At 48.9% G+C, this 288,358-nt stretch overlaps 1 protein-coding gene across 6 annotated transcripts; it reads left to right on the top strand.

The window, feature by feature from the left end:
• The first annotated feature begins 54,345 nt into the window (after nucleotides 1–54,345).
• Nucleotides 54,346–243,031, top strand: PHF20 (PHD finger protein 20). 6 transcript variants are annotated; one of them, XM_075349889.1, is made up of 20 exons: nucleotides 54,346–54,623; nucleotides 102,538–102,654; nucleotides 102,754–102,925; nucleotides 103,621–103,705; nucleotides 113,173–113,252; nucleotides 115,910–116,285; nucleotides 117,940–118,041; nucleotides 119,002–119,208; nucleotides 119,327–119,527; nucleotides 133,798–133,845; nucleotides 145,010–145,285; nucleotides 164,939–165,124; nucleotides 181,848–181,934; nucleotides 188,837–188,983; nucleotides 191,302–191,477; nucleotides 193,877–193,976; nucleotides 203,258–203,453; nucleotides 204,716–205,076; nucleotides 239,671–239,851; nucleotides 241,698–243,031. In XM_075349889.1, exons 2-20 carry the CDS (start codon nucleotides 102,572–102,574, stop codon nucleotides 241,835–241,837), a joined length of 3,204 nt encoding a protein of 1,067 aa, XP_075206004.1. In that variant the 5' UTR covers nucleotides 54,346–54,623; nucleotides 102,538–102,571; the 3' UTR covers nucleotides 241,838–243,031. The 6 variants fall into 6 exon arrangements, with proteins under 6 accessions (XP_075206004.1, XP_075206006.1, XP_075206002.1 ...); XM_075349887.1 differs by having other exon boundaries at nucleotides 54,347–54,623; nucleotides 204,716–205,109; XM_075349888.1 differs by lacking the exon at nucleotides 54,346–54,623 and adding an exon at nucleotides 93,322–93,453 and having other exon boundaries at nucleotides 204,716–205,109.
• Nucleotides 243,032–288,358: the final 45,327 nt, after the last annotated feature.

Raw genomic sequence — 288,358 nt, 5'->3', positions numbered from 1 at the left:
TCGGTTGGTGGCAGCGAGTTTGTGCCAAGGATTATTGTGGGGAGGCCAGTGAGATTCGGGGAGATTTTATATATTCCGCCCGCGGAGGTCGGGGGAATATATACCCTACTCTCACCGGGGACCCTTCAATAATCGGCATAAGTAGTATAGCGGCCTCCTTGCTTATCGTCGGGCAATTCCATAATTGGCCTGACTATAAGAGGGGCGCTAGAGAGCGCATCACGTGCTCTGTCTGTCGGTCGGGAGGTATAAAGGAGGGGTGACCCCCACTTGTTACCCCCCGATTGTGACGTACTGGTAGCCAGCGCGGGGGATTTCTGAGTGACCCCCCCGGTGGTTTGTGACATATTGGTGGCATAGCGGTGGGATCGAGATAATAGTGTGTGTGAGTGTGAGACCCATACTCCCAGACACTAAAGACTGCCTGCAGCAGCTGTGGCTGCTGGGGTCTTCAGACCAGCTCAACACTAGAGTGTCAGAGTGCAGATACTGTAAGGTGTGTGGAGGCATCAGGTGTCAGTTCTGTGTCAGTGACCAAAAGTCTGCAAGAATGGCTGATGGCACCAGGAGCAAAGCCAAAGGAATGGCCGATGCTCAGGCCAGAGACGATGAGGAGGTTGTCCACGAGCCCTCCAGGAGCTCGACGCCAGAAAACCGTTCTGCAGAGGACAGCGCACAAGCTGGCAATTATGGACAAGATGAGGAGCAGCTCACCCAAGGGTCCTCAACGAGCCAGATGCCAGCCCTCCGCTCTGCAAGGGACAGTGAATCGCCTAGCTCTGCAGCGTGCCGCAGATCACCACGTGCCATTCCACCGAGCCTGGGAGGCTCGGATAGCCTTCTTCAAATGGCTATGGCCCTTCTCCAGGCTGGAGACCGGGATACCTACGAGATACTCATGGCAGAGCGCAGGGCAGAGCGGCAGGCAGCGCGTGAAGAGCGCCAGGCAGAGCGTGACTACCAGCTGCAGCTAGCTCAGCTCCGGCCCTCATCAGCCACACGTGACCTTCAAGACACCAAACTTCCAAAGGTCCGTGTTGAGGACTTCCCAGTGCTGGAGAAGGATGGAGACTTGGACTCTTTCTTGACTGCTTTTGAGCGGACTTGCTTGCAGCACCATCTGAACAAGGACCAGTGGGCCAAATACCTGACCCCCCGTTTAAGGGGTAAGGCCCTGGATATCCTTGGGGACTTGCCTGCTGAGGCAGATCAGGGCTACGACACCATCAAGCGGGCCCTGATCCAACAGTACAACCTCACCCCGGAGTCCTACCGCAAGAAGTTCCGGACGCTGCAGAAGGGACCAAAGGACTCCTGGGCTGACCACCGGCGGGCACTTGCCCGAGCTGCCGACCACTGGACCCAAGGCCTGCAGCTTTCCACCGGACCGGAGATCCTGGACTTGTTCATCACGGAGCAACTCTTGTGGAACTGCCCTGAGGATCTCCGCCAGTTCATCCGAGACCAGAAGCCAAAGGGGTCCACGGCTACAGCTGCCCTTGCCGATGACTACACCAACAACCGGGCCCCTGAGGCCAGGAGAGCGGCCACCAGCAGCACCTGGAGAGGGGGTAAGATGAATTCTGCGACTGCCCCACCTGCCCCTAGACTGCAGGGGGTGTCCCCCTCAACTCCCCTCTCCAGGCCCGTGGCGGAACCAAGACGGTGCCACCAGTGCAACCTACCTGGACACTTCAAGGCCATGTGCCCTCAGCGTCCCAAGGCCCCGGCTCCGTCCCCGTCCCAAGGGCCGCCCAAGGTGTATTGTGTGGGTGGGGGTGGTGGTAGGTCCCTGGACAGCTTCCAACCTGTCACCGTCGGCCAGTCTGTGACCATAGGACTGCGAGACAGCGCCTCGGAAGTGACTCTGGTGCGGCCTGAGATGGTGTCCCCCCAAGACTTGATCCCTGGAAAAACCCTCGCTGTCTCCGGGATTGGAGGCATTGACCCGGCGCTGCCTGTTGCTGACATTTATGTGGACTGGGGCGCAGGGCGAGGGGTGAGGGAGGTGGGGGTAACTGATCGGATCCCTGCAAACGTGCTACTTGGGACAGATTTGGGGCAAATAACCTCCCAGTTTGGCCCTGCCCCAAAGGCTGAACCTTCAGCCAGTGCTGACATGACTCCTGACAATGTTAATGTGTTATCTATGAATGATGTAAGGGAGGAGGGAGTGAACTCTGATATTTCTGCTTGCACAGACACCATAGACACACACACAGCTGCAGCTGTGACAGGGGAGGGGGTCAGAGAAAGGTGTGACAATGCCTCTACAAGTAACCAGCCTGTGAGCTGGGATCTGTTGCCCTCTGCAGGGATAAGCAGAGAGCAGGGTGCTGCAGGGGGAGGACCAGTGTGTGGGGTGGGGGCTACCACAGCAAATGTGGGGTCCCCAGAGATTTCACAGCGGGGTTCTGTTGCTGCAGGAGGGGAACAGGCAGGTGAGATTGGGGCCGGTCCAGGAGCGGAAGTGCTCCCAGGTAAGATCTCGGTGCATGGTTCCCCCACAACCGGGGTGTCAGGAAGCCAGGTAGGTCTGCCTGAACCGGCGACTTGGTCAGGAACGGAGGAGGAGCAGGCACGACCCACGGTCGCAGCGGCTGTGGCCGCTGTCACCCGCAGTGGGAGTGCTGGAAGCCAAGGGGCCTCCCGGAGGTCCGATAGCTCTTCCCCTTCTGACCAAGTGGCAGCCGAGTCAGGTGGAGGCCAGGACACAGGTCCCGGGGTACTGACTGAAGATGTGACAGTCTCGTCGATTCTGGCCACATCTAGTCAGGAGTTTCAGGCAGCGTTAGAAGCTGACGACAGCCTGAAAGCTCTAAAGGAGCAGGCGGCACAGCCTCCCTCGGACTCGGACCCGGAGCGAGTGGTCTGGGACCAAGGACGGCTGTACCGGGCCACGGTCCAGCAGGGTTCACCGGAGGCGTGGCCCAGGGACCGACAGTTGGTGGTACCCTATCCGTTCCGGACGGAGTTGTTGCGGATCGCACATGAGATTCCGATGGCCGGACACCTAGGGATCGCTAAGACCAAGGCCAGGTTAAACCAGCATTTCTACTGGCCAAAAATGGGGGCCGATGTGGCTGCCTACTGCCGTTCGTGTGAAACCTGTCAGAGAGTGGGGAAGGCGGGGCCACGCCCCAAAGCCCCACTGGTATCTCTGCCAATCATCGATGAGCCTTTCAGGAGGGTGGCTGTGGATCTGGTCGGCCCGCTGGCCATCCCCAGCAGCTCCGGGAAACGCTTCATACTGACGGTAGTGGACTATGCCACCCGGTACCCAGAAGCAGTGGCCTTGTCGTCCATTCGGGCTGACAAGGTGGCCACCGCATTGCTGGAGATTTTCTCCCGAGTGGGTTTTCCCCAGGAAATGCTCACCGACCGGGGGACCCAATTCATGTCCCAGCTGATGGAGACCCTCTGTAGGCAAGTCCAGGTGCGACATCTGGTGGCCAGCCCGTACCATCCACAGACTAATGGCCTGTGCGAGCGGTTCAATGGCACCTTAAAGCAGATGCTTAAGATGTTGGTCGACTCCCATGGGCGTGACTGGGAGCGGTATCTCCCACACCTGTTATTTGCTTACCGGGAGGTTCCACAGGCCTCAACAGGATTCTCACCGTTTGAGCTCCTGTACGGGCGACGTGTGCGGGGCCCCCTGGCTCTGGTGAAAGAGGCTTGGGAAGGGGATTTGGCCACCCCTGGAGTGTCGGTTATCGAGTATGTCATGCGCTTCCGGGACAAAATGCAGGCCTTGACGCAACTGGTACACGACAATATGGCTCAAGCCCAGGCCGATCAGAAGCGTTGGTACGACCAGAACGCTTGTGAGAGGACCTACCAAGTGGGTCAAGAGGTGTGGGTACTGGTCCCCGTACCACAGGACAAGCTTCAGGCAGCCTGGGAAGGCCCATACCTCGTGTACCAGCAGCTCAACCCTGTGACGTACCTGGTCACCCTGGACCCTGCCCGTGGAAGGCGGAAGCCCTTCCATGTGAACATGATGAAGGCACATCATGAGCGGGAGGCATGTGCGCTCCCCGTGTGCAACCTGCCCGAGGAGGGAGAAGCGGAAACCCTCTTGGATATGCTAGCCCAGGTTAGGGCAGGCGGATCCATTGAGGATGTGGAGGTTGGCCACCAGCTCTTGGAGGACCAACGGTCCCAGCTGTGGGCCACCCTACACCCCTTCCGGGGGTTGTTTACCAACCAGCCCGGAAGGACTGACTTGGCTGTCCATCACGTGGACACTGGGGATCATCCCCCGATCCGGCGTTCAGCATATCGGGTCTCCCTGGAGGTGCAGCAACACATGCGCCAGGAGATTGACGAGATGCTGAACCTGGGGGTGATCCAGGCATCCAACAGCGCTTGGGCCTCGCCTGTAGTCCTCGTCCCTAAGAAGGACCGAACCACTCGGTTCTGCGTGGACTACAGGGGGCTCAATGCGGTCACGGTCGCCGATGCGTACCCAATGCCACGCATCGATGACCTGCTCGATCAGTTGGCCGGGGCTCAGTACCTGACCATCATGGATCTGAGCCGGGGATATTGGCAGATCCCCCTGACTCGCAAGGCCAGGGAACGCTCTGCCTTTATTACCCCATTTGGACTGTACGAGTCCACGGTGATGCCATTCGGGATGAGGAATGCCCCTGCCACTTTCCAGCGGATGGTCAACACCCTGCTCAAGGGACTTGAAGGGTACGCGGCCGCGTACCTGGATGACATTGCCGTCTTCAGTCCCACCTGGGAGGACCACCTAGAGCATCTAGCACAGGTGCTCAGGCGGATCCACCGGGCAGGTTTGACCATCAAGCCGGGAAAGTGTCAGCTGGCCATGAGCGAGGTCCAGTACCTCGGTCACCGGGTAGGTGGGAGAACCCTGAAGCCCGAGCCTGAGAAGGTGGAAGCCATCGCATCCTGGCCCACCCCCAGGACCAAGAAGCAGGTGATGTCCTTCTTGGGGACCGCTGGGTACTATAGGAGGTTTGTTCCATGCTATAGTAGCCTGGCAAAGCCCTTGACGGACCTCACCAAGAAGAAGCTGCCCTCTGCAGTCGATTGGACAATGGACTGCGAGACAGCCTTCCGGGCCCTAAAGGACGCCCTGTCCAGCCCGCCCGTGCTACAGGCAGCCGACTTCACGCGGCCGTTTGTAGTACAGACCGACGCCAGTGACTTCGGCCTCGGTGCGGTGCTCAGCCAGGTGGACTCTGCGAGCCAAGAGCACCCAGTCTTGTACCTGAGCAGGAAGCTGTTACCAAGGGAAGTTGCCTATTCCACGATGGAGAAGGAGTGCCTGGCCATAGTGTGGGCCCTGCAGCGTCTGCAACCCTATCTATACGGGCGCCACTTCATCGTGGAGACGGACCACAATCCCCTCAGCTGGTTGCACACCGTCTCTGGGACGAATGGGCGATTGTTGCGATGGAGCCTTGCGCTCCAGCAATACAACTTCACCATTCGCCACAAAAGGGGCCGTGACCACGGTAACGCAGACGGGCTGTCCCGACAAGGAGAGGTCGCGGACGGGCGCACGGGGGAACACCGGAGTGTGCTGCCCCCTAGCGCCCTCAAAAGGGGGGAGGTGTGAGGTAAATCCGGAGATATGACGATAAATCATGACATTCAAGTCATGTCAGGAAGCCCTCTCCTGGTGTCACTACCCCCTTCCCTTCACACAACTGGTTTAGCAACAAATCCATGGCCATGTCCTGTGATATGGAAATTAGGTGGCTTTAGGACAATGGACACAGGATGACTCCCTGCCGTCACCCTGTAGTAGGAGCTGCTAGCTAGTTAGCAAGGCTATGGAAATAGCCAGACAGAACGACTCCAGTAAAAAATGGTTCATATCTCGCAAGCCATATTTCCGATAAATATGGCAACCATAAAAATGGTGTCTCCGCATGTGGACGATGCCGGCACCCCCTTTTTATGGGAACAGGACATTGGGAAATGCCCCAGGCGTGATATCAGCCAATGGGGAACTGGCAGACAGGTCATGAGTCCCCTCGTTCTGTAGCTAAATTCATAACTGTCACAATGAGAGCATTGGCGTCTGCCTACGACGCTCCCAGGCAAAGTTACAGCCAAAATCCCCTTTGCTGGATAATTCTGATCCATGCAGGGGGAGTGGCAGTGCTTCCCTGTGAGGTCACTAAGGTAGGAGGGGACCTGGATCTGCCCAGGTTGATAACCCTACTTCGGCCATTTTCCAGCGTTCTTCTGCTCGGGGGCCTGGTTGGGACAGACCTGTGAGAGAGTTCCTGGAAACCTGGTCTACAGCGCCCCCCTGTGGCCAGACGCACAAGGTAACTGATTGAATTGCATACCTGTTGTAAACCATGCTTTATCTGTAACTGTACTCTGACATATGTATATTCTGTAGATTCCCTATTGTATATATTGTAGTTTCTAGTGTGCTTTAGGCTGATTAAATTATATAATTAATCTTGGGCTGTTCTGTTATCTCGATCTTGAATCCCACGTCTGTGTGTTCGGCTAATAGTTACCGTAAATCGGTTGGTGGCAGCGAGTTTGTGCCAAGGATTATTGTGGGGAGGCCAGTGAGATTCGGGGAGATTTTATATATTCCGCCCGCGGAGGTCGGGGGAATATATACCCTACTCTCACCGGGGACCCTTCAATAATCGGCATAAGTAGTATAGCGGCCTCCTTGCTTATCGTCGGGCAATTCCATAATTGGCCTGACTATAAGAGGGGCGCTAGAGAGCGCATCACGTGCTCTGTCTGTCGGTCGGGAGGTATAAAGGAGGGGTGACCCCCACTTGTTACCCCCCGATTGTGACGTACTGGTAGCCAGCGCGGGGGATTTCTGAGTGACCCCCCCGGTGGTTCGTGACAATGGGCAACCATAAAAAGTTACAGAGACCTCAATACCACATTACCAGTCTCCTGGCAGGCATAAATATGGCAGGAGTTAATCACAGTCTCTATTCAGATAAAGTAACCACGGTCTCAAAGAAAACTAGGCAGCCAAAATTCAAACAAGAAGGCATAAGCCACTTATCTTAACCCCGTGTTCGTCAGTGTAGGACACTCATCATGGACTCCCAGATGAGAAACGGCTCCAGAAACCTCAATGCATCACATCCCTCGTCTGGCTCCTTGCGTCCCAACCCTTCAGCCCAGATGTGGCCGCACAATGAAGGTATGAAAGGGGTAAAGGAACCGCCCAAGACAAACTGCACGTTTAAAAAGGACCTACCGTTATTGATGTCACCTGCGGTCGGATCGGTTAACCCCTCCTTGCCAGCCTCCCTGGAGCATATGCCGTAGCGTACCATACAGCATAGTAAGCACTTCCGCATTGCTGCACACTGCGGTCACGTGATCGGGAATTCCCCGATGACGCGACTCCGCGCATGCGCACAATCTGCGTCTCAGTCTGGAGCGCAAACAGGGAAGTGCCATCATCGGCAAAACTCCACCTCCTTCTGTCATCAGCGTCTCCCTGTCTAGAGTGTACTTAAGGCAGGAATACTCAAGTGCTGGAGGTTTATCATATAAGGCAAGACTCTTGGGGTGCAATATACCCTTAGTTTGAGTAAATACACTACGTGCATAAAGATCAAGGGAAGGAGGGAGGAGCTAAGGGGATCTATGAATGAGGGGTTAATGGAAGCCGTTAATCCCATTCATCATCAACCAAATGACCAAAAGAATATATATCCCAAGATTAGGGAGATTAAACAAAGCCAGATCCTTTGCGGAACAATGGGCATGACAGGAAAAGGACTATGAAAATCGGACTTTCATGTGGGCCAGAAGAAAGGACACATACACATATATAATATATACTTATGGGATGTTAAATGTACTTAAGGATAGAAAGAGCAAAATAAATAAGTTATGAGGGACCTACATATCACTTCGGGACATCTAGAGGAAACAGCCAAAATGTAACTGCTCATTGAGGCCAGATGGACTCACAGTCCGCATTCTGTGAATCCATCGGGCCTCCCTCTGCAGAATCAATCTGTCCCAGTTACCTCCCCTACTTGGCGGTGGGACCACCTCAATGGCATTAAACGCAAAGCAATCCAGGCTTCCCCCATGTTCCATCCTCACATGTCTCGAAATCGGTGTATCCCTGGCATTCCTTATATCCCCAACGTGATCACCTATCCGTTTCTTAAACTCACGTTTGGTTTTTCCTATGTATTCCTTCCTGCAATCGCACTTGAAGAGATAGATCACACCAACCGTGGTACAATTAGCAAACTGTCTGTTGTAGTACGTCCTCCCTGTTGTCTCACTAAGGAAATGATCCCCCCTTTTTTTTTGGTCAGGTGGGGAGGGAGAATTTAATAGATTTGTGGATGACCTGAACAGGAACAATTTGGGTCTGAGATTTACCTCGGACTGCCAAAAAGATAGGATTGATTTCTTGGATGTTTCCATCTCTAGGGGTGTTCAGGGGAAGATTCAAACTAAAACTTTCCGCAAACCTACATCAACAAATAGCTTTCTCCATTGGCAGAGCCATCACCCCCTGAGCCTAAAAAGAGGTATACCGAGGGGGCAATATCTTCGGATGAGAAGAAATTGTTCCTCTGATGTAGATTTTTACCACCAAGCAGGGGATCTGAAAAAGAGGTTTCTATCTAGGGGCTACCCAAATCAGGTACTCAGTGCGGCCTTCAATAATGCTATCACGACACCGAGAAGTGCCACCCTGCAGACGAGGGATAAGAGAGCCGATCAAGTGATGAGGATCATTGGTGATTTTGACGATCACTCTGAACAAGTACGTAGGATCATCAATAAGCACTGGGGCATACTTAAGGCTGATCCGGACATTGCCGGCTCTATCCCCTCATCCCCGTCTATCACCTTCAGACGGGGTAGAACCATTCGTGACAGGCTGGTCCATAGTAATTATTCTTCTCCCTCTGGTTCAACTTGGCTTGATAACAGAAGAACAGGCACCTTTAGGTGTGGTAAATGCACCTTCTGCAAATATATAAAAAGGGGGGATCATTTCCTTAGTGAGACAACAGGGAGGACGTACTACAACAGACAGTTTGCTAATTGTACCACGGTTGGTGTGATCTATCTCTTCAAGTGCGATTGCAGGAAGGAATACATAGGAAAAACCAAACGTGAGTTTAAGAAACGGATAGGTGATCACGTTGGGGATATAAGGAATGCCAGGGATACACCGATTTCGAGACATGTGAGGATGGAACATGGGGGAAGCCTGGATTGCTTTGCGTTTAATGCCATTGAGGTGGTCCCACCGCCAAGTAGGGGAGGTAACTGGGACAGATTGATTCTGCAGAGGGAGGCCCGATGGATTCACAGAATGCGGACTGTGAGTCCATCTGGCCTCAATGAGCAGTTACATTTTGGCTGTTTCCTCTAGATGTCCCGAAGTGATATGTAGGTCCCTCATAACTTATTTATTTTGCTCTTTCTATCCTTAAGTACATTTAACATCCCATAAGTATATATTATATATGTGTATGTGTCCTTTCTTCTGGCCCACATGAAAGTCCGATTTTCATAGTCCTTTTCCTGTCATGCCCATTGTTCCGCAAAGGATCTGGCTTTGTTTAATCTCCCTAATCTTGGGATATATATTCTTTTGGTCATTTGGTTGATGATGAATGGGATTAACGGCTTCCATTAACCCCTCATTCATAGATCCCCTTAGCTCCTCCCTCCTTCCCTTGATCTTTATGCACGTAGTGTATTTACTCAAACTAAGGGTATATTGCACCCCAAGAGTCTTGCCTTATATGATAAACCTCCAGCACTTGAGTATTCCTGCCTTAAGTACACTCTAGACAGGGAGACGCTGATGACAGAAGGAGGTGGAGTTTTGCCGATGATGGCACTTCCCTGTTTGCGCTCCAGACTGAGACGCAGATTGTGCGCATGCGCGGAGTCGCGTCATCGGGGAATTCCCGATCACGTGACCGCAGTGTGCAGCAATGCGGAAGTGCTTACTATGCTGTATGGTACGCTACGGCATATGCTCCAGGGAGGCTGGCAAGGAGGGGTTAACCGATCCGACCGCAGGTGACATCAATAACGGTAGGTCCTTTTTAAACGTGCAGTTTGTCTTGGGCGGTTCCTTTACCCCTTTCATACCTTCATTGTGCGGCCACATCTGGGCTGAAGGGTTGGGACGCAAGGAGCCAGACGAGGGATGTGATGCATTGAGGTTTCTGGAGCCGTTTCTCATCTGGGAGTCCATGATGAGTGTCCTACACTGACGAACACGGGGTTAAGATAAGTGGCTTATGCCTTCTTGTTTGAATTTTGGCTGCCTAGTTTTCTTTGAGACCGTGGTTACTTTATCTGAATAGAGACTGTGATTAACTCCTGCCATATTTATGCCTGCCAGGAGACTGGTAATGTGGTATTGAGGTCTCTGTAACTTTTTATGGTTGCCCATGTTTGGATCTGATTAGGATTATCCTGAATAATCTTTAATCCCCAGTGTGTCATAGGACCATCAGCATTTAATGATGTATTATCTGTTTCTTTTTCATGAACTAACCTTGTAATCCACTCCTGAAGAACCTCAGATATATGAGGGGAAACGCGTTGGGTGGTTTTCGTTTGAAGCCGCTTGAGAGTTACTGAGTGGTTAATTGTTTGGGTCATTGTGCCCTGCTATATGTCCAATTTAATCATATTGGTTAGCTCATTGGTGTATCATCTATATTAGACTTCACTGTTGGTTCATTAGGATTATTTAATCCTTGCTGTTACTGTCACCTTCATATCTAACAGGGTCATATTAGGGCCTGAAGGGTCAGTCGACGTTGAGCGGGGGCGCCAACTGCGCAGGCTATAGGGTGCCAACCTCCGCGGCAAGGAAGGGGACAGCTTAGGGCAATATAAGGGCTAGCCCCCCTGCCCCTTCCCCTTGTGTTGTATTTATTTTATTGAAGGTTGAAACAAATTGATACATTTTTGGAGTATAACTCCCCCCCCTTTTTAATGATTGATACTAATAAAATTGAATTTTAGGAGTTTTTGGACAAGTAAAAGACCATTTCCTCCTATCCATGACAAAGCGTTGTGATTCACTCTGTGCAGCACTGGTGTTTAGTGGAAAAGTAGATCTAAGATTGCGTACCACATTCTGCAGATACTCCTGTATACGTGCGTACATTTCTATGGCAGGAATTAGTTCGCCAAATTTTGTCTTGTACCGGGGATCTAACAGTGTGGCAACCCAGTATTCAGGATTACTTCAAATTCATACAATCCGAGGGTCATGTAGGTAGTGCAGCAAGAAGGCGCTCATGTGTCTTGTGCATCCAGGAGGACCAAGTCCTTGGTGTGTTGGTGGCAGAGAGGTGAGAATCGTGCCTCCTTCCTCTGCCCTCTCCCCACAACCTCGCACAACCGAAATGTGAGCAAGCTCTCACTCATCTGCTGAGTCTTCCATGCCCATCGCCAGTTCGTCCTCCATTTCTTCATGGGCTCCTGCACTTTCATCAACACTTTTTGCTGATACTATGCGCCCTTGTTAATCCCTCTCCCTCACCATGACTGCCGCATAGGTGCCGCTGACCATCTGGACCTCGTAGATCTTGTTATCCCTTCCGCATATGACTCCTCCTGTACTTCCTCCCCTTCCTCTTGTCCCAACACCTGACTCCGAATAATAATTACAGTGTGCTCCATCATGTAGATGACCAGAATTGTCACGCTGAGAATGACATTGCCAGTGCTAAACATCTTCGTCGACATTTGTGAACTGTGTAGCAGGGTGCATAGGTCCTTGATCTGACACCACTCCAGCAGCGTGATCTGCACCACCTCTTGATCAAGTTATCCCAGGATATATGTCATACCGTATTTCAGCAGGGCTCTGCGGTGCTGCCACACACGCTGCAACATGTGCAGATTCCAATTCCTGCGTGTCGGAACATCGCATTTCCGGCGTTTAACTGCCAGACCCTAAGACTTCCGGAGTGATGAAAGTTGTTGAGCTGCTGTGTGCGCACGATGGAAGTGAGCACATAGCGAGCGTGCACGCTGCACAAGGCCATGTAGGCCGTGATGGTGTTTTAAAAATTGCTGGAGAATTCGGTTCAACACGTGAGCCATACAAGGCACGTGTGTCACATTGCCCTGAGGATGGCCCGCAGCCAGGTTTGCATCATTGCCGCACACGGCTGTTAAGTCACCAACGGAGTCCGCTCCGTCAATTTGTACTCCGGTCGCCAGGTGACAACGTGTTCCTTTCATGAATAGTGCTGATGATGGGAGAGTAGTCGATGCCAGCGGCGCAGGTGGACGCAGGTTATGCTCACCCACTGGGCTGCATTACCTTGACAGATGCAGAATCTCTGGCTGAATGTAGCTGGTGGGTATCTCACAGATGAAATACCATCATTCAGCTACAACCAATGGGAAGACACCACACCCTTTTTTATGCTCATCCTGTCTGCAGACCACTGCCAGACATAGCTATGAACCTCTGGTTAATTTTACCCCCAGTTCAGTTTTATGATTTTGTGTGCTTGTTACCTGACTACTTTTCCTGCTTGCTGTTTATGTACCTTGTTGGCCGATCCGCATTTCACCTCTGCTTGTTTTCTGATTAAGTCCTGGCCGTCCCATTGTGTTCCTGTTCCTCAATTAATGTTTTGACCCTGCCTGACTACTATTCTCTGGAATAGCGGTGTGACTCACATTTCCCATACATTTCAAAGTAAAACTTTGACCGCCTGATGGCATTGAGCTCTGCTGCCAGCATAGTAAGGAGGTGTGTGGTAGTCCTTGTGCGCAGTTGCAAGGAAGGGTGGCCTGACCACACAGGGTTTGCGCCAAGGTGGAGGACCCACACGAGGTTGAAGAGGCAGAAGCAGTGTATTAACTTCTACATACAGAAGAAGGATTGAAACAACTCGTGGGGACGGCAAGACTTGTACAGCAGACCCTTCTCCATCTCTCACCATAGTTTGCCAGTGCCCAGTCAGTGACATGTAATGACCCTGTCTATGCTTACTGGTCCAAGTATCTGTGTTGAAATGCACCCTGTCGCACACAGATTTTCTCAAGGAAGTGGTGATGTTGTGTGCGACATGCTGGTGTAGCGCGGGCATGCTTTTCTTGGAGAAGCAGTGGTGATTGGGCATCTGGTACTGGGGCACAGCGACAGACATAAGGTCTGTAAAATCCTGTGTGTCCACTAGGCGTAAAGGCAGCATTTCGGTAGCCAACAGCTTACAGAGGGATAGAGTCAACCACTTAGCTTTGTCATGGGTCGCAGTAAGTGGCCTTTTATTTGACCACATCTGAGGGACAGAGATCTGGCTGCTGTCTGTAGACGGTGTTGAGTAGGGTGTCCCTGGAAAAATGCAGGTTTGTGAGGAAAGTGCAGGCGGAGACATGATGTTGCCTTCATCTTGCCTTCAGATCTGTTCATCTTGTATCATTTTTAAAAAACACAGCAAGCAAGGGTTACTCCAAGCGGAGTCTACCTTTTTTCCAAAAATTGGGCACACAGACACCCCATCAGTGGCAGCACTTGTGCCCTAGTTGCAAACAGGATGTTTTGATTTGCATCAAGCACATTCCAAATCCACAAGCATTTACTCTCCCCAGGATGACACAGGGGTTGTAAATTCCTTCTGGATCCATGACTTGTTCATTTTGATGAACGTCAGTCTGTCCACATTGTCACTGGACAGACGCGTGCGCTTATCTGTCAGCACACACCCAGCAGCACTGAAGACACGTTCAGAGACAACGCTGGCAGCTGGACACGACAAAATCTCCAAGGCGTAACTGGATAGCTCTGGCCATTTTTCTAGATTTGAAGCCCAAAATGAGCAAGGCTCTATTTGCAAAGTCATGGCATCGATGTTCATTTGGAGATACTCCTGTATCATCCTCTCCAGCCGTTGACTATGTGTCAGACTTGTTGTCTCTGGTGGACTTGCAAAGGAGGGTCTAAAAAAATTATGAAAAGATTCCATAAAATTGCTGTTACCAGCACCAGATACGGTCCTACTGGTACGTGTAGACTGTTGAAGATGACGAGACCGTCCCATGTTTGTCAAGTTACAACTGGGAGATTCCCTCCCTGCACCTGCACGGTTGTTTGGTGGAAAAGCGGATCTAAGATCGAGTAACAGCTTCTGCTGATACTCCTGCATAAGTGCGTCCCTTTCTATGGCTGGAATTATGTCACAAAATTTGGACTTGTACCGGGGATCTAATAGTGTGGCAAGCCAGTAGTCATCATCACTTCTAATTTTGACAATACGAGGGTCATGTTGGAGGTAGTGCAACAAGAAGGCACTCATGTGTCTTGCGCAGCCATGCGGACCATGTCCACGCTGTGTTTGTGGCATAGAGGTGCTAACCGTTCTTTCTTCCTCTGACATCTCCCCCCAACCTCTTTCAACTGAAATTTGACCAAGGTCTCCCTCATCCGCTGAGTCTTCCATGTCCATGGACAGTTCGTCCTCCATTTCTTCATGTTCTCCTGCACCTTGCTCAACATTTCGCCTGCTACCATGCGCCCTTGTTGATCCCTGTCCCCCATGGTCCCATGCCTGCCGCGTTGGTGATGATGAACGTCTGGACCTTGGTGATGTTGTTGTGTCTTGCGCATATGAATCCTCCTGTAGTTCCTCCCCTTCCTGTTGTCCCACCCCCTGACTCCGAATAGTGTTTAGCGTGTGCTCCAGCATGTAAATGACTGGAATCGTCATGCTGATAATGCCATTGTCAGCGCTAAACATATTCGTCGCCATGTCGAAACTGTGCAGAAGGGTGCCTAGGTCCTTGATCTGAGACCACTCCATCAGGGTGATCTGCCCCACCTCTGCATCTCGTTGGCCCAGGCTATACATCATGACGTATTGCACCAGGGCTCTGCGGTGCTGCCACAGTCGCTGTAACATGTGGAGAGTTGAATTCCAGCGTGTCGCCACATCGCATTTCAGGCGATGAACCGGCAGGCCGAAAGACTTCTGGAGCGATGCAAGTCGCTCAGCTGCGGCGCTTGAACGGCGGAAGTGAGCAGACAGTTTTCGTGCCCTGTTCAGAAGGCCATCTAGGCCGGGATAGTGTGTTAAAAATTGCTGGACGACAAGGTTCAACACGTGAGCCATACAAGGTACGTGTGTCACCTTGCCCAGGCGAAGGGCCGCACCCAGGTTTGCAGCATTGTCGCACACGGCCTTACCAGGCTGCAGGTTGAGTGGAGACAACCATTTATTAAACTCGGACCGCAGAGCTGACCACAACTCCTCAGCTGTGTGACTCTTATTCCCAAGACATGTCAAGCTAAAGACCGCCTGATGCCGTTGCGCTCTGCTGCCAGCATAGTAATGAGGGGTGCGTGATTCCTTCTGCGCAGTGAGAACGCTGGTGGCCTGACCAGGCAGGCTTGGGGCGGAGGTGGAGGACCCAGATGAGGTGGAGGATGCAGAAGCAGTGGCGGAACTTGGACAGACAGAGGATTGACACACAAGTCGTGGGGACGGCAAGACTTGTGCAGCAGACCCTTCACCATCTATCACCATAGTTACCCAGTGGCCAGTCAGCGACATGTAACGTCCCTGTCCATGCTTACTGGTCCAAGTATCGGTGGTGAAATGCACCCGTTCACACACAGAGTTTCTCAAGGAAGCGGTGATGTTGTGTGTGACATGCTGGTGTAGCGCGGGCACACCTTTCTTAGAGAAGTAGTGGCGACTAGGCATCTGGTACTGGGGCACAGCGACAGACATAAGGTCTCTAAAATCCTGTGTGTCCACTAGGCGGAAAGGCAGCATTTCGGTAGCCAACAGCTTACAGAGGGATAGAGTCAACCTCTTAGCTTTGTCATGGGTCGCAGGAAGTGGCCTTTTATTTGACCACATCTGAGGGACAGAGATCTGGCTGCTGTGTGTAGACGGTGTTGAGTAGGGTGTCCCTGGAAAAATGCAGGTTTGTGAGGAAAGTGCAGGTGGAGACATGATGTTGCCTTCATCCAACGTTGGTGCTATCGATGTTTGAGAGAGCTGTACACAATCACTTGTTTCCCCTTCCAAACCAACTGACGACCTACCAAGCAAACTGCCTGTTGCGGTTACAGTGGTGGAAGTTGTGGGTGGAAAAACAGGTGTGACAGCTGTCCCCACAGTCCTAGAAGATGACGAGCGCGCGGATGCACTGGAAGGGGCAGGCGGTGGATGGTTGGCTCCGCTAGGCCGCATTGCAGCACGGTGAGCTTCCCACCAGGCCATATGATATTTATTCATGTGACGATTCATGGAAGAAGTTGTCAAACTGCTGAGGTTTTGACCTCTACTAAGATAACCATGCCAAATGTTACAGATCACATAATTTGGTCGATCTTTTTTTATGTCAAAAAAGGACCAGGCTAGGCAAGGCTTAGAGGCCATGCGACCTGTTGATCCACCCCGAATAATGCTCAGAGGCAGAGTGGTGGCTGAGGATGCAGTTGTAGACGTGCTACCAGTGCTCCGACTGTGTCCATGAAGGCGCAAGGTTACTTCGACGTCGGTTGCATCCTCCTCCACCGCCTCTGTTGACCTCCTCGAGTGTCTGACTGTGGGTTGACAGTAGGTGGGATCTAGAACTTCATCATCAATTGTTGTGTTTGCACTCCCCTCCCCCTCAGACCGAGCCTCTTCTTGCCCTGACCGAATATTTAAGTTGTCATCCCAATCGGGTATCTGCGTCTCATCTTCATCAGTATGTTCCTCATTGTCTATAACCACAGTTGTTGGAAAGGCAGCATTTTGGTAGCCAACAGTTTGCAGATGATGAAAGTCAACCTCCAAGCCATGTCATGCCTTTCTAAAAGCATGTAAAACACAGCGAGGGGACTCCAACCACAGTCTCCCTCGTTTCCACTAACTGGGCCACACACACCCCACTTGACTGGCATCGGTTGAGCCCCCTTTTGAAAAAGAAAAAGATGCTTTGCATGAAGCACTCTCAAAAATACGCGTGCCTTTCCCGTCCCCTGGCTGACCCAGGGGAAGAAAAGTCCTCAGAGCCATGACTTGTTCATCTTGGTTCTTTTAGAGACACAGCGAGGGGACTCCAACCACAGTCTCCCTCGTTTCCACTAACTGGGCCACACACACCCCACTTGACTGGCATCGGTTGAGCCCCCTTTTGAAAAAGAAAAAGATGCTTTGCATGAAGCACTCTCAAAAATACGCGTGCCTTTCCCGTCCACTGGCTGACCCAGGGGAAGAAAAGTCATCTGAGAGCCATGATTTGTTCATTTTGGTTCTTTTAGAAACACAGCGAGGGGACTCCAACCACAGTCTCCCTCGTTGCCACTAATTGGGCCACACACACCCCACTTGACTGACATCAGTTGATGCCCCTTTTCAAAATGAAAAAGATGCTTTGCATGAATCACTCTCAAAAATACGCTTGCCTTTCCCGTCCCCTGGCTGACCCAGGGGAAGAAAAGTCCTCTGAGAGCCATGACTTGTTCATCTTGGTTCTTTTAGAGACACAGCGAGGGGACTCCAACCACAGTCTCCCTCGTTTCCACTAACTGGGCCACACACACCCCACTTGACTGGCATCAGTTGGCCCCCCTTTTCAAAATGAAAAAGATGCTTTGCATGAAGCACTCTCAAAAATACGCATGCCTTTCACTGTGACGGGAGTGTTCAACAGAGCAAAGGATGGACGAGGCCGAGGGACGATCCAACAGGTTTATTCACAAGAACACTGGAACAGCACACGATAAGTCCACGTAAAACAGATCCGGGGGCCCTTCCCGACAATCCTCGGACCGGATAACCAAGTAATCGTCCTTACAGTAGTCCAAAGAGTTCCACACAATCCCACGGGCCACTGATCTCCAGTCTGTAACTGTCCATACACCGGCTATAGGATGCAGCCTCTGCTATTCCCTCCCAGAGGATCAATCTTCTTTCTTCAAGTTTCACACAGACTGACTGAATCTCCCAGGTAAGCAGAGTTTACACTAGTTGGACTCTAGGCCCACCTCCCCCTACTCCCAGGGATGGAAGTGCCTCAAGAGGATATAACCTTGCATTTTAGGGGGTGATTACCTACAACAATAGAAATGTACACAGAAGTAGTTCAAATAAGACAATGAACCCAGCTTGAAATAGGAATCTGTACAGCATATACAGTGAGAGGGTAAATTACATCTTCACAATCCCTCCCCCTCCCAACTTGTGTACGTACTAGGGACCTCTACAGGTCACTGGTTAAGTACACACAGGCAGAGCGTTACTTACATGTGGCTTCATGCAGCCACGAATTGGCATCGTAGCTCTCCCACATCATTGCCCAGGAGAACAGCTGCAGGCAGACCACCCATCACCCCAACCACACATCGCCTGACCCCAAAACCAAAGTTCAGATCCACAGTGGCTGTGGGAATAGTCCTCCATTCTCCACCAGCCAGTTCAATAACAATCCCAGGTCCTCTATGGATTGCCTCAGGCCGAACCACTCGGGGATCAGCCAGTGTGAGGAAAGCACCCGAGTCACAAAATCCAACAAGTCTCTGTCCATCCAGCACAACCTCCTGCAAGTGCTTACCTCGATGAGCAGAAGTCGTCATAACTGCGGGTCGCACCCCGTAAACTCCTGGTGGTGCAACATGGGGGGCTGAGTCACTAGGCCAGTCCTCACATAACGGTGCCACATCTTCCTCCATGGCACTGGGCTGTAAATAATTAACAATCCGATTGGGTGCAGGATCAGTCCTCATTTGAACAGCTGGGCAGGAGACTTGCCGATGCCCTGGCTGTCCACATTGATAGCATCTGAGCTGGGTCTCCCTCCATCCAAGGCGTCCTCTTGGGTAAGGGGTAGGGGAACTTGGAGGCCGGCTCCCACCTGAAGGTGCTGTAGGGGTTTGAGGATGATTCCTCCATGGCCTGGCTGGGCATGAGGCCTGCAAATGCCCGGGATGCCTACAAACATAACACCTGCGCTCTGTTACTTCCTCTCCCCGGCGTATTCCAGAAAGTGCAGTAGAAGCAACTGGAGGCACATTAACACGGGTATCAACATGTGGTGGCTTAGAGGAACGGGGAACAATGGGGACAGAATAACTGGGGGCATCCGGTGTTGTGGAGCTGTTAGGCGTCTCTCCATCCTCCAACAGAACCCTCCACTGAGGCTTGATGGTGAGAGCCTCATCAGCGAGAGCAGCAGCTTCCTCCACTATCGCTGGTTTTCTCTCACGCACCCATTCCCGGATCTCAGCGGGGCACTGGGCAAAGAATTGTTCTTTTAGGATGACCTGCAGGAAGGTCTCCCAAGATAAGGCCTCCTCTGCCTCCAGCCAGCGATTACATATTTGTTTGAGTCTATGAGCATATATCTTAAAAGACACTTCCCCATCACAGGCTAAAGCACGGAACTGAGTCCTGTAAGTGTCTGGGGTCACAGCATAATGTTCTAGAATAGTCTGTTTAATATCCGCATACTCACAGTTCCACCGAGGGTCCATAGCTCTATAGGCTTCAGCAGCTCCCCCCTCTAGGAGCCCAACCAGATGCCGGACACGCTCCCTGTCCGGGACTTCCATTAATCGACACTGATGCTCAAAGTCCTGGAAGAAGCCCTCAATGTCGCCTGCAGCCTCATTAAACAGCTTAAAGTCTTTGCGGGACACCCTGGGAAGTTCCCTCATGATGGGTGCTGGGGTTACAGTCTGTCTGGAACCTCTCGCGGCTTCCACAGCGAGCTCCTTATCCAGCAGTGCCATCTCCTCCATCCTGCGCTCCTTCTCTTTAGCTCCACGCATGGCCTCCCTCTTATCTTCTATGGTGGCCTCATCTCCAAGCAGTGCCATCTCCTCCTTGTACCACACAACCCATTGACTTTTTTGGGTATTCACCTCCGGCTGCCGTCTTTCTTCCGTTTGCTGTGAGGATCCTTCCTCCACGTCATTTTGCGAACAGACTCCTTCTAGCGCCTCAATCAGCTGCTCCTTGGAGAGTCCTTTGAAACGAACTCCTACTTCACGGGCCTTTGATTGCAGGCTCCCCAAAGTCCAGGTCTTGTACTCTGCAGTGCTGGTTCCTGATGTTGAGCCATTGTCCTCCATTCCTTCTGCTCTGATCCCAGCGCTGCCAACCAGTTTGTGACGGGAGTGTTCAACAGAGCAAAGGATGGACGAGGCCGAGGGACGATCCAACAGGTTTATTCACAAGAACACTGGAACAGCACACGATAAGTCCACGTAAAACAGATTCGGGGGCCCTTCCCGACAATCCTCGGACCGGATAACCAAGTAATCGTCCTTACAGTAGTCCAAAGAGTTCCACACAATCCCACGGGCCACTGATCTCCAGTCTGTAACTGTCCATACACCGGCTATAGGATGCAGCCTCTGCTATTCCCTCCCAGAGGATCAATCTTCTTTCTTCAAGTTTCACACAGACTGACTGAATCTCCCAGGTAAGCAGAGTTTACACTAGTTGGACTCTAGGCCCACCTCCCCCTACTCTCAGGGATGGAAGTGCCTCAAGAGGATATAACCTTGCATTTTAGGGGGTGATTACCTACAACAATAGAAATGTACACAGAAGTAGTTCAAATAAGACAATGAACCCAGCTTGAAATAGGAATCTGTACAGCATATACAGTGAGAGGGTAAATTACATCTTCACATTCACCTCCCCTGGATGACCCAGGGGAAGAAAAGTCCTCTGAGAGCCATGACTTGTTCATCTTGGTTCTTTTACAAACACAGCGAGGGGACTCCAACCACAGTCTCCCTCGTTTCCACTAATTGGGCCACACACACCCCACTTGACTGGCATCAGTTGGCCCCCCTTTTCAAAATGAAAAAGATGCTTTGCATGAAGCACTCTCAAAAATACGCGTGCCTTTCCCGTCCCCTGGCTGACCCAGGGGAAGAAAAGTCCTCTGAGAGCCATGACTTGTTCATCTTGGTTCTTTTAGAGACACAGCGAGGGGACTCCAACCACAGTCTCCCTCGTTGCCACTAACTGGGCCACACACACCCCACTTGACTGGCATCGGTTGACCCAATTTTCAAGATGAAAAAGATGCTTTGCATGAAGCACTCTCAAAAATACGCGTGCCTTTCCCGTCCCCTGGCTGACCCAGGGGAAGAAAAGTCCTCAGAGCCATGACTTGTTCATCTTGGTTCTTTTAGAGACACAGCGAGGGGACTCCAACCACAGTCTCCCTCGTTTCCACTAACTGGGCCACACACACCCCACTTGACTGGCATCGGTTGAGCCCCCTTTTGAAAAAGAAAAAGATGCTTTGCATGAAGCACTCGCAAAAATACGCGTGCCTTTCCCGTCCCCTGGCTGACCCAGGGGAAGAAAAGTCCTCAGAGCCATGACTTGTTCATCTTGGTTCTTTTAGAAACACAGCGAGGGGACTCCAACCACAGTCTCCCTCGTTGCCACTAACTGGGCCACACACACCCCACTTGACTGGCATCGGTTGAGCCCCCTTTTGAAAAAGAAAAAGATGCTTTGCATGAAGCACTCTCAAAAATACGCGTGCCTTTCCCGTCCCCTGGCTGACCCAGGGGAAGAAAAGTCATCTGAGAGCCATGATTTGTTCATTTTGGTTCTTTTAGAAACACAGCGAGGGGACTCCAACCACAGTCTCCCTCGTTGCCACTAATTGGGCCACACACACCCCACTTGACTGACATCAGTTGATGCCCCTTTTCAAAATGAAAAAGATGCTTTGCATGAAGCACTCTCAAAAATACGCGTGCCTTTCCCGTCCCCTGGCTGACCCAGGGGAAGAAAAGTCCTCAGAGCCATGACTTGTTCATCTTGGTTCTTTTAGAAACACAGCGAGGGGACTCCAACCACAGTCTCCCTCGTTGCCACTAACTGGGCCACACACACCCCACTTGACTGGCATCGGTTGAGCCCCCTTTTGAAAAAGAAAAAGATGCTTTGCATGAAGCACTCTCAAAAATACGCGTGCCTTTCCCGTCCCCTGGCTGACCCAGGGGAAGAAAAGTCCTCTGAGAGCCATGACTTGTTCATCTTGGTTCTTTTAGAGACACAGCGAGGGGACTCCAACCACAGTCTCCCTCGTTGCCACTAACTGGGCCACACACACCCCACTTGACTGGCATCGGTTGAGCCCCCTTTTGAAAAAGAAAAAGATGCTTTGCATGAAGCACTCTCAAAAATACGCGTGCCTTTCCCGTCCCCTGGCTGACCCAGGGGAAGAAAAGTCCTCTGAGAGCCATGACTTGTTCATCTTGGTTCTTTTAGAGACACAGCGAGGGGACTCCAACCACAGTCTCCCTCGTTTCCACTAACTGGGCCACACACACCCCACTTGACTGGCATCGGTTGAGCCCCCTTTTGAAAAAGAAAAAGATGCTTTGCATGAAGCACTCTCAAAAATACGCGTGCCTTTCCCATCCCCTGGCTGACCCAGGGGAAGAAAAGTCCTCTGAGAGCCATGACTTGTTCATCTTGGTTCTTTTAGAGACACAGCGAGGGGACTCCAACCACAGTCTCCCTCGTTGCCACTAACTGGGCCACACACACCCCACTTGACTGGCATCGGTTGAGCCCCCTTTTGAAAAAGAAAAAGATGCTTTGCATGAAGCACTCTCAAAAATACGCGTGCCTTTCCCGTCCCCTGGCTGACCCAGGGGAAGAAAAGTCCTCAGAGCCATGACTTGTTCATCTTGGTTCTTTTAGAAACACAGCGAGGGGACTCCAACCACAGTCTCCCTCGTTGCCACTAACTGGGCCACACACACCCCACTTGACTGGCATCGGTTGAGCCCCCTTTTGAAAAAGAAAGAGATGCTTTGCATGAAGCACTCTCAAAAATACGCGTGCCTTTCCCGTCCCCTGGCTGACCCAGGGGAAGAAAAGTCCTCTGAGAGCCATGTCCACATTGTCAGTGGACAGACATGTGTGCTTATCTGCCAGCAGACCCCCAGCAGCACTGAAGACAGGTTCCGAGAGAACGCTGGCTGCAGGACACGACAAGATCCCCAAGGCGTACGTGGCGAGCTCAGGCAATTTATCAAGATTGGAAGCCTAAAATGAGCAGGGCTCAAGTTGCACAATAATGGAATCGATGTTTCCTTGCATATACTCATATATCTGTGTCTCCTCCTCTTTTTCCTTGTCCAGCTCTTTTGTTTTCACATGAGTATATGTCCTTGTCACTTTCCCATGTGTTGTGAGTTGTTTGTGACCTTTTGGACACCTTTGAGGGTGTTTTCTAGGTGTTTTTATGTGTTTGTGATTGCCTGCCATTGTTTCCTATGCAGTTCGAGTACGGTTCGTCGAACGTTCGACGAGCCGAACTCGAACGGGACCCCCGTTCGGCGAGCCGACCTCGAGCCGAACCGGGACCGGTTCGCTCATCTCTAGTCATGACGTCATGACGTCATTGATGTAGTTAGTATAAAACTTTGTATAAAAATTGTTATATGAAAATATATATTAGAGAGAGGAGAACAAGAGTTTTTCAGGTGCAAACAGTTTAACAATTTTTATTAGACATAGTGGGGATACATATCCAAACATTCATTAAAAACAGGTTAAAATTTAGTGACGGGTCGCCCCCACATTTGACATTAACACGAGCTGAGGTGTACACAAATGTGAAGCATATGGGTAAAGCAAACTCAATTGTACAAGGAAAACATGTGGGTATTGTCTATCAACCTGCTGTATATCTCAAAATCATACTGCCAGACATAAATTGCTGCAGTGCTGAACACAGCTCTTAATAAGTATCTGACCCCACTAAGAACCCTGCACAAGCAAGTACCGGTACCAGTGACACCCTGTATCAGTCCAGCCAGGTGAGGAGGGGAGCTCCGTCAGGGATAGAGCCTCGGGAAGACCTACGTACGTTTCGATATTAATAAATAGCAATCTTCATCAGGGAGGAGGCGTCTCGTGCCATCCATCCCCTGTAACAGGCTTTTAAATGTGCAGTTTCAATTACCGCGGACCCGGAAGTCTCACCATCGGCGATCACGCCTGCAGCCGGACGAAATTGCGCGAGGCGCTGGCCGTCACGTCACAATCGCGCATGCGCGGGAGCGGGGAAGCGTGACCGAGGCTCCCGCGCATGCGCACGACGCTGAGATGGCCGTAGCTGCGCGCGCACGAGCGGCACCGGGCGCGATCGCACGGAGACAGCCGAACATCATAGCAAAGGGTAAGTATAAACAAATCTCTCTTGATATAGGGTAATTCTGTAATGTTCGGAGTTCTGAAAGCATGACAGCGTCATGTGGAAAGGTCCATCCTTAATTTTTCATGTGAGTCGAGGTGATGATAAATTTCCCATGGCGGTCATGTAATTAATTTCTAGGTCCTATTGATAAAAGGACATATACAAATCAATGAGCCTGAACTTCAGGGAGGGATGCACGGATAGATAAGGCATATATTAAAAGATTAAAAGGGGTAAAAAAGACAGAGGATACAGGAGAGGAGAACAAATGGCAAATTCACAGTATAAGTGTATAGTTAAATAGCACTTAAGATGAAATATATATAACTATAACCACATAGACCAAATATCGTGGAGTACAATAACTCCCAGGAGAGAGAGAAACTGTGCATAGTCAGTGTCATTCATGCCTATAAAAAAGGGGCATAACTCACTGATTCATTTAGACCTTTGGGGACCAGTGTATCCAAAGTCACTATCCATTTGGTCTCACACTGCGCCAGGCGTTTCTTAAGATCACCACCTCTGATCCCCCCCATTATTACATCGATTCCTCTTATCTTTAATTTTGAGGGGTCACAGGAGTGGTATAATCTGAAGTGCCTGGGCAGTGTTTTAAGTGTTGTCAGATCCTCCTCTGTTTTGGCTGCAGCAATGTCCCTCACGTGCTTCTTGACCCTAATGCGGAGCTCCCTGGAGGTGGGTCCCACACAGGTCAGGGGGCACGTACATGTGGCAAAATACACCACATGTGTGGTTGCACATGTGATGTAGTGCTTGATGTTATAGGTCTTTTGTCCATCGGATTAACAAAATGTATGACTACGAAGGACATTGCTGCAAGCCACACAGTGGCCACAAGGGAAACAACCCCGTGGAGGTCCGTGAGACCCAAATGGATTCGCTCGGGGTGGAACGTAGTGGCTCTGGACCAAAAGGTCCCTCAAGTTTCTCGCTCTCCTGGAAGTCATTAAGGGGTCCGGGGCAAGTACTTTAGCTAATGTTGGATCGGTTATCAAAACCGGCCAGTGCCTCTTCAAGATCTGACGCATAGTCCCCCACTCCTGACTGTGTGTTCCAATAAATCTCACCGCGATCTCATGTTGTACCTGCTTTTTTGGGGTATCCATGAGTAGCTGCAGCCGGGGGGGTCCTCTTGGCCCGATTATAGCCAGCCCTGATACTTCTACCACTGTAGCCCCTTTCACGGAAGCGATCCCTGAGATCAGCCGACTGAGCCTCACAGCTATCCTTGGAAGAGCAAATCCATTTCATCCTCAAATATCAAAGAATCAGTGAGTTATGCCCCTTTTTTATAGGCATGATATGACACTGACTATGCACAGTTTCTCTCTCTCCTGGGAGTTATTGTAATCCATGATATTTGGTCTATGTGGTCATAGTTATATATATTTCATCTTAAGTGCTATTTAACTATACACTTATACTGTGAATTTGCCATTTGTTCTCCTCTCCTGTATCCTCTGTCTTTTTTACCCCTTTTCATCTTTTAATATATGCCTTATCTATCCGTGCATCCCTCCCTGAAGTTCAGGCTCATTAATTTGTATATGTCCTTTTATCAATAGGACCTAGAAATTAATTACATGACCGCCATGGGAAATTTATCATCACCTCGACTCACATGAAAAATTAAGGATGGACCTTTCCACATGACGCTGTCATGTTTTCAGAACTCCGAACATTACAGAATTACCCTATATCAAGAGAGATTTATTTATACTTACCCTTTGCTATGATGTTCGGCTGTCTCCGTGCGATCGCGCCCGGTGCCGCTCGTGCGCGCGCAGCTGCGGCCGTCTCAGCATCGCGCGCATGCGCGGGAGCCTCGGTGACGTGTCCCCGCTCCCGCACATGCGCGATTGTGACGTAACGGCCAGCGTCTCGCGTGATTTCGTCCGGCTGCAGGCGTGATCGCCGATGGTGAGACTTCCAGGTCCGCGGTAATTGAAACTGCACATTTAAAAGCCTGTTACAGGGGATGGATGGCACGAGACGCCTCCTCCCTGATGAAGATTGCTATTTATTAATATCGAAACGTACGTAGGTCTTCCCGAGGCTCTATCCCTGACGAAGCTCCCCTCCTCACCTGGCTGGACTGATACAGGGTGTCACTGGTACCGGTACTTGCTTGTGCAGGGTTCTTAGTGGGGTCAGATACTTATTAAGAGCTGTGTTCAGCACTGCAGCAATTTATGTCTGGCAGTATGATTTTGAGATATACAGCAGGTTGATAGACAATACCCACATGTTTTCCTTGTACAATTGAGTTTGCTTTACCCATATGCTTCACATGTGTACACCTCAGCTCGTGTTAATGTCAAATGTGGGGGCGACCCGTCACTAAATTTTAACCTGTTTTTAATGACTGTTTGGATATGTATCCCCACTATGTCTAATAAAATTTGTTAAACTGTTTGCACCTGAAAAACTCTTCTTCTCCTCTCTCTAATATGTTAATGAGTTTGTGCTAACTGGGTATGGTTCCAGAAAAATCTGGACCTACCCTTTATTTTGCTATGGTATTTTGGAGTACCCCTTCCTTAATCATATTCATTCTGTTTACCACAGATAGTTCTCCAGCCGCCATGACCTTCCGGGCCAGGGATAGCACCTGGCAGCTACAGATGGACGATGTCCTTAAGACTGGTGGGGTTACAGGTGATGTGAACAATGGCATTCAATCTGATGAGATGATCATGACCAAGTATAAAGATCTACTTAAAAAACGTACTAGACTGTGGTAGAATAAGGCATTCCTGGGCAAGTATTTAGAGAAAGATCTGGTGCCCAGGGGACTCTGTGTGCAGGTGTTTCCCTTCTTTCCTTTGGAAGATGAGACTTTTAAAATGAAATGGGAGGAATTAGCACAGACCTGCTCCTGGGGCTTCCTGGGCCTACTGTGGGATCATAACTCGTCGTCACTGGCTTCAATTGAAACTGAATTGGAAGCACTAGAAAATAATCTAACAGAGGCTTGTACACCAGCTGTCGTCACTCGCTTCTATGTTGATATCGATAAAGAACTTGAGAAATGGGAGCGGGAGATTAGGACCTTCAAACTGAAAAAACTTAATAGGGATATTCAGGATTATACCCTACGAAGAGCATATAGATGGAGAACCAACACAACCAGAGGACGTACTGGGGACACTGCCAACAAAAATCCTCGTTCAAGATCCTCCTCAATAGTGTCTCAGACCTCCGTGGGCGGTTCCTCCTCTGGGGCCTCAGTGAGCTCTATGGATTTCGGGGAAACAGTCGGGGCTCGTGTCAAACACAGAGCCCGGCCACCTGTGACGTACAATAAGAATAAACGCCAAGGGAATAAACTTCAGGTATTAAACCTATCTCCACGGGTGCTCACTGTGGCTCAGGTGGAGGTCCTTTCACGTGGTTTGACTTTTTCTCCCTCTAATTCTTTCCATCTTTTCTCGGCTTTGAAGGATCTTAATTTATTTTCACGGAAACTAATTCTTAAAAAACTTTTTTATAAGCGGAATGCTGGGTCCGACAGCCAGGTGGAACGAGAGGCCATACAAAACCTCGAAGATCTACTGCAGGAACAGGAGATCCCGACAACAGGTATGTTCCCAGGTGCTCTTCTACCCAAGTCAACAAAGTTCCCCCCATTGTCAATTAGCCCTGCAATTGAGATCTTTACTAAAATGGTCAGTGAGGATTATAAAAAGATCCCGACCAATCGGAGAAGGGATAATTTGACCCATCCTCAAAGGATGGCCTTGATCGAACTGCACGGCTTTCGTGACATTGTGATAAAACCTGCCGACAAAGGGGGGAACATTGTGGTGCTGTCCTGTGATATATATGAACAGGAGGTTCTCAGACAGCTTCGGGACAGGAGCACCTACAAGAAATTGCCCTCTAATCCCCTGACTGTGTTTTCTACTGAACTCACCGCGATATTACGAAGGGCGCTGGATACCGGTCTGATCAATAAAAAAATGTTTGACGGATTGTGTAAAAAATATCCCAGAGTTCCTACATTTTACATACTGCCTAAAATCCATAAAGACGCCGTCAATCCGCCTGAGCGTCCGATTGTGTCCGGCATAGAGGGTTTATGTGATCCTATCTGTAGATTTATAGACTACCATTTAAAAACTCTAGTTGAGACATTACCCTTTTAAGTCCGGGACACCACGGACGTCCTCAGGCGCATTGACGGCATCTTTTTGGAGGAGGATATGATCCTTGTCACAGCCGACGTTGAAAGCCTATATATGTGTATATCTCACACAGATGGAATACGAGCTGTCCGTTTCTTTCTTGAAATGTCCGGTCGGAGTGGCGGTTTGAGTGAGTTGATTATCGAGCTGCTTGAGTTTGCCCTGTCACACAACTTCTTTGTTTTCAAGGATATCTACTATCTACAGCAACGCGGCACTGCCATGGGCGTGGCCTGTGTGCCTTCGTATGCAGGCCTCTTCCTGGGCTTCTGGGAGAGGCTTGTTTTCGCAGACGAGGGCTCCGGGCTTAGTGCCCATGTGCAGTGTTGGCTTAGATATATAGACGACATTTTGTTTGTGTGGCAGGGCTCAGTTGAGCAGCTCGACCTATTCATGGGGCAGTTAAACATCAATGACTTCAACATTAAACTCACCTACAAAAGTAGTAGATGCAGGATCGATTTCCTGGACATCATGATCAATGTGGATCAGAGGGGATCGATCCAGACGGACGTTTTCCGTAAGGAGACGTCCGTCAATGCACTACTACACGCTTCATCTGATCACAATCCATCAACGATTCGCGCCATTCCGACCGAGCAATATTTGAGGATGGAACGGATTTGCTCTTCCAAGTATAGCTTTGAGGCTCAGTCGGCTGATCTCAGGGATCGCTTCCGTGAAAGGGGCTACAGTGGTAGAAGTATCAGGGCTGGCTATAATTGGGCCAAGAGGACCCCCCGGCTGCAGCTACTCACGGATACCCCAAAAAAGCAGGTACAACATGAGATCGTGGTGAGATTTATTGGAACACACAGTCAGGAGTGGGGGACTATGTGTCAGATCTTGAAGAGGCACTGGCCGGTTTTGATGACCGATCCAACATTAGCTAAAGTACTTGCCCCGGACCCCTTAATGACTTCCAGGAGAGCGAGAAACTTGAGGGACCTTTTGGTCCAGAGCCACTACGTTCCACCCCGAGCGAATCCATTTGGGTCTCACGGACCTCCACGGGGTTGTTTCCCTTGTGGCCACTGTGTGGCTTGCAGCAATGTCCTTCGTAGCCATACATTTTGTTAATCCGATGGACAAAAGACCTATAACATCAAGCACTACATCACATGTGCAACCACACATGTGGTGTATTTTGCCACATGTACGTGCCCCCTGACCTATGTGGGACTCACCTCCAGGGAGCTCCGCATTAGGGTCAGGGAGCACGTGAGGGACATTGCTGCAGCCAAAACAGAGAAGGATCTGACAACACTTAAAACACTGCCCAGGCACTTCAGATTATACCACTCCAGTGACCCCTCAAAATCAAAGATAAGAGGAATCGATGTAATAATGGGGGGATCAGAGGTGGTGATCTTAAGAAACGCCTGGCGCAGTGTGAGACCAAATGGATAGTGACTTTGGATACACTGGTCCCCAAAGGTCTAAATGAATCAGTGAGTTATGCCCCTTTTTTATAGGCATGATATGACACTGACTATGCACAGTTTCTCTCTCTCCTGGGAGTTATTGTACTCCATGATATTTGGTCTATGTGGTTATAGTTATATATATTTCATCTTAAGTGCTATTTAACTATACACTTATACTGTGAATTTGCCATTTGTTCTCCTCTCCTGTATCCTCTGTCTTTTTTACCCCTTTTCATCTTTTAATATATGCCTTATCTATCCGTGCATCCCTCCCTGAAGTTCAGGCTCATTGATTTGTATATGTCCTTTTATCAATAGGACCTAGAAATTAATTACATGACCGCCATGGGAAATTTATCATCACCTCGACTCACATGAAAAATTAAGGATGGACCTTTCCACATGACGCTGTCATGTTTTCAGAACTCCGAACATTACAGAATTACCCTATATCAAGAGAGATTTGTTTATACTTACCCTTTGCTATGATGTTCGGCTGTCTCCGTGCGATCGCGCCCGGTGCCGCTCATGCGCGCGCAGCTGCGGCCGTCTCAGCGTCGCGCGCATGCGCGGGAGCCTCGGTGACGCGTCCCCGCTCCCGCACATGCGCGATTGTGACGTGACGGCCAGCATCTCACGCGATTTCGTCCGGCTGCAGGCGTGATCGCCGATGGTGAGACTTCCAGGTCCGCGGTAATTGAAACTGCACATTTAAAAGCCTGTTACAGGGGATGGATGGCACGAGACGCCTCCTCCCTGATGAAGATTGCTATTTATTAATATCGAAACGTACGTAGGTCTTCCCGAGGCTCTATCCCTGACGAAGCTCCCCTCCTCACCTGGCTGGACTGATACAGGGTGTCACTGGTACCGGTACTTGCTTGTGCAGGGTTCTTAGTGGGGTCAGATACTTATTAAGAGCTGTGTTCAGCACTGCAGCAATTTATGTCTGGCAGTATGATTTTGAGATATACAGCAGGTTGATAGACAATATCCACATGTTTTCCTTGTACAATTGAGTTTGCTTTACCCATATGCTTCAAATGTGTACACCTCAGCTCGTGTTAATGTCAAATGTGGGGGCGACCCGTCACTAAATTTTAACCTGTTTTTAATGACTGTTTGGATATGTATCCCCACTATGTCTAATAAAATTTGTTACACTGTTTGAACCTGAAAAACTCTTGTTCTCCTCTCTCTAATATGTTAATGAGTTTGTGCTAACTGGGTATGGTTCCAGAAAAATCTGGACCTACCCTTTATTTTGCTATGGTATTTTGGAGTACCCCTTCCTTAATATGAAAATATATAGTATAAAAATTGCAAACTCTTCTGTAACCTATAGCTACAGCTTTGAAATAGGGATATATTCGTTATTTTTAGTGCAATGGCTGTCATCGTCTTATGACGTCATAGTTAGGACCTTTGTGGTGATCAATTTTTGGAAAACTTTTAATATGTTGTTCCCCACATACTGTATAATAGTAATAAAAAAAAATCATAAAACGCTTTCTTGGAATTTGTTCCGGGTCAAACCTTATTTTGACTGGACTATAATAACCAGATACAGCTTTATTTCTTTTGCCTCTAAGCATTTTAGCAGCCATAACTTTTTTTTTTATACGTTCTCACCAACATACCTCTATGCAACTCTTTTGCATAGAGCATGAGTGGACCCACTGAACCACAGGGGGACCCTGGGCCTTACCCTTTACTGATTAACAGGTCACCGGGAGGCAGACTCCAGGTGCCATTCCGAGGGCAGTGACCAGGACTGTGGCAGCTGACCCCCAGAGGAAGGTGGGATACAGATAAAAACAGACTCAGATGCAAACAGACAGAGTCTCTAGTGTAGACAGGAACCACCGGGACACCTGAGACAGGTAGCATGGCCAAGACGGACCGGTACAGTCACTAGTATAGACAGTATAGAAAAAGCCAGCTCACCTGTGCCTGGTCTTTCCCTCCATGGAGCACAGAGACAGCCTATCCAGTGTAAATTATCAGCAAAAAAGGCAAAGATCCAACTCCCAATTCTTGGTTAAAAAATTATTGGCTTTATCACAAGAACTAGTTGTTAAAATCCAAAAGGCAAAATGGAAAGGAACCCCAAGAGGGCAATTCACCATAAAAAATGGCAACGTGTTTGAGACAGAGCTCTGAGAAAGTACAAGAGTGTTTGAAATGCGTTGCCATTTTTATGGTCAATTGCCCTCTTGGAGTTCATGTAACTTTTATACCTTTGCATTTTGCCTTTTGGATTTTAACAACTAGTTCTTGTAATAAAGCAATTAATTTTTTAATTGACAATTGGGAGCTGGATCTTTGCCTTTTTTTACTAGTATAGACAGGAACCACCAGGACGGCTGAGGCAGATAGCAAGGCCAGGATGGCAGATAGCAAGGCCAGGATGGTGTTCACTAGTATAGACAGGGACCACCGGGATGGCTGAGGTAGGTGGCACGACCAGGATGGAGAGGTACAGTCACTAGTATAGACAGGAACCACCGGGACGGCTGATGTAGGTAGCATGGTCAGGTACAGTCACTAGTATAGACATGGACCGCCGGAATGGCTGACGCAGGTAGCACAACTATGATGGACAGGTACAGGGTAGCAGCAGGGCAAGGAAACGGGAATGTACAATGGCTAGGGAATGGACAGTGGACAAATGGACCTGACAACTAGCTAGCTAGGGAACAAACCACTAACTAATAGTGTTGCTCAGGCACCTCTCCTAGTGGGAAACTGCCTTAAGTAGCCAGTGCCTTTCAGCAATAAGCTGAGAAGCACTTCCAGGAAATGGCATACTGGCCTTTAAGAGAAGGGCAGCGGCGCACGTCCTGGGAGCACTCCTAGAGGACCTGTTTGGCACCCAAAGGGCCCGAGAGGGGGTAGCAGATGACACCCACGTGGAGGACCGTGGGGAAGCTAGGCAGCATGGTGCAGGTTGGCCGCAGCAGTGAGTGTGTCAGCGTCCATGCAGAGGGGAGAATGAGCAGTGCAGGGATGCTGGCGTTACACTTTGTTTCAAGCATCTTATATGCTTGTACAATACTGACAATCCAGAAGTCCAATGTTGCCCCTCTGATAACAGAACAGGAGAACTGGTACTGTGCAGGGTATACATAGTATAAAGTATAAGGCCGGGGTCAGTCGGGCGTATAGCATCTGAGGTGAGAGAATTGGATGTGATATGTGATAATGTAATCATACTCAGCTCAGGTTCTGCTGAGATCACGAGCTGAGTGTCATCTACGGTGATCCGATTCTCCCACATGTGAGAATTGGATCACAGGTGCGGAGAAGATGGAGAAATGAATTTCTCCATCTCCTCCATTGCCTGTCTGCGTATATCACACTGCACAGATGACATCCAGTGCAGTTCGATATACACAGAGACCGGCAATTGAGGAGGTGGAGAGATCACTCTCTCTCTCTTCTCTTCACCTGAGATCCGTTCACAGGATTGGATAACAGTATAATGACACTTGGCTCACGCTGGCAGCAGAGCCTGAGCCGAGGGTCATTATCAGATCGCATTCGATGTGCTCACATGACGCCATACATGTGACACTGGCCTAATACAGATACTGAGAACCTTTAACTGTTATGGAACCGAAACATTGCCACCCATGCGTAATGCGCCAGCGTGCCCTAACATGGAAGTATCTCTGGATGAGAGGCACTGTCTATTTAAGACATCATCCTCCTCAGTACGGATAAAAAAATATGTGGATAGGAGACACCTGGCTTCTCCTTTGTTCCAGCCTGGAGACAAGGTATGGCTCTCTTCCAGATATGTATGTCTCAAAATGCCCTCCTAGAAGCTGGGTCACCACTTTATTGGTCTATTTTAGGTCCTCCAGCAGATAAATGCCGTGTCCTACAAGCTTAAGCTTACGGCCTCCTTACGTCTCCCTCTTCAAGGGCCAGTGTGCCCTAACCAAGAAATGCCTATGGCTGGGAGGCGCTGGATATTTAAGGCATTCTCCCCCTATGGGAGGTGCCTGAGCAACATGTACATTCACTTGATGCATGCTTGCTAGTTGTCAAGTCTCGTATCTCATGCACGTATCCTGTGCCTCCTAACCTTTACCTGTGTTCCTGTACCCATCCAGTTCTTGCCTGCCAGTACCTGCCTGCCTGTACCAGCCTGCCTGCCAGTCTGTTCCAGCAGCCTAGTCTGTAATTGCCATCCAGTCTGTATCTGCGGTCCAGTCTGTTCCAGCTATCTTGTCTGTACCTGAAACCCTGGGATCAGCTGCTACAGTGTGAAGAGTTCCTCTGGAATGGCACCTGGTGGCTACCTTCCAGCACAAGCCCAACCTCACCATCAGAGGCTTAGTCACACCCCTCCAGGTTGAAACTGGTCCAGTGTCGCAGTGGGTCCACACCCACCAGCGTGACAGTTTGCTCAGGCCATGGACTCCGCTAAATCCGGCTCCCCTACGCTTCCAGTGTTGTACCAAAAGAAGACTCGCCAGCAGAAGCAGCTGGATCAGATCCTGATCTTCCTGCAGCCTGTGAACACTTGATTGAATGCTCTGGTTCCAGCTGCTTCATCTGCAGCAGTCCAGCCTGCAGCCCCAGCATGGCTGGTTATTTCTCTTCCTAGCTCTGGACCCCGACTTCTTTACTCCTCCGCAATTTGACGGCGACCCCAAGCAATGCAGTGGGTTAATCAGCCAGAGCACACTACACTTTGAACTCATGGTTCATCCATTTCCCTAGGACCAGGCCAAGGTGGCGATCATTATGTCCCACCTGTAAGGACAGGTCCTTGCAATAGCTCAACCTCTTATGGAAGAGAAGGGAACTTGTAATCACAGACCAGCAAACCTTCCAGGAAGCGTTCAGCAAGGTATTAGATGAGTCAGGCCATATCACTTCTGCAGCATCTTCCCTCCTCAGATTGCACCAGAGAAGTCTTACAGTCGACCATTATGCCATTCGTTTCCGCATCGTCTTCACAACTCGGTTGGAATAATGAGGCAGCTTCCTGGGACGGTCTGACAGGGAGTATAAGCATGAGCTTGCTGGTCGTGATATTCCCACCTCTCTAGATTACCTGGTTTCCCTAGCTATCCGGATCAACCTCAGGTTTTATGAACATTCTGGAAAAGTGACCTGAGGGAAGAGATCGATGCATCTGACTCAGTCATTCCAGAGGCCGCTTCTTCCACTGCCTTCATCTTCCACAGTTCCTTCTGAATAAATGCAAGTAGACCGAGTGAAGCTGGCTAAACGTCACCATGAGGTGCGCCGTTCCGAAGGGAGGTGCTTCTACTGTGACAGTCCTGAACATGTCATCTACTCTTGTCCCGAGAAACCAGGAAACTCTCAAGCCTAGGGTCAGTTGGAAAGACCACCTTAAGTGAGAACATGAACTCTCCACCTCTGACAATGTCAGTATCCATATCCTGTTTTAACACCTAAATTTTTGAGTTGGTCTATCTGGACTCTGGTTCTATAGATAACTTTGTGCAAAAGGCCATAGTGGATCGGTATTGGATTCCCCCACCCATCGACTTCAAGCACCCTTGGTGGTGCTGTCCGTTGATGGAAAAGCCCTGTCTGATGCTGTCCATTTCATCACCGAACAAGTGGAGCGTTGGGTGGTAATGCTGCACTCAGAGAGGGTCGCCTTCTATGTGCTACCAGGTCTGCCGTGGTGTCGTATTCAGGAGCTTGTGTTTGACTGGAGATCTGGTGAAGTGCTTAGATGCTCAATCCTGTATGTCCCAACCATCAAATCTTCTAGGTCTGCCATCCGCCTATTGGTCCTATGCTGATGTCTTCAATAATAAAGGCTGGTGGATAGGCTGTATGACTGTCCAATAGACCTACTCCTGGGTTCTTCACTGCCTCAAATCTACCCCCTGTCGCAGGCAGAGACTGGAGCCATGTTCGAGTACATCAAAGAGAACATGGCAAGGAGATTTATTTAGGAATTCAATTCTCCTGCTGGCACTGGGTTCTGCTTTGTGAAGACGAAAGATGGCTCCCTCTGACATGGCATTGATTATAATCAGATTACGGTCATGATTAAGTATCCATTGCCACACAACCTGGAATTATTTGACCATCTAAGAGGCTCCAGAATCTTTTCCAAATCTTCGAGGAGCATATAATCGTATCCATATTCTCCAGGGAGATTAATGGAAGACCGCCTTCAACATCTTGTGTGGTCACATACCTGGACGACATCCTGGTGTTTTGCTCCAACCTGCCTACACACAGGAGGAATGTTCACCAAGCTCTGCAGAGACTGAGGGAGAACCGTCTGTATGCCAAGTTCGAGAAGTATGTGTTCGAACAAACCTCCCTTCCTTTACTAGGGTATACAATCTTAGATATTGAATTGAATATGGATCCAGAGAAGGTGTCGGCGATTCTGAAGTGGCCTCGTCCTGATGGTGTTAACGCAATCCAGCAGTTTCTGGAATTCGGCAATTACTATAGCCAATTTATTCCATATTTTTCTTAACTTAACTAACCAGCCCAATCTCTGCCATGATCACCAAATCCGCAAATCAAAGGATTTGGACTCTGGAAGCTGAGAACGCTTTTATCTCCCTGAAGTGGCCCTTCTCATCAGCTCAATTGCTGCATAAACCTGAGATCAACAAACCATTTTTCTTAGAAGTGGATGCTTCTTCCTCTGGGGCCAGTGTGGTATTCAAGCAGAAATCTACAACCAGCTGAATGGTAACTTGTGGCTTCTTTTCTAAGGCTTTCTCTGCCCCAGAGCGCAAATATTCGATTGGCGACAGAGAGTTGATGGCAATTAAGATGGCTCTGGAGGAGTGTCGGTATCTACTTGAAGGGGAAATCCATCCTGTCACCATTTACATAGACCATAAGAATTTGACATTCTTACAGTCTGCACAAAGATTTAATGCGCAGCAACGTAGGTGCTAGCTGTTCTTTGCCCGCTTTGACTTCGCCCTCCATTTTCGGCAGGCGGACAAGAACATCATGGGGGATGCACTTTCAAGGTCCTTTTTGTCCATAGACCAGGAGGAGGAGCCTCAACACATCATGGAGCCCTCCAAGATGCTTACAGTGGCTCCAGTAACTTGTCTATGTTGGATAGCCATTACGGGTGTAACGCTCCACGCTGGAGATGGTGAACTGGTGAGCTAAAGTGGACCCACTGAACCACAGGGGGACTCCGGGCCTACCCTTTTGTGGGAGGGGTTAACTAAACGCCCACTGCGAGGTGGACGCCAGGTGCTACCCCCGAGACAGGGACCAAGACTGTAGCAGCTCACACACAGGGCCAGGGCAGATAGAGAAGCAGACAGGTTGGGGCAGGTGGCATGGCCAGGATGGGCCAGTATGGAAGGAATACTGGGTAGCTGAGGCTGGAAGCACAGCTGGGTTGGACAGGTAAAGTCTCTGGCGTGGCTTAAGCCACTGGTGTAGCTGAGGCTCGAGGCATGGCACGACGTGGATAGGCACAGTTTCAGGTGCGGCGTAATCTACCAGAATAGCTGAGGCTGGAGGCATGGCCAAGGTGGACAGGCACAGTCTCTAGTGTGGCGTAAGCCACCGGGATAGCTGAAGCTGGAGGCACGGCCGGGGTGGACAAGCACAGTCTCTGGTGTGGCGTAAGCCACCAGGGTAGGATGAGAGAAATAATACAATGTAAAGAGCACAGCGGACGAGGGGTCCTGACAACTTGCTGGCTAGTGTTCAGAAACACTAACTAACCACGTTGATCAAGCACCTCCCCTAGTGGGAGATAGGCTGAGAGGCATTTCCTGGGAGTGATGTGCTGACCCTTTAAGAAAAGGTCAGCGGCGCCCACACCCCAGCAACACTTGCGGAGGATCTGCCCTGCATGTACAGGCAAAAACCACAAAGGTAAGTATTGAGGTAGTAATTATATAAAAAATACCACTACTATGACTACTCTCATAAAAATATTTTATTAAATTCCATAAATATTAAAATAGAACATCTGTAGTGTTCTTATCTTTCAATTTCGTACATCACATAAACATACATATACAAGTGCAAGTGTAAACCAAGGTTAAACCCACGCCTGAGCGTAGCTTTAGACAGTGGTTGATAGAGAGGGGGATAGATGTTACTACGTCACTGTCCAGCTGGTAGTCGTTTGATATACACTGTATCTACCTCTTTAATAGTGAATATATATACTAATTTTACTCTACTATAAGGTATATAGCCCTCACTGTCCTTGTCAAACTCCAGCAGGGATAACCACCACCAGAAAAGTGATAAAGTGCAAACAATCGGACCGTAGACAAACAAACAGTGGTAATGCGTTAGCTGTCCAGGGTTCTCATATTAGGTAAAGTTTCCCTAATCAAAGGTTGCTGGATAGGTTAGGTAGGAGCCTGGAGTTCCACTTAACTTATGGATCCCCCTGCTCTCCTGACGCGTTTCACCCCCCCTAACGCAGTAAAAGGGGATCATCAGAGGATGTTTTATGAGTCACTTCTCAAAAAGGACACAGGGGAACCAGTCCTCTTGTTCAGAGTAATAATGTGTGTTCCCTCTTAACATGTAGTTAAATGAGCGGACTATTCAATGTCCAGGAGATAGATGAAGTTATTAAGTAGTTAGTCCCTGTATATAGATGTAGTAGTGTGTACACTTTTTTATATAAATAGGCAGTTTTTTGTGTCCACTATGATTCTCCAGGAGACGTGTGGTCTTATGATTATGTCAAGTTGTATATTCGTCCCTCCTCTTGATGGGAACAGAATAGGTTTTCAAAACCTTCACATCACTCAAGATATTGAATGTATTAGTGACCCCTTTGCAGACGAATGTATGAGATATGAAAGATAATTTGTCCTGTAAAGGCCAGCAGCAGTGTGTAAACAAGACAAAACCCTGCCACAGGGATATATACTGGTGAATCACTTCATGTGTTTCCTTGCCTGTAAGGGGGAAACCTGCGAGCTCCCAGTGTGCTAGAGTGTTTGTCACTCGGGACTCACAGTCCTTACTGGTAGAGCTCCGGTAACAGAAGATATACATCCGGTGTGGTCCAACCTTATAGGAACGCTATACCATAGGAAAGGTTTCCCCCTTACAGGCAAGGAAACACATGAAGTGATTCACCAGTATATATCCCTGTGGCAGGGTTTTGTCTTGTTTACACACTGCTGCTGGCCTTTACAGGACAAATTATCTTTCATATCTCATACATTCGTCTGCAAAGGGGTCACTAATACATTCAATATCTTGAGTGATGTGAAGGTTTTGAAAACCTATTCTGTTCCCATCAAGAGGAGGGACGAATATACAACTTGACATAATCATAAGACCACACGTCTCCTGGAGAATCATAGTGGACACAAAAAACTGCCTATTTATATAAAAAAGTGTACACACTACTACATCTATACACAGGGACTAACTACTTAATAACTTCATCTATCTCCTGGACATTGAATAGTCCGCTCATTTAACTACATGTTAAGAGGGAACACACATTATTACTCTGAACAAGAGGACTGGTTCCCCTGTGTCCTTTTTGAGAAGTGACTCATAAAACATCCTCTGATGATCCCCTTTTACTGCGTTAGGGGGGTGAAACGCGTCAGGAGAGCAGGGGGATCCATAAGTTAAGTGGAACTCCAGGCTCCTACCTAACCTATCCAGCAACCTTTGATTAGGGAAACTTTACCTAATATGAGAACCCTGGACAGCTAACGCATTACCACTGTTTGTTTGTCTACGGTCCGATTGTTTGCACTTTATCACTTTTCTGGTGGTGGTTATCCCTGCTGGAGTTTGACAAGGACAGTGAGGGCTATATACCTTATAGTAGAGTAAAATTAGTATATATATTCACTATTAAGGAGGTAGATACAGTATATATCAAACGACTACCAGCTGGACAGTGACGTAGTAACATCTGTCCCCCTCTCTATCAACCACTGTCTAAAGCTACGCTCAGGCGTGGGTTTAACCTTGGTTTACACTTGCACTTGTATATGTATGTTTATGTGATGTACGAAATTGAAAGATAAGAACACTACAGATGTTCTATTTTAATATTTATGGAATTTAATAAAATATTTTTATGAGAGTAGTCATAGTAGTGGTATTCCTGCATGTACAGGCCCTGGAAGGGGGAAGCAGGGAGCGCAGACGTGGAGGAGTGAGAAGACGCCGGGACACATGTGTGAGCTGGCCACAGCAGTGAGTGGCGTGCGTCCTTGCGAAAGGAGAGCAGAGAGTGCAGGGACACCAGCGCTACAGTATCCCCCCTCTTACGTCCCCCCTTCACCAGGCCAAACAGAGCTTTCTTCTCAGAGAAGATGTCCTCAGGAATGATGGAAGAAGAGACAGCTAATAGACGGGTTGGGTTGGCTGGTCTTAGCTTAGAAGTCATGCTCTTAGGCACAGAACTGGTGACCTGAACAGACATCACAGAGGGCTCTGGAACACTTATATGAAGCTCTCTCCCTTCCACGAAGTGCCAGGTAGCAGGTAGACAGGCAGGAGCCTGGAGTAACTGGCAGGATGGTACCTTGGCAGGCCTGGTTGGATGGTGTCACGCTCCCCGGGTCCCCTGCGCTGCCCCCCGGCTCACCTGTCACGCTCCCCGGCTCCCCTGCCTCGCTTCCCGGTTCCTCGATCCGGTCACCGCCGCTCTCCGCTCTCCAGCATCCATTGCCGGCGCGTCCCCGGCGTCCTGGTCCCCGCTCCCGGCGCCCGTCGGCTTCTCAGCCCCAGCCCGGCCCTGCTGCTTCCTCCTCTCAGCTTCCTGCTCTGGCTTCTGGCACTCGGGCCGCGCGCATGCGCATTAGGGCGCGCGTGCGGTCATTGACCCTTTCTTAAAGGGCCAGCGTCCATTAACAGGAAATGATGCAAACAGGTACAGGGTATAAAGGGGTTTAATGTCCAAGTGGGCGGGGCCTGATCTTCGTGTTTCTCAAGCTAGGAGTCAGGTCTCCTTGTGTTCCTGTGAGATACTCACCTCTCTCTCTTCCTAGAGCCGAGCCTGCCTCGCCATCCGGTCCTGCTGAATCCCGAACCCCGAACGCTGCCTATCTGCCATCCTGACAGTCCGTACCATCTCGGATCCCTGCGGTGACCCGTCATCTCGCTCCAAAGGTTCCGGACCCCGCCTGACATCTCCTCGGCTTCCGAACCTGAGCTCCGTCACCCGGACTACCATCAGTGACTCCGTGGTCCCAGGGACTTCTCCATTATACTCTTGTGCATGGACTGTTCTGCTGCCTATAGTGCTCCAGCTACCGGACCCCTTACCATCATCAAGGAGTTCGGCCCAGTGGATCCACCTCCTGGGTCTGCCCGTCCACCTGGCCCTAACAGTAAGATCAGGCCATGGATCCCGCTGAAGCACTAGCAGCCGTACAGGAGGAACTCCAACGCCAGCGTGAGACTCAGACCCGCATGCTGCAATTCATGTCTTCTGTGGACGCCCGCCTGAACACGCTACAAGCGGCAGTTACGTCTTCAGCATCCAGGGCTTCCACTAGTCAATCCACGGCTCCAGCTCCCGTGGCGACTTCTTCGGATGCTTCCAGACTTCGTTTGGCCTCACCACCCCGGTACGCCGGAGACCCCAAGACCTGCAGGGGATTCATAAACCAATGCTCCCTCCACTTCACGCAGCTGCCGCATTTGTTTGCCTCCGACCAAGCCAAGGTCGCCTTCATCATGTCCCACCTAGAGGGTGAGGCACTGGCGTGGATGAACCCCTTGTGGGAGAAGAGGGATCCTGTGACCACGAACATACAGGAGTTCCTGCAGGCATTCCGTGGCACCTTTGACGAGCCCGGACGCGCCTCCGCGTCTGCTTCATCCCTTCTCCGGTTACGTCAGGGGACTCTGACGGTGGGTCAATACGCAATCCGGTTTCGCACCTTGGCTTCGGAGCTCGGGTGGAACAACGAGGCCCTAACCGCCGCCTTCTGGGAAGGACTCTCGGGGCGAATTAAAGATGAGCTGGCGGGTCGTGACGTACCGTCCACCCTGGATGCACTGATTGCCCTAGCGACTCGAGTGGACATTCGCTTTCAGGAGCGATCCAAGGAACTGTCCCATGAGAGACGTCCGGTACGGCATTCCTCTCCTCCGCAGAAGCCCTCCGTACTGCAGTCAACGGCATCTGGGGCCCCCGTCCACGAGCCCATGCAGATCGACCGAGTGCGGCAGTCTGAACAACGTCAAGCCGAGCGGCTCGCCAAAGGCCTCTGCTTTTACTGCGGAGAGGGCACACACCTGCTACGCTCCTGTCCAGAGAGGCCGGGAAACTCCAAAGCCTAGGGTTGGTAGGAGAGGCCACCCTAGGTGCTGGGACTCTCTCAGACCCGGTTACGTGGACTGTGCAAGTGACAACGGGAGAGACGCGGTTCACGGCTGAGGCGTACCTCGATTCAGGGGCCGCAGGCAATTTCATCCAGCAGGCCACGGTGGACAAGTACCAGGTGCCGGTTACTCCACTCGACAAGCCCCTCGTGATTGCCTCTGTGGATGGGAGACCCCTCTCTGACACCATCTCCTGGATCACCAGGCCGGTCGAACTGCGTATCGGTGCCCTGCACACCGAGAACATCGCTCTCTACGTCCTCCCACACATGTCCCATCAAATCTTGCTGGGACTTCCCTGGTTACGGACACACGAACCATCAGTCAGCTGGGGCACTGGTGAAATCACCCGATGGGGCTCTTCGTGCCATGATAAATGTCTGAAGACCATACAACCCATCCGACGACCGCCGGTTCCAGAGAACCTACCGAGACTGCCCTCGGCCTATTGGTCCTTCACGGACGTCTTTGATAAGAAGGAATCTGAGGTTCTTCTGCCACATCGTCCTTACGATTGTGCCATCGACCTGCTCCCGGGAACAACACCACCTCGAGGACGGATATATCCATTGTCTCCAGCCGAAACAAGGGCCATGTCTACTTACATCACAGAGAGCCTGGCAAGGGGATTCATTCGGAGATCCTCCTCTCCTGCTGGAGCAGGCTTCTTCTTCGTGAAGAAGAAAGAAGGCGACTTACGCCCATGTATAGACTACCGGGGATTGAACCAAATCACCGTGAAAAACAAGTACCCTCTGCCGCTCATCCCCGAATTGTTTGACCGGCTTAGAGGAGCTCGTGTGTTCACCAAGTTGGATCTTCGGGGTGCCTACAACCTAGTCCGCATCCGCTCTGGGGACGAGTGGAAGACCGCGTTCAATACTCGCGATGGACACTATGAATACTGCGTGATGCCCTTCGGCCTGTGTAACGCACCAGCAGTCTTTCAAGAATTGGTGAACGACGTTTTCCGGGACCTTCTCTACGTCTGTGTGGTGGTGTATCTGGATGATATCCTTGTCTTCTCTCCGAACCTCCAGACCCACAGAGAGAACGTGCAGCTGGTTCTGCAAAGACTGAGAGAGAATCGTCTGTACGCCAAGTACGAGAAGTGTGTCTTTGAGCAGTCTTCTCTCCCCTTTCTGGGTTACATCATCTCCGATACCGGACTGCAGATGGATCCAAAGAAGGTCTCCGCCATTCTCAACTGGCCTCCCCCTTCTGGACTGAAGGCAATCCAACGCTTCCTGGGGTTCGCCAACTACTACCGCCAGTTCATCCCTCACTTCTCTGCTCTGACTGCTCCTCTCTCCGCCTTGACCAAGAAGGAGGCTAATCCAAAGGACTGGTCACCTGCGGCCGACGCCGCGTTTGGCTCTCTGAAGTGGGCATTTGCCTCCTCTCCTGTGCTCCACCGTCCGGAGTTAAACCGCCAGTTCACCTTGGAGGTGGATGCCTCCTCCTCGGGAGCCGGAGCAGTGCTCATGCAGAAGTCCTCCTCCGGGAAGATGGTGACTTGCGGGTTCTTCTCCAAGAGCTTCTCAGCGCCTGAACGCAACTACACCATCGGTGACCGAGAGTTATTGGCAGTCAAACTGGCCCTGGAGGAATGGCGCTACCTTCTGGAAGGAGCAGTGTACCCCGTGATTATTTACACGGACCACAAGAATCTGGAATACCTGCGGTCCGCTCAGCGACTGAACCCACGGCAAGCCAGGTGGTCCTTATTCTTTGCCAGGTTTGACTTCCAGCTCCATTTCCGACCCGCGGACAAGAACGTACGCGCTGATGCCTTGTCCAGGTCTTTCATGCCCATGGAGCAGGAGGAGGAGACTACCCAACCCATCATCTGCCCTAGTAAAATCATTCCGGTGGCCCCTGTCACCCTGGCCCAGATACCGCCCGGGAAGACCTATGTCTCTGAGACTGACAGGCAAAAAGTGTTACACTGGGGACATGCCTTGAAAACAGCCGGTCATGCTGGTCAGAAGAGAACTTGGGGTGCGATTGTACGTCATTACTGGTGGCCATCCCTTCGCACGGACGTCGCTGCTTTTGTCTCTGCCTGCTCCTCTTGTGCCAGGAACAAGACGCCCAAACACCTGCCATATGGCCGTCTTCTGCCTCTGCCGATACCCTCAGTTCCGTGGCAACACATAGCGATGGACTTTATTACGGACTTGCCATTGTCCTCCGGACACACAGTCATATGGGTCGTAGTGGATCGGTTCTCTAAAATGGCTCATTTCGTCCCTATGGCTGGACTGCCCTCTGCTCAGGAACTCGCGGACGCCTATATACATCACATCTTCCGCTTGCATGGCTTTCCATCACACATCATATCCGACAGAGGAACTCAGTTCACCTCCCGCTTCTGGAGGGCTCTCTGCAAACATCTGGGAGTGACTCTGGACTTTTCTTCTGCCTACCATCCTCAGTCTAATGGCCAAGTGGAAAGGGTCAATCAAATCTTGACCTCCTTCTTACGTCACTACGTCAACGCCCATCACGACGACTGGTCCACGCTTCTTCCTTGGGCTGAATTCTCCCATAACCACCACATCAGTGAGTCGTCCTCCAGCTCTCCCTTCCATGTCGTTTACGGACTTCAGCCCTCCGTCCCATTGCCTGTATCCCCTTCTTCGGACGTCCCTGCTGCTGATACTGTAGCCCGTGACTTTGCAACCATTTGGGACTCTGTCAAGGCATCCCTTGGGCGTGCTTCCCTGCGGATGAAGAGACACGCAGACAAGAGACGTCTGGACCCTCCGTGTTTCTCTCCTGGCGATCTAGTCTGGCTTGCTTCCAAGTACGTCCGATTGAAGATACCATCCTACAAGCTGGGTCCTCGCTACATCGGGCCGTTTAAAGTCCTCAACAAGATCAATGAGGTCTCCTACAAGCTACAGCTCCCGGCCACGATGAGGATACCCAACTCATTCCACGTCTCCCTGCTCAAGCCGGTTGTTCTTGGTCCCTTCTCTGCTGCTGCCAGTTCGGCTCCTCCTCCTATTGCCGATGACGACATCTATGCGGTAAGAGATATCGTGGCCATGAAGACCGTACGGGGCCGACAGTTCTTCCTGGTGGACTGGGCAGGGTATGGCCCTGAGGATAGGTCCTGGGAGCCCCGGGAGAATGTGGGTACTCCGCTGATCCGTGCCTTCCTGTCCCGGTTGCGGGGAGGAGGGCGTGGGGGGGGGGTACTGTCACGCTCCCCGGGTCCCCTGCGCTGCCCCCCGGCTCACCTGTCACGCTCCCCGGCTCCCCTGCCTCGCTTCCCGGTTCCTTGATCCGGTCACCGCCGCTCTCCGCTCTCCAGCATCCATTGCCGGCGCGTCCCCGGCGTCCTGGTCCCCGCTCCCGGCGCCCGTCGGCTTCTCAGCCCCAGCCCGGCCCTGCTGCTTCCTCCTCTCAGCTTCCTGCTCTGGCTTCTGGCACTCGGGCCGCGCGCATGCGCATTAGGGCGCGCGGTCATTGACCCTTTCTTAAAGGGCCAGCGTCCATTAACAGGAAATGATGCAAACAGGTACAGGGTATAAAGGGGTTTAATGTCCAAGTGGGCGGGGCCTGATCTTCGTGTTTCTCAAGCTAGGAGTCAGGTCTCCTTGTGTTCCTGTGAGATACTCACCTCTCTCTCTTCCTAGAGCCGAGCCTGCCTCGCCATCCGGTCCTGCCGAATCCCGAACCCCGAACGCTGCCTATCTGCCATCCTGACAGTCCGTACCATCTCGGATCCCTGCGGTGACCCGTCATCTCGCTCCAAAGGTTCCGGACCCCGCCTGACATCTCCTCGGCTTCCGAACCTGAGCTCCGTCACCCGGACTACCATCAGTGACTCCGTGGTCCCAGGGACTTCTCCGTTATACTCTTGTGCACGGACTGTTCTGCTGCCTATAGTGCTCCAGCTACCGGACCCCTTACCATCATCAAGGAGTTCGGCCCAGTGGATCCACCTCCTGGGTCTGCCCGTCCACCTGGCCCTAACAGATGGGTTCTCTCCAAACACTTCTTATGACATCTCTGCCTCCAATGGAGTTCCTCACTAGATTTCCAGTCTAGAATGGGGTCATGGGCACAGAGCCAAGGAAAATTAAAGCTGTGGAGAGAGAGCGCAATAGGGTCTTACCCCAAAAACATACAGGGTGAAATGCACGTGAGGTTACTCACCAAGTAGAGTTGTGAAACTCACAACTACTGTATAGGCATAGACAATCGGTCAGCGGCAGCAGTAACCCCTCGACTGGTAGTAGAAATTGGTAAGGAAAGGGTGATTTCAATACCGCACCAATGACCACTCATGAAGATGATGAAATTAATGTTACTTTATTTCATGCTCAGGTCTGGTCTACGCGTTTCAGGAGGCTCTGCTCCCTTCCTCAGGACAATACAGGCACAAGATTGATGTTTCTTGTTTCTTCTTTCCTTACCAATTTCTACTGGGCACAGAGCCAAGGCAGACCTGGAAGAAAGGGACAAGAGGAATCGGAAGGAACAAGGTAGGAAATCTTCTCCGAATGCATGTCTCCCACACGCAGTTCCACAGATGAAATGTATGGGTTCAGACAGGAGCCTTTCTTCCACATACAACACTGTCAATGGACTCCGAAGGCATCGGATGGGATTCTGGAGATGCTCCACCAAAGCTAATTGAATGAAATTTCCCACAGAACCAGTCCAGATGAGCCATTTCAGAGAACGCTATTCCTTTATACGAAATGGACACAGACAAAACCAAAGGGAAAGAGGAATTGCTTTCGCTGAGGGAGACCCCTCCTACTAAGCCAAGATAAGAGTGTTCAGGTCTTAAGCGACAGGCCTGGATAAAGTGCTCTGCTCCTCCACAGTAGAAACACAATCCCAGGGCACAGTGATGGTCTTGCTGCTGTTCCCCCATCTTGATGTCATCTTCTTGCATGGACTCAGGAACTGGGGTGGAAGCTGAAGCTCGAGGGGCTAACGGTTTTTGAAAGGCCGGAGCCAAACATGTAGTCCTTCTTTCACGGGCAACTTCCTTGGATCGTTCCTGGAACCTGCGATCTACCCATGTGGCTAAGTAGAAAAGATCAGCCAGAGAAACGGGAATGTCGTGACCGGCCAGTTCGTCCTTGATCCTCCAGGATAAACCTTACCAAAAAGCGGGGACCGAAGCCTGATTATTCCATCCAAGTTGAGACGAGAGGGTACAGAATTGAACCACATATTGACCCACTGACTGGACTCCTTAGCACAGCTGTGAAGAGAAGTCGCAGCAGACACGACACGGCCCGTCTCATCAAAGACACTTAAGAAGGCCTGCAGGAATTCCAGAATATCAGCAGTAATTGGGTTGGTTGTTTCTTTCCCATAGGGGATTGACCCACACAAGAGCTTCTCCATCAAAGTGCAAAATTAGGAACGCCACCTTGGACCGGTCTGAAGAAAACTGGTGGGCCAGCGGTTCAAAGTGCTGGGTGCACTGGTTAATTAAACCCCGACATTGCTTGGGGTCACCATCAAAGTGAAGTGATGCTGCAGGACGAGGTATGGATACCAGCGGAGCGGGAGCTGGAGCGTTCAAGCAGATATTCACAGACCGTAGATGGGGTACAATCTGACTTTGTTGTTCCCGCATCCGTGACATCTCTTGATATATTTCAGGCAGAGGCGGATGACCGGAATCAGCGGAGTCCATGGCCTGATCAAACTGTAACACTTACCGCTGGAGATGGAGAAGTGGCGAGCTAAAGTGGAGCCACTGGACCACAGGGGGACCTCGGGCTTAAGCGACCACCGTGAGACAGAGTGGGACAGAGTCTTAAGGTCCCGTTACACGTAGGGATGTTCCAGCGATTCCGACAACGATATGACCTGGTCAGAATCGCTGGTACGTCGCTACATGGTCGCTAGTGAGCTGTCAAACAGGCAGATCTAAGTAACGACGCAGCAATGATACACGATCCTCGGCAGTCGTTGAGACCCTGTCACACAGCAGCTATTCTGACGGGCGTTGAAAAGACAAAGCAAAAGCACAGCGATGCTTGCTGCCCAGTGGGACACAAACCATCAAAAAGTGAACCAGGACGTTCAGGTACGATCAGCCATATCGCAGCTGGGGGACGGTCGCTGCTATGTGTCACACATAGCGAGGTCGCTAGCGAGGTCGCTGTTGCGTTACAAAACCCGTGACATTTCAGCGATCTCGCCAACGACATCGCTATGTGTGATGGGGGCTTTAGATCTTACAACCTTGGCTTCAACAGTCACACCATTAATTACAGCTGAGATAAAGTTGGGATGGTCTTAATGAGTAGGAAGGGACCATAAAGCGCCTGGGATAAAATTGGATAAGGTTGAAGTACCATGCCCAGAACACTCAGGATTAGGGATGAATGAACCCATGGATGTTTTAGTTTGAACAGATTTTAGTTCAAAATTCGGTCTGGGTACCGGTACTCAAAACTGAACCCCATATACGTCAATGGAAAACTGAACTTAAGTGCTGTAAAATGGTTGTAGTAAGGGCTAGGGGGCTGCAAAAGGAAGCAAATGGGATTAGAACTGGCCAGTTAGACATATCGCTTTTCCCCGAAGAGAACATAATTGTCAGACTGCTGCAATTGCCTGATGTTTAACCCTAGAACGCGCAACCATAGAAATCTACCATAGAAAACAAGTAACCTAGCAGGCCTGCGAGGCCCCAGGTATGCGTTCTAAGGTTACACAAAATGAATATTCAATTTTTTCCCTGCCCAGCCTTTGTGCCAGTATCTGTGATTGGTTACAGTCAGACTGCTAAACACGTCCCCCGCTGTTTAAACAAATGAATAGTCACTGTTTCCCCCACCCACCCTCTATATTGGCATCTGTGATTGGTTGAAGTCAGTCAAAGTATTGTAGTTTTTAAATGACATACGGTCCCCATCTATTTGGCGAACCATCCAAAGCTAAAGCAGCAGCTGGGGCCCGATATCTGGCTGGCAAGGTGCCAATATCCATGGCTCTTGCCTCCCTGATAATAGCAGCCCCCAGCGGTCAGCTTTACTTTGGTTGCTTATTATAAATAAGAGGGACCCCACATGGTTTTTTAAAAAATTATTTATTTAAAAAGTGGTGTCCACTTTATTTTTTATAACTTGCCAAGGTAAAGCTGACAGATGGGGGCTGGTATTATCAGGGTGGGAATAGCAATGGTTATTTGGCCCTTTCCAGCCTGCAAACGCTGCTTTACCTGCGCTGGTTATCAAAATAGAGAGGGGGACCCCATTTCATTTGTTTTCTAAATTATTAAGGCTGTAGATAGCAAGAAAGTCGAAGAAATGTTAAAAAACTGGTATTAGTAGTTGTCAGGAGGGATGGGTATCATGCCACGCTTATCACCAGATCCAAGATGCGGAAATTGTTAATCCATGTCTTTTATTAACAAAGAAGATACAGGTCTACGCGTTTCAGGGGTCAGAGCCCCCTTCCTCAGGAGAAATATCAGTGACAGGATAATTGATTGTTTGAAATATCCTCAGGACAAATATTAGTGAAGGATTGATTATCCTGTCCCTGATCCTCTGATACCTGTCTCTCCTGACAACTACTAATTCTAATTCTTTGGGGCTGCAGCTATTTTCACAATGTGGTTACACTATTATAGGAGTTGTGACTTTCACAACCCCTATAGGTGAGTGTTCCTACATTCTTTCCTATTGGTGTTACCAGTTAAGACCCTATTTCACTATTTTTCTTCACAATCTAGAAAACTAGTATTAACATTTGCCGGGTATTACGGCTTACATCAGAGCTGTGGCTCAACACTTACTGCAGTGCTAAGTCGTGGCTCTGATCGGAGTTCTAGTCAGTACCTGACAAATGTTAATAGCTGTTTTTTACTGTTCCCATTCATTTGAGCCCTGTTTTCTAACATTTCACTGCTTTCCCTGCCTTCCCCAGCCCTTAGTAATAATCAAAAAAATTACTGTTCAGCATCCAAAAACCGAACTTGAACAATGACTTCCCTGGGAAGCCGGTATTTGAGACACAGAAATTAGGTGTCCGGTACGAACTCCGAACTTTACAATTTGAGTTTGCTTATGACTACTCGGGATCAATGGCAGACACAGACAGAAAAGGGTCACTGTGCAAAAACTATGACAGAAGCTCCTTGCTGCTTTGGAGGTGAAAAATGGCCTGTTTAAATCTTGGGCCCCTATGCATCTGCACTGATATGTCTGCCTATGGATGGAATGCCTTGATCTGCTTGAGTACAGTGGCAAGCAGAGAAGGTAAGACAGGGGTGGGGAACCTCCGGCCCGCGGGCCATATGCAGCCCCTGGGCACATTCCCGGGGACCACAGAACTCGGGCAGCAGCTGCTGTCTTGTCTGCTGGCCCTTTAAATCACCAAGTGTGGCGTGCATAATATTAGATTCTCAGCCTTCTGGTCTGTGCTAGCATGGTGAGGACGTACTTTGTGGGCGGGGTAAGCGTGAGATGTGCTGCGCTCCCGTCCCAGAGAAGAAGAGGAGCATCAGGTTTACCAGCCTCCCTTTTGTACATGCCTCCGGCAGAGTTGTGAGCCTCCTACCTCCCGCGGTGCTGTTTGACTCCTGCCTCCCACGATGCTGTGAGCCTCCTGCCTCCCATGATGCTGTGTAACTCCTGCCTTCCGCTACTGTGAGCTTCCTGCCACCCAGTGCTGTGAGCCCAACACCCAGTGCTGTGTACCCCCTAGTACTGTGAATGCCAACCAGTGCTATGCGCCCCCATCCCAGTGCTGTGTGCCATCCCCATCCCAGTGCTGTGTGCCATCCCCACCAGTGCGGTCTTGCCCCCTCAATCCTGTCCGTGTCCCCCAGTTCTGTTTGTGTCCCTCTAGTGCTGACCGTGTCGCTGCCAGTGCTTTCTGTTCCCCCCAGTGATGTCCAAGCCCCAACCCGTCCTGTGATGTGTCTATGCCCCAGCCCCTCCTGTGATGTGTACGTCTCCAGCCCCTCCTTTGATGTGTATATGTCCTCAGCTCCTGCTGTGATGTGTATATGTCCCCACCCTTCCTGTGATGCATATATGCCCCAGTCCCTCCTGTGATGTATATATGCCCCCAGCCCCTCCTGCGATGTATATATGCCCCCAGCCCCTCCTGCGATGTATATATGCCCCCAGCCCCTCCTGCGATGTATATATGCCCCCAGCCCCTCCTGCGATGTATATATGCCCCCAGCCCCTCCTGCGATGTATATATGCCCCTGCCCCTCCTGTGATGTATATATGCCCCCTGCCCCTCCTGTGATGTATATATGCCCCCTGCCCCTCCTGTGATGTATATATGCCCCCTGCCCCTCCTGTGATGTATATTTGTCCACAGCCCCTCCTGTGATGTATATATACCCCCAGTCCCTCCTGTGATGTATAAATGCCCCCACGCCCTCCTGTGATGTATATATGCCCCCACGCCCTCCTGTGATGTATATATGCCCCCACGCCCTCCTGTGATGTATATATGCCCCCACGCCCTCCTGTGATGTATATATGCCCCCAGCCCCTCCTGTGATGTATATATGCCCCCAGCCCCTCCTGTGATGTATATATACCCTCAGCATCTCCTGTGATGTATATATGCCCCCAGTCTCTCCTGTGATGTATGTCCCCAGCCCCTCCTGTGATGTATATATACCCCAACCCCTCCTGTGATGTATGTGCCTCCAGTGTCTCCCCTAGTAATGTATACTGCTCAAAAAAATAAAGGGAACACTAAAATACCATTGTGTTGTGTTCCCTTTATTTTTTTTGAGCAGTATATATGATTGACCAATATGTTGACTGTGCTCCTGACCGAGACAAACCTGGAAAAGCAGTTGTGAGAAGCAACATGATCAATATCACCGAAAATCACATCCGCACCAAATAGAAGCAACTCCAGTCACCACAATAGGGGTGTAGGGGTGAGTTTATTAATTGCTTTAAGAAATATATTAGGGTAATTTTCAACCTGATAATTTTGTGCAGCCCCTGACAGTTGGTAGAAATTTCCAAATGGCCCCCGGCAGAAAAAAGGTTCCCCACCCCTGAGGTAACACATCAACAGAGTTCTCTTCGCTCTAAGGCCGCTTTCACACATCCGGCTTTTCGCCGGTTTTCCGGATACAGCGCACGCCAGTACAGTGTATACAGTACAATGGCAGTGCAACAAGTGACGGTCACATGCTGTCATGTGACCGGAGCATGTGACCCGGAAGTTGCGGCGCTGACCTTGTTCTGTATACAGTGTACTGGCGTGCGCCATATCCGGCAAACAGGCGAAAAGCCTGATGTGTGAAAGCGGCCTAAGTAGTAACCAGAACATCTACTGCGAGGGTCCTCAGGGAAGACCTGGTGATGTAGCTTGTGGCCTTGTTATTGAGATGAGAATAGGTCTATGTCAGGAATATAGGCTGCATATAGCTATGTCTAGTGAACGTCAGATTTGATTCTGCGTGTTTTTCAATTTACATTAAATAAGCAACATGTCAATTCTTTAATGCATTTTCAGTGTGGAAATCTTGTCAAAACGTGTTCTTCTGCAGTTCTTTATGTAGTTTGTAATTCACTTTTTGCAGCAGAAACATGATAGAAAAAAAACATTGTTACTACACTTTATGTTATCAGATGAAATGCATCAATAACATGATATGGGGCCGTGCTGTAGCCAGACACTCCTGGATTCATTTGCAAAATGCATGCCTCTTAGGCCCCCTTCACACGTCAGTGAAAAATACTGACGTTCTTCACTGACGTGTAAAACATGCACATGTGCCTCCGTGATTCATGGCACACGTGGGTTGTCCATGTGCAATCCGTGATCGCAAATAGAAATTACTCACCTGCCTTCGCTCCTGCTGTCCATGGTGCTTAACTCCTTGGCTCTGCAGCATCCGCCCACTGCTCTCTGCAGCTACTTCCTGGTCGGCTGTTCCTGCTTTCATGAATATTCATGAGCCGGGCAGGAGCTGCAGAGCGCGGAGGCTGCATAGCGCGTCGCTGGAAAGGGGAGTTGAAAATGTTTATTATTTTATATGTCAGTGTTTTTCTGGTACGTGTTTCACGGATCACACCATAGTGTGGTCCGTGGATAATCAGTGATGCCAGAAAAAAACGAACGTGTCTCCGTGCAGAATCACAGACACGCTGCACGGAGACACTTTAAGTGAAAAATCACTGATGTGTGAGCAGACCTATTGATTAGAATGGGTCTGCGTATGTCAGTGATTCTGGTACGTATAAAAAAAGCCCATACGTACCAGAATCACTGACGTGTGAAGGGGGCCTTAATGGAAAAGGAAAGCCTGACAATGGGATATCTATTGCCACAAATATTAGTTCAGAATGTGGATTGTAGTAAGATTTATGACATAAAGAGCATTGCCACTTGAATTTGATGAGGGGGATTTTGCAATGCCCCCATGCCACCTCAGCTCCATCCAACCTGTAGAAGGTGGACAAAAATGGCATGTAACACCTTCTGGTCACATGGGTATGACCTCACCACAGGTCCTGGAAGAGAAAAATTACATTGATTGTATAATACTTATTCTTACAGGGGGAGGGGATAACTATGAATTCCCCCCAGATATTATCTGATCCTCAGCTGCTGTCACTCAAGAAGCTGCCGATTTTATACACTTTACTTTCTTGAATTTCAAAGCCTAAACATTCGAGCTGACCATTACAGGTATGTAGAGAATCAGCCTGATAGTGCCAGTATGGCACTTTATTGTGTGTGTATGGTGTAATGTTCAGAAGACACCTAGTTACTGTCTACTACTACTCCGTCTGGGTGTCCGCCACCAGTAGGCATGTACGACCGAAAATGGTACATGACAGACCACACGGCTCCCCCATCTGCACCATCATAGTCAATGGTCCCCGTCACACATATGTTCAAATCCCGTTTTGCTGCTGGGCTCTGAAGCAAGTCATGAAGGAACCACTCTTAATATATGTGAATGTGAGCCGTGCGGTGAATACATGGTGAGAACATTTTACCACATGACTATAATCAGGCCATCTCCTCAGCAGTCAGCGCCTCACAACATGACTCAGCAGCACCAGGCTGCCTCACAACTACGCCACGCTCTGAGGAAGAAAAATGCGCGCCAAAGCGCAGGTCACGTGACCATCCCGCCCACAGGGCGTCACTGGAGGCAGGCGGGAGCGAGACTCCCCGCCCAATGTGCGCCCTATCACTCAGACCAGTCCGCGGGGCACGCCCCCTCCCGGCCGGCGCCTAGTGCTCGCCTTGTGCGCGGCCCCGTCTCCTCAGCGCAGCTCGGGAGCGCGCACAGGCCATGCCGCGCAGTGTTAAAGAGAAGGAGGCGCTGAATGTGCTGAACAGAGAACTAGGATTTATTCTTCACTAAGTGGCGCAGCGCACAGCGTCCCAACGTCACCGCGGCTGGGAAATACATCAGCAGCTCTCCGAGACGAAGGAGGATGTCACCGGCCTGAGCTGCACACAGGTAACAGCTACACTCCCATACTGTCTGCTCCCCACACATGACGTTGACACGAGTGTCCATGAGTGGGCTGGGCAGCCGATGCTGCTGTATGTTTTCTGAGAGAGTCGGTGATGATAATCGCTCAGAGCCTCTCCGATAAAGATCGTGCGATTAGTGATCGGGGAGCTGTAGAGTAATGGGGTAAAGGAGGGGGCGACACCAAAGCGCCGGTCTCCCTCTTTCTGCCTGCTGCTGATGGAGACACTGCCGAGCCAATCACAGAGCACTCAGCGCTGATTGACAGGTGTCCTGTCCTATAGACGCAGAGGGCGTAACTAATCGTTCTTTATCAGGTCCCTTTAAAGCTATAGTCCATGCTGCCCCAGACACGTTCCCCCTCTGTGTCGTGGTGTGTGACGGGTTAATGATCACCACGTAGATTACTGTGCTAATAACGACTGTCGCGGCAGAGGCAGCGCTGACTGCAGCCGTCTGGTCGCCTCATACAGGATGTAGCAGGGCTGTGACGCAGGCCGATTGTCGCATGGAGGTGTCGGTGCGGCCGAGGCTGCGATGTCCTGGGAGGAGGCAGATCCAGATGTGCAGTGCCGCCCCCTCCCCCGTGTGCCCACTACTGTGTAGCGTGCCCCACCCCCTCTCTGTGTGCCCACTACTGTGTATAGCTTGCTGAACCCCCCCCCCCCCCCTTCCTCTCGGTGTGCCCACTACTCTGTATGGCCTGCTGCCCCCCTCGGTGTGCCCACTACGGAGTGTGGCTTGTTTCACATCCCCCCCCCCTTCCCCCGTGTGCCCACTACTGAGTGTGGCATGCTGACCCCCTCTCCTTGGTGTGGCCAATACGGAGTGTGGCTTCCTCCCCGCCCCCCCCTCCAGTGTGCCCCCTAGCTGAGTGTAGCGTGCTGCCCCTACTGAGGGAGCACTCACCAGCCAAGACCCCCCTCTCTTCTGCAATGGATTGCGGCTCTGTTCACACTATTGCTTCTGTTCCATTGTAGAGACCCAAGTCCAGCATCATGGTGTCTCCTGGCAGACCTGACATGGTGTCCGGATTAGTGAGGAGCCTCCAGATTGAATGTGATCTTACAGTTGTCGTAGGGTCGGGTTAGGTTGTGCGCTCGCTGTGTTTATGGCGTCAAGGAAATGTTTCCAACTCGTAGGTAAAAAATTGTTTAAAAAAACCTGAAGTCCTCAGTGGTTGATACGGCTAACTGAAGAGATGGGAATAATAGCGAGCTTTCGAGACTACGCAGGTCGTAGGTTAGATCGAGAATGGAGATGAAAGATTTCAAGGGGTTTTCAGATGTAAGAATATTCTGCCGTCCCTCCACCTGACTGCAGCCTGCCATACTGTGCCCGCTGTCATGATTCCTGCTGTCCCCTGTGCAGGTGGGCATTCATGGGACCCACGTATGCAATATACATACTTACGGTCACTTGCCGAATAAAGTTCTCTGAAAGAAGCTGGATGAGTGCTCGGCACGTGCCGACAAGTATGCGAATCACGTGTGACTTTACCTCTTCTATTCGAAGTCTCAAGCATCTGTAAAATGCCCCAAAAACCATTTCCATATCGAGTGTGTCACTTTTGTCTAAGGGTACTTTCACACTTGCGTTTATTTCCTTCGGTTACAATCCGCCCTTTTGGAAAACAGCGGAATCCGTTAACGGATTCCGCTGTTTCCCATAGACTTGTATGGGTGACGGATTGTACCAAAAGGACCTGCGTTGCTTCCGCTGGGCGACGCTCCGTTGCTTCCGCCCAGCGGGAGGAACGCAGCATGTAACGTTATTTTGAGCAGCGGAATCCTCTGGATTTCACTGCGCGTGCTCCTTTTTTTTTTTTAAATCAAACTTTATTTTGGCTTGCGCTGGCCGAACGTTCAGCTGAGCGCCTGGCCGTCGGCAAGCGACAGCGCTCAGCTGAGCGACCGGCCGCCAGTATGCCCGGCCGCCTGCAAGTCACAGCGCTCAGCTGAGCGCCCGCCGGCATGCCCGGGCGCCGGCAAGTTACAGCGCTCAGCTGATCACCCGGCGGCCGGCTGCAGGGAGCGCTCAGCTGATCACCCGGCGGCCGGCTGCAGGGAGCGCTCAGCTGATCACCCGGCGGCCGGCTGCAGGGAGCGATCAGCTGATCACCCGGCGGCCGGCTGCAGGGAGCGATCAGCTGATCACCCGGCGGCCGGCTGCAGGGAGCGATCAGCTGATCACCCGGCGGCCGGCTGCAGGGAGCGATCAGCTGATCACCCGGCGGCCGGCTGCAGGGAGCGATCAGCTGATCACCCGGCGGCCGGCTGCAGGGAGCGATCAGCTGATCGTTCACAATAATCTGCCGCTGGTAAAACTGTAAAAAAACAAAAAAAAAACCCCAAAACGAATTGCGTTGTTTTGCAGCATCCGTTGTGCCACTATATGCAACACATCCGTTGCATCCGTTACACAACGCAATGCAACGGATACCGTTCAACGCAAGTGTGAAACTAGCCTAAAAGGGCTAGCCAGTGTGGGTGACCCTTGTGGATGGGCATGGAAAGATGAGGTCTGACGCTCATGGTCCTCTCCGAACACCTCCTTTGTTGCAACTTTATACGTTTTGACGAGACGTCTTTACCATCTTAGTTATGTACAGCATGTAATGATGTAGAAGTGTTTTGAAACATTTACCAGTCGCCGGTTTTCCTGGTTTCTAGCACCGCTCCAGTTCCCCTCTGACCCACAGGAGCTGAAATCTGACTAGTTGATTCACACAGAGGTTTCTGTAGAACTTCTGTCTTTTGAGCACCGTTCTGAGTCTTGACTTGGGCCTCCTTCATACATCCATGTATATATTATGTGTGACATCTGGTGTTTTTTTTTCCACGGATATCACATGTACCCATGCTTACCTATGGGGCTATTCACTTATTCGTGTTTTTTCATGGGTTTTGTGTTCATGCAAACCACACGGAGACATATCCGGTTTGTACTGGTAACACAGATGACATGGGTCCTTGTATAACACGGATGGCATCAGTGTGCTGTCCGTGTTTAACATTGCGAAGTTTAGGAGAAGCTTTATCATTTAATTCTTTCTTTACCGGTAAAAACAGGAATGACACACTGGTAAAAACAGACACACTGACCGTACACTGATGTCACCAGTACTATTTTTCACGTATGTGTTTTATACAGACCTGTGAAGGAGGTCTTAGGTTTGGTTCACATGACTGTATTTTTTCCCATCCGAGAAACTGTCTTTTTTATGTTAGTCTGATTAGAGTAGGATCTGTATTTCTTGGAGTTGGAGAAACCCATAGACTTGAATGCGACGTGCCATCTGATTCTCGGGCTGAGAATAGTCGTCTGCATGACGCCCTCTTGGATGGACGGGAAATTAGAATTTAAACATTATAAGCTAATACATCCACAGTAGATTGGAGAAATATATAAAAATGATGCAGTTCTGCGGCCGCTATTCCATGATATGGCCAGTTTATCATGATGAAATTGGTGAAAAGTAATGATGAGCGAGTCTCGAAATACTCTGATTCACAATACTCTTAACGAGTACTGTCTAATACTCGCGTACTCATTCCGAATAGTGTGTGCAATGCAAGTCAGTGGGGAATACTCACAATGTAACGAGTAACCTGAATGCTGTACTATTCGTGCGAGTAGTGAATAGTGCGGAATTCGGGTTACTCGTTACATTGCGAGTATTCCTCATTGACTTGCATTGCACACACTATTCAGATCAAATACGCAAGTATTAGACAGTGCTTGTTAAGCGTATTGTGAATCCGAGTATTTCGAAAATAGCTCATTAGTGAAAAGGCCCGTTAACCATTTACCCCTTCAGTAGTAGATGCTGGAAAAGACTTAAAATTAGCATAAATAGACTATACTATTCTATTTATTTTTCTTTTGGGGTATGCACTTTTGGCCTCTGGTGTATATTGTATTGAATATGATATGAAATATCTCCAGAATCCGCCCTTTTCTCAATCCCCAATCTACAAAAATTCTAGTGCACGCCCTCATAATCTCCCGCATCGACTACTGCAACATCCTCCTCTGTGGTCTCCCTGCTAACACACTTGCCCCTCTCCAGTCCATCCTTAACTCTGCTGCCCGACTGATCCACCTCTCTCCTCAATACCACCCCGCGTCTCCTCTCTGCAAGTCCCTCCACTGGCTCCCAATCTTCCACCGTATCCAATTCAAATTACTAACACTGACCTACAAAGCTATCCATAATCTGTCTCCTCCATATATCTCTGAACTAATCTCTCGCTACACTCCAAAACGTAACCTCCGGTCCTCCCAAGATCTCCTTCTATCCTCCTCTCTCATTCGCTCCTCATGCAACCGACTCCAAGACTTCTCCCGAGCATCCCCAGTCTCCTGGAACTCACTGCCTCAACACGTCAGACTATCTACTACACTCGCAAGCTTCAAACGGAACCTAAAGACTCATCTGTTCAGAAATGCCTATAACCTTCAATGACCTCACTGCTTCACCACCGTGCGGAGCTGCCGCCCCACCACCGTGCGGAGCTGCCGCCCCACCACCGTGCGGAGCTGCCGCCCCACCACCGTGCGGAGCTGCCGCCCCACCACCGTGCGGAGCTGCCGCCCCACCACCGTGCGGAGCTGCCGCCCCACCTACACCCCACCTACTGTCTCCTCCCCAAAATCCTTTAGGATGTAAGCCCGCAAGGGCAGGGCCCTCTTCCCCCTGTGCTAGTCTGTCTATTGTAACGTGTACATGTATTCTGTATGTAACCCCCTCATGTACAGCACCATGGAATCAATGGTGCTCTATAAATAAACAATAATAATAATAATAATAATATGAAATCTCATGTAGATGCTGAGAAATCTCCACAGCCTAAAATTGACTTGTGCATTTTACTTTTTATAATGCAAAGGGTGAAATTTGCAGTTTACAAGCACTTTTTATTATTTATTTTTTTGTAATTAGCACACTGTAATTTCGCATCATGTGACCATATCCAGGTTTGTTGCAAACATACCTGGCTGTCTGCTGTTCTATACCTGTGAATAATAGGATTGTTTGTGTGGATGGTTCATGGATTTCTATAAATTCCGTTCACCTGTGAATTCCTGATAATGCCACAAAATTTGGCTAGCTGTATCCCATCTGGTCAATCTTTCTCACAATTAGGCTATGTGCGCACGTTGCGTACTAGCCCTGCAGAAATTTCTGCAGCGATCTGAAGAGCACACGTGCGCTTCAAATCGCTGCAGAAAATGTCTGTAGAGGAAAAAAAAAAGCCGATTCCGTGCACTCTGCCTGCAGCTCCTGCCATAGACAGAGCAGGGGCTGCCGGCAAAGCGAAAGGAAGAAGTGACATGTCACTTCTTAGAACGCAGCGCTTAGAGCGCAGCGCTTCGGCTGCTGCCCGAAGACGCCACGTGCGCACGGCCCCTGCACAATCTCCATAGACTGTGCAGGGGACGCAGGACGCATGCAGTTACGCTGCGCTACAAAGTGCAGCGTAACTGCATGTATTTACGCAACGTGTGCACATAGCCTTAGGCCGCACCCGAAATCAACTGATGGCCAGCAGGTCAGGTCCCTGTACAGCCAAGTGAGCTGCTATCAACAGGGAGAGCTGGAGGCCACTCACTGCTACAGAATCTGCTGCTCTAGGGAAAAGGCTGGGCCGCAATAGAAACCACAGAGGGCTGTGCTTCAGCCGGTCTCCGACAGCATGCAGTGCGCACTGTGAGGATTCTGCAGTCTGCCCATAGAGGGACTGTAGACTTTTAGCCAAAGACCAGACAACTCCTTTAAGAATATTATTAAAGGGAACCCATCAGCCAGATTTAACACCCCAAAACAATTTTTATGCACATATATAGCTCTTTAAAAGACGAGTCCAGCAACCTTTTAACAGCCAGGCATTTCCTCAGAAATCAGTATTTTGAATACATGAGGCTGAAGAACTATGTTTAGATCGGAAGCCTCTGTCACCCCAGCTCCATGCGTCTCCTCCAATTTCTTGACTGACAGCCTGTAGGCTGAGTGACGTTTAGCAAAGGAGACATCAGTTAAGGAGAAGGCAGATCTGGAAGGGGAATAGAGCTGGAGTGACAGACATGTTCTAGAAATATATTCTTTACATATCCGTTCAAATGCTCAATTTCTCAGTAATTGAGGAAAGAACAGGCCATGTAAAGGTATTACTGGACTTTTCTTAGGCTATGTGCGCACGTTGCGTAAAAACATGCAGTTACGCTGCGCTTTGTAGCGCAGCGTAACTGCATGCGTCCTGCGTCCCCTGCACAGTCTATGGAGATTGTGCAGGGGCCGTGCGCACGTGGCGTTTAAGAGCGCAGCGCTTCGGCTACTGCCGAAGCGCTGCGTAAAAAGAAGTGACATGTCACTTCTTTCCTGCGCTTTGCCGGCAGCTCCTGCTCTGTCTATGGCAGGAGCTGCAGGCAGAGCGCATGGAATCGGCGCTCACTACGGACATTTCTGCAGCGATCTAAAGCGCACATGTGCTCTTCAGATCGCTGCAGAAATTTCTGCAGGGCTTGTACGCAACGTGAGCACATAGCCTTAGAGCTACATGCACAAAAAAATAGTTCTGGGAGTGAAATCCTGCTGACGGATTCCCTAAAAACGCCTGTTTGTTTTTACCAATTAAAGCAGATGCTGCTTCCTATCCTGTCTTTTATCTGTTTGCATTTTCCATGTGTATTTGTGTATATATATTATATTGAGTTAGCCATCCCCTGCTATATAATCACTCTTCTGGGTGCCCGCTGTCTGTTTACTAGACCATAGTGATGACTGACTCCACATCTAATCGCTGCAGCCAATCGCTGGCCGCAGCGGTGATCTCAGTGGTGTGGACGTTACAGTGATCTACTGACGTTGACTCGCCAGTTCATTACTGGACTGGGTGACCAAGGAAGCGTTTGCAAGACCAGCAGAGATTGTTAGGGTGAAACATGATTATTTTGATATTTTGCTAATAGAAATGTAATTAGGCTTGCTACTTTAATTTTTATTATTAAATCTGTACCATTGTCCAGTTTTTGGACTTGCTCTCCCCACATCCTAGCAGCTGCACTTGTGTATTTATCTGAACACACTCAGGGACCTTGGATTCCCAATAGGTAGGGGTCGAAATGAGTTTGGATTCTGTCCACTTCTCAGCCTAAACTGACAGTATATCAAGAATTAACGTCTGGAACACCATTCTGAGTCTGAACTGGGTGCAAAAAGCTAAAAAATGTACACTATATGGAGAGAAGGTATGCACACCAGTGACTATGTAAGGGGAATATGTGAAAAGCAGAAATTGCTGTGTGAATACTGACATGAAAAATCCAATAGCTGTATGTAAGAATGAAAATATGAAAAATGGAATCTGCATTACTGCCATGAACATATGAATCAAGAGAAATTTAGCTACTGAATTGATCAATGCAACAGAACCCCAACACTACGCCAAAGTATTTCTCTACGTTGGGGTCCCTAGCTTGTGTGTCCTCTCATGCAGTTCGTTTGTGAACCCGGCCCCACCACACCTATTGCCAGTCCACATTATACGCATAAATAGCCTGGGTCTCAGCTTCCCATACACGGTAAGTTTTTTAACTGCATGAGAGGACACACACAAGCTAGGGACCCCAACGTAGAGAAATACTTTGGCGTAGTGTTGGGGCTCTATTGCATTGATCAATTCAGTAGCTAAATTTCTCTTGATTCATATGTTCATGGCAGTAATGCAGATTCCATTTTCACATTTTCACTCTTACATATAGCTATTGAATTTTTCATGTCAGTATTCACACAGCAGTTTCTGCTATTTCATGTATTCCCCTTACATAGTCACTGGTGTGCATACCTTCTCTCCATATAAACTGGCAGTATAAACTTAAGAACTTGTCGGTTAATAAACCCCAAACTGTTAATCTGCAGGTAAATATAGATCTGAAAATAAGGAGCGCTGATAGTGTAACACCAAAATGATTGGTGGGGTATACCTGAAAAATATACACTCACCTGGATCAGTTGTGACAGTCACAACCACTAGTGCGCATGAGATAATGGCGTCTGCTGCAGCCCCATGTGGATGAGCATACAAGATAGGGTAGAGAGGGGGTTAATGCCGCGCATCAGCCGAATGAAGACGTATATTGTTGATGAAGATGAGTATTCTTTTATTTTATAGGTCTACGCGTTTTGAGGTGAAAAACTCTTCCTCAGGACCAGTGCATCAACAACAAGACTTGTTGTTGATGCACTGGTCCTGAGGAAGAGTTTTTCACCTAAAAACGCGTAGACCTATAAAATAAAAGAATACTCATCTTCATCAACAATATACGTCTTCATTCGGCTGATGCGCGGCATTAACCCCCTCTCTACCCTATCTTGTAATCTGCAGGTAAATAGCATTCTGAAGCTGTTTGATGCCCGCACTAAGAGCCCCACTACTGGGAGGAAATTAACTTTATTCTTCCCAGCAACGTTCTTAGCTTCCAGTCATAGGGGTGGTGACAATGTGGATCAGTCACTTCTCTATCCCATAATGATGGCTGTGTCCCTGATACTGACAGCTGGAAAGATTAATTCAGTTTTTCAGTATTTATATGGTTTAAATAAATGGTGTTATTTGAAACTACAACTTGTTCCACATAAAACAAGCCCTTATACAGTTGTGTTGACCAGAAAATAGTTATAGGCCATTGTTCACGCCGGTCTTGAGGAGGTGTGTTGGCGTCAGGAGCGTCAGATGAGTGGTGTGCACCCTGCTACAAACCATGAATTTGATGTGTGGCTGTGCCCCTCCCCCACCACAGTGCTGACAAAGTGGGCATCAGACAACCAAAAGTTGCTACGTTTTAGCACATCCTTGAGTTGCGTCACAATGTTGAAAGCTTTTTATTCCAGGATACTGGCATAAAAATACCAGGATCTTCTGAAAGAATCGTAACGTATAGGTTTATTTGTTGGTAGCCTGTCACTGTGTATTTTAGGGTAATTCCAAGATCTGTGCTAACCGTGCAGTGTAAAGTTAGCGAAAAACCCCAATACAAGTCTGGCCACAAATCACGCTGTCATACTGCTATGGTAAAAGACAAAAAGCTGCTCAAATAATGCGGCCACATCAAGGGAAGGTTGTAGAAGTCTCCATGGTAATACAAAATTCTATACTTTAGTCATGCAGGGTCTCCTATTGTTTTTTGGATGGTTATGATTTTACAAGCTATTTTACAACATAGAAAGGTATCAATGGATTTACGTTTTAATCTCTTGCTGTAGTCTTAAGAAATTAATGTTTTTACTCATATGCTCAATAATAATATGCAAATGAGATATTAGCCCACTGTCCATAGCCTTACCCACACCAGGCTCTATATTGTCTATGTGCCCACATTGCATTGTGTCCCTGCAGAAATTTCTGCAGTGATTTGAACAGCACGTGCGCTTCAAATCGCTGCAGAAACACAGCGTAATGAATGCAGTGAAAAAGCCGATTTCATGCGCTCTGGATGCAGCCCCCACCATAGACAGAGCGGGGGCTGCATCCAAAGCGCACGGAATAAGTGACATGTTGCTTTTTAGAACGCAGTGATTTGGCAGCACGCAAATCACTGTGTTCTAAAACGCAACGTGCGCATGGATTGTGCTGGGGACGCAGGACGCATGCAATTAAGCTGCAGTGCAATACGCAGCGCAATCGCACGCAATACGCACACGTGGGCACAGAGCCTAAGGAAACGTTCTGAGCTCTGGTGCATTGCTAAATCTAAAACTCCTGTCAGAACTGCGGCACCCAGCAAACTATGTGATACACCATTGGATCCAGGGTCTCTATGCCTACATCATGCTGATTCAGGTGAAGTAACAAAAATCTGCTGACAAATTCCCTTTAAAAGGAACCTGTCATATCCAATATGCACCCAGAACCATGAGCAGTTCTTGGTGTATATTGCTAATCCATGCCTAACCGTCCCTGTATACACTAGCATAGATAGAGATCTATGGAAAAGGATTTCTAAAGATCTTTTACTGTATGCTAATGAGCGCATGGACTAGTCCCCTGGGCATCAGTTCCCCTTGCTAGTCGCCCCCATTAGCATGTTAGTATGCCCCTGTAGGCGTGCTAACATGCTAATGAATGCACACAGTCAGAGGATGATCTCTCACCTCTCCGCTGCCATCGCGTCCGACACTGGATTTCGGCTCAGTGCGCATGACCCTGGAGTTTGGGCCATGCGCACTATGAAGCCGGGTGTAAGTGTCCTGGCATCAAACTGAAGTAGTGCGCATGACTTAAAGGGAACCTGTCGCCAGAATTTTCGCTATTAAACTAAAAGAATCCCCTTCTGCAGCTCTTGGGCTACATTCTATAAAGGTTCATCTTTCTACTGGCCCCCCTTTCAGACCTAAATAACAACTTTATAAAATATTACCTTTTGCTATGGTAATGAGGTTTGCTGGCCCCGTGGACGGGCTGTATTTGGTCTGTTATCCCCTTGCGCAGGCGCAAGATTATGGGCGGGTACTTGGATGACTCTGGTGATGACATTCACAGCGCCGCCCATAATCTCGCGCCTGCACAATAACATCACCAGCAATTTGAAAACCGTGCTCAGTCCCGCGATAGTGCCACTGCGCATGCGCGAGACTCCCGGAGCACTGCGGAACATGAGGGCGGCGGCTTCATCTATGTAAATGAACACTGGGGGACGGCGAACAGCGGCAGGAGGGGATAACAGACGAAATACAGTCCACCGACGGGGCCAGAAAACCTCATTACCATAGCAAAAGGTAAGATTTTATAAAGTTGTTATTTAGGTCTGAAAGGGGGGCCAGTAGGAAAATGAACCTTTATCGAACGCAGCCCAGGAGCTGCAGAAGGGGATTCTTTTAGTTTAATTGCGAAAATTCTGGTGACAGGTTCCCTTTAAACTCCGGGGTCATGCGCACTGAGCCGAAATCCCCCGTCGGACACGATGGCGGTGAAGTGAGTGAGATCATCCTGTGATGCTGCGTATTCATTAGCATGTTAGCACGCACACAGGGGTGTACTAACATGCTAATGGGGGTGACTGGCCGAGGAACTAACGCTCAGAGGACTACTCTCTTCGCTCATCAGCATATGGTAAAAGATCTTTAGAAATACTGTGTCTAAAGATCTATTTTTCTCTAGTCCCTTCCACGACAGCATAGGAGGTTGTCTCTCCACGCCCTAATTGGGACAGGAAGTTCAAGAGGTTTTAAAAGGACCCTCCCACCTCCCACAGCCAGTGTCTTTCCTGTCCCCATGGGGCATGGAGAGGTTTTTATTTTTCTCCTATGCTGTGGTGGCCGGCGAACTACAGTATAATATTTTTTCTTTTTTCTTTTTTCTCTTCCCCTGTTACCTTAAGCCGGACAGCATCGGTCGGGCCTTCACCGCTCCTCCCTTGCTGTTCCCTCACGCTGTGGGGGACCGCTGCTCCAGCCTTCCGGAGCCTCCTTAGGGGTGATGCAGGCTGTTGAGCTCCCCGGCCGGCGTCCTCCCTGAGCCGCCGGCCGCTTCCTGCATGCACGCTGCCGGAGCGATCCGGAAGTGCTCCCGGGGGCGGGACTTCCGGTCTTGCGGACTTCCGGTCGAGCGCTTCCGGTTTGCGGAGGCAGCGTGGAGGACACGCCGACGGTGACACGGCCTGTCCAGGACCGGATGCGGGAGGCGGGGAACGTTTACCGTCACTGGGGGGGCAGGCCCTTTTTCATAAGGGCTGCCGCGAAGACGTCAGATCATGGTAAGCAACCGTGCTCCCTGTCATGTCTTCCGCTGCAGCTGCATCTGCAGAACCCAGTGTGCCCCCTGCTACTGTAAGTATGGAGGGGAATGGTCCCTCGGACATAGGTCTCAGTCAGATGATTTATGGCTCTCTGGTCTGTGTTTTCTAGGAGGACAAGGCCACCAAGAAAACTGACAGAAATGAAAAGTCAGAGAAGCCTGAGAAGTCAGAAAAGGCTGACAAGTCCGATAAACCTGATAGACCTGACAGAATGGAAAAAATTAAAAAATGTCCTATCTGTATAAAGAAGCTCCCTGCAATATGGGATAAAAAGCTTTGCCAGCAATGTACAGACCAGATTATTAGGGCCGAACAACCGTCCCTGATAGACGAGTTGTGGTCCATGATGAAACAGGAGATTAGGGCCTCACTGGCCTCCCTTCCTGCTCCTGGCCCTGCTCCTGGCCCTGCTCCTGGACCCTCTCCTCCAAAAAAGAGGAGACTCCAGTCGACCCCACCTGATCAGGAGGACGCTGATTCCACCTCTGAGGGTCCTGATGAAGGATTTCCCTCTGGGGGGTCTGACCAGTCCTTTCTGTTTCCCTCAGAAGATTTGGGGGATCTTATTGGGGCAGTTCGGAGCACTATGGGATTAGAGGAAGTGCAGTCTCTTCCCTCAATCCAGGACGAAATGTTTGCTGGCCTGAAGTCAGTCAAACAGTTATTATTATTATTATTATTATTATTATTGTTTATTTATAGAGCACCATTGATTCCATGGTGCTGTACATGAGGGGGATACATACAGAATACATGTACACGTTACAATAGACAGTTAGGATTCCCAGTTCATGCCAATATTTTGGATATTGTCTCTCAAGAATGGGAATTTCCTGAGAGGCGGGTACGGAGTGACCCTAGACGCCGGTTTCCTCTGGAACCTTCTGGATTACATTGGGAGGTCCCAAGAGTGGACGTTCAGGTGGCTAGGGTAGCTAAGCAAACGGCTCTTCCCTTTGAAGATACTTCCCAACTGAAGGATCAGATGGATAGGAAGGTAGAAGGCCTGATGAAGCGGTCCTGGGAGGCATCGTCTTCTTCTATTCAGGCTAACATTGCCTCCACCTGTGTATCCAGGTCCCTAATTAGGTGGTTAGATCAGTTGGAGGCTCATATTTCCCAGGGGACCCCTAGGGAGGAATTACTGGAATCCCTTCCCTTGCTTAGGAAGGCTACCAGTTTTTTGGCAGATACCTCGGTGGAATCTGTCCGCCTGGCAGCCAGGACCTCGGTTCTTTCTAACTCTGCCAGACGTGCCCTCTGGCTTAAGGCCTGGAGCGGAGACTCCACCTCCAAAATGAGGCTTTGCTCCCTTCCGTTTAAAGGGGATTTGGTGTTTGGGCCTGCCCTGGATGATATTCTGGACAAGGCGACCGATCGTAAGGCCTTGCCCGATCCTAGACCCAACAGGAAGCGGTCCTTTCGTCCCTCGATGCCTCAGGCCTCCCAGCCCAGAGGGAAAGGGAAGGCTGGCAGGTGGAGCTATCCCAAGGGTAGAGGGAGAAACATCCTCATCCCTCCCCATCAACAACGTCCTCAGCAGGACAAACAGTGACTCGGCCCGGGTGGGGGGACGACTCTCGGTGTTTCTTCCCCAGTGGCGGTCCATAACCACTTGCCAATGGGTTCTGAAGATAGTCTCGGAAGGTCTCCTCATAGAATTCCTCTCCCCCCCTCGTCCGGGTCTCCGAGTCACTGCTCTGGCGTCGCAGGTTTCACAGGCTCTGTTGTACACAAAGATTATAGAGCTCATACACTCGGGAGTCGTTTCCCCAGTCCCGAGTCAGGAAGAAGGTGTAGGACACTACTCCCGCCTCTTCCTTGTCAAGAAGCCGTCGGGCGACGTCAGAATAATTATCAATTTAAAACGTCTAAACCGTCAGGTCAGGTACCGGCGGTTCAAGATGGAGTCAGTAAAATCAGCTATTCCCCTGATAGGTCTACACCACCAGATGGCCTCTATAGATCTGAAAGACGCCTACTTCCATGTACCCGTCCATCCAGGGCACCGGCAATACCTCAGGTTTGCGGTGCTACACGGGGAGGAAGTGCTTCATTTCCAATTCAATGTACTTCCCTTCGGGATCTCCTCGGCTCCAAGGATCTTTTCAAAGATCATGGCAGAGGTGGTCGCCTTCATAAGATTGCAGGGTATCTGTCTGGTTCCATATTTGGACGACTTCTCATGGCTCCATCTGCTCCAACCCTTCGGAGCCATGTGGAAAGGTCTTTGGGAATCCTTCGGTCCCTGGGATGGATTCCCAATCTCAAAAAATCACAGTTAACCCCCTCCTCCACTCGGCAGTTTCTCGGAGTGCTGCTGGACTCCGACAGACAGGCATCTTTTCTCCCAGAGGGCCACAGGGTAGCTCTGTTAGCCAAAATATCAAAGCTTCGCAGGCAGGCTCGCCCGACGCTTCGAGCGGCTATGTCAGCTCTGGGTTCCATGACGTCCTGCATTCCCTCAGTCAGGTGGGCTCGGGCCCATTCTCGGTGTCTCCAGGATCATATCCTGGCACATTGGGACAGACTCCCATCATCCCTAAACAGACTGTTTCGCCTCTCGGGGTCCGTCTCCTCATCCCTTCTCTGGTGGCTGCGTCCCGCCAACCTGCAGGTGGGGGTTGCCTGGACTCAGACACCCCTGGTTACACTGACCACGGATGCCAGCCTACGAGGATGGGGGGCAATGGTGGCAAACTCCCCATTTCAAGGGGTCTGGAGTCCTTACGTCAGCTCCCAATCCTCCAACTACCGGGAGCTCAGGGCAGTCAGGGAAGCCCTCCTTGCGGCTCAGGACCTCGTCCGGGACTCTCCCGTCCTGGTGTATTCAGACAATGTCACAACAGTGGCACATCTCCGCCATCAGGGCAGTACACGCTCAGGCGCCCTGAAGTCAGTGTCCTCCCGAATCTTTCAATGGGCGGAACAATCTCTGCTCTCCCTTTCTGCGGTCCATCTGAAGGGCTCCCTAAATCTTCAGGCGGATTTCCTGAGTCGTCGGGATGTTCATCCGGGGGAATGGAGTCTGGATCAGGCGGTGTTCTGCTCTCTGGTGGCAAGGTGGGGTACTCCAGAGGTGGACCTCTTTGCTTCGGCAGGGAATCGCAAGGTCGCAACATATTTCTCCCTGAACCCACGGGACGAGGCATTAGGGGTAGACGCTTTCTGCCACAAGTGGTCCTTTCGCCTCGCTTACGCGTCCCCCCCCCCTCTTCCTCTTCTCGCAAGGGCCCTGAGGAAGATCAGAGACGAGGGGGTCCCAACTATACTGGTAGCCCCGCTGTGGCCCCGGAGGAGTTGGTACAGCCTGGTCATGACGCTAGGAATCGACGGCCCAGTCCTCTTAGGTTCGGACCCCAGCTTACTGTCACAGGGTCCGATTTTTTTTTTTTTTCCATCCGACTCCCCAGAACCTCAACTTGGCTGCCTGGCTTCTGAGGCCCGGGCACTGAAGGCCCAAGGGCTTTCTGACAAAGTTGTGGCTACCCTACAGAAGAACCGTAAACCTGTGACTAATAGTATTTACAACAAAATCTGGAAGAGATTTTCCTCCTGGTGTGGTTCTCGGCCTCCTGACCCACTTCGGCCTAATATTGCGCAGATTCTGGACTTCCTCCAGAGTGGATTGGACTTAGGCCTTCGGCCTAGCACCCTGAAGGTTCAGGTGTCAGCCCTCAGTGCAGTCTTTGACACAGCTCTGGCAGATCATCGTTGGATCCGTCGGTTCTTTGTGTCCGCTAGTAGACTCTGTCCACGTCAGAGGGTCCTGACGCCTCGCTGGGATCTCAATGTGGTCCTTACCGGACTATCTCAGTCACCATTTGAACCTCTGTGCTCTTGTAACATTCGCTCTCTTTCTCACAAGACGGCTTTTTTTGTGGCTATTACGTCTGCTCGCAGAGTCTGAGAACTTCAGGCTTTGTCTATTAGGGAACCTTACCTGACCATCAGAGATGACAGCATTGTTTTTCAGCTGGACCCTTCCTTCCTTCCCAAGGTGGTTTCGGATTTTCACCGTTCTCAGTCCATCGTCCTGCCTTCCTTCTGTCAGAATCCTCGGACTCCGGGTGAGTAAGTGTTTCATTCTTTGGATGTCCGTCGGATAGTGTTGCACTACCTGGAGGTTACTGCTTCTTGGCGCCTTGATTCTAACCTGTTCATCCAGCCCTTTGGCCGCAATAAGGGCAAGAAGGTGGCTAAGAGTACCGTCGCCAACTGGATTGTGCGGGCGATTAGAGATGCCTACCTCGCTCAGCATCTCTCTCCACCTACTGGATTCACGGCGCACTCCACCAGGGCTACCTCTGTCTCCTGGGCTGAACGGGCAGGGGCCTCCCCTGAGCAGATCTGCAAGGCGGCTACGTGGTCTTCGCTCCATACGTTCACGAAGCATTATCGGTTGGATCTGGATTCCAACAGGGATTTGGCCTTTGGCAGGAGGGTCCTGCAGGCTGTGGTCCCCCCCCCTAGGTATCCATTCTTTGGTATTCCTCCTATGCTGTCGTGGAAGGGACTAGAGAAATAAGAATTATTCTTACCGATAATTCGGTTTCTAGGACCTTCCACGACAGCAGGTAATTCCCTCCCCTTTGTATTCATGTATTCCTGAATGTGTGATACTTCTCATATGCTATGGATTCTTTGTAAGACACTGGCTGTGGGAGGTGGGAGGGTCCTTTTAAACCTCTTGAACTTCCTGTCCCAATTAGGGCGTGGAGAGACAACCTCCTATGCTGTCGTGGAAGGTCCTAGAAACCGAATTATCGGTAAGAATAATTCTTATATCTATGCTAGTGTATACAGGGATGGTTAGGCAGGGATTAGCAATATACACCCAGAACTGCTCGTGGTTACAGGTGCATATTGCACCTGACAGGTTCCCTTTAAGCACTATCCACTCTGACATCCATCGTAGGGAAGGTATAAAAATCTAGCACAAGGGACTAGTAATATAGTTACCATTAGTGGTGACAGTCTGGCTTTCATTTTCTTTTTCACCGTAAGTTAGGAAAATGAAATAAAGCTGTTATCTAACTGAAGCAACTGTTAATCGCAATCTGATCGCTTTTAAGCTTCACCATGGTACTAGCCACTTGAAGTAGGATAATGTTAGGCATGTACCCAATATTTTTAGTGTAAAAAAAAAAAAATAATTTTGGAACACTGGTGAACCTGCACAGAAGGGCGATGGCTAGTCAAAACGATCACAAAACAGCCTAGAAGATCATTTAAAGAATAGACGCTACAAATCTACATGCGGTGATTTAGGCAGATTAAAGAGAACCGATCTCTACATTTGTCCCATATAAACTGCAGCCACCACCAGTAAGCTCTTGAATACAGCATTGTATAATACTGTATATAAGAGCCCAGGCCTCTCTGTATAACATAAAGACCTTTTATTGTACTCCCCTGCAGGGCAGTCCAGTCCGATGGGCATCTCTGGCCTTGATCCGGCACCTCCTCTCTTCTTGTGAATGACACGTCCTGTATCATCCAGAGTGTCATCCATTGCACTCCTGCACATGGGCACTTCTCTCTGCCCTGCTTTGAGCAGAGAACTGTAATGTGCAGGAGCGGAGAAAGGTCAAAGACCACCTGTGCATTACAGTACTTTGATCTACCCTCAGCAGGGCAGAGAAGTGCCCAGGAGCGCAATCGTAGGACGCATCATCCACACAAAGCAGGGAAGGAGGACTGTGATAGTAAGCAGATAGGAGGAGCCAGACCGAGACCAGTGACGCCCATCAGTATTCTAAAATACTGTATATAAGGCTGCTTTCACACTACGTTTTTTTTTTTTTTTTTTTTTATAGCATGTGTCATGAACTTTTTTTTTTTTTTTTTGCTGCAAAAGCGGATCCTGTTTTTGCAGAGAAAAACGCATGCAAACGCATGTTATTTTGCAGGATCCTGTCACTATAAGTTTATGGGTGGGCATTGGAGTCATGTGGAGTGAGGGGAACTGAACTTGAGACTGGGAGCCGGCATCTGACAGCTGCGGAGGCTCGTAACCAAGATAAACATCGGGTAACTTGCTTGGATACCCGTTTTTTTTTTTTTAACCTTGGTTACGAGCGTCTGCAGCTGCTAGGAGCCAGGCTCCCTGCACACGTAAACATCGGGTATCCAAGCAAGTTACCCGATGTTTACCTTGGTTACGAGCCTTTCGGGAGGGGGAGAGAGGGACTGATCACACCAGGCTGGTTTCTGTGCATGCTCATTAGAGCAAGCAGGATCCTGTCTATCAGCATGCCAGCGTTCACATACGTTTGCGTGCAGTATAGTCAGGATCCAGCAATTTGCAGTATTTGGACGCAGCTCAAAAAACGCTACAAGTAGCGTTTTTGAAAAAAGTTAAAAAACTGCAAGTGGCTGGATCCTCAGTATAACGCACGCAAACGCAGGTGAACGCATGTTGACGCAAGTCCATTGCAAATGCATTGAAATAAAAACGCATTTGCACTGGATCCGTTTTTGTGTTAAAAAAAAAAAAAAAAACGTTCAGGACGCATGTTAAAAAAACGTAGTGTGAAAGCGGCCTAAGAGCTTACTGGTGGTGGCTGCAGTTTACACTGTGTGTTCCAAATTATTATGCAAAAAGAGTTTAGGAGTGATAAGGTTAGAAATTTTTGGTTTGTCATTTAATCTCATTGATGGTGATGTGTGTCAGGGCTCTTTATATCACTGAAAGCAATTGCAGATACCTGTGCACATTAGTTTGGCCGGTGTGTCCAAATAAAGGCAAGACTACTTAAGAAGGCTGTTCCACATTATTAGCAGCGTACATTTTTTGCCAAAATGGGAAAGAAAAAGAATGTGTCGGCTGCTGAGAAGCAACAAATTGTGGAGTATTAAGGTCAAGGCATGACTACAATCAACATTGCCAAGACACTTCATCGTGATCATCGCACAATCAAGAAGTATGTAGCTGAATCACAGCACACACGTGTGCTAAGGAGAAATTGAGGACTCTTTCCAACAGGCAATTGCGTCAGGTTAAAAGAGCAGCTGCTAAAATGCCTTGTCGTAGCAGCAGACAAGTTTTTGAAGCTGCTGGTGCCTCCAACGTCCCCAGAACAACAAGATGCAGGGTCCTTCAGAGGTTTGCAGCTGTGCGTAAGCCATCCTGTCGACCACCTCTATCTACTGCACACAAGCAGAAATGGCTCCAGTGGGCCAAACGATACATGGAGACTGACTTCCAAACTGTTTTGTTCACCGATGAGTGCCGTGCAACGCTCAATGGTCCAGATGGATGGGAGTGGAGGATGGCTGGTTGATAGACACCTCATGAAAACACGGCTAAGGCGCCAACAAGGAGGTGGTGGTGTAATGTTTTGGGCTGGAATCATGGGGAGAGAGATTCAGCCCCTTTTTATGATCCCTAAAGGGGTAAAGATGAACTCCATAATCTATGGGAAGTTTCTAAAACAGCACTTCCTGCCATGGTTCAGGAGGAAGAACCGTGCATTCTGCAGCAAGATCATTTTCCTGCATGATAATGCACCGTCTCATGCTGCAAATAACACATCTGCATCTCTGGCTGCTATGGGCATAAGAGGACAAACTTATGGTGTGACCACCATCTTCCCCTGACCTCAACCCCATTGAGAACCTCTGGAGCATCATCAAAAGGAGGGTCTATGATGGCGGGAGGCAGTTCACATCTAAGCAACAGCTCTGGGAGGGTATTCTGTCCACATGCAAAACAATTGAAGCACAAACCATCCAAAAACTGACAAATTCAATGGACGAGGGAGTTCAGAAGCTTCTTTCAAACAAGGGGTCCTATGTGCAAATGTAACATCACCTAGAATTTAAGTTTTGACTTGAAAACTGTTTGATTTCATTTTTGTAATAAGCTGATAATGCCTAGAATTTCACAATTGACCATTTTGTTTTTCAAAATAAAAATAAAAAGGTTGAAAACTCTGTGCATAATAATTTGGAACATGCATTTTGAGTGTTTTTATTTTAAAAATATACTGTTTTCATAGGCAGTTTGATCAAAAACATTTCAATTATACTCGAATAGTAGACGACTGGAAAATAACAATTACTGCAATTCAAAAAGTTAATTTAGGAAAATATGAAAATATTTTTTGCATAATTTGGAACACAGTGTATATGGGACAAATCTGGTGACAGGTTCCTTTTTTAACAGAAGTAATGGAAGGATTTTAGAGGAAAAATCAATTTGTGCATTGTGCATCCAGAGTACTTATTTAGGCCCCTTTCACACGTCAGTGATTCTGGTACGTTTGTGCTTTTTTTTAAACGTACCAGAATCACTGACATACGCAGACCCATTATAATGAATGGGTCTGCTCACACGTCAGTGATTTTTCACTGCACGTGTCTCCGTGCAGCGTACCCGCGTGTCCGTGATTGCCGCACGGAGACATGTCCATTTTTTTCTGGCATCACTGATGTTCCACGGACCATGCAGTGGTGTGGTCCGTGAAACACGTGCCAGAAAAAAACGTGCTTTTAAAATAAAAAACATTTTAACTCACCCGGCGTCCAGCGATGTACTCTGCTGCTTCTGAGCCGGCTCATTACTGTTGCGCATATTCATGATGCGCGACACAGCCGACCCGGAAGCAGCTGCTGCGGGGGTCAGCGCCGGCCGGATGCTGCACCGCGGGAGCGATCAGCACCATGGAGAGCGGGAGCGCGCACAGGTGAGTTGATTACTAAGTGCAATAATGGGCCACGGAGCCCAGATTGCACTTAGACAACCCACGTGTGCCGTGATTCACGGCACATGCAGGGACATGTGCGTGTTTTACACGCCAGTGAAAAACGTCAGTGTTTTTCACTGATGTGTGAAACGGGCCTTAGAGGTAAAATTGCACCACATCCACAGAACATAATCCTGGCTTCAAAGGGAATCTGTTATTCTGACCCAACCCTTAACTTTGAGAATCTGTAGGTGTGTCCCACAATACTGTGTATGCTGTGCTTATATTGCAGTGCCTTCCTTACAGATTCATTTCAAGCATACCTACCCTTTTTCTGCATGATCTGACCATCTGGAGTGGTGCAACGCTGCTGCAAGATGGACAGTACTGCTGTCATGGCAACCTCGCCACGCCAGGAGAGCATTGTCTAGTGTGCAGGTACCTGGCATGCCGATGGTCAGACTGTTCCAGAAAAACACAAGTGGAGCAAACGTGCCGACATTTCTGGTGGGGGGGGATAGGAACATTGAAGTCTTGCACCCAACCTCTTCTGGGAATACCCTTGGCCCCACTCCTATTCACCCTCATTGGGGCTTGGTCTACACAAACCCCTCACCCCTTTTATTCAGAGAGACCCAAAATTTGCAAGGACTAGGTTTTAAAATTTAGTACAACTGTGATCAATGTGGGACAGTTGGCACGAGGCATTGTGTAATTTGCCTTAAATTACGAGGATCTGCCATCAAGACACGTGTTTTTGGTTTTTTTTTTTTCCTTTTTATATATAGGTATTTTTCAGGACTTTAAAGAGTAAATAAACTTATGTTGAATATTTTAAAGAGATAGGCCTTTTAATTGTGTACACAATGAGCTCCTTACCGATCACTCTAAAAACCTATTAGACTCCCTTACGCTGGTTTCAGACGTCCGTGTTTCAGATGTGACATCCGTTTTTAAAACGGATGCCACACGTACCCATGTTATTTGCTGTTAATCACACGTCCGTGTTTTCACACAGACTGTGTGACCTCTCATGACTGCGCGTGCACACACGCAAGCATGTCAGTTTTTTTTTTTTCAGGCAGCATGGGTGTCACACGGATCGCACACTGATAAGATCCGTGTGACACATACCGGAGAAAACTCTGGTCCTTTTAATAAAAAGATTTGCTATATTCACCTGTATCCAGCGATGCTGCCTCCTGCTCTTTATCGACGCTCATTATACTCACTGAAAATTCAGTGCCCTGTGGAGCTGGAAGCCGGAGCAGCGCTGGGGACGGCATCGCTGTGTGTGTCTGTCCAAAACATCGCGGGGACTCATCACAGTTCCCAATGAACTCTGATGAACCTGGGAAGCTGTGTCGTGGGGGTCATCAGAGTTCATTGGGAACTCTGACCTCCTGGATGTCACTGTGCGTGCAGAATACTCACCTGTCCCCGTGATGCTGTCTTAGGCGGTGCTGTATCCAACACTGTTCCCGCGATGCTCTGGCTTCAAGGTCCTGAGTGCGGTGAATAATCGAATATAATGAGCTGTGGTCATGAGCGGGAGGCAGCAAAGCCGAAGACAGCAGGTAAATATGGAAAATCTTTTTATTTCACAGACACGTATTTTCTCCGGTACCTATCACACTTATGCAAACACGTGTGACACACGTATAACACGTGTGACCATAACCATGCGTGTGACTGGTACCTGATTAAACACGGACGTCTGAAACTGGCCTTATACACATTAGATGGACGTCGGACGAACACTGGTTACACTGATCGTTCAGTTGGCAACTATCTTGGTGTCTTTGCCAGGGCCATCCCTTTCGGTGGCTTTCGCTGACTTTATCTGTTTATCGGGGGCTTTAGAAATATATATTTCAATAATCCGGAAGAGGCGAAGACTACCAGCAACCTGATGGCTTGATACTATCCACAGAAAGACGCTGATGGCCCTATCTAGACGCACAAGCTCGATCTTCTTACAGGTCCTTCGTTCATCAAGTCACCATGTCTCAAGATCAAGCTGAAGGCTGTGTACCTTCCCCCCCCCCCCCCTCCCTTCTTCCTTTTATCTCTTCTAGTCTCGTATTCAACTGTTTTTGTGCCAAATTCTTCAAAATGGGGCACATGTAGTTCCTGAATTTGAACAAAATCAAAATTGTTTATTTTTGTCTCCTTACCCCTTTTTTCCATCTTTTTAGCAACAAACGTCACATTCTTTACAAAGTTGCACATTTGTCTAAAAATGTATCAAACTAAAAACTGGGAAATCTTGCTTCAAGCAAGGAGTAGAAAACTCACGTAATTTAAGAGGAATCACCAGGTTTTTGTTACCCCATCTGAGAGCAGCATAGAGGGGGAGAGACCCGGATTCCAGCGACGTGTCACTTACTGAGGCGTTTGCTGTCATGTTGATAAAATCAATGTTTTCTCTGCTGCAGATCTAGCAGTTATACAGAGCTCATGAATATGCTGGACTACCTGGCAGCCCTGTAATGATGATTTACTGCTGATTAATCAGTGAATTTATCAAAACAATTCTAAGCAGCCCAATAAGTGACACATTGCTGGAATCAGGGTCTCTGCCCCTACATTATGCTGCTTTCAGAGTAAACGCAAAAATCTGGTGACAGATTTCCTTTAAGAAGCATTTTGCCTGCCAAGAGACATTGTTTTTGGTGCAGAATTGACTGCTGCAAATATTTAAAATGTATTGTAGAGAAAAATACTTTAAAGGGAACCTGTGACCAGGTTTTCCCACAAAATGCGGCCACCACCAGTGAGCCCTTATATACAGCATTCTAGAATGCTATCACCGTTATCTTTTTGTGCTTGTGGATGATGCGTCCTACGTCATCTACACAGCCTCCATTGTGCTTCTGTGCACGTGCACTTCTCTCTGCAGGCAAAACAAAGTATTGTAGTGCACATACGTGGGTGTTCTTTGCCTTTTCCCTGCTCCTGCCGCTCCATGTAGCAGAGCTGGATGCGTCATGGGACCTTGTGTGGATTACGTCGGACATGGAGGGGTATTTGGGGACTTAATAAAGTGGTGAAAGAGGGTGTTTTTTGTCTTTTATTCCAAATAAAGTATTTTTTTCAGGTGTATGTGTTTTATTTATTTTCACTTACAGGTTAATCATGGGGGTGTCTCACAGATTCCTGCCATGATTAACCTAGGACTTGGTGGCAGCTATGGGCTGCCATTAACTCCTTATTAGCCCAATTGCGACCACACCTGGGACTGTCGCATCTAATGGATGCGGCAATTCCGGGCAGCTGCTGGCTGATATTTTTAGGCAGGGGGGCTCCCCATAACGTGGGCCTCCCCATCCTGAGAATACCCGCCTTCGGACGTGTGGCTTTACCTTGGCTGGTATCAAAATTGGGGGAGACTGCACGCCTGTTTTTTTTTTTTTTTTTTTTAATTTATTTTACTGCACTACATAGACCCGTCCACTGGCGGTTGTGATTGGTTGCAGTGACAAAGCTGTCACTCAGCGTGGGAGGGCGTCTGACATCAATCATAGGCGCCAGTGGGTGGGGGAAGCAGGGAATATGAGATGTAATAATGAGGGGCCGGCATTTTCAAAAGAGGAGAATCCGCCAGCGCAGTGTGACAGCCGTGCTGTGCCGTGCCGGTGATCAGTGAGTGTGAGAGAGGGGGGTGAGAGAGAGAGAGAGACCAGGAGGCTTTTAGACGATTTAGAACGTTCTGCTGGACATGCTGAGCATGCTCAGTAGAACGTGACGGAATCCTGCACTGGAATTCGTTGCCAAATGCATGGCGACGGAATACAGCACCATAGACCTTCATTATGCCTCTTAACAGATTTCGATGGAATCCTGCTGAGTGCTTTTTTTTTTTTTTTCAGTAACAGGAATTGCTACATTCAGTGTTCCTTCCGCCCGACGGTCACCGACAAAACAACTGATGTGCCACGGGGCGGATGCAACGCAAGACCATCCGTTGCAATCCGTCCTCAATAGAAGCCTATGAGGAATAAATTGCTTCCTGCAACGGTTACCGTAATTCCTCAAGGCGGCGGATTGCAACGGATGCCGCACAACGCCAGTGTGAAAGTACCCTTAGGGCTCATGCGCACGTTGCGTACTTGCATGCATTTGCGCTGCATATTGCACTGCAGCGTAAATGCATGCGTCCTGCGTAATCTATGTAGATTGTGCATGAGACATGTGCACGATGCTTTTCTGAACGCAGCGATTTGGGTGCTGAAATTTTGACCCAAATCCATGCGTTCAAAAAATGAGCATGTCAATTATTTGTGCGTTCTGGATGCAGCTCCCACTCTGTCTATGGTGGGGGCAGCAGCCAGAGCACATGAAATCTGTTTTTTTTTTAACAAAAATATTGCATTCATTTTGCAGTGTTTCTGCAGCGATTTGAAGCGCACATGTGCTGTCAAATCGCTGCAGAATATTCAGCAGTTACGTGCGCATGAGCCCTTACAGTACTTTGCTCTGCCCTCGGCAGGGAAGAGAAAAGTGTGCAGGAGCACAATGGAGGACACTGTGGCCTCTTTTAAGCATCATCCAGCTTTTTGTTTTTCTTCCAGCGATGGAGGGGCTCTTTAAATGCAAGTCCCTTGCCCCGTTGGTATACTTACTCTTTTGCGTTTTGCATGCTTTTTTGGTGTGGCTCCATTCTGCGGTGCCATCTTGTGACTGTAACTTCTGACTGGTCGGAGCACACTATGTAACTGAGAGCCAGAACGAGTCTCATAGAGATGTATTGAGTTATGACCTCCGGCGCTCCCGTTTATTTATTTATTTTCCTAGCTGACTGTTCTTCTCCAGTACTGGATCTCTGACAGCACAGACTGGCATAGAAACTGATCACATTCAAGCATTGGCATTGTGGATCATCTTATGCTAGCTTAGGGCACTCTGGCACACCTCTCTAGCCAACCCAAGTTCTGACCTCAAGACAATACAATCCCAGCCCAAGATGAATTAGGGTTGGGCAAATCGCTGAACTACATTGTAGTGGCACATGCTTCTATGTTTTTCTTATTGTGGCTCCTCAGCAGCAGCCTGCCATTATAGCAATATCCAAAATATGTGTAGTCCACTGCCCCATCTAATACTCGCCATATGGTGTTTTTCATCTGTTATCTGCGCCATGTCTGTCAGTCTTTGGCAGTTTGTGACCTGCTGGCTGCTCGAGTGTTTCATGGAACTGCCAGAAGTCCTATCTCTATGGGAGCCTTGTTCTGGCTCTCATAGACTTGCATTGAGTGCTTGTGTCGTAACGTCTGACTTCCGGACAGTCTAAACTTAATTACAAGATTGTGCCACGGTACTGGAGTGATGCCATAAAAGGTGGAAACGCTGGAGGGTGAATACAAGGGTACGAGCAGGGGAATTAGATTTAAAGCGCCACTCCAGTGCTGAAATGCAAAACTAAAAGCGCTGTAGTGGAGTTTTGAGAACTGTTGTGAGAATCATTGTTGTGCTTTTTAATTTTTTTTTTTTTTGTTTTTCCTCGCCTTTTTCAGAGTACCATAATAATATATGTAAAAAATTTTTTTTTTACAGAACTGTATGTGGACATTTTTTATTTCTTTTTTCCTTTGCTGGACAAATAGTAGTTTTGACTGATGCCATGTGATATACTGTACAAAAAGAAAGCGGAGAAATATTTGTGTCATGAAATGGTTTGGAAAAAACCTTTATTTTCAAATCAATAGAGCTGTGTGAAGACCTGTCTTATTTGCTCTTTGAGCGGTTTCATTGATGCCAATTTGTGGTAAATAGGAACATTTTAATGTTGTACTGGACACAATGTAAGGCCCCTTTCAGACGTCCGTGTGACATACGTTTTTAACACGGATGCCACACATACCCATGTCATTCTGTGGTGTTACTCACACGGCCTTGTTTTCACACAGACCTTGTGACCCTTCTCCTCCTCCCCCCCCCACGGGGTCCCATACGCAGACATGTCTGTGTTTTGGGTTTTTTTTTCCCTCTTGCAGCACGGATGTAACACGTATCGCACACTGATGTGATCCATGTGACATCAGTGTGACACGTACAGGTCTTTTAAATAAATCGATTTTTCTATATTCACCTGTATCCAGCGCTGCTTTCTTCGGCTCTGCTGCCTCCTGCTTCGCTAGAGCATCACGGGGACCGCATCACTGAGGACAGGTGAGTATCCAGCAAGCAGTGTGTGTGCAGTGACGTCCTGGAGGTCATTGGAGTTCCCAATGATCCCTGATGAACCCGTGAAGTCACAGTGGTGACACCCGTTGTAGCCCGAGTGTCATCATGATGTCATCAGAGTTCATTGGGAACTCCGGTGACCTGAATGTCACTGCACACACACTGCTCGTTTGCTGAATACTCACCTGACCCCACGGCTTCCAGGTCCTCAGTGCAGTGAATATTCTATGAGTATAATGAGCGGCGGTCAGAAGCGGGAGACAGCAGAGCCGAAAAAAACAGCGCTGGATACAGGTGAGTATAGAAAATCTTATTATTGAAAAGGCCTGTGTTTTCTCCGGTACGTGTCACACGCGTGACCATACCAATGTTTGTGGCCTGTACCTGATTTAACACCTGAAAGGGGCCTAATAGTGACTACAGAGCAGAATGATGTTCAAAAGTACAACTTGTCCCTTTAAAAAAAACAAAACAAGCCCTCATACAGCTATCTTGACAGAAAAATAAAAAAAGTTGTTCTGGCTTTTGGAAGAAGGGGGAAAAAAAATTGAAGGGGTTAAAGACCACTCTTGGATACAGATGCCGGCATCTACCATCTCTCTCCACACATACTGACATCAGCCCTGACATACATATACATGTTTTTGCATGAAGGGGTTAAAGGTCATCATAGTTGTGATCCAAATGACCGTTATCTCCCCCATACAGAGGAACACTAGGCCAATCGTTCCTGTGTTCTGTATGAGAGAGCTGCTGCTAGACTTATCGGTGGCTTCTCTGCTGGAGAACAAAAGATGGGTGCTCTGCTGCCAGACCCTCGTCTACCTCAAGCCATCTGTCGGAGCAGTCAGGAGGCCGCTATATACGTTAGACAGCAGGCTGGTTTGTGCATGGGGTTTTATAAAGGGGATCCTTTTTACTTATAGGGTATAATTGTATTATTTTAAGTGTTCTTCCATAGGAGCCATGATTAAATGTTTGATCTCTAGGGATTCTACAACGGGGACCGACTGAGATGGCTGTTTCATCATTCAGGCTTTGGAGTCTGTAAGCTAGGGTCCAACACCACCCGTTCTCTATCCTCCACATGGCCAATAGTGATAAAGGTACAGGAGTAAAGTGGTACTGTCACTGTGGGTGTTGAGATGCTTTCACATTGCGTTGATACTTATGTTCAGTGGTCCTATCTTCTACTTCTGAGTGTCCTCCAGAAGGTGTATACCCCTGAACATGGTGACTACAGCTACACTATTATAGTCAATGGCTCCGTTGGTGCATACTTCCAAATCCCGTTTTGTAGGGCGTCCGGACGTAAGCCCTGACAGGACCACTGAACGTGGGGAAGAACGCAATATGAAAGCGGCCTTAGATTTGATGTTCTAGCAATCCATCACCCCTATTAACGTTCATAATAATAGATGACAATATTTGGACTTTTCCATCAACTTCACACCTGGAAGTGAAGGGTGTCCTAGCTGAGCGTTAGCACATGAATGCGTTTTCTTTGCAGACACAGGATGAAGGGCCATCTGCTGTGCACTAGTGTAGATCAAAAGGACTCTGGTGAATGGGTGCAAATGGCCATGTTCCAGTGTACAGTGGGAGCTTTTTGCTACATATTGGCTGAGACTCCACTTGGTTAGTGACCACTGTGGACAGGAGATGCCCGACCTGGAGGTCCCATCCTGCCAGCCTCCTCTCACTAGTCACTTAGTGGCTGCTGGGGACAGGAGATGCCCGACCTGAGGGTCCCATCCTGCCAGCCTCGTATCACTAATCACTTAGTGGCTTCTGGGGCAGGAGATGCAGACTCTGAGGGTCCCATGCTGCCAGCCTCCTATCACTAGTCACTTAGTGGCTTCTGGGGCAGGAGATGCCGGCTCTGAGGGTCCCATCCTGCCAGCCTCGTATCACTAATCACTTAGTGGCTTCTGGGGCAGGAGATGCCGGCTCTGGGGGTCCCATCCTGCCAGCCTCCTATCACTTAGTGGCTTCTGGGGCAGGAGATGCCGGCTCGGAGGGTCCCATCCTGCCAGCCTCCTATCACTTAGTGGCTTCTGGGGCAGGAGATGCCGGCTCTGAAGGTCCCATCCTGCCAGCCTCCTATCACTAATCACTTAGTGGCTTCTGGGGCAGGAGATGCCGGCTCTGAGGGTCCCATCCTGCCAGCCTCCTCTCACTAATCACTTAGTGGCTTCTGGGGCAGGAGATGCCGGCTCTGAGGGTCCCATCCTGCCAGCCTCCTATCACTAGTCACTTAGTGGCTTCTGGGGCAGGAGATGCCGGCTCTGAGGGTCCCATCCTGCCAGCCTCCTATCACTTAGTGGCTTCTGGGGCAGGAGATGCCGGCTCTGGGGGTCCCATCCTGCCAGCCTCCTATCACTAATCACTTAGTGGCTTCTGGGGCAGGAGATGCCGGCTCTGAGGGTCCCATCCTGCCAGCCTCCTATCACTTAGTGGCTTCTGGGGCAGGAGATGCCGGCTCTGAGGGTCCCATCCTGCCAGCCTCCTATCACTTAGTGGCTTCTGGGGCAGGAGATGCCGGCTCTGAGGGTCCCATCCTGCCAGCCTCCTATCACTTAGTGGCTGCTGGGGCAGGAGATGCCGGCTCTGAGGGTCCCATCCTGCCAGCCTCCTATCACTTAGTGGCTTCTGGGTCAGGAGATGCTGGCTCTGGGGGTCCCATCCTGCCAGCCTAATATCACTTAGTGGCTTCTGGGGCAGGAGATGCCGGCTCTGGGGGTCCCATCCTGCCAGCCTAATATCACTTAGTGGCTTCTGGGGCAGGAGATGCCGGCTCTGAGGGTCCCATGCTGCCAGCCTCCTATCACTAGTCACTTAGTGGCTTCTGGGGCAGGAGATGCCGGCTCTGAGGGTCCCATCCTGCCAGCCTCCTATCACTAGTCACTTAGTGGCTTCTGGGGCAGGAGATGCCGGCTCTGAGGGTCCCATCCTGCCAGCCTCCTATCACTTAGTGGCTTCTGGGGCAGGAGATGCCGGCTCTGGGGGTCCCATCCTGCCAGCCTCCTATCACTTAGTGGCTTCTGGGGCAGGAGATGCCGGCTCTGGGGGTCCCATCCTGCCAGCCTCCTATCACTAATCACTTAGTGGCTTCTGGGGCAGGAGATCTCTGAGGGTCCCATCCTGCCAGCCTCCTATCACTAATCACTTAGTGGCTTCTGGGGCAGGAGATGCCGGCTCTGGGGGTCCCATCCTGCCAGCCTCCTATCACTAATCACTTAGTGGCTTCTGGGGCAGGAGATGCCGGCTCTGGGGGTCCCATCCTGCCAGCCTCCTATCACTTAGTGGCTTCTGGGGCAGGAGATGCCGGCTCTGAGGGTCCCATCCTGCCAGCCTCCTATCACTTAGTGGCTTCTGGGGCAGGAGATGCCGGCTCTGAGGGTCCCATCCTGCCAGCCTCCTATCACTTAGTGGCTTCTGGGGCAGGAGATGCCGGCTCTGAGGGTCCCATCCTGCCAGCCTCCTATCACTTAGTGGCTTCTGGGGCAGGAGATGCCGGCTCTGAGGGTCCCATCCTGCCAGCCTCCTATCACTTAGTGGCTTCTGGGGCAGGAGATGCCGGCTCTGGGGGTCCCATCCTGCCAGCCTCCTATCACTTAGTGGCTTCTGGGGCAGGAGATGCCGGCTCTGGGGGTCCCATCCTGCCAGCCTCCTATCACTTAGTGGCTTCTGGGGCAGGAGATGCCGGCTCTGGGGGTCCCATCCTGCCAGCCTCCTATCACTAATCACTTAGTGGCTTCTGGGGCAGGAGATGCCGGCTCTGGGGGTCCCATCCTGCCAGCCTCGTATCACTAATCACTTAGTGGCTTCTGGGGCAGGAGATGCCGGCTCTGAGGGTCCCATCCTGCCAGCCTCGTATCACTAATCACTTAGTGGCTTCTGGGGCAGGAGATGCCGGCTCTGAGGGTCCCATCCTGCCAGCCTCCTATCACTTAGTGGCTTCTGGGGCAGGAGATGCCGGCTCTGAGGGTCCCATCCTGCCAGCCTCCTATCACTAATCACTTAGTGGCTTCTGGGGCAGGAGATGCCGGCTCTGGGGGTCCCATCCTGCCAGCCTCCTATCACTTAGTGGCTTCTGGGGCAGGAGATGCCGGCTCTGAGGGTCCCATCCTGCCAGCCTCCTATCACTTAGTGGCTTCTGGGGCAGGAGATGCCGGCTCTGAGGGTCCCATCCTGCCAGCCTCGTATCACTAATCACTTAGTGGCTGCTGGGGCAGGAGATGCCGGCTCTGAGGGTCCCATCCTGCCAGCCTCCTATCACTAGTCACTTAGTGGCTGCTGGGGCAGGAGATGCCGGCTCTGAGGGTCCCATCCTGCCAGCCTCCTATCACTTAGTGGCTTCTGGGGCAGGAGATGCCGGCTCTGAGGGTCCCATCCTACCAGCCTCCTATCACTAATCACTTAGTGGCTTCTGGGGCAGGAGATGCCGGCTCTGGGGGTCCCATCCTGCCAGCCTCCTATCACTAATCACTTAGTGGCTTCTGGGGCAGGAGATCTCTGAGGGTCCCATCCTACCAGCCTCCTATCACTAATCACTTAGTGGCTTCTGGGGCAGGAGATGCCGGCTCTGGGGGTCCCATCCTGCCAGCCTCCTCTCACTTAGTGGCTTTTGGGGCAGGAGATGCCGGCTCTGAGGGTCCCATCCTGCCAGCCTCCTATCACTTAGTGGCTTCTGGGGCAGGAGATGCCGGCTCTGAGGGTCCCATCCTGCCAGCCTCGTATCACTAATCACTTAGTGGCTTCTGGGGCAGGAGATGCCGGCTCTGGGGGTCCCATCCTGCCAGCCTCCTATCACTAATCACTTAGTGGCTTCTGGGGCAGGAGATACCGGCTCTGAGGGTCCCATCCTGCCAGCCTCCTATCACTTAGTGGCTTCTGGGGCAGGAGATGCCGGCTCTGAGGGTCCCATCCTGCCAGCCTCCTATCACTTAGTGGCTTCTGGGGCAGGAGATGCCGGCTCTGGGGGTCCCATCCTGCCAGCCTAATATCACTTAGTGGCTTCTGGGGCAGGAGATGCCGGCTCTGGGGGTCCCATCCTGCCAGCCTAATATCACTTAGTGGCTTCTGGGGCAGGAGATGCCGGCTCTGGGGGTCCCATGCTGCCAGCCTCCTATCACTAGTCACTTAGTGGCTTCTGGGGCAGGAGATGCCGGCTCTGAGGGTCCCATCCTGCCAGCCTCCTATCACTTAGTGGCTTCTGGGGCAGGAGATGCCGGCTCTGAGGGTCCCATGCTGCCAGCCTCCTATCACTAGTCACTTAGTGGCTTCTGGGGCAGGAGATGCCGGCTCTGAGGGTCCCATCCTGCCAGCCTCCTATCACTTAGTGGCTGCTGGGGCAGGAGATGCCGGCTCTGAGGGTCCCATCCTGCCAGCCTCCTATCACTTAGTGGCTTCTGGGGCAGGAGATGCCGGCTCTGAGGGTCCCATCCTGCCAGCCTCCTCTCACTAATCACTTAGTGGCTTCTGGGGCAGGAGATGCCGGCTCTGGGGGTCCCATCCTGCCAGCCTCCTCTCACTAATCACTTAGTGGCTTCTGGGGCAGGAGATGCCGGCTCTGAGGGTCCCATCCTGCCAGCCTCCTATCACTTAGTGGCTTCTGGGGCAGGAGATGCCGGCTCTGAGGGTCCCATCCTGCCAGCCTCCTATCACTTAGTGGCTTCTGGGGCAGGAGATGCCGGCTCTGAGGGTCCCATCCTGCCAGCCTCCTATCACTTAGTGGCTTCTGGGGCAGGAGATGCCGGCTCTGGGGGTCCCATCCTGCCAGCCTAATATCACTTAGTGGCTTCTGGGGCAGGAGATGCCGGCTCTGAGGGTCCCATGCTGCCAGCCTCCTATCACTAGTCACTTAGTGGCTTCTGGGGCAGGAGATGCCGGCTCTGAGGGTCCCATCCTGCCAGCCTCCTATCACTTAGTGGCTTCTGGGGCAGGAGATGCCGGCTCTGGGGGTCCCATCCTGCCAGCCTCCTATCACTAATCACTTAGTGGCTTCTGGGGCAGGAGATCTCTGAGGGTCCCATCCTGCCAGCCTCCTATCACTTAGTGGCTTCTGGGGCAGGAGATGCCGGCTCTGAGGGTCCCATCCTGCCAGCCTCCTATCACTTAGTGGCTTCTGGGGCAGGAGATGCCGGCTCTGGGGGTCTCATCCTGCCAGCCTCCTATCACTTAGTGGCTTCTGGGGCAGGAGATGCCGGCTCTGGGGGTCCCATCCTGCCAGCCTCGTATCACTAATCACTTAGTGGCTTCTGGGGCAGGAGATGCCGGCTCTGGGGGTCCCATCCTGCCAGCCTAATATCACTTAGTGGCTTCTGGGGCAGGAGATGCCGGCTCTGAGGGTCCCATGCTGCCAGCCTCCTATCACTAGTCACTTAGTGGCTTCTGGGGCAGGAGATGCCGGCTCTGAGGGTCCCATCCTGCCAGCCTCCTATCACTTAGTGGCTTCTGGGGCAGGAGATGCCGGCTCTGAGGGTCCCATGCTGCCAGCCTCCTATCACTAATCACTTAGTGGCTTCTGGGGCAGGAGATCTCTGAGGGTCCCATCCTGCCAGCCTCCTATCACTTAGTGGCTGCTGGGGCAGGAGATGCCGGCTCTGAGGGTCCCATCCTGCCAGCCTCCTATCACTTAGTGGCTTCTGGGGCAGGAGATGCCGGCTCTGAGGGTCCCATCCTGCCAGCCTCCTCTCACTAATCACTTAGTGGCTTCTGGGGCAGGAGATGCCGGCTCTGGGGGTCCCATCCTGCCAGCCTCCTCTCACTAATCACTTAGTGGCTTCTGGGGCAGGAGATCTCTGAGGGTCCCATCCTGCCAGCCTCCTCTCACTAATCACTTAGTGGCTTCTGGGGCAGGAGATGCCGGCTCTGAGGGTCCCATCCTGCCAGCCTCCTATCACTTAGTGGCTTCTGGGGCAGGAGATGCCGGCTCTGAGGGTCCCATCCTGCCAGCCTCCTCTCACTAATCACTTAGTGGCTTCTGGGGCAGGAGATGCCGGCTCTGGGGGTCCCATCCTGCCAGCCTCCTCTCACTAATCACTTAGTGGCTTCTGGGGCAGGAGATCTCTGAGGGTCCCATCCTGCCAGCCTCCTCTCACTAATCACTTAGTGGCTTCTGGGGCAGGAGATGCCGGCTCTGAGGGTCCCATCCTGCCAGCCTCCTATCACTTAGTGGCTTCTGGGGCAGGAGATGCCGGCTCTGAGGGTCCCATCCTGCCAGCCTCCTATCACTTAGTGGCTTCTGGGGCAGGAGATGCCGGCTCTGGGGGTCCCATCCTGCCAGCCTAATATCACTTAGTGGCTTCTGGGGCAGGAGATGCCGGCTCTGGGGTCCCATCCTGCCAGCCTCCTATCACTTGGTGGCTTCTGGGGCAGGAGATGCCGGCTCTGGGGGTCCCATCCTGCCAGCCTCCTATCACTTGGTGGCTTCTGGGGCAGGAGATGCCGGCTCTGGGGGTCCCATCCTGCCAGCCTCCTATCACTTGGTGGCTTCTGGGGCAGGAGATGCCGGCTCTGGGGTCCCATCCTGCCAGCCTCCTCTCACTTAGTGGCTTCTAGTGCAGGAGATGCCGGCTCTGAGGGTCCCATCCTGCCAGCCTCCTATCACTTAGTGGCTTCTGGGGCAGGAGATGCCGGCTCTGAGGGTCCCATCCTGCCAGCCTCGTATCACTAATCACTTAGTGGCTTCTGGGGCAGGAGATGCCGGCTCTGAGGGTCCCATCCTGCCAGCCTCGTATCACTAATCACTTAGTGGCTTCTGGGGCAGGAGATGCCGGCTCTGGGATCCCATCCTGCCAGCCTCCTCTCACTTAGTGGCTTCTGGGGCAGGAGATGCCGGCTCTGAGGGTCCCATCCTGCCAGCCTCGTATCACTAATCACTTAGTGGCTTCTGGGGCAGGAGATGCCGGCTCTGGGATCCCATCCTGCCAGCCTCCTCTCACTTAGTGGCTTCTGGGGCAGGAGATGCCGGCTCTGGGGGTCCCATCCTGCCAGCCTCCTATCACTTAGTGGCTTCTGGGGCAGGAGATGCCGGCTCTGAGGGTCCCATCCTGCCAGCCTCCTCTCACTTAGTGGCTTCTGGGGCAGGAGATGCCGGCTCTGAGGGTCCCATCCTGCCAGCCTCGTATCACTAATCACTTAGTGGCTTCTGGGGCAGGAGATGCCGGCTCTGAGGGTCCCATCCTGCCAGCCTCCTCTCACTAATCACTTAGTGGCTTCTGGGGCAGGAGATGCCGGCTCTGGGGGTCCCATCCTGCCAGCCTCCTCTCACTAATCACTTAGTGGCTTCTGGGGCAGGAGATGCCGGCTCTGAGGGTCCCATCCTGCCAGCCTCCTATCACTTAGTGGCTTCTGGGGCAGGAGATGCCGGCTCTGAGGGTCCCATCCTGCCAGCCTCCTATCACTTAGTGGCTTCTGGGGCAGGAGATGCCGGCTCTGAGGGTCCCATCCTGCCAGCCTCCTATCACTTAGTGGCTTCTGGGGCAGGAGATGCCGGCTCTGGGGGTCCCATCCTGCCAGCCTAATATCACTTAGTGGCTTCTGGGGCAGGAGATGCCGGCTCTGAGGGTCCCATGCTGCCAGCCTCCTATCACTAGTCACTTAGTGGCTTCTGGGGCAGGAGATGCCGGCTCTGAGGGTCCCATCCTGCCAGCCTCCTATCACTTAGTGGCTTCTGGGGCAGGAGATGCCGGCTCTGGGGGTCCCATCCTGCCAGCCTCCTATCACTAATCACTTAGTGGCTTCTGGGGCAGGAGATCTCTGAGGGTCCCATCCTGCCAGCCTCCTATCACTTAGTGGCTTCTGGGGCAGGAGATGCCGGCTCTGAGGGTCCCATCCTGCCAGCCTCCTATCACTTAGTGGCTTCTGGGGCAGGAGATGCCGGCTCTGGGGGTCTCATCCTGCCAGCCTCCTATCACTTAGTGGCTTCTGGGGCAGGAGATGCCGGCTCTGGGGGTCCCATCCTGCCAGCCTCGTATCACTAATCACTTAGTGGCTTCTGGGGCAGGAGATGCCGGCTCTGGGGGTCCCATCCTGCCAGCCTAATATCACTTAGTGGCTTCTGGGGCAGGATATGCCGGCTCTGAGGGTCCCATGCTGCCAGCCTCCTATCACTAGTCACTTAGTGGCTTCTGGGGCAGGAGATGCCGGCTCTGAGGGTCCCATCCTGCCAGCCTCCTATCACTTAGTGGCTTCTGGGGCAGGAGATGCCGGCTCTGAGGGTCCCATGCTGCCAGCCTCCTATCACTAATCACTTAGTGGCTTCTGGGGCAGGAGATCTCTGAGGGTCCCATCCTGCCAGCCTCCTATCACTTAGTGGCTGCTGGGGCAGGAGATGCCGGCTCTGAGGGTCCCATCCTGCCAGCCTCCTATCACTTAGTGGCTTCTGGGGCAGGAGATGCCGGCTCTGAGGGTCCCATCCTGCCAGCCTCCTCTCACTAATCACTTAGTGGCTTCTGGGGCAGGAGATGCCGGCTCTGGGGGTCCCATCCTGCCAGCCTCCTCTCACTAATCACTTAGTGGCTTCTGGGGCAGGAGATCTCTGAGGGTCCCATCCTGCCAGCCTCCTCTCACTAATCACTTAGTGGCTTCTGGGGCAGGAGATGCCGGCTCTGAGGGTCCCATCCTGCCAGCCTCCTATCACTTAGTGGCTTCTGGGGCAGGAGATGCCGGCTCTGAGGGTCCCATCCTGCCAGCCTCCTCTCACTAATCACTTAGTGGCTTCTGGGGCAGGAGATGCCGGCTCTGGGGGTCCCATCCTGCCAGCCTCCTCTCACTAATCACTTAGTGGCTTCTGGGGCAGGAGATCTCTGAGGGTCCCATCCTGCCAGCCTCCTCTCACTAATCACTTAGTGGCTTCTGGGGCAGGAGATGCCGGCTCTGAGGGTCCCATCCTGCCAGCCTCCTATCACTTAGTGGCTTCTGGGGCAGGAGATGCCGGCTCTGAGGGTCCCATCCTGCCAGCCTCCTATCACTTAGTGGCTTCTGGGGCAGGAGATGCCGGCTCTGGGGGTCCCATCCTGCCAGCCTAATATCACTTAGTGGCTTCTGGGGCAGGAGATGCCGGCTCTGGGGTCCCATCCTGCCAGCCTCCTATCACTTGGTGGCTTCTGGGGCAGGAGATGCCGGCTCTGGGGGTCCCATCCTGCCAGCCTCCTATCACTTGGTGGCTTCTGGGGCAGGAGATGCCGGCTCTGGGGGTCCCATCCTGCCAGCCTCCTATCACTTGGTGGCTTCTGGGGCAGGAGATGCCGGCTCTGGGGTCCCATCCTGCCAGCCTCCTCTCACTTAGTGGCTTCTAGTGCAGGAGATGCCGGCTCTGAGGGTCCCATCCTGCCAGCCTCCTATCACTTAGTGGCTTCTGGGGCAGGAGATGCCGGCTCTGAGGGTCCCATCCTGCCAGCCTCGTATCACTAATCACTTAGTGGCTTCTGGGGCAGGAGATGCCGGCTCTGAGGGTCCCATCCTGCCAGCCTCGTATCACTAATCACTTAGTGGCTTCTGGGGCAGGAGATGCCGGCTCTGGGATCCCATCCTGCCAGCCTCCTCTCACTTAGTGGCTTCTGGGGCAGGAGATGCCGGCTCTGAGGGTCCCATCCTGCCAGCCTCGTATCACTAATCACTTAGTGGCTTCTGGGGCAGGAGATGCCGGCTCTGGGATCCCATCCTGCCAGCCTCCTCTCACTTAGTGGCTTCTGGGGCAGGAGATGCCGGCTCTGGGGGTCCCATCCTGCCAGCCTCCTATCACTTAGTGGCTTCTGGGGCAGGAGATGCCGGCTCTGGGGGTCTCATCCTGCCAGCCTCCTATCACTTAGTGGCTTCTGGGGCAGGAGATGCCGGCTCTGGGGGTCCCATCCTGCCAGCCTCGTATCACTAATCACTTAGTGGCTTCTGGGGCAGGAGATGCCGGCTCTGGGGGTCCCATCCTGCCAGCCTAATATCACTTAGTGGCTTCTGGGGCAGGAGATGCCGGCTGTGAGGGTCCCATGCTGCCAGCCTCCTATCACTAGTCACTTAGTGGCTTCTGGGGCAGGAGATGCCGGCTCTGAGGGTCCCATCCTGCCAGCCTCCTATCACTTAGTGGCTTCTGGGGCAGGAGATGCCGGCTCTGAGGGTCCCATGCTGCCAGCCTCCTATCACTAATCACTTAGTGGCTTCTGGGGCAGGAGATCTCTGAGGGTCCCATCCTGCCAGCCTCCTATCACTTAGTGGCTGCTGGGGCAGGAGATGCCGGCTCTGAGGGTCCCATCCTGCCAGCCTCCTATCACTTAGTGGCTTCTGGGGCAGGAGATGCCGGCTCTGAGGGTCCCATCCTGCCAGCCTCCTCTCACTAATCACTTAGTGGCTTCTGGGGCAGGAGATGCCGGCTCTGGGGGTCCCATCCTGCCAGCCTCCTCTCACTAATCACTTAGTGGCTTCTGGGGCAGGAGATCTCTGAGGGTCCCATCCTGCCAGCCTCCTCTCACTAATCACTTAGTGGCTTCTGGGGCAGGAGATGCCGGCTCTGAGGGTCCCATCCTGCCAGCCTCCTATCACTTAGTGGCTTCTGGGGCAGGAGATGCCGGCTCTGAGGGTCCCATCCTGCCAGCCTCGTATCACTAATCACTTAGTGGCTTCTGGGGCAGGAGATGCCGGCTCTGGGATCCCATCCTGCCAGCCTCCTCTCACTTAGTGGCTTCTGGGGCAGGAGATGCCGGCTCTGAGGGTCCCATCCTGCCAGCCTCCTATCACTTAGTGGCTTCTGGGGCAGGAGATGCCGGCTCTGAGGGTCCCATCCTGCCAGCCTCCTCTCACTTAGTGGCTTCTGGGGCAGGAGATGCCGGCTCTGGGGGTCCCATCCTGCCAGCCTCGTATCGCCAGTCGCTGTAGTGGACTGTGACCAGCAGGGGGCGCTGCCGGCAGAGCTCGGATGCGTCAGCTTGTTAACCTTTTGTGGTGCCCACCTTCCCCGCGGTCCTGCTCCTGTGTGCTGGAGCCCCGTGTACATGGTGGATCTCGGTAACGCCCTGCCGGTACCGCTGGCTGCTCTCCACGTGGGTCGGGGGGCTGCGCCTCGCCACTGAGTGGGAGGAAGAGTGCGGGAAGGCAGCGCCGGCACTGACGTGACTGTCTGCAGCGGGGAGATCACTCTGTGCCAGGTACTGTATGATCTCCCTCCATATGTGACCGGAGAAGACACGGAGCGCGCTCCTCTGCCGGTCCGCAGTGCCTGTGGTGACCTGTGGCCGCGTCTCCTCGGCCTTCCTGCCCCGGGTTCGCAGGGATGTGCTCGGGTCTGGAGAGCGATCTCCGCACATTGCTCTTGTTAATTGCAGTGAAAGCTTATGAATGGCGCTGTGTTGTGTGCCGAGTCCGCCAGAGGGCGCTGCGGGCCGCGCTGTCTGCCGTGAATGGAGCCTTGTGTGCGGGAGCTGCACTCTGCCCCTCTCGGGGGACAAGGGCGCACACCATCCATGAAGCCACTTGCTGCGGGTTCTCATAGATTCTTCTGATGGTGTGGACAGAGCATGGGAGCTTCCCTGCGTGTAGGATCTGCTGGAGAGATCCTGACCAGATCTGCTGCTATCGCACACCTATATTGTATGCCCTGTTCACACGCAGGGGCATGGTGAGTGTGCTGTGAATTCTAAAATGCTGCAGATCTTTCCCATCTGACTCCGTGTCAGATCTGTGTGTGTCTTGGATTTTTCCTGCAGATCCTTTGTAAAGTCTACATGTTATTTCTCCAGAATCCTGTCCGGCTGCTCCATAGGCACGCTGACATCGGACACACGAGGCTCGGTATATGAGCACTCCTTTCTATTGTTTGGTGTAAGTGCAGATATTAAAGGGGTCTCTGTCAGCAGGAGGTGCTGGTGACATTGCGTTAGCAGCTGCCTGCCAAGACTCTTTATAGGACCGCTGCACCCTACCTGCTGATCCTGCAACCTGGCGTCTGCCAACGCAACCTCATCAGCATTGCTCGCCTGATGTACAAGTGACCGTCACTTCTAAAGTAATCGGCTCGATAACCGGAGGCATCTGCTAAGGCAGACTTGGTTGGGCCACCTACTGGCTGGCATGTAATACCACAATGTCCCCTATACCTGCCCCCTTCTGACCGTATCCGCTCTTCGCTGGGGTAATCACCCACTGGTGTGTATAAATGTTAGATACAAGTTCAGTCTCTAATTATGATTGGGCTTTTTAAATTGTTGGGATTTTTTTTTTCTAAATCACATTACTTTGTACCAATTTCTGATTTCACTCGTCAGTTCAGCCAAGGTTGGTAACTGTGACTGTTTACTATGATTTATATAGTGCACTTGTCATTGTTGGTAATATTTATACAGCTTGAAGGTAAGGCTGCGGACATGGGAACAATACGATTTATGGCCAATTTGTAGGCCCCTTATAGACGAGACTAAAGCCCCCGTCACATTTAGCGACTTACCCGCAATCCCGAAAACGATGCGCCCTGATAGGGATCGCAGGTAAGTCGCTGGGAGGTCGCAGGTGAGATGTCACACAGTCAGACCTTACCAACGACGCATTAACGATACAGGTCGCAACTGCGACCTGTATAACGATCTCAGCAGTCACTGTGACCCTGTCACACAGTGTCAAACACAGCGATGTGTCCTGCCCAGCAGGACATCGCCTTTGAAGAAAATGGTCCAGGATATTCAGCAACGACCGGCGACCTCACAGCAGGGGCCTGATCGCTGATAGGTGTCACACACATCGCATCGCTAGCAAGATTGCTCTTGCGTCACCAAAAGTGTGACTCGGCAGCTATGTCGCTACCGATGTCACTCAGTGAGACGTGGCCTTAATGGTGGCTGAGCCCACTGATATTGACAGTCTCTTGTGTATTGGGCTCTGGATAATTCATTGTAGAGGGAGTTAGATGTACTCTCACCTTTTGAAAGATATCCTCCATCCATAGGACAGGGAATAACTTTCCCATTGCTGGGGGTCCCAGCTGAGGTTGATCATGCACACTGCCCCTCTCATTCTAATGGGAATATCAGCCTCTGGGCTCCACAATCCCACTCCCTATAAGAGTGGATCGGTAGTACACATGGTCGACCCCCCCCCCCCCCCCATTTTCAGCCAACATTGCTCATCCCACAGCCATCTAATACTCTGTGGAAAGCTTTTTCACTTTTTCCCAAAAATATATTGATTTTTTTAACTTTCTCTATAGTGATTTAAAAGCAATGCACTCTTAATACAATGTTTTACAAAAAACCTACATTGCAAAGCACTGGGAAGGTAAGTTCACAAACCCGTCTAAGAAAAAAAATTGCACAAAGTTTCACCCACAAGTGGGACTTTTTTTTTTTTTTTTTTTTTTTTATTACAGTAGGAACTATTAATCATTTACACAGTTGGTTAGTTTGTTACATGTTGCAATGTATCTGTAAAGATCTGATCCTATACTGTGGCATCTGATTAGTTTTTCTTGCATCCACAGACTTGAAATCTTATCCAATTTTTGGAGGAAGATCGTGCATGCTTAGTGTTTAATTTTTCACAGTCGATGGGGGAAAAAAAAAGCCTGCACTGCTTCATTGAATAACATTGGGCCGAGTGCTGTCCGTTTCTTGAACAGATGGCACTCAAACCAATATGATGGTCGTGTGAAAGAGCCCAGATTATTAAAAAATAAATATATATTATACAATTTATTTTTAAGTGAGATGCTCCACTCATCCTCCTGAGTGAACGGAGTAACGTTTGGACTCTAAGGCTCCTTTCACATTGCGTTTTACCTTCCGCTCACAGGTCCCGTCGGAGGATCCGTCCGAACCGCCCCTGCCCCACTCTGCCAAACGTGTTCCGGACGCATGCGCCTGGCAGGGCCATTCACTGTTATGGAGCGCACTGCGTTAGCGTGTGCTCCGTTTTGTGCCATTTTGTGCACATATACGTTTCTGCAGACGTACACCTGAACGTAGGTGGCCTACGTTCGGGTGTCCGTATGCAGAAACGTATATGTGCACAAAATGGCACAAAACGGAGCACACGCTAACACAGTGCGCTCCATAACAGTGAATGGCCCTGCCAGGCGCATGCGTCCGGAACACGCTTGGCAGAGTGGGGGAGGGGCGGTTCGGACTGATGCTCCGACGGGACCTGTGAGCGGAAGGTAAAACGCAATGTGAAAGGGGCCTTAGATTTCTATTGAGTCTGCTTGTGCTCAAGGACAAAGAAAGGGATAAATTCGAGAGGGCGACACAAAGCCCCATTCCAGACTTTTGCACTCATGATATTGTAGACTCCATCTAACTTCTCCATCTGAGTCTTAGTCCCTTCTCATTACACATTAAAGAAATACAGATCTTAGCCCTAAATAAGTTATGACTCCTGAACCCCTGAGGTAATACAGACCCCCTTTAGACTTTGCCCTAATGCAGACCCCAGATGTGGAAATACTCCACCTGTACACAGAGATGCTCTCTAGATTTTGTCGGCAGTAGGGTTTGAGGAAGTGGTGTCTGTGTGGCAAAACAAGGAAAATGGGCTGATGCTTAAGTTTGAGCACCCTGCATGGTTAGTACCCTGCAGCACCCCCTTTGGCACGTGTCACAGCTTGTAAACGCTTTTTGTAGCCAGCCAAGAGTTTTTCAATTCTTGTTGTGGGATTTTCATCCATTTTCCTTGGTAAAGTCTCCCAGTTCTGTGAGTTTACTGGTCGTCTTGCATGCACTGCTCTATTGAAGTCTAGCCACAGATTTACAATGATTTTCAGATCAGGGGACTGTGAGGGCCATTGTAAAACTTTCACCTTGCACCTTTTGAGGTCTATTGTGGATTTTGATGTGTGTTTAGGATAATTATCTATTTGTAGAAGCCATCCTCTTTTCAACTTCAGCTTTTTTACAGATACAGTGGAACCTTGGTTAATGAGAACAATCCGTTCTGGCAGTGTGCTTGTAAACCAAGTTACTCGTCTAGCAAAGCAAAATTTCCCATAGGAAATCATTGCAATGCAAAGAAGTCGTTCCACAGCTTGTTAAATCTCCCATCCTGGTCCCCTATTGTGCCATTCCTCACACACACGCGCGCACACACACATTATGCTCACCTTACCTTCCGTTCCATGGCCGGCCTCCTGGTTCTTGTAGTTCGCCGGTACACAATGTGTATCGGGTAACCATCGCGACCGATGCCAGAGCGCTGACGTCAAAGGCAGGAGCCGCTTGCCTCTGATTGGTCAGCGCGCTACTTATTTGTTTTCAAAATGAATCCGGCTTGTTTAGATTTTCTTTTGCATACTTCTGATGTGAATTTTATGGTGAGGACACCGGAGTTTTTTTTTTTTTGATGATTCTCTTATGAAGGACATATTTGTGCAGGTGTCTCTGAACAGTGGAACAATGTACCACAACTCAAGAGTCTTCTAAATCTTCCTGAAGGTCTTTTGCAGTCAATCAGGGGTTTGGATTTGCTTCTCTAGCAATTCTACAAGCCGCTCTCACAAACCTTTTCGTTCAGTTTTCAGATTTTATCTTGACCTCCACTGTTCCTTGACTTCCATTTCTTAAAGGGGGTGGTTCACTACTCAGCATAGTGGCCACACATTGATGTAAACCTCATAAAGAAGGCTTTTTTCAAATACCTTGTTTAGTCAATTGTACCTCTGAGCGGTGCTTTTGTGGTCCGCTCATTGCCATCACATGACCCTCGGTCTCCTTGACCTCTGCGATCCAGTGATGTCACGTCAATTTTCAGTTGACCCGACATCAGAGGATGACCCCAGTCTCCATGAGTGACTGGGCTGTGGGCGAAGTTTCACTGCTCGTCACAGCCCAGCATCTTGTGCACGCTTTCCCTCGCTGCACAGCTCCGCAAGCAGGAGCAATGCTGGGCTGTGATGAGCGGAATGCCAGAATAATGAGAGAGAGAATGTTTAAGGCATTTTTATTACTTTCTGCAAAGTCAGAAGTTTTACATACACTAAGAGGAGTATGCCTTTAAACAATACGGGACAGCTCATATGATGTCGTATCTTTTCGAACCTTCTGATAGGATTATTGGCAACATCTGAGTTAGAGACACACCTGTGGATGTATTTTAATGCACACCAGAAATTAACTGCTTCTTTGTGTAGCATCATGGGAAAGTCCAAAGAAATCAGCCAAGATCTCAGGAAGATAATTATGGACTTACACAAGTCTGGTTCATCCTTGGGTGCAATTTCCAGATTCCTGAAGGTGCCTCGTTCATCTGTACTAACAATTATACACAAGTACAAACAAGACGGGAATGTCCAGCCATCTTACTGCTCAGTAAGGAGATGGGTTCTGTGTACCAGAGATGCTTTGGTCTGACATGTGCAGAAAGGGTGCTCTTAGGAGTATGTGCACAATGTCGTGGGTTTGTTTTTTGTTTTTTTATTTTATGACAGGTCTGCTCCGAAACCTGCCTGAAAATGTTCAAAATAATAATTTCTACACGTGAAAAGTACCAGCAGTCCAATAACATTGAAAAACTCTCAGGAAATAACCAAAAAGGAGTTCATTCACCGGCAAAATACATTTAGGGCGACCATGCTAGTCTTAATATAAAGTGCTCTCTGGAGTTCACTACTTGATGGGTTTGATGCCCAATATATTAGATCACTACAATTGTATGCCAGCTGGGGGGTGGTCTATGTTTATGGAGTAAGTTGCCGTAATTTATGTACCTGGCCGGTGAGGCGGACATATCATTGATGTAGCCTGTGCAGACGCACAGGGGCCCAAGAGGTTAGGGGGCCCATTAATACCTCCAAAGCAGAAGGAATTGTGCATTTTGATGAGCTCTTGGGGCTGCAAAAGGCCGATATATTGTTCTTGCATAGGGACCTTTTCTGGCTGAAAGTCACACCATTTTTGGGTCAACTTCCAGGTCATGCAAAATATTGTAATTTATTAAGGTGTGTATGCCATATTTCTGGCATAAGCTGCTTGATGAATCTGCCTGATTGCGTACACATACCTGTGCATTAATGATTTGATGCTGTTCTTGAAGCCAGCGTCAGGTGTGTATCTCATTTAAGAGATTACTGGAGCAGATTTCTATTTTTCCAAATTATTGTGAATGGGTAAAATCATGTACTGAGCTGTGAAATGGCCTTCAAAGATCCATCACTGCCTCCCCGCCGCTGCCCCATTCTTTGTGGACAGGCTGCATCGATGATATCATGACTACAGGACATGTAATCTCTGCAGTCAATAATTAGGTTTAGCAGCTTGTATTATTTACATAGAACAACCCTTTTAAAGGGAATCTGTCAGCAGGTTTTTGCTATGTAATCTGAGGACATCATGCGGTAAGGGTTAAAACACAGAATCCAACTATGCCTCTTACCAAGCTGCCTGCTGTTTACTTTGAATGATTTGTTTTAGCACCAGGGCTCAACTACATTGCCTCTGATCCAGCAGCTTTCTCTTCTCATAAGCAGCTCACTGTTTTATAGACATTGTACATAGAGAGCTTGGTATTTTTGTGGGTTGCTTTCTCAGCTCGGCTAAATCTTAAAACTGTCAGAACCTCTGCTCCCAGTGATCCAAGTTATAGATCATTGGATTCCGGGTCTCTTTCTTTGCTTATATACGGTAATGCTGCTCTCAGATTAGGTAGTAAAAACTTGCTGACAGATTCCCTTTATGCGATGGTCAAAAAAGCATCTTCTAAATGAATGCCGCTTCTTATTCACCAAGCCTTTCTTCAGATTAGAAATGAGAATCAACTGGTATAAATGAGTTATGGATGTTTGATATATTAAAATGTGGGAAAATTGTTATTCAGAAGAAAATCTTTCTGTAGATTAGTGTCTCTGGCATATTTATGTCCTATTAGAATTCTGTCATGTCTCTGTGAGTCATCCAGAATGTTCTGCCTTCATCCACAATAAAGACCTAAGGAGATGTCTGTGGATGATCACTCAAGGAGTGATTAAAGGGACCGTGTCGCCTAATGGCTAGAGAAACAAATGTACAAAAAATCACCCATTTCCTCAATACATTATTATTATTTTGTAAATTATATCATTATCCTTGTCTTTTGTTTCCATCGTTACATGTGTTAAGTATGTCATAGCTTTATCCATAATGTCAAGTAATGAGTTCAGCTGACTCCCTGTGTCTTCACAATGAAACCAGCGGGTTATCCGGTCTAAGTCCACAAGTCTGCATTCACTGTGTCACTCGTCACATCACACGCATGCACTGTGAAGATCCACCGGTATCAGAGCCGGGAATGGCGGTCACGTGGCCGAGAGTATGCGACATGCGTCACTAGTATTGAACGAAGCCGCGCTCATGTAATCGGATTCTGGCTAGAAGCCTGCATGGTGCATATTCGCAGCCATTCACAGCTCTGATACCAGTGAATCCTCACACCAGGCAGTGTGCGCTCACAGCAGGCAGTGTGCGCAATGTGAGGATTCACAAGTCTGCAGATTGATGCAACTCTCCCCAAACAAACACATAGAGATGGAGATCTGGAATTTAACATGGCCACTCTGGCCCTTGCCCTTTCCTATTCCCTTCCCCCTAAGGTTATTTTCTCCCACCTATATAATTGCAATAGTGGAGCTGGTGTCTGATTCATTCTGCCTGTGGTTCGGACTTAAATGGAACCTGTCACCAGTTTTTTGCCCTATAAGCTGTGACCACCACCACCAGTGGGCTCTTATATACAGCATTCTAACATGCTGTGTATATATAAGAGCCCAGGCCGCTGTGTAGAACATAAACACTTTATAATACTCGCCTAAACTGGTCTCTGCGGTGGTTGTGGCTCAAATGGGCGTCTTTGTCCTTCGACGCCTTCTCTTTCGACCATCTTTGTCCTCTCATCTTCTGAAGCCGCGGTGCATGACGCGTCCTACGTCATACACACTCGCCGGCATTGAGGTCCTGCGCAGGTGCACTTTGATCTGCCTGAGCAGGGCAGATCAAAGTATTGTAGTGCGCCTGCGCGGGACCCGCGAGTGTGTATGACGTAGATGTGTCATGCACACAGGCTTCAGAAGGAGGATGAAGATGGCCGAAAAAGAAGGCGCCGACACCGGAGGCCTAAGGCCATGTGTCCACACTGCGGAAAATGCGCGGATTTTGTCGCGGATTTTCCGAAAATCTGCAGCAGCGGCACTTCCAAGCCATTTCAATGGCATTGTGGAAATGCTGTGTCCATGCTGCGGATTTTTCCGCGGCAGATTTGCCGCAGATTTTGATCCGGAAAAATCTGCAGCATGTCAATTATTGTTGCGGATTTTGATCCGGATTTTGGCTATAGAATGGGGGGGGGGGTAAAAAAAAAATCCGCGGCAAATCCGTGGCAAAAAAAAGTGCGGATTTGCCGCGAAAGTCGCGGATTTTCATGCAGAAAAATCCGCAGCAACATTCTACCGTGGACACATAGCCTACTCCTATTTGAGCCACATCCACTGCAGCGATCGGTTTAGGTAAGTATTATAAAGTGTTTTTTATATTCTACACTGTGGCCTGGGCTTTTATATACAGCATGTTAGAATGCTGTTTAAGAGCCCACTAGAGGTGGCCACAGGTTAGGGCAAAAAACTGGTGACAGGTTCCCTTTAATGAATCCTTCGACAGATTCCTTTTATAAAAGTATCTGTCCTCGTGACAAATTCCTTTTTTAAATCTGACCAAGAGAGATAAATAAATATAGTTAGGGTCACTTTCACTTACTTTTGCATTGCACAGAATTCCACAAAGAGTTGAATCAGTCAGCCATCCTCTATTCCTGCTTAGTTGGCTGAGTGTGCATGTGTTCTGCATTGGGAGTTGGCTGATCAGACACTGAATTTGAACATGCACAATCACTCCTCCAAAATTTTATTTATTTTTTCTTATTCGCTCCAACATGGGCCAAACGAACCTTAAGTACACATATGGTTTGCAGGTTCAACCAAAATCTGTGGGTTTAGCTGACATTTGTGTAATGTGCATGTCTACCAATCTATGACAAATGAGATTTTGACGAGTATTCCAAAGGGGATTTGTCGCTTAATCTAAACAAACCATACAACACGTAGCCCAGTAAGTGACACATCACTGGAATTGGGGTCTTTGTTCTTACCATATGCTGCTGTCAGTTGGGTATTAAAATTCCAGTGACCGATTTCCTTTAAACTCCATCTAGGACATGCCCTGGCGTACTCCTGCTCTCTGGTACAGAAAAGACCCTCTGCATTAACATTATTTTTATTTATTTTGTACTAGGCTTGAATGGCTTTAGTAAAGGTCGGTGTGTACGATGACGAAGCACCCGCCAAACCGTAGAGGAATCTCCTTTGAAGTTGGAGCACAACTGGAAGCACGTGATCGACTGAAGAAATGGTATGCTTCGCTTAATGCTACCTATAATGTGCCTGAATTACGGACCTCTGACCATTGCATTATTGGAATAACCGGTTGTTTTGCATGTGATGCTCCCAGGTATGCTGCACACATTGAAGAAATCGATTATGAAGAAGGCAAAGTGTTGATCCATTTCAAACGGTGGAATCACAGATACGACGAATGGTTTTGTTGGGACAGCCCTTACCTTCGCCCTTTAGAAAAGATCCAGCTGAGAAGGGAAGGCTTGGTAGAAGATGAGCCCACGACGGTAATTATCATTTTATACATCATAAGTTATTTTGCTTTGTCCTTTCGATGGTTTGCTTGATATTTAGTATTACATTTTTCTTGAAAATACAGACGGCTCTAAAGTTTCAGTTTGGCCTTACCCGTAGTCATTCTGGTGGCTAAATTATAGGGGGTTTTCAGTTTTTGGAGAACTCCCTCTTCCCTGCTTCCAATTTGTAAATAAGACCATTTTTTTGCTCAGTAGTGTTGAGCACCTGCCATTATTCTTGGTGACTGTTGTCTGCAGTGCTGATATCATGTTGACAGCGCTGCAGCCAATCGGTGAGCTCAGCGGCTCGTTCTGTCAATTTGGGCAAGCCACTGAGGTCAGTTACTGGATGAAGTGCTGTAGCAATGGAGGAGACTCCGCAAAAGAGCTAGAGAGCACGAGTACATGAGTAAAGCAAGTGGTTTTTTTTTTTTTTGTTTTGTTTTTTTAAATATAAACTTCAGCTGGGGAAAAAGTGGTTTCCTGAAGCAGGAAGTCCATTCTGACACCTAGTTGTATGGGTTTTTTTTGTTTTTTTTTAGTTTTATATTTTTTTTTTTTCTACATTTCCAGGAAAAGAGTAGTGAAATTCTAATATTAGAATATATTTTAATTAAAGATCCTTTACTTAAAGGATCTATTCTACATGATATGTTTATATCCTTTTTGGTTTTCTTATTCATTAGGTTTTTCGTGTAAATGAACAAGTTTTGGCTTGTTGGTCCGACTGCCGATTTTATCCAGCAAAAATAACATCTGTCAACAAAGACGGTAAGAATTTACTATTAAACCCTGTTAAAGAGAACCTGTCACCGGATGTTTATAATACTTACCCTGATCAGGGCAGATCAAAGTGGACCTGCACAGGACCTCACTGTCGTCTAGTGTAGGTGACCTAAAACACGTCATCCACACTAGCTTCAGAAGGAGGAGAAAGATGGCCGAAAGAGGAGGTGTGGGACCCTGAGAACGTAGACGCCCATCTGACCTGTCTGCTTGGCGCCAACCGTTGGGTAAGTATTATAAGCATCCAGTGACAGGTTACCTTTAACAAAACTGTTAATCCAGACCATAATTAGCCAACGTGGTTTCCCATAGATATACAGTTAGGTCCAGAAATATTTGGACAGTGACACAATTTTCGCGAGTTGGGCTCTGCATGCCACCACATTGGATTTGAAATGAAACCTCTACAACAGAATTCAAGTGCAGATTGTAACGTTTAATTTGAAGGTTTGAACAAAAATATCTGATAGAAATTGTAGGAATTGTACACATTTCTTTACAAACACTCCACATTTTAGGAGGTCAAAAGTAATTGGACAAATAAACCAAACCCAAACAAAATATTTTTAATTTCAATATTTTGTTGCGAATCCTTTGGAGGCAATCACTGCCTTAAGTCTGGAACCCACGGACATCACCAAACGCTGGGTTTCCTCCTTCTTAATGCTTTGCCAGGCCTTTACAGCCGCAGCCTTCAGGTCTTGCTTGTTTGTGGGTCTTTCCGTCTTAAGTCTGGATTTGAGCAAGTGAAATGCATGCTCAATTGGGTTAAGATCTGGTGATTGACTTGGCCATTGCAGAATGTTCCACTTGTTTGCACTCATGAACTCCTGGGTAGCTTTGTCTGTATGCTTGGGGTCATTGTCCATCTGTACTATGAAGCGCCGTCCGATCAACTTTGCGGCATTTGGCTGAATCTGGGCTGAAAGTATATCCCGGTACACTACAGAATTCATCCGGCTACTCTTGTCTGCTGTTATGTCATCAATAAACACAAGTGACCCAGTGCCATTGAAAGCCATGCATGCCCATGGCATCACGTTGCCTCCACCATGTTTTACAGAGGATGTGGTGTGCCTTGGATCATGTGCCGTTCCCTTTCTTCTCCAAACTTTTTTCTTCCCATCATTCTGGTACAGGTTGATCTTGGTCTCATCTGTCCATAGAATACTTTTCCAGAACTGAGCTGGCTTCATGAGGTGTTTTTCAGCAAATTTAACTCTGGCCTGTCTATTTTTGGAATTGATGAATGGTTTGCATCTAGATGTGAACCCTTTGTATTTACTTTCATGGCGTCTTCTCTTTACTGTTGACTTAGAGACAGATACACCTACTTCACTGAGAGTGTTCTGGACTTCAGTTGATGTTGTGAACGGGTTCTTCTTCACCAAAGAAAGTATGCGGCGATCATCCACCACTGTTGTCATCCGTGGACGTCCAGGCCTTTTTGAGTTCCCAAGCTCACCAGTCAATTCCTTTTTTCTCAGAATGTACCCGACTGTTGATTTCTTCGGCGCTCTATTGGGAGACCCAGACGATTGGGTGTATAGCTACTGCCTCCGGAGGCCACACAAAGCATTACACTAAAAAGTGTAAGGCCCCTCCCCTTCTGGCTATACACCCCCAGTGGGATCACTGGCTCACCAGTTTTCTGCTTTGTGCGAAGGAGGTCAGACATCCACGCATAGCTCCACTGTTTAGTCAGCAGTAGCTGCTGACTATATCGGATGGAAGAAAAGAGGGCCCATATAGGGCCCCCAGCATGCTCCCTTCTCACCCCGCTTGTGGTTTGTAAGGTTGAGGTACCTATTGCTGGTACGGCGGCTGGAGCCCACATGCTGTTTTCCTTCCACATCCCCCTGAGGGGCTCTGAGGAAGTGGGATCTTACCAGCCCCAAAGCCCTGAGGCCGGGCTCCATCCACAGACCCATTGAACCTGCTGGATACGGAGCTGGGTACCGTTCAGGGACATGGCCCTGCACCATTCAGGTACTCTGTGTCCCCGTACACACAGGCACAGCACACTCCAGACTTGCTGGGTGTGCTAGTGCGCCGGGGACAGTAAAGGGTTACAGTCACTGCAGCCTAGCTGAGTGACTTTATGTATGGGGAACTACCGCGCCGGACGCTCCGGGAGCGGCGGCGCGGCTGGGACTTGTAGTGCGCCGGGGACTTAGCGCCGACCGCGCTTTTACGGCGGCGGCGCTTATAAATCCAGTCCCCGGCTTTTGCGGCCTAGCTCCGCTTCGTTCCCGCCCCCACCCTGTCAATCAGCAGCGCCGAGGGCTGGAGCCTTATTTACATGCTCCAGCCCTCTCACTGGACACTGTGGGACGCCGGTTTCCCGCTCTGACTTGGGGGCACGCCCACGGCCCGCCCCTACTCACACGAGCTGGAGAAGGACGCCGGCAGCCATTCCTGCAGTCCGAGCTGAGAGATCGGACTCTTGGCAACCAGGCACAGGACTAGGGCGACCACACACCCGCTTATAGGCGGGCGGTAAGCGTCACCTGAAGTGCTGACCCCACTAAATACCGCAGTTGTCCATTTGTATTTTTATGCTTATACTGCATAGGTCGCTATTTTTGGCTATATGCCCTCTTAGATGGCGACACATCAGCAGCAGGAAAGCAGGGGTGCTAAGGCACAGGCTTTCTATGCTGCTTGTATTGCATGTACTGAAGTGTTCATGTGTATTTATGCTTGTATGCTATACACTGCACTGTACGGTCGCTAGTCTGGGCTATTTTCGCCTAGAATGACTAGACTACAGCAGCAGAAAAGCAGGGGTGCTGAGGCACAGGTTTTTTCTATGCTGCTTGTATTGCAGGGGTTGCAGTGTTCATTTGTACTTTATGCTTGTATGCTATACATTGCACTGTATGGTCGATATTCTGGCCTATATTCCCCTAGATGGCTAGTCTACAGCAGCAGAAAAGCAGGGGTGCCAAGGCACAGGCTTTCTATGCTGCTTGTATTGCATGTGCTGCAGTGTTCATTTGTACTTTATGCTTGTATGTTATACATTGCATTGTACGGTCGCCATTCTTGGCTCTATGTCTTAGATGGCTAGTCGGCAGCAGCATATAAGCAACACAGGCTTTCGATGCTGTTTTTACTGCATGTGACACTGTTCCACGGCACTGAACCCCATTGTGTGCAATGCTCCCCTGGAGCACTTGGTCAGCCGGGGTCTCTACTAGACGTGGCCAAAGGAACCACCTGTCAACCCTGTCCAAGGACAGGGATGGAGTTGCATTGGGATAGAGACTTGCAGTCCGGACAGGCCATGGGCAAATCATTGCTCCCTGGCCACCCTCATTGGGAATAAAATCGGTTCCCCGGGGGGGGGGGTCCCAGGAGGCTCTCTGTATGATGAGGCAGACGTAGCTCATCAGGACTTTGATCCTGACAACGCTCTCAATCCGGATACACCGGATGGTGACGCCATAAGGAATGATCCTATAGCGTCCATCAATGGAATGTTGGATCTTTCTCCCTCAGCTCCCCCAGCGGAGGAGTCAGCTTCACAGCAGGAGAAGTCCCATTTCAGTAGCTCAAACGTATTTTGAGTTTTTTTCTGGCCACGCTGACTTCAGAGAAGCAGTCCAGGAACACCACGCTTACCAGATAAGCGTTTTCCCCAAACGTATTAAGGATACACGTTATCCTTTTCCCCCTGACGTGGTCAAGCGCGGGACCCAGGGTCCAAAGGTGGATTCTCCAATCTCCAGGCTTGCGGCTAGAGCTATAGTTGCAGTGGAGATGGGACTTCACTTAAAGATGCCAGACAGATAGACTGTGGTTGAAATCTGTCTATGAGGCTATCGGCGTGTCGGTTGCTCCGGCATTTACAGCCGTATGGGCACCCTAAGCTTTTCAGCTGTCCTTGCACAGCTGGTCTTGAGCATATGTACATTTGTGCCGCAGGGGCGTCCGTATCCTCGCAATGTCTGCATTGCGACTTACCCTATTAATGCTGTCCTGGAAGGACAGTCTAGGTTTCGGTCCTTCCCAAGCTCGGGCAGGTCCCAATTGTCCTCGTCCAAAAGAGCTGAAAATCCTCAGAGGGGCTCAGTTTCCGGGGGCTCAATCACGCCCAAGGAAGGCAGCCGGAGGAACCGCTACCAAGGCGGTCTCCTCATGACTCTCAGCTCTCTCATCTCTCCGCATCCGCGGTTGATGGCAGACTCGCTCGCCTTTGGCGACATTTAGCTGCCACAGGTCACAGACCGGTGGGTGAGGGACATTGTGCCCACGTGCACAGGACAGAGTTCTGTTCTCGTCCTCCGACTCGATTCTTCAGAACGTCCCCACCGAGCCGATGCTCTTCTGCAGGCAGAAGGAGTGGTAATCCCTGTTCCTCTTCAGGAACAAGACACGGTTTTCCTCCAATCTGGTTGTGGTGCCAAAAAAGGATGGCTCTTTCCGTTCCGTTCTGGACCTAAAACTGCTCAACAAGCACGTGGAGGCCAGGCGGTTCCGGATGAAACCCTCCGCTCCGTCATTGCCTCAATGTCTCAAGGATATTTCCTAGCATCAATAGACATCAAAGATGCTTATCTCCACGTGCCGATTGCTACAGAGCACCAATGTTTTCTACGTTTCGTGATGGGAGACGACCATCTTCAGTTCGTAGCTCTGCCATTCGGTCTGGCGACAACCCCACGGGTGTTCACCAAGGTCATGGCGGCAGTGGTAGCAGTCTTGCACTCACAGGGACACTCTGTGATCCCTTACTTGGACGATCTACTTGTCAAGGCACCCTCTCAAGAGGCATGCCAATTCAGCCTGAATGTTGCGCTGGAGACTCTCCAGACGTTCGGGTGGATCATCGACTTCTCAAAGTCAAACCTGTCACCGACCCAATCACTAACGTCTCTTGGCATGGAGTTTCATACTCTCTCAGCGATAGTGAAGCTTCCGCTGGACAAGCAGCGGTCACTACAGACTGGGGTGCAGACTCTCCGTCAAGGTCAGTCGCACTCCTTAAGACGCCTCATGCACTTCCTCGGGAAGATGATGGCGGCAATGGAGGCGGTTCCGTTTGCGCAGTTTCATCTGCGTCCTCTTATTGGGACATTCTCCGCCAATGGGACGGGAAGTCAACATCCCTGAACAGGAAAGTCTCCTTTTCACAGAAGGACTCTCTGCAATGGTGGCTTCTTCCCGCCTCATTATCACAGGGAAGATCCTTCCTACCACCGTCTTGGGCGGTAGTCACGACAGGCGCGAGTCTGTCAGGGTGGGGAGCAGTTTTTTCTCCACCACAGGGCTCAGGGTACGTGGACTCAGCAGGAGTCCACCCTTCAGATCCATGTTCTGGAAATCAGAGCAGTGTATCTTGCCCTACTAGCCTTCCAGCAGTGGCTGGAAGGAAAGCAGATCCGAATTCAGTCGGACAACTCCACAGCGGTGGCATACATCAATCACCAAGGACACGCAGTCGGCAAGCCTTCCAGGAAGTCCGGCGGATTCTGACGTATCCGCAGTTCACATCCCCGGCGTAGAAAACTGGGAAGCAGACTTCCTCAGCCGCCAGGGCATGGACGCAGGGGAATGGTCCCTTCGCCCGGACGTGTTTCAGGAAATCTGTAGCCGCTGGGGAAGGCCGGACGTCGACCTAATGGCGTCCAGGCACAACAACAAGGTCCCAACCTTCATAGCACGGTCTCGCGATCACAGAACTCTGGCGGCAGACGCCTTAGTGCAAGATTGGTCGCAGTTCCGGCTCCCTTATGTGTTTCCACCTCTGGCACTCTTGCCCAGAGTGCTACGCAAGATCAGATCCGACTGCAGCCGCGTCATACTCGTCGCCCCAGACTGGCCAAGGAGGGCGTGGTATCCGGATCTGTGGCATCTCACGGTCGGCCAACCGTCGGCACTACCAGACCGACCAGACTTACTGTCCCAAGGGCCGTTTTTTCCATCGGAATTCTGCGGCCCTGAACCTGACTGTGTGGCCATTGAGTCCTGGATCCTAGGGTCTTCAGGATTATCCCAAGGGGTCGTTGCCACCATGAGACAGGCTAGGAAGCCCACGTCCGCTAAGATCTACCACAGAACGTGGAGGATATTCTTATCCTGGTGCTCTGCTCAGGGAGTGTCTCCCTGGCCTTTTGCATTGCCTACCTTTTTTTTTCTTTCCTGCAATCTGGGTTAGAAAAAGGTTTGTCGCTCGGCTCCCTTAAAGGGCAAGTCTCGGCGCTATCCGTCTTTTTTTCAAAAGCGTCTAGCACGACTTCCTAAGGTGCGCACGTTCCTGCAGGGGGTTTGTCATATTGTACCCCCGTACAAGCGGCCGTTAGATCCATGGGATCTGAACAGGGTACTCGTTGCCCTCCAGAAGCCGCCCTTCGAGCCTCTGAGGGAGGTTTCACTTTCTAGACTATCACAGAAAGTGGCTTTTCTGGTAGCGATCACATCTCTTCGGAGAGTGTCTGAGCTAGCAGCGCTGTCATCCAAGGCTCCTTTCCTGGTCTTCCACCAGGACAAGGTAGTGCTGCGCCCCATTCAGGAGTTTCTCCCGAAGGTGGTATCCTCTTTTCATCTTAATCAGGATATCTCTTTGCCTTCGTTTTATCCTCATGCAGTTCATCGGTATGAGAAGGATTTGCATTTGTTAGATCTGGTGAGAGCACTCAGAATCTACATTTCCCGCACGGCGCCCTTGCGCCGTTCGGATGCACTCTTTGTCCTTGTCGCTGGTAAGCGCAAAGGGTCGCAGGCTTCTAAGGCCGCCCTGGCTCGATGGATCAAAGAACCAATTCTGGAAGCCTACCGTTCTGCTGGGCTTCCGGTTCCATCAGGGCTGAAGGCCCATTCTACCAGAGCCGTGGGTGCATCCTGGGCATTACGACACCAGGCTACGGCTCAACAGGTGTGCCAGGCAGCTACCTGGTCGAGTCTGCACACTTTCACCAAACATTATCAGGTGCATACCTATGCTTCGGCGGACGCCAGCCTAGGTAGAAGAGTCCTGCAGGCGGCAGTTGCCTCCATATAGGGGAGGGCTGTCTTGCAGCTCTAACATGAGGTATTTCTTTACCCACCCAGGGACAGCTTTTGGACGTCCCAATCGTCTGGGTCTCCCAATAGAGCGCCGAAGAAGAAGGGAATTTTGTTACTTACCGTAAATTCCTTTTCTTCTAGCTCTTATTGGGAGACCCAGCACCCGCCCTGTTGTCCTTCGGGATTTTTGGGTTTTTTTCGGGTACACATGTTGTTCATGTTGAACGGTTTTTCAGTTCTCCGATGTTACTCGGAGTGAATTTGTTTAACCAAGTTATTGGCTTTCCTCCTTCTTGCTTTTGCACTAAAACTGGTGAGCCAGTGATCCCACTGGGGGTGTATAGCCAGAAGGGGAGGGGCCTTACACTTTTTAGTGTAATGCTTTGTGTGGCCTCCGGAGGCAGTAGCTATACACCCAATCGTCTGGGTCTCCCAATAAGAGCTAGAAGAAAAGGAATTTACGGTAAGTAACAAAATTCCCTTCTTTGCTACTCCAAGCATGTCTGCTAGCTCTCTGATGGATTTTTTCTTTTTTTTCAGCCTCAGGATGTTCTGCTTCACCTCAATTGAGAGTTCCTTAGACCACATGTTGTCTGGTCACAGCAACAGCTTCCAAATGCAAAACCACACACCTGTAATCAACCCCAGACCTTTTAACTACTTCATTGATTACAGGTTAACGAGGGAGATGCCTTCAGAGTTAATTGCAGCCCTTAGTCCCTTGTCCAATTACTTTTGGTCCCTTGAAAAAGAGGAGGCTATGCATTACAGAGCTATGATTCCTAAACGCTTTCTCCGATTTGGATGTGAAAACTCTCATATTGCAGCTGGGAGTGTGCACTTTCAGCCCATATTATATATATAATTGTATTTCTGAACATGTTTTTGTAAACAGCTAAAATAACAAAACTTGTGTCACTGTCCAAATTTCTGGCCCTCACTCACCCCTGGCAAAAATTACAGTATTACTTGGCTCTGAGGATGTTCATTCAGTTTACTTTTGTTTAAAAACAGCAGATCACAGACATGGCATAAAACTAAAGTAATTTCATATGTCAACTTTCTGGCTTTAAGAAACACTAAAAAAAAATCATGCAAACATAATGTGCTAGCCAGTAACTGTTACTTTTCAAGACCAAACGGGGAAAAAGTATGGAATCACTCAATTATGAGGAAGAAATTATGGAATCTCCCTGTAAATTTTCATTCCCAAAACTTACACCTGCATCAAATAAGATCTGCTGGTCAGTCTGCATCTAAAAAGGAGTGATCACACCTTGGAGAGCTGTTGCACCAAGTGGACTGACATGAATCACAGCTCCAACACGAGAGATGTCAATTGAAACAAAGGAGAGGATTATCAAACTCTTAAAAGAGGGTAAATGATCACGCAATGTTGCAAAAGATGTTGGTTGTTCAGTCAGCTGTCTAAAATCTGGACCAAATACAAACAACATGGGAAGGTTGTTAAAGGCAAACATACTGGTAGACCAAGGAAGACCTCAGTGTCAAGACAGGAAACTTAAAGCAATATGTCTCCAAAACAGGAAATGCATAACAAAACAAAAGAGAAACGAATGGGAGGAAACTGGAGTCAATGTCAGAACTGTAAGAAACCGCCTAAAGGAAATGGGATTTACATACAGAAAAGCGAAACAGCGAATCTTCAATAAATGCCCAAGTTTACATTGACATTTTGGACACTTTTCTTATCCCATCAATTGAAAGGATGTTTGGGGATGATGAACTCCTTTATCAAGATGATAATGCATCCTTCCAAAGAGCAAAAACGGTTAAAAGATTCTTTGAAAGAAGACACATAAGGTCACTGACACGGCCTGCAAGTAGTCCGGATCTCAATCCAATTGAAAATCTTTGGTGGAAGTTGAAGAAAATGGTCCATGACAAGGCTCCAACCTCAAAGCTGATCTGGCAACAGCAATCAGAGAAAGTTGGAGCCAGATTGATGAAGAGTACTGTTTGTCACTCATGAAGTCCATGCCTCAGAGACTGCAAGCTGTTAGAAAAGAAAGAGGTGGTGCAACAAAATACTAGTGAGGTATTGGAGTGTTCTTTTCTTTGTTTTTCATGATTCCATAATTTTTTCTCCCTGTTTGGTCTTGAAAAGTAACCATTACTGGCTAGCACATTATGTTTTCATGATATTTTTTTTAGTTTTTCTTAAAGCCAGAAAGTTGCCATTTGAAATGACTTTAGTTTTGTGCCATGTCTGTGAGCTTTTTCAAACAAAAGTAAACAACTGAATATCCTTAGAGCCAGGTGAGTCCATATTTTTTGCCAGGGGTTGTATATTGTATTTATGTGAGCTAAAAGCCCCCAAATGTATGCAATTTGCATGTATGTGATTTAGTCATATAGCTTGCATTGTTTATTTAAATTACTAAATAAGATTATTACATTGTTTCCTTTCTATATTTTAGGCAGTTACACTGTTAAGTTTTTTGATGGTGTTATTCAAACAGTTAAAAATATTCATGTGAAAGCCTTTTCCAAAGATCAGGTAAGTGTCTGAGGACACCCTGTTTTCTATTCATTGTAGTTACATTGATCGGATCTAGTAGAAATTGCATTTTACTATGTGAACACGGATTTTGAATTAGTTACAAAAGATTTCAAGGCACAGAAGGTTCTCCTCAACAAAAAAAACTTTTTTTTGCATTTTTGGATCAATAGTTTTTAGTGGAGAAGACTATTCGGTGCCTTGTATTCTTTCAGCACTATTGCAGCATTATAACCACATGGAGTGTTGTACCAAGTAAGTGTGACCTGTGGGCCGTTGCACGGAATATATATTAATATATGTAACTGGTTTGGAATTCTAAATTACATCTTTCTAATGTGTTTCGGTGTTGGCGTGTCCATTTGCTGTTCTTGTATTATCACAGCATCCAGGATTGATGCACTATTGCTCTATATATATATATTTTTTTTTTTTTTTTTGCCCCTGCGGCTTTTTTGCTACTCTTCATATGTTTATGCTGGTCCTGTTATCTTTTCCAATATGGAATTTGTCATTTAATTGCAGAGAGTTAAGTGACTTTAGGCCGGGGGCTGCACAGTGACTTTAGGCCGGGGGCTGCACGGTGACTTTAGGCCGGGGGCTGCACGGTGACGGTGGCCGTGACATTTGTCATGTGACTGAAGATTGCTAGGTGTTAATGCTACATCACAGCTCAATACAAAGAAATAAGGTCTGTGACGAGCAAGTGTATTTCGACTGCATCTTGATTTTTCTTTGCCGCCCCCCCCCCCCCAACCGTCTTCCTTGTGATGATAGACTTGACGCAATGCAACCCTATTCACTTTCATTGTGCTGCGTTGTAGCTGTGACTCCCAGTATATTCTAAGCGCACGTTGCATGCACAAACCCCTATAGAAATTATTTGCCAGAACCACACATGCAGCCATGTCCATAATCATTTTTCTCTGGCTGTCAACAGTGGGTTCCCCTTCTTGACATATGATGGTTATGGCTTATCCAGTGCAATACCCTTTTTTAAAAAGGTTTTTCACTACTAATTTAACCTTGGTACATATGACCTAACTCTTCCTAATTAATCATTTTCCTGATCTACTTCTATTACCCTCCATGCTCCTGTAAGCTTATGTCTGTGTGGCTGCTTTATTACTCTGTTGTGATGCAGTCATTGCTACTTCCGATCTGGAACCTCAGTCAGACAAACAGAGCAGCGTACGTCACTGGTGGGGTCGGGACCACCTCTCAGTGAGTGATGGCAGTCTGCGCATGCATGCTCCGATCAGACCTCGCTCTCCTCTCTGTCTCCATGCTGCCGATGCTTTGGAGCGCTATCCCTTCCACTGATGAGCGCTGTAAAGTGCTGCGGATCATTAGAAAGCATATCACAGGGATTGTCAGCTGAAGGGACAGCACTTCAAAGCTTCGGCAGAGTCAGTGTGCACCACGCATGACTAGGCTGAGATCAGGCCTCACTTTTTTTGCCTGGATCCTGCTGAAGCTTTGAAGTGCCATCCTTTCCACTGACAAGCCATCTAATATAATATAATCTCTAATGATCAGCAGCGCTTGTCAGCTGAAGGGGCAGTGCTCCAGGTAGAGGAGGGCAGTGCTCCAGGTAGAGAGGAGAGGGCAGTGCTCCAGGTAGAGAGGAGAGGGCAGTGCTCCAGGTAGAGAGGAGAGGGCAGTGCTCCAGGTAGAGAGGAGAGGGCAGTGCTCCAGGTAGAGGGGAGAGGGCAGTGCTCCAGGTAGAGGGGAGAGGGCAGTGCTCCAGGTAGAGGGGAGAGGGCAGTGCTCCAGGTAGAGGGGAGAGGGCAGTGCTCCAGGTAGAGGGGAGAGGGCAGTGCTCCAGGTAGAGGGGAGAGGGCAGTGCTCCAGGTAGAGGGGAGAGGGCAGTGCTCCAGGTAGAGGGGAGAGGGCAGTGCTCCAGGTAGAGGGGAGAGGGCAGTGCTCCAGGTAGAGGGGAGAGGGCAGTGCTCCAGGTAGAGGGGAGAGGGCAGTGCTCCAGGTAGAGGGGAGAGGGCAGTGCTCCAGGTAGAGGGGAGAGGGCAGTGCTCCAGGTAGAGGGGAGAGGGCAGTGATGTATGATCTGCGCATGCGCACTCAGGTTGCTGTCACTCAGTGTGTCCCTGCCCCCCATCCATATTGGGCGCTGCTCCATTGATCCGGTTCCAGATCTGAAGTAGCTGTGGCTGCATCACAAGAGAGGAACATAGCCGCCTGACTGAGATGAGCTTACAGGAGCAGGGCAGGTAATAGAAGTGTATGAGAAAACCGATTGTTAGGAAGAGTTAAGACCTATGAAAGGGGGTCACATTAGTAGTGGAAAACCTCTTTACCCAACAACCTAGTCTCTTGGCTTTGAGTATGATTATATTTAGTAAAGTGGAAATGATGTTGCATACCGAGATTACATAATTGCTTCACTGTTTTGAATTAAATAGAGAAGACACTTAGCGAAATGAGTTCCCTGAAGACAAAGCGTCATTAGTGTCATTATAATCATTCTATGTAATATTCATAGGCTTAGTGATTGAATGTGAAGTCTATCATGCTGCTTTTAATGATGTGCACATGAACATTCTCCTATACTCCGTGCCTTCCCGAGAGGACGACCCCATATGGCTATAGTTTTTCACATTGGCTTCCATCATATACTAACTGGGCACTTCCTTGTATAGGCTACTGCTGCTCGTTCGAAGCCCAGAGAGCGGCCCCCAGAAAGCAGTTCACCTCCCGAAAACCACAGAGGGAAATTTCGAGAGCAGAGGAAAAGTTCAGAGAACACCACTATAGAGAAAGAGAAAACTCAGACCACAGATAAGAAAGCCGTGCAGGCAACTAAAGATAAGAAACCTGCACCCTGTGAAAAGAGCAAAGTTCCTGCCGTAAAAAATGAAAAGGAGGACAAGGAAAATATATCCGAGAATGAAAGAGACTCCTCTGCCGAGACCCGCCCAGAGGAGAGGAGTGGGCAAAACGACAGCTTGAAAGTACCCCATGAAAATGGAGACCGGAGGAGGAAACGTGATCGCTCGTCCTCCCTAACATCATCTGGTACGTTACAGGGGGGAGCAGGACTCCTGAAGGGGACAGAGGCTGGCTTTGTTGTAGCTTTGGTCAGCCTGAATTTCTAAAACCACAAAACAATCAGTTTTGGAAGAATTTACCTTAACCCCTTAGTGATCGTGGACAGTAAAACTACGTCATAGCAGTCATAGTGTTAATCTCCCCCGGCTGCTGCCGGCAGCCGGAGTATATCGGCGCACATCTTAGCTGATTTCTGCAGCTAACATGTGCCTGCCAGGCATGAGCGGAATTGCTATCCGCCTGTGCCTTTTTTTACACCTTATAATACCATTATAATAGCGATCGCGCTATAACGTTACAGGCCGATACCGGAAGTCATGTGACACAATCACGTGGATCCGGTAGTTGTCATGGTAGCACAGGGTCATGTGGTGATTCCTGTGCTCACAAGAGTCAAATCTTGTAAGAAACAGCAAAGTGCTGCTTGTTACAAGATATGAGCATTTCTCCCAGTCTGAGCGGTGCTGCTCTGATCGGGAGAAAAGAGTGAGTGATCAGACTGCTGATCTTTATAGCCCCCCAGGGGGACTAGTAAAATAAAAAAAAGTTTTAAAAAAAAAAGTTTTCAAAATTTTTTAAAAAAACAAACAAACAAAAAAAACCCTAAAAGTTCCAATCACGCCCCATTTGAAAATGAAAGGATTAAACAAATATACACACATTTGGTATTGCCGCTTATAAAAATGCCTGATCTATCAAAATATAAAATCAGTTAATCTGATCAGTAAATGACGTAGTGGCAAAAACATTCCAAAGGCCAAAATTTAAGTTTTTTGGTCGCCACAAATTTTGCGCAAAAGGCGATCAAAACGTAGCAGCTGCGCAAAAATGGTACAGTTAAAAACATCAGCTCGAGACGCAAAAAATAATCAGTCACTGAGCCATAGATCCCAAAAAATGAGAATGCTACGGGTCGCGGAAAATTGCGCAAAACGTGCGCCACATTTTTCGGATAAACTTCTGATTTTTTTTAACCTTTTAGATAAAAGTAAACCTTTTCATGTTTGGTGTCTACAAACTCGCACCGACATGAGGCATCACACTGACTCATCAATTTTACCATATAGTAAACACAGTGAATAAAACTATTGTGCGATCACACTTTTTTTTTTTTATTTGTTTTTTTTTGTTTTTTTTCAATTTTTATGCATTTGGCATTTTTTGCCAGTACACTATATGGTAAAACTCATGGTTTCATTTAAAAGTACAGCTCGTTCTGCAAAAAACGTGCCCTCACATGACCATATTGACTGAAAAATAGTTGCGTCTCTTGGAAGAAGAATGGCAAATAGAAAAATGGAAGGTGCAAATTTGGCCGGTCGTGAAGGGGTTGATTGAATAATAACTTTCTTCTCCCATTCTCACGCTCTTTCTGACCCCTCCATATACTGTCACACTCATTGTAGCAGAGCATGCACATGTTATATAAAGAGATGGGCTAAGCCACCGTTGGACAACTCTGTCTGCAGCCTTTTTCAAAGCAAAGGAATCAGACTTGACTTCAAACGGAGCCCGTTCCTTCTGTCAAGAGGCCCCCACATGTTTATATGGATGGCCGATCTTGCCAAAATTGTTTGACTTTAAGTGTTAAATTGCCTAATTGTTAACCTATTATTGACAGATCCAGGTTCACAAACTCTTCAGCCAGTAACATTAGAGCTAAGAAGAAGGAAGATCTCCATAGCATCAGAAACTCCTAGCAAACGACCACGCGTGGAAAAAAGTTAGTATACTTTAACATGTCGGTATCTGTATCCAGGCATTTCAGGTTGTAAAGACATTGTATGCAGGTTGTCGCCCACATTGTTAAATAGATGTTTGACCTGATGAAGCTGGTATAGGTGTCTTGAAAATCCATGTACATCTACCAGCTTTGTGAGGCCGTGGCCAGGGTTTCTTCCCCTATTTGAAGTAAAATATAAGCTTATAGATACAAGCTGGAAAAAAGAAATGCGCAAATAGGGTCTTATTCAGATATAACAAATGAAATGAGGTGTAGGAGAGGCTCACCTCGTGTGGCTGAGAGAGTCACAACCATTGTAGTAGTGTATATGGCTACAGCAGAGACACACATGAAAGGCAAATGGTGAAAAGGGTTAAAATCATACTTTGATTTGTCTTGATTGCTTTGCAGCGCATTGACAAATCATTTTCAATAATTTGATCTCATCATTACGGCCATGCGGAATAATAACCCTTTTCACTTCACTATTTGACAATGTAAGCTTATGTAGCCTTTTGATGCCCATTAAAAACCACGCAGAGCACAGTAAGGCTGGAGTCACCCCAGCATATGGCATCCGATGCAATATGCTAATCATCCTCGGCTCTTGCTGTGCTGCGAGCGTGAGTCAAGTGACAAGCAACAGTGATTTGATCCTGTGATCGGATCACTGCCGCAGAGGAGAGGGAGAGATTAATCGCTCAATCTCCTTCATTGTCAGCCTGTGCGTATATCGCACTACACTCGGATGTCATACAAGTGCAATCCGATAAGGCTTTCATAACTTATAGGATTCCTGTGATAAACGCTATGAATTGATTTGCAAATGTCTTTCAGTGGCCCAAAATAACAAAAGAAGTAAAACTCCCTTTCCCAATCCCCTGCCATTTATTTTAGACCATTTTAATATGTTAAAAGTAAAATTAAATAAATGGACATCAAAATGTATTTTTCATCTAGGAAAGAGTGTTGCTACAGCTGCGAAAAATGAAACCGTGTCTGACGGAGAACAGCCTTGTGCGGAAGATGAGGGTGAAAAGGATCGTAAATCGGTGGAGCATTCCCCCAGCAGAAGTCCGGAGGACGTTAGTGTTACGGATGTTAAAGCCGAATCTGCACCAGAAGTGGAAGTGGTGCATCAGAATGGTCCATCTGTGGAACAAGAAGGTGTGTTGGTGTCGTAATTTGTCCTTTCTGTACATTTTTGGAATTTTGCACATTTTTCATTTTGGATACATTGTTTTAGCTGAGTGTAACTTCCCATATGTCTCCACACCACTTTCAGCTGAAGTGAGAGCAGAGGACTGTACACCTGTGGATCATGTGAAACCTGAACCCCCTGAAGTGAAAGGATCGCTGCCTTTAGAGGATGTTGTCAAGCCTGTCGATGCCAAGGAGCCATCTGTTCTCCCAGACATCAAAACTGATGGCCATGAAAATAACCTTTCTGGACCAAATGAAATTCAGATGATCACTACACTATCAGGTGAACATGTCATGTAGTCTGGAAATGCAGTCATTCATTTATGTAGCCTTGTTTCTATACTGTAAAGACGAGCATAGCATTAAGAATACAGGTCTTTGTCTGCTTCTGTTAACCTGACTTACAATATAATGTCTTTGTGATGTGGCTGCTGCTTTTCTTTCCCGGATGTATGTACAGCACATTTGTCTGTGTTATAAGCTGTAGTATCTTTTGTATGTATCCTTCGTTACTAGCAGTTTGATAGCTTCTTTTACTTGCTTGGCACATCTGTACAGCATGTTATCTGCCATATCCTACGTTCCAGTCTGCATGAAGGGGTACAAAGAGGTCTTCGTTCTTTTCACTAATCTGCCATCATTTGTGCCTATCACGACATTAGCCTTTACATACATATTAACGGGACAATCCTATTTCATATTGCTAGGATGCACCACATTATTAGAATTGTTGCGGGTCCACCCTCTAGCATATCTCGCCACCTTTAAAATGAAATGCTGTGGTCCCATTAGGCTTTCTTTTGCACAGCCAGTTGCTGGAAATATGGAATATTTGTAACGGAGCGTTTTCATTCTCAGTATAGGTGTTGGTCTCTGTAATGGAAGCTGCCAACTCTGAGAAAGTGATGGCATATAAATCCATTTGAAGAGTTGCGATCACCAGTCTGGGCCTGCCCTTTTTATGGAATGAAAGAGTGGACGGTCCCAGACTGGTGGCTTTACTAGGTAATTGTCTAAAGTGCTCCTAGTCAACACTAATGCCCCCTGAAAGGGAACAATTTTCTAGCAGTAAAAGGCCCCTTTCACATGTCAGTGATTCTGGTACGTTTGTGCTTTTTTTAAAACGTACCAGAATCACTGACATACGCAGACCCATTATAATGAATGGGTCTGCTCACACGTCAGTGATTTTTCACTGCACGTGTCTCCGTGCGGCGTACCAGTGTGTGCGTGATTGCCGCACGGAGACATGTCCATTTTTTTCTGGCATCACTGATGTTCCACGGACCACGCAGTGGTGTGGTCCGTGAAACACGTGCCAGAAAAAAACGTGCTTTTAAAATAAAAATCATTTTTACTCACCCGGCGTCCAGCGATGTCCTCTGCAGCCCGATCTCCCTGCTGCTTCTGAGCCGGCTCATTATTGTCGCGCATATTCATTATGCGCGACACAGCCGACCCGGAAGCAGCTGCTGCGGGGGTCACCGCCGGCCGGATGCTGCACCGCGGGAGCAATCAGCACCAAGGACAGCGGGAGCGCGCACAGGTGAGTTGTATTCTAAGTGCAATCACGGGCCACGGAGAACGGAGCCCGGATTGCACTTAGACAACCCACGTGTGCCGTGAATCACGGCACACGCAGGGACATGTGCGTGTTTTACACGTCAGTGAAAAACGTCTGTGTTTTTCACTGACGTGTGAAACGGGCCAAACAGTGAGATGTTAGTCTTTACACTAATCCAGCGCGGCTGCTGTGTTAGTCCAAAGAGTGAGATCTCATAGTTTTACTGCAATGGGGGCTGCGGCGGGTTATGGAATAATGCTCTGTGTTCCACGATCCCACAACCCAGATGTTCAAGCCTAAGGCGGGCTTTACACGTTGCGACATCGCTAGCAATTGCGCGAACGCGATAGCACCCGGCCCCGTCGCACATGCGATATGTGGTGATTGCTGCCGTAGCGATCATTATCGCTACGGCAGCGTCACACACACATACCTGTTCGGCAACGTCGCTGTGACCGCCGAACATATCTCCTTCAAGGGGAGGTGCGTTCGGCGTCACCGCAACGTCACTAAGTGGCCGGCCAATAGAAGCGGAGGGGCGGAGATGAACGGGACATAACATCCCGCCCACCTCCTTCCTTCCGCATTGCTGGCGGAGGCAGCTGAGGAGATGTTTGTCATTCCTGCGGTGTCACACACAGTGATGTGTGGTGCTGCAGGAACGACAAACAACATCGTACCAGCAGCAGTAACGATATTATGAAAAGGAGCGACGTGTCACCAATCAACGATTTTTGACGTTTTTGCAATCTGTGATCGTCGCTCCTAGGGTTTACACGCTGCGATGTCGGTAACTGCGCCGGATGTGCGTCACTAACGACGTGACCCCGACGATATATCGTTACCGATGTCGCAACGTGTAAAGCCCGCCTAACTTTCATATAAACTCAGTCCTTTATGGCAGGCATCAGGATTACTCATGAGCACTTTTGACTGTAACTTTATATTTAAAAAAAAAAAAAAAAAGTCTGTGGCTGCAAACTCTTTTAATAAAAATGTCAGGATCAGTCTGGTGATGGGTATTCTTTTACTTGTTAAATAAATGCTACATTTCTCTATTGCTACATTGGGGGCCACAGGAGGCCATGGGTGTATGCTGCTGCTGCTACCAGGAAGCTTATACTATGCAAAAAAGTTAACTCCTCCCAGGTAGCATACACTCACAAACTGGCACAGAGAGAATCCATTTTAGCTTGTTGTTATTTGGAAGAAGACACTGGGCTGCTCTCAGCCCTGTTTCTACCTAAAATTTGTTTTTAATGACTTCCCTTTTTTTTTTCAGATTCAGCTTGTGATTGGGCAACAGAGTGGAGTTGCCACTCTGTCAACCTACCTAGAGACTGAGTGCACAGTTGGGGTTGCGTCACTACTGTTGGCTCTCTGGGCTGTCCAGCATGACCCTAACCCTCAAACACATCACGAGTGGTTGTGGCTTCCCAGCAGTCGCTCATTGCCACCATACCCCTGCCCGCTCACCCCTCCAAGCCTCACGTGCAGGGAGGGAAGACTAATCCGATACCGTTCAGCCTCCCAACAGGCAGTGTCCGGTATGCCTGATAAGTAGTGATGAGCGAATGGTGGAGTGACTGGGGAACCCGAGCATTTTATTGAAGATTTACAACGAAAAATGCTCGGGTTCCTCATTGACTTGCATTAGGTTCGTTATTTGTAATGAATATTGGAATTCTGCCAACAAATTTGTTACAATCCGCATTCTTATGGTTGAATGCATGGAACGCAAACCTAGCATCAAAGTTGTCCCTCACCAGTCTCCCTTTCCAGGGCTCTCAACTTTTCAGTAAAAAAATAAACAAGATCTTCTCTGATGCCACCAGGGGTAAAGCGCCAATTTTCATCCAGAAACACACTAGGACTAGTCTTTGATGCAGTGAGAAAAAAAAGACTCTCCTTCACACCTTCTCCATCCTGATGTCCTCCCCCAGGCAACAGGACAAGCCTTCCAGAAGCTTTCTCGTTATCCCTCACCTGGATGACAATTTATTCAAAGCACCTTCTCCCAAGCATGTCTCAAGAGTTTGCAGATCACCCTGGATACTTTCTCTTCTCGTCTGGATCATCAACAAAGCGAAATCGTCTCTGATCCCAGCCCAACACATTGTTTTCTTGGGAGTACTGTTTGCCACAGAGTCTGCAAGAGTCTTCTTGCCCAAAGAGAAGTACTTTGTCCTTCTATGGGGAATTGGTTCTCTCCATCTTCATGTGCTCTCCAGTTCTGCATGAGCATTTTGGGCAAGATGGTAGCCACAACAGAAGCAGTCCCATTTGAGAGGTTCCACACTCTCCCCCTTCAGCTTTTCTTCTCCCCCCCCCCCCCCTATCAAGATGGGACAAGTCCACTCACTCCCTGGATCGGCTAGTAGTGCTTACTTCCCAAGAAGCCCTTACAATGGTGGAGACAACACTTCCTGGCCCCCTCTTCTCCTTGTTCTTCACAGACTATCATGCCTGCCGATTCGATGGAAGATCGTAACAACAAACGCCAGTCCCCTTGGCTGGAGAGCAGTCTTCCAGAACATTGCGGTACAAAGATGATTGAATACCCATCATCTCTTCCTATTATAATCCTAGTGCTCAGAGAAATTCTCCTGGCTTTCACTGGCAGAAACCTCTCTCCGGTCATCCAATCAGAGAACGCCGTGGCACACATCAACTACCAAGGAGGAAGCCGGCCAGTAATGCCAGAAGTTTCTCAGATCCTGTCATGGGCTAAGCAGAATATTCCAGCAATCTCTGCAGTCCTCAGGAGAATTGGTCCCTAAACCAGTCAAGTCTTCAACCAGATCTGCCTCAGATGGGCTATGCCCAGTATCAATCTGATTGCGTCTGGGAACCACAAAGTTCCCCAGTTTGTGTCCAGATTTCTTGATCCCATTAGCATTCCACTCAGACGCTCTGGCGATTCCCAGTTCTCCCATCCATATCTGTTCCCTCCTTTACTGTTGATCCTCAGGCTGATCAAAAAGATCAAGGCGGAAGATGTGGCGGTCTTGCTTGTAGCCCCGAATTGCCCCACAAGACCTTGGTATGCAGATTTAGTCCACTTTGTTGCGGATGTCCGTGGAGACTCCCAGACCTTCCATATCTCTTTTTGCAGGTTCCCCTTTTCCACGAGTATTCTCAATCTCTCAATTTAATGGCATGGCTGTTGAAGCAGCAGTTCTGAGATCCTCTAGTATCTCTGATATGGTCATCCAGACCATGATCAAGGTGAGGAATCACACTTCCTCTTGCATATACCATCGCATATGGAAGGCTTTCTTCTGCTGGTGTGAAACCAACCAGACCACTCTCGGTCTCTTTCCCTGCTGTCCTTCCTTCAGTGGGATCTTGATTCTGGCCTGTAGCTTTTGCTTTCTCAAGTGTCAGGTCTCGACCCTTTCCATTCTATTTCAGAGAAGCCTTGCCTTTTATCCCCAGGTAAAGACCTTCCTTCAAGAGATTGGATATTTTGCATTTCCTTGCATTCTAAAGTAGAGCTTTTGGGACCTGAATCTGTTCTAGACATCCTTCAGAGGCCCCCTTTAAACCGCTACAAAAAGGTTCCTTTTTACATCCATCAGGGCAAGTTAGTTCTTCATCTGGTTCAATCTTATCTCAGTAAACTAGTTTCTTTCTTTTCACCTTAACGAAGGCATTGTGCTTCCTTTGTTCTGTCCATCTCCTGCTCACCCTCAGGAACAGTTTCTCCATTAGCTAGACTTTGTGAAGCACTTCACCTTTACATTACCAGGATGGCTTTCTTCAGGGTTAATGGACTCTCTTCGCTATTCTGGATGTTCATCGCAGAGGACTTCCCGCCTCCTGATCTACAATTGTACCCTGGAACAGGTATGCCATCTTGGAAGCTTGCCAAATAAAGGACAGAGCATACACACTCAAAGATCTCACACGGTGGTGGCCTCCTGGGTTGTCCTTCAGCAGGGCCCGTCTGGCAGTTATGCAAGTTTGCTACCTGGTCTTCCATTCATATATTCTCAAGATTCTACATTTTTCACCCTACGGTTCGTTGGATTTGAGCCTTGGTAGAAGGGTCCTACAGGCTGCCGTGGTCCAAGCTCAGACTTGAGAGTACTATCCTGTGCCCAACCTTAGGGACTTCTTTAGGATGTCCCATGGTTTCCTGTTTCCCCTAATGAAGCAATAGAGAAAAGATTTTGGATACTCGCCGTAATATCTTTCTTGGAGCCTTCATTGGGGGACACAGCACCCACCCACCCTTGTACTCAGTTGTTAAATGTATTGCTGTTTTAACTAGGTTTCTTTATTAATACTTTTACCTTACTGTTGCTTCTTCTACTGCTTTCTCACTGATTATCTCCGTGCCAGTTGGTGGGTGTATACTACTGGGGAGGAGCTAACTTTATTTTTTTGCATAGTATCAGCCTCCTAGTGGCCCCAGCAATAGACCCATTGTCTCCTGTGTCCCCCAATGAAGGCTCCAAGATAGAGATTTTACGATGGTAGCCAAAATCTTTTTTTACCACTCTTCCCCCATAATACTTCGTTGCTTTACTAAACGAATGCCTATTGCTGCTGCTCATACTAGAACAGCAAGCCTTCAGTGTGCACTACTTGGATTCTTACATTTCCTTTCTTACTAAGCATGAATTACACATTTCTCCCACCCGTTTTTGATGGGTTTGCTTTATAACATTTGGCAGTAATATTGAGGGAAGATAAGGAATTATTTGTAAATTTTGATAACTAGTTGGATCTATGCAATAGAAAAGTATTAGAAAATGTTACACAGTTTAAAACTTGCATAAATAATCTACACTTTTAGGCTTTGAAAGAACCAGGAGGCTTAAATGCAGTGTGAACACAGGTTCTATCATTTTAACTGGAAGTGCACCATGTGCTAACATGGGGCGTCCTAACATGCTATTCAATGCAGCATCACCAGAGGTGACGCGCGTACCTCTGTCCTCTGTCACTGCTGATCCAAATTCCCGGCACTTGTGGTCATGCACACTAGACCTCTGAAGGGTACCCCGGACTTCATAGTGCGCATGACCGGAAGTGCAGTGACTTCTGGTCATGCGCACTGACCCTATGTCTGGCGCTCAGAGGCGGCGCAACAGACACAGGTATGTGCGTCGCCGTTGATGACGCTGGGCAATAGGCATTAAATAGCATGTTAGCACGCCATTGTGGGCATGTTAACATGCTAAGAGGGCGGAATGAGCGTACAGGAACTAACGCCCTTGTGACTAGTCCCTGCACTCATTAGAAAAAGTATTTCTAAAGATCCTTTATGATAAGCTAAAGAGCTCTTATCTATTCTAGTGTATACAGGGACGGTTAGGCAGGGATTAACAATATGCACCCAGAACTGCTCGTGGTTCTGGGTACATATTGTACCTGACATGTTATTACTTGTACAAAGGACCGGCACTCCAATTCTTCTGGAATATTTGTACACTTTATTCCACATCATACAGGCGTGAATAACACGTTTCGGCTAATAGGGAGCCTTTTTCACATCTATGATAGATAAATAAATATTCCAGAAGAATTGCAGTGCCGGTCCTTTGTACAAGTTATACTATGGATGCCTTCCTTGGACACATGCACCTTGGATTGTGTGCCGCCTGGAAACTTTGTTTCTGCATGGTGTTATTATTATAGTGCTATTTATTCCATGGCTCTTTACATGTGGAAAGGGGTATACATAGTATGTACAAGTACAATAATCATAAACAAAACTGGTACAGAAGGAGAGGACCCTGCTCACAAGGGATGGGTAAGAATACAGTAGGTGAGGGTAGAGTTCGTTGTGCGGTGCTATAGTGGACTGAGGGTTATGGCAGGTTGTAGGCTTGTCGGAAGAGGGGTTCCTTTTTGAAGCTTGTCAAGGTAGGCAAGAGTCTGATATGTTTTGGCTGAGCATTCCAGAGTATGGGGGAGGCATGTGAGAAATCTTGGATGCAATGGTGAGAAGAGGAGATGAGAGGGGAGTAGAGAAGGAGATCTTGTGAGGATCGAAGGTTATGTGCAGGTAAGTACAGTGAGACTAGGTCCGAGATGTAAGGAGGAGACCGGTTGTGGGTGGCTTGTAGATCATGGTTAGGGTTTTGAACTGGAGTCGTTGGGAAATGGGAAGTCGAAGGGATTGGCAGAGAGAAGAGGTCAAGATGTAGCACGGGGACAGGTAGATTAGTCGGGTAGCATAGTTTTTAATAGATTTGTAGGGGTGCGAGACTGTTAGAAGGGAGGCCAGAGAGCAGAAGGTTGCAATAGTCCAGGCGGGAGATAATAAGGGCATGCACTAGTGTGTTTTCTTCGGCGCTCTATTGGGAGACCCAGACGATTGGGTGTATAGCACTGCCTCCGGAGGCCACACAAAGCAACTACACCAAAAAGTGTAAGGCCCCTCCCCTTCTGGCTATACACCCCCAGTGGGATCACTGGCTCACCAGTTTTCTGCTTTGTGCGAAGGAGGTCAGACATCCACGCATAGCTCCACTGTTTGTAGTCAGCAGTAGCTGCTGGCTATATCGGATGGAAGAAAAGAGGGCCCATATGGGGCCCCCAGCATGCTCCCTTCTCACCCGCGGTGGTGCTTGTAAGGTTGAGGTACCTATTGCTGGTACAGAGGCTGGAGCCCACATGCTGTTTTCCTTCCACATCCCCTGGAGGGCTCTGTGGAAGTGGGATCTTGCCGGCCCCCAAGCCCTGGGGCCGGGCTCCATCCACAGACCCAGAGAACCTGCTGGATTTGGAGCGGGAGTGCCGTTCAGGGACAAGGCCCTGCAACTTTCAGGTACTCTCTGTCCCCGGCAGGCACGGACACTCTCAAGGCTTGCTGAGCGTTATAGTGCGCCGGGGACAGTAGCGCTGGGGTTAGGTCACTGCAGCTTTGCTGAGTGACGTTACATGTTGGGAACTACTGCGCCGACCGCTCCTGGAGCGGCGGCGCAGCTGCGACTTGTGGTGCGCCGGGGACTTTGCGCCGACCGCGCTTTTACGGCGGCGGCGCTTCTAACTTTAGCCCCCGGCTTCTGCGGCCTAGCGCCGCTTCGTTCCCGCCCCCACCCTGTCAATCAGGGTAGGGGAGAGACGCTGCTCAATTGGCAGCGCCGAGGGCTGGAGCTTTATTTACATGCTCCAGCCCTCTCTCACTAGGCACAGTGGGAAGCAGGCTTCCCGCTCTTCGTCTGTATACGCCCAGGGCCCGCCCCCCCTCTCCACAAGGACGCCGGCAGCCATTACACATGCAGTCTGGCTGGGGAAAGGCAGCAGGCTCTGGGAGACCCAGACTAAAGGGATTTCGGCGACCACACACCCGCTCCTAAGCGGGCGGTAAGCAGCACATTAGTGCTGGCCCCACTAGTGCCTCAGTGTTATATTAGTGTACTTTTTTCTTGGTACCATATATATATATATATATAGTTGCACTGTAAGGTCGCTTCTTGGCTGGACACCCTGTACTGCTCTGAGGAGGCAGCAACATGTCATCCGCAAAACGCAAGGGTGCCAAGGCACAGGCTGTGTACACTGTTTGTACTGCATGTGGGGCTAATCTACCAGCAGGCTCCAACGACTCTCATTGTGTGCAATGTTCAGTCCCAGTGGCACTTCGTCAGCCAGAGCCTATGGTGGTAGTGGCCCAGGCAGAGACGCCTGTGAACCCTGCCCCGGTGACGGGGACAGACTTTGCAGTTTTTGCCGATAAAATGTCTGTGACTATGACAAAAATCCTGGAGACCTTGCAGTCCAGGCCAGTTACTCAGACCATGGACACTGCTGTGCCTATGTTCCCCGGTCCCCCTCAGTTGGAACTAATCCGTACTTCAAGGGGGTCTCAAGCATCACAGGCTGAAGTCTCTGACTCAGATGACAGTCCCAGGCAGCCTAAGCGAGCTCGCTGGGAAAGACCCTCGACGTCATCACACTGCTCAGGGTCTCAGCGAGAAGAGTCTCTCTGTGATGAGACTGAGGACGGTGATCAGGAATCTAATCCTGAGGCCCCTCTCAATCTGGATGCCCCTGATGGTGACGCCATGGTTAATGACCTTATATCGGCAATTAATAGACTGTTGGATATTTCTCCCCCAGCTCCTTCAGCAGAGGAGGCAGCTGCACAGCAGGAGAAGTTCCATTTCCTGTATCCCAAGCGTAAATTAAGTGCTTTTTTGGACCACTCTGACTTCAGAGAATCAATCCAGAAACACGACGCTCATCCAGACAAGCGTTTCTCTAAACGTTCTAAGGATACCCGTTATCCTTTTCCCTCTGAGGTGGCCAAACGCTGGACCCAGTGTCCAAAGGTGGATCCCCCAATTTCCAAGCTTGCAGCTAGATCCATAGTCGCAGTAGAGGATGGCGCTTCACTTAAAGATGCCAACGACAGACAGATGGACCTTTGGTTGAAATCTGTCTATGAAGCTATCGGCGCGTCGTTTGCTCCAGCATTCGCGGCCGTGTGGGCACTCCAAGCTATTTCAGCTGGTTTAGCACAGGTGGATGCTATCATACATCCAGCAGTACCGCAGGTGGCGTCCCTAACTTCGCAAATGTCTGCGTTTGCGACCTATGCTATCAATGCTGTCCTAGAATCTACGAGCCGTACCGCTATGGCGTCCGCCAATTCTGTGGTTTTGCGCAGAGCCTTGTGGTTAAAGGACTGGAAAGCAGATGCTGGTTCCAAAAAATGCTTAACCAGCTTGCCATTATCTAGAGACAGACTGTTTGGTGAGCCATTGGCTGAAATCATAAAACAGTCCAAGGGTAAGGACTCTTCCTTACCACAGCCCAGAGCAAGTAAACCTCAACAGAAAAAGTGGCAGTCGAGGTTTCGGTCCTTTCGAGGCTCGGGCAAGGCCCAATTCTCCTCGTCCAAAAGGACTCAGAAAGAACAAGGGAGCTCAGATTCCTGGCGGGCTCACTCACGCCCCAGGAAAGCAAATGGAGGAACCGCTTCCAAAGCGGCTACCTCATGACTTTCGGCCTCCTCCCTCCGCATCCTCGGTCGGTGGCAGGCTCTCCCGCTTTTGCGACATTTGGCTGTCACAGGTCAAAGACCGGTGGGTAACAGACATTTTGTCTCGCGGGTACAGAATCGAGTTCAGTTCTCGGCCTCCACTTCGGTTCTTCAGAACCTCCCCACACCCCAACCGAGCAGATGCCCTGCTGCAGGCGGTGGACTCTCTAAGAGCAGAAGGAGTCGTGATCCCTGTCCCCCCTCAGGAACGGGGGCGAGGATTTTACTCCAATCTCTTTGTCGTTCCAAAAAAGGACGGCTCCTTCCGTCCTGTTCTGGACCTAAAACTGCTCAACAAGCATGTGAACGCCAGGCGGTTCCGGATGGAATCCCTCCGCTCAGTCATTGCCTCAATGTCTCAAGGAGACTTCCTAGCATCAATAGACATCAAAGATGCTTATCTCCACGTGCCGATTGCTACAGAGCACCAACGCTTTCTACGCTTCGTGATAGGAGACGACCATCTTCAGTTCGTAGCTCTGCCATTTGGTCTGGCGACAGCCCCTCGGGTGTTCACCAAGATCATGGCGGCAGTGGTAGCAGTCTTGCACTCTCACGGACACTCTGTGATCCCTTACTTGGACGATCTACTGGTCAAGGCACCCTCTCAAGAGGCATGCCAACTCAGCCTGAATGTTGCACTGGAGACTCTCCAGGCGTTCGGGTGGATCATCAACTTCCCAAAGTCAAATCTGTCACCGACCCAATCACTAACGTATCTTGGCATGGAGTTTCATACTCTCTCAGCGATAGTGAAGCTTCCGCTGGACAAGCAGCGGTCTCTACAGACTGGGGTGCAGGCTCTCCTTCAAAGTCAGTCGCACTCCTTAAGACGCCTCATGCACTTCCTCGGGAAGATGGTGGCGGCAATAGAGGCGGTTCCGTTTGCGCAGTTTCATCTGCGTCCACTTCAATGGGACATTCTCCGCCAATGGGACGGGAAGTCAACATCCCTGGACAGGAAAGTCTCCCTTTCCCAGACGGCCAAGGACTCTCTGCAGTGGTGGCTCCTTTCCACCTCATTATCACAGGGAAGATCCTTCCTACCACCGTCCTGGGCGGTGGTCACGACAGACGCGAGTCTGTCAGGGTGGGGAGCAGTGTTTCTCCACCACAGGGCTCAGGGTACGTGGACTCAGCAGGAGTCCACCCTTCAGATCAATGTTCTGGAAATCAGAGCAGTGTATCTTGCCCTACTAGCCTTCTAACAGTGGCTGGAAGGGAAGCAGATCCGAATTCAATCGGACAACTCCACAGCGGTGGCATACATCAATCACCAAGGGGGGACACGCAGTCGGCAAGCCTTCCAGGAAGTCCGGCGGATTATGATGTGGGTGGAAGCCACGGCCTCCACCATATCCGCGGTTCACATCCCCGGCGTAGAAAACTGGGAAGCAGACTTCCTCAGTCGCCAGGGCATGGACGCAGGGGAATGGTCCCTTCACCCGGACGTGTTTCAGGAAATCTGTCGCCGATGGGGAAGGCCGGACGTCGACCTAATGGCGTCCCGGCACAACAACAAGGTCCCAACCTTCATGGCACGGTCTCGCGATCAAAGAGCTCTAGCAGCAGACGCCCTAGTGCAAGATTGGTCGCAGTTCCGGCTCCCTTATGTGTTTCCACCTCTGGCACTCTTGCCCAGAGTGCTACGCAAGATCAGATCCGACTGCAGCCGCGTCATACTCGTCGCTCCAGACTGGCCGAGGAGGGCGTGGTATCCGGATCTGTGGCATCTCACGGTCGGCCAACCGTGGGCACTACCAGACCGACCAGACTTACTGTCCCAAGGGCCTTTTTTCCATCGGAATTCTGCGGCCCTGAACCTGACTGTGTGGCCATTGAGTCCTGGATCCTAGCGTCTTCAGGCTTACCCCAAGGGGTCGTTGCCACCATGAGACAGGCTAGGAAACCCACGTCTGCTAAGATCTACCACAGAACGTGGAGGATATTCTTATCCTGGTGCTCTGCTCAGGGAGTGTCTCCCTGGCCATTTGCATTGCCTACCTTTCTTTCTTTCCTGCAATCTGGGTTAGAAAAAGGTTTGTCGCTCGGCTCCCTTAAAGGACAAGTCTCGGCGCTATCCGTCTTTTTTCAGAAGCGTCTAGCACGACTTTCTAAGGTGCGCACGTTCCTACAGGGGGTTTGCCATATCGTTCCCCCGTACAAGCGGCCGTTAGATCCATGGGATCTGAACAGGGTACTAGTTGCCCTCCAGAAGCCGCCCTTCGAGCCTCTGAGGGAGGTTTCACTTTCTAGACTATCACAGAAAGTGGCTTTTCTGGTAGCGATCACATCTCTTCGGAGAGTGTCTGAGCTAGCAGCGCTGTCTTCCAAGGCTCCCTTCCTGGTCTTCCACCAGGACAAGGTAGTGCTGCGCCCCATTCAGGAGTTTCTCCCGAAGGTGGTATCCTCTTTTCATCTTAATCAGGATATCTTTGCCTTCGTTTTGTCCTCATGCAGTTCATCGGTATGAGAAGGATTTACATTTGTTAGATCTGGTGAGAGCACTCAGAATCTACATTTCCCGCACGGCGCCCCTGCGCCGTTCGGATGCACTCTTTGTCCTTGTCGCTGGTAAGCGCAAAGGGTCGCAGGCTTCTAAGGCCACCCTGGCTCGATGGATCAAAGAACCAATTCTTGAAGCCTACCGTTCTGCTGGGCTTCCGGTTCCATCAGGGCTGAAGGCCCATTCTACCAGAGCCGTGGGTGCGTCCTGGGCATTGCGACACCAGGCTACGGCTCAACAGGTGTGCCAGGCAGCTACCTGGTCGAGTCTGCACACTTTCACCAAACATTATCAGGTGCATACCTATGCTTCGGCGGACGCCAGCCTAGGTAGAAGAGTCCTGCAGGCGGCAGTTGCCTCCCCGTAGGGGAGGGCTGTCTTGCAGCTCTAACATGAGGTATTTCTTTACCCACCCAGGGACAGCTTTTGGACGTCCCAATCGTCTGGGTCTCCCAATAGAGCGCCGAAGAAGAAGGGAATTTTGTTACTTACCGTAAATTCCTTTTCTTCTAGCTCTTATTGGGAGACCCAGCACCCGCCCTGTTGTCCTTCGGGATTTTTGGTTTGTTTGCGGGTACACATGTTGTTCATGTTGAACGGTTTTCAGTTCTCCGATGTTACTCGGAGTGAATTTGTTTAAACCAGTTATTGGCTTTCCTCCTTCTTGCTTTTGCACTAAAACTGGTGAGCCAGTGATCCCACTGGGGGTGTATAGCCAGAAGGGGAGGGGCCTTACACTTTTTGGTGTAGTTGCTTTGTGTGGCCTCCGGAGGCAGTGCTATACACCCAATCGTCTGGGTCTCCCAATAAGAGCTAGAAGAAAAGGAATTTACGGTAAGTAACAAAATTCCCTTCTTTTTTCAGCTTCTTGGGAAAGATTAAAAAAAAAAATCATAATGGAAGGGCTTCTTCAAGTATTCCTTTAGTTATTTGGAAATTATTATATATATATTTTTTTTTTTTTAAGAAGCACTCCTCAAATTGCGAAAAAATGATGTGAATTTTCAAAGATTTTTGCGCCAGTATTTGTAGAAGCTTTGAATTGGGCCCTTACAATGCAAGTCTATGGAGCCTGGTTCTGACGCTTCGTACACTTGCTCTGTAAAATCCCTTCTGGGTCACACACACTGCGCAGTGGGATCAAAGAATCCGAATTGCTGCCATGTGACTAAAAAGTGCAAAGTATTGCTGATCACTGAAGAAAACTGTGCTTGGTGGCTATATGAACACACTGCCAATATACAAATCTTTACATAGGTTTAGGGAGTCAAAATATTGAGCAGAGTGCTTCTTTAAGCTAGTGTATAAGGTACTATGGGACAGCATCTCTCAATGTGTCCGAGGGCAAGTAAAAATAGCATGTACAGCATAAAAACCTGGAATAAAAGAATATGGAATAAATACTGAGTCCATGGTAATAAAGTCACATCTAATAAGGTGCGGCAATACTAATGTCTTTGTCTGGGTTTTTTCCCCTAGCTCCTATGAAGCGGAATCCACGATCTGCTAAATACAGCAGAGAACCCTGTAAGATGCTTTGCTTAATTGCTTTGTACAAATATGTATATAATCTGCAAAATAGTGATCTAGTGGCCTAAAATCAAAGTTATGCACACCCCTCTATAGGCAATGCTGCGCTTTCTCCAAAGGCACGCTTTATTGCAGATCTTTCTTTCTGTCTTTTCATGTAATACACATCTTTGCTTGTTTCTTACTAGCTGCATTTGAATAAAAATGCCTCACTTTTTAGTGTTTATCTTATGAGTAAAATGTAAAGGGTTGCTTTTAGGTTACTGTAAACATCTGCAGTCTTACTCCAAGTCAGGCTTTAGATGGTGTTAATGTGACTTCATTTTCATGTTTGAATCATTGCCAAAATACCCCCTTTACACGTCCTTATTTATACATTTACGTGAGGAAAATGGTACCAGTGTCAATCAGTGCATTGCATCTGTGGTCACCAGTGTTCTTCACGGATGGATCAATAAAGAAATGGCAAAGCTTCTCCTATACTTTGCTATGTTAAAGGAGTTGTCCGACATAAACTCAAACAATTTTTTTTAAGCTAATCTATGCTGTATTGTCATATAAAACATACCTACGTTTTTTTGTTTTCTGACTTTTGTTCCTCTTGAATTATCCCTTTTATTCTCTGCAGACACTTTAATTACCTGCGGCTCAACCAAACATGAAATCTTCCTATGCCAGCCCTCAGTCAGAGCTGGCACCACCCGGCCTCACTGTCCAGCTTCGCCCCATTGCCCACTCATTGCCTGTCCGAATTCTGTCCAAGACTGACCTCTCATCACTACAGAATTAGAACGAACAGCCACACACGGCGCTCTACACACACACACACACACACACACACACACACACACACACACACACACACACACACACGGCACTCTGCCCCCCCCACACACACACGGCGCTCTGCACCCCCCCCCCTCACACACGGCGCTCTGCACCCCCCCCCCTCACACACGGCGCTCTGCCCCCCCCTCACACACGGCGCTCTGCACCCCCCCCCCCCCTCACACACGGCGCTCTGCACCCCATTATAGCCCCCACTGTGTACGGAATAATACTTACCTCTCCTCGGTCCCCACCTCTGCTCCTCGGTCGCGCGCTGTCTGTGCTCTGCTGATATCAGCACAGAAGTGACGTCACCGCTGTACTGAGCTGTCAGAGCACAGGCAGCAGGATAGTGATGAGAAGCAGCGCTGCCTGTCATCAGCTTTGAAATGTATTTGCATCTGTGATGCCAATACATTTGAACTTGCGATCCTGAGCAGAGGGCTGATGCTGGGGCTGACGCCGCGGGCAGCCGCCACCAGGCCCCTCCCCACAGCAGTGGTATGGGAGAGTACGGAATGTGTGAGACGGTGCAGGGGAAGGGGGGTTTGGACTCCAATGCACTGTACATGCCAATCAGGGTGGCTACATGACGTCTGCTGTGATGGCTGTCTACAAGGTGAGCATAAGCTCATGCCCCTGTTGACGTGACATCACTGAAAGCCTTATAATCCCAGCAGGAGCGGTCACATTACCGCTCTCATTACCGCTCTGAGCCGGGGGAGAGGGCCTGACAGCAGGGCAGGTAGGTAGTTGCTATCTACCTACCTGCCCCTATGTAGCCCAATAAGGAACTAAACAAAAATAAGCCGGAAAACCCCTTTTAAATATGTACAGCACCTTTAGCACACCCGGATGCTGTACGTGTTGTTCATGGACTAATAGGCTTGAGTTAGCTCTTGTCATTCGTGCTCCTGGAAGAAAATGGATATTGCATAGACACAGTCCAAGAAAAATAAAATAAAAAGACATGGACTTTCACAATAGAAAAAAAAAAAAGCTTCTGAAGGAGGCCTAATTAGTTATGGGTGAATAGTAACTATTCGGATTATTCATGATGAATCCCATAGTACTATCCGTCACAAATAACGATCCTAATGCAAGTCAATGGGGAACCTGAGCATTTTTCATGAAGGTTTCCCAGAAAAGGCTCGGGTTCCAATACCGGAATAGCACTTTGGGATTCGTTGCGAATAATCCGAACAAAAGTTATAATTCGCCCATCACTACCGTATTTTTCGGACCATAAGACGCACTTTTTTTCCCCCAAATGTTGGGGGAAAGTGGGGGGTGCGTCTTATGGTCTGAATGTGGCTGTGGGGAATGTGGGTGCTGCGGTGGAGCGGGTCATCGGGGGCACGAGCAGGCTGTAGCAGCCTGCCGTGACCACGTGGACCCGCTCATTTATTATGCACACCCATCCCCCGCCCATCATCCCTCAGCGCTGAAGCCGGCGCTGACAGGTGGGCGGGATGATGGGCGGGGGATAAACAGCCGTCTCGCATGATCACCCCTGGCAACTACGGCCTGGAGTGATCATGTGCGGCTGTATTGACTGCCCCCCGTGCATCATCATCAGCGCGGGGAGCAGTGAATCAGTGTACAGTACTCACCGTTCCCCTGCAGCATCGCTCGTCCTCCCGTCTGTGTCAGCGGCAGCGCCGCTGATTGGAGCCGCCCCATTACCCTGCTGGATCGCGATCATCTCCTGTGTTTGTGCCGGCGGCTGAGTGGAGACTAGCGGCGCGCACAGCGATGATGTCATCGCTGTGCGCACGTGTCCACACGCAGCCGCCGGGACACTGGCACAGACACAGGAGATGATCGCGATCCAGCAGAGTAATGGGGACGGCTCCAATCAGCGGCGCTGACACAGACGGGAGGACGAGCGATGCTGCAGGGAGTGAGGTAAAGTGAGGTGAGGCGAGTATGAACGTTTATTTTTTTTATGTGCCACAGGATGCGGCCATACACCAGGATGGGGGCATATTATGAGCCAGGATGGGGGCATATTATGAGCCAGATGGGGCCATATGCCATGATGGGTTATATAGCAGGATGCGGCCACATGCCAGTATATAGCAGGATGCGGCCATATGGCAGGATTACGGTATATAGCAGGATGAGGGACATATACTGTATATACCAGGCAGGGAGGATCATTACCAGGATGCGGCACCTTAGTAGAGAATTTAGGGACATTACCCCCATAACAGTGTCAGCAGCAGATCCTCGCCCCATGACAGTGTGTCATGACCACATTTTTTGCTTAAAATTTTATTTTCCTATTTTCCTCCTCTAAAACCAGGGTGCGTCTTATAGTCCGAAAAATACGGTAATTATAATGGCAAGTTCAAACCATTAAAAACCCTGGTAGAGGCTGTGATATGGCAATAATGCAACAGCTCAAATGAGTTCATATTTCAGCAATCTGTGTCAGCTTTTTATTTTAAAACCAGTAGGAAGACATTCATTATTTGGTATCTACTTTATTGCAATTTCATATGCATGATCAACTGTTTGGATGACCCTTTGCATGCTTTGGAAGGCATTTTTTTCGTTATGTTAGACCAGTTTCACAGCAGAGACCGGTAATACAGGGAAAACCAACTGCAAATTTTGACCCAAATGCAGGTCTAATAGCTGATAGTAACAGCGTTGTAAGAATCTATGATGCAGTTAGCGCGGGACATCATGAGTTGTCTAGTCTTTAACAGTTTGCAGTCACTGTGACTGCAGACTTCTGAGTTTTCAGTGTGTACACTGCATGCTGTCAGGATTGTCCGGTGTCTGTGGTGACAGCAGGCGCAATACTCATAGGTGTGACCACATTTGGACCAGACATGCTCTGCCTCACTCAGTTCTCTTGTTTTGAATAAGACCATGCTTGTTAAGTTGGGACATGGCCACATGTTTGCAAATTCTTTGATTCATAAGTCTGCAGTCGGACACCCTGACGGCAGACTTTTAACAAAAGACCGGACAACCCCTTTGAACTTGTCTGTGTATTACTGACTGAAATTGGCATGGAATAAAGGGGTTTTACACTTTTTTTTTTTTTTTTAAGAAAATGGTTTCCTATTAATGGGATACCAGGTAAAAAAAAGTAAAGATTTTACTCCTCCACCCCTGGCCAGTTTTGTCTTTTGGCTGCAGCTGTGACGTTCATCACCACTGCAGCATACATATGCTTTAGTCATGACATCACCACTGCAGCATTCATATGCTATAGTCAGGACGTCCCCACTGCAGCATACATATGCTATAGTCATGACATCCCCACTGCAGCATACATATGTTATAGTCATGACGTCACCACAGCAGCATACAGATGCTATAGTCAGGATGTCCCCACTGCAGCATACAGATGCTATAGTCATGACGTCACCACAGCAGCATTCATATGCTATAGTCATGACGTCACCACAGCAGCATACAGATGCTATAGTCAGGACATCCCCACTGCAGCATACATATGCTATAGTCATGACGTCACCACTGCAGCATATATATGCTATAGTCATGACGTCACCACAGCAGCATACAGATGCTATAGTCATGACGTCACCACTGCAGCATACAGATGCTATAGTCAGGACGTCCCCACTGCAGCATACATATGCTATAGTCATGACGTCCCCACTGCAGCCGATGTTAGTAGCACTGGACGGGGGGGGGGGGGTGAATTTGGGTGAAAATGCCCTTTATATTTTATTTCTCTCACTCAATACTTGGTGCTTCATACTTACATTTTGTATACAAGCGCAGAGCTTGCTAGTGGAAATTACTCCCATCCTTGTATTGTGTCAGCAATCTCCTGTACTGGAGAGAAGTGTGACGCTACAGGGAGTTTCTTTTAGATTAGACTGGCTGAATATTTTTTTTTTCTATGGTTTTCTTGCTGAAATTGAAACAAACCTATTAAGTTATGGGCTTGGCAGAATGTGAAATGATTTTTTTTTGCATGTTTTCTTCACCTCCAGTAGAGGTAAAAAGTACCCTGTTCTCACTAAGGATAGTCCTTTCAAGTAGCTAGCTCAGTGTTTCTCAACTCCAGTCCTCGAGCCACCAACAGATCATGTTTTCAGGTTTTCAGGCTTTCATTAATGTTGCACAGGTGATGGAATTATTCCTTGTCTAATTTTGAGGAAAACCTGATAACATGATCTGTTGATGGGTCTTGAGGACTGGAGTTGAAAAACACTGTATATAAGAGCCCAGGCCACTGTGTAGAACGTAAAAATCACTTTATAATACTTACCTAAACGGTCGCTGTGGTGGAGTTGGGTCATATGGGCGTCTCCGTTCTGCGGTGCCGGTGCCTCCTCTTTCGGCCATCTTCATCCTCCCTGAAACCTGTGTGCATGACGAATCCTATGTCATCCACACTCGCCGATCCCGTGCAGGCGCACTACAATACTTTCATCTGCCCTGCTCAGGGCAGATCAAAGTGCGCCTGCATGGGACCTCAATGCCGGCCTGTGTGGATGACGTAGGATGCATCACGCACCCCGGTTTCCGAAGAAGGAGGACAAAGATGGCCAAAAGAGGAGGCACAGGAGAACTGAGACGCCCTTATGACCCAACTCCACCGCAGCGATCGTTTAGGAAAGTATTCTAACGGGATTTTTACGTTCTACACAGTGGCCTGGGCTCTTACATATAGCATGTTAGAATACTGTATATAAGAGCCCAGTGGTGGTGGCTGCAGCTTATAAGCACCAAATCTGGTGACAGGTTCCCTTTTAAGAGGTAACTTATTTACTCTTTGGACCAGTGGCATGGTTGCCCCATTGGCACGATCTGTGCGCACTCCAACCTGCAAGCAGATGGAGCTTTTGCCTATGCAACACTGGAGGGGCACTAAAGCTGTTCTGTTGGGATCCAGCGACACAGCCAGCTTCAGAACAGCGTTTACAAGTGTTGCACTCCTTGCCTAGGAGACGAGCCACCTCTGAATATACTGTAGAGGTAGCCAAAATCCTGGAATTAAAAATTCTTTCCCTCGCCAGCCTACACTGCATAAGCAGGAAGCTGTCAATCAATGATGTGGGGACAGGAAAGCTGGCACTCATATACAAAAGTTGAAATAAGAATTGAACAAGTCAACCATATTCTAAGCTAATAATTTATTTCTAAAGGTGCTAGTGACATGAATTTCTCACCCGATGTCGGTAGCAACATATCCAATCCAGACAGGCAAAGAAATTTAAACCATAGTTCTTCATAAATTCTGTGTAATAATGAGAAATGACACAGGGAAAATGTATTGAACACTCTTACTAAATTTGAAACTATATCAGCAGAGGAACTTTTTTTTTTTTTTTTTTTTTTTAAACCCTCCCAGGTATGGAAATTTATTTTTACTCCATGACATATTGATTAAAATTAACTTGGTTCGTAGGGAAAAATGCCTTTTGATACTTGGTACAAAAGCCTTTGTTGGTTGTGACAGCTTCAGGACGCCTCCTGTATGTAGAAACATCTGACATACATTGCTCAGGTGTGATTTTTTGGCCCATTCTTCCACACACTCTTGAAATCCTGAAGATTCTATGGGCTCCTTCTATGAACTCTGAACTTTTAATTCCTTCCATAAATCCATAAATGTTCTATTGAATTACGGTCAGGTGATTGACTGGGTAATTCTAGCAGCTTGGGATATTTTGTGGCTGTAATCATTGTCTTGCTCAAATGGTCACCCTCGTTTCGTCTTCATCTTTCTGGTAGATGGCAGCAGGTTATTTTTATTTCCCCCCCCCCCCCCCAAGACTCTGTATATTTGTCCATTCATCCTTCCTTCAGTCATATGAAGTCTGCCAGTGTTGTATACTGAAAAAACAGCCTCAAGCCATGATGTTCCCACCTCCAAACCTCACTGTTGGTATGGTGATATGCACTGCCTTTTGGCCTCCAAACATGGTGTGTTTTATGGCATCCAAAGAGTTAAATTTTCGTCTCCTCTGACAAGACTATATTCTCCCATAATCTCACAGGCTTGTTGCGTAAACTCTAAACGCGCTTGAAGTTTTTTGGGTTTATTTTGTTTTTTTTTTTTTCTTCTCTCTACACACGAGGTCCTTGGCACTTGGATAACTTTTTCTGATTCTTTTCATTCCTCTGTCTCAAATCTTGCGGGGAGCACCTGGTTGTGCCTGGTTTATAGTTAATGATGATCTTTCCACTTCCGTATTATGGCCCCAACAGTGCTCTCTGAAACCTTCAATAGTTTAGAAATTCTTTTGTAACCAATGCGATCAGCATATTTTACAACAATAAAGTTGCAAAGGTCTTGAGACAGCTCACTGGTTTTACCCATCATAAGATGTTTCTTCATGTGTTCAGTACTTTTTCTCATTGTTGCACATCACTAAATTTATGGACATCTATGGTTTGACTTCTTTGCCTGTGTGGATTGAATGGTATGTTACCGACATCTGGTGAGAAATTTACATTAATAGCACATTTTAGAAATACATTTACTTAAGTATTGAACAAGTCAACCATTTCACCCGCTGTACATCGAGGCCTACATAACAGGACCTCCTCTCGAAGATGACAGGGAAAGATGCAGTAAATAAAACATTACTTGGCTTTTTGCTGTAGTTTTTAAGCAGCAAATGACCCAACATGAGACACAGGATTTCTGTTCCTACTAGATCTTGCGCTCGTGTAGGTCCCGAAGAACCTGGTGACTGATTCTTTCCAAAATTAGTTGGTGGAGACTTGGAATATGTGTGTACGTTGAGTATTTGGTTGCTGAAATTTCTGCATCTCTTGGCAGGAAAAACATGCGTTTTTGCCTCCTCATTTGCATGGGTTTTTCAATTCATTTTCACAATGGGCAAAAAAAAAAATTAAAGAATTGACATGCTGCAGATTATTTTCTGCACCAGATCTGCAAGGAGAAACTCAATGTGTGCACTGCTCTTCAGGATTCTCATTGACTTTGCTGACATCAGGATTTGTTTCCAGCTTTGTGACAAAACTGCACATAAAAACTCTTCAAAAAAGTGATAGACGTGCACGTACATGCTCTTTGCTAGGTTGAGGTAGTTCGCACTATTTTGAGGACGTCCTGCCAACAGATTATTTTACAATGTGAGTGCGTTAACTTGGATGTGTTACCAGATTTCAAGCTAAAACCTAAACACATTATATTGATCTAAGAAGCCCGCTTCTTTCCCTGCAGATGATGGCTGTGTTAATGTGTTAGCCTTCATCTGCCTCTAACAGCTGCGGGTGGAGTGCAGCTCCGACCATGGTTGTTGGGCTATATGCGCACAGTGCGTTTTTCGCGGCGTTTTTCGGGTGCGGTTTTGGCCTCAAAACTGCATGACTTTGCTTCTCCAGCAAAGTCTGAGTTTTCATTTTTGCTGTCCGCACACAACTGTTTTTTTAAGCTGCGTTTTTGAGCTTGAAAAAAAAAATGGACATGTCAATTCTTTCCTGCGTTTTTCTGCGTTTTCCGCCCATGCAATGCATTGGAAAAACGCAGCAAAACGCAGAGCTCAAAAACGCACCAAATCGCGGTAAAAACGCATGCGTTTTTTGATGCGTTTTTGGACGCAGGTGCGTTTCTGTGCGTTTTTAGCGGCCAAAAACGCAGCGTCAAAAAATCGCAGCGTGCACACATAGCCTTAAGCTGTTAAATGCTGCCGGCAATCTACGACTGTGAGATGTTGATGAGTTTGTTTTTAGTGAAGACTGTAAATAGACACCCAAAAAAACAATTAAGGAATTGCGCTTATTTTACAATTTTTGCCACACTTGGAATTTTTATTTCTCGTTTTCAAGGAAATCACATGATAAAATGAATGGTACTACTCAAATGTACAACTTGTCCCGCCAAGAAAAGTAGACAATTAAAAATGTCGCAAGGAAAATTTAAAGATTTATAGCTTTTGGAATGAGAGGTCAAAATGAAAATGGAAAATAGCCATGTCGAGAAGAGGTTAATCTACCGCAAGTGGATGGTTAAAAATGTATGGATGGAAAATCCCTTTTTAGAATGAGCATTGAGAGTCCGGGTGAAGAATGAAAGAACTCATGATGAGTACACCTGTAGGCTGGTTGAACAGAATAACTGCTGCAGCCTGCAAGGAGGAGTCACACCATGTTTAACCTCCGTCCTCACCCCCCCTCCCCCAACCTGATTTGCTCCTCAATCATAATCGAGTATACAGATGTTCTGATTTGAAATTTCAAAGTATTTATACCAGCCTCATCAGGCCTAAGATCTGTTCTATAATGAATGCAGTTTGTGTTGTTAAATCTGATGACTGATCTGCTTTTAAGAACATTTTACCATTCATATACTGATGCAAGGGCAATTTCATAGGCGATTTAAAACGTCCTATTTTGAGTTTTGTGGTAAGGAGTGAATGGAGAAATCTAGTAATTTTAGAGACTCTTACTAACCTTTGTTTTGTGTATTCATACTCTATTCTTGCCGCAAAGCTATTGTAGTTACTCTTAGAGGCATTCAGCTTCCAGAACCTCCATGTACTCCTTTTAGGTCGGGTTCATTTACAGATGCTCAGCGTGGTTGGAGAATACGTAACCTATTGACAATTGTATTTTTTAACAATTATTAAAAAAGCTGAAAATTACAATCCAAATGTAATTTTTTTTTTTCTCTTCCTGTCCTTGTTGTATGTCTACCCCACACATTCTTTTGGCTCAGCCTAGCATCCATGTGTTTTTAATTAGGCGAGAAGAGAAAGCTGCTGCTAGACACCTCCTTAAAGAGGTTGTCTACTGCTTCAACATTGATGGCCTATCCTTAGGCACCCCACCAATCCGCTGTTCCCGATGTTGGCGACTGCTGGAACTGCTCAGTTACGGAGATGTACAGTGCAGGTCTGTTAACAAAATAGTGGCCGTGGCCAGATACTATCCATCCAAACTCTTTTGATTTGTAAAGGGGGCGGATGTGCAGTACCCAGCTGCAGCCAATGTAGAGTTGATGGAGGTGTACTGTGCAGCTCCACAGCTGAGCAGTTCCCGACACCAAGAACTTCAGATCAGTGGGAGTGCCGGGTGTTGCACCACCACCAAACACACATTGATAACCTATCCTAAAGCGGGCTTTACATGCTACGATATATCTAACGATATGTCGGCGGAGTCACGTTGTAAGTGACGCACATCCGGCATCGTTAGTGATATCTTAGCGTGTGACAGCTATGAACGAGCAGAAATACTCACCTTCTCATTCATTGTTGACACGTCGCTCATTTTCTAAAAATCGAACGTCCGGTTGTTCAATGTTCCCGAGGAAGCACACATCGCTCCGTGTGACACCCCGGGAATGATGAACTGCAGCTTACCTGCGTCCCGCCGGCAATGCTGAAGGAAGGAGGTGGGCGGGATGTTTACGTCCCGCTCATCTCTGACCCTCCGCTTCTATTGGGCGGCCACTGTGTGACGTCGCTGTGATGCAGAACGTCCCTCCCCATTCAGGAAGAGGATGTTCGCCGCCCACAGCGAGGTCGTTTGGAAGGTAAGTATGTGTGACGGGGGATACAGCGTTGTGCGACACGGGCAACAAACTGTCTGTGCCGCACAAACGATTGGGGCGGGTGCGATCGCACGACATGTTGAAACGTGTAAAGCAGGCTTTAGGATAGGCCATTAGTGTTTTAAAGTAGTGGACAACCTCTTTAAGGCCCCCATGCACATTAGATTAACGTTAGCTGAACTCACCAATATTAAGTGGTTCAGTCTACAATCTAATATGCATGGAAACACCCTAAAGATGGTGGTTGGTGGAGATGAGTATCCAGCATATGTGACTTTGGACTGCCAACCTTGTTGTTCTTTACAAGATAAGGTGCCACCAAAGACGTCTTGAAGTGGCTCTCTCGTAGAGAACGCAGGACCACTCCTGTGTATGGGAGAGACTGTCAAACGTTGGTTCAGTTGGAAGCTCTCAAGTCTTTTAGAACAGATTTTATCTTCCCTGAAAACAAAAGAATTGAGTGTTGAAATTCCGACTGTCCAATCCTTGTCTCCCTTAGCATCAAGCTAGTCTGCAGGTCTTAAGCAAGGATTGAAAATGCCATCTTGTCCTTGCAGCTAACATCTGACTAATAAGGCTTTATGTATTGTGTACCACCACATGAACTCTGTTTGAACCTGACCTTAAAGCCCCCCTCCCAACTTACAGAATAAATAATTGACAGAGCCGCTCTTTTTTTAGTTGCCTTTTTTTCTTTTCCTTTTTAAGTTCCTACATTTTTACCTTCCTTTTTTTTATTTTTTTTATTTTCTTCTTCTTCTTTTTTTTTTTTTTTTTTTTGTTGTTTCTCGTTTTGTTATGTCCTTACAGTAACAAACACTTTGAAGAAACCAGATGATCCAGCTGCCAAAGCAGTGACCTTGGAACTGGACGCCAACAGGTTTAAATGCAAAATTTTGGATTGCTCCAAATCCTTTCGCAAAGCCAAATTGCTGCATTATCATTTGAAGTATTTCCATGGAGTTGAAAAGGCAGAGCAGGATCTGATGCCTATGACCAGGCATATGCAGACAAGAGGCTCTTTAGCTCATGAAAAGAACAGCCAGCAAACGTCAAAAAGGAGGCGCACCACGTCTGGTTCTCTGCGTAAGACTGTTCGCCTTTATGTCCTGTGGCTCTGTTTAGGTGTAGACTAGTGTTCTTCTAATCATGTCCTATGCTTACCGGATCACGGTTGAGACACGGGTGAATCTCTGCCATGGATGTGCTTTACATATTGTAGTGAGTGTTGATTACCTTTCTTTCCTTTCATTTATCTTACTTCATATGGACTACAAAAAAATGACTTTATCACTCTTCTGTTTTCTCTAAAATAGTCAAGTGGGGGACCTATTTTCTTCAAGTCTGCTGAGGAGACTGTTTTTTTTTTTTCTTAGTGTGATACTGGAGCTGTTCTCAATGCTCTGACCCACTTCTACTCCCTCCTACCATCTCACAGCATGCTGTCCTACAAGCACCGAGGGGCTGAAACTGCACCTGCATCCTACTTTAACCCCTTACTACTTACTGAATTATCCAGAACCTCTACAGACATGCATATACCCTACTGATATATGCAAAAATATTTCTAATATTCTGTAAGCTGTAAAGGGGAGCCACCCTAGTAGGCTGACATTTGACAACAACAGCTGCAGTTATCAACACGTTCTCTGCAGCTGGAATGGATTAGTACACTGCACTCATTCTAATATAATGGCGTATTTACTGGCTATGAAGCCATGGAGTACAGCACGTGACCTGTGGTAGTGGCATGTGGGAATTGGCCTGAGCTGAACACTTAAGGCCCTGTCACACACAGAGATAAATCTGCGGCAGATCTGTGGTTGCAGTGAAATTGTGGACAATCAGTGCCAGGTTTGTGGCTGTGTACAAATGGAACAATATGTCCATGATTTCACTGCAACCACAGATCTGACAAAGATTTATCTCTGTGTGTGACAGGGCCTTTAGGGTAAGTGCCCACGATCAGTGTTCACAATGTTTTGGACACCGCATGCTTCAGCTGCATCCAAAACACAGGGATGTACAGTACAACCACAGTGGATAGGATTTCTAGAAATCCCATGCCCACTGTGCGTGTGTGGCCTTCAGCGAAAACTGACCTGCGATGCATCTTTCCGAGGACGCAGCAGGTCAATTCTTTGCTGCAGGGTAACATGCGTCCTCCGCAGGGAGAACAGAAGAGGGAGACCGTAGCACACCAAACCCTGATCGTGGGTACAAGCAACTGCTTTATCCTGCGGAGGAGACTCGCGGCCCCGCAGGTTAGGACCCGCCGCGTCCAGGATGTAGCGAGTCCTGATGGTGGGCACGTACCCTTAACAAAAACCTGTCAGCAGGATTTAGGACTATAAAGTAAATACATGGTCATAATGGCGATGTGATGCTGATTAAATGGATACCTGCAGAGAAGCAATCTGATTGTTTGTTGGTTGCTGAATAATCTTTCTCTAAAGTTTTCTTATTGATGTCCTCCATGCATGACGAGACTTGGGGACAGGGTCTTTTTTTTTTTCTCCGCCCCTCACCCTGTTTCCTTTTTCTTCCTTTGGTCACGGATTATTCAGTGACCTGTCTCCTTTTTTGAAATTCTGCTCCGCCGCCATGATTTCGGTGGGACTGCGTGCACAGTGTGAATGTGCAGACCAAGCTTTCAACTCTGACCTCTTCATTAAAAAAAAAAAAAAAAAAATCTATAGTTCTGCGCATGCACCATTTTTATTGAAGACATTCTGTAGAATCCCAAAGCTCAGTCTTCAATAAAATGGCGGCACACGTGTAGATCTCGATTTTGACTTAATGACTAGGTAATTGAGTTGAAATCTTGGTCTGCGCATTCACCATATCCGACGCCTTTTTATTGAAGACCTGTAGACCACCTGCAGGATCACACTGAGCCTGCGCTGCCCATTCATGGCGGTGGCGTGGAATTTCAAAAAGACAGGTCACTGAATAATTAGTGGACCTGTAGAAGAAATTGAAAAGGCAGGCGGAGGGGCGGGGACCAAGACCCCCTTTCCCTCCAAATCCCACCCCAAAGCACGGATGACGTAATCATGAAAACTTTACTGGAAGGTAATTCAGCAAAGATCGTATACCTTCACTCCAGGTATCCATTTAATCAGCATCATAGTGCCATTATGGCCGTGTAGTTACTTTATAGTGCTAAATCCTGCTGACCGGTTCTCTTTAAAGCTGATTTTACACTGACGGATAATTACCCAATAAATGAGCAAATTGATTGTTCATTGGTGAAGTGATTTTGTGCACCAAAAGTGATCATCAATCTCGGCTGTGCATTGTTCTGTGTAAACAGACTCTCAAACAACCGCCGATTTTAATAAAGGTTAGTTTCTTCATCGTTCCTTATGGGAGACCCAGACCATGGGGTGTATAGCTTCTGCCTCCGGAGGACACACAAAGTACTACACTCAAACGTGTAGCTCCTCCCTCCGGGCTATATACACCCCCTGGATGACAATCTAACCAGTTCAATGCTTTGTGTTTCAGGAGGCACACACACATGCATTCTCTGATTTTTCTTTTTTTTTTTAAGATTTTATTTTTAAAGATATGGAAGAAAAGCGGGTCCAGTCTGGACTCCCGGCATGTCCCTTCTCACCCCACTGTGTCGGCGGTGCTGTTAAGGTTGACTTTACAAGGCTGGAGCCTTCACATGCCGCGCTCCTTCAACATCCTTTTTTCAGGCTCTGGTTTGAAGTGGGAGCCATCACGGTCCTCTCTGCTTTGCAGGAGACCGGTCTCCATCCGCAGCCCTGTCAGGTTCCTGCTGGACGGAGCGTTTAACCTTCCCTCAGGGACATGGCCCTGCGTCTCAAAGCTAAGTATTGAGACGTTTTTCAGGGGTCCCGGGTACTTTTATTGAGGGGAGAGTATGTCTTTTGTCGTTACTGTAACTTCCGGCCGGTTCTGGGGGTTTTTCCTCAGAACCGCGCCGAGGGTGCCTGCTCGTCGGCCGCATGTTAAAATCTAGGCCCCGGCTTCAGTTTGGGCCTAGTTTCGTTTTCAGCTTCCCCTGCATGTCATTCATGCAGGGGAATAGTGTGGCGCCGCCCACCGGCCGGCCAGCAGAGGGGAGGACACTCCTCTCTGAGGAGCTGTTCCCTCCCCTGTATCTCTCCTTGGCCCTCCGGTTTCCCGCTCTTGGACTAATCCCCGCCCCCCTCCTCCTTCCAGCGCCATTTTCTCAGCGTTCTCGCACTGATCGGCGCTGGATGCTGCAGCTGCTTCTTTTTAGGAAGGCTGACGCTTCACTGGGGGTCCGAGCTGTGGAATCCGGAGGGCACACAGAGAGCGGTCTGGTAAGCCACAACCTCTGGTTGTGGGCTTTTTATTATACACTCTCAGGGCATTCTACAGGAGTGTATTCTTGCTGCAGAGCCTCCACCTCAGCAGCATGTCTGTCACTAGGAGCAAGGCTGCAAAGCTGTACGCTATATGCACTGCATGTAAGCTCATTCTGCCAGAGCCAAGCACATACCCACATTGTGATGCCTGCTCTAACATGGTGGTCCCTCAACCTGGAGCCTCCTCAAGGGTTCCTCCGGCCGCTCCAGCCCCGGTGGCTGATCCCCCGGCTTGGGTAGCATCTTTTTTCAGAGCTATTTCCCAGTCTTTTGCCGACTCCATGGGACAGCTGTTCCAGACACTGCTGACCATGCATCAGCCCCCTTCTCAGGGCCCCCCTGCTGCTCCGAGCTCTGCAGAGCTCTGAGCATGTTCTAGGACCCCGTCCTCCTAAACGGAGACGCAGGGACCCTTCTCCTTCCTCGTCCCACGGCTCTGATTCACGAGCCGAAGTGCAGGGCGAGGAGGATACTTTTACTGTGGGCTCAGACGCTTCCTCTATGTACCCCATTGCCTTGTCTGAGGGTGATGCGGATGTTAGTGACTTGATTGCGTCCATTAACTCCGTACTGAACCTCAATCCACCAGTGTCAGAGGAACAAGCCTCTCTGGTAGAGATACATCAGTTTGCCTCACCTAAGAGAGCTAGGAGTACGTTTTTTAACCACTCCAGTTTTCAGGCCACTGTCACTAAGCCCAGGGCCTGTCCTGACAAACGTTTTCCGAAGCGTAGTTCTGATGACCGTTTTCCCTTTCTGTGGTGAAGGAGTGGGCTCAGTCCCCAAAGGTAGACCCTCCGGTGTCTAGAATCTCAGCCCGCACAGTCGTAGCGGTGGCCGATGGCACCTCTCTTAAGGATCCCACTGACCGCCAGGTTGACCTTCTGGCCAAGTCTGTATATGAGGCGGCAGGGGCCTCGTTCTCCCCGTCTTTTGCGGCAGTGTGGGCTCTTAAGGCAGTCTCTGCTTCTCTGGCGGAGATACATTCCCTCACCAGGGACTCTATGCCTGAGATGGATGCCTTAACTTCTCAAGCTTCGGCTTTTTCATCCTACACCATGTCTGCCATTCTGGAGGCTTCTCACCGCACGGCGGTGGCCTCCGCTAACTCTCTTGCGATCCGCAGGATCTTGTGGCTTCGAGAGTGGAAAGCAGACGCTTCTTCTAAGAAGTTCCTTGCGGGTCTCCCTTTTGCTGGGTCCCGGCTGTTTGGTGAACAACTGGATGAAATAATTAAGGAAGCTACTGGCGGGAAGAGTACTTCCTTGCCACAAACTAAAGCCAAGAGACCTGTCCAGAACAGGAACCAATCGAGGTTTCGTTCCTTTCGTTCCTCTAACTGGTCATCCTCTAAGCCCTCAGCCTCGTCCACGACCGCAGCCAAGGATCGTAAACCCATCTGGCGCGCGAAGCCGCGTCCTCAGAAGTCCGGAGGAGCCGCTGCCACTAAGGCAGCCCCTTCTTGACTATCTGGCTGCGCCAGCAACGTCCTTGGTCGGTGGCAGGCTCTCCCACTTTGGCGACGTGTGGTTTCAACACGTCTCCGATCAGTGGGTGCGGGATTTCATCTCCCACGGCTACAGGATAGAATTTTCTTCCAGCCCGCCAAACAGATTTTTTCTGTCCACCCCCCCTGCTCCAAAGCCGCCGCCTTCTCTCAGGCCGTGGCATCCCTGCAGGCCAACGGTGTAATTGTTCTGGTTCCCGCCCGAGAACGGTTCAGAGGTTTCTACTCAAACCTTTTTCTAGTCCCCAAGAAGGACGGTTCCTTCCGACCCATCCTGGATCTCAAGCTTCTCAACAAGCATGTTCAGGTGCGGCGTTTTCGCATGGAATCTCTGAGATCGGTCATTGCATCAATGACCCAAGGAGATTTTCTAGCATCCATCGACATCAGAGATGCCTATCTGCACCTGCCTATCGCCGTCTCACACCAGCATTGGCTCCGCTTTGCAATCGGAGAGGAACATTTCCAATTCGTGGCTCTCCCCTTCGGGTTAGCCACGGCCCCTCGTATTTCACCAAGGTTATGGCAGCAGTGGTTGCGGTCCTGCATCTCCAGGGGTTGGCAGTAATCCCCTACCTGGACGACCTTCTAGTCAAGGCCTCATCCAGTGCAGACTGCCAGCGGAGTGTCTCGCTCACCCTTGCTACGCTCGTTCAGTTCGGGTGGCTTGTCAACCTGCCCAAGTCCACTCTGACCCCAACCCAGGGACTTATGTACCTAGGGATGCAATTCGAGACTCTGCCGGCACTTGTGAAGTTGCCCTTAGTCAAACAGCAGTCCCTTCAGCTGGCGGTGCGCTCTCTGCTGAGGCACCGCCGTCATTCCATCAGGCACCTCATGCAGGTGCTGGGTCAGATGGTGGCGTCAATGGAAGCAGTTCCCTTTGCCCAGTTCCATCTGCGTCCCCTGCAGCTGAACATTCTCCGCTGTTGGGACAAGCGGACCTCTTCCTTGCACAGGCTAGTGGCTCTGTCGCCACAGACCAGGAGCTCTCTTCAGTGGTGGCTTCGGCCCCTCTCTCTGTCACAGGGACGCTCCTTCCTGACTCCGTCCTGGGTGATCCTCACCACGGATGCCAGCCTCTCCGGTTGGGGAGCAGTATTTCTCCATCACCGAGCACAGGGCACTTGGACTCCGTCCGAATCAGCCCTCTCGATCAATGTGCTGGAAATCAGAGCTGTGTTTCAAGCTCTCCTAGCCTTTCACCACCTGTTGGCGGGCAGGCACATTCGAGTCCAGTCGGACAACGCGACAGCGGTTGCCTACATCAATCACCAGGGCGGAACTCTCAGCCGCCTGGCGATGTTGGAGGTTCAACGAATCCTCCAGTGGACGGAGGACACCATATCAGCAGTCCACATCCCAGGCGTAGAAAACTGGGAGGCAGATTATCTCAGCCGTCAAACCGTGGACAGCGGCGAGTGGGCCCTGCACCCGGCAGTGTTCCGGTCAATCTGCCGCAAGTGGGGTACTCCGGAAGTGGATCTAATGGCATCCCGGCACAACAACAAGGTTCCGGTTTACGTGGCTCGCTCCCACGCTCCTCAGGCCTTCGCAGCGGACACGCTGGTTCAGGATTGGTCCCAGTTCCGTCTGGCCTACGTGTTTCCCCCTCTACCTCTCTTGCCCAGGGTTCTGCGCAAGATCAGAATGGCGGGCCGTCGGGTCATAATCCTTGCTCCGGACTAGCCCAGGCGAGCTTGGTACCCAGACCTGCTCCGCCTGTCCGTAGAGGTGCCGTGGCATCTCCCGGACCGCCCAGACCTTCTCTCTCAAGGTCCGTTTTTCCGCCAGAATTCTGCGGCTCTCAGATTGACGGCGTGGCTCTTGAGTCCTGGATCATGACGGCTTCAGGCATTCCCTCTGAGGTCATCTCCACTATGACTCAGGCTCGAAAGTCTTCTTCGGCCAAGATTTATCACAGGACTTGGAGGATCTTCCTGTCCTGGTGTCGCTCTTCCGACCATGCTCCTTGGCCGTTCTCCTTGCCGACCATCCTGTCTTTTCTACAGTCTGGTCTACAGCTAGGACTGTCCCTCAATTCCCTCAAGGGACAGGTGTCGGCTCTGTCGGTATTATTCCAGCGGCGTATCGCCCGACTGGCTCAGGTGCGCACCTTCATGCAGGGCGCAGCTCACATCATTCCTCCTTACCGGCGGCCTTTGGATCCCTGGGACCTTAATCTGGTCCTCACGGCCTTACAGAAACCCCCCTTTGAGCCTCTTAGGGAGGTTCCCTTGTTTAGACTTTCACAGAAAGTTGTTTTTCTAGTAGCCATAACCTCTCTCAGGAGAGTTTCTGATTTGGCTGCGCTCTCTTCGGAATACCCCTTTTTGGTGTTTCACCAAGACAAGGTGGTTCTTCGTCCGACTCCGGATTTTCTCCCTAAGGTGGTGTCTTCTTTCCACCTTAACCAGGACATTTCATTGCCCTCTCTTTGTCCGGCCCCTGTGCATCGCTTTGAGAAGGCGTTGCATTCCTTGGATTTGGTGCGGGCGCTCCGAATCTGTGTCACGCACCGCCGGTTTTAGGCGGTGCACCTCACTTTTTGTGCTAACCGCGGGTCAGCGCAAGGGTCTCTCTGCTTCTAAACCGACCCTAGCTCGTTGGATTAGGTCGGCTATCGCCGATGCCTACCAGTGTTCTCAGGTGCCCCCTCCGCCAGGGATTAAGGCGCACTCGACCAGAGCTGTCGGTGCCTCCTGGGCTTTCAGGCACCAGGCTACGGCTCAGCAGGTTTGTCAGGCTGCCACTTGGTCCAGTCTGCACACTTTTTCGAAGCACTACCAAGTGCATGCTCATGCTTCGGCAGATGCGAGCTTGGGCAGACGCATCCTTCAGGCGGCTGTCGCCCATTTGTGAAGTTAGGTTTTGCCTACTTCTCAGTTTGGTTTATTTCCCACCCATGGACTGCTTTAGAACGTCCCATGGTCTGGGTCTCCCATAAGGAACGATGAAGAAAAAGAGAATTTTGTTTACTTACCGTAAATTCTTTTTCTTATAGTTCCGACATGGGAGACCCAGCACCCTCCCTGTTGCCTGTTGGCAGTTTTTGTTCCGTGTGTTTTCACCGGCTGTTGTTGTAGACAGAGTTCCGGTTTTTCCGAGTTTTAATCTATCTCTACTTATGGGTGGATGTCCTCCTTCAGCTTTTGCACTGAACTGGTTAGATTGTCATCCAGGGGGTGTATATAGCCCGGAGGGAGGAGCTACACGTTTGAGTGTAGTACTTTGTGTGTCCTCCGGAGGCAGAAGCTATACACCCCATGGTCTGGGTCTCCCATGTCGGAACTATAAGAAAAAGAATTTACGGTAAGTAAACAAAATTCTCTTTTTTGAGTGAGCACTCCCATGCTCTGTACTGGTTACAAGCCGTTCATGCTTGGCTGGGTGCAACTCGAGTACCCTAGTATAATGGAAGTCAATGGGGAAACTAGAGTATTTTTCCAGGAAATGTGCCAGAAAAATGTTTCAGTCCCCCATTGACTTCCATTATACTCTGATACTCGAGTCGTGCCCAACCGAGCATGAACGGCTTGTAACAAGGACAGAGCATGGGAGTGCTCACTTATCACTTGTAAAGGTTTAATGTTTGGCTGTCACATCATGCCCCTGGTCCATTTAAACAAACATTTAGGTTTTCGGTTGGACTTTGAATGACAGCAGACTCCTGTATACTTACATTTTAGATTCTCTGGGTAAGTATTTTCAATAAGACACATGAAGAACAACATAGTGTTGTCAAGCATGAATTTTGCATGTGGTCTGCAGTTGTGCCACATTTTAATAAAATGTCTCCAATTTAGTGAACGTTAGCAAAAATGTTACCTTTTGTCCTATTTTCAGGTATGGTCTAATAGTTTTTCCCCAAAATCTGTCCTCTAGGAACCTCAGTAGGCCATGTGTTTTGAGTACGTGACCACGATCTGGGTTCACAGCGTTTTGGACGCAGCGTGTCTTCGCTGTGTCCAAAACACTGCATTGTACAGTACAAGCACTGTGGATGGAATTTCTAGGAATCCCATGCCCACTGTACTTGTTTTTTCCAGCAGCATGTCAATACCCGACTTCACCCGCAGCAGCATGTCAATTCTTTGCTGCGGAGACGCGAGCGTTCTCCACAGGGAGAATACAGCGAGAGACCAACTGCCGGAGCCTGGATTGTGGGCACTAGCAGCTGCAGACTCCTGCGGAGAAGACTCGCGGTCCCGTAAGTCAGGACCTGCCACGTCCAGGACTCTGTGAGCCCTGATCGGGTGCACATACCCTTGGACATTTCCCCATAAAGATACATGATATACAAGATATAAATATTAATATGGCAGCACTAATTAGGCTATGTGCCCACAGGCGCTCGTACCTGTGGATGTATCCGCAGGTACGAGAGCATGTTTCCCGCAGCTGCTTGCCGGCGTCCGCAGCTATTTTTAGCTGCGAGATTACAGCGGAATAGCTGCGGGAAACATGCGGACATTCATGCGAATTACCTGCGGACGTCCTGGCCTCTATCTCCATAGCGGAGGGCCGGGACATCCGCAGGTAATGTTGCATGAATAATTAACATGCAATTATACGTGCGGATGCAGCATGTTCGGCAGCAGCACTTTCTGCAGCGTGGACACGGCACTCCCCATGTCCCATAGGATAACATGGGGAATGACTGTACATGCTAAAACCTGCGGATTTATTTGGAAAATCAAGAAAAATCCGCAGGTTTTCCGCGGCAAAATCCGCAGGAGCAAGCTCCCGTGGGCACATAGCCTTAAACCACCTGTAAAAAATTAAATGGTTATGACTGTGTAGAAAAATGATCAGATATCCACACTGTGCATGGTGTGGGTGAAACTGCCAGGGGTTAATTTATCATCTTACTCTCTTACACTCACACTCCATTCAGCTGAAAATTCAGCGTAAATCCCAGTCCACACAGATATACTTACTGTACAACACTGTAATCAGTCACCAAAATCCACACTGCAACCCAACAAAAAATGCCAAAGTCTCTCAGTAAGGGCTCTTCTCCACTGGCGTTTTTGTTTTTTTTTCCTCCAAATTCCATCGCATGGAGACTGCATCATATGAAACCCTTTGACAGATTGCAATCAGTTTCTCCATTTCCCCGTTTTTTTCAAACTCTACACGGGCTCTCCTTGAAATCGCAGCATGCTGCGATTTGATGCGATTCTCAGCTCTCTCACCCCCATGCAATCCTATGGGGGTGAGAAAAAAGTCAGAATCCGGGTGGCATGCGCATGTCACACGGATCCTGACACTTGCATACCGCGTCAGACTGGCTACCGGAGGAATCTCCAGTAAAACCAGTCCTGGCCGCCGTAACATGCACTGAACTCCGGAGCTGTCACCTGAGCTCCAGAGTGCAGCCTGAACAGCGAGTGCCTAGTGATTGATTCCCCAGCGATTGCTGGTCAGGTCAGCACAGCTGCAGACGGATCAGGCAGAACGCTGGATCTCAGGTTACAGCTCTGGAGCTCAGTGCAGGTAACCGCGGCCAGGACTGGTTTTACAGGCGTTTTCTCCTGTAGCCAGTCTGACACTGCTTGCATAAACACTCACATAGCACTCGCATGACGCTCGCATGTCATACGGATGCTATGTGAGGAAAAAAAACACACACCGTACGCAGATCACACGCAGGATACTCGACTCAGATTTTGAGCTGAGTATCGCTGGGATTTTTTACACGCCAGTGGAGAAGAGCCCTTAAACTGGATTCTTTAGACCATACAAAGTCCCAAATATAATTCTAGAGTAAAGCCTAAAACGTTAAAGTACAGCACTTACAAGAAAAATGTGTAAAATAAGGCAACAGACAAATGAGCAAAACAGAAAATAAAAAAGAAAAATTAACTGAATATATCTAACGCCTGTAATCTGAAATCTTCTTCTTCTGTTTCCTTGAGGATAGGATAGCAATGTAAACAGCTGACATCCTCCATGTGGACACCTCAATTATTCAATTGATGTATTTACAGCTGGTGAAATAAGTATTGAACGCGTCATCAATTTTCTAAGTAAATATATTTTCAAAAAGGTGCTAATGGCATGAATTTCTCACCAGATGTTGGTAACAAACCATACAATACACACAGGCAAAAAAAAAATCAAACTATAGATGTTATGATAAATATAGTGATGTGTACTAATTAGAAATGACACGGGGAAAAAGTATTGTACACGCTTACTGAAATGTAATAAAGAGACTTTGCTGGTGGCATACATTGCTCAGGTGTGATTTTGGTCTATTTTTCCACCCAAACACTCCCTCAAATCCTGAAGGTTCCGTGGGCTCCGTCTATGAATTCAGAACTTTAGTTCCTCCCATACATTTTCTATTTGATTCAAGTGACTGGGATATTCGAGCAGATTTATTTTCTTTCAGTGAAACAAATTGTGAGTTTAGGCTGTGTTTGGGATCATTGTCTTGCTGAAAATTCCACCCTTGTTTCATCTTCATCAATCTGGTAGATAGCAGATGATTATCAAGAATGTTTCCAGTACATTTGTCCATACATCCTTCCTTCAATAATATAAAGTTTGCCAGTGCTGTTTGCTGAAAAACAGCCCCACACCGTGATGTTCCCACCACCAAACTTCACTGTTGATATGGTGTTTTTTAGGGTAATATTCAGTGCCACTTGACCTCAAAACGTGGTGTTTGTTATAGCATTCAAAGAGTTAAATTTTAATCTGGTCTGACCATACTATATTCTCCCAGTACTTCGCAGGCTTGTAAAATGTTGTTGAGCAAACTCTAAACGCTCTGGAACATGCTTTTCGTTCAGCAATGGAGTCTTGCATGGTGAGCATGCATTCAGGCCATAGAGGTTGAGCGTATCACTTATTGTTCTCTTTGAAACAATCGTACCTGCTGATTCCAGGATTCTCTGTAGCTATCCACAGGTGGTCCTTGGCTCTTGGGCAACTCTTCTGATAATTCTTTTCACTCTCTGAAATCTTGCAGGGAACACATGGTCGTGGACGGTTTATAGTAAAATATTCTTTCTTTGTCGCTCCATTGGGAGACCCAGACAATTGGGTGTATAGGCTATGCCTCCGGAGGCCGCACAAAGTATTACACTAAAAGTGTAAAGCCCCTCCCCTTCTGCCTATACACCCCCCGTGCTCCCACGGGCTCCTCAGTTTTTTGCTTTGTGCGAAGGAGGCAGACATGCACGCAAGCTCCACAGCTTAGTCAGCAGCAGCTGCTGACTATGTCGGATGGAAGAAAAGAGGGCCCTTAACAGGGCCCCCAGCATGCTCCCTTCTCACCCCACTCTTGTCGGCGGTGTTGTTAAGGTTGAGGTATCCATTGCGGGTACGGAGGCTGGAGCCCACATGCTGTTTTCCTTCCCCATCCCCCTTAGGGCTCTGGGTGAAGTGGGATCCTAATCGGTCTCCAGGCACTGAGACCGTGCTCCATCCACAGCTCCTGAGGACTCTGCTGGATAGGAGCCGAGTATCGTTCAGGGACATGGCCCTGCTACTTTGAGGTACTCTGTGTCCCCGTGGGGACCGCGCACAGCAACACTCCAGCATTGCTGGGTGTGCTAGTGCACCGGGGACCGCGGCGCTGACCGCGTTTGTGCCATTACACACTGCAGCGTCGCTGAGTGTGTTAGTGTATGGGGACTGCCACGCTGACCGCCGCTGCCATTGTTATCACTGCGGCGCGGCTGGGACTGTTAGTGCGCCGGGGACTTCCGCGCCGACCGCGCTTATACGGCGGCCGCGCTTATAACTCGAGTCCCCGGCTTTTGCGGCCTAGTCTCTTTTTCTTCCCGCCCCCAGCCCTGCCAGTCAGGGGAAGGGCGGGACGCTGTACAGGACGGCAGCACTGAGGGCTGGAGCATGCTTTGCATACTCCACCCCCCTCACTGTGCACAGTGGGGCACCAGTTCCCGCACTTTCTGGGTCACGCCCACGGCTCCCTCCTCTCCTCAGGACGCCGGCAGCCATTCCTGTCAGCTCCCCTGATGCTGCAGAGGGGAGACAAGCTCTGGGGGACCCAGGCAGGGATTCTGGTGGCCACACAACCGCTTTAAGCGGGCGGTAAGCAGCACCTGAGGTGCTGGCCCCACTTGTGCAGAAGTGTAATTATAGATTATATGTTTATAGGCTATACTTTACACTGTATGGTGCACGGTTGATTTCTGGCTATATACCCTATTGTGTTGCTCAGGGGAGACAACAGCATGGCGCCCACAAGAGGCAGGGGTGCCAAAACACAGGCTTACTATGCTGCCTGCGCCGCATGTACGACCTCGCTACCGGCAGGTTCCACTGACCCTCATTGTGTGCAATGCTCGGCCCCTGTAGCACTTACTCAGCCGGAGCCTCTGCTAAGGGGGGCCCAGGGGGAACCACCAGCTAACACTGTCCAGGTGACAGGGACGGAGTTTGCAGTTTTTACTGACAGACTTTCTGAGACTATGGCTAAGATTCTAGAAGCTTTGCAGTCCAGACCGGTATCTCAGACCATGGGCACTGTGGAATCATTGCCCCCTGGTTCCCCTCAGTTGGAACAACAATGTTCCCCCGGGGTGTCTCATAGATCCCAGGGTGAGGTCTCTGACACGGACCGCAGCCCCAGACCGCCTAAGCGAGCTCGCTGGGAAATCCCCTCGACCTCATCACATTGTTCAGGGTCTCAGAGGGAGGACTCTCTGTATGATGAAGCGGAGGTAGCTGATCAGGATTCTGATCCTGAGGCCGCTCTCAACCTTGATACTCCTGATGGTGACGCCATAGTGAATGATCTTATCGCGTCCATACATCAAATGTTGGATATTTCTCCCTCGGCTCCTCCAGTGGAGGAGTCAGCCTCTCAGCAGGAGAAATTCCGTTTCAGGTTCCCCAAGCGTACAACGAGTATGTTTCTGGATCACTCCGACTTCAGAGAGGCAGTCCAGAAACACCGAGTTTGTCCAGATAAGCGTTTTTCCAAGCGCCTTAAGGATACACGTTATCCCTTCCCCCCTGACGTGGTCAAGGGCTGGACTCAGTGTCCCAAGGTGGATCCTCCAATCTCCAGACTGGCGGCTAGATCCATAGTTGCAGTTGAAGATGGGGCTTCGCTCAAGGATGCCACTGACAGACAGATGGAGCTCTGGTTGAAATCCATCTATGAAGCTATCGGCGCGGCTTTTGCTCCAGCATTCGCAGCCGTATGGGCACTCCAAGCTATTGCAGCGGGTCAAGCGCAAATTGACGCACTCACACGTACGTCTGCGCAGCAAGTGGCGTCCATAACTTCTCAAACGTCGGCATTTGCGTCCTACGCTATTAATGCTGTCCTGGACTCTGCGAGCCGTACGGCGGTTGCAGCCGACAATTCGGTGACAATACGCAGGGCCTTGTGGCTACGGGAATGGAAGGCAGATTCGGCTTCCAAAAAGTGCTTAACCGGTTTGCCATTTTCTGGCGACCGTTTGTTTGGTGAGAGGCTGGATGAAATCATCAAACAATCCAAGGGAAAGGAAACATCCTTACCCCAGGCCAAACCAAAATTACCCCAACAGAGGAGGGGACAGTCGAGGTTTCGGTCCTTTCGGGGTGCGCATCCTCTGTCGGTGGCAGGCTCTCCCGCTTTTCCGACATTTGGCTGCCACAGGTAAAAGACCGTTGGGTGAGAGACATTCTGTCTCACGGTTACAGGATAGAGTTCAGCTCTCGTCCTCCAACTCGATTTTTCAGAACATCTCCGCCTCCCGAGCGAGGTGATGCTCTTCTGCAGGCGCTGGGCACTCTGAAGACAGAAGGAGTGGTGGTCCCTGTTCCTCTTCAGCAACAGGGTCACGGTTTTTACTCCAACCTGTTTGTGGTTCCAAAGAAGGACGGGTCTTTCCGTCCTGTCCTGGACCTAAAACTGCTCAACAAACATGTAAAGGCCAGGCGGTTCCGGATGGAATCCCTCCGCTCCGTCATCGCCTCAATGTCCCAAGGAGATTTCCTTGCATCGATCGATATCAAAGATGCTTATCTCCACGTACCGATTGCTCCAGAGCATCAGCGCTTCCTGCGCTTCGCCATAGGAGACGAACACCTTCAGTTCGTGGCACTGCCGTTCGGCCTGGCGACAGCCCCACGGGTTTTCACCAAGGTCATGGCTGCAGTAGTTGCGGTCCTCCACTCTCAGGGTCACTCGGTGATCCCTTACTTAGACGATCTGCTGGTCAAGGCTCCCTCTCAAGAGGCATGCCAGCACAGCCTCACCGCTACTCTGGAGACTCTCCAGAGTTTCGGGTGGATCATCAATTTTCCAAAGTCAAATCTGACACCGGCCCAATCGCTGACATATCTTGGCATGGAGTTTCATACCCTCTCAGCGATAGTGAAGCTTCCGCTGAACAAGCAGCGTTCACTACAGACGGGGGTGCAATCTCTCCTTCAAGGTCAGTCACACCCCTTGAGGCGCCTCATGCACTTCCTGGGGAAGATGGTGGCAGCAATGGAGGCAGTCCCTTTCGCGCAGTTTCACCTGCGTCCTCTTCAATGGGACATCCTACGCAAATGGGACAGGAAGCCGACGTCCCTCGACAGGAACGTCTCCCTCTCTCAGGCAACCAAAGCTTCCCTTCGGTGGTGGCTTCATCCCACTTCATTATCGAAGGGGAAATCCTTCCTACCCCCATCCTGGGCGGTGGTCACGACGGACGCGAGTCTGTCAGGGTGGGGAGCAGTTTTTCTCCACCACAGGGCTCAGGGTACGTGGACTCGGCAGGAGTCCTCACTTCAGATCAATGTTCTGGAGATCAGGGCAGTGTATCTAGCCCTAAAAGCGTTCCAGCAGTGGCTGGGAAGGCAAGCAGATCCGAATTCAGTCGGACAATTCCACAGCGGTGGCTTACATCAACCACCAAGGAGGAACACGCAGTCGGCAAGCCTTCCAGGAAGTCCGGCGGATTTTGATGTGGGTGGAAGCCACGGCCTCCACCATCTCCGCAGTTCACATCCTGGGCGTGGAAAACTGGGAAGCAGATTTTCTCAGTCGCCAGGGCATGGACGCAGGGGAATGGTCCCTTCACCCGGACGTGTTTCAGGAGATCTGTTGCCGCTGGGGGATGCCGGACGTCGACCTAATGGCGTCCCGGCACAACAACAAGGTCACGGCATTCATGGCACGTTCTCACGATCACAGAGCTCTGGCGGCAGACGCCTTAGTTCAGGATTGGTCGCAGTTTCAACTCCCTTATGTGTTTCCTCCGCTGGCACTGTTGCCCAGAGTGTTACGCAAGATCAGGGCCGACTGCCGCCGCGCCATCCTCGTCGCTCCAGACTGGCCGAGGAGGTCGTGGTACCCGGATCTGTGGCATCTCACGGTCGGCCAACCGTGGGCACTACCAGACCGACCAGACTTGCTGTCTCAAGGGCCGTTTTTCCATCTGAATTCTGCGGCCCTCAACCTGACTGTGGGGCCATTGAGTCCTGTATCTTAGCGTCTTCAGGATTATCTCAAGAGGTCATTGCCACTATGAGACAGGCTAGGAAACCAACGTCCGCCAAGATCTACCACAGGACGTGGAAAATATTCCTGTCATGGTGCTCTGATCAGGGTTTTTCTCCCTGGCCATTTGCCTTGCCCACTTTTCTGTCCTTTCTTCAGTCCGGATTGGAAAAGGGTTTGTCGCTTGGCTCCCTTAAGGGACAAGTCTCTGCGCTCTGTGTTTTTTCAGAAGCGCTTGGCCAGACTTCCACAGGTACGCACGTTCCTGCAGGGGGTTTGTCACATCGTCCCTCCTTACAAACGTCCGTTGGAACCCTGGGATCTGAACAGGGTGCTGATGGTTCTTCAGAAACCACCGTTCGAGCCAATGAGGGATATTTCTCTCGCACGCCTTTCGCAGAAAGTGGTTTTCCTAGTAGCAGTCACTTCACTTCGGAGAGTGTCTGAGCTAGCAGCATTGTCATGCAAAGCCCCTTTCCTGGTGTTTCACCAGGACAAGGTGGTTCTGCGTCCGGTTCCGGAATTTCTACCTAAGGTGGTATCCCCTTTTCATCTCAATCAGGATATCTCCTTACCCTCTTTTTGCCCTCATCCAATTCACCAATGTGAAAAGGATTTGCACTTGTTAGATCTGGTGAGAGCACTCAGACTCTACATTTCTCGTACGGCGCCCCTGCGCCGCTCGGATGCACTCTTTACGCTGGCCAGCGACAAGGACAAAGGGTCACAGGCTTCCAAATCAACCCTGGCTCGGTGGATCAAGGAACCAATTCTCGAAGCTTACCGTTCTGCTGGGCTTCCGGTTCCCTCAGGGCTGAAGGCCCATTCTACCAGAGCCGTGGGTGCGTCCTGGGCTTTGAGGCACCAGGCTACGGCTCAGCAGGTGTGTCAGGCGGCTACCTGGTCGAGCCTGCACACTTTCACGAAACACTATCAGGTGCATACCTATGCTTCGGCGGATGCCAGCCTAGGTAGGCGAGTCCTTCAGGCGGCGGTTGCCCACCTGTAGGACGGAGCCGTTACGGCTCTATTATGAGGTATTATTTACCCACCCAGGGACTGCTTTTGGATGTCCCAATTGTCTGGGTCTCCCAATGGAGCGACAAAGAAGGGAATTTTGTTTACTTACCGTAAATTCCTTTTCTTCTAGCTCCAATTGGGAGACCCAGCACCCGCCCCTGTTTTTTTGTGTACACATGTTGTTCATGTTGAATGGTTTCAGTTCTCCGATATTCCTTCGGATTGAATTCACTTTAAACTAGTTTATAATTTTTTTCCTCCTTCTTGCTTTTGCACCAAAACTGAGGAGCCCGTGGGAGCACGGGGGGTGTATAGGCAGAAGGGGAGGGGCTTTACACTTTTAGTGTAATACTTTGTGCGGCCTCCGGAGGCATAGCCTATACACCCAATTGTCTGGGTCTCCCAATTGGAGCTAGAAGAAAAGGAATTTACGGTAAGTAAACAAAATTCCCTTCTTCCACTTCTGGATTATGGCCAGAATAGTGCTGATTGGGGCCTTCAGTAATTTAAAAAAAGTTTCTGTAACCAATGCCAGCTGTATATTTTGCAACAATAAGGTTGTGAAGGACATGCGACAGCTCACTGGTTTTACCCATCATGAGATGTTTCTTGTATGTCACCTTGATAATGACACCTTTTTATAGGCCACCAGTTGAACCAGTCAATATTTTTTATTAAGTGGCAGGATTGCTTTTTAATTACTGATAGATTTCAACTGGTGTCATGGCTTTTTGCACCTTTTTTTTTATTTTTTCTTTTCATGTGTTCAATACTTTTTTTTTTTTTCTTTCCCTTGATGGTTCTCATTATTACACTTTACTTTATAGACACCTGTGGTTTTTGCCTGTGTGGATTGGATGAGTTGTTACCGACAATAGCACCTATTAGAAATCTGTTTACTTAGAAAACTGCTGATGTGTTCATCTCCCGCTGTATATCCCTAATTATGGGCTCAGATTTCCAGGACCACCTGTTATTTTATCCGGCAAATTTCAGTTCTTTAACTATGGTAAAAAATAAGCCCTCCCGTAAATATTATTTTTTTTTTCCTTTCCTTAAGTGTATGATATGTATTAAGATATTCACCTACCGCAACTTTCTCCTGCACCACTCCGCTCCTCTCCTGAGAAGTCTTTTTTACAATGGAAGCCTATGGCAACCTTGTTCTGATGCTCCATTTGCTTATATTGTAAAAGCCACTTTGTGGTCACGCATAACAGTGTGATCCGGAGAGTCTGCACAGGGGTGACGTCACTGAGAAGAGGAGCAGAATAGCACTGGATACTGGAGAGTGCGGCATAGGTGAGTATATTAATACACTCCCACTACATTACATGCATATATACAGATATTTATTGAAAAAAAAATTTCATGGGATGCCTATTTGATAAAAAGGGAAAGCACTCTGAATATTAAATAGATAATTTTCTTGCTCTTTCATACTCCCCCCCCCCCCCCCCCCCCCCCTCACCGCCAACCTACCCCACTATAGAGCATGGGGATACTCAGTTTTGCTAGCATGTGTCTGCTCATCCTTTTGAAGTCTATGCTAACCATGTTGGTGTCGAGAATGACCCTCTCTCTATTCCAAAAGATAACCTACCTTGGTTCTGGTTCTTACTGATCCCATAATAAAAGATCAGTTTTTATGGCCATTTTGTAAAATAAAAGGGTATTCTCAAGTTTTTTCTCTAAACCAGTGCTTTATATAAGAGCCCACTGGTGGTGGCCACAGCTTATAGTCACCAAATCTGGTGACAGGTTCCAGTTAATCCCTCAAAATTAGGCTTGTTGGCCAATCTGGAAGACTCGTTCTTTGGATTGTTGTAGATCACGGTGCAGTTTGCAAATTATATGCTGGCCAGTATGTTATGTTCTCATGTGGACCCATGCGCTCCACTATTGGCAGTAATGTTATTTTTGTTAACTAAATTGGAACCCCAAATCATAGATACTGACTGCTAGCTGTTTGTCCCACCTGTCCAGGCCTGATTCTTACTGCATGCATGTGAATCATTATTTATTACATCTCACTTTACAATGCATGATTTTACTTTTCTTTATGGTATTGAATAGAAAGCTAGTTATACGTGGGTCCATCAACCATCTTCAGCAATACATTTTTTTTTTTCTGCCATTTGAGTAAATGGTGGCACGGTCGGTGGCTATTGGGTTTATTCTTCTTCCGATTTGGTCTACTGGTTATGATTTTAAGCACCTTGCCTGATGGTCTCAACCCTGGTTTGAGTACATTAAAGCATGATTGATGTGTTTTGTTCTGTCTGTTGTCCAATTTCTTAGTCCTGTCTATTAATGTGTGTGTCGCTCTTCCAAGTCTTCTATGTCAAACTTTCTTTTTGACGCGTCCATTGTTTCTTTAGACCCCCCACTTCAGATTTCTCTACGAAGCTCACCCCATCATGGGAAAGACTTAATTTGTGAGAAAAGACGGCATTCAAGTCCAGCAACAAATAGCTCAAACATCCAAAGACCCACACTCAAAGAGAAGAGCAAAGAAAATCAAATTCAGAAGACTTGTCGCAGGCCAGAAAAGAGTTCAGATAACGGTAAGGGCCATTACTTAAAGCAGTTCCCCATGAACAAAGTTGATTTTAACGTTAATTGTAATCTATAGACCTGGGAATAATAATCGTTTCCACAATTGGATGTGTTTAAAAAAAAATAAAATAAAAATAATGTTCCTGCATTAAGATGGTCTAATATACTGTATGTGGCCCTGCTATGTGCTGTGTAATGGCTGTGTCTGACCATACAGGCACATGGTCTGATCATACCACAGCTCCTGGGCAGGGGAGGACACAAAAGAGTATAAAGACAGGACAGCATGGGATCACGGCTGATTCTTTTTGTGAGGTAAAACATGACCCTGCCTGTTTTTTTAAATAAGCGCTTTACCTCAATGAAAGAATAATTTGCAATCACAACGTGTAATGTCTGTATACTTTTTTACTTTCTCCCTGACCCAGGAGCTATGGAATGATCAGACTATTTCCCTGTAAGATCATAAATAGCCATTATACAGTACACAGCAGGGGCACTTTTACAAGATTTATCTTATCAAAGGAACATTTTTTTTTTTCATTTTTTTTTGGGGGGGGGGCATTTCTTGGAGAGGGGGGGGGGGGGCGTTAACCGCATCCAATTGTGGCAATTCCAGAAAATTCCAAGATCTATTCATTAAAATAATTTCGTTAATTCACATTGGTTGCTTTGTAAAAGCTCAAAACAGTTCTGCAACTTAACGGTGAAATAACTTTTGCCAAATTTAGTAGTTTTACCAAAACCTGTTCGATAAATAAGCTACATACTCAATATGGACTTAAAGTGCAGACTCTAAGCTTTAATTTGAGGGTATTCACATCTTAATTGGAGTAGTTAGGAATCACACCTCTGTGTGTAGCTGCCTCTTTCAAAGGTAACTGGACAACTAACTTAAAAGCTTTTTAATAGGCTGCATGCATTATTCCCACATTAATCCATCATCAATTACGCAGGTAAAAGGTCTGGAGTTGATTTCAGGTGTTGCATTTGCATTTAGAAGCTGTTGCTGTGAACCCACATTATATAGTCAAAGAAGCTCTCAATGGAAGAGAAACAGACCATAAGGCTGGAAAAAATAGAAATTCATTAGAGAGCAGAAGTGTTAGGTGTGGCCAATTGAAATTTTAAGTACATTCTGAGGGAAAAAATTGCACAGGGGAGCTTTGGAAGTTAAGAAGTCCTGGATGGAAGACAACTGTGGTGGATTATCACAAAATCTTTTCCATGGTGAAGAAAGACGTGCGTATCAGCAGAGATGTGCGAGGATTACCGCGGGCTCGGGAGACACCACCTTGGAAATATATATACGTCAAAGGTCATAATGGGGTTTAAAAAAAAAACAAAAACAGCCCAGTTGTGGAAAAACATTCTTGGACAGAAGCAACGAAGATCAACCTGTACCAGAATGATGGAAAGGGGAAACAATGTAGAAGGCTTTGAACTGTCCATGATCCAAAGCACACCACATCCTCTGTAACACATGGCGGAGACAATGTGATGGCCAGGGCATACATGGCTTCTAAGGGCACTGGGTCACTAGTGTTTTATTAAACAGGATTATACTTTATGCTCAAATTCAGCCAAATGTGGGAAGGTTAATAGGACAGCGCTTCAAAGTACAGATGGACAATGACCCAAAACATACTGCAAAAGCAATCCAGGAGCTTATTAAACCAAAGTGGCATATTCTGTAATGGCCGAGTCAATCACCAAATCTTAACTCCATCAAGCATGTATTTCATATGCTGAAGAGAAAACTTAAAGGGTTATTCCCATCTCCAAGATTCTGTCCAAATATGTGGCAGGTGTAATAATAATTGATGGGCAAGCAGTACAGTACTCAAATGATGAGTGAGCATGATAATGCTGGAGTCCTTATTAGTAGAGTTGAGCGCGGTTCTAGGTTCGTGGTTCTCCAGTTCGCGGCTCGAGTGATTTTGGGGCTGTTCTAGATCGAACTAGAACTCGAGCTTTTTTTGCTAAAGCTCGATAGTTCTAGATACGTTCGAGAACGGTTCTAGCAGCAAAAAAAAACAGCTAATTCCTAGCTGGCTTTCCGCTGTAATAGTGTAAGTCACTCTGTGATTCACACTATTATGACATTTCAGTGTATAGTGTGCGGGAACAGCGCATTCAGATCACTGCTGTATGGATAATGGCGATCGCCATTTTTTTTTCCTTGTCTTCCTTCCCTAAGCGCGCGCGTGTAGTGGGGCGGGCCAGCATGTCAGCCAATCCCAGACACACACACAGCTAAGTGGACTTTTAGCCAGAGAAGCAACGGCATGTGTGATAGGATGTCCATGTCACATGTCCCTGCATTATAAAACCGGACATTTTCCTCCAGCACGCCATTATCTGCCTTCTGCGTCCTTGGTGTCAGACATCACTGGCGCAGCTCCTATTGCCGATACTGCTGTATACGCTCCATACACAGCGCTGGACAGCTTAGGGAGAGCACTTTCTATCAGTCCTTTTAAGGGCTCATACCGGCAGGGTCAGAGCCATAGGTGACAGAGTTTAAAACAGAGTTTAACAGCTACACAAGATGACAGCGTCTGTGTAGCTAAGGTCAGGGATTTCCTCGCTGCATTTCCCCATTAGGAGGGATAGAAAAGCAGGCTTCCTTTCCTCTACCCAGAGACCCACAACCCTGCCACTGTACCCTCCTGCCCTTTGCACACTCAAACTCATTATTACTAAGCCATTATACTAGCAAACACTGAGTGAACCTAGTGGCATCCTAAACGTGGCTGTTGGACTTCTGTATTGCCCCAGTAGTGCAAAGATATTTGCAGCACGTCTGCCTGCATTGCACACTAAAACTCATTGTTACTAAGCCATTATACTAGCAAACACTGAGTGAACTTACTGGCATCATAAAAGTGGCTATTGGACTTCTGTATCGTCCCACAAGTGCAAAGATATTTGCAGCACCTCTGCCTGCATTGCACACTCAAACTCATTGTTACTAAGCCATTATACTAGCCATTTATGCTGCCAGTTTAAGGGCCGTAGTTGCATTGTCAGGGATAATTATTCTTTATTATTCTGCTGTTAATAAAGCTAGACCACCGCTGCAATCTACACCACCTCTCAATTTTTACTACCACATTTTAAGTGCACAATCTTGTCGCAATCAACATGAGTGGCAAAATGACAGATGCCGGTGGAAAGGGGAAGAGGCGTGTTGGAAAAGGAAAAAAAAAGGGTTTGTCCGTGGGAAAGGTGGCAAAGCTCCATTAACATCTGCTGAAGATAGACCATCTTCCAGCAAAAGTAAGATGTCTACTACTTGCCGTGGACAATCCGATGTGCTCCCTTTTTTACGGACACGAACAACAGGAACAAAGGTAGATGATGGCCAAAAAAGGAAAATGCTTGAATGGATCTCAAGTGGTCCAACAAGTGCCCTCTCAGCCACCTCAACTACCGCATCCAAAAAACACCAGTCCTCTGAGTTGTCATCCCAATCAAACTTGCTTTCTCCCAGCTTTGAAGTCTCCATCAGCCCTGCACAGTATGGTGGAAGTGAGATGGCTGAGTCTGCAGAGCTGTTCAGTCACACTATAGCCTGGGAATCAGAGGTCTGCTCCCAAGCTACAGTGAGTACAGACCAGGAAATGGTCTGCAGTGATGCCCAGAACCTTTGTGACTCTGATTCAGGCCGTGAGGACCAAGTTTCTGAGCATAATGTTGACCCTTTTTCACAAACTGTAACACCTGTGGTTATGGACAATGAGTAACATACTGATGACGATGAGATGCAGATACCAGATTGGGATGACAACTTAAATATTCGGTCAGGGCAAGAAGAGGCTCGGTCTGAGGGTGAGGGGAGTGCAAACACAACAATTGATGAGGAAGTTCTAGATCCCACCTACTGTCAACCCACAGTCAGGCACTCGAGGAGGTCAACCGAGGCGGTGGAGGAGGATGCAGCCGACGACTAAGTTACCTTGCGCCTTCCTAGACAGTCGGAGCACTGGTAGCACGTCTACAACTGCATCATCAGCCACCACTCTGCCTCTGAGCACTAGTCGGGGGGGCTCAGCAGGTCGCATGCCCTCTAAGCCTTGCCTAGCCTGGTCCTTTTTTGACATAGAAAAAGATAGCCCAAATTATGTGATGTGTAAAATTTGTCGTGATTCTGTTAGTAGAGGTCAAAACCTCAGCAGTTTGACAACTTCTTCCATGAATTGTCACATGAATAAATATCATAGGTCCCGGTGGGAAGCTCACCGTGCTGCAATGCGGCCTAGTGGAGCGAACCATCCACCGCCTGCCCCTTCCAGTGCATCCGCGCGCTCTTCATCTTCTAGGACTGTGGGGACAGCTGTCACACCTGGTTTTCCACGCACAACTTCCACCACTGTAACCGCAACAGGCAGTTTGCTTGGTAGGTCGTCAGTTGGTTTGGAAGGGGAAACAAGTGCGTGTGTACAGCTCTCTCAGACATCGATAGCACCAACGTTGGATGAAGGCAACGTCATGTCTCCGACTGCACTTTCCTCACAAACCTGCATTTTTCCAGGGACACCCTACTCAACACCGTCTACACACAGCAGCCAGATCTCTGTCCCTCAGATGTGGACAAATAAAAGGCCATTTCCTGCGACCCATGACAAAGCTAAGAGGTTGACTTTATCCCTCTGTAAGCTCTTGGCTACCGAAATGCTGCCTTTCCGCCTGGTGGACACACAGGATTTTAGAGACCTTATGTCTGTCACTGTGCTCCAGTACCAGATGCCCAGTCTCCACTACTTCTCTAACAAAGGTGTTCCCGCGCTACACCAGCATGTCGCACACAACATCACCGCTTCCTTGAGAAACTCTGTGTGTCAACGGGTGCATTTTACCACCGATACTTGGACCAGTAAGCATGGACAGGGACGTTACATGTCGCTGACTGGGCACTGGGTAACTATGGTGATAGATGGTGAAGGGTCTGCTGCACAAGTCTTGCCGTCCCCACGACTTCTGTGTCAATCCTCTGTCTGTCCAAGTTCCGCCACTGCTTCTGCCTCCTCCACCTCATCTGGGTCCTGCACCTCCGCCCCAAGCCTGCCTGGTCAGGCCACCAGCGTTCTCACTGCGCAGAAGGAATCACGCACCCCTCATTACTATGCTGGCAGCAGAGCGCAACGTCATCAGGCGGTCTTTAGCTTGACATGTCTTGGGAATAAGAGTCACACAGCTGAGGAGTTGTGGTCAGCTCTGGAGACTGAGTTTAATAAATGGTTGTCTCCACTCAACCTGCAGCCTGGTAAGGCCGTGTGCGACAATGCTGCAAACCTGGGTGCGGCCCTTCGCTTGGGCAAGGTGACACACATACCTTGTATGGCTCACGTGTTGAACCTTGTTGTCCAGCAATTTTTAACACACTATCCCGGCCTAGATGGTCTTCTGACCAGGGCACGAAAACTGTCTGCTCACTTCCGCCGTTCAAGCGCCGCAGCTGAGCGACTTGCATCGCTCCAGAAGTCTTTCGGCCTGCCGGTTCATCGCCTGAAATGCGATGTGCCGACACGCTGGAATTCGACTCTCCACATGTTACAGCGACTGTGGCAGCACCGCCGAGCCCTGGTGCAATACGTCATGACGTATAGCCTGGGCCAACGAGATGCAGAGGTGGGGCAGATCACCCTGATGGAGTGGTCTCAGATCAAGGACCTATGCACCCTTCTGCACAGTTTCGACATGGCGACGAATATGTTTAGCGCTGACAATGCCATTATCAGCATAACAATTCCAGTCATTTACATGCTGGAGCACACGCTAAACACTATTCGGAGTCAGGGGGTGGGACAACAGGAAGGGGAGGAACTACAGGAGGATTCATATGCGCAAGGGACAACAACATCACCAAGGTCCAGACGTTCATCATCACCAACGCAGCAGGCATGGGACCATGGGGGACAGGGATCAACAAGGGCGCATAGTAGCAGGCTAAATGTTGAGGAAGGTGCAGGAGAACATGAAGAAATGGAGGACGAACTGTCCATGGACATGGAAGACTCAGCAGATGAGGGAGACCTTGGTCAATTTTCAGTTGAAAGAGGTTGGGGGGAGATGTCAGAGGAAGAAAGAACGGTTAGCACCTCTATGCCACAAACACAGCGTGGACTTGGTCCGCATGGCTGCGCAAGACACATGAGCGCCTTCTTGCTGCACTACCTCCAACATGACCCTCATATTGTCAAAATTAGAAGTGATGATGGCTACTGGCTTGCCACACTATTAGATCCCCGGTACAAGTCCAAATTTTGTGACATAATTCCAGCCATAGAAAGGGACGCACGTATGCAGGAGTATCAGCAGAAGCTGTTACTCGATCTTAGCTCGGCTTTTCCACCAAACAACCGTGCAGGTGCAGGGAGTGATTCTCCCAGTTGTAACTTGCCAAACATGGGACGGTCTCGTCATCTTCAACAGTCTACCCGTACCAGTAGGACTGTATCTGGTGCTGGTAACAGCAATTTTATGGAATCTTTTCATAGTTTTTTTAGACCCTCCTTTGCAAGGCCAACAGAGACAACAAGTCTAACACATAGTCAACGGCTGGAGAGGATGATACAGGAGTATCTCCAAATGAACAATGATGCCATGACTTTGCAAATGGAGCCTTGCTCATTTTGGCCTTCAAATCTTGAAAAATGGCCAGAGCTCTCCAGTTACGCCTTGGAGATTTTGTCGTGTCCAGCTGCCAGCGTTGTCTCTGAACGTGTCTTCAGTGCTGCTGGGTGTGTGCTGACAGATAAGCGCACGCGTCTGTCCAGTGACAATGTGGACAGACTAACGTTCATCAAAATGAACAAGTCATGGATCCACAAGGAATTTACTACCCCTGTGTCATCCTGGGGAGAGTAAATGCTTGTGGATTTGGAATGTGCTTGATGCAAATCAAAACATCCTGTTTGCAACTAGGGCACAAGTGCTGCCACTAAAGGGGTGTGTGTGGCCCAATCTTTTGAAAAAAGGGAGACTCCGCTTGGAGTAACCCTTACTTACATTGTTTTTAAAAATGATCCAAGATGAACAGAGCTGGGGTCAGGAAAGACTTTGCTACCTACCCCGGTGTCATCCTGGGGACAGTTAAGGATGGCGTATTTTTGAATGTGCTTGATGCAAATCAAAACATCCTGTTTTCAACTAGGGCACAAGTGCTGCCACTGATGGGGTGTGTGTGTGGCCCAATTTTTAGAAAAAGGGAGACTCCGCTTGGAGTAACCCTTGCTTGCTGTGTTTTTTAAAAATGATCCAAGATGAACAGAGCTGGGATCAGGAAAGACTTTGCTACCTACCCCGGTGTCATCCTGGGGACGGTTAATTATGGCGTATTTTTTGAATGTGCTTGATGCAAATCTAGCTGTGAAGTGTACAACTGGGGCACAAGTGCTGCCACTGAATGGGTGGGTGTGTGTGGGGCCCAATTTTTGGAAAAAAGGGAGACTCCGCTTGGAGTCACCTTGCGGTGTTTTACATGATTTTAGAAGGGTGTGCCATGCCTATATCTGTGTCTCGTCCTCTTTTTTCCTTGTTACGCTCTTTTGTTTTCGCATGAGAATTTGTTCTTGTCACTTTCCCATGTGTTTGTGTTGTGTTGTGAGTTGTTTGTCACCTTTTGGACACCTTTTGAGGGTGTTTTCTAGGTGTTTTTATGTGTTTGTGATTGCCTGCCATTGTTTCCTATGCGGTTCGGTTTGTCGAACGTTCGACAAACCGAACTCGAACGGGACCTCCGTTCGGCGAACCGACCTCGAGCCGAACCGCAACCGGTTCGCTCATCTCTACTTATTAGTCTAGTCAAGCTGGTCAAATGCTTGGAAAGGCTCAACTCAAGCTATACGTATAATGGAAGTCAATGATCGGGCAGTTTGGCTCTCGGCTCCCATACTGCCAGACATAAACAGCATTTCTGGAGGAAGGGCAGGGTTTTGTTATCCTTCTTCTTCTCTTTTTTTTTTTTTTTTTTTTTTTTTTTTTTATTTTGAGGGGAGAGGGGGGGGGGGGAGAAATACGACATCCAAAAACATTGTTTGGAGGGAGGTGGGGTGCTGGCTTACATCATTCAGTGAAGCGACCTGTGCTTTTGTGGTCCGTTTCATGAACTGCACATCAAGCACCTGCGATACTCAGCCGAGTACCCAAATTTGCCATTGCTTGATAGAGTACCGAGCAGTGCCGATTGCCTATCATTTATACATTTATAATATTAACCAATACCTCAAATAAGAATTGTAGTATAGTTCCCCAGATATAACCATGTCTCTTACCTCATGTGCAGGGCATTGCAGCTTAGGTATCCATGGTTACGACCGAGCAACTAACTCACTATATGAGTGGAAGTAACTATGCATACCTAATCTGCAGTGGCCTGCACATGAGGTTAGGGACATGGCCATATCAGGAGAAATATGCTATATTTAGGCTCTATGCACACGATGCGTATTTGCGTGCAGTTACGCTGCGTATTGCACTGCAGCGCATGCGTCCCCAGCACAATCTATGAAGATTGTGCATAATCCATGCGCACGTTGCGTTTTAGAACTCAGCGATTTGCATGCTGCCAAATCACTGCGTTCTAAAAAGCAACATGTCACTTCTTTTGTGCGTTCTGGATGCTTTCTCCACTCTATGGGAGAGGCAGCATCCAGAGCGCACAAATTCTGCATCAATTCTGCAGTTGGCAAACTTTCAGAACGCAGCTTTTCAGCTGCGTTCTGAGACGCACATGCAGTGAATTGCAGAACGCACACGTGGGCAAATACCCTTATAATAAAGGATATTTGCTAATATTATTACACCTGCTACGTATTGGGATCGGATCTTGGAGATGGGAATACCCCTGTTTAAGGCAGAAAGACCCACAAGCAATAACTGAAGTCAGCTGCCGTAAAAGGCCGGCAAAGCATCACAAAGGATGCTTTTGGTGACGTCCTTGTTTCCAGACTTCAGGCACTCATTGCCTGCGAAGGGTTCTCTACAAAGTGTTAAAGATAAACATTGTATTTATTGTAAAGTTAATTTGTCCAATTACTTTTGAGCCCCTGAAATGAGGAGGCTTTGTAGAAAAAGGGTTGTAATTCCTAATCATTTCACTGGATATTTTTAGTTCAAATTAAGTTTTTTATTATAGTTTTACACAAAAAGTAACATCAACATTGCAAATCAATTTATCAGTATACGGAGTAATCACATTGAGAAGGCATGTAATTACAAAAAGATGAGTCTAATTTATATCCCAACAGTTAACAACATAAAATAAACATCTCCTCCGTGGAAGCTCAGGAGGTTTTAAGATGGTAAGTATGCTAGTAAGATCTGAGTAAGAAAAGGAGTAGGCAGGGGAAAATTAAACAAGGACTTGAGAGAAGGATCACGAAGGATCACAGATTAAGCAAGTGGGAACAAACATAAGGGAAGTCCGAGGGGAAAAAAAATGCTTAATCCAGCCTGCGCGAGCCCCCCAAACAGGGATGGACCAGTTCCTGCTCATCTTAGTACCCCTCGGCTAGCCATGAGTCTCTATCAGGCGAATCCCTGAACAAGATCCATGGGGTCCATAGGTCTAGGACTCTCACTAATGTTTCCGTGGTCTCTGATCAGTTCCTCCAATCTAAACATGTCATTCAATTCTTCACAGGATATTTTTGTTCATCCTCTTTAATTAAAACTGAAAGTCTATTCTATTACATCTCAGCTGTTTCATTTTAAATAAAACATGTAGAGCCCAAATAACGAAGATTCAGTCACTGTCCAAATATAGAATATATGTGTATAGTATATGTGTATAGTATATGTGTATAGTATATGTGTATAGTATATGTGTATAGTATATGTGTATAGTATATGTGTAAAAAAAAATTTTTTGTATTTTTCAAACACATTCTACATTTCTTTGTCGCTCCATTGGGAGACCCAGACAATTGGGTGTATAGCTTCTGCCTCCGGAGGCCACACAAAGTATTACACTTTAAAAAGTGTAACCCCTCCCCTCTGCCTATACACCCTCCCGTGGATCACGGGCTCCTCAGTTTTATGCTTTGTGTGGAAGGAGGCACACATCCACTCATGCATTCTCATATTAGTTATGTCGGATGGAAGAAAAGAGGGCCCCCACGGGGCCCCCGGCATGTTCCCTTCTCACCCCACTACGTCGGCGGTGTTGTTAAGGTTGAGGTACCCATTGCGGGTACAAAGGCCGGAGCCTCATGCCGTCTCCTTCACCATCCCTTAGCGGCTCTGGGAGAAGTGGGATCCTGAGCGGTCATCCATTTACTGGGACCGTGCTCCCTCCGCAGCCCCTGTGGGAATCTGCCGGACCGGAGTCTATTCAACCTCAGGGACCGGGCCCTGCATCTCAAAGGTACTCTGTGTCCCCATTGGGGACTGTGCAGGGAGCGCACCTTCTTCCCGGACACTGCGGCAGCTGCTGAATTGAGAAGGCCGGCGGACTTCCGCGCCGACTGTGCCTGCTTGTCGGGCGTGGCCTCAAATTTAGTCCCCGGCTTCATCGCGGCCTAGTCGCAAAAATCCCACCCCCGGGCCTGCCTGTCAGGGGTAAGGGCGGGACTGCCGACCTGACGTCGGATGTGAGGGCTGGTGCATCCTGCATGTTTCCTCCCCCCTCACTGATCACTGTGGGGACCCCAGATTCCCGCACTTTCCTGGCGCCGCCCACGGCTCCACTCCTCCCCTGAGAGCTCCGGCAGCCATTTTTTGGCATTCTGCCGGTGGAGGATTCTCAGTGAAGAGCTCTGCAGCTCCGGGGGACCTAAGGCAGGGAATCTGGAGGACACACACACTCCGCTTATTAGCGGTCGGTAAGCCACACCGGTCACCCGGTGCTGGTCCCCCTAGGGTGCCGGAATAGATACGTATTTATATATATATTTCTGTTCGGTCGGGCTGTATACCCTTTTTTGCCCATATACCCTCAGTGATCATTCTCCTAGGAGACAACAGCATGTCGTCCACAAGGAGCAAAGCTGTTAAGGCACAGGGGTTTTTTGCGGCCTGCACCTCTTGTGGGGCTATGTTACCTGTGGGTTCCACCTACCCTCACTGTGAGCAATGCTCGACCCCTGTTTCGCTTGCTCAGCCGGAGCCTCGGTCACTAGTGGGCCCCTCGGCTCAGGTAGACCCCCCTGCTCCCCCTGTCCAGGCGGCAGGGACAGAGTTCGCCTCTTTTGCTGAGAAACTCTCTGAGTCACTTTCACAATCCATGGCTCAGTCTATGGACAAATGGTCTGCCAAGCTGCTAGAAGCTTTGCAGTCCAGACCGGTCCTTACACAGGCCCCGGCCCCTGTTGGATCGTCGCCCCCAGGCCCCTCTCGGTCCGCGCCGCAGCGCGCTCCCAGGTTGGGCCCTAGGTCTCACGTGGAGGACTCCTGCCCGGACCACAGTCCTATACAGGCTAAGCGGGCTCGCTGGGAATCTTCCCCGACTTCTTCACGCTGCTCGGGTTCCCAGCTTGAGGACTCTCTGGAGGACGAGGCGGACGTCGCAGCTCAGGGCTCTGACCCTGACGTCGCCCTTAACCTTGATACACCTGAAGGGGACGCCTTAGTGAATGATCTTATCTCGTCCATCAACCAGGTGTTGGATCTCTCTCCCCCGCCTCCTACTGTAGAGGGGTCGGTGTCTCAGCAGGAGAAACGCCAGTTTAGGTTCCCCAAACGTACACGTAGTGCGTTTTTCGATCACTCTAACTTCAGAGACGCTGTCCAGAAGCCCAGAGCGGTTCCGTACAAGCGCTTTACTAAGCGCCTCACTGACACGCGTTACCCCTTCCCCGCTGAAGTCGTTAAGGGTTGGGCTCAATGTCCCAAGGTGGATCCTCCAGTCTCTAGATTGGCGGCTAGATCCGTGGTATCGGTTGCAGATGACTCATCGCTAAAGGATGCCACTGACAGGCAGATAGAGCTCCTGGTGAAGTCGATCTGAGGCCACGGGCGCGTCTTTTGCCCCGGCCTTTGCAGCCGTGTGGGCACTCCAAGCTATCTCAGCTTGTCTGGCTGAGATTAATGCTGTCACACGCAATTCTGCTCCACAAGTTGCGTCTTTGACTTCTCAAGCGTCAGCTTTTTCTTCCTACGCCATGAACGCAGTCCTAGACTCTGCTAGCCGTACAGCTGTGGCATCCGCTAACTCTGTGGCAGTCCGCAGGGCCATGTGGCTGCGCGAATGGAAGGCAGACTCGGCCTCCAAGAGGTTCTTAACCGGTTTGCCGTTTTCTGGCGACCGCTTGTTTGGCGAACGATTGGATGAGATTATTAAGGAATCCAAGGGAAAGGACTCCTCCTTACCCCAGTCCAAACCTAAGAGACCTCAGCAACGGAAAATACAATTGAGGTTTCGGTCCTTTCGTCCCTCCGCCAAGCCCCAATCCTCTTCGTCCAGCAGGCCGGAGAAAGGCCAGAGGAACTCCTATGCGTGGCGGTCCAAGTCACGCCCCCAAAAGGCCGCAGGAGGCACTGCCTCCAAGGCGGCCTCCTCCTGACTCTCGGCATCCCCTAGCCGCATCCTCGGTCGGTGGCAGGCTCTCCCGCTTTGGAGACGCCTGGTGGCCACATGTTCAAGACCGATGGGTGAGAGACATTCTGTCTCACGGTTACCGGATAGAGTTCAGCTCTCGTCCTGCGGCTCGTTTCTTCAGAACCTCTCCGCCCCCCGCTCAGGCCGACGCACTTTTTCAGGCAGTGGACGCTCTGAAGACAGAAGGAGTTGTGATCCCCGTTCCCCTTCAGGAACGTGGTCGCGGCTTTTACTCCATCTTGTTCGTGGTGCCAAAAAAGGACTGATCATTCCGTCCCGTTCTGGACCTCAAGCTACTCAACAGACATGTGAGAACCAGACTGTTTCGGATGGAATCTCTCCGATCGGTCATCGCCTCGATGTCACAAGGAGACTTCCTAGCATCGATCGACATCAAGGATGCTTATCTCCACGTGCCGATCGCACCCGAACATCAACGCTTCTTGCGTTTCGCCATCGGGGACGAACACCTTCAGTTCGTGGCATTGCCTTTCGGCCTGGCGACAGCCCCACGGGTTTTCACCAAAGTCATGGCATCCGTTGTGTCGGTCCTACACTCTCAGGGCCACTCGGTGATTCCCTACTGAGACGATCTCCTAGTCAGGGCCCCTTCTCGGGTGGCGTGTCAACACAGCCTTACCGTCGCTCTGGCGACTCTCCAGCAGTTCGGGTGGATCATCAACTTCCCGAAATCCAAGTTGACACCGACCCAATCACTGACTTACCTCGGGATGGAGTTTCATACAGTCAGCGGTAGTCCAAGCTACCGCGGGACAAACAGCTTTCTCTGCAGGCAGGGGTGCAATCACTTCTTCGGGGTCAGTCACACCCCTTAAGGCGCCTCATGCACTTCCTGGGGAAGATGGTGGCAGCAATGGAGGCAGTGCCGTTCGCGCAATTTCATCTGCGGCCACTCCAATGGGACATTCTCCGCAAATGGGACAGGAAGTCGGCTTCCTCGACAGGAACGTCTCTTTTCCCTTGCAACCAAGACGTCACTTCAGTGGTGGCTCCTTCCCAATTCTCTATCGCAGGGAAAATCCTTCCTACCCCCAACCTGGGCTGTGGTCACCACGGACGCGAGCCTGTCAGGGTGGGGAGCGGTTTTTCTCCACCACACAGGGCTCAGGGAACCTGGACTCCGATAGAGTCTTCACTTCAGATCAATGTTCTGGAGATAAGGGCAGTGTATCTAGCCCTATTGGCTTTCCATCAGTGGCTGGAGGGCAGGCAGATCCGTATCCAGTCGGACAACGCCACTGCCGTCGCATACATCAACCACCAAGGCGGCACTCGCAGTCGTCAAGCCTTCCAGGAAGTCCGGCGGATTCTGCAGTGGGTGGAAGCCACAGCCTCCACCATCTCCGCAGTTCACATCCCGGGCGTAGAAAACTGGGAAGCAGATTTTCTCAGTCGTCAGGGCATGGATGCGGGGGAATGGTCTCTGCACCCAGAAGTGTTTTGAGAGATCTGTCGCCGCTGGGGAACGGCGGACGTCGATCTCATGGCGTCACGGCACAACAACAAAGGTCCCGGCATTCATGGCACGGTCTCAGGATCACAGAGCTCTGGCGGCGGACGCGTTAGTTCAGGATTGGTCGCAGTTTCGACTGCCTTATGTGTTTCCTCCTCTGGCGATGCTGCCCAGAGTGTTACGCAAGATCAGGTCCGACTGCCGTCGCGCCATTCTCGTCGCTCCAGACTGGCCGAGGCGGTCGTGGTACCCGGATCTGTGGCATCTTGCGGTGGGGTCAACCGTGGGCGCTTCCAGACCGCCCAGACTTGCTGTCACAAGGCCCGTTTTTCCATCTGAATTCCGTGGCCCTCAACCTGACTGTGTGGCCATTGAGTCCTGGCTCCTAGCGTCTTCAGGGTTATCTCAGGATGTCATAGCCACCATGAGACAGGCCAGGAAGCCAACGTCCGCCAAGATCTATTACAGGTCTTGGCAAATCTTCTTATCCTGGTGCTCTGATAACGGTTTTCTTCCATGGCCGTTTGCCTTACCCACTTTTCTTTCATTCCTTCAATCCGGAATGGACAAGGGTTTGTCACTCGGCTCTCTCAAGGGCCAAGTATCTGCGCTCTCCGTATTTTTTCAAAAGCGCCTAGCCAGGCTTCCGCAGGTCCGCACGTTCCTGCAGGGAGTTTGCCACATAGTCCCACCTTACAAGCGTCCGCTGGAACCTTGGGATCTTAACAGGGTACTAACGGCTCTTCAGAAACCACCTCTCGAGCCGCTGCGGGATGTCTCTTTATCACGTCTTTCGCAGAAGGTGGCCTTTCTAGTGGCAGTTACATCACTCCGGAGAGTGTCTGAGCTGGCAGCGCTGTCATGCAAAGCCCCCTTCCTGGTGTTTCACCAGGATAAGGTGGTTCTGCGTCCGGTCCCGGATTTTCTCCCTAAGGTGGTATCTCCTTTTCATCTCAATCAGGATATCTCCTTGCCTTCATTTTGCCCTAATCGAATTCACCAATGTGAAAAGGATTTGCACTCTTTGGATCTGGTGAGAGCACTCCGACTCTACGTGTCTCGCACGGCGCCCCTGCGTCGTTCAGATGCGCTCTTTGTCCTTGTCGCTGGCCAGCGTAAGGGTTCGCAGGCTTCCAAGTCAACCTTGGCTCGATGGATCAAGGAACCGATTCTCGAAGCCTACCGTTCTTCTGGGCTTCCGCTTCCTTCAGGGCTGAAAGCCCATTCTACCAGAGCCGTGGGTGCGTCCTGGGCATTGCGGCACCGGGCTACGGCTCAGCAGGTGTGTCAGGCAGCTACGTGGTCTAGTCTGCACACTTTCACGAAGCACTATCAAGTGCATACCTATGCTTCGGCAGACGCCAGTCTAGGTAGGCGAGTCCTTCAGGCGACGGTTGCCCTCCTGTAAGAGGGGGCCGTTTCGGCTCTTTTTATTGAGGTATTCTTTTACCCACCCAGGGACTGCTTTTGGACGTCCCAATTGTCTGGGTCTCCCAATGGAGCGACAAAGAAGGGAATTTTGTTTACTTACCGTAAATTCCTTTTCTTCTAGCTCCTATTGGGAGACCCAGCACCCGCCCCTGTCCCCTTCGGGCTGGTTGTTCTTTTGTGTACACATGTTGTTCATGTTGAATTGTTCTTTTGGTTCATGGTTTTCAGTTCTTCGAACATCCTTCGGATTGAATTTACCCTAGACCAATTTATAAGTTTTCTCCTTCCTGCTTTTGCACCAAAACTGAGGAGCCCGTGATCCACGGGAGGGTGTATAGGCAGAGGGGAGGGGTTACACTTTTTAAAGTTTAATACTTTGTGTGGCCTCCGGAGGCAGAAGCTATACACCCCAATTGTCTGGGTCTCCCAATAGGAGCTAGAAGAAAAGGAATTTACGGTAAGTAAACAAAATTCCCTTCTTCTATGTTTTTTAGCTTCTATGCAATCCCATGTGTTTATATTGTTACAATAAAGGGTAATCTGACCATAAAGGGATTATTTTTTTTTTTCTTCTTCTCATCAATTTTTACTTATCTTAAATCAAGATTATTTGTAAATTTCATTTTTACTGTAGTTACAGTAAATCAATAAAAACATATTTGGTGCCTTGGGGAAATGTGCAGGCAGTTTCATTTCTAAAATTTTTATTTTAAAAGCGGAATTACAACCAGGTAATGGGAATCTGCAGGCAGTTTCTTCCACTCATGAATAGCTATCCATGTGGAAGGACTGCAGCTGCCATAAGAGCCACTGGGTATAGGTCCTAATCCACTGCCCCTCAATGATGTCTCCTTAGGGATTCTGAAGAAAGACTTGGAGTCCACAAGACATCTGATAACCTGCTGATCAGTGAATGACAATCACTGAGTACTAACTGAGCATTTAAGTTACACTCCCAGCAATCGTCAAATTGACACCCATCCTGTGGATAGGTGGTAATTTGCCAAGTTGGTAAAACCCCTTTAATCCTTTATTGAAGTGTCTTAAAGTAGGTTTTCTGGACCAGATAATCAATTGAACGAGCTACCCATCGTATATTATTCTTTTATTAAATTTTTTGGCTTGTGTTAAATGCATTTACTGGAGCAGCTGTCTAAGAGGACTTTTCCCTTGTTGATACTATTTTGGGGTTATTATGACTATATGAAAAATCCAGATGTATATTTCAATATATTGCCCAAACTTTCCTGCAATTTGAGTAACAATCAGTCCTTATCTACAGTTAGGGATAAAGTAAAAGAGAAGTTTAAAGAACTGTTGAGCCTTAAATCAAAGAAGAAGAAAAAGAAGAAGAAAAGAACAAAGTCGGGTAATTACAAATTTAATTTAATTTAATTTACTTTACAGTTCAGTTAGGGACCATTTGACATGCATTTTTAGGTTGAATATAGACACCAGCCCATTGCGTTCAACCTATAGCCGAACATGTTGATCCATAGGAAGCTAAAAACCTCATGGGGCACATGCTAATATGAGGTGTTTTATTTATACACTAGATTCTTTTATTTCTTGCAAATAGCAGAAGTGACTCCAATATAGAAAAATAAGATCACTTTTCTTTCCCCCAAAAATAGTTATTGGGTGACACTTAACGGCTGTCATTTCAGTACCCATAGGGCTTGTAAGCGAACATCCTAATTCCACATAATAGCCAAGATAATTGAGAGGGGGGGATTAAATAGTTTCTCTGATTAAATTTAATAAAATAAATACAAATTTAATTATATATATATATATATATATCCGACAGAATGCACTACAGAAATCCCACCTTTTTGAGAGATAGATAGATGATATCTATCTCTCTCTCTATCTCTCTCTCTCTCTCTCTCTATATATATATATATATATATATATATATATATATATATATATATATCTCTATCTATCTCAAAAAGTTAGGATTTCTGTAGTGCATTCTGTCGATATTTTAAAGATGGCATGCTGTTGGACGTGCTGGGTGAAGTCTAAGACGTGCACTAAAACTGTCAGGCTGACTGAGACGTATGTAGATGATTTCTTCTATAGGGACTAATAAATGCAGTACAAAGTAGAAAAAAGTTTAATATAAAAGTTCAAATCGCGCCCCTTTTACCATATTAAAAATGAAGAACTAAAAATAAATTTGGTATTGCTGCATTCTTAAAAGTGTGATCTGTCAAAATTATAAAATAAATAAATTCAGTCGGCAAACAGCATAACAAGAAAAAAAAATGAAAACGCCAGAATTGCAGTTTTTCGACCGCTGCAGCAATAGAAAATGTAATCCCATAGTGATCAGGTCATCTTGTATACCCCAAAATAATATCAATAAAAACATCAGCTTGAGACAGAAAAAACAAGGCCTCACACTCCCAGATGCTAAAAATGTAAAACTTTATGGCTCTCGGAATGTCACGACACGAGAATTTTATATATATTTTTTTTTTTTCTACACTTAAAAAATATATGTTTTGGTAGCTACAGAATTGTACTGACCGAGATAATCATACTGCCAGGTCAGTTTTTATAGTTTTATTGTAAAATAAACTCTGGAAATAAAATAAAAAAAATAGACTTTCACTTTTTTTGCTATTTTGCCACACTTGTAATGGAAAGAGGGGGAAAAAATGTTTGCATCCCATGATAAAATGGATGGTGTCCTTCAAAGTACAAACCATCCCCATAAAATACAAGCACTCATATGGCTGTATCGAAGGAAAAATTTAAGTTATGGCTCCTTAGAATAAGGGGAGGAGGAGAAAAACGAAATCTAAAAATCGCCCTGCCCTTAAGAGGTTAAATTACCATTTCGGCATCTGAGGTTTGTTTTTTTGTTTTTTTTGTTGTTTTCTATACAGTTCTGCATTTGTTCGTTAGCCATCAGTAATGCATGCTCAGTGTGTGCATTAACCAGTCGCCATCTTCTGCCATTTTACATTGTTACTCCAGTCCCTCCAACCCCATATTGTTGTCTCAGCTTGTCGAATCATACATTGGACCTTTTACTTACGCTCTTAACCCCTTCACGACCGCGGGCAGTAAAATTACGTCCTATTTTAACGTGACTTAACGACCAGGGACGTAATTTTACTGCCTAAACTTCATTTGATTGCCGTGGCCATAGCAACGGCTTTCAAATGATGTCCCCTGCTGTTTCTTACAGCAGGGGACCTTTGCTTGACCCTAGGGGGGGCGGCATCGCCACCCCCTATCGACGATCGATGTGATTGGCTGTTCAAATCTGAACCGCCAACCACATCGATCGCACTAATTTCGGCAAAAATAATGCCCGAATTAGTGCGATCCTGTGAGATCCAGCTATGAGATGCCGCAGCTGCTGCAGCATATCATAGGTGGACCTCAAACATGCCGCCCCCAGCCCCTGCAGCACTGATTGGAGCGATCGTGCTATGACGCGCAATCGCTCCAATCAGTGTGCAGTGGGGCGGTGTGATTTGCCGGTGGCCGTCCTCCCCAGGCCTGTGCTGGCCTGCGAGCCCTCCCCCAACATGTCTGCAGCGTGCAGTGGGCTGGTACTTGTGGTACCACGCCACCGCCGCTGCTGGCCGCCGCCGCCTGCCGCCCGGCCCTAGCTGTCACCGCTGCTGCACGTGAGTACTGTGCTCACTTTGCAGCCAGCCCGTGCGCGCTCCCGTGGTGCCCCCTGCGCGCTCCCCGTGGTGCCCCTGCGCGCTGCCATGGTAGCCCCTGCCGTGCCCCCCCCGCGATCTGCTCCCCCCAACCCCCCCCCCCCCCCCCCCCCGACATCCCGATCTGCTCCCCCCGCGATCTGACTGCCTCCCCCATTATCTCTGTTCTGCAGCTCCCTCTCCGGTCTCCCCCTCTGCTCTACCCCCTCCCCCTCTGCTTCCCCCCCCCCTCTCTGCTCTCACTCCCCCCCCCTCTCCCCCTCTGCTCTCCCCCGACGTCCTCTTACCTGTCTTCACCGGCCTGATCACATCTGCGTCCATCGCTGGGTCCTTCCTGGGCATTCTGCTGATCTGCCTGCTGCTCCTGTAAAGCTGTCCATCTCTCTGCCATCTGTTCCTCTGCAGCTCTTCTGGTCAGAGATCCTCCTGCTAGTCCTCTGGGTACTGTGAGTATAACTTTTTTTTTTTTTTTCCGTATCCCCTGTCCATTTTTACACCTCATCTGTCCGTGCGTCCCGCCAAGCGCTGATCAGGGATGCAGATAACGGATCGGCATCCCTGCTCAATTTTTGGCGTGACTTTTTTTTTTTTTTCCGTATCCCCGACGCTTTTTGTATCGCATCCGTCCGTGCGTCCCGCCAAGCGCTGAACAGGGATGCAGATAACGGATCGGCATCCCTGCTCAATTTTTGGCGTGACTTTTTTTTCCGTATCCCCGACGCTTTTTGTATCGCATCCGTCTGTGCGTCCCGCCAAGCGCTGATCAGGGATGCAGATAACGGATCGGCATCCCTGCTCAATTTTTGGCGTGACTTTTTTTTTTCCGTATCCCCGACGCTTTTTGTATCACATCCATCCGTGCGTCCCGCCAAGCGCTGATCAGGGATGCACATAACGGATCGGCATCCATGGTCAATTTTTGGCGTGACTTTTTTTTTTCCGTATCCCCGACACTTTTTGTATCACATCCGTCCGTGCGTCCCGCCGAGCGCTGATCAGGGATGCACATAACGGATCGGCATCCATGGTCAATTTTTGGCGTGACTTTTTTCCATATTTGCGACGCTTTTTGTATCGCATCCGTCCGTGCGTCCCACCAAGCGCTGATCAGGGATGCACATAACGGATCTGCATCCATGGTCAATTTTTGGCGTGACTTTTTTTTTTTTTACGTATCCCCGACGCTTTTTTTTATCGCATCCGACCGTGCGTCCTGCAGCGGCCGATCAGTGCACTGCGTCTGTGCGTTTGAAAAGTCAAATGGCGCTCCTTCTCTTCTGAGCCCCGCCATGCGCTCAAACAATTACTTTCCACCACATATGAGGTATCTGCGTACTCAGGAGAAAATGCACAATACATTTTATGGTGCATTTTTTCCTGTTACCCTTGTGAAAAAAAAAGCTACCTAGTTGAAGCAACCGTTTTGTGGTAAAAAAAAAAAATTTTCTTTTCACGGCTCAACGCTATAAACTTCTGTGAAGCCCCCAGGTGTTCAAAGTGCACATCAAACATCTAGAAAAATTATTTGAGGGCTCTAGTTTCCAAAATGGTGTCACTTGTGGGGGAGCTCCACTGTTTAGGCACCATAGGGGGTCTCCAAACGTGACATGGCGTCCGCTAATGATTCAAACCAATTTTGCTGTCAAATGGCGCTCCTTCTCTTCTGAGCCCCGCCATGCGCCCAAACAATTACTTTCCACCACATATGAGGTATCTGCGTACTCAGGAGAAATTGCACAATACATTTTATGGTGCATTTTTTCCTGTTACCCTTGTGAAAAAAAAAGCTACCTAGTTGAAGCAACTGTTTTGTGGTAAAAAAAAAACAATTTTCTTTTCACGGCTCAACGCTATAAACTTCTGTGAAGCCCCCAGGTGTTCAAAGTGCACATCAAACATCTAGAAAAATTATTTGAGGGCTCTAGTTTCCAAAATGGTGTCACTTGTGGGGGAGCTCCACTGTTTAGGCACCATAGGGGGTCTCCAAACGTGACATGGCGTCCGCTAATGATTCCAACCAATTTTGCTGTCAAATGGCGCTCCTTCTCTTCTGAGCCCCGCCATGCGCCCAAACAATTACTTTCCACCACATATGAGGTATCTGCGTACTCAGGAGAAAATGCACAATACATTTTATGGTGCATTTTTTCCTGATAGCCTTGTGAAAAAAAAAAGCTACCTAGTTGAAGCAACCGTTTTGTGGTAAAAAAAATTTTTTTTCTTTTCACGGCTCAACGCTATAAACTTCTGTGAAGCCCCCAAGTGTTCAAAGTGCTCACCAAACATCTAGAAAAATTATTTGAGGGCTCTAGTTTCCAAAATGGGGTGACTTGTGGGGGAGCTCCATTGTTTAGGCACCTCAGGGGGTCTTCATACCCCACATGGCGTCCGCTAATGAGTGCAGCTAATTTTGCATTCAAAAATTCAAATGGCGCTCCTTGCCTTCCGAGCACTGCCGTGTGTCCAAAGATTTGATTTCCACCACATATGAGGTATCTGCGTATTCAGGAGAAAATGCACAATACATTTTATGGTGCATTTTTTCCTGTTACCCTTGTGAAAAAAAAAGCTACCTAGTTGAAGCAACCGTTTTGTTGTAAAAAAAATTTTTTTTCTTTTCACGGCTCAACGCTATAAACTTCTGTGAAGCCCCCAGGTGTTCAAAGTGCTCATCAAACATCTAGAACAATTATTTGAGGGCTCTAGTTTCCAAAATGGGGTCACTTGTGGGGGAGCTCCATTGTTTAGGCACCTCAGGGGGTCTTCAAACCCGACATGGCGTCCGCTAACAGGTGCAGCTAATTTTGCACTCAAAAATTCAAATGGCGCTCCTTGCCTTCCGAGCACTGCTGTGTGTCCAAACATTTGATTTCCACCACATATGAGGTATCTGCGTACTCAGGAGAAAATGCACAATACATTTTATGGTGCATTTTTTCCTGTTACCCTTGTGAAAAAAAAAGCTACCTAGTTGAAGCAACCGTTTTGTGGTAAAAAAAATTTTTTTTATTTTCACGGCTCAACGCTATAAACTTATGTGAAGCCCCCAGGGGTTCAAAGTGCTCACCAAACATCTAGAAAAATTATTTGAGGGCTCTAGTTTCCAAAATGGGGTCACTTGTGGGGGAGCTCCATTGGTTAGGCACCTCAGGGGGTCTTCAAACCCGACATGGCGTCTGCTAATGAGTGCAGCTAATTTTGCGTTCAAAAATTCAAATGGCGCTCCTTCCCTTCCGAGCTCTGCCGTGCGCCCAAACAATTGATTTTTACCACATATGGGGTATCAGCGTACTCAGGAGAACATGCACAATAAATTGTATTGTGTACTTTCTCTTTTCTCCCTTGTAAAAATGAAAATTTTATGGCTAAAGTAACATTTTTGTGTTAAAAAGTAAAATTTTCATTTTTTCCTTCCACATTGCTTTGGTTCCTGTGAAGCACCTAAAGGGTTAATAAACTTATTGGATGTGGTTTTGAGCAGTGTGAGGGGTGAAGTTTTTAGAATGGGGTCACTTTTGGGTATTTTCTGTCACCTAGGCCTCTCAAAGTCACCTCAAATGTAATGTGGTCCCTAAAAAAATTATTTTGTAAATTTTGTTGGAAAAATGAGAATTTGCTGATGACCTTTGACCCCTTCTAACTTCCTAACGGAAAAAAAATTTGTTTCGAAAATTGCGCTGATGTAAAGTACACAAGTGGGAAATGTTATTTAGTAACTATTTTGTGTGACATATCTCACAGATTTATGGGCATAAATTTTCAAAGTTTGAAAATTGCGAAATTTTCAAAATTTTCGCCAAATTTCCTAAATTTTCACAAATAAACGCAAAAAATATCGGCCTAAATTTACCACTGACATGAAGCACAATATGTCACGAAAAAACAATCTCAGAATCGCCAGGATCCGTTGAAGCGTTCCAGAGTTATAACCTGTCAAAGTGACACTGGTCAGAATTGCAAAAAATGGCCCGGTCATTAGGGTGTTTTAGTGGCCGGGGGTGAAGGGGTTAATGTAAGTTTGAGAGCCTCGTTCTCGGTTTTGTTTTTTTATGTAATGAGTGACTTCTGGTCACACGCATATGGTATAGTCGGCCAGCTAGCCACAAGTGTGGTCACGTAGCCCAGGAGAGGGACTGGAGCGGCCCCAAGAATGGCAGAAGACTGTTATCTGTAGGTATTTTAATGCACACTCAGAGCATACTTTATTGATGGGTAACAAATGGTGAATTAAAAATAAAGTGTTGGAGTGATACTTTAATATATTTTTCTGAATTCAAGAACAAAATCATAATGTATTTTTATTATTATTAATAATAATAATTAATAATAATATCTTCCATTTAAAATAAAGCCAGTACCAATATTCTGGAGTTGTTTGCAAATGAAGCTTGGATTCATTATAATTCTTACCATCAAACCTAATGGACAGAGCCTAAATGCTTCACCGCCTGTCACTAGAAGGTCTTGCGTCTGTTGTGCCCACTTCATGTCCTTCACGCTTACCTACATGACTTGTTCATTGTTAGTCATAAGCCATTTTAATAATGTGCTATTTCCCACTCCTCTGTCGTTACTTCAGAGCAATCTGGCAGTGAAGAAAATGTGGATATTTCAAAGGAGCAGTCACCCAAAAAAATAAACCCCAAGATTGATGCAGACTATAAAATTTCTTGTTCCATAAAAACCACTGAACAAGTAAAGCGAAGAGAAACAACCAGGCTGAGTGGTAAGTGACTATGGCTTGGATAATAAATAAGGCTGCATTCACACTGCCAATTTTTGCCATGATTTCAGAAATAGAATTAAAAATCATGATGCGTTTTTTTGTTTTGGTTATTTTTTACGTGTGAATTCATTACACAGGAGACCCAGGAACTGAGGGTTGGCTGCTGCCCCCAGAAGGCGGACAAGGATACACAAAACAAGTTGTCTGCTTCCCGCTGGTTACACCAATCTAAAGGCCCCTTTACACAGACTTTCTAGCGATCCCGACCAGGCCGGGATTGCTGGAAAGTCTGTAAACTGTCTCTGGTGAGCTGTCAAACAGGCAGTTCTGGCCAACGACGCAGCAGCGATACGGACCTGCAGAACGACCTCGCTGGTCGTTGGGAGACGTGTCACACAACATCTGTTTGACGACTCACACCTATGTTAGGGGCGTGGTGTTTGGCGCTTGAAGCCACCTAGGTGTCCTTTTTACACGCCCTCCTCAGCTCCGATTGGTGATCGCTAGTGCGTTCTTATTGGCGACCCCGAGCTTGAAAAGATTAGCAAAAGTCGTGCTTGTATATCCTTTGTTCCTGAGCTTCTGTTGCTTAGTGGATCTTTTGTAGAGTTCTCTGTGCGGCGACTCCACACTGGTTTATCTATACAGCATCAATACAGCTTCAATCAAATGATGCTTACCATATAGGCTTTATAGTATTTCAGACTGGAGAACTCTCTAATGATCTGCAAACCAGCACGCTCAGGAACAAGGTAGCTTTGAAACAAAGGACGGAAGCGCTAAAGTTGCCGCCTTTTTCAGTGAAAGCCGCCCAATCAGAACGCAACAGTGACCATCAATCAGAGGTAAGGGGGCGGGAAAGGGAACGCTATAGCACGCCTACGGGCTGGGTTCTAAGTCGCTAACAATGTCGTTGTAACTGTGTCAAACACACCGATGCATGCTGCGCAGCAGGAAACAAAGGACCAAAAAATGTTCCTGAACGATTTGTAGCGATCAGCGACCTCACAGCGGGGGCCAGGTCGCTGATGCGTGACACATACTGCAATGTTGCTGGGTAGGTCGCTATTACGTCACAAAACCGGTGACCTTAAAGCCATATCGCTAGCGATGTTGCATTGTGTAAAGGGGCTGTAACACCAGTTTACCCTTGTGTCCTGTAGACAATGGAATGTCCAGATCACAGTGGGACACTCTGATACCAAGAACAGTGCTGAAAGAGTCACAATGTCTCCCCTCTAATCTGAAAGGCAGGACCATATTACCTGTTCTAACAGGCTTTCAGGTGATTGGTCCTTGTTTTCTCTCCTACCTGCGTGACCCCAAAGCATGGTGTGCAGCAGGGAGTGTAGTCGGAGCAGCCAACCTTCAGGACAGGCAAGTATTTCTCCTGCTCACGTGCCGCACTCCTCTAGCCTGTACCCATGGCTCAGTTTTGCCCGTCTGACCAACCCAGGTACAGCCATTCTGTCCACCAATTTGCCTCCGTTCCACTCATCTCTCCTAGCGATGCTGACCGTCTGCTAATTTAGAGCCTGGCTCCATTGCGGCCTCATCGCCAGCTCCACTCCTTCTTTGGTCTGATCAGCAGCAGCCCCAGCTGGCTTCACTCTTTTCTGCCTCCAGTCCACTTCTTCCAACAGATTGTCTCTCCACCTTTTATTTTCCATCTTCATTCAGGATCTGGTAGGCTTCTATTTGGCTCATGCACTGACCCTCGTCTTCCCCTCTACCCTGGCATTGATTACTTCCTTCTCTCCTATCATGTCTGACTCTAGAGAGGAGTGTATAGGTCTGTCTCTTGCCACTTTGTGTGTGTGTGCTGGAGTTCATTCTCTACTGCAGCCACAGACTGCTCAGGAACATCAGTTCACTCAGGAAGGTGCTGTACCCTCTCCTAAATAGGCCATTGCCATGTCTTAGTCAGTTATGGAGCTAACCAGAGTTTCTTTTTCTTTGGTTACCATCAAGAGTGCCTGCCCCTTTCCACGACCACCACCCATGGAACTCTAACCACTTCCCTTTTAGTGAGTCAGAGATTTCCAGTATGCCACATCATGTAAACTGTGACAGCCCCTTCCTTCAGTTCCAGTAGGTGGATGTAGCTTGCGTTAGAGGAGACAACTTGTTTTATGAATATACGTACCGTATATACACTTTGTGTCAACCTTCTGCAGCCATTAGCCAATGCCCATGGTTCCTTTTGTGCCTCAATGAAAGCTAAAAGAAAAAGATTTTACAGCAAGTACCAAAAATCCGTTTTATATTCCGTGAAATGGTCAGGACATGGTTATAAATTTATTTTTTGGTTTGAATAGATGAGGAAACACTAAGTGATTCATGCACAGAAAGTCTGCTTTGGAGCGATGAGGACGATTACAATGAAGAAATTGACGTCACAATTGCAGATGAAGATCTGGAGGATGAGGACGCTGAGTGTGAAATAGTTCGATGCATGTGTGAGGTGCAAGAAGAAAATGACTTCATGATTCAGGTAGATTTTGAGGATGCGGTTCAGATGGTTCTCCTTGCATATATTTTTGTTAATACCTTGGCATACGTGTGCGGAATTCACAGATGTGTTGTCACATATTAGGCTAAACCTAGATGGTTTCTTATCCTATTTTATATAGAATCCTTTTCTATTAGGTCTTTCATTCCTTAGGTTCCAATATTGGGTCTTGCTAGAGGAAGCACTGCATTTTTATTTTTTTTTAGCTCCAAATTTGTCTACCATCGGTAATACCTCAATGTGGGAAATTGTGGTGCAGTTTTTCGTTTATTGATTTGGATCTAGATACAGCACAAATACAAAATTTAAGGGAAAATATCAATATGGTAAGAGTTCTATAGGGGCATGCAGGTCATAGAAAGTTGGATAAAATGATACATTGATATCTGCAATTCAATGTCATTCAGAGATATAAATGTTTTCTTTATATGTAAAAGCTGTATGATTATTGGTTTGGACACCGATCTGCATGAGATTTTGCTTCCAGAACTAACTTTAAATGAAATGGGGTGTTTCCAGTGTGAGATATGTAATGACACAGTTTTGTGTCATAATCACACACCGCTGTAGAGCAGATCGGAACCTTGTCTCATTACAAATATTTGCTGCAGCACTGATCTTCCCATAGGGTTGAGAGCTCTGCTGCAGAGCTGTGCCTGATTATAAGTAACACAGTACAGCAGAGCTGAACTTTGTCTCATTACTCATTACAAACACAGCATGCACATGTGCAGTTGAACTCTTGGGTTGATTTTTCTGGAACAAGACATTGGATTGCAGATATCAAAGTATCATTTTAATCCTCTTTCTATGACCTGCATGCCTATATAAAGTGAATAGAAGGGTTGATCCCACTGACAGATTCCCTTTTAAGGCAGTGGTCTACCTTCTTGAAATTATACCAGCTCACCTTAGATTCCTGTATTTTCCCACCAATAATCCCCCAATTGATTTGCAACTTTTGCAGAGTGTTGAAAAAAAGACTATACAGTGCAACCTTGGATTACGAGCATAATTGGTTCCAAGAGTGTGCTCTTGAGGCCGCTTTACACGCTGCAACATCGCTAGCGATGCCGCTAGCGATCGCACCTACCCCCGTCGTTTGTGCGTCATGGGCAAATCGCTGCCCATGGCGAAAAATATCGCTAGGACGCGTCAAACGGACTTACCTTCCTAATGACGTCGCTGTGGGCGGCGAACAACCTTTTTTTTTTTTTTTTTTTTTTTTTTTAAGGGGACGGTTCATGCGGCGTCACAGCGACATCAATCAGCGGGCCACCAATAGAAGCGGAGAGCAGCCGCATTCATGTCACTCCCACCTCGTTGCCGGACGACGCTGTTGTTCGTCGTTCCCGGGGTGTCACACACAGCGATGTGTGCTGCCTCATGAATGACGAACAACCTGCGTCCAGCTTGAGCAACGATATTTTGAAAATGAACGACGTGTCAACGATTTGGTGAGTATTTCTGATCGTTAGCTGTCGCTTGTAGGTGTCACACGCAACGACATCGCTAACTAAGCCGGATGTGCGTCACGAATTCCGTGACCCCAACAATATCTCGTTAGCGATGTCGTTGTGTGTAAAGCAGCCTTTAAACCAAGTTACTCTTATATCAAAGCAAATTTTCCTTTAGGAAATAACGGAAACACAGACAATTTGTTCCACAACCCAAAATATTTACTGTATTTATACAAACTTATTACAGTAACACAAAATATGCTGTATTCATATAAAATTACAGTACACTAATACAAAATATTGTAGTAACAGATATATAAAACAAATTATACTGCACATTAGCTTACAATAGAATTGTTGCTGTGCAGGAGGTGAACTATGGGGAGAATAACTGATGTATAAATATGACAACCTATAGTATATTCTAGTACAATACAAAAAAAACACACCCAAAATATATTGTCCTCACAACAAGGGCAGAACTAAGCCAAATGTGGGGCAGGAATACTGCACAGGCAATTAGATTAGAGTACAAACAATAGCAGAAAGTCCAATACTGTATCCACAAATGCAAATTGATACACCTGCTATATAGTATGTACTGTACAGTATTTACAGTATACAGTACATATGGACAGAAAGTTGCCTTCAGAGCGGGTCACATGGTGAAAGAACAGAACCAGACGTGTGCACGGTGAGTATTTTGCTCTTATTGCAAATCATTGCTCTTAAACAAAGTTACAAATTTGTAAAAAAGCTTTGCTTGTCTTGCAAAACGCTCTCAAACCAAGTTACTCTTAATCCAAGGTTCCCACTGTATTACTAAAGATAAAAACCTGAATTGACATTCTACTCTTCACAAGCAATCTTATAGGTTGGGGCTAGAGTTTTCAACTCCTTCTCTTCCATAAATTTGGACAGTGTGAAGAATGTCTATGCTGGCAGCATGGAGTTTGTATGGGATTATTAGAAGACACCGTACCTGAAAAATACACTTGCTATGTCTGCCAGGATCCGCCAGGTACGTGGTTTTTGTTGTGTTTTGATTTTTGTTTGATTTTTTTTAAATTTTTTTATTAAAGTTTACATTGAACCCTTTATCAACATCCATCATACTTATTTGGCGTGCCAGTATGGGAGTTCGTCATTCTATGCACCCATTGGCGCACTTATAGCAATGCATTAACGCCCTGCAATCACGTCATAACAGCCGTGGGCCAAGCTTCCAGGGAGACTGTGTGATTTTTACTCTATAAAAAGGAAAATAACCAGACTTCAGCTTACCATAGGCAACTGCGCACCAGGACTTGCAGGTGCTCGTAGTAATCCAGGCCGGCCAGGCTGGTATATAGCTGAGAAGGAGTGAAGAGTGGACCCAGCACTACCATCCAGTATATTAAAATATCAAAAACGTATTAGATATTTAAAATCCAACGGATCCAAAACATGAGAGAAAACGCATTATGGCACCTTATGCGTTTCGGACAATAAGTAAAAACAAGTCCTTCACCTATGATTAAGGATTTTTACTCTCTGCAGCAATATTGCGTTATTTCTGTACGTAGTACAAGCGATCAGACGATTGCAGGTTCAAGTCCCCTAAAGAAACTAATACAGTGAAAATTAAAAAGAATCTGAAGCAAATTTTAAAAAAATAAACAGAAGATCATATCCGTTTTGTTTTTTTATCCTGATGCAATTTTCCAAATTCTGATTTATTTTTTATTTTTAACACTAAAATAATAAAAAAAAAATATGGACAATTTGGTATCACCGTAATCATACTGATGGGTCAGTCATATTACCAGGTAATTTTTAACACACAATGTACGCCGTATAAACAATTACCAAAAAACAATGTCCGAATTGGTTTCAAAATTGTATCACACTTGCCATTAATTTTACCACATTGTGTACTGGAAAATAGTATGTACAGGCACTTTAGTGCTGAGTAAATCCTTGCCTTTCTTATACAAATCTGTTTTGCCGTTTGAGAAATCCTTAGTTTGAAATTGTATAAATTGTATGCGAATGACACTGTTCTACATATTTTCCAAAGTTGTCAGGTCCAGTTATGAAATGAGCCATTTGTTAATGATTTTGACCGACTGAATTCAAATCTGACGATGAACATTTTTACCTGCCTCTTGTTTCTATATCTGATTTTTATTTATATATACCGTATTTTTCACTTTATAAGACGCACTTTTGTTCCCCCAATTTTGGACGTGTTCCATCAATAGGAGACGTGCCAGCAATAGGGGACTTGTGCCATCAATGGGGGACATGTGGAATCACTGGGGGATGTGTGCCAGCACAAGGGGGCTATATTCAAAATAAGGGGGCCATATACAGATTAAGGGGCTAATTTTAGGATGGGGGGGCTATGAGGGACATATGCCCTTTATGATTTGTTAGATGGACACTGGCATTATAAGACTGACCCCATTTAACATAAAAAAGTCTTTTCCTTCACCAAATTTGGGGGCGCGTCTTATAATCAGGTGCGTCTTATAAAGCTATATATATATATATATATATATATATATATATATATATATATATATATATATATATATATATATATATATATATATATATATATATATATATATATATATATATATATATATATATATATATATATATAATATAATTTTCCTGATATTTGTTTAAAGGAAACTTTAAAATGTTTCAAACACCTAAAACATGTCTAATTACTTCTGCGAATTATAAACAGTCTGATCATCTTACTAGTGTCTAACAATAATCTGCAAGCATTGATAGTCCATTTTCCTTTTTTTTTTTTTCCCTCCCTAACCTCAATATCTTGGTGAATTCTCACTGTTCTCATTGCTCACTGCTCCCCACTTTGGTGGGAAAAAAAAAGTCTAGGAGCAAATGTAAGAAATTCATCTTTAAGGACATGTTACAGCCAAGATACTTAAGTCTTGATGAGATTTTCCTCCAACTCTTCATAGTTATCTGTTCTTGAGTTCCCAAAAAAACTAGTTGCCAGTAACTCGAATGCTATCCATGCAGCCTTTTCCTTGCCCTGCAACAAACAGAGCAACTCCTCATCTTGAAGAAGCTTACGAATCGGCGGTCAAATAAAGCTCCCTTCTTTTTATCTTTGCTTCACTCAACCTTGGAAATTTATCAGTGAGATATATGACTGTTTTTGCAATTCATCCATTGCTTTTACAAAGTTCATTAGGCCAAACTTGAGGCCAAACTAGTGGTCAACAACTGCCGGATGCAGGACTTTTTTTTTTTTTTTTTTCTCCTGGCTCTTTCACGACTGTCCCACTCACATAGAATACAGCAGAACTTTGCATATCCCAAAGACCAAGTAAGAGGGCAACCACCTTTTTAAGTCACCACAGAGGGGCAACAAATGGTCAGAGTTCAGGCACCTCAGCAGCTGCTTCATGTTGTCATAGGTTTCTTTCATGTGAACTGCATAACCAACTGGAATAAAAAGTAGCATATTGCCATTATTCAGCAAAACCACTTCTAGGCTTGTTTTGGACGAATCGAAGAAGAGCCTCCATTCTCTGGAATATGTCTCCTCTTCAGAGCTTCCTTTAAACTGTTGATGTGGCCTGCCACAAGATCAACCTTCATAAAGAAGTATTGGACGAGATCTTTATGGTTGCAGAACAAACAAATCCGAACATCGCCCGCTAGGTTCCAGACTACAGCAGGGGAATCGCCAAAGAGCTCAGAATTATTCTTGGGCAGATTCAAATCTCTAAGATCATTCAGTTCACTTTGTGATATGTGTGGTTCATTTGAAGTTGCCGACAGAAAGTCTGGGTCATTTGACGAAGATGTTTCATGATGCGAATTTCTCTCTTCTTCCTCACTTGACTCAACTGAAAATGTTTCTAGTGCTTTTGGAAGCGGCAGTTCTTGTGTATTTGATACAGTTCATATTGCAGATGAATGTTTGTATACTGTAAAGTCCACTTTTTCTTCCTTGCAACTTTTTTCCAAATTTGGGTATTACCATCTGGAAATGGGAATTGGTAGTGTGATCGATTTGGCTCTCTCCAGATCATTGGGACTGCAAAATAAGTGCCTCTTCCCATGTAACCAGTGGGTAAGATGTGATGCACATCTATTGTAGCATATGTGTGGAGCCCTACTCTTGTCCTGATCTCCTATTTGCACCCAAAATACAGGTTGTAGGCGGCTTTCCTTATGGTAGTAAAGTTTCACCTTTGTAACGCAAAAGTGATTTTTCTCTGCGTCTGTAGCAAAATCTATCTGCTTTCTTAATGCAAGATTGTGGCATAACTCAAAAAAACAAATGTCAATATGCTAAGAATTTTAAAACTGTATACTTTTACACAGAGAGCATTTTGTAAAAGTAGAGGATGCAATTGTAATTAGGATTAAGTCATAGAAGCTGAGTTGGCGTTTTTTGATTTGGTCACCTAAAAGAATACTGAAGGCTCAATAGAATAACTAAACTAGCAAAGTAAGGATTTACTCAGCATTACGACACTTTTACATAAATGTCAGTAGTTTGGAGTATAAAATTCTGGTGAACGGTTTTGTTAAGCAGATTGATACTATTTTGTGTGCTCCTTAGTCTAAGAAAACCCTTGCCACTGATTTGTGAGGACTGCAGCTTTTTAGCATTTTTCCCATCGGCAAAACAAAGCTGTCTTGGGATTGGAAATGACCTACATTTTTTCAGTGTGCATGTATGCGACTGTTAGACACTGAAAGAGCATCACAGAAAATTGACAATATACAGACCTTTCCATATCAATACATTGGGGGACACGGGTAACAATGTGTTACTTTTTAGGTTTTCCTTGTTATGTTAGTAAGCTTTTTCCATTTTTGTTTTTCAGATTCTTTCTTGGGGCAACATGGTGTAATCGTTCGCCCTGTCTTCCCACCTAAGAGACTGAGAGAACAGGTTTTTTTTTTTTCTGATCCACATTGTACCTTCTTTGATCTGCAAGGCAGATCCCAACCTTCCTAACCCATCAAGAGTTTCTCGGGGTGGCCGTGACTGATTGTCCTTGCCACCCCAGCACTCTGGCCCAGGCCAGATGTTGCCAGAAGGAAGACGAAGGAGGACTCCTCTCTGACGCCACCGGTGTTAAGAGTACCTCCCTTTTCCAGCCGAATCCCAAGCATCCTTTCCCCAGGAGATGTTCTGTCAGGTTTCGTTCCTTTCTGAGATTTTCTTCCCCTTGGACCTACTCCTGACTAGACTATTCTCTAGGCCATCAGGAAAAAAGGCCATCCTGGCGTCCTCGGGGCTCCCAAGTTATCTAAGTCTAACAGGCTCTCTTCTGCATAATCGGTCACCCCACCTAGGAATCCTCTCAGGGTGGGTGGCCGCCTTTTTTTTTTTTTCCCTCACAATATGTGGCTCTCTGTAGTCGACGATGCCTGGGAGATTCTAACCACTGGTTACAAAATAGAATTTTCTGCTGTGCCCCTTTAATGCTGCTTTGAGTCGTCGCCCCCCCCCCCCCCCCCCCTCCATAGTATTATCTCAGGTTCCCATATTCCATAAGGCCATGCCTTCCCTCCTCTGGGCAGGTGTCATTGTACCCATCCTTTCTCAAGAATGCTTCTTCGGTTTCTATTCCAACCTTTTTGTGGTCCCAAAGAGGGGTGTCTCCCTCCGCTCTCTCTTGGATCTAAAGCTCCTAAAGCAGCATCTTCATCGCTTAGGAAGGGAGCCCCTCCACTTGCTGATTGCCTCTATGGAACTCTAGGAGTTCCTCTGCTCTGAGGATGCCTACTGTGAGGTAAATCCGGAGATATGACGATAAATCATGATATTCAAGTATGTCAGGAAGCCCTCTCCTGGTGTCACCCCCCCTTTCCTTCACACAACTGGTTTAGCAACAAATCCCATGGCCATGTCCTGTGATATGGAAATTAGGTGGCTTAGGGACAATGGACACAGGATGACTCCCTGCCGTCACCCTGTAGTAGGAGCTGCTATCTAATTAGCAAGGCTCTGGAAGTAGCCAGACAGAACGACTCCAGTAAAAAATGGTTCATATCTCGCAAGCCATATTTCCGATAAATATGGCAACCATAAAAATGGTGTCTCCGCATGTGGACGATGCCGGCACCCCCTTTTTATGGGAGCAGGACATTGGGAAATGCCCCAGGCGTGATATCAGCCAATGGGGAACTGGCAGACAGGTCATGAGTCCCCTCGTTCTGTAGCTAAATTCATAACTGTCACAATGAGAGCATTGGCGTCCGCCTACGACGCTCCCAGGCAAAGTTATGGCCCATATTCCATGTTGGGATATTGTCCATAACTCAAGCCAGGGGTGGAGCAGTGCTCCCTGTGAGGTCACGAAGGTAGGAGGGGACCTGGATCTGCCCAGGTTGATAACCCTACTTCGGCCATTTTCCAGGGTTCTTCTCGCTGGGGGCACGTGTAGGAAACATCTGTGGGAGTTCCTGGAAACCTGGTCTACAGCGCCCCCCTGTGGCCAGACGCAACAAGGTAACTGCTGGAACTGTGTATGCCTGTTTGTAACCCATGCTTTGATTGTAACTGTACTCTGACATATGTATATTCTGTAGATTCCCTAGTGTATATATTGTAGTTCTAGTGTGCTTTAGGCTGATTAAATTATATAATTAATCTTGGGCTGTTCTGTTATCTCGATCTTGAATCCCACGTCTGTGTGTTCGGCTAATAGTTACCGTGAAGCGGTTGGTGGCAGCGAGTTTGTGCCAAGGATTATTGTGGGGAGGCCAGTGAGATTCGGGGAGATTTTATATATTCCGCCCGCGGAGGTCGGGGGAATATATACCCTACTCTCACCGGGGACCCTTCAATAATCGGCATAAGTAGTATAGCGGCCTCCTTGCTTATTGTCGGGCAATTCCATAATTGGCCTGACTATAAGAGGGGCGCTAGAGAGCGCATCACGTGCTCTGTCTGTCGGTCGGGAGGTATAAAGGAGGGGTGACCCCCACTTGTTACCCCCCGATTGTGACGTACTGGTAGCCAGCGCGGGGGATTTCTGAGTGACCCCCCCGGTGGTTTGTGACACCTACCTTCACATTCCAAATTGTGACGCTCATCAGAGGTTTCTCTTCCTCAGGGTCCAAGGCTCCCACTACCAGTTAGCAGCTCTTTCCTTCGGTCTTGCCTCATGGCAGCCGTCCTGGCTATTTTTCACCCCAAAGAGAGTCATTTCTTATTTCGATGACTTCCTGATAAAAGCCCCGCCCTACCTGGACTGTTGCGATTGATTCCAGATCACTCTCAACACTCTCACCCACCTAGGCATGCTAGTCAACACTGCTTGCGTCAGGGTTTATCTTCCAGAAGAATAGATTTCAGCTCTCATCCTTGGGATTCGCTCACTCATGCGTCCTTTCACCTTGCTCCCTTCAGCTCTGCATGCGTGTGCTAGACAAGATGGTTGCCGCAGCGGAGAATGTTCCCTTTCCTCAATTCCGTACTCTTCCCCCTCCAGCTGGCCCTCCTGCCAGCTTGGCTCAAGAGAATTTCCTCCCTGGACTGTCCCATTCGTCTTCCTCTTTGAGTGAGACTTCTCTGGTCTGGTGGAGTATTCCTTCTTCCATTCGACATGGGAGATCATTCCTCCCTTTCCATTTGCACATTGATCTTCTCGATGCATGCCAGCCTCCTCCGTCCGTTAGGGAGCGGTTTTCCTCAGTTAGTTTAAGGCCGCTGTAAAGGGGGCTTTACACGGTAGCGATATCGCTAGCAATTTGTAGCGATAGCGAGCGTGTAAGTACCCGCCCCCGTCGCGCATGCGATTTGTTTCTGATCGCTGCCGTAGCGAACATTATCGCTACGGCAGCGTCACACATACCTGGTCGGCAGCGTTGCTGTGACTGCCGAACAATCCCTCCTTCAAGGGGGAGGGACGTTCGGCATCACAGCGACATCACCGCAACGTCACTTAGCGGCCGGCCAATCAAAGCGGAGGGGCGGAGATGAGCAGGACGTAACATCCCGCCCACCACCTTCCTTCCGCATTGTGGCCGGCAGCAGGTAAGGAGACGTTCCTCGCTCCTGCGGTGTCACACATAGTGATGTGTGCTGCCGCATGAGCGATGAACCACCTGGATAAACAACCCTTACCGATTTTGAGTTTGGGACGACCTCTCCATGGTGAACGATTTTCACCATTTTTGAGGTCTCTTAAGGTCGCTGGTCAGTGTCACACGCTGCGATATCGTTAATGACGCCGGATGTGCATCACTAACAACTTGACCCCGACGACAAAACATTAACGATATCGTAGCGTGTAAAGCCCCCTTTACTCTTAAGAGGCCTCTCTTCAACATCCTGGAACTCTGAGACATCTACCTAGCTCTCATCCCCTGGTATGACTTGTTAGCGGGTCACATATGCAATCCAACAATGTCACGGCCTTAGCATACATGAACCATTAGGGTAGAACACGGAGTAAGTCCATCACGTCAGAAGTCTCTTGGATTCTCACTTCGGCTGAACGACATGTCCGGCAATGTCAGCGATACACATTCCAGATGTGGATAACTGGGCCTCCCACTTCCTAATTCGTGTGGGTCTCTCCGCAGTAGAGTGGTCCCTCAACACTTCAATGTTCAACCAAATCGGTCAAAGGTGGGAAACCTCTGATGTCGACCTGATGACCTCTCGAATGAACCACAAAGTTCCTAATTTTGTGTCCAGATATCGCAACCCTTTGGTATCGGTTCCGATGACCTGGTCCTTCCCTGCTCTGTTCCACTTCCTATACCTAGTCCCTCTGCTTGCTCTGATTCCTAGACTCATCAAGAAGATCAAAGCAAAGGGGGTACCACTCTTCCTGGTCCATTAGAGCCTGGTACACAGAGTTGACTTGCTCCCAGATGTCCCCCCTCTTCCACCAGAATTCTCAGTCTCTCAATTTAACTGTATACCTGTTCAAGCCGCAGTCTTAAGAGAAGCCGGTTTCTTTTCTCAGGTCGTTAAATGCGAGGATAAGGCTTTCTCGCCTTGATCAAAGTCTTATCTCTTGCTTGTGTGAGGACAGTCAGACCGTCTCCATTATTTTTACTCTCCCTTCTCTCTTGTCCTTTGTACAGTTGGGCCTAGAGTCCAGGTTGTCTCTGTTCTGTCAAGGGTCAGGTTTTTGCACTTTTCAATCATGTTCTAACAGAACTTGGACTCTTGTCCTCGTGTCAAGACCTTTCTTCAGAGAGTGGCTCTCTTGTTTCATCTATATCATTATCCCGTGGGCCCTTGGAACCTTAACATAGTCTTGAGTGTCCTTCAGGGACCTCCCTTCAAACCTATTCAAGATTTCGCTTTTTCTTTTCTTTCCTGGAAAGTTTCATTCCTGGTTGTGATCACCGCTGTCAGACCGGTCTCAGAATTAGTAGCCCTTTTCATGCCGCACGCCTTTTCTTGTGCTCCACCAGGATAAGGTAGTCCTACGATCAGTCTCTTCCTTCCTCCTCATGGTGGTTTCTCTTTTCCACCTCAACAAGGACATTGTCCTTACATTCTTTTTGTTAGTTTTGATCACATCCTCTGTAACAGTCCCTACACAAGCTGGATCACGGCCTTACATCTGTACCTCCCAACAGTTTCCTTCAGATGCTCTGATTAGCGGACCCGTGGCAATTCAGGTTTTGTGGGTTCAGCCGGACTTTATATATAAAGCTCCGTAACTGACCTGGAATTGACCTGCACTTCATTACAAGTCGTTGATTGGCTATTCACCCACATGCAGCCAGCCGTTAACAGAACACCTCCTTCCGGGGAAGGGTAGTTTGTGTTTTTTTTTGTTTGTTTTTTTTTTTTTTTTTTTTTTTAATACAAACTTCTTAATTTTTTCTTCCCCATTTAGATAAAAGTAAAACTACAGGTTTGGTATGTACGAACTTGTACAATCCTGGGGAATCATAATGCCAGGTCAGTTTTACCAGCGATAAACATGGCAGCATGGTAAATAAACCCCCAAAACAGCAATAGTGCAATTGCACTTTTGTTGCTATTTCACTGCACTTGGATTTTATTTCCTGTTTTTCAGTACAATATGGGGCAGAATGACTGGTCCCATTCAAAAGTACAACAAGGCCTACAAAAAACAAGCCCATCTATGACTATATTGACGGAAAAATAATAAAGTTATGGCTCTTGGAAGAAGGGCAGGGAAAAATGGAAAATCTCTTGGGGGTGAAGGGGATAATGAACAGTCCTGATTTATTGAGTAATTATAGTACTTTTAGTTTCCCTTTTTGTAAGGTTGTTTTCTTTTTTTTTTTTTTTATTTTTTATTTTTCTTCTAGGACAACGTGTGAGTTTAAAGTACTGGTATGATAAAGAGTGGCTGAATGAAGGTCATATGCATGGATTATCATTTCTAGAGGAAAATTACTCTCATCAAAACGCAAAGAAGATTGTTGCAACCCACCAGCTCTTAGGAGATGTGCAGCGTGTGATTGAGGTTCTGCATGGATTGCAGTTGAAGATGAGTATATTACAGTAAGTATACACCCGTGCATTATAAGACCAGCACATTATAATCTATTTTGGAGATACGTTCTGTTGTACAATCAGTAGATAATGTTTACTGTATCACGCCTGTGCCGGGACTTCTTGCACAGTGGCTGGAGTACTGCAGCTTGCTGTTCCCTGGTCAATCCATACTTTATTCCCATCCATTGCACTAAATGTCCTTAGCAGTGACTGTATGTTTTTAGTCGTGACAAAGTAAGCAAAAAAATTATTCCAGTTCCATCAAGCACTTTTTTTTTTTTTTTTTTTTCTTTTTTTTTCATACCACAAACGACATGTTTGGTGAGAAATTATTGTAAAAACTAGGTTTGTCGTGACCTTTAAAGTTACCAACAGTAGGGATTAAATTCAGGGCTGTGGAGTCGGTAAGCCAAACCTTCGACTCCGACTCCGACTCCGACTCCTCAAATTCTCTTGCACCGACTCCGGCTCCGACTCCGGCTCCGACTCCGACTCCTACATATATTGCTTATAGTTAGGTGAAAAATTTATTGTAGTACATGAATATGTGTATGTGAACATTAGACATTTAATAATTTTTATGATACAATAATCAAGATATTTGGATAGAACATAAAATATATTTATTGGATACAACTTTAGAACACAAAAAACTAATAAATTGTAAATATGTAATACACTATGTAATATACAGTAGATTACATATATATCTTGTGTGTGTATATACACTGTGTATATATATATAATATTACATATTTACAATTTATTAGTTTTTTGTGTTCTAAAGTTGTATCCAATAAATATTTTATGTTCTATCCAAATATCTTGATTATTGTATCATAAAAACAATTAAATGTCTGATGTTCACATTATACTACAATAAATTTTTCACTTAAATATAAGCATTATACTAAATGTTATTATTTAGTAAAATATTCAGCACATTCTGCATTGCACTCCTGTCCCCAATTTATTATATATTTTAGGAGTCGGAGTCGGTGCATTTTATACCGACTCCAACTCCGACTCCGACTCCACCAAAATGAGCTCCGACTCCGACTCCACGACTCCAACTCCGACTCCACAGCCCTGATTAAATTGATGGTTTTAGTAGAAAATGTCAGTCCCTTTTGTTGAACCCACCATAGATCAGTAAATTATCACCGTTCTGGTGATAGGTGAGTAAATTCTAAAGATGTGAACAAGGATTTTAAGTTGTACAAAATTGATGTGATGCAGACCATTAAAACCATCTCTGATTTAAACAGAAGCAATGAGCATCCAGATCTGCGGTTTTGGGGCCATCCATGGAAGCAACATGCATTAAACGATAGATGTTACATCAGACGAACTGTGGAGGAAAACGCCTGTAAAGAGGATTCCACAAACTACAGGACTTACAACGGAGCAGTGGATAAGCCTTCCCCAGTTCCTTTTGTGGAAGAATCTTATATCACCAGTGAACACTGTTACCAAAAACCTCGGACCTATTACCCTGCAGTAGAGCAGAGACTGGTTGTAGAAACTCGCAGTTCATCCCTAGATGGCGGAGTAGACCGAATACGGAATAACAGGGAAGACTCCATTGCTGAACGATTAGGCTGGGAATTGGACCGAGAGTTGCTAAAGGTAGAGAGCGAATCAAAGCATAATTACTGTAAGGTGGGTAATAGAAAATTGAGTTGGAGAATTTTTGTTTGGGTTCCGTCTGACAACTGCGGTTCTCTGCACAGATGTTTTGTGGCACCACTTTTGAACCTGTCTGTGACTTACTGTTGTGTGACTATGTTAGAGCTCTGACTTTGTTATAAGTAACCGTCAATTGCAGACAAGCCACGTTTCGCGTGCAACTGGCATTGAAGCCTATGGCAAGTACAGTTGAAACCAGAAGTTTACATACACTACTCTAAAAAGACACATCTGTATGTTTTTCTCACTATTTGACATGAAATCAGAATAAATCTTTCCCATTTTAGGTCAATTAGGAACCAAAATTATTTATATTTGCCAAATGCCAGAATGACAATGTTTTAAGGCATTTTTATTACTTTCTGCAAAATCAAAAGTTTTCCTACATTTCATTAGCATTTAATACCATTACACTTAAACTGTATGACTAGGGTCAAACGTTTTGGATATCCTTCCACAAGCTTCTCACAATAGTTGGTAGGAATTTGGGTCCATTCCTCCTGACAGAACTGGTGTAACTGAGCCATGTTTGTAGGTCAACTTGCTCGCACCGGCCTTTTCAGCTTTGCCATAAATTTTCAATAGGATTGAGATCAGGGTTTTGTGATGGCCACTCCAAAACTTTGACTGTTATCCTTAAGCCACTTTGTAACCAGTTTGGCTGTATGCTTCGGGTCATTGTGCATGTGGAAGACCCATTTCTGCCCAAGCTTTAAGTTCCTGGCTGATGTCTTGAGGTGTTGCTTCAGTATCGCTGCTCTCCGGTCCGGTGCTTCCTCTCTGCTGCGATCTCCGTGCCCCTTCTATGCAGCCCAGGCTGGCATTGCGGTCCTGCGCAGGCGCACTTTGATCTGCCCTGCTGAGGGCAGATCAAAGTACTGTAATGTGCAGACGTGAGGAAAGGTCAAAGAACACCCAATACCTTGATCTACCCTGAGCAGGGCAGATCAAAGTGCGCCGGCTAGTGTGCATGACATAGGACGCGTCATGCACACGAGCCTCAGAAAGAGGATGACTATCGCCGCAGAGAGGATGCACCAGACTGGATGGAGGAGGCGCAGGACCAGAGAGCATCAACACCCATCGCACCGGACTGCCCAAACACACACACACACACACACACACACACACACACACACACACACACACACACACCCGGTGAGTATTCTAAAAGTGTTTGTTTGCGTTTTACAGCACGGCCTGGTCTTTTTATAGACAGTATTCTGGAGTGCTGTATATAAGAGCCTACTGGTGGTGGCCGCAGCTTGTAGGGGACAAATCTGGTGACCGGTTCTCTTTTAAGGATACAAAGGCCTGCTGAATAGGTTAGAAGAAACTAGAGTAGAGGGAAAAAACAAAGAACAGATAAAAATATGGTGAATAGGCCTGTCATATTATGAAGATCTCATTGTGTCTATAAGAAAAATGCTAATGAAAAAGGAAAATATATATGCTCCATCAGTAACAAATTGTGCAGCACTGTATACACACGTGGTGAAAATTGTTGGTACCCCTCGTTTAATGAAAGAAAAGCCCACAATGGTCACATAAATAACTTTAATCTGACAATAGTAATAATAAAAAAATCTATGAAAACGAACAAATGAAAGTCAGACATTGCTTTTCTGCTTCCACGGAATTTTTAAAAAATAACTCGTGAAATAGGCCTGGACAGAAATGATTGCGCCCTCCTCCTTAACTTAATATTTTTTGTACAACCTTTGGAGGCAATCACTGCAATCAAATGATTCCTGTAACTGTCAATGAGACTTCTGTACCTTTCGACGTATGGTATTTTGGCCCACTCCTCAAGAGCAAACTGCTCCAGTTGTCTCGTGTTTGAAGGTCACCTTTTCCAGACGGCATGTTTAAGCTCTTTCCAAAGATGCTCAATAGGATTTAGGTCAGAGCTCATAGAAGGCCATTTCAGAATAGTCCAATGTTTTCCTCTTAGCAATTATTGGTGTTTTTTTTTTTTTTTGTTTTTGTTTCATTATCCTGTTGCAAGACCCATGACCTGCGACTGAGACCAAGCTTTCTGATACTGGGCAGCACATTTATCTCTAGAATCCCTTGATAGTCTTGAGATTACATTATATCCTGCACAGATTCGAGACACTTTGTGCCAGATGCAGCAAAGCAGCCCCGGAACATAACAGAGCCTCCTCCATGTTTCACAGTAGGGACAGTGTTCTTTTTTTTTTTTATTATGCTTCGAACATAGAGCTGATGTGCCTTGCCAAAAAGTTCAATTTTTGTCTCATCTGTCCATAGGACATTAACCTAGAAGCTTTGTGGCTTGTCAACATGTAGTTGGGCAAATTCCTGTCTGGCTTTTTTTTTATGATTTTTTTTTTCTCTTCTCAATAATAGTGTCCACCTTGGTAGTCTCCCATGAAGTCCATTTTGGCTCAAACAACGACGGATGGTGCGATCTGACACTGATGTTCCTTGAGCTTGAAGTTCACCTTTAATTTCTTTAGACGTTTTTCTTGGCTCTTTTGTTACCATTCGTATTATCTGTCTTTTTGATTTGTCATCAATTTTCCTTCTGCAGCCACGTCCAGGGAGGTTGACTTTAGTCCCATGGATCTTAAATTTCTGAATATGTGCAACTGTAGTCACAGGAGCATCAAGCTGCTTGGAGATGGTCTTATAACCTTTTACTTTTTTTTTTTAACATGTTTGTCTATAATCCTCTTTCTAATCTCCTGAGACAACTCTTTGCTTCCTCTGGTCCATGTTGAGTGTGGTACACCCCATGTCACCAAACGGCACAGTGAGTATCTGTAGTCCTATATACAGGCGCACTGACTAATTACAAAATTGTAGACATCTGTGATGCTAATTACCATACCTTGATTTTAACATGTCCCTTTCTTCGGCGCTCCATTGGGAGACCCAGACGATTGGGTGTATAGCTACTGCCTCCGGAGGCCACACAAAGCATTACACTAAAAAGTGTAAGGCCCCTCCCCTTCTGGCTATACACCCCCCGTGGGATCACGGGCTGCTCAGTTTTCAAGCTTTGTGCGAAGGAGGTCAGACATCCACGCATAGCTCCACTGTTTAGTCAGCAGTAGCTGCTGACTATATCGGATGGAAGAAAAGAGGGCCCATGCTAAAGGGCCCCCAGCATGCTCCCTTCTCACCCCACTCTTGTTGGCGGTGTTTGTTAAGGTTGAGGTACCCATTGCGGGTACGGAGGCTGGAGCCCACATGCTGTTTTTCCTTCCCCATCCCCCTGAGGGCTCTGGTGAAGTGGGATCTTACCGGCCTCCAGGCTCTGAGGCCGGGCTCCATCCACAGACCCGGAGATCCTGCTGGATACGGAGCTGGGTACAGTCAGGGACAAGGCCCTGCAACATTCAGGTACTCTGTGTCCCCGTACAGACAGGCACAGACACACTCCAGCGTTGCTGGGTGTTCTAGTGCGCCGGGGACAGTAGCGCTGCGCGCTTGGGTTATACTCACTGCAGCTTAGCTGAGTGAGTTTATGTGTGGGGAACTACCGCGCCGGCCGCCCCCGGAGACTGCGGCGCGGCTGAGACTTGTGGTGCGCCGGGGACTTCGCGCCGACCGTGCTTTTACGACGGCAGCGCTTATAAATCTAGTTCCCTGCTTCTGCGGCCTAGTTACGTTTCGTTCCCGCCCCCAGCCCTGTCAGTCAGGGAAGGGGAGAGACGCTGTACAATAGTCAGCGCCGAGGGCTGGAGTCTTATTTACATACTCCAGCCCTCTCACTGGGCACAGTGGGACGCCAGTTTCCCGCTCTTTGTCTGCAGCACGCCCACGGCCCGCCCCTCTTCACAGGACGCCGGCAGCCATTCCTGCACGCAGTCTGAGCTGGAGAACGGACATAGCCCTGGGAGACCCAGACAGGGGATTCTGGCGACCACACACCCGCTGTTAAGCGGGCGGTAAGCAGCACCTAGGTGCTGACCCCACTAGTGCCACAGTGTTGTTTTGTGTACTTTTGTCTGTACCTATATATTGCACTGTACGGTCGCTTCTTGGCTTATACCCCTATATTGCTCTGAGGAGACAACAGCATGTCATCCGCAAAAAGCAAGGGTGCCAAGGCACAGGCTTTATATGCTGCCTGTACCGCATGTGGGGCTGATCTACCGGCAGGTTCCACTGACCCCCATTGTGTGCAATGTTCGGTCCCTGTGCCACTTCGTCAGCCGGAGTCTATGCTAGTAGTGGCCCAGGCAGAGACGCCTGTGAACCCTGCCCCGGTGACTGGGACAGAGTTTGCAGTTTTTGCTGATAAGATGTCTGTGACTATGACAAAAATTCTAGAAACTTTGCAGTCCAGGCCGGTCACTCAGACCATGGGCACTGCTGATTCAATGTTCCCCGGTCCCCCTCAGTTGGAACTAATCCGTGCTCCAAGGGGGTCCCAGGCATCACAGGCTGAAGGCTCGGACTCGGACGACAGTCCCAGGCAGCCTAAGCGAGCTCGCTGGGAGAGACCCTCGGCGTCATCACGCTGGTCAGGGTCTCAGCGAGAGGATTCTCTGTATGATGAGACAGAGCTAGGTGATCAGGAGTCTAATCCTGAGACCGCTCTCAACCTGGATACCCCTGATGGTGACGCCATGGTGAATGATCTTATAGCGGCCATCAATAGACTGCTGGATATTTCTCCTCCAGCGGAGGAGGCAGCAGCACAGCAGGAGAAATTCCATTTCAGGTATCCCAAACGTAAATTGAGTACTTTTCTGGACCACTCTGACTTCAGAGAAGCAGTCCAGAAACACCATGCTTATCCAGATAAGCGTTTCTCCACACGTCTTAAGGATACACGTTATCCCTTTCCCCCTGACGTGGTCAAACGCTGGACCCAGTGTCCAAAGGTGGACCCCCCAATCTCCAGGCTTGCGGCTAGATCCATAGTTGCAGTGGAAGATGGGGCTTCACTTAAAGATGCCAATGACAGACAGATGGACCTTTGGTTGAAATCTGTCTATGAAGCTATCGGCGCGTCGTTTGCTCCAGCATTCGCAGCCGTGTGGGCACTCCAAGCTATTTCAGCTGGTCTGGCGCAGGTAGACTCTGTCATACGTCCATCAGTGCCGCAAGTGGCGTCCTTGACCTCGCAAATGTCTGCGTTTGCGACTTACGCTATCAATGCGGTCTTGGACTCTACCAGCCGTACGTCAATGGCGTCCGCCAACTCTGTGGTTTTACGCAGAGCCTTATGGTTAAAGGAATGGAAAGCAGATTCTGCTTCCAAAAAATGCTTAACCAGTTTGCCATTATCTCAAGACAGACTGTTTGGTGAGCAATTGGCTGAAATCATTAAACAGTCCAAGGGTAAGGACTCTTCCTTACCCCAGCCCAGATCAAGCAAACCTCAACAGTGGAGGGGACAGTCGAGGTTTCGGTCCTTTCGAGGTTCGGGCAGGGCCCAATTCTCCTCGTCCAAAAGGACTCAGAAGGAGCAGAGGAGCTCAGATTCCTGGCGGGCTCACTCACGCCCAAAGAAAGCAGCCGGAGGAACCGCTTCCAAGCCGGCTGCCTCATGACTTTCGGCCTCCTCTCTCCGCATCCTCGGTCGGTGGCAGGCTCTCCCGCTTTTGCGGCATTTGGCTGCCACAGGTCAAAGACCGGTGGGTAACAGACATTTTGTCTCACGGGTACCGGATAGAGTTCAGTTCTCGTCCTCCGCCTCGGTTCTTCAGAACTTCCCCACATCCCGACCGAGCCGATGCTCTTCTGCAGGCGGTGTGCTCTCTAAGGGCAAAAGGAGTGGTGATCCCTGTTCCTCTTCAGGAACGAGGTCAAGGTTTTTACTCCAATCTGTTTGTGGTGCCAAAAAAGGACGGCTCTTTCCGTCCTGTTCTGGACCTAAAACTGCTCAACAAGCACGTGAAAACCAGGCGGTTCCGGATGGAATCTCTCCGCTCCGTCATTGCCTCGATGTCTCAAGGAGATTTCCTAGCATCAATAGACATCAAGGATGCTTATCTCCACGTGCCGATTGCTCCAGAGCACCAGCGTTTTCTACGCTTCGTTATAGGAGACGAACACCTTCAGTTCGTAGCCCTGCCATTTGGTCTGGCGACAGCCCCACGGGTTTTCACCAAGGTCATGGCAGCAGTGGTAGCAGTCTTGCACTCTCAGGGACACTCAGTGATCCCTTACTTGGACGATCTACTTGTCAAGGCACCCTCTCAAGAGGCATGCCAACACAGCCTGAACGTTGCGCTGGAGACTCTCCAGACTTTCGGGTGGATCATCAACTTTTCAAAGTCAAATCTGTCACCGACCCAATCACTAACATATCTTGGCATGGAGTTTCATACTCTCTCAGCGATAGTGAAGCTTCCGATGGACAAGCAGCGTTCACTACAGACAGGGGTGCACTCTCTCCTTCAAGGCCAGTCGCACCCCTTAAGACGCCTCATGCACTTCCTGGGGAAGATGGTGGCAGCAATGGAGGCAGTCCCGTTTGCGCAGTTTCATCTGCGCCCACTTTAATGGGACATTCTCCGCCAATGGGACGGGAAGTCGACGTCCTTAGACAGGAAAGTCTCCCTTTCCCAGACGGCCAAGGACTCTCTTCAATGGTGGCTTCTTCCCACCTCATTATCACAAGGAAGGTCCTTCCTACCCCCATCCTGGGCGGTGGTCACGACAGACGCGAGTCTGTCAGGGTGGGGAGCAGTTTTTCTCCACCACAGGGCTCAGGGTACGTGGACTCAGCAGGAGTCCACCCTTCAGATCAATGTTCTGGAAATCAGGGCAGTGTATCTTGCCCTACAAGCCTTCCAGCAGTGGCTGGAAGGAAAGCAGATCCGAATTCAGTCGGACAACTCCACAGCGGTGGCATACATCAACCACCAAGGCGGGACACGCAGTCGGCAAGCCTTCCAGGAAGTCCGGCGGATTCTGATGTGGGTGGAAGCCACGGCCTCCACCATATCCGCAGTTCACATCCCCGGCGTAGAAAACTGGGAAGCGGACTTCCTCAGTCGCCAGGGTATGGACGCAGGGGAATGGTCCCTTCACCCGGACGTGTTTCAGGAAATCTGTCGCCGCTGGGGAAGGCCGGACGTCGACCTAATGGCGTCCCGGCACAACAACAAGGTCCCAACTTTCATGGCACGGTCTCGCGATCACAGAGCTCTGGCGGCAGACGCCTTAGTGCAAGATTGGTCGCAGTTCCAGCTGCCCTATGTGTTTCCCCCTCTGGCACTCTTGCCCAGAGTGCTACGCAAGATCAGGTCCGATTGCCGCCGGGTCTTGCTCGTCGCCCCAGACTGGCCGAGGAGGTCGTGGTATCCGGATCTGTGGCATCTCACGGTCGGCCAACCGTGGGCGCTACCAGACCGGCCAGACTTACTGTCACAAGGGCCGTTTTTCCATCTGAATTCTACGGCCCTGAACCTGACTGTGTGGCCATTGAGTCCTGGATACTAGCATCTTCAGGATTATCTCAAGGGGTCGTGGCCACCATGAGACAGGCTAGGAAGCCCACGTCTGCTAAGATCTACCACAGAACGTGGAAGATTTTCTTATCCTGGTGCTCGGCACAGGGAGTGTCCCCCTGGCCATTTGCATTGCCTACTTTTCTTTCCTTCCTGCAATCTGGTTTGGAAAAAGGCTTATCGCTCGGCTCCCTTAAAGGGCAAGTCTCAGCGCTATCGGTATTTTTTCAAAAGCGTCTAGCACGACTTCCTCAGGTACGCACGTTCCTGCAGGGGGTTTGTCACATCGTCCCTCCGTACAAACGGCCGTTAGATCCATGGGATCTGAACAGGGTACTAGTTGCTCTCCAGAAGCCGCCCTTCGAGCCTCTGAGGGATGTTTCACTTTCTCGACTCTCACAGAAAGTGGCCTTTCTGGTAGCGGTCACGTCTCTTCGGAGGGTATCCGAGCTGGCAGCGCTGTCATCCAAAGCTCCCTTCCTGGTTTTTCACCAGGACAAGGTAGTGCTGCGCCCGATTCAGGAGTTTCTCCCTAAGGTGGTATCCTCTTTTCATCTCAATCAGGATATCTCCTTACCTTCCTTTTGTCCTCATCCAGTTCATCGGTATGAAAAGGATTTGCATTTGTTGGATCTCGTGAGAGCACTCAGAATCTACATTTCCCGCACGGCGCCCCTGCGCCGCTCGGATGCACTCTTTGTCCTTGTCGCTGGTAAGCGCAAAGGGTCGCAGGCTTCCAAATCCACCCTGGCTCGATGGATCAAGGAACCAATTCTTGAAGCCTACCGTTCTGCTGGGCTTCCGGTTCCATCAGGGCTGAAGGCCCATTCTACCAGAGCCGTGGGTGCGTCCTGGGCATTACGACACCAGGCTACGGCTCAACAGGTGTGCCAGGCAGCTACCTGGTCGAGTCTGCACACTTTCACCAAACATTATCAGGTGCATACCTACGCTTCGGCGGACGCCAGCCTAGGTAGAAGAGTCCTGCAGGCGGCGGTTGCCTCCTCGTAGGGGAGGGCTGTTTTGCAGCTCTAACTTGAGGTATTAATTTACCCACCCAGGGACTGCTTTTGGACGTCCCAATCGTCTGGGTCTCCCAATGGAGCGCCGAAGAAGAAGGGAATTTTGTTACTTACCGTAAATTCCTTTTCTTCTAGCTCCAATTGGGAGACCCAGCACCCGCCCTGTTTCCTTCGGGATTTTTGTTTTTTTCGGGTACACATGTTGTTCATGTTGAACGGTTTCAGTTCTCCGATGTTACTTCGGATTGAATTTGTTTAAACCAGTTATTGGCTTTCCTCCTTCTTGCTTTAGCACTAAAACTGAGCAGCCCGTGATCCCACGGGGGGTGTATAGCCAGAAGGGGAGGGGCCTTACACTTTTTAGTGTAATGCTTTGTGTGGCCTCCGGAGGCAGTAGCTATACACCCAATCGTCTGGGTCTCCCAATTGGAGCTAGAAGAAAAGGAATTTACGGTAAGTAACAAAATTCCCTTCTTTGTCACATTATTTTCAGGGAACCATCATTTCTGTCCAGGCCTATTACATGAGTTTATTTTTTAAAAAAAGTGTAAGCATGGTTGAAAAGCAATGTCTGACTTTAATTTGTTCCTTTTAATAGATATTATATTTATTACTTTTGTCAGATTCAAATTATTTCTGTGATCATTTTGGGTTTTTCTTTCATTTAAACGAGGTGTACCAACAATTTTGACCATTAGTTTAGATTATGACCACAATATCACATTATTCACATGAAATAGGAGGCAATATGTATAATAATAAACAAAGGGATGCATATTATTATTATTATTAATGTTATAATACATACATTGTCATGTTACAGTAACAAAGTGGGAGAGAATTACATTGTTACAATTCTTTTGCTATCTAGTTGTTATGAGATGAAAAAACAATATTTCTTTGTCGCTCCTAATTGGGAGACCCAGACAATTGGGTGTATAGCTACTGCCTCCGGAGGCCACACAAAGCATTACACTTAAAAGTGTAAGGCCCCTCCCCTTCTGCCTATACACCCCCCGTGGGATCACGGGTTCCTCAGTTTTCAAGCTTTGTGCGAAGGAGGTCAGACATCCACGCATAGCTCCACTGTTTAGTCAGCAGCAGCTGCTGACTATGTCGGTTGGAAGAAAAGAGAGCCCATACTTGGGCCCCCAGCATGCTCCCTTCTCACCCCACTTTGTGTCGGCGGTGTTTGTTAAGGTTGAGGTACCCATTGCGGGTACAGAGGCTGGAGCCCACATGCTGCATCCTTCCCCATCCCCCTTTGGGCTCTGGGTGAAGTGGGATTTACCGGTCTCCAGGCACAGAGACCGTGCTCCGTCCACAGCCCCTGGGGAATCTGCTGGATATGGAGCGGAGTTTCGTCAGGGACAGGGCCCTGCTACGCCAAGGTACTCTGTGTCCCCGTACAGGCCGCGCACACACTGCAGCATTGCTGGGTGTGTTAGTGCGCCGGGGACAATAGCGCTGCTGCGCTTGTGCCACACTTCCACAGCTTGCTAAGGGAGTTAGTGTGTGGGGAACTGCCGCGCCGGCCCCTGCTGACAGTTTTTACTGCGACGCGGCTGGGACTTGTGGTGCGCCGGGGACATCCGCGCTGGCCGTGCAGATTTGTCGGCCGCGCTTTTTACTAGAGTCCCCGGCTTTTGCGGCCTAGTTCCGTTTCGTTCCCGCCCCCAGGCCTGCCAGTCAGGGGAAGGGCGGGACGCTATACAGAAAGACCGCGCCGAGGGCTGGAATCTGCTTTACATACTCCAGCCCTCACATTGAGCACAGTGGGAAGCCAGCTTCCCGCACTTTGTCTGAGGCACGCCCACGGTCCGCCCCTCTTCACAGAACGCCGGCAGCCATTCCTGATGTGCAGGCTGAGCTGAAAAGGGGAGACAAGTTCTGGGACACCCAGGCACGGGATTCTGGCGACTACACACCCGCTTGTAGCGGGCGGTAAGCGGCACCCTCCGGTGCTGACCCCACTAGTGAAAGTGTTCATTTGTATTTTTATGCATGCATGCTATACATTGCACTAAACGGTCGCTGGTGATTCTTGGCTATATACCCTCTTGGAGGAGAATACAGCATGCCGTCCGCAAAAAACAAGGGTGCCAAGGCACAGGCTTTTTATGCTGCTTGCACCGCTTGTGAGGCTGTTCTACCGGCAGATTCCACGGACCCCCATTGTGTGCAGTGTTCGGTCCCTGTGCTCCCTGCTCGGCCAGGGCCTCTGCTGGAGGTGTCCCAGAGAGATCCACCTGTGAATACTGTCCAGGTGACGGGGACAGAGTTTGCAATTTTTGCGGATAGATTATCTGTGACTATGTCTCAGATTCTAGAAACTTTGCAGTCTAGACCAGTAACTCAGACCATGGGCACTGTTGATTCATTGCTCCCGGGCCCCCCTCAGTTGGAACAGCTCCGGGGGTGTCCCACGCATCCCAGGGTGATGGCTCTGACACGGACGACAGTCCCAGACAGCCTAAGACAGCTCGCTATGAGCGGCCCTCTACATCATCTCACTGGTCAGGCTCTCAGCAGGAGGATTCTCTGTGTGATGAGCCGGAAATAGCTGATCAGGATTCTGATCCTGAGACCGCTTTCAATCTAGATACTCCTGATGGTGACGCCATAGTGAACAATCTTATCGCGTCCATCAATAAAATGTTGGATATTTCTCCCCCAGCTCCTCAAGTGGAGGAGTCAGCTTCACAGCAGGAGAAATTCCATTTCAGATTTCCCAAGCGTAAATTAAGTACTTTTCTGGACCATTCTGACTTTAGAGAGTCAGTCCAGAAACACCACGCTTATCCATATAAGCGCCTCTCCAAACGGCTTAAGGATACACGTTATCCCTTTCCTCCTGACGTGGTCAAGTGCTGGACCCAGTGTCCCAAGGTGGATCTCCCTATCTCCAGGCTTGCGGCTAGATCCATAGTTGCAGTGGAGGATGGGGCTGCACTTAAAGATGCCACTGACAGACAGATGGAGCTCTGGTTGAAATCCATCTATGAGGCTATCGGCGCGTCGTTTGCTCCTGCATTCGCAGCCGTATGGGCACTCCAAGCTATTTCAGCTGGTCTTGCACAGATTGACACGGTCACACGTACATCTGTTCCGCAGGTGGCATCCTTAACCTCTCAAATGTCTGCATTTGCGTCTTACGCGATTAATGCTGTCTTGGACTCTACGAGCCGTACGGCAGTGGCATCTGCCTACTCCGTGGTTTTACGCAGAGCCTTGTGGTTAAGGGAATGGAAAGCAGGTTCTGCTTCCAAAAAAGGTTTAACCAGTTTGCCATTTTCGGGTGACCGGCTGTTTGGTGAGCACTTGGATGAAATCATTAAACAGTCCAAGGGTAAGGATTCATCCTTACCGCAGCCCAGACAAAACAAACCCCAACAGAGGAGGGGACAGTCGGGGTTTCGGTCCTTTCGAGGTTCGGGCAGGTCCCAATTCTCCTCGTCCAAAAGGACTCAAAAGGATCAGAGGAGTTCAGATTCTTGGCGGGCTCAGTCACGCCCAAAAAAGACAGCCGGAAGACCCGCTACGAAGGCGGCTTCCTCATGACTTCCGGCCTCCTCCCTCCGCATCCTCGGTCGGTGGCAGGCTCTCCCGCTTTGGCGACATTTGGCTGCCGCAGGTCCGAGACCGTTGGGTGCGAGACATTCTGTCTCACGGGTACAGGATAGAGTTCAGTTCTCGTCCTCCAACTCGATTCTTCAGAACGTCTCCGCCTCCCGACCGAGCCGATGCTCTCCTGCAGGCGGTATGCACTCTAAAGGCGGAAGGAGTGGTGATCCCTGTTCCTCTTCAAGAGCAAGGTCACGGTTTTTACTCCAATTTGTTTGTGGTACCAAAAAAGGACGGGTCTTCCGTCCCGTTCTGGACCTAAAAAACTTCTCAACATCCACGTGAGAACCAGACGGTTCCGGATGGAATCCCTCCGATCCGTCATCGCCGCAATGTCTCAAGGAGATTTCCTAGCGTCGATAGACATCAAGGATGTTTATCTCCACGTACCGATTGCCCCAGAGCATCAGCGTTTTCTACGCTTCGTTATAGGAGACGAACACCTTCAGTTCGTAGCCCTGCCTTTTGGTCTGGCGACAGCCCCACGGGTCTTCACCAAAGTCATGGCAGCTGTAGTTGCAGTCCTACACTCTCAGGGACACTCCGTGATCCCTTACTTAGACGATCTGCTGGTCAAGGCGCCTTCCCAAGAGGCATGCCAACACAGCCTGAACGTGGCGCTGGAGACCCTCCAGGGTTTCGGGTGGATCATCAACTTTTCCAAGTCGAATCTAACCCCGACCCAGTCGATAACATATCTTGGCATGGAGTTTCATACTCTCTCAGCGGTAGTGAAGCTTCCGCTTGTCAAATAGCGTTCATTGCAGACAGGGGTGCAATCTCTCCTTCAAGGTCAGTCACACCCCTTGAGACGCCTCAGGCACTTCCTAGGGAAGATGGTGGCAGCAATAGAGGCAATCCCTTTCGCGCAGTTTCATCTGCGTCCACTACAATGGGACATTCTCCGCCAATGGGACGGGAGGTCGACGTCCTTCGACAGCAACGTCTCTCTCTCTCAGGCGGCCAAGGATTCTCTTCGATGGTGGCTGCTTCCCACCTCATTGTCGAAAGGGAAATCCTTCCTACCTCCATCCTGGGCGGTAGTGACGACAGATGCGAGTCTGTCAGGGTGGGGAGCAGTCTTTCTCCACCACAGGGCTCAAGGTACGTGGACTCAGCAAGAGTCCACTCTTCAGAACAACGTTCTGGAGATCAGGGCAGTGTATCTTGCCCTACAAGCCTTCCAGCAGTGGCTGGAAGGCAAGCAGATCCGTATTCAGTCGGACAACTCCACAGCGGTGGCATACATCAACCACCAAGGAGGAACTCGCAGTCGGCAAGCCTTCCAGGAAGTCCGGCGGATTCTGACGTGGGTGGAAGCCACGGCCTCCACCATATCCGCAGTTCACATCCCAGGCGTGGACAACTGGGAAGCAGACTTCCTCAGTCGCCAGGGTATGGACGCAGGGGAATGGTCTCTTCACACGGACGTGTTTTAAGAGATCTGTCGCCGCTGGGAGATGCCGGACGTCGACCTAATGGCGTCCCGGCACAACAACAAGGTCCCAGTTTTTCATGGCACGGTCTCACGATCACCGAGCTCTGGCGGCAGACGCCTTAGTTTAAGATTGGTCGCAGTTCCGGCTTCCTTATGTGTTTCCACCTCTGGCTCTGTTGCCCAGAGTGCTGCGCAAGATCAGGTCCGACTGCCGCCGCGCCATCCTCGTCGCTCCAGACTGGCCAAGGAGGTCGTGGTACCCGGATCTGTGGCACCTCGCGGTAGGCCAACCGTGGGCACTACCAGACCGACCAGACTTGCTGTCTCAAGGGGCGTTTTTCCATCAGAATTCTGCGGCCCTGAACCTGACTGTGGGGCCATTGAGTCCTGGATCCTAGCGGGTTCAGGATTGTCTCAAGAGGTCATTGCCACCATGAGACAGGCCAGAGAACCTACCTCCGCCAAGATATACCACAGGACGTGGAAAATATTCTTGTCTTGGTGCTCTGCTCAGGGAGTCTCTCCCTGGCTATTTAGCTTGCCTACTTTTCTTTCCTTCCTGCAATCCGGGTTGGAAAAAGGTTGTCGCTCAGCTCCCTCAAGGGGCAAGTCTCAGCGCTATCTGTATTTTTTCAGAAGCGCCTAGCACGACTTCCTCAGGTACGCACGTTCCTGCAAGGGGTCTGTCATATCGTCCCTCCTTACAAGCGGCCGTTAGAGCCCTGGGATCGGAACAGGGTTCTAATTGTTCTTCAGAAGCCGCCTTTCGAGCCTATGGGGGATGTTTCCCTTTCTCGCCTTTCACAGAAAGTGGCCTTTCTAGTAGCGGTCACGTCTCTCCGGAGAGTGTCCGAGCTAGCAGCGCTGTCATGCAAATCTCCCTTCCTGGTGATTCACCAGGACAAGGTGGTTTTGCGCCCTATTACGGAGTTTCTCCCTAAGGTGGTATCCCCGTTTCATCTTAATCAGGATATCTCCTTGCCTTCCTTGTGCCCTCATCCAGTTCATCAATGTGAAAAGGATTTGCATTTGTTGGATCTCGTGAGAGCGCTCAGGATCTACATTTCCCGCACGGCGCCCCTGCGCCGCTCGGATGCACTCTTTGTCCTTGTCGCTGGTCAGCGCAAAGGGTCGCAAGCTTCCAAATCCACCCTAGCTCGGTGGATCAAGGCACCAATTCTTGAAGCCTACCGTTCTGCTGGGCTTCCGGTTCCCTCAGGGCTGAAGGCCCATTCTACCAGAGCCGTGGGTGCGTCCTGGGCATTACGACACCAGGCTACGGCTCAGCAGGTGTGCCAGGCGGCTACCTGGTCGAGTCTGCACACTTTTACCAAACACTATCAAGTGCAGACCTACGCTTCGGCGGACGCCAGCCTAGGTAGACAAGTCCTTCAGGCGGCGACGGCCCACCTGTAGGGTAGGGCTGTTTTTACGGTCCTATCACGAGGGGTTATTATACCCACCCAGGGACTGCTTTTGGACGTCCCAATTGTCTGGGTCTCCCAATTAGGAGCGACAAAGAAGAAGGGAATTTTGTTTACTTACCGTAAATTCCTTTTCTTCTAGCTCCAATTGGGAGACCCAGCACCCGCCCTGTTTGCTTAGGGATTTTTGTTTGTTCGGGTACACATGTTGTTCATGTTGAATGGTTTCGGTTCTCCGATGTTCCTTCGGATTGAATTTGTTCTTAAACCAGTTATTGGCTTTCCTCCTTATTGCTTTGGCACTAAAACTGAGGAACCCGTGATCCCACGGGGGGTGTATAGGCAGAAGGGGAGGGGCCTTACACTTTTTAGTGTAATGCTTTGTGTGGCCTCCGGAGGCAGTAGCTATACACCCAATTGTCTGGGTCTCCCAATTGGAGCTAGAAGAAAAGGAATTTACGGTAAGTAAACAAAATTCCCTTCATATGTGTTATTAGTCATACTATAGATATATACGAAAAAGTGATATCCATATTGTTACAATCACATTATCATAAGACCATATCATATACTCTATTGAGACCGTCTGGAGACAAAGTTTGTAACGTATGTATCCAGAAGGCCTCGTGTTCCCTTAATTGTTTCACGCGGTCACCCCCTCTTCTAACACGAAATACCTGCTCGAATACCTGGAACATGACTACAAAATGGGCAGGAATGGGTAATGTCGTTTCTTTACTTACACTGAATTGTCAATTTATGTTTTAAGATGGGGTCCCGGATATGCTGGGAGGTCTCTCCAACAAACCCGAGACTGCAGGGACCTTTAATTAAATACACAACATATGAAAAGTCACATGTAAAGAAATTTCTAATTGGGAATCTTTTGCCAGCACATGGATGACTGACTTATTCGCCCTTTGTTACGTTTGAACACTGGGCGCAATTAATGCATGGGTATGTGCCTTTTTGTGGTGTGCGTAAGAATCCTTGAGTAGGTGATGTCTTCTTTGTGCCAATGTTGGCTCTTACTCCGTGCCCTTTCAAATTATGTCTTTCTTTATCGTTCCTATGGGAGACCCAGACCATGGGGTGTATAGCTTCTGCCTCCGGAGGACACACAAAGTACTACACTCAAAACGTGTAGCTCCTCCCTCCTAGCATATACACCCCCTGCTAGCCAGTCATAGCCAGTTCAATGCTTTGTGTTTCAGGAGGTCACACACACATGCATTCTCTGTTTTTTGATTTTTGATTTTTCCTTTTGGATCAAAGATTTGGAAGAAAAGCGGGTCCAGCTGGACTCCCGGCATGTCCCTTCTCACCCCACTGTGTCGGCGGTGCTGTTAAGGTTGATTTTCCAAGGCTGGAGCCTTCTCGTGCCGCGCTCCTTCACCATCCCCTGGGGCTCTGGCTTGAAGTGGGAGCCAACACGGTTCTCACTGCTTTGCAGGAGACCGGTCTCCATCCGCAGCCCTTTTTCAGGATCCTGCTGGACGGAGCGATCACCCCCCAGGGACCTGGCAACCTGCGTCTTACAAGCTAAGTATATGAGACGTTATTACCACAGAAAGTGGTCTTTCCAGGGGTCCTTTATACTTTATTTATTGGGGAGAGTGTGTTATATGATTGTGTTAACATTTCCGGCCGGTTCTCCAGTTTTCACTGGAGAACCGCGCCGATGGTGCCTGCACGCCGGCCGCATGTTTAAATCTAGGCCCCGGCTTCGCCTGAGGCCTAGTTTCGGTTTCCACTGCCTCTGCATGTCAGTCATGCAGAGGGACAGTGTGGCTCCGCCCAGCGGCTGTGCAGCACAGGGAAGGGACACTCCTCACTGAGGAAGGATTCCCTCCCCTGGCTACCTCATTTGCCGCTCTCAGAGTAGGCCCCACCCCCTCTCCTCGCTCCGGTCGCCATTTTCTCAGCGTTCTCTGTGCCTGCATAGGCACAGAGATTCCACATTGTGACAAGTGGGGGCCTGGGCTGAGGGACTGGAGGGCACAGAAATGTCTGTTTAAACGATCTGGCAGCCACAACCTCCGGTTTGTGCATCTGCTTATTTTATCTGTTTATATATGCTGGGGGCCATTCTAGGACAGAGCCCCCACCTCTGCAGCATGTCTCACATCAGAGCAAGGCTGCAAGGCTGTTTTTATTATGCACTGCATGTAGTCTCGTACGGCTGTACCGAGCTCATAAACACAGTGGCCCCTCAGCCTGGAGGCTCATCAGTGGTCCCTCCAGCTGCTCCGGCTTCGGTGGCTGACCCCTGGTTTGGCTAGAATCCGCTCTTTCCAGGGGTCGGCTGTCCCGGAATCTGCTGAGCATGCATTAGTCCCCTTCTCAGGGCGTTTTCTGCTACAGCTCGCTCAGCAAAGCTCACAGAGGACTCTCCTACTGGTCTCAGACCCCGTCCTCCTGACATGGAGACGCAGGGTCCCCTGTCCTCCCCGTCCCGCAGCTCTGATTACGAGCTGACTCACTGGACGAGGAGGATGTCTCTACCAGGCTCGGACGCTACTTTATGTACCATTGATCTGTCCGTAGGTGACGCAGATGCTAATGATTGGATTGCGTCCATTATACTTGTACTGGACCTCCATCCGCCTGTATCAGGGGAGTATTCCCCGCTGGCAGAAAGGCATCAGTATACCTTAAACAGGACAAGGAGTGTGTTCCTTAACCACTCCAGTTTTCAGCCCACTGTGTCCAAGCCCACAGCCTGTCCTGTCAGACCCCAAAGCGGGGTTCTGATGACGGTTTCCCCCTCCCATCAGAGGTGGTCAAGGAGTGAGCTCATTCGCCAAGGGTGGTCCCTCCGGTGTCTAGACTTTCAGCCCGGATAGTTGTATCAGTGGCTGACGGCACCTCTATAAGGATCCCACTGTACATTAATTTTGTACTGGACCTCAATCCGCCGGAGTTACCTTGCCTAGGAGAACACAAGGTGTGTTCCTTAACCACTCCAGTTTTCAGGCCACTGTGACCAAGCCCAGGGTCCGCTCTGACAGTCGCTTCCCATGAAGCGTGGTTCTGAGGACTGTTTTTCCCTTTCCACCAGTGGTGGTCAAGGAGTGGGCTCATTCACCAAAGGTGGCTCAGCCCGGACCGTTATGTCAGTGGCTGATGGCTCCTCACTTAAGGTTTTGCGGTCCGCCAGGTTGTCCTTCTGGCCAAATCTGTATGGGGGCGGCAGGAGCTTCGTTCTCCTCAGCTTTACAGCAGTGCGGTTTTTTTGTAGCCTTCTCTGCTTCTCTAGAGGAGTTGCATTCCCTCACAGGGACTCTATGCCCGAAATGGTTGCCTGAACTTCCAGACTTCAGTCACTGCGGTGGCCTCGGCTACTTTCCTCGCTATCCGCAGGCTCCTGTGGCTTCGGAAATGGAAGGCAGATGCTTCTATAGAAGTTCCTTGCTGGGCTCCCTTTTGTTGGGACCAGTCTCTTCGGAACCAACTGGATGAAATTTAAGGAAGCTCTTGGCGGGAAGAGTTCTTCCATGCCACAAACCTAAACCAGGAAACCTGTCCAGGGCAGGAATCAGTTGAGGTTTCGTTTTTTTCGTTCCTCCATCTGATCGTTCTCTAAGCCCTCGGCCTCGTCCACTAGCTCGGCCAAGGTTCATAAACCCAAATGGCGCTCGAAGCTGCGTCTTCAGAAAACCGCAGGAGATGCTGCCACTGAGTCAGCTTCCTCCGAGCTATCTAGCCACGCCAACAACGTTGGTCGGTGGCAGGCTCTCCCATTTCGCGACGTATGGTTTTAACACGTCTCCGTTCAGTGGGTGCGGGATTATATCTCCCATGGCTACAGGATAGAATTCTATCCACCCGCCAAACAGATTTTTTCTGTCAACTCCCCCCGGCTCCAAGGCCGCCGCCTTCTCACAGGCCGTGGCATTCTTGCAGGCCAATGGAGTAATTGTACCGGTTCCCGACTGGGAACGGTTCTGAGATTTCTGCTTAAATCTATTCCTAGTCCCCGAAGAGGGCGGTGCCTTCCGACCTGGATCTTAAGCTTTTCAAGCATGTTCAGGTGTGGCGTTTTCACATGGAGTCTCGGTCTTGTTCCGTGTGTTTTTCACCGGATCAATCAATAACCCAAGGAGATTCCCTAGCATCCATCGGCATCAGAGATGCCTATCTGCAGGTGCCAATCACAGTTTCACACCAGCGTTGGCTACGTTTTTGCAATCGGAGTGGTCCAATTCGTGGCTCTTCCCTTGGGGTTAGCCACGGCCCCTCGAGTATTCTCAAGGTTGGGGCAGCTGTGATTAGGGTCCTGCACCTCTAGGGATTGGCAGTGATCTTTTGCCCTGGACGGTCTTCTTGTCGGGGCTTCATCCAGTGCAGACTCTTAGCAGAGTGCTTCGCTCACTCTCGCCACTCTAACCAATTCGGGTGGCTTGTCATTCTGTCCAAGTCCACTCTGACTTCGAACCAGAAGTTCCCGTTCCCAGGGACGCAATTCGAGACTCTGTCGGCACTTGTGAAGCTGCCCTTAGTCAGACAGTAGTCCCTCCGCTGGCGGTCGACGTCGTTCTATCAGGCACCGAATACAGGTACTGGTCAGATGGTGGCGTCAATGGAAGCGATTCCCTTGCCCAGTTTCTCCTGCGTCCTCTGAGGCCGGATATTTTCCGCTGTACAAGCGAACTTCCTCCTTCCACGGGGTGGTGGCTTCGCCACAGACCAGGGGCTCGTTTCAGTGGTGGCTTCGGCCACTCTGTCTCAGGGACGCTCCTTCCTGGCCCCGTCCCGGGTGATCCTCACCAGGATGCTAGTCTATCCGCCTTGGGAGCAGTATATCTCCACCGTGGAGCGCAGGGCGCTTGGACTCTGTCCGAATCAGCCCTCTGGATCAATGTGCTGGAAATCAGAGCTGTATTTCTAGCTCTCTAAGCCTTTCACCATCTGTTGGCGGCTAGGCACATTCGAGTCCAGTCGGACAACGTGACAGCGTTTACCTACATCAACTTCCAGGGCGGGACACTCAGCCGCCTGGCAATGTTGGCGGCTCAACGCATTCTTCAGTGGACGAGGGACTCCTAGTCCACCGTATCCGCAGCCCACATCCTAGACGTGAAAACTGCGAGGCAGACTATTTCAGCTGTCCAATCGTGGTCCACGATCCTCAGGTTTTGCGGCAGACGCACTGGTTCATGTTTGGTCCCAGCTTCGTCTCTTACGTGTTTCACCCTCTAGCTCTTGTCCAGAGTCCTGCGCAAGATCAGTAAAGAGGGCCGTCGGGTCATTCTCATACTCCAGACTGACCCAGGCAAGCTTGGTACCCTGACCTGCTCCATCTGTCCGTAGTGTTGCCATGGCATCTTCCGGACCGTCCATACCTTCTCTCAAAAGGTCCGTTTTTTCCGCCAGAATTCTGGACTCTCAGATTGACGGCGTGGCTCTCGAGTCCTGGATCTGGTTTCTTTGTTTCATCTTTCACAGAAAGTAGTCTTTCTAGTGGCCATAATTTCCCGCCAGAGAGTCTCTGTTTTGGCTGCACTCTCTTCGGAGTCACCCCCTTTTTTGTTTTTTTTCATCAAGACAAGGTGGTCTCCGTCCGACTCCGGACTTTCTCCCTAAGGTGGTTGCTGCTTCCACCTTAACCGGGGCATTTTTCCTGCCTTCCTTTTGTCCGGCTCCTGTTCATTGCTTTGAAAAAGCGTTGCATATCCTGGATCTGGTGCGGGCGCTCTGGATCTGTGTCTCGCACCGCCGTTATTAGGCGGTGCACCTCTCTCTGGTGCTGACCACTAGTCAGCGTAGCGGTCTCTCGGCATCTAAGCCGACCCTGGTTTGTTGGCTTAGGTCGGCCATTTCCGATGCCTACAAGTGTACTCAAGTGCCTTCCCCGCCGGGGATCAGGGCACACTTGATCAGAGCTGTCGGTGCCTTTTGGGCTTTCAGGCACCAGGCTACGGCTCAGCAGGTCTGTCAGACTGCCACTCGGATTAGTCTGCATACTTTTTCGAAGCACTACCCAAGGCATGCTCATGCTTTGGCAGACGCGGGCTTGGGCAGACGCATCTTTCAGGCGTCTGTCGCCCATTTGTGAAGTTAGGTTTCGCCTGCTTCTCAGTTTGTCTGTTTATTCCCACCCATGGACTGCTTTAGAACGTCCCATGGTCTGGGTCTCCCATAGGAACGATAAAGAAAAAGAGAATTTTGTTACTTACCGTAAATTCTTTTTCTTATAGTTCCGTCATGGGAGACCCAGCACCCTCCCTATTGCCTGTTGGCAGGTTTCTTGTTCCGTGTGCTTCACGGCTGTTGTTGTTGTAGACAGAGGTTCCGGTTGTTCCGGGTTTTACTCTGTCTCTACTTGTGGGTGGATGTCCTCCTTCAGCTTTTGCACTAAACTGGCTAGGGCTGGCTAGCAGGGGGTGTATATGCTAGGAGGGAGGAGTTACACGTTTTGAGTGTAGTACTTTGTGTGTCCTCCGGAGGCAGAAGCTATACACCCCATGGTCTGGGTCTCCCATGACGGAACTATAAGAAAAAGAATTTACGGTAAGTAACAAAATTCTCTTTTTTATTACATAGTAGTATTTTGAATTCCCCAATGTCTGGATAGGCTGTGCCTAGAAGTGCACGTGAAAGGCAGAAAGTGTATCCAGCTCACCTGTTATTAGAGTCCATACTCCCCTCCAAGGTGCACGAGGCCTGCCGGTCAGTCCATACCGGTGCGTGTAACAGGAGATTAGGAAAGAAAGGAATGGGCCCAGCACCAATTCAATAAAATATAAAAAAAAAGTTTTCTTTTATTGGTATCCAGTTAAAATAATGTCGGGGAACTCACTGTACAAAAATATGTATAGCAGGTGAAAATTTACGCGTTTCGGACGAAAAAATTATCTAAAATCAGAAGAGTCCTTAATCATAAGTCAGTGTTTACAGATGCATTGATTTAATAAAAAAATTGAGGGAAGGAGGTCAGCAGATGAGCAAACGCGAGGTTCAGCATTTGTACCGAAGACAGACTTTACAAAAAAAAGAAACCGAGTTTGGGTTCGACGTTCGGGTGCTTTTACGTATGCAAACCATTCATGTGCACATCGCTGTGCTCTGGTACGCTCCGTGCTCAGCCCAGTGCGAGCTGCTTCCAGTGTTTAATTAGCTCGCACTAGGGATAACAGCGTGATTGGATGTAGTGTGCTCATCTCTAGCCTGCTGTGACCATCACCTATTGTGAATGGTGGATCCTGGGTCATCTTCTCCATGTAGCGTTGTTACTAGAGCTGTTTGGACTCGCAAAAAAAACGGGACTGGCGGATCACTGCTTAATTAAAAAAACAAAAACGATCCGCTCTGGAATCTGGTGCACATATAAGTCTATGGGTATGGGGACCAGAATCCAGAGATTAAAAATGTTGGTGGAAGGGATAGGGGGTTAAGAGCGCGTGCGGTGTACTCACAGAGGCTGTGTTATGGCGGCAAACTCCTTCGGGTCACGCTTTTCCCTTCCGGAGCAGATAATTGACTATTCACTGCTTTGCCCGCCCATCGGCGTTTGTAATTGGTTGCAGCTAGCTGCGCCCCCAGCCTGAATGGCAGCGTGTCAGCTGACTGCAACCAATCACAGGCGCCAGGACGGCCGGTGGGTGGGGAAAGCAGTGCAAGTGTCTACGGGTCAGTATGGGGAGAGTGCATGTAGACAAACAGATGCGGCCTGCTCCTGTCAGAAAAGTGTGCAGCTGTGCCTGGTGATGCGACGCGAGATTCGCACGAGTCCCTCACAAGTGTGACTCCGGTCTTAAAGAAACCACATGCGGCTTTTTTCAATTAAATACATTTTTTTTAAAAAAAGACGACGTGTGGTCCCCCCCTAATTTTCATCCGCAGCCAAGATAAAGCCAGCTGAGGGCTGGTATTCTCATCCCGCAGCCTCACGGATCCGTAATTTTACAGTCCGGATCCGCTCAGCCCTAGTTGTTACCTTGTAATCCTGTCTGATTGTGGTTGCTGATAACTCCTCTATATAGAACAGGAAGTTAGTCTTTTATAGCCATTGTGACAATTGCAAGAGTTAGGTGCATTTTACTTTAACGGGGAATTCCCGTCTCGAAAAGCCTATCCTAATATATAGTAGGAGTAGTAATATGGTAATAATATTAGCAAATACCTCCAATTATAAACTGAAGTATAGTTCTTCTGATTCACTGTCTCTTACCTCATTTTCAGGGCATTGCAGGACCTCAGGTATCCATGGTTATTACCACACATGAAGTCAGTTAGTTGCTAGTGGCCATAACCATGGATACCTAATGCCCTGCACATGAGGTAAGCGACATGGTGAATCAGAAGAACTATACTTGTTTGCTAATATTATTACACCTACTTCATATTGGGATTGGATCTTAGAGATGGGAATTACACTTAAGTTAAGAAGGCACCTCATGTTTATTACATGTGCAGCAATAGTGAAATGTACATGAATATATGTATGTATATATAAGAAATATAATCTACCATGTGTCCAAAAATAAGAAAGGGTCTTATAATACTCCTTGCTTCTAGATGCGCTAGGGCTTCTTTTCAGGGGATGTCTTATATTTGCAAAGGTTTAAATGACCTCTTTTTAAACGGGAACCAATCACCAGGATTTTTGTATAGAACCTAAATCCAGTGCTATACTGGCACTATCAGGCTAGTTCTATACATACCTTTAGTGGTCCACTCGGAGGAAACCTACACATCCTAGCTGATCACTAAAGGTATGTATAGAATAAAAAAAATAGTGTTTTCCGCTTACCAGGATAAATGTCCCATGATGAATGAGCGGTGCACGGACCCTCTAGATCACCCCAGTTCTGGAATCCAAGAATTGCCAGTGGAGAGGGAAGGGGGAGGGTGAATGGGATCCAGCACCAGCAAAATATAGAGTAGTTTATATAAAAATAAAAAATGTATTAGAACATAAAGATTAAAATGGAAAAAACCGCAAATTGGTAAAGGAAAAGACATCAATTGCATCCAATTTGCAAGCTGCGCTTTTCCTATGCCAATTAACCATGTAACTAGTTGGGGCTTTAGTTCCCCAGACTAGTCCCTTTCCATGTTATGACACCCCTGAGAGCATAATATGATTTCCAGGAGTTGGCACATCGCCAGCTCCTGAACTTTTATCAGCGACATCACTGCACTTCTGAAGTTGATATACATGTCCCGACTAGTGATGAGCGAACCCGAACTGTAGTTTGCTGGCTGTACCGAACAGCAGGTTTATGGGTCCTGGACACAGAGTTCTCAGGTAAGTCCATGTTACAATTCGGGTTCGGCCACCCAGATAATAAAAAAAAAGAAAAAAAAACTAAACAAAAAAAGAAACACAAACAAATGGTTAAAGCAAGAGAATATCCCATGCGGCTGTATCAATACTTCCAGGTCTACTCATCACTCCTCATGCATATTCACTGCTTTCCCCGCCCACCGGTGGCTCTGATTGTCTGACGGTAGCCATTGCCCCCACCCTCTCTAACAGCGCCTGTGATTGGTTGGGATCACAATCACTGTCTGCGTGCTTATAGTGGAATATAAAGTAAATTTTAAAAAAACGTAGGGTCCCCCCTATAGTGATACCAGCACAGATAAAGCCACAGCTACCATGAGCTGTGTATCAAAATAAGAGGAACCACATGCGGCTTTTTTTTAAAAAAAAAAAATGATTTAAATAAATAATTTTAAAAAAGATGTTCGGTGCCAATAATTTTGCTTCCCAAGCAAGATAAAGCCGGCAGATGAGGGCTGGTATTCTCAGGCTGGGGAGGCTCATGGTTATTGGGACCCCCAGCCTAAGAATAGCAACCTGCACCCGCCCCAGAATTGTCGCATCCATTAGATGTGACAGTCCCGGCGCTTTACCTGGCTCCTCACGATTGCCCTGGTGCCGTTGGAAACGGGGTAATAAGAGGTTAATGACAGCTCTGAGCTGCCACTAAGCACAGAATTAGGGATGGGTAGAGGTCTAAAAGACACACACACACACACACACACACACACACACACACACACACACACACACACACACACACACACACACACACACACCATCACAAATCCTAAAAGTAAAAAGAAATAAAACAGACACTGAGAAAAATCCTTTATTTGAAGTAAAATACAGCACCCTCTTTGTCTTTTCTATTAACCCCCAAAAAGACCCTTGAAATTCCGCTGTAATCCACACGCCGTTCCACGACTGTCCTGGTTCTGCTACGTCCGAGCCTGGAGAAACCGAAAACATGTCTGATCTCTCAAACCTACAGAAAACACTCACAAGGGGGACCTGGCTGGCAGCAGTCATGTCACTCAGTTCACTGGAGGTCATACCTGGGTTTCCACACTATGACCTCTGGTGACCTGAGCACCGCACTCTAGCTTAAAGGGGTGGTTCACCCATTTTTTTTTTATTTTCTGTCGAAGTTCTACTTACAATTCTAGGTATTTTCTCCATTGGCTTGTATTTCCATTTCTGGCACTGAGCGGCGCTATGCTGCACGCTCAGTGCCTGTCACATGACCCCCTGGAGCTGTGGCCGCCGGCATCCTCTGACGTCCCGGCATTTCCGGGCTCTCAAACAAGACTGGTACGTCACAGGATGCCGGCGCCACTCAGATTGAGTGACAGGGCTGTGGGCGGTGACTACCGCACGTCACAGCTCAGCATCGAGGGGAGGATCCGGAGGACGTCAGTGTGGAGCCGGAAGCGTCCTGCAGATGGTGAGGCACGGGGCGCCAGTGTGCAGTACAGGGGGGGTTCTTCAGCTGAATCCCCCCCCTGCACGTAAGTATGTGATCACACTGTCCACCCGCCCGCTCTGCTGCGATGTCAGGAGAGCGGCCGGTGTCGGGCAGTGTGATAATCTGCTCCTCCCAGCAGCAAGACACTGACAGGCATGTCACCGCTGTGCTCTGCCATCTGTCCTGCTGCATGGGACCAACTGTCTGCACTCTGTCACCTGCACCACAAGTCACAGAGTGGAGACAGTTGGTGACAGAGCACCTCTGCCCCCCCCTCTTCTTTCCCCACTATCTTCTCCCCCCCCTCTCTCTCTTCTCCCCCCCTCTCTCTTCTCCCCCCCTCTCTCTCTCCCCCCCTCTCTCTCTTCCCCCCCCTCTCTCTTCCCCCCCCTCTCTTCCCCCCCCCTCTCTCTCTTCCCCCCCTCTCTCTTCTCCCCCCCTCTCTCTCTTCTCCCCCCCTCTCTCTCTTCCCCCCCCTCTCTCTCTTCTCCCCCCTCTCTCTTCTCCCCCCCTCTCTCTCTTCTCCCCCCCTCTCTCTCTTCTCCCCCCCTCTCTCTTCTTCTCCCCCCCTCTCTCTTCTTCCCCCCTCTCTCTCTTCTCCCCCCTCTCTCTCTTCTCCCCCCTCTCTCTCTTCTCCCCCCTCTCTCTCTTCTCCCCCCTCTCTCTCTTCTCCCCCTCTCTCTCTTCTCCCCCCTCTCTCTTCTCCCCCCCTCTCTCTTCTTCTCCCCCCTCTCTCTTCTCCCCCCCTCTCTCTTCTCCCCCCTCTCTCTTCTCCCCCCCTCTCTCTTCCCCCCCCTCTCTCTTCTCCCCCCCCCTCTCTCTTCTCCCCCCCTCTCTCTTCTCCCCCCCCTCTCTCTTCTCCCCCCCTCTCTCTTCTTCCCCCCTCTCTCTTCTCCCCCCCCTCTCTTCTTCCCCCCTCTCTCTTCTCCCCCCCCTCTCTCTTCTCCCCCCCCTCTCTCTTCTCCCCCCCCCTCTCTCTTCTTCCCCCCTCTCTTCTTCCCCCCCCTCTCTCTTCTTCCCCCCTCTCTCTTCTTCCCCCGTCTCTCTCTTCTCCCCCTCTCTTCTTCTCCCCCTCTCTTCTTCTCCCCCTCTCTTCTTCTCCCCCTCTCTTCTTCTCCCCCCCTCGCTCTCTTCTCCCCCCCCTCGCTCTCTTCTCCCCCCCCTCGCTCTCTTCTTCCCCCCCTCTCTCTCTTCTTCCCCCCCTCTCTCTCTTCTTCCCCCCCCTCTCTCTCTTCTTCCCCCTCTCTCTCTCTTCTCCCCCCCCTCTCTCTTCTTCCCCCCTCTCTCTTCTCCCCCCCCTCTCTCTTCTCCCCCCCCTCTCTCTTCTTCCCCCCTCTCTCTTCTTCCCCCGTCTCTCTCTTCTTCCCCGTCTCTCTCTTCTTCCCCCGTCTCTCTCTTCTTCCCCCGTCTCTCTCTTCTTCCCCCGTCTCTCTCTTCTTCCCCCGTCTCTCTCTTCTTCCCCCCCCTCTCTTCTCCCCCGTCTCTCTCTTCTCCCCCCCCCTCTCTTCTCCCCCCCCCCTCTCTTCTCCCCCCCCCTCTCTTCTCCCCACCCACCTCTCTTCTCCCCACCCACCTCTCTTCTCCCCCTCTCTTCTTCTCCCCCTCTCTTCTTCTCCCCCCTCTCCTTCTCCCCCCCTCGCTCTCTTCTCCCCCCCCTCGCTCTCTTCTCCCCCCCTCTCTCTTCTCCCCCCTCTCTCTCTTCTCCCCCCCTCGCTCTCTTCTTCCCCCCCCTCGCTCTCTTCTTCCCCCCCCTCTCTCTCTTCTCCCCCCCCTCGCTCTCTTCTTCCCCCCCCTCTCTCTCTTCTCCCCCCCTCGCTCTCTTCTCCCCCCCTCGCTCTCTTCTTCCCCCCCCTCTCTCTCTTCTTCCCCCCCCTCTCTCTCTTCTCCCCCCCCCTCTCTCTCTCTCTTCTCCCCCCCCTCTCTCTCTTCTCCCCCCCTCTCTCTCTCTTCTCCCCCCCTCGCTCTCTCTTCTCCCCCCCTCGCTCTCTTCTTCTCCCCCCCCCTCTCTCTCTCTCTTCTTCTCCCCCCCCCCTCTCTCTCTCTCTCTCTCTCTCTCTCTCTCTCCTGGCATGGTCAGTACAGAAATCTCTCCATCGTGGAGGGGTGAGAGGGAGTAATAAACATGGAGTCCCTACTGTGTCTGTGTATTTATTTCTAAATAAAGTATTTTTCTCTGTGTGATGTCTTTTTTTTTTTTTTTTTTTTTTAAAACCCTTTGTTGGAGATTCTTAATGGCCAGGTTAAACTTGGCCTGACATTAAGAATCTCGGGCTTTATACCAGTTGGTAAAACATAGCTGGTATTAACCCCTTATTACCCAGCGTGCCACCTGCCACCAGGGCCACTGGAAGAGTCGGATACAGCGCCTGAAGATGGCGCTTCTATGAAAGCGCCATTTTCTGGGGCAGCTGTGGACTGCAATTCGCAGTGGGGGGCCCAGAAAGTTTGGGCACCCTGCACTGTGGATTCCAATCCCCAGCTGCCTAGTTGTATCTGGCTGGACTCAAAAATTTGGTGAAGCCCACATCATTTTTTTTTTTTAATTATTTCATGAAATTCATGAAAAAAAAGGGCTTCTCTATATTTTTGGTTCCCAGCCGGGTACAACTAGGCAGCTGGGGGTTGGGGGCAGCCGTAGCTGCCTGCTGTACCTGGCTAGCATACAAAAATATGGCGAAGCCCACGTCATTTTCTTAAAAACGTTTTCAGGGAAAAACCTTTATAAAAAAAAAAAAAATGCTTCCCTGCATTTCTATTGCCAGTGAAAGTAACACCAAGCAGTGGGGGCTAGCAGCCAGTAGCTGCTTTGGTTACCCTTAGCAATAGAAAATGCAGCGGGAGCCCACAAACAATGTGATTTTTTTTGTTTTTTTTATTTTTAATGAATTTTTTTAAAAAAATCGGCATGGGCTTCGCCCATCGAGCACCAGAGCATTTTACTGCTCATTCATCCCAAGTAATGAGATGACTCCAGTGTCGGCCGATTACTTGTTCTGTGTCCCCCTGCATCCATCGCAGTGTGTACGCTGTAATAAAGAAAGAGTTTTTCAATATAAACTACATCCTGGCAACAGTGGTTTCTTAGCGCGGCTAAAACCCGATTCTCACATATATATATATATATATATGTCCTTTTTTTCACTACGGGCTGTGAGGTTAGCGGAGTGGAGACAGTGACATGCTCTGACACATAGTGTGCTGCATGTCACTATCTTTCTCCACTCTGGCACTTGTTGTGCAGGTGACCGGATGCTACATGTCACTAACTGTCTCCACTATGGGACTTGTTGTGCAGGTGAGAGTGTATACAGTTGGTACTATGCAGCAGAAATCAGAGTGGGGCAGTTAGTGACATGTATCATCCGGTCACCTGCACAACAAGTCCCAGAGTGGATACAGTGACATGCAGCACACTGTGTCAGAGCAGAGCATGTCACCAACTTGCTCTGCTCTGTCACCTGCGGTGCTGCATGTCACGTTTTTGCCGCGATTTGGTGCCTTTTTTGCTGCGTTTTTGCTCACTGCGTTTTTAATCAGTGCACAATGCCATTAAAGATTGTTGATGAAAAAAAAAAAGGTCTGATGTAATTTCCTTATTCAAAATGTTCATTGTATGCAGGAGAGCAGACAGCAGCTGCAGAACTACAAGGCTCAGCATCCTCCATCCAGGACTGTATGCAGTTTTTTACCCAAAAAGAAAAAAAAAATGACATGGGCTTCGCCATATTTTTGTATGCTAGCCGGGTACAGCAGGCAGGTACGGGCTGCCCCCAACCACCAGCTGCCTATTTGTACCCGGCTAGGAACCAAAAATATAGAGAAGCCCTTTTTTTTTTTTTTTAATTATTTCATGAAATAATTTTTAAAAAAAAATGACGTGAGCTTCGCCTAATTTTAGTGTCCAGCCGGGTACAACTAGGCAGCTGGGGATTGGAATCTTTCTGGGCACCCCCACTGCGAATTGCAGTCCGCAGCCACCCCAGAAAATGGCGCTTTCATAGAAGCGCCATCTTCTGGAGCTGTATCCAACTCTTCCAGCTGCCCTGATGCCGGGTGGCTAGCTAGGTAATAATGGAGTTAGGGCTAGCTGTATATTATCAGCTAGCCCTAAGCCCGAAATTCATGGTGTCACGCCAATATTAGACATGGCCACCATGAATTTCTAGTAATGATAAAAAAAAAAAAAACACAACACACAGAAAAATATTTTTATTAGAAATAAAACACAACACAATTAGTGACTCCATCTTTATTGAAATAAATCCCCCTCCGCAGTAATCCTGGGTTAGGGTCCCGCGCCGTCCAATCCGGATCCAATATCATCTGATCGGTTTGCTGGAAGGCAAAGCGATCAGATGATGTGTCAGGTTAAACTACGTGAATCACATGACACATCAGCTGATTGTATAAAAGCCGATTATACAATCAGCTGATGCATCAGTGCAAAAAAAAAAAAAATACTCACGTCTGTGCTGATTACCGGCAGCTCCTGCAGCGGAGTCTGATCCTGGCCCATCACTGCAGGAGCTGCCGGTAATCAGCTGATGAAGTCCCCTGACGGCAGGATCAGCTGATAGCCGGCCGAGCACGAAGAAGCCGGCGACACCACGAGAATCGATCAGCTGATGCGTCGGGTGACTGCATCAGGTGATCCACCGCCAGGTCCTGCAAGCTTCGTACGTGCCCCGGGAAGACTGCACACAGCCGAAGCGGCGGTACCGAGACAGGGGCTGGAAGCAGGCATGGCACCGGGACCCTGCAGACAGGTGAGTATGACATACACACACACACACACATACACATACACACACATACACATACACACTCACACACACACTGTATATACGCACACACACTGTATATACGCACACACACTGTATATACACACACACTGTATATACACACACACACTGTATAATACGCGCACACACACTTTCTTCCCTGGCTGTGTAGAGCTGCTGCTGTCTCTGTATGATTGATCTCGGTGCATCCACAGGGAAGAGGCAGGGAGGAGGGTTTGGGTGGGAGCAGAGTGGGTGTATTAGACACAATGGGTGTGTTAGATAAGCCAGACACCGCCCTAGAGCCACAAAGAATTCTGGGACTTGTAGGAACTGAACACAGGAAGTCAGAGGAGAGATTAACCCCGATCAGAGCTGGAGCCAGCAATGACCGTGTGCTGCTAGTGCACAATAAAAGGTAATTTTGCTGAAAAAAACATAATAGATGTGTTGAGGGCACATATTAGCAAGATTTATCAGAAAAAAAAAAAAATCAGTTTTGGTAACTGGACAACTTCTTTAAAGTGCAGGGCCGTGCCCTGCACCCTGCCAGCCCTTTAACACTGACCGTGCCGGCCCGGGGAAGGGGAGTGCAGTCTGCCCATACACACGCTCACACCTATATATAGGTGTATGTGTACATGTATATTATACAATGTATAATATGTGCAACGGCTTATGTATTGTGAGGTTTGAAGAACATGCATTATTTTCCCTCTGATGTGTCCCTGTCTGTAGTCCTCCCATGCAGGTTAACGCTTGCTGTCAGGACCTGTCAGTATTCAGTGTGTCTGGATGCTGAAGATGCTTTTCCTTAGGATGGTCTACAGCAGGGGAGGTGCCTGTGCATGTTCCTGGGACAAAGCACGGACTCTCTATGATGCAGCACTTCAGTAATGTTAGCTTGCTACAGCCATGAGATGGAATCGCATAGCGTGCTAAATGCACTTGTGAGGTGTGCAGCAATACTACAGCCTTAGAAAATGGACTACTGCAGATTAGGTCACTTGTAAAAAGAAATGTACACATATTTTGGGAGGAAACCTTTTAGACTAATTGGCGAATGTGCAACTGTGGATTCAGTATGAAGAGATGTCACAATGATTACTTTCTCCCCCCCCACCCCCCCCCCCCACATCTACCTATTTTATTGGTGTGTCCTAACTACACACACTCAATTTATAAGCAATCAAGTAAAATAAGTATTCTGTGTATAATGGTTTCCCCTTGTGTAAGCATTACATGAATAGTCCATATTCCCAGAGTTTATCGCAGGCTGATTAGAACCTAGCTGTTATGAAGTCTTCCATACATTGCAGAAATGGAGAGAACTGGAGAATCCTGCTGTTATGTTTCACACATACACACATAAGCATGGAGGGCGTAATATACAGCAATAAGGCTATGTGCACACGTTGCTTTTTTTATGTGCGTCTTTTCTGCACATAAAAAAACAACATGTTTTGGCAGGAAAAACGCAGCAGAAAAAAAGTGCATTGTTTTATTGCGGGTTTTTTTTTTTCATATGCGTTTTTTTCCTGCTTATTTTTGTGCTTTTATTTCATGGTGATCGTGGGGGTCAGACGCTGTACCACCAGAATCGCCATCGAGTGTGCGGGTGATGTTACTGCTGGGACTCCCTACCCGGAGAGGTGCTCGCGCCACTCCCGGGCAGTTTAACCCCCTAGATGCTGCAGTCAGTGCGATCGCAGCGTTCAGGATGCAGGGAGAGGAATCACTTACCTCTCCCTGGCGATGGGATCCCTGTAATGCGATCACAGGGACCCGATCACTGCCATAGTAACCCTGGGTCATCACCATGATGACCCCGGGTTACTGCGCTACGGAGAGCCTCACAGACCAAGCTGTATGCATAGTGTGTGGGGCAAAGTACTGATCCCCTGTAGTGCACTGTAGGGAATTACAGAAACGTAGGAAATAAATGCAGATACAATTGATATGTTGCTTCTGTTTTTCAGCAACAAAATCTGCAAGGGAAAAAAAGAGCAGCGTGTGCACAGCAACTTAGGATTCTCATACACTTTGCTGTAATGCTTTTTCCTTGCTTTTGTTGATTAAAAAAAAGCAAGGAAAAACATGTGGACACATAGCCTAACAGTGTTGTGAATTCAGCACTAGGCTTAAAGGAAGGGTGTCGTGTTTTTTTTGTATTAATAGTGATTATGAAATTTAAGTATTTTTAATACAAAATTAAATTCACTGTTTTATTTAGTTTTTATGTAATTCTAGTTTTATTGAAGCACTGGGGTCTGCCATCTTGGATTTGTGTTTGTAACGACAGTTACTCACTTCCTTTATGGCAGCCACCTGTGCATAGAGGACAGTGGTCAGTATCCGACCCCATTTAGTAACATAGAGCAGGCGTCTGCTGCGAAATGGACGCACCCCTGAGCTGTCCAGATCACAGTAGAGGGAGGAGATCAGCGCCATCTTTGTGGAGGAGACAGCATGTGCTCACCTCGGCCCTCTGTTCAAAGCTCGTACTGTGATCATTGACATGACAGGCTGCCGGGGGCGCAGGTCTGAGGTGAGTGCATGCGTCTGAGAGCGGTGATCTGCAGCCTGAGCGGCACTGCACTATGGATCACCCCTCCTCACCACATGTTACCTTGGACCTCCGATCCCAGCCAGCAGCACAGTATATGGGGGCGCGAGATACAGCGGGACATAGGGAGGGGAAACAGCCAGCAGCGGGGCATAGGGAGGGAGACAGCCAGCAGCGGGGCATAGGGATACAGTGGAGCACTATGCAGCTGTCCTCGGTAACACTTTTTAGACATATTGTAATCACTTTGTGGCCAACAACAAAATGGCTCCGTCCTGTGAGCCTAAACTTCATCGTCCCTTATCCTTATGGAGACACCCAGATTAGGAGGGGGAGATGTGACATCACACACAGGAGAGCAGATTCTGCCCACTTTACTGCAGCTGTAATGTGAGCTGTTTCTGCAGTAGTTCTAACAGCAGGATTTCAGAAGCTGCTCCCCCTAATGTTTAAGAGTGGAAAATATGAAACTTTTCTTTTTTTTTTTAAATTTTTCTGAATTTAAAACCAATATTATTTAAACATAACATTAATACTTTATATTTTTTCAGTTCTTGAAAAAAAACATTTTTTTGACAACCCCTTCCCTTTAAAGGGAATCTGTCATCAGGTTTTTGCTATAACAGGTATTCTGATTCCAGCAATGTGTCACTTGCATGCTGCCATTTTGATAAAAGCATTGTTTTCCCTGCTGCAGATCTATTAGTGCTCGGAATGCTGAGCTGTGTAAAACTCCGCCCACACCAGTGATTGGCAGCTTTCTATGTACACTGTGCATAGGCTGCTGTTAAACAGTGGTGTGGGCGGGGTTATACAGATCAGGAGGACTATATGGCACAAGACAATTAGTCCTCTAGTGACTAGTCTGCTGCTTATAAAACACTGACTTTTTTTATTGAAACTACATAAAGTAGCCCTTTAAAGGGAACCAACCAGCAGGATTTTCATATCTAAAGTAAAGCCAGTGCTATACTGACCCTAGGATGCTGAATGTAACCATACCTACTGATCTGAGATTGGAGGTTCTATTTCAGAAATATGTGCAAGTAAAGTTCCAGCAATGCACTATTTGATTGTGTAGATTGTGTATAAAATAATAAATCTGTGAATAAATGCAGTATAGATCAGTGTAATACAATACAGCACAACTTTTGAAGTCCCTGCATATCCCTCTTTCATGTCCTTATGAACTGATTGGGAGTTGTAGCCTGGTGGATTCAGCCCTAGAACTCAACATGCCACTTCGCCCTACATTGGGGTCATATCGCTAGGCCCACGCTGCCTCTGAAAAAAGTCATTCATGCAATTTTTTGCAAAGTGTTATGAATTGGAATCTTTTGTACACATCCAATATGTTTATCTGATGGTCCTAGATAAACACCTGTTCTATATAATGGAATGCGTCCGATCTCGGGAGCCAGCAGAAAGGGTGCTGATTGGTGTTAGGTTTATTTTTCTGCTTGTAAATATGAAATATTAATCACATAATTTTGGTGTTTAGGTAAGAGAGTGTCTATCAAAGAGGAATCCCCCTCAGGAGTCCCCTCACGCTCAGCCCGCAGACAATGGGGACACTGCAGTCAGTTCACAACTACAGTGGCAGCTTAACCTCCTGACGCATCTGGAGTCCCTGCAGGATGAAGTTACCCATAGAATGGATTTTATAGAGAAGGAGCTTGATGGTGAGTAATTCTTTTGGTAGTATTTTGGTAGTTAGTACCCCTTCCCTAACCAATAATTACAATCTGAACATTCGGAGAAAGAGCGGTGCAATGGATTCAGCCATTGTCCCGATGGGATCTTCAGCTGGGTACTACCCTTTATATACTGGAACCTCCTAATTGTGTATCTTCGTAATTATGGGGATGAAACATTCCCTGCCCTGCTATTATCTAAGTTTTTGTTGTTTTTCTAAATGTAGCGCTACCTCTGCTTTGCCCATTGACAGAATAAAGGTGGCTAATTCCCTGCCACTGCATATGGGAGCGTTCATTTTTGACTCCTTTCTACCGCATGGCAGGAGTTTAGTTGTCATGTGTTTTGTGCTGGCATGAATGACTTGTCATAAGCACAGTGAGCACGAAGTATCAAAACTGGTCCAAGTAGACTGGCTGCATATAGCAATCAAACAGAAGGCTGCATTATTTTTCCAAAGAGCGCCGGGAAAATGTGAGCCGATATCTCCTTTGGACATATGCTCCTCTTTTTTCCTTTGCACGTGTTTTGTTATTTTAACACCCTTTTAATAGACCTCCTTTTATTTAAAAGAAAAATGGCCACCAATAAAAGCTCTGCTTTCATTTATTACAGGGGTTGTCAACCACTAGGACAACCCTTTCTGATTCCACATGTTAGACTCCAGGTAAACCTATACTCACCTCCCGTACCGGCACAATTCCAGCGGTGCTGCGTCTCACGGTCCCAGGGCTCACGTTGGATTGTGACGTTGTGAAGATGTAATTTACCCTCTCACTGTATTTGCTGTAATACTATGTCTTGGGATGTAAGTGACTATCTTCCCCCAGCCTGTATCATATTGCACTCAAGCTTCAGCTGTAGCTATTGTCATTGATTTGGTGGGGGTTGCATATATATATTGTTCTTCTCAGCATGGGACTTCTCCAACCACAACTTGGTAAACAGAACAGAGCCAGCAGTCTAAAGTCCATTCATGCATCAAATGGCCAGGGGGAGGTGTGCCCAACTAAGGGGCTGGTCCCAGGAGAGAAGACCATGTTAGTTCAGTTAGTTGGAGCTCGGCTGGAGAAGGACTAGGATCCATAGCTGAGGCTGGATCCTGGGGTCTGTGTGTGTGGACTGTTACAGACTGGAGATCCGCGGCCACGTGGGATTGCGTTTTGTTGTTCACCTGTTGGACTCAAGGAACTCATATAAGGACCATTGCCCTAATTCCCCTGGCATCGGAATACCAGGCGGTGCCCCTGGATCTTTTGTTTTTCTGTTGTGGACTCCTTGCAGATTTGAAGGATTTATATTTATGTTTGCTGCTTATTCTTTGTGGTTCCAATAAAGCCCTTTGGATTGTTCCTTGGCCTGGCGTCCCTCACTGCTCTGTTGCATACCCCGTCACAGACGTCATGCGAGTAGCGTATCCCATCAGTGCCGGCTTCCTTCTCCCCGCCTTTGGACCAAATGAGTAATGAACAGGAAGTGAGCGCAGCTGCTGCGCTCACTTCCTGTTGATGAACTCATTTGATCCGAAGGCGGGGAGAAGGAAGCCGGCACTGATTGGATACACGTCTCGCGTGAAGTCACAATCCAACGTGAGCACCATGCCTTCGAGCTGTTGGAACAGCACCAGTATGGGAAGCGAGTATAGGCTTTATTATTTTACCTGGTGGAATCAGAAGGGGTTGCCCTAGTAGTGAACAACCCCATTAATGTAAAATCTTCCTTGTGATGGTTCCTTTGAACAATAAATTCTGCTTTTCTAAGATTAATTTAATTTTTTCTTTTAGGACTTCATATATATTCGTTTTAAAGACCAATCTGTTTTTTGTTTTGCAGTTCTAGAAAGTTTTTTGGACTACACTGGTGAACTTGAGCCACCAGAACCACTCGCGAGGCTTCCACAACTAAAGCATCGGATCAAACAGCTTCTAATGGACCTTGGCAAAGTTGAGCAAATAGCTCTTTGCTCAACATGAAAAGACTTGAGCTGATGATGGAAACTGCTCCAGGAAACAGAAACGCAAGGCGTCCAGCGCTGCAGAGCCTTGAGTAGCATGCAGGCTGCATGTAACGTGGACAGACTGCTGGGATGAAGGAGGATATTGCTTGTTCTTCATACATTAGAGCAAGCTGCTCATACTGTCTGATAACCGGATAGAATATTACCTGAATGTAGTAACGAGGCTTGTATTCTTTTCAGTTTGTTCATATTTCTCTTGGTTGTCTGGAATTGTTAGTTGCTATATTGTTTGCTTTCACCTGATGCTTTTTGCCCGCTGTATTTTGTGTATTAATTTCTCTCCTTAAACTGCTATTAACTAAATACAGCAAAATTAACTTTGTTCTACCCTTTAAGAACAGGAATTTAACACTTAAATTTAAGAATATTTTTTATTTTATTTTACACACAAAAACTTGGCACTAAAAGAACAGCGTTGGAGGGCAAAAAACTTCTTTTTTTTTTTTTCTTTTTTTTTTTTCTCCCTTCTTCTGTTCTTGCAATTTCAGCTTACATTTTATTCTGGCCGATTCCTAGATCCGTATTTAATCACTAAGAATATTGTCCTGGCTTATTTCTCAAGTATCGCAGTGGAGAAATGTTCTGATTTCAATTGTATTTTATTGCTGCAATGTTTAGTAGGTATTATGTTCAAAATCTTTTTTGCTTGTTGTACTTGCGGTAGTGGTACATGAGCACGGTTATTCTTATTAGGGCATGACTTCCGGCAAATGTAGTAAATGGTCTACAGTATGCTTTCTGTATAATTAAAGTCTAATAAGTTATGGTAAAGCTGGGCCTACACAGTGAGGGAAACAATATATGAATGAATGTTTGTATATAACATGACGTTCCATCTTGGTTCTATGATATGTAAGGTGAGCGATGTGTTCTTTTTTTTTTTTTCTTTTTTTTTTTATATATATATATATATATGGGTTTTAACTGCAGAATTATAGGCTTCATAGAAAAAGGACAGGATTTGCTCTGCGTTTGGATAGTACTTGAAAAAAGTCTTGGGGTACGTTAATATATAGCTGTATGGTTGCTGTAGTATACTTTTTGCAATGCAGATGTTACATTGCAGTGAATGCAATTATTAGGTTCTCATTAAAGAGTAACCGTCGCTTTAATTTTTTATTTCATAAATCGATAGTACACATGTAAATTAGCAACTTTGTAATAAATCTTATCAGACAAATCTGCTTCTTTTCTCCAAGAATTGATCAGTCGTTATCAAAATTCTCAGTTCCGAGGTAAAATCTGTGTTCAGTGAAGACTTTCCCATCACTGAGATGGGAGATGGCAGTTATTAGGCTATGTGCGCACTGCACACAAAAGGTCCGCTTAAGAGCGCAGCTGAAAAGCTCCGTTCTGAAGCACCTGGTGCCTGCAGAATTCATGCGCTCTGCATGCTGCCTCTCCCTATAGACAGTATGCAAAGCGCACGAAAGAAGTGACATGTCACTTCTTAGACGCACGCTTTGGGCAGCAGCCGAATCACTACGTTCTAATACGCCACGTGCGCACGTCTCATGCACAATCTTCATAGATTGTGCTGGGGACGCAGGACGCATGCAGTTACGCTGCGGTGCAGAACGCAGCGTAACTGCATGCAATACGCACACGTGCGCACATAGCCTTACTGATGAGATTCTATGACCTGAGGAGTTAGAGGCAGAGCTCCGCCCCCTCCTAGTTCTCATAGAATCTCATAAGCACCAACTGCCATCTCCTATCTCAGTAATGGGAAAGTTTTCACTGGAAATGGCAGTTGGTGCTGATGAGATTTATGATGACTGGAGAATGGATGGAGCTCTGCCTCTAGCTCCGCCCTCTGTCTAGAACGTCTCCCTCTTCCTCTACCTCCTCTCATCATAGAATCTCATCAGCACCAACCGTCATCTCCTATCTCAGTGATGGGAAAGTCTTCACTGAATACAGATTTGACCTCAGAATTGGGAATTGTGATAATGACTGATCAATTCTGGGAGAGAAAGAAGCAGATTTATCTGATAAGATACATTACAAAGTTGCTTATTTTCAGATGTACTATTGATTTATGAAATAGAGCGACTTTTCGCTTACATTTTTAAGGCGGCCTTGTGCTGTAACAGAATTACACTTTTTCCAGCACTCCGTTCACAATAGTTTATTCCTTACCACCGCCACAGATCAGTGTGGACGTACCCTTGAAGACTCTTTAATTCAGATATACTTTTTGGTTTATGGATTTTTCCAATGCCTGGTGTTTTGGTTTTTTTTTTGTTTTTTTTTTTTAGGCCTATGTTACATCCATGTACTTTTACCAAAAATGAGTCTTCAATGAATCCTATAGATGGGGTCAATTTCAAATATTCAAAAATCTGCAAGTAAAACAAACATTGAAAACAAGGCCCAGTGACTCCTCCCTTAGATATACACGCTTGTATGTATGGAATCCCAGAAGCCAATTTGCTTTTTTTTTTTTTTTTTTTTTTTTTTGTAGTTTACTGCTTTTATTTTCCCTTTTTATTTTGGTTTTGTACATATGTATGTATATTTATTTACCTTGTCACAGTTTGATGGAAGTCGAGCTATGCACGGGTTTAAGTTTCATTGTAAGATCTGTATGATTCGATCGTTGAGGCTGCAGTTAAAGAGGAACAGTTGTTACTTTTTGAATATTTCTTGCAATTTTTTTTTTTTTTTTTTTTTTTTTTTTTTGTAAGACCCAGTTGGTATGCATCATGGATGTTCTGGCTGGAAATAATTAGGGTAAGTTAGTAAGAGAATCCACAGCAGAAATCTGACACTCAAGATTGCTGTCACGGATATGCAGTTGTGCCATGGATCCATATAAGAATTGGCCCTCACTAGATGTGTGTTTTTTGTTTTTTTTTTTCTTTTTTCTCTCTTCCCCTATCTACTTCTTATTGTTTGTTTTTTTTTTCTGTATCAAGGACAAAAACACACCAGACACACACCCCCCACCGATACATATGAACATATTTATCAAAAAGCCTGTTCACATGCCTTCTTTACTAGTTTTTAGTGTATTTGATCTGGATTGAATAGCTTTTTGGCACAAATTCCACACCAAAATTCCGTGTGTGAACAGTATCTAAAAAGTCACCACAGATAATCCAAAATAAAGTTTGCTAATCGATTTAGCCTTATTAGCCAATGTTAGGCCAGTTTCAGACATCTGTGTATCACAGGTTTAGTATAGACTGTGATGTACAGACCAGCATTGGGTCTCTTGACCCCCGAACGCCACATCTTCATATATTCCTATGATACTGTGGAGTGTGGGAGAAGATGCACAGATGTGACACCGGCCTTTATATGCATGTGACATGTAATCAGAATTGGGATTGGAAATGGACACATTTCTTAAGGGGTTGTCCCTTTCCAGATTTTTATTTTTTAAACCTTGGCCAGTGTCCTCAAGAAAAACTCTGGGAATGGTAAGAAGCGGTGATTCCAGTGAGCCAGCAGTTTTCTGAAAGGGAAATATCCTTCTTTAACCCCTAGAATATATCCATAGTTATTAGCGTACATATGGCGAGAAGTCTCATTCATAACACTGCAGTAATGAGCACCAGTTATCTAAAGGTGTTTTAGTCCTGGAGGGCTCCCTTTGTTTTCTTAACCACCTATTACAGCTCTAGTGATCCGTGTGAAATACTAGATGGTTCATACAGGCTCTTCTCTCCTTCCCATGGATTCTCTTTAGAAGCATCCTTTGTGCTCTGTTAAAGGCGTTTGATCTTTATTTACACCGGAATTGTCACTTACCAAATGATGAATTTTGGTTGGGCAAGGTACCCTTCTGTTTTTGTTTTGGTAATATGCTGCAAATAATGATTTGTGTAAATCTAACAGACTAAAATATTTTCAATGAAGGGGTTGTATGTTTCTTTTTTTTTTTCTCCTTGTTTTACACTTTTTTAGGGGATTTAGTTATACTTTCATGCAGTGGTTTAACAGTTGTATAAGGTAATGCCACAAATTAAGGTGGACTTTTTGGCCAAGCTTGCTACCCTATTTGAGCGATTTAGTATATACCGTATTTTTCGGATTCTAAGACGCCCTTTTCCTCCCAAAAATTTAGGAGGAAAATGAGGGGTGCATCTTAAAATCCAAATATAGCTCACCAGCAGGTAGAGAATTGGCGGAGGGCTGTCTGTGTGGCTCTGTGTGCAGGCGGCTGGGTGCGTGCGGGTGGCCGGCTGCCTCTCTGTGCGGGTGGGTGGCTTGCTGGCTGCCGCTCTGTGCAGGCGGCCGGTGTCCCAGTCTGTCTGCGGTCCCGGCTTCAAATGAGCCAGGAGTCACTGCGTGTACAGATGGAACACTTGGATGAGAGCTCCATCTGTGCACGTGCCACTCCGGGCGCCATTTCTATGAAGCCTGGACTTTGGACAGACTGGGACACTCGCCGTACCGGCCTCCTCCACCACACAACCACCGCAGCTGTCCTGCCACTGCCAGCACAGCCTCTGCCTCCTGTGAGCCTGCTCCACCACTGTTGCCACCCCTCTCCGGTAAGACAATGCCAGAGTATAAGACAAACGCCTTATTTTTTTTTTTAGATCTCTAAATTTGGGGTGCGTCTTATAAAACGAAAAATACGGTATACTACAGATTGACTAGGATCCAATATCAGAAGCTTCTACCACACTCCAGCCAGGCCAGAGGGTAACCTTCCAAGCCAACTTTGTGGTTTACACTTTCACCTCTAGGGCTGTCAATGTGTGGGTAGGGGAGAGACCACACTCCACAGTTGCAGACTGTGGTTTGGCTCTCGGCCCTGGATTCTTATTTCTTTCGCTGCGTATAGTGCAGTAGAACTATCAAGCTCATCTGATTGGGTAGCAGAACAACCATGCAAATCTTTTTTGGATTCCAAACTGCATAAAAGTTGTCCTTGCAGGGGATGCTTTTTTATTTTATGAAGTTGTTCCTCCTAAAATAAAAACAACAGTCTATTTAACTACTGGTGAACGATGAGATGTTACTGCACTTGAAATGAATGGTAGAGAGAAGGTCTATAATCTTAATCTAATATACAAAAAAAACTACAAACATTTGTTTACAATCCTGTTACTGTAATATATATTTGTGCCTAAGTAGGGGTAGCTGTTCTGATAGCACATCACTTAGGGTGGTGTCACACACAGCGACGACGACGACGACAACGACGTTGCTGCTTCGTCATCATTTTCTGTGACGTTGCAGCGACGTCCGTCGCTATCGCTGTGTGTGACATCCAGCAACGACCTGGCCCCTGCTGTGAGGTCGCCGGTCGTTGCTGAATGTCCAGCTTCATTTTTTTGGTCGTCGCTCTCCCGCTGTGACGCACACATCGCTGTATGTGACAGCTAGAGAGTGACGAAATGAAGCGAGCAGGGAGCAAGAGCCGGCGTCTGGCAGCTGCGGTAAGCTGTAACCTTGGTAAACATCCTGTAACCAAGGGAACACCTTTCCCTGGTTACCCGATATTTACCTTCGTTACCAGCATCCGCCGCTCTCGCTGCCAGTGCCGGCTCCCTGCTCTCTGCACATGTAGCTGCAGTACACATCGCGTAATTAACCCGATGTGTACTGTAGCTAGGAGTGCAGGGAGCCAGCGCTAAGCAGTGTGCGCGGCTCCCTGCTCTCTGCACATGTAGCACAGCGACGCGTGTCGTTATGATCGCTGCTGCTTCTGCTGTGTTTGACAACTACGCAGCGATCATAACAGCGACTTACAAGGTTGCGTCACAGAAAATGGTGACGTAACAGCGACGACGTTGTCGCCATGCGTGAACCCAGCTTTAGATTTATAAGATGTAGACAGTACTAAAAAGAAATGACACCCTGCTGTGCTGATGGACATAGGTGAAGCATTGGCAGTGTATGACCAGCTTTATACAAAAGAAAGGGGATTAGGCACTGAAGCGAATGCTTTCGTGTAAAATTTAGGTAGGAAATACTGTGGATAGAAGTGCAAAATAGGGTTTTACCAGGTAAGGTAAGTCGAGGCAATCTCACTCCCGTATTAGGGTTGTCCAAGTCACAGCTCATAAACGCACATAAAAAAAAGATGGCGACAGCCGCAGCCCTGCATTGCTAATTCAGACATAACCGGGAAGAGATCGGGTGTTTGCTGAGCTATCACCAGAAAAAAAGATGTTGATTATTTCATCTCTTTATTCGGGTCAATGTGTTTCAGGGAACACTGTCTTCATCAGGACACTAAGGAAAATCAACAGTCTTGCTTTTTCCTTGATGTTCTGCTGGAGATAGTGTTTTCTGAAATGCGTTGACTTGAATAGAGAGATTAAATAAACATCTTTTCTTCTTATAAAATTTGGTATCAGATCATGAACAAAAACCCTAACCACACTATCATTTTATAAGAAAGTCTCCGTTTGCAATACTACTTTTCATCTGTTCCCTACTAATGCTGAATATAGTTATGGCCCAAAGTGTTGCTACTCTTGAAATTGTTCCAGAACACGAAGTATTTCTCCCAGAAAATTATTGCAATTACACGTTTTGTTACATGCATGTTTATTGCCTTTGTGTGTGTTGTAACAACACAAAAAAAGAGAGCAAATTGGACATAATTTCAAACACAACCCCAAAAATGGGCTGGACAAAATTGTTGCCACCCTCGTCTTACTATTTGGTTGTACACCCTTTGGAATAAATAACTGCAGTCAATTGCTTGTTATAACCATTGACAAGCTTCTTACACTTCTTAACTGGAATTTGGGAATACTCTTATTTTGCAAACTTCTTCAGGTCTCTCATATTTGAAAGGTGCTGTCTCCCTAGGGCTGTGGAGTTGGTAAGCAAAACCTTGGCCTCAGACTCCTCAATTTCCCTGACTAAGACTACGGCTCCCTCATACATGATTCATGTTGTGATACATTTTTACGGTAGTAAAATGGTAACATCCGGCTTTTAATCATCATCATTATTATGATACAATAAGCTATTTATCTAGAACATAACATAATATTTATTGGAATGCAAGTTTAGAACACAAAAAAGTTTAAAAAAAACAAAGGTAAATATCCATATACCCTATGCACGAAAGGGAACCTGTGAAGTCCCCTGGGTAGCAAGTAAATTGTGAGGCCGAGCACATCTAGTCAGAATATGAGTGTAAGTAGGCAAATAGTGAGTATACTATCACGTGACTGCTTGTTCTTGCTAGCAATGCCGGAGAAATCTGACAAAGTGCGGTGTGCATGCAGTAAGGATAAAGAGGTCTACGACTGCAGACTTCTCAGAAGCCTGGACAACCCCTTAAAAGTGTACGGGAAATAGTAGGTCAGCAATATCTTAGTCATGAACTACCCCTTCAAGGGTGTATTTTCAAGTTTTCTATTCAGCAGCTCAGAGCTATGCAGTCTCTTTACCTCCTGGTTTCTGGAAGGGCGGGTTCTTCGCCAATAGTTCTGGTGAATAATAGGGATGGTCAAGTGTGTTTGGTACTCAATCGAGAATTCTGGTACTTAGGCACCATGCTTGATTCACTGCTCCACATGCTTTGCAGCTGATTTTCAGCCACTAAACATGTGGGAATTGCTTGCCAATCATGGTAATGCTGTAGCCATGTTGGCTACTTCCATTACTATGTTTGGCCGGCAACAGTGCGTCATTGGGTCTATAGAAGACCTGGTGACATAATGCTCCAAGCACTATACCTGGAAATAGTGTAGGCAGGGTTTCTACTGGAAAAATGACAGGGTGTTATAGTGTTACAGCACCTGCTGTTGCAACATTAAGCCAAGACCATTTCAGCGCTAATTCAAATAAAATCTATTCCATCAGAATACAGCTCTTGGCTGAAATCCGTGTAGTGTTTGCTCCTGAAGTAGGGATAATGTATTAGATGCATTTAGGCAGGGTTCATTGCGATAAAGTCCTTGCTGCTGCCACATACAACCAACAGTCCTTTTCAGGGCTAATTCAAATAGATTCTAGTTTATAATAATTCTGCTCAGTGTAATTTTAGTTGCTGGAGTAGGGATAGCGTATTAAAGGCATCTAGTCAGGGATTATTGCCTTACAGCCCTTGGTGCTGCTATGTACAATCAAAAATCCTTTCAGGTCAAATTTAAATAGATTCTATTCATTAATAATACCGCTCTTAATGGCGGACATAATTTACCTTTCCATTTATAGCTTCTTCTAGCCCCTCACTGTGACTATTTCAAGAGGAACATGAGATTGTATGCGGTGATGCCCAATTATTTAAGCAGCCACAGTCCGTAATTGCAGTTCCCCACCGTCACCTTCTTCTGTCTTGAGGTGTATAATGATCAGACACAGTTGCCAACAAGCCATGTTAAGTCAACAAGTCAGGAGGAGGACCAGAGTGTGGAAGTGGTAGATGATGATGAAGTCACTGACCCAATCTAGCAAGGTGGCATGCAGAGTGAGTACTGCAGCACAGAGGAGGGGGGGGATCCAAAGCACTACTAAAGGCAGGAAGAGGCAGTGGGGTGGCCAGAAGGAGAAGGTGGGTAACCGTTCCCCAGAGCCCACACATGGCCAGATCCCAGACCAAGGGTTAGGTGTTCCCCAATCTGGCACTTTTTTTTTTTATGGAGAGTGCAGAAGACAAGAAAAGGGTCATTTGGAACCTGTGCTGTACCAATCTCAGCAGGGGCCAGACCACTAAACATGCTCAGGCACACGTCTTCCAAGTACCCAATTAGGTGGGCAGAACATCTGGGTCCAGAATTAGTGTCTGTGGGTGACACTACTTACTCTTCCCATGTGCTACGTGCTGGGCAATCACCTGTCCAGGACACAGGTGTGGATGCGTCATTCCTGCACCTATCGTTGCACATTCTCAACCACTATCACCAACCATTTCCACTTCCTTGTCCCAGGTAAGCGTTGAGCTGTCTCTACCCCAGGCCTTGGAACCCAAGCAGAAATACCCACCCACAGGCCAAAACACTAAATGGCAACATTTCCAGACTGCTTGTCCTGGAAATGTTGCCGTTTAGGCTTGTGGACACTGAGGCTTTCCACAATCTTATGGTGGCGCCCGTCCCTCAGTACTCTAGCAATAGCTGCCATTCTCTCGGTGTTGCATCCCTGCCTTGCACAAGCATGTGTCCCATAACATCACCCGTGCCCTGACCAACACAGTTACTGGAAAGGTCCGCATCACCACTGACACGTAAACAAGTGATTGTGGCCAGAGACACTACATTTCCTTGACGGCACATTGGTTGAACCTTGTGATGGTCGGAATCGAGTCGGATCCTGTTACAGTACAAGTGTTAGCAACACTTAGGATTATGGGCCTTAGTTACATCAGGGCATCCGCCACCTCCTCCGCATTCTCCATCTACACATTGTCACCCCTATCAGCTGGAAGCACAAAAGCGGCAACAGGCTGTGCTAAAACTGATATTTTTAGGTGACAAACCGCACACCAGTGCAGAGTTATTGAAAGGTCTAACAGACCACATATAGGTGGCTCTCGCCTTTTAACCTCCAACCAGGCATGGTTGTGTGTGATAATGGCTGTAACCTGGTGGAGGCTCTGAAGATTTTCAAGATACCACAAGTACCATGCCTTTCTCACGTGCTCAATTTAGTGGTTCAGTGCTTTCTGAAAACCTACTTAGATTTGCCAGAGCTAGCTGTCAATGGCGGGGCATCTGCCCCGGGTGCAGCTGTCGGGCTGCCTGATGCTGCGCTGTGAAAGTCTCCCCGGGGGCTGCGTTTGCCGCTCTGTAATGGGAGCCGCTATTGTCTGAGCACATGTGTCACGTTGACAGCCGCACTCATAAAAACTGCAGCGCGCGACTCCCACTGCTCAATTGTCCTTATCTGTCAGACGCAAGGACAATTGGAGCGGTGACGCTGACGTCCGGGTCAGACGGCTGTACTGTGATCAGGTCTGCTGATCACACTGCTGACGCGGAAGTCAGGGCTGCAGCGCAGAGGCGACAGAGCGCGGATAAGTGCTCCAGTGTGAAGCTGAAGACACAGAGGAGGAACATTATGGGGTGAGGGGGGAGGTATCTATGCACACAGAATGGGGGGACAGAGGGTGGGGAGAGGGAACTATCAGTGGACACATTATGAAGGGATAGAGGTTGGCGAGGGGGCAGTATCTAAAGACCGTATGGAGGAGAGAGGATGGGAAGGGAGCAGTATCTATAGACAAAGTAGGGGTGAGAGGGAACTATCAGAGAAGAGAGGATGGGGAGGAGGAAGCATCTTTGGACACAGTATGGTGGGAAGAGAGGATGGGGAGGGGGAATCATCTTTGGACACAGTATGGTGGGAAGAGAGGATGGGGAGGGGGAAGCATCTTTGGACACAGTATGGGGAGAGAAATGATGAGGGGTGATGTATGGTGAGAGGGAGGATGTGGGGTGATATATGGGGAGAGAAATGATGAGGGATGATGTATGGGGAGAGACAGGATGCTGGGTGATGTATGGGGAGAGGGAGGGTGCGGGGTGATGTATGGGGAGAATGAGGGTGATGTATGGGGAGAGGGAGGGTGAGGGGTGATGTATGGGGAGAGGAAAGGTGAGGGGTGATGTATGGCGAGAGGAAAGGTGAGGGCTGATGTATGGGGAGAGGAGAGGGTGGGTGAGAGGTGATGTATGGGGAAGGAGCGGGAGAATGAGGGGTGATGTATGGGGAGAGGGAGGGTGAGGGGTGATTGTATGGGGAGAGGGAGGGTGAGGGCTGATGTATGGGGAGAGGAAAGGTGAGGGCTGATGTATGGGGAGAGGAAAGGTGAGGGCTGATGTATGGGGAGAGGAAAGGTGAGGGCTGATGTATGGCGAGAGGAAAGGTGAGGGCTGATGTATGGGGAAGGAGTGGGAGGGTGAGGGCTGATGTATGGGGAAGGAGCGGGAGGGTGAGGGGTGATGTATGGGGAAGGAGCGGGAGAGTGAGGGGTGATGTATGGGGAAGGAGCGGGAGGGTGAGGGGTGATGTATGGGGAAGGAGCGGGAGGGTGAGGGGTGATGTATGGGGAAGGAGCGGGAGGGTGAGGGGTGATGTATGGGCTAGGAGCGGGAGGGTGAGGGGTGATGTATGCAGAGAGGGAGGGTGAGGGGTGATGTATGCAGAGAGGGAGGGTGAGGGGTGATGTATGCAGAGAGGGAGGGTGAGGGGTGATGTATGCAGAGAGGGAGGGTGAGGGGTGATGTATGCAGAGAGGGAGGGTGAGGGGTGATGTATGGAGAGAGGGAGAGGGAGGGTGAGGGGTGATGTAAGGAGAGAGGGAGGGTGAGGGGTGATGTATGGAGAGAGAGGGAGGGTGGGGGGTGATGTATGGAGACAGGGAGGGAGGGTGAGGGGTGATGTATGGAGACAGGGAGGGAGGGTGAGGGGTGATGTATGGAGAGAGGGAGGGTAAGGGGTGATGTATGGAGAGAGGGAGGGAGGGTGAGGGGTGATGTATGGAGAGAGGGAGGGTGGGTGAGGGGTGATGTATGGAGAGAGGGAGGGTGGGTGAGGGGTGATGTATGGAGGGAGGGTGAGGGGTGATGTATGGGGAGAGGGAGGGAGGGTGAGGGGTGCTGGATGGGGAGAGGGAGGGAGGGTGAGGGGTGATGTATGGGGAGAGGAAGGGAGGGTGAGGGGTGATGTATGGGGAGAGGAAGGGAGGGTGAGGGGTGACGTATACAGACATGGTATGGGGACCAAATGGGAAAGAAATTTTGATGACAGAATAAAGAGTGACATGGTATGAGGAGTAAGTGGGCAGGATGGGTGAGTGAGGTGGAAAAGTATATGGACACGCAGGAGGTAGTGAGGAGACAGTAAGGGATGAGAAAAATGTGAGGGGGCACAGAAAAGAGACTGAGTAGTGGAGGGACGTGGTATGGAGAGAGGGCAGAATTGGAGGACAGTGTGAGACCATAGCGAGGAGGGGGTGGGATGAGAGGGCACAGTATAAAGACTGGGCAGTATAGGGTGATACAGTGAGAGGACAGTGTGAAGAGTAGTATGGAAAGGAGAGGGCAGTGTGTGGGGCATGTACCATAAGAAGTACAGTGTGGGGTCATATGTCATGCAGAGAACACAATGAGGGGTCATTATTTATTCTGGGGCACAGTATAGGGCAGATATTTTTAAATAGAAGTATTATAATCATTATGCTATTTTCAGGGGTATCGTGATGTGTTGCAGAAGACTGGAGAAGATAAAAATCTGCAGAGACAAGATGTGAATGTGAAAAAGTCATCATGGCGTCAGGACAAGGTGAAGAATAGAAAAAAACGACTCAGAGGCAACATCATCTATAAGGTACCTGAATGTAAATGTTTATTTGTGATACTGACTGTCCCATCATTAGGCCTTGGTCCCACTTGCGCATTGCTTCTGATGTGAGCGCAATGGGACCCCCACTGATCAGCTGTTCTTGGTGCAGGTCCCCGGAAATGCTTATTTCTGGATCTGCTTCGTCCTCTGATAGTGTCTGTGGCCGGGTACTGCACATCCACCTCATTGATTGTAATAAGAGACTGCTGCCACTATCAGAAAATGGAGCAGATCCAGAACTCAGCACTTCTGGCCACCTGCCACCACCGGCACAGCACCTAGAACAGGCGATTGGCGGGGGTGCCAGGTGTCGGATCCCAACCAATCAGACATTGGTGACCTATCCTAAGGAAAGGACTTCAGTGTTAAAGTAGTGGACAATCTCTTTAATAATGTCTTGTGCTGTCTGACAAGTTAAGGGTTACTATGTTTTTATTTATGTTGTTAGGCGCATTAAAGGGGTTGTCCAAGTTTGTGACGAGCCTGCAGTCACTCTGTGTGTCAATCTATGTGACTGCAGACTTCTGAATTCTCACACTGCGCACACTGCCAGGATTCTCTGGTGCCGGCGGTGACAGTGGGAGGTTACGAAGCTGCAAGTATGCGATTTACATAGATGTGGTCACGTGCTGAACAGACATGCTCAATGAAAATGAATTGACTGGGTCTGGACACATCAAATCAGAATGTGGCCACAAGTATACAAATCTCATACTTGTGCTCACATGATCATCCACTCTCGTCACTTGCACCAGAGAGTCCAAAAGGGTGCTTTACACGCTGCGACATCGCTAACGATTTAACGTCGGGGGTCACGGTGTTTGTGACGCACATCCGGCGTCGTTAGCGACATCGCAGCATGTAACACCTCGGAGCGACCTAAAACGATCACAAAAGCGGTAAAAATCGTTGGTATTGGAGAGGTCGCTCCAACACCAAAAAACGTTGACAGGTGAGTAGCGAGGTTGTTTTTCATTCCTGCGGCAGCACACATCACTATGTGACACCGCAGGAACGAGGAAACTCACCGTACCTACGTCCCGCCGGCAATGAGGAAGGAAGGAGGTGGGCGGGATGTTTGGCCCGCTCATCTCCGCCCCTCCTCTGCTATTAGGCGGCCACTTAGTGATGTCGCTGAGACGCTGAACGAACCGCCCCCTAAGAAAGGAGGCGGTTCGCCGGTCACAGTGACGTCACTAGGCAGGTAAGTAGTGTGACGGGTGTAAGCGATGTTGTGCGTCACGGGCAGCAATTTGCCCGTGTCGCACAACCGACTGAGGCGGGTATGCTCGCTAGTGATATCGGTACTGATATTGCAGCGTGTAAAGCACCCTTAAAAGTGTGCAGAGCATGTGTTGTAAGAAATCAGAAGCCTGAAGTCACGAATAGAGTCACTGTAGATTTTCATCTCTAATCTGGACAACCCCTTTAATTACAAAATTAAGTAGTGTAGTATCCTCAGTTCTAACAGCGTGTAATATACCCACTGTCACAATTCAGCTCTGCTCGCTGGTCACCACATGGCCACTCCACTCATATGTGATTTTCATACTTGCATGTGACAATTAGCTTTTCTTCATACTTTTCTCATTGAACATTGAGACAATTATGAAGAGAAGCTCGTTACCACATGACTGTAAGTATGCAAATCACATATGAGTGATTGGTCACATGACGACCACCCAAATTGTTTGGGGGGGGGGGGGGGGGGTGGCGCCAAACTGAATTGTTGCACCGGGTGCTGGAAAGCCTAGCTACACCTCTGAATATGGGATCCAGTTTTGGGCTCCACATTTTAAAAAGGACATTCAGAAGTTAGTCAAATCAAAGGCAGGCAACTAGATTATTGCAAGGAATGGAAGGCCTCCCATATGATGAGAGGTTGGAAAAGTTAGCTATGTTTAGCTTAGAAAAAAAGACGTCTCAGTGGTGATCTCTTTTATATGTATAAATACATGTGTGGTCAATATAAAGCGTAGGTCCCCAACTCCAGTCCTCAAGGCCCACCAGCAGTGCAGGTTTTTGGGATTTCCTTAGTATTGCACAGGTGTTAATGTAATTACCTGCCCAGGTGCTGGTTCCAACAGCAGTGCAATGCTAAGGAAATCCTGAAAACATGCACTGTTGGTGGGCCTTGAGGACTGGAGTTGGGGAACCCTGATATAAAGGACTGGCACATGACATTCCTTCCAAAGACAGTACTAAGGACCAGGGGGTATACACTGCGAGTGGAAGAAAAGCGATTCCGGCAGCTAAATAGGAAAGGGTTCTTTACAGTTAGAGCAGTCAGACTGTGGAATGCCCTACCACAAGAGGTAGTAATGGCAGATACTATAACAGCTTTTAAAGGCTATGTTCACACAGTACATCTTTTCTAATCACAAAGCTGCAGCGTTTTTGGCCCCAAAACAACGCATGCATTTTTACCTCATTTTGCCCATAGCGTTTTTAAGTCAAATCTATTGAGTCGGAGGGCTCAAAAACACTGGAGCAACGTAAAAAGAATTGCCATGCTACATCTTCAAAGACACAGCCAAGATGCACCCAAAAAAAAGATGCGCAGTGTGGACAGCAAAATAGAAATCTCATAGACTTTGCTGGGGGCAGGAAATGCATGCATTTAGGTGCATCTTTGTGACCTCAGAAATGCAACAAAAGATGCACTGTGTGAACATAACCAAAAAAGGGCTGGATGATTTCCTCAGTACACACAATATTGTTGGTTATAAATGACTCAATGACAAAATGTAGAATTGGTGGAGGAAGGTTGAACTAGATGGACCTAGGTCTATGTAATATGTTGGCAAGGTTTGGTGAGCAGTAGAGGGCAGTAGTTGAATACCAGCTACAACATGCCCATCGGTATTCTGGTCAGCCTCTGCACATAGGAACCAACGAATGGCCATGAATATCTGTTCTGCATCACATCACCCAGCACGGCCGCACACTGTTCTGGCAGAAGTGGGTCAGCTGCATGTATTTCTATGCCGCTGAGACGCTCGTGTCCGGAGAGCATCAGGCCATGCCGGGTGATGTGATGCGAATCACTCACAAGTGTGACTCCGACCTAACCATCCCCCTTCTGTGTCTAGTCAAATGCTCACTGCTCACAATTAAAGAGGAAGATGTGCGTGCGGACCAGGAGATGGAGGAAGGAAGTACACAGGTTGATACTACCCACCCCAGCCTCATCACTTCTCAATGTGGATTGGATTAGGTCATAATGAAGAGGTGGAGGAACAGGAGCTGGTTGCCTGCATTACAGAGGGTACTCTCAATACCAGCTTCTCATCTGTCTGTTCAGTGTGGATGGCCTGAAGAGGAGGACGAAGAGAGGGAGGAGGAAAAGATGAAGAGACATCTAACATTACTATGGAGTAAAATTGCATTTACCACCTGGCCTGAAGATATGATAAATAACAACATTGCAATGACACACTGTCTTGGGGGACAATACCAAAGTACCGTCAAAGAAATATAAGGGCGCTTTAAACGCTGCGACATCACTAGCGATCGCACCCGCCCCGTCGTGCGTGCGTCATGGGCAAATCGCTGCCCATGGCGAACAATATCGCAGGTGCGCGTCACACGAACTTACCCTCCTAACGACGTCGCTGTGGCAGGCGAACAACCTCTTTTTTTTTTTTTGTTCAACTTTTTATTTTTCAAAAAGAGTTTTTTAACATGGTATAAAACAAATGAAAATATACATCTACATATGTAAAAGAAACATTTCACAGGTATGTGTACAATTAAGCGGTATCAGAAACATACTAAGGCTAGGTTCACACGCTGCGTTTTTTTGACGCTGCGTTTTTGTGCATTTGCGGCAAAAACCGCACAAAAACACACCCGCGTCAAAAAAACGCGGCCAAAAATGCACGTGTTTTTGCCGCGATTTGGTGTGTTTTTGCTCACTGCGTCTTTATGCGTTTTTTATCAGTGAACAAAAAAAAAGGTCTGATGTCATTTCCTTCTTCAATATGTTCTTCATTCTCCACTAGTGTATGCAGGAAAGCAGACAGCAGCTGCAGAACTACAAGGCTCAGCATGCTCCATCCAGGACTGTATGCTGGAGGGAGAGTCAGTGGGAGCAGACCTACAAGGCTCAGCATCCTCCATCCAATAGTGTATGCAGGAGAGCAGACAGCAGCTGTCGAACTACAAGGCTCAGCATCCTCCTTCCAGGACTGTATGCAAGATTTCTTTGCCCCCCAAACAAAAAAAATGACGTGGGCTTCGCCATATTTTTGTATGCTAGCCGGGTACAGCAGGCAGGTACGGGCTGCCCCCAACCCCCAGCTGCCTATTTGTACCCGGCTGGGAACCAAAAATATAGGGAAGCCCTTTTTTTTTTAATTATTTCATGAATTTCATGAAATAATTAAAAAAAAAAAAAAAAAAGACGTGGGCTTCGCCTAATTTTTGTGTCCAGCCGGGTACAACTAGGCAGATGGGGATTGGAATCCACAGTGCAGGGTGCTCATGCTTTCTGGGCACCCCCGCTGCGATTTGCAGTCCGCAGCCACCCCAGAAAATGGCGCTTTCATAGAAGCGCCATCTTCTGGCGCTGTATCCAACTCTTCCAGCTGCCCTGATGCCGGGTGGCTCACTGGGTAATAATGGGGTTAGGGCTAGCTGTATATTATCAGCTGGCCCTAAGCCCGAAATTCATGGTGTCACGCCAATATTAGACATGGCCACCATGAATTTCTAGTAAAGATAAAAAAACCACAACACACAGAAAAATATTTTTATTAGAAATAAAACACAACACAATTAGTGACTCCATCTTTATTGAAATAAAGAGCCCCCCTCCGCAGTAATCCTGGGTCAAGGGTCCCGCGCCGTCCAATCCGGATCCAATATCATCTGATCGGTTTGCTGGAAGGCAAAGCGATCAGATGATGTGTCAAGATCAAGTGCCTGAATCACATCACACATCAGCTGATTGTATAACCGGCTTTTATACAATCAGATGCATCGGTGCAAAAAAAAAAAATAAATAAATAAAAATACTCACTTATGTGCTGATTACCGGCAGCTCCTAGAGCGGAGTCTGATCCCGTCCGATCGCTGCAGCAGCTGCCGGTAATCAGGGACGAAGTCTCCTGACGCATCCGCTGATAGGTTAAACCGGCCGGCCGCTGGCGTCACCCCGGGGCCTAGTGTCAGGTGACTGCATCAGGTGATCAGCGCCAGGTCCTGCATCCTGCAGGTATACGTACCCGGGGAGACTGCACACACCCGGAGCGGCGGTACCGGGAGGAGGATCTGGGAGCGGGCATGGCACCGGGAGTCTGCAGACAGGTGAGTATGACTTTTTTTTTTCTACTGTTCACTTTTGATTTCGCAGCCGCTTCCACCTTCTGCCCATACATGACGCCGCACGGGAGCAGACATGCACAGGATGGGAGGTGGAAGCGGCAGTGACGGTACCGAGAGGATTCACGCTTCTGTGTTTACTGACAGAAGGAATCCTCTTCCTGTACATGTCACTTTACTACCCACCTCCTGCATTTATAGCTGCGTTTTTGGTCTTAGAAACGCACTAAAACGCACCTATTTGCGTTTCTCATTGCGTTTTTCAACATCCCATTGCACTCAATGCATGAAAAGCACAGTGAAAAACGCAGGAATAATTGACATGCTGCGTTTTTGTGGCACCACAAAAATGCAGCTGAAAAAAAACGCTGTGTGCAGACAGCAAAAATGAAAACTCATAGACTTTGCTGGGGAAGCAAAGTCATGCAGTTTTCTGAGCAAAAACGCACCCGAAAACTGTGCAAAAACACCGCGAAAAACGCACTGTATGAACTTACCCTAAAAGTCTATTGAAGGGCAAGCAGGATTCAATCATCAGATAAGGGTGAGATTAGAGCTAGACCTCAAAAGGCCCAGTGGAGCCTTCGCACAGCTCCTTAAGTTTTAGTATAGGGGGAGTACGTGTTGTCTTAAGGCCTTTTTCGTCCTCAAATTTGATAGGTATCCCCAAGCGCGTCCCAATTAGACCATGTCGCTAGAAACCCATCCATGGTATTATGGAGCTGGGCTGTCAGTTTTTCCATATTCCTAACATCTTTTATTCGGGCATACAGATCAGAGACAGACGGAGGGGCCGCCCTCTTCCAGAACAATGAGACCAAACATTTGGCCGCTGTAAGGACATGAAGTAGGAGTTTTAAATCTGCCTTGCTTAGGGAGGAAGGGAGGGCATTTAGCAAAAACACCACCGGGTCTCTGGACACACTTCTACCCACCAATCTGCCCATCAGTTTCTCTACCTCCTCCCAGAAACCCTCGATGTCCGGGCTTGTCCAGAAAATATGGTATAGAGATGCACCTCCAAGGCCGCACCTCCAACATACATCTGGGTAATTACGACTAAACTTGTGTAAAAGCTCTGGTGTGTGATACCATGTCATGAGAATTTTAACTTGATTCTCCTTGTAGAGGGTGCTAATCGAGGACCGGAATGTCCTAGCCCATATCACTGACCAGAGTGCATCCGATAATGAGCGTCCTATCCAACCCTCCCACCTCCTCATGTACGCGTGTTTCACTGTATCCAAATGATCCCCAGTGATCAGTATGTCATAAATGGCTGAAATTAATCCCCTGGTCGAAGTTCGACCAGAGCATAGGGTCTCGAACGTGGTTGGGCGACGCACCTCCGCTGGTCCCATACTGTCTGTAAAGAAATGTGTTATTTGTTGGTACAAGAAATACAGGTGAAAGGGCAGGTTGTATTGATATCGTAGGTCTGAAAATGGCTTTACTTTTAGAGTCACTGGGTTAACTATATCTCGGAAACAGTAAAGGCCCGCCTTTGCCCACAGCACTGTCACCCCCGGACTCATACCCTCCGTCAGATGTGGCGTAAACAGGAAAGGGGTCAACAGTGATGACTGTGAGGACAGCTGGTATTTCATTCTACACTGCCTCCATATCTCTCTTGTAAATGCCATTGGGCCTAGGAGGTCTCTGGAGGGAGTGTCACTAGGGCGGCCCCAGATTAGTGAGCTTGGATGGTAGGGTGACATCCATAGCTTCTCTATCTTCGTCCACTTGTTATAGGCCGGTAGGGTCGTCCATGAGGCCAGGCTACGTAAATGCGAGGCGTAGTAGTAAAGTTTAAGATTCGGGCACGACAGACCCCCCTTTGTACGGGGTGTACACAGAACAGAGACTGGAATACGGTGTCTTCCCGAGTGCCAAATAAATCGCAGTAATGTTGACTGGACTTTTTTCAGGAACCCGCACCGGGAGTGTTTCAAATAAATATAGGAATTTAGGGATGACCGACATTTTGATTGTGGCGATTCTGCCCAAGAACGAGATCTGTAGAGACGACCATTTTTTTAGGCTATTTGCTGCTTCACGCATCAGGGGTGGGAAGTTTGCCTGATATAATGCCTTATAATTGGTGGTTATTCTAACTCCTAGATAGCGCAGGGAGTCCGATCTCCAAGAATACTTAAAGTTTTGCTTAAGGGACTGCAATTTGGCCTCTGGAATGTTAAGAGGAAAGGCCTCTGTTTTATCAGAATTAAGTTTGTATCCCGAAAGTGTGGCGTATTGGGTTAGCACTGCGTGTAGATTTGGTAGAGAGATGGTGGGGATAGTCAGGGACAGTAGGACGTAGTCCGCAAACAAGGCCACCTTTAAAAGACCTCTCCCGAACCTTGACCCCCATAATGTCCGGATTAAGTCGGATCTGTGCCGCCAGTGGCTCAATACTAAGAGCATATAGGAGAGGGTACAATGGGCAGCCCTGCCTGGTTCCATTTCGGATAGACAGGGATTCTGAATGGGCGTGCAGGAGGCGAATGGTCGCCGCCGGAAAGGAATACAGACCCCTCAATGCGGAGACGAATAGCCCCGACAAGCCAAAGTGACCCAACACGGAAAACATGAAGGACCAGTCCAGCCTGTCGAAAACCTTCTCCGCATCCAATCCCAGAAGAAGTGCTTCCACTCCCTCCCTGTTCACCACCTCCACCAGATCCAAGATCCTTCGGGTGTTGTCTCCCGCCTGTCGGAATCGGACAAACTCTACTTGGTCCTTATGGACCAGGTGTGGGAGCCAATGATTTAAACGTTCTGCCAGCAATTTGGTGAATATTTTAAGATCGGAATTTAGGAGGCTAATAGGTCGGTAGCTCGCGCAGTCCATAGGGTCCCTACCAGTTTTGGGAATAATAGTTATGTAAGAATGTATTTGGAATGTCCTCCCCTCTCATAAAGAGTTTGAATAAATGAGTCAGATGGGGAGACAGTTCCCCTATAAAAGTTTTAGAATATACGTACGTAAACCCATCTGGGCCCGGGGCTTTATAGTTTGGAAGGTCCCCAATGATCTGGTGGATCTCGTCTGGCGATATTTCTCGGTTAAGGTCATCCAGGGCTTCCTGGGACAGTTTTGGGAGGTGACAGTCAGTCAGGTAGTCGTTTACTATTTTTGTTCTGTCCGGGTGGGACATTGGTAATGTCGGGGGGATGGAGTAGAGAGACGTGTAGTATGCATGAAAAAGTTGGGCAATTTTTGTGGGGTCATAATGAGGAGTGCCCAAAGTATCCTTTATGGCACAAGGGGCGGAGCTCACAGTTTGGTCCTTAAGCCTTCTAGCCAACATCGTGTGCGGCTTATTGCCGTATTCATAATATTTCTGGCGAGAGTAGCATAGGAGCTTCTCTATCTTCCCATGTGAAATTTCTTTTAATTTAGTTCTCAGGTCTGTGACCTTTTTCAGGCGGGGCTTGGTGGGATGGGCGTGGAGTAGTGCCTCTGCTGAGCGGAGGTCTGTTTCACATTGGCGGTAAAGTTGCCGTGAGTCTTTTTTAACCTTGGATGAAAGGGCTATGCACTCCCCCCTGATAACTGCTTTGTGGGCCTCCCATATCATCGGGAACGATGGAGGGGACTGGGAGTTCTCCACAAAATAATTCTGTATAGCCTTACGGAGTGATTCCCGGGAGGTGATATTGGTCAGCAGGGATTCATTTAGTCTCCAATGGGTTCTCTTTGGGGGGGCACTCGTTAGGTTAAGGTGTATTGTCAAAGGGGCATGGTCCGACCACGTGATGCTGCCTATTTGTGCTTGTTGGAGTGTTCTGAGTGTGAGGACGTTGCCAAAGAAGTAATCTATTCGACTATGCGAATTATGGGGGTGTGAAAAGAACGTGAATTGCCTTGCCGTCGGATTATCAATTCTCCACAAGTCAAATAGTTGGTGCGTATGGATCAGTTTGCGGAAGCCAGTAGACAGATGGGATGTTCTATGTGAGCCTACAGGGTGTAAAGGTGCAAGCATTCTATCCGCTCTTTCTGAAAACACCATATTAAAGTCTCCCCCTATGATTTGTAAGGCCCCACGATCCGACGGGAGGCGTGATAGGACCGAGGAAACGAATCTAGTTTGATTAGAATTTGGGGCATAGAGGTTACACAAGACAATTTGTATCCCATTCAGGGTGCCTTGGACTATGAGGAAGCGGCCTAAGGGATCCGCTTCACACCCAATTACTTGAAATGGACAGGTGCATGAAATCAGTACGGCTACCCCAGCCTTCTTTTTCGTATTTGTGGCCGAAAAGGATTGGGGAAACCAATGGCGGGCAAAGTTGAAGGAGTTTTTTTCTGTGAAGTGTGTCTCTTGTAGAAACACCACTCCCGCCATTAATTTTCGCATCTCCTGTAGGACCAGCCTCTTCTTTATATCTGAATTTAGCCTCTTAACATTAAGGGCAGGTAAGTACGTGTTACGGGGGTGCGCGATTTTGTGCGCGACGGGCAGCGATATGCCCGTCGCGCACAAACGATGGGGGCGGGTCTCATGTTAGCGATATCGGGCCGGATATCGCAGCATGTAAAGCCACCCTAAGACTCATTAACCGCCACAACCTCTTTTTTAAGGGGGCGGTTCGTGCGGTGTCACAGCGACGTCACACAGCAGGCGTCCAATAGAAGCGGAGGGGCGGAGAGCAGCCGCATGAAAGTGACACCCACCTCGTTGCCGGAGGACGCAGAAACGCTGTTGTTCGTCGTTCCTGGGGTGTCACACGTAGCGATGTGTGCTGCCTCAGGAACGACGAACAACCTGCGTCATGAACGAGCAACGATATTTTGAAAATGAACGACGTGTCAACTGTGGCACCCTGGACAAGCCCGGACGTCACAGGTACTGCAACAACACATCCCACACCCCGGTTAGGCACATTAGTCACACACAAATCCTTGTTGCCTCCCTCCAGGGGCTGATGACCACACCAGGTGGGGTGGAGCCAGGCAGTTGGCCCCACCCACTGAGGAGTTCACAGTCCTGGAGGCGGGAAAAGAAAAGAGAACAGTTTTGAAGTTGAGCTAGGGAGAGTGAAGTGGAAGGAGTAAAGTAGTAGTGCAGGAGCAGACTGACCGTGTCCGGGTACGTGGCCCGTAAACCTACAGCAAGGTTGGCAGACGGTGGTGACCGTCTGCAGGAGGGGCCGATCGACGCGGAACCGTAGGACCGGGGATGGGCGGTGGCCCGCCGGTACCGAACCGGGGAGCGAAGAAAAGCCAGCACCATTCGGCAGGGCCTATGGACCCCGACCAGGCTTGGAGTCGCCGTAAAACCAGTCAAATCCGTTAGCGACGGGAACCTCCAGGGTTTCCCAGCAGCAAAGACCCGATTGAAGGCAACCGCTCAACCGTGAAGAGAAATACAGTCACCGCCAAGGCTACAGTTCCCAGGGCCAGAGCCTGCGGGCAAAAGGGGCTCCCTCGGCATCTGTTCACGCTGGGGAGCGGGTTACCGGTGGGAAGCCATCGGGGCCGAAAACACACTACAGGTGCAGGGAAAGGCAGTCACCGCCAACCTACCGGGAGTGACCACCGCAGCCGTCTGCGGAACCCGTCCATCCAGCCGTTTGTTTTACCAGAGACTCCGTGTACGTTACTGGCTGAGTAAGTACCACAGTGCCGTCTGGCACCGCGCTGCCCCCGCGACCCTGCACCTCCCCGAACCCTGCCATCCACTTTCCAGTCACCCCAACCGGGCCCCGGGACCACCCAAACCCCCTACCCACGGAGGGGAGAGAAACATCTCGGCTGATCCCCGTCATCGCTCCCGGGATCCCCGTCCAGAGCAGCGGTGGTGTCCCAACCTCACCACAAACCGTGGGTGGCGTCACGAACCGACTTCCCCAATCCCAAAAACTACTCCCCTTTCACTTACGGGCGAGGAGTGCCGCTCGAGCCCCCGGATCCGGCCCACCGCTCAAGCCACCGAGCAGCAAGCAGCAGGCTGCAGCAGCGCCGGCGAGAGCGCAGCAGCGACGGCCCCCTCCCCGTCCGCGACAACTTGGCGTCACGAACAGGATCTTACCGTTCTACCGCCTGGTAGAGGTGCGCCTTGTGTCCGGCCGAAAAATTTCAGAATCCACCATCTTGGGCGCGAAAAGTTCCCCGCTCGAGCGTCTTCCCGAGCAGTGGAGGCGCAAAAGCCGAAGCTCCGCCCCGAAAGAGGAGGTGCTGAGAAGAAACCAAGGGGGGCGAAAACAAGATGTCTGCGCCCGACGAGGCCGCGGGAGAAGCGGCGGTTGCAGCCGCAGCGGCGACCGCGAATGAGAATGGGCCCGGCCGTGCTCCGGTCGCTCGAGCCGGGGAGGTCGCGGCCCCCGCCATTGCTCAGGTGAGGCCGTTCTCCTTGCCCTTTGTGCCCGGAGCTACCTGGTTGCTGCAGTACGACGGGAAACCTGACGCTTTACACGTCTTCCGGAAGAAGCTTAACCCGGTCTTAGAACTGTATCCCCTGACCGATAGGCAACGTGCAGCGGTGGTGCTGGGGCAGCTAGCCGGCGCGGCTGAGCAGGAGGCGGAGACCTGGGCCGAGGTGGAACGGGCCTCTGTGGCCACCATCTTTGAGAAGCTGCAGATTGCCTTCGAGACCCGCACCGAAGCCGAGCTGCGGATGCAGTTTTATCAATGCCGACAACGGCCCGCGGATAGTATTCGGGACTATGCCTTGCGCCTGCAAACCACCCTCCGCACACTGAAGCGGGTAGACACCATTAATGATGTGGACAGCAACAAAATGTTAGTTGAGCAGTTCGTGCAGGGGATGGGATCCCCGGAGGACCGCAAGCAACTCCGGCTGTGCGCCCTAGAACACCCTAATGTGGACTTTGCCGTGTTAAAAGAACAGGCCATTAAAGCTCTGCAGCCCCCAGCATCAGAAGTCCCTGGGGCAGCCCCATGGCCAGCTGAGACGGCTCCCATTGTGGTGGCCCCTGCTCACCCAACTCCTTCGGTGCCTGCAGCCCCAGGCGGAATGATGGAGGAACTGGCTGCCCAGGTCTGCCGCATAGATGGAGACCTCGCCAAGATCCTCGCCGCACTCCAGCCTCCGAACAGGTCCCAGCCCCCGGGGAGAATGCAGCTCGCCGACAGCCCCGAGGACGTCCCCTGGATGCAGCGGAGAAGGGCCAATGACTCACGGTATGGACCTCCGATTTGTTACAGGTGCAGCAAGCCCGGCCACTACTCCCGACGGTGTCCGTTAAACGGGCAACCCCTGGGGCCACGGGCCAATCCTCAGAAGTAGAACCCAGTGGCCCCCCAGATTGGCTGGATCGGTACATTGGAGCCCGGCCCATCATCCCCCTGGCAGTAGACGGCGTCCCGCTGATGGCCCTCCTGGACACTGGATCCCAGGTAACCACAATACCATACACACTGTATCAGCGGTATTGGGGGAAGGACGAACTTGCCCCCCCAGACAGTAGCATGACACTGATCGCCGCTGATGGACTCCCATTGACCCAAGTGGGGTACAAACAAGTGGCCATGACTGTGGGACGAGCTGAACTGCAACACCAGGGGATGATCGTGATAATGAATGAACCTAGTGATCATAACCCGAAGGTAGTGCTAGGGACTAATGTGATGGAGCACTGTATCAGTGAGGTGCTGACCCTCCTACGGCAGCTGGCCGCCACAGCGGCAGGGATCCGACAGAGAGCTGTGCAGCGTGAGATCCGGGCCTTGATGTATCGACAGCAAGTGAACGCGACAGGAGGAGAGATTGGAGGAGTGAGAGTGATGGATGCGGCCCCTTTGATTGTGCCTCCCAGGAGCGAGATGATGATTTGGTGTAGGGCAGCAGTAGGTCCCCAAGGGCGAGACTACCCCGCCATGGTAGAGCCCATGCCCTCTGAACACTGGCCCACAATAATGGCCGCCCGAGGGGTGGTAGACGTCAAGAAAGGGAGAGTGCCCGTAAGGTGTTGAACTGTGGGGAGGAAGAGGTTAGGCTTCCCCGGTATGCTACCCTCGCCAAGTTGCTCACTCTAGATCCCCACACCATCCATGAGGCCGTTCCTCCGATCTCGCCGCCTACTGACAGTCCTCACCCATCCCTGGGGGAGTTAGATGAGTGGTGTCAAGAGTTACACGTAGGCACTGATGATACCCCCACACATCACAAAGAAGAGGTATACCGGGTGGTACAGGAGTATGAGCGAGTTTTCAGCAAACATTCTTTAGATTTTGGGCGGATTAAAGGGGTCCAACACCACATCCCCACCGGTGAGCATCCCCCTATTAAAGAGAGATACAGACTGTGAGGTAAATCCGGAGATATGACGATAAATCATGATATTCAAGTTATGTCAGGAAGCCCTCTCCTGGTGTCACCCCCCCTTTCCTTCACACAACTCCTTCAATCAGAAAATTTACCACAGGGATAAACGGTTTGTTTAGCAGATAGGTGTCAAAGGAACTGGTCTGTGTTCCACTTACACCTCCAACAGCCATCTCCTCTGATATGGAGATTAGATGACTTGGGAACAATGGACGCAGGATGACCCCCTGCCGTCACCCTGTAACAAGAGTTGTATCTCATTATAAGGCTATGGAACTATCCAGACAGAACGACTCCAGTAAAAAATGGTTCATATCTCGCAAGCCATATTTCCGATAAATATGGCAACCATAAAAATGGTGTCTCCGCATGCGGACGATGCTGGCACACCCTTTTTATGGGAGCAGGACCTGGGGAAATACCCCAGGCGTGATATCAGCCAATGGGGAACTAGTAGACAAGTCATGAGTCCTCTCGTTCTGTAGCTAAATTCATAACTGTCACAATGAGAGCGTTGGCGTCTGCCTACGACGCTCCCAGGCCAAGTTATGGCCATATCCCCTGTTGTGGATATTGTCCATAACTCCAGCCAGGGGTGGAGCAGTGCTCCCTCTGAGGTCACTAAGGTAGGAGGGGACCTGGATTTGCCCAGGTTGATAACCCTACTTCGGCCATTTTCCAGTGTTCTTTCGCCGGGGGTCACGTGTAGGAAACATCTGTGGGAAGGATCCTAGAAACCTGGTCTACAGCGCCCCCCTGTGGCCAGACGCACAAGGTAACTGCTGGAACTGTGTATGCCTGTTTGTAAACCATGCTTTATCTGTAACTGTACTCTGACATATGTATATTCTGTAGATCTCCTATTGTATATATTGTAGTTTCTAGTGTGGCTTTAGGCTGATTAAATTATATAATTAATCTTGGGCTGTTCTGTTATCTCGATCTTGAATCCCACGTCTGTGTGTTCGGCTAATAGTTACCGTGAAGCGGTTGGTGGCAGCGAGTTGTGCCAAGGATTATTGTGGGGAGGCCAGTGAGATTCGGGGAGGTTTTATATATTCCGCCCGCGGAGGTCGGGGGAATATATACCCTACTCTCACCGGGGACCCTTCAATAATCGGCATAAGTAGTATAGCGGCCTCCTTGCTTATTGTCGGGCAATTCCATAATTGGCCTGACTATAAGAGGGGCGCTAGAGAGCGCGTCACGTGCTCTGTCTGTCGGTCGGGAGGTATAAAGGAGGGGTGACCCCCACTTGTTACCCCCCGATTGTGACGTACTGGTAGCCAGCGCGGGGGATTTCTGAGTGACCCCCCCGGTGGTTCGTGACATATTGGTGGCAAGCGGTGGGATCGAGATAATAGTGTGTGTGAGTGTGAGACCCATACTCCCAGACACTAAAGACTGCCTGCAGCAGCTGTGGCTGCTGGGGTCTTCAGACTAGCTCAACACTAGAGTGTCAGAGTGCAGATACTGTAAGGTGTGTGGGTGCATCAGGTGTCAGTTCTGTGTCAGTGACCAAAAGTCTGCAAGAATGGCTGATGGCACCAGGAGCAGAGCTATGCAACTGGCCAATGCTAAAGCAGGAGCCGAAGAGAGGGAGGACGGTGCTGTGGACAGTAATGAGGAGGTTGCCCACGAGTCCTCCAGGAGCTCGACGCCAGAAAACCGTTCTGCAGAGGACAGCGCACAACCTGGCAATTATGGACAAGATGAGGAGCAGCTCACCCAAGGGTCCTCAACGAGCCAGATGCCAGCCCTCCGCTCTGCAATGGACAGTGAATCACCAGGCTCCGCAGCGGGCCGCAGATCACCACGTGCCATTCCACCGAGCCTGGGAGGCTCGGATAGCCTTCTTCAAATGGCTATGGCCCTTCTCCAGGCTGGAGACCAGGAGGGCTACAAGGAACTCCTGGCAGAGCGCAGGGCAGAGCGGCAGGCAGCGCGTGAAGAGCGCCAGGCAGAGCGTGAGGCTGCGGAGCGACGGCAACAGGCAGACCGTGACCACCAGCTGCAGCTAGCTCAGCTCCGGCCCTCATCAGCCACACGTGACCTTCAAGACACCAAACTTCCAAAGGTCCGTGTTGAGGACTTCCCAGTGCTGGAGAAGGATGGAGACTTGGACTCTTTCTTGACTGCTTTTGAACGGACTTGCCTGCAGCACCATCTGGACAAGGACCAGTGGGCCAAATACCTGACCCCCCGTTTAAGGGGTAAGGCCCTGGATATCCTTGGGGACTTGCCTGCTGAGGCAGATCAGGGCTACGACACCATCAAGCGGGCCCTGATCCAACAGTACAACCTCACTCCAGAGTCCTACCGCAAGAAGTTCCGGAGCCTACAGAAGGGACCAAAGGACTCCTGGGCTGACCACAGGCGGGCACTTGCCCGAGCTGCCGACCACTGGACCCAAGGCCTGCAGCTTTCCACCGGACCGGAGATCCTGGACTTGTTCATCACGGAGCAACTCTTGTGGAACTGCCCTGAGGATCTCCGCCAGTTCATCCGAGACCAGAAGCCAAAGGGGTCCACGGCTACAGCTGCCCTGGCCGATGACTACACCAACAATCGGGCTCCTGAGGCCAGGAGAGCAGCCACCAGCAGCACCTGGAGAGGGGGTAAGATGAACTCTGCGACTGCCCCACCTGCCCCTAGACTGCAGGGGGTGTCCCCCTCACCTCCCCTCTCCAGGCCCGTGGCAGAACCAAGACGGTGCCACCAGTGCAACTTACCTGGACACTTCAAGGCCATGTGCCCTCAGCGTCCCAAGGCCCCGGCTCCGTCCCCGTCCCAAGGGCCGCCCAAGGTGTATTGTGTGGGTGGGGGTGGTGGTAGGTCCCTGGACAGCTTCCAACCTGTCACCGTCGGCCAGTCTGTGACCATAGGACTGCGAGACAGCGCCTCGGAGGTGACTCTGGTGCGGCCTGAGATGGTGTCCCCCCAAGACTTGATACCTGGAAAAACCCTCGCTGTCTCCGGGATTGGAGGCATTGACCCGGCGCTGCCTGTTGCTGGCATTTATGTGGACTGGGGCGCAGGGCGAGGGGTGAGGGAGGTAGGGGTAACTGATCGGATCCCTGCAAACGTGCTACTTGGGACAGATTTGGGGCAGATAACCTCCCAGTTTGGGCCCCCCCCAAGGGCTGAACCTTCAGCCAGTACTGACGTGCCTCCGGACAATGTTAATGTGTTATCTATGAATGATGTAAGGGAGGAGGGAGTGAACTCTGATTTTTCTGCTTGCATAGACACACACACAGCTGCAGCTGTGACAGGAGGGGAGGGGGTCAGAGAAAGGTGTGACAATGCCTCTACAAGTAATCAGCCTGTGAGCTGGGATCTGTTGCCCTCTGCAGGGATAAGCAGAGAGCAGGGTGCTGCAGAGGGAGGACCAGTGTGTGGGGTGGGGGCTACCACAGCAAATGTGGGGTCCCCAGAGATTTCACAGCGGGGTTCTGTTGCTGCAGGGGGGGAACAGGCAGGTGAGATTGGGGCCGGTCCAGGAGCGGAAGTGCTCCCAGGTAAGATCTCGGTACATGGTTCCCCCACAACCGGGGTGTCAGGAAGCCAGGTAGGTCTGCCTGAACCGGCGACTTGGTCAGGAACGGAGGAGGAGCAGGCACGACCCACGGTCGCAGCGGCTGTGGCCGCTGTCACCTGCAGTGGGAGTGCTGGAAGCCAAGGGGCCTCCCGGAGGTCCGATAGCTCTTCCCCTTCTGACCAAGTGGCAGCCGAGTCAGGTGGAGGCCAGGACACAGGTCCCGGGGTACTGACCGAAGATGTGACAGTCTCGTCGATTCTGGCCACATCTAGTCAGGGGTTTCAGGCAGCGTTAGAAGCTGACGACAGCCTGAAAGCTCTAAAGGAGCAGGCGGCACAGCCTCCCTCGGACTCGGACCCGGAGCGAGTGGTCTGGGACCAAGGACGGCTGTACCGGGTCACGGTCCAGCAGGGTTCACCGGAGGCGTGGCCCAGGGACCGACAGTTGGTGGTACCCTATCCGTTCCGGACGGAGTTGTTGCGGATCGCACATGAGATTCCGATGGCCGGACACCTAGGGATCGCTAAGACCAAGGCCAGGTTAAACCAGCATTTCTACTGGCCAAAAATGGGGGCCGATGTGGCTGCCTACTGCCGTTCGTGTGAAACCTGTCAGAGAGTGGGGAAGGCGGGGCCACACCCCAAAGCCCCACTGGTATCTCTGCCAATCATCGATGAGCCTTTCAGGAGGGTGGCTGTGGATCTGGTCGGCCCGCTGGCCATCCCCAGCAGCTCCGGGAAACGCTTCATACTGACGGTAGTGGACTATGCCACCCGGTACCCAGAAGCAGTGGCCTTGTCGTCCATTCGGGCTGACAAGGTGGCCACCGCATTGCTGGAGATTTTCTCCAGAGTGGGTTTTCCCCAGGAAATGCTCACTGACCGGGGGACCCAATTCATGTCCCAGCTGATGGAGGCCCTCTGTAAGCAAGTCCAGGTGCGACATCTGGTGGCCAGCCCGTACCATCCACAGACTAATGGCCTGTGCGAGCGGTTCAATGGCACCTTAAAGCAGATGCTTAAGATGTTGGTCGACTCCCACGGGCGTGACTGGGAGCGGTATCTCCCACACCTGTTATTTGCTTACCGGGAGGTTCCACAGGCCTCAACGGGATTCTCACCGTTTGAGCTCCTGTACGGGCGACGTGTGCGGGGCCCCCTGGCTCTGGTGAAAGAGGCTTGGGAAGGGGATTTGGCCACCCCTGGAGTGTCGGTTATCGAGTATGTCATGCGCTTCCGGGACAAAATGCAGGCCTTGACGCAACTGGTACACGACAATATGGCTCAAGCCCAGGCCGATCAGAAGCGTTGGTACGACCAGAACGCTTGTGAGAGAACCTACCAAGTGGGTCAAAAGGTGTGGGTACTGGTCCCCGTACCACAGGACAAGCTTCAGGCAGCCTGGGAAGGCCCATACCTCGTGTACCAGCAGCTCAACCCTGTAACGTACCTGGTCACCCTGGACCCTGCCCGTGGAAGGCGGAAGCCCTTCCATGTGAACATGATGAAGGCACATCATGAGCGGGAGGCATGTGCACTCCCGGTGTGCAACCTGCCCGAGGAGGGAGAAGCGGAAACCCTCTTGGATATGCTAGCCCAGGTTAGGGCAGGCGGATCCATTGAGGATGTGGAGGTTGGCCACCAGCTCTTGGAGGACCAGCGGTCCCAGCTGTGGGCCACCCTACACCCCTTCCGGGGGTTGTTTACCAACCAGCCCGGAAGGACTGACTTGGCTGTCCATCACGTGGACACTGGGGATCATCCCCCGATCCGGCGTTCAGCATATCGGGTCTCCCTGGAGGTGCAGCAACACATGCGCCAGGAGATTGACGAGATGCTGAAGCTGGGGGTGATCCAGGCATCCAACAGCGCTTGGGCCTCGCCTGTAGTCCTCGTCCCTAAGAAGGACCGAACCACTCGGTTCTGCGTGGACTACAGGGGGCTCAATGCTGTCACGGTCGCCGATGCGTACCCAATGCCACGCATCGATGACCTGCTCGATCAGTTGGCCGGGGCTCAGTACCTGACCATCATGGATCTGAGCCGGGGATATTGGCAGATCCCCCTGACTCGCAAGGCCAGGGAACGCTCTGCCTTTATTACCCCATTTGGACTGTACGAGTCCACGGTGATGCCATTTGGGATGAGGAATGCCCCTGCCACTTTCCAGCGGATGGTCAACACCCTGCTCAAGGGACTTGAAGGGTACGCGGCCGCGTACCTGGATGACATTGCCGTCTTCAGTCCCACCTGGGAAGATCACCTAGAGCATCTAGCACAGGTGCTCAGGCGGGTCCACCATGCAGGTTTGACCATCAAGCCGGGAAAGTGTCAGCTGGCCATGAGCGAGGTCCAGTACCTCGGTCACCGGGTAGGCGGGAGAACACTGAAGCCCGAGCCTGAGAAAGTGGAGGCCATCGCATCCTGGCCCACCCCCAGGACCAAGAAGCAGGTGATGTCCTTCTTGGGGACCGCTGGGTACTATAGGAGGTTTGTTCCATGCTATAGTAGCCTGGCAAAGCCCTTGACGGACCTCACCAAGAAGAAGCTGCCCTCTGCAGTCGATTGGACAATGGACTGCGAGACAGCCTTCCGGGCCCTAAAGGACGCCCTGTCCAGCCCGCCCGTGCTACAGGCAGCCGACTTCACGCGGCCGTTTGTAGTACAGACCGACGCCAGTGACTTCGGCCTCGGTGCGGTGCTCAGCCAGGTGGACTCTGCGAGCCAAGAGCACCCAGTCTTGTACCTGAGCAGGAAGCTGTTACCAAGGGAAGTGGCCTATTCCACGATGGAAAAGGAGTGCCTGGCCATAGTGTGGGCCCTGCAGCGTCTGCAACCCTATCTATACGGGCGCCACTTCATCGTGGAGACGGACCACAATCCCCTCAGCTGATTACACACTGTCTCCGGGACGAATGGCAGGTTGTTGCGATGGAGCCTGGCGCTCCAGCAATACAACTTCACCATTCGACACAAAAGGGGCCGTGACCACGGTAACGCAGACGGGCTGTCCCGACAAGGAGAGGTCGCGGACGGGCGCACGGGGGAACACCGGAGTGTGCTGCCCCCTAGCGCCCTCAAAAGGGGGGAGGTGTGAGGTAAATCCGGAGATATGACGATAAATCATGATATTCAAGTTATGTCAGGAAGCCCTCTCCTGGTGTCACCCCCCCTTTCCTTCACACAACTCCTTCAATCAGAAAATTTACCACAGGGATAAACGGTTTGTTTAGCAGATAGGTGTCAAAGGAACTGGTCTGTGTTCCACTTACACCTCCAACAGCCATCTCCTCTGATATGGAGATTAGATGACTTGGGAACAATGGACGCAGGATGACCCCCTGCCGTCACCCTGTAACAAGAGTTGTATCTCATTATAAGGCTATGGAACTATCCAGACAGAACGACTCCAGTAAAAAATGGTTCATATCTCGCAAGCCATATTTCCGATAAATATGGCAACCATAAAAATGGTGTCTCCGCATGCGGACGATGCTGGCACACCCTTTTTATGGGAGCAGGACCTGGGGAAATACCCCAGGCGTGATATCAGCCAATGGGGAACTAGTAGACAAGTCATGAGTCCTCTCGTTCTGTAGCTAAATTCATAACTGTCACAATGAGAGCGTTGGCGTCTGCCTACGACGCTCCCAGGCCAAGTTATGGCCATATCCCCTGTTGTGGATATTGTCCATAACTCCAGCCAGGGGTGGAGCAGTGCTCCCTCTGAGGTCACTAAGGTAGGAGGGGACCTGGATTTGCCCAGGTTGATAACCCTACTTCGGCCATTTTCCAGTGTTCTTTCGCCGGGGGTCACGTGTAGGAAACATCTGTGGGAAGGATCCTAGAAACCTGGTCTACAGCGCCCCCCTGTGGCCAGACGCACAAGGTAACTGCTGGAACTGTGTATGCCTGTTTGTAAACCATGCTTTATCTGTAACTGTACTCTGACATATGTATATTCTGTAGATCTCCTATTGTATATATTGTAGTTTCTAGTGTGGCTTTAGGCTGATTAAATTATATAATTAATCTTGGGCTGTTCTGTTATCTCGATCTTGAATCCCACGTCTGTGTGTTCGGCTAATAGTTACCGTGAAGCGGTTGGTGGCAGCGAGTTGTGCCAAGGATTATTGTGGGGAGGCCAGTGAGATTCGGGGAGGTTTTATATATTCCGCCCGCGGAGGTCGGGGGAATATATACCCTACTCTCACCGGGGACCCTTCAATAATCGGCATAAGTAGTATAGCGGCCTCCTTGCTTATTGTCGGGCAATTCCATAATTGGCCTGACTATAAGAGGGGCGCTAGAGAGCGCGTCACGTGCTCTGTCTGTCGGTCGGGAGGTATAAAGGAGGGGTGACCCCCACTTGTTACCCCCCGATTGTGACGTACTGGTAGCCAGCGCGGGGGATTTCTGAGTGACCCCCCCGGTGGTTCGTGACACAGACCTATTCCCCCTGCACACTACCAATGCGCCAAAGACATGTTGAGGAACATGAAGGACCTGGGGGTTATTAGGGACAGCTGTAGTCCCTGGGCCGCCCCGTTGGTGCTGGTCAAAAAGAAGGATGGCACCATGAGGATGTGTGTGGATTACCGGAAGATTAACCAGATAACGCATAAGGATGCCTACCCTCTGCCCCACATTGAAGAGTCCCTGGCCGCGCTGAGAACCGCTAACTACTTCTCTACCCTTGACCTCACCAGTGGGTACTGGCAGGTGGCCGTGGCGCCTGAAGACCGGGAGAAGACCGCCTTCGCTACTCCCATGGGACTCTGCGAGTTCAAGAGCATGCCGTTCGGGCTGTGCAATGCCCCTGGAATCTTCCAACGGCTGATGGAATGCTGTCTGGGACACCTAAATTTCGAGACCATCTTGTTGTACCTGGACGATGTAATTGTGTACTCACAGACGTATGAAGCCCACCTGGAGCACCTAGCTGAGGTGTTCGCGTCCCTTGCCAAGTATGGAATGAAACTCAAACCCTCAAAGTGTCATCTGTTGAAGCCTAGAGTGCAGTACCTCGGACATGTGGTGGGCGCGGAAGCTGTCGCCCCCGACCCCGAAAAGATCACTGCCATCCAAGACTGGCCGAGACCGACCACGGTGAGGGAGGTGAGACAGTTCCTGGGTCTGGTGGGATACTACCGCCGCTTCATTAAGGGGTACACGAAAATGGCTGCCCCCATGCAAGACCTCCTCGTGGGACAGACCAAGGGTGGTAGACCTCTTGGAGCACCGTTGGCGTGCTTGGAGCACCGTTGGCGTGGGAGGAAAAGCATGAAGAATCTTTCCGCCAGCTGAAGGCGGCTCTGACCGGAGAAGAAATCCTAGCGTACCCCGACTACAGCCGCCCATTCATCCTCTACACCGATGCCAGCAATGTGGGTTTGGGGCTGTCCTATCCCAGGTCCAAGACGGAAGGGAGAAAGTGATCGCTTATGCTAGCCGAAAACTCTGACCTACTGAAAGGAACCCTGAGAACTACAGCTCTTTTAAGCTTGAGCTCTTGGCACTGGTGTGGGCTATCACCGAGCGGTTCCGCCATTACCTGGCAGCAGCCAAGTTCACCGCTTACACGGACAATAACCCGCTAACCCATCTGGATACAGCTAAGCTGGGTGCATTGGAGCAGCGGTGGGTGGCCAGGTTAGCCAATTACGATTTCACCATCAAATACCGGGCCGGCCGTACAAATGTTAATGCCGATGCACTCTCCCGGATGCCCCACCTGTCGGAAAAGGGGCCGGATGATGATGACCTTGAAGAGATCGAGTTGCCTGCGTTTCACCGGCCGCTGGCTGAGAAGTTGCATGTCCAGCAACAACAGGTGAACCTAGACCCGCTGCCCAGTCAGGGGTGGCAAGAAGCTCAGGACCAGGCACCTGCTGTCCGCTTGGTCAAGACCCTGGTGGAACAGGGCTCTGCTGGGATAGACCCTGCCGCCCCTGCCGAGGCCCAACGCCTGTGGCGAGAACGAACCCGGCTGTACCTGCACCAAGGGAGGCTGTATCGGGAGATGATCAACCCAAAGACCCACGAGAAGGTTCGCCAGCTAGTAATTACCCAGGCTAGCGTGCCCACTGTCCTACAGGCATACCATGACGGTGCTGGGTACTTCGGGCGGAAAAAGCTGGAGATGCTGTTGAGGGAGCGGTTCTATCAGATCTACAGGTCCGGGAGCACTTGGGCACCAGCGATCATAATATGGTAAGCTTCAACATAATATTCAATAGAACATTTCAAAGGGGGAATGCTAAAACCTGGAATTTTAGGAAAGCTGATTTCAACAAATTAAGGGAAGAGCTTAAATGTGTAGATTGGGACAAAGTCATAATAACTGGGGATACCGAACATAAATGGGGTAAGTTTAAGGATATACTACTAGAGTCCTGTAAAAAACGTATACCCTCTGGTAATAAAATGTCCAGGAATAAAAAGAAACCACTATCTATATATATAATTGCCTTATTCTGTCTGTCTGTCTGTCTGTCATGCTCCAAAATTGTGTCCTTACGGTGACATTGTGTCCTTACGGTGACACAAAGCTGATTGGCCGCTGGGCTCGCCATGGCCCCGCCCCCCCACACGGATTGGCTGCTCGCCCAGGCTGCGCCCCCACACGGATTGGCCAGCCGCTCGCCCAGGCTTCGCCCCCCCCACAGATTGGCCTCTCGCCCCGGCACCCTGCAGGCATTGGCAACTCGGCCACGCCCCGCCCCCCTCACGCAATGCACGCTAGCTCTGGCCCCGCCCCCCCCCCGCGCATTCCCCGAACTGACACGTCACGGAGCCACGACTCCCAGGTGAGTACTGTACCCCCCCCCAACGGGAGCCCACATCAGCGTACGCCGCCAACCCAGCCGACACTGTCCCTCGCATTGCTGGCCTTGCCGCCGTATGCTGGTGTGGGCTCCCGTGCGAGCGGGGGACGGGATACGTTGGTAACCATGCTAGCATAGTTACCAGCTGGTAACCATGCTAGCATAGTTACCAGCACATCAAGGTCCTGCAGCGGCGGAAGATCCACACGCACACACATAACAGCACACACACACACACACACATACACATCAGATGACACTCACTCTCACAAACACCTCACACACACATCGCATCCACACACTCACAGCATCCGGCGATATCGCTTGCTTCTCGGCCTCGATACTGTGCTGTTGTGACCTTCCAGGACCTGCCGGAGGATCACATGGCCAGAAGCATGTGGTATCTCCGGATGTTGCGAGTATGAGCGCGTATGTGCAATATCGTCAATGTGTGTGTACGTGAGTGTATGCGATCGGGTGTGTGTCGGTGTGTGTGAGTGTATGCGATCGGATCTGTGAGTGTCGGCAGAGGAGCATGGCGTGCTGGAGGAGGCTGGGAGGAGAGAGGCTGATCCTGGGGAAGGCTGGGATGGGGAGGCTGATGCTGGGGACAGAGAGGCTGATGCTGCGGACAGAGAGGCTGATGCTGGGGACAGAGAGGCTGATGCTGGGATGAGAGAGGCTGATGCTGGGATGAGAGAGGCTGATGCTGGGGACAGAGAGGCTGATGCTGGGGACAGAGAGGCTGATGCTTGGGACAGAGGCTGATGCTGGGGACAGAGAGGCTGATGCTGGGATGAGAGAGGCTGATGCTGGGATGAGAGAGGCTGATGCTGGCATGAGAGAGGCTGATGCTGGGGACAGAGAGGCTGATGCTGGGGACAGAGAGGCTGATGCTGGGGACAGAGAGGCTTATGCTGGGGACAGAGAGGCTGATGCTGGGGACAGAGAGGCTGATGCTGGGATGAGAGAGGCTGATGCTGGGGACAGAGAGGCTGATGCTGGGGACAGAGAGGCTGATGCTGGGGACAGAGGCTGATGCTGGGGACAGAGAGGCTGATGCTGGGGACAGAGAGGCTGATGCTGGGGACAGAGAGGCTGATGCTGGGGACAGAGAGCCTGATGCTCGGGACAGAGAGGCTGATGCTCGGGACAGAGAGGCTGATGCTGGGGACAGAGAGGCTGATGCTGGGGACAGAGAGGCTGATGCTAGGGACAGAGAGGCTGATGCTGGGATGAGAGAGGCTGATGCTGGGATGAGAGAGGCTGATGCTGGGGACAGAGAGGCTGATGCTGGGGACAGAGAGGCTGATGCTGGGGACAGAGAGGCTGATGCTGGGGACAGAGAGGCTGATGCTGCGGGGAGAGAGGCTGATGCTGGGGACAGAGAGGCTGATGCTGGGGACAGAGAGGCTGATGCTGGGGACAGAGAGGCTGATGCTGCGGGGAGAGAGGCTGATGCTGCGGGCAGAGAGGCTGATGCTGCGGGTAGAGAGGCTGATGCTGGCGCAGCATGGCGGATGGAGCACGTTTGGGAGTGCGCAGCATGGGAGATGGAGCACGATGGGGGGTGCGCAGCATAGGGGATGGAGCACGATGGAGAGTGCGCTGCATGGGGGATGGAGCACGATGGGGAGTGCGGAGTATGGCGGATGGAGCACGTTTGGGAGTGTGCAGCATGGCGGATGGAGCACATTTTGGAGTGCGCAGCATGGCGGATGGAGCACGATGGGGAGTGCGCAGCATGGCGGATGGAGCACGTTTGGGAGTGCGCAGCATGGGGGATGGAGCACGTTTGGGAGTGCGCAGCATGGGGGATGGAGCACGATGGGGAGTGCGCAGCATGGCGGATGGAGCACGTTTGGGAGTGCGCAGCATGGGTGATGGAGCACGGTGGGGAGTGCGCTGCATGGCGGATGGAGCACGTTTGGGAGTGCGCAGGATGGGAGATGGAGCACGATGGGGGGTGCGCAGCATAGGGGATGGAGCACGATGGGGAGTGCGCTGCATGGGGGATGGAGCACGATGGGAAGTGCACACCTCCCCCCAACACACACACGCGCGCGCACTGCACAACACACCACACACACACACTGGGAACCACAAACAACTGCCCTACACAGACACCCACACACAGACAACGCTGCACACACAAATATACGCACATACCGCACAACACACACATTGCACAAAACATACCTCCCCCCAAAACACACCACACACACACAAACCGCGCAACACACACACAACGCTACAGACACACAGCGCTCCACAAACAACGCAACACACAAACAACACCGCTCTCACCCCCCATCACACCCAGACAACACCCAGAACATGTACAGCGCCCTACACAAACACTTGGTAACTACACACAACAACATCTATATATATATATATATATATATATATATATATATATATATATATATATATCAAAAATCATACATGAACTACACAATACGTAAATTCTAGAATACCCGATGCGTAGAATCGGGCCACCTTCTAGTGGATAAATAAGACTGTACAAAGTATAATAAAGCAAAAACAAAGGGCATTTAAAATCTTAAAGGCTGAGAATACAGAAATAGCATTTCAGAAGTATAAAGATATCAATAGGAAATGTAAAAAAGAAATCAAACAAGCAAAATTAGCTACTGAAACAAAAATCGCCAATGACATTAAAATAAATCCCAAAATCTTTTATAAATACATTAATGCCAAAAGGAAAACAAAGTATAGTATCGGCCCCTTAAAATATAATAACAAGTTAGTTATAGAGGACAAACAAAAGACTGAGATATTAAATAGGCATTTCTCATCTGTATTCACCAAGGAACTGACTGTACCAGGGATCATTCAACAAGTGAAAAATCAAAGTTCACCACCCGATATAATTAATTTAACACAAGATGAAGTACGCCTACGTCTGAGTAAATTAAACATTGACAAATCCCCAGGGCCAGATGGCATTCATCCACGAATATTGAGGGAATTGAGCTCCGTAATCGACAGACCGCTGTATCTCATCTTTTTAGACTCACTTGTAACAGGGTTGGTGCCTCAGGATTGGAGGATTGCTGATGTGGTACCGATATTTAAGAAAGGTAAGAGGGTAGATCCAGGCAACTACTGTCCAGTAAGCCTGACATCAGTAGTATGCAAAGTTTTTGAGGGCATTTTAAGGGATGACATGCAAAAATATATTGCAGAAAATAATATGATAACTGACAAACAGCATGGATTCATGAAAGATAAGTCGTGTCTAACCAACCTGTTGGGGTTCTATGAGGGGGTAAGTTCAAACTTGGATATTGGTAATGCAGCTGATGTGATTTATTTGGACTTTGCAAAGGCATTTGATACTGTACCACATAATAGCCTTATACTAAAGCTCCAGAAGCAAGGACTAGGGGACACAATATGCAACTGGGTAAGGAATTGGCTAAAAGATAGGAAACAAAGAGTAGTCATAAATGGTACATTCTCTAAATGGGCTATAGTCAGCAGTGGGGTGCCGCAGGGATCTGTGCTTGGACCGATTCTTTTTAATCTCTTTATTAATGACCTTGTGGATGGGATTGATAGTACAGTGTCAGTCTTTACCGATGACACCAAACTATGTAGGATATTAAAAACTGACCTGGATAGTACAATATTACAAAAAGATCTGGATAAGATGTCAGAATGGGCAGATACTTGCAAATGAGATTTAATGTTGATAAATGTAAAGTAATGCACCTAGGACGGAGTAATCCTATAGCTGCGTATACATTAAATGGAAGTAAACTCGGGACTACAGAACAGGAGAAGGACTTGGGTATTCTCATTACAAATAAGCTGAGCAGCAGCACTCAATGTCAAGCAGCAGCTGCTAAAGCAAACAAGATTTTAGGGTGTATAAAAAGAGAGATTAGATCCCGTGATCCCAACGTATTGTTACCCCTCTATAAATCACTTGTAAGGCCACATCTGGAATACGGGATCCAGTTTTGGGCTCCACATTTTAAAAAGGACATTCAGAAGTTAGAGTCAGTTCAAAGGCGGGCAACTAGACTATTACAAGGAATGGAAGGCCTCCCATATGATGACAGGTTGAAAAAGTTAGATATGTTTAGCTTAGAAAAAAGACGTCTCAGAGGAGATCTAATTTATATGTATAAATACATGTGTGGTCAATATAAAGGACTGGCACATGACTTATTTCTTCCAAAGACAGTACTAAGGACCAGGGGGCACTCACTGCGAGTGGAATAAAAACGGTTCCACCAGCTAAATAGGAAAGGGTTCTTTACAGCTAGAGCAGTCAGACTGTGGAATGCCCTACCACAAGAGGTAGTAATGGCAGATACTATAACAGCTTTTAAAAAAGGGCTGGATGATTTCCTCAGTACACAAAACATTGTTGGTTATAAATGACTTAGTGACTAAATGTAGAACTGGTGGAGGAAGGTTGAACTAGATGGGCCTAGGTCTTTTTTCAACCTAAGTAACTATGTAACTATGAATGCGGGAATCTGTGGAGGCCTGGTGCCGAGAATGCGGTCCCTGCACATTGAGAAGAAAGGACGAGGCCAGCCAGAAGGCACCTCTACGCCCAATCATTACGCATCAACCGCTGGAGCTGGTTGCCCTCTACCACGTGAAGCTCACTCGCAGCCGAAGTGGGTATACCTACGCTCTGACCATTGTAGACTACTATTCAAGATTTATGGTGGTTGTCCCAGTTAAGGACCTGACCGGCCGTACCGCCGCCAGAGGATTCCAGGCTTACTTCTGTCGACCGCATGGGTACCCAGAGAGGGTGCTTACCGACCGGGGACCGGCCTTTGAAGCGGAGGTATTCCAAGAATTCTGCCAGTTGTACGGCTGCAAGAAAATTCGGACCACGCCTTACCATGCCCAAACCAATGGCATGTGTGAAAAGATGAACCACTTGGTCCTGGGCCTCCTCAAGACGTTACCGCTGGAAGAGCGGAATCTGTGGCCGGAGAAGCTACCTGACCTGGTCGATATGTACAACAACATCCCTTCCAGCTCTACAAAATGCACGCCGGCGTACCTGATGAGGGCTCGGCCCGGCCGGCTGCCAGTGGACCTAGAAATGGGTTTGGAAGCCCCAGAAGCACTCCCTTCGACTGCTGGATGGGACACTCGGCGGAGGGCGCAGTACCGACAGGTCCAAGAATACATGGAAAAGAACTTGTGCCGGAGTCGGGGACAGCAGGAGCAGTGCTTCAACAAGAAGGCGCCTGCGGGTCCCTGCCAGCCTGGGGATGTAGTGCTGAAGTGAAAAAGAAGAACCCACAAGCTGGACGATCAATGGGAAAAGACCCCGTATGTAGTACAACCCACCGGATGGGAGAATGGGAAGGCCTACCAGATCAGCCGTGACCAGGGGAAGACTTTGGCCACGGTTTCCCGAGACCATCTGAAAAGGTGCCCGCCACCATTGAGGGTGGCAACTGAAGCTCCGGTTCCCAGACCGGCTGAGGAGAAAGAAAAAGGGGTAATCCATACCATGATGGGCGACTTCCCGGCAGATTGGCCTACACAGAACGGCGCAGTGATTCTTCCAGTGATACTGTTCCCACAACCCGTGGATGAGAAAGTGATGGAAGTGGTCGACAATGAGCCAGTGCCCAGGGATGCACCTGTACCCAGCTCCCCTATGCCTCCCCCTGCCCCACACGATAGACGGGAAGAGGAACCAGTTGTTCCCTCTGTCCCACTGCCTACCACCACTAACATTGGGCCCCGAAGGTCCACACGTCCCAACCTAGGTCGACCCCCGCTTAGGTACAGGGAAACTACCATTTAGGGGTGTGAAATGTTGAGAGTGTATGTGAGTGAATGAAGATAATCAGCCGAACTGTAATCTGATTTACAACCGTGATTTAACCGGCCGTTGCTGGCAAGTTGTCCCTGAGGGGACCCTTTGCACCGTTGGCGTAAGGAACTACTTACGGACACGCCCAAGAACTTGCAGGGCAACCACAAACTTGTGGCATGTAGATAATTGTTGGCATACATCCGTTACCGCCTCCGGAGAGGCAGATTGGAGGGAGGGCCCGCAGCAGAGTAGGCTGGGGCCCGGTCACCACCTGGACCGGTGGCCATCCTCCGGGGGTCAGGTGTTCCCCGTGGACGTGGGTCCCCTGAAAGAGACCGTACCCGCTCGGGCAGCTTGGTGATGGACTGAGGCAAGTGGTGCTGCCCACTTCTTAGGGGCAGCATCAGGGCCAGGTTGTTTGGGCAGGAGAGAGCGGAAGCCGTTACCGTTAATAAAAATGTACCATTAAGTAATGTTTAAGCACCGTACCTCCCGTTAAGGGAAGAGTCATAAACAAAAAAAATGCTTGTTGAATGTTTTTATATGTTTTACCTTTCTTTCAGTTGTGAAAATAAAACCGGTGATGGACGGGCAGCCCGCGGACGGTCTACATTTAACCAAGGGGGAATGTGGCGCCCTGGACAAGCCAGGATGTCACAGGTACTGCAACAACACACCCCACACCCCGGTTAGGCACATCAGTCACACACAAATCCTTGTTGCCTCCCTCCAAGGGCTGATGACCACACCAGGTGGGGTGGAGCCAGGCGGTTGGCCCCACCTACTGAGGAGTTCACAGTCCTGGAGGCGGGAAAAGAAAAGAGAACAGTTTTGAAGTTGAGCTAGGGAGAGTGAAGTGGAAGGAGTAAAGTAGTAGTGGAGGAGCAGACTGATCGTGTCCGTGTACGTGGCCCGGACACCTAGAGCAAGGTTGGCAGACGGTGGTGACCGTCTGCAGGAGGGGCCGATCGACGCTGAACCGTAGGACCGGGGACGGGCGGTGGCCCGCCGGTACCGAACCGGGGAGAGAAGAGAAGCCAGCATCATTCGGCAGGGCCTACGGACCCCGACCAGGCTTGGAGTCGCCGTAAAACCGGTCAAATCCGTTAGCGACGGGAACCTCCGGGGTTTCCCAGCAGCAAAGACCCGATTGAAGGCAACCGCTCAACCGTGAAGGGAAATACAGTCACCGCCAAGGCTACAGTTCCCAGGGCCAGAGCCTCCAGGCAGAAGGAAAAGGGGCTCCCTCGGCATCTGTTCACGCTGGGGAGCGGGTTACCGGTGGGAAGCCATTGGGGCCGAAAACACACTACAGGTGCAGGGAAAGGCAGTCACCGCCAACCTACCGGGAGTGACCACCGCAGCCGTCTGCGGAACCCATCCAGCCGTTTGTTTTACCAGAGACTCCGTGTACGTTACTGGCTGAGTAAGTACCCCAGTGCCGTCTGGCACCGCGCTGCCCCCGTGACCCTGCACCTCCCCGAACCCTGCCATCCACTTTCCAGTCACCGAAACCGGGCCCCGGGACCACCCAAACCCCCTACCCACGGAGGGGAGAGAAACATCTCGGCTGCTCCCCGTCATCGCTCCCGGGATCCCCGTCCAGAGCAGCGATGGTGTCCCAACCTCACCACACACCGTGGGTGGCGTCACAAACCGACTTCCCCAATCCCAAAAACTACTCCCCTTTCACTCACAGGCGAGGAGTGCCGCTCGAGCCCCCGGATCCGGCCCACCGCTCGAGCCACCGAGCAGCAAGCAGCAGGCTGCAGCAGCGCCAGCCCCGAGCGCCAGCGAGAGCGCAGCAGCGACGGCCCCCTCCCCGCCCGCGACACAACAATCAACGATTTGGTGAGTATTTGGAATCGGAAGCGGTCGCTTGTAAGTGTCACGCAACGAGGCCGGATGTGCGTCACGAATTTCGTGACCCAAGCGACATCTTGTTAGCAATGTCATTGCGTATAACGGGGCCTTTAGAAGTGAAATTGTACTGACCATCTGGCCTGGAGATATATGGTACTTTACCTTGTACGCAAGCTGCATTTTTTATGTGTTTTTTGGTTCAGTTTGTAGCCCAAATCTGAATGTCTATCCTTATGCCAGCAAAGTCAATGAGAATTCTGAACTGCTATATGCACGTTGCTTATTTTTTCCTTGCAGTTTTGGTTGCAGAAAAAAGAAGCAGCATCTCAATTGTTGGTGATTTTTTTTTCCTGCATTTTATATCCCTTCCAGCCATTGATTTCACTAAAAAACGCATGACACAAAAACGTACCTAAAACTCAGCGTACGCACATACTCATATATTATTGGCAAAATATATATTATGTAATGTATTCTATAAATACAAAAGGTGCCTAGGTGACAGGATAAGGCAAAAAAAGAAGTACAAGTGCATATACATCAAACAGAAGGGAGAGTATATATAATTAGTATACCTTAGATCAGTATGTGGATTGTATGTTCCTGCGCCTCAACACGTGTTTCACCCTCCTTCCTTGTGGAACGTCAAGGCCCAGGGTACTCTGAAGAAGGGAGAAAAGTTTATGAAAATGGTGGAGTACCTAGCCGACTAACACCATCCTTTTATTTCTCTGTGTTGTACAAGTATTGAGTATTCAAAGAGGACACGTGGCATGAAAAGTCCCTCTATGCTTTGGAGGTGCTGGCTTGACCTGCCGCTAGTGTGTTGTCTGAGCGAGTTTTTAATGCCGCAGGAGAAATAATCAATAGGCACATCCGCCTGTCAACTGAAAATGCTGATAATACTAAATAGGATAACTGAAGTGAGCACTAATATATATTATGAGTGCAAGCCAAAAAAAATACATAGTACATAAGGATAAGGCTGCACATCAAAGTTAGATAATAGTATAATGCTATAAGCATACCGAAAAACATTGAAGCATACAATGAAAAATTACACTTGCTAACTTGAAAGTGTGAATAATGAATTGCATACCTGCCATGAATATTAGGAAAAAGGAGATATTTAGCAATCGCATTGATCAATGTAACTGAGCCCCAAAACCTCGTCAAGGTATATCTCTATATTGGGGTCCCTAGCTCTATGACCCTAACTGTGTGTCATCTCATTGCAATTAAAAACTGCTATGTGTGGAGAGGGGTAACCAAGGACTTTCTTATATAGGAGATGGAAAAAAACATGGCCGAAAGGGGCGGAGCTGTGTTCACATTCAGAAAAAAAACTGAATTTTCTGAATGTGAACACAGCTCTGCCCCTTTCGGCCATGTTTTTTTTCCATCTTCTATATAAGAAAGTCCTTGGTTACCCCTCTCCACACATAGCAGTTTTTAATTGCAATGAGATGACACACAGGGTCATAGCGCTACGGACCCCAATATAGAGATATACCTTGACGAGGTTTTGGGGCTCAGTTACATTGATCAATGCGATTGCTAAATATCTCCTTTTTCCTAATATTCATGGCAGGTATGCATTTCATTATTCACACTTTTAAGTTAGCAAGTGGCATTTTTCATTGTATGCTTCAATGTTTTTCGGTATGCTTATAGCATTATACTATTATCTAACTTTGATGTGCAGCCTTATCCTTATGTACTGAAAATGCTGATAGGCTGACTCGTATCAAAGTGAACAAAGCGTGGAATTGCCCAGACTTCTCAACCCCACTAGATGACAACAGCTGAACCTAAAGGCAATTGTAAGGTTCCTTTTATTGCGGTGTATACCTATTCACCACTTTCCACCCAAACAAGGGTATTTAGTCCTTGTTTTCATCTTTTCTGTATCCACCTCCTCCACCATATCAACAGGGTCATGATGCAACCCTCACTCATTTTTCAAGGGTGTGCTTGATGCCCTAATACATAATTTTTAGAGGCCTACTTCAAATAATCTCTTGCATACTGATATATATGTGTACCCCCAAGGGTAAATGTTATTCAACCCTTGCACTTAGTGCATCAACTTTACCTGTGTAGAAGCACAACTCCTTCCAAATGATAAAAAAAAATGTTTTCTGAGGCCCTCTCCTACGTCTCTTCCAGGATGTATCCTGCTAATTTTTGTCAGCCCTTTCACAAAGTGCATTGGGTTTACCAGTCTAGGAGTCCCACTCCTTAATAATTGGAAAAAAATGTTTTCTGAGGCCCTCCTTTACATTTCTTCCTGGGTGTATTGGAATGCCTCCTTCTAATTTTAGCACCCCTTTCACATAGTGCATATGCTTTAGCAGTCTAGAAGTCCAACTCCTTCCAAATGGGGGAAAAAATGCTTTCTAAGGCCCTCCTCTACATCTCTTCCAGGGTGTACTGCAATTTCTCTTTACAATATTTCCTAGGCCTTGCACTTTAGCAGTGTAGGAGCCTCAATATTTTTAAACTTCTCTTTCTAGACAGAA

Source organism: Anomaloglossus baeobatrachus, chromosome 5 (assembly GCF_048569485.1).
Source record: "Anomaloglossus baeobatrachus isolate aAnoBae1 chromosome 5, aAnoBae1.hap1, whole genome shotgun sequence".
In the NCBI taxonomy this organism is placed as follows: Eukaryota; Metazoa; Chordata; class Amphibia; order Anura; family Aromobatidae; genus Anomaloglossus; species Anomaloglossus baeobatrachus.
This window is presented reverse-complemented; position numbering and strand designations above follow the sequence as displayed.

What these genes read in the sequence shown, in the direction of transcription:
- PHF20 (XM_075349887.1), top strand. Translation starts at nt 102,572, where the DNA reads ATGACGAAGCACCCGCCAAACCGTAGAGGAATCTCCTTTGAAGTTGGA. An exon ending in GATGATCACTACACTATCAG is followed by an intron (nt 119,528 to 133,797) that starts GTGAACATGTCA and finishes TTTTTCCCCTAG; the next exon opens with CTCCTATGAAGCGGAATCCA. An exon ending in TTGAAGATGAGTATATTACA is followed by an intron (nt 203,454 to 204,715) that starts GTAAGTATACAC and finishes TGATTTAAACAG; the next exon opens with AAGCAATGAGCATCCAGATC.